The 288,358-nt window shown below is 40.9% G+C and overlaps 1 protein-coding gene across 11 annotated transcripts; it reads right to left on the minus strand.

Moving 5' to 3' along the window:
* Positions 1-14,875: 14,875 nt before the first annotated feature.
* On the minus strand, positions 14,876-207,288 carry Hivep2 (HIVEP zinc finger 2). Of its 11 annotated transcripts, XM_060380238.1 has the most exons (11): positions 206,494-207,288; positions 168,519-168,593; positions 99,257-99,358; positions 74,765-74,820; positions 38,632-38,682; positions 32,359-37,871; positions 31,284-31,438; positions 27,229-27,404; positions 23,190-23,291; positions 21,577-22,472; positions 14,876-17,349 (listed from the first exon to the last, which is right to left on the minus strand). In XM_060380238.1, exons 6-11 carry the CDS (start codon positions 37,510-37,512, stop codon positions 16,519-16,521), a joined length of 7,314 nt encoding a protein of 2,437 aa, XP_060236221.1. In that variant the 5' UTR covers positions 37,513-37,871; positions 38,632-38,682; positions 74,765-74,820; positions 99,257-99,358; positions 168,519-168,593; positions 206,494-207,288; the 3' UTR covers positions 14,876-16,518. The 11 variants fall into 11 exon arrangements, with proteins under 11 accessions (XP_060236221.1, XP_060236229.1, XP_060236225.1 ...); XM_060380246.1 differs by lacking the exon at positions 168,519-168,593 and having other exon boundaries at positions 206,958-207,288; XM_060380242.1 differs by lacking the exon at positions 74,765-74,820 and having other exon boundaries at positions 206,958-207,288.
* Between the last annotated feature and the right edge of the window lie 81,070 nt (positions 207,289-288,358).

Raw genomic sequence — 288,358 nt, forward strand, 5'->3', positions numbered from 1 at the left:
CACATACACAGTGCTTTCAGGTCAGTAACTCTTGACCATGAGTTGTTGCACATTACTTTCCCTTTATTCACCAGCCCACTGAAAAGTCCTCTACAAATGAACGCAGACATGTGAAGAGCTCTCAAAAAATTCCCACAGTCCTTAGATACTGACACTACAGGGATTTGAGTGTGTGAGCTCAATTCTAGCCAACATTTCAAGTCCATGAGTACAAAAAATCATCTTCAAGAACTACACAGGAAGGACTTGTACCAAACTGGATTAACTGGGGTTCTTAAGTGAGGACAAGCCCAGAATACCAGCCAACAGCAAAAGATGGTGACCTACAGTCATTGTAACAAATTGCTTAAGGATGATTTGGCAGAATTCCAGGTAATACTTTCCTTACAACTGCTACCAGGAAATAACTGATAAAATACCAAGAAAAGAAATGGATGCTAGCTGGAAATCACAGCCTCCTGTGCCCAGTGCAAGTTCGTTATTATTTAATTCCCACATACGTATTATTTGTGAGGCTTTTAAGGTTCAGATTTTAATCAGTTGGATAGCATTCCCTTAAAGCACATGTTAAATCTCTTGCCTTATATTATGCCCCAGAGAGTGTGAGAACGAGGAGGGCAGGCAGGGAACAAAGCAGTAATGGGAAAAATGAGAATGAAATCACATTCCCACAGACTTGGCCACTGTACAACAATCGACTGTGAATTCTGTGTTGTTTCCTTTGCCTCAGCTTCCTCTTCTTATCAGCCAGCCAATCAGTTTCTCAACTGAATGAGCGTCCAGGCATTAGCATCTATGCTGCATCCCAAGAATCTCCCATCTTCTCAGTGAGCTCATTGAAGACCTTAAAGGTTCAAAAAGAGTGATCCCAGCTGTACAGACTGTCTGGAGATTTAGTGCTGTATAAGCTATAGCACTAAAGATAAGATGTCTTCATAAGTCATAAGATGTCTTCAGTAAGTCATATTAGCTGTACTCCCGATTCATGGACCAAAGGAAGTGCCATTTCTACTTCTTTCCCCAGGCCTCTGTGCCGTCAGAGCTAAGGAAGGTTAGCAATGTTGAAAGTTTTTAGATAGACATTGGAATTTCCCATTAGATATAGAATATGGCAGCCCTCACTGAACAGACAGAAAGTTGTCCTCACAGTGTCACTGCTCACTGAAACTGTCCATCAGGGCTTGAGGAACTTGGATAGATCAGATTCCGCATTGGGCATTTCATGGGTAATGAAATGGGTAAGCTTATGTCTGGTACAAACTTAGCTACCTCTCTTCAAGACTTAACTCACAGTGGCAGTGCACATAATAGGGTCACTGGATCAAACTGCTTAGTAGTCTGCATAAAAATATAGCAGTAGATTTGACAGCACAGTGTCTGTTTGGGAATCATATGAACCATTATGGATCACTTAAGAAATTGTTGGTCACTTTTCTTTATGTGACTTGAAATGCATTCTCACCCTGGAGCAAGGCAGGAGATAAGCAATAAGGTAAAGAACAGTAATAAGAGCACTGATGTCTGCATCCTGAGAGCTTGTTTGCTTGAGATTTACCCGTGGGGGGCGGGTATGGTGGGAAGGCGTACATGTGTGGGTTGAGGAGTGGAGTTGGGGGATGTAGAAGTAAACAGGCCCCAAATAAGAAGGAAACACAAATAATTTCAAACAGGATAGTCAGAACTGTGAAGTTATTCGGAAACCAGAGTAGAAATGAAAAGATAAATAAACAGCATGTACAATGAGGACTTCATTGCAGAAAGTGTACACATTCATGTGGTGGGAAGGAAACATAAAGACATGAAGTAATTATATTCTTGCTGGACCGTACAATCATTGGGACCATGGGCAAAGGAACTGTGCTTTCTCATGTCTTTGGAATGTGCATTGAATGTGTGTTGCTATCAGGAATGCTTTAAAATGGAGGAAAGGCTTTCTTACTGTGTTCCCAGAACTCACTCATGGGAACATTTTCATTGGCCACTTAGTCTCTCACACAGTTCTACATTCCGAACACTTTCCTGGGAGGCCTAAAAGAAGGAATTAATGTGAGGAAAGAACATAAAGACACATAAATTCGAGATTCTGTATTTGACTCTAGGTGAGTTTCTGTGCTGGCAGAGAAATCCGTGTTACCAAGGGCATTGGTGTTACAGGAAAATTGCAGTTGAGAGGGAAGTTTGGGTAAAGAACTGATTGATGACCAGTTTTCCTTAAGTTCTGTGGTTAGATAAGGTTTATTCATCAGAGTTCTTCAGAGTATCAGAAGCAATGGGATACATCTCTTGAAGGAGATGGATGATAAGGAATTGGCTTATGGGTTATGAAGATTGGTGAGTCCGAGGATCTGGTGGGTTTAGGGTATGCCAACACACTGGAATCCCAGGAGAAGAAGCTAATGGAGCATTTCCAGTCACAGTGATGTTGTAGTCGGTTATTAATATTTGCTATTGTTTTATCTTCTTGTAAAGCTTGCTGCTAATCTTAAACAGCTGTATAACCAAATCACCACACAGAGACTGGGTTTTTAGTTAACCTAGAACACAATGCTGGGCAATATTTACTCCCTCCTAAACCTCCAAGCCCTCAGTTTCCTAACATTTAGATTTCCCACATTATACTTGCTTTTTGTGAAATCTTAGGTCTGGTTCATGCTCCAAGTCCTCCAAGCTCTCTCCTCCCGCTCTGCTCTCCTCGTGCTCTCCTCTCCTTGCGCTCCTACCTGTTCTCTAGCTCCTCCCATTGCACAACATTGTATCTAGTTGCTTTATTTGTGTCCTGTTTACCCAAGAGTTGAGACAGGATGCTTATAGTAAGTATCACAATGCAATATCTAGATTGAAACCAGAGAGTTGGGGGTGGGGAAATCAGCATATGAATTAACAAGGGTAAGGCATATACATTTTAAAAGAATATTATACCAACACAGTGATGATATTCTCATGGTGGAAGAACAGCCCATGTCTCTACCTGAGTCCAAAGTCAGGCAGAAATCTCACCTCCCAGTTCTAAGCTGTCAGACAGCAGGAATTCTCTCAGGGAGAAAGCCAAGCTTTTCTTGGTGACTGCACTGGGCCTATCTCCTCTAGGCAATGTAGCCTGCTTTTCTTAATCCACAGATTTAAACACTTATCTCATCTAAAACACCATCACAGAAACACTTTGCACGAGGTTTGTGGAAAAACTGATACTCTATTGCTCAATGGTGGTGTTGGCAGGTGGTAATGAACATTTAGGAGGCAGGCTGAAGGGGAGGTAGTTCACTGAGACCATTAGATTGAGGTACTTCATAAGGGATGGTGGCCCCGAAAAGCAACCAGACTAGTTCCTCCCCTCTCTTCCTTCCTGGCTCAAAGTAAGACTATTTGTTCCCATGTGTATTGTGTGGACATAGCAAATTCCATCTCCAGACTGTACTGTTCAATTTTTGAGCTACCAAAACTTCACCAGAGACAGATTCACGCTAAAGGAACACAGCTGTATCCAAGTTCTTACTAGACCCTGCTGTCTGGACTCACACCCTTGTTTGCCTGTGACCTCACATTTAAGTGGTCAGCCTTCCTATTTACTGCTCTCTCCGTTATCTAAAACATTGCCCACACGTATAGCAGGTCCTAAAGAGATGTTTTGAACACATAGATAAAGGTTTATCTGGTTTTACAGGCTCCGCTCTTTTGAAACAAAACTACTCAATCTGCCCATTCTTTGTATTTCATTTATATGCCTAGACTTTTCCAGTCTGGGGCAAAAATTTAATGAGAAGTGGCATGGTATTGCCTATCAGCATGAACTATAGAGTATTATTATGGTATGGTTAAGTATTACTGATTGATTTAAAGAAATGTTTTCTTTCCCTCCAAGTAATTCTGAAGGCCTGAAAATTAAGTGATATTGGCCTACTTGATATAAAAATATTGATAGAATGGTAGTAAGAAAATCCCTTGAGACTGGGTTTTTGCCTTCCACATATCTAATGCAGCATTACTGAATAAAGAAGGACTCCTTAATGTTTATCAAAAATGAGAAATAACCTATCAGTAATTCAAAGAAGGCCATTCCAGAGAAAGGGAAAAGGGCCACAGATGCAAGGCTTGCAAGCTAAACACTATACAGACTGCTGCCCCACTGGGCAAAGAAAGGTCCCCAACAGCTCACAAGTTGAGCAGCAGCAGCAACAGCTTCTGCCCCAGGATAGCTGCCATAGTCTTATCATTTGTTTGCAGATGTTTGGGGGATTAATGTTTGGGGAGGGGTTGTACCTATGTTTCAGCTGATCATTCAGACTTCCTAGCAAGCCATATCTATGTCTATGCAGAAGGCATAAACCCTCTGCATTTACTAGTAGTGAGAGCCAAGAACATACCAGAAATTGCTTTTTCTTAGCAAAGCCAAGAATAAAATTTCCTTTGCTGCAAACATAGTTAACAAGCTCCAGTCACTTTGACACTGAGAGCTTGAAAGTCCACAGCATAGCACAACATTGCGACAGCCATACAATAGGAGGTGTTCTCTTAATACTTACAGCATTGCTACAGTCATACAACGGGAGGTGTTCTGACAGAACTCACAAGCATTGCTACAGTGACACAATGGGAGGAGCTCTCATAATACTCACAGAAAGTCTGTTGTTTTCCTTGGTTGGTGCATTCAGGGGAAGCAGCTGTTCCCGGCAGGTCTTTCTCAGATGTCTTTCCTTGCACATTTGCCACACATGATTCCTACTCAATCTGCATAGCCAGTACAGCGTGTGGTTTAGTATAGCTGAGTTATTACATAATTAATTTTAAAATTTAAAGTTATCATTGGATGACAATCTTGTAAATGTGCAAATATATGACTCTTGATTACCTCAGGAATACAAAATCAGTTTCATTGGTAACATTTCCTAAGCTTGAGACAAAACAGAATTATAAATCCAATCTTTCTCTTTCTTAAAAAAAAAATCACAGTATAATCTGTATAAAGTAAAAGTAGCCTTTTTCTTTTGTTTCTTTCACTTTACAATACAGAGTTCCACACTGTTCTAGAACTCATTGTGTAGCCCTGACTAACCTCGAGCTCATGACAATCCTTTTGTTTCAGCCTCCCAAGTCCTGGAATTACAGGAATGAGTCTCCATAGTCTAAAATTCATTTTAATAATATAAAACTCTGAGCTCTGACAAATATACATACAACTATGAACTGTCACCACAGTCAAGATATAAGATAGTTACATCATCCCCTAAAAAAAAAAAAAACAACTTCCTTCATGAGTAGTTAAATCCTTCCTTCATCACCACTTCTGATAACATTTAATCAATCCAATATTTGTGTGTGAGCATGTTGAATTTGCTCCACAATTTTTCTCGGATGAAGTAAGTCTTTATGAGAAAAACTCCAATGATTAAAATGAAATTTTCTCTGTAGAAGAAACAAAAGGCAAAGTGATATTATCCTTTTGAATCCACTTCTATCATACATTATGTTGCATTGTTTTCTCTGTATTGTGTTACTAATATGTGATTCTAAAGGGACAATGGTATATGCAGTGGTACATATGGTAAGCCAATACTTATATTAGTAGTCAGCTTAAATGAACTGTCTGAAGCAAATGATAATTTTACTATTCGGAGATGTGAAATTTTCCTCAATTAGATTCTAGACTAAATTCAACTTAAGTTCTGGGTTATAAAGAATTCTTAAACTACAAATTTCATGATTTCTTTGTTTTTAATTGCTAAGTAGTATTCCATAATGTAAATGTACCATAATTTCTGTATCCATTCCTCTGTTGAGGGGCATCTGGGTTGTTTCCAGATTCTGGCTATTACTAATAAAGCTGCTACGAACATGGTTGAGCAAATGTCCTTGTGTACTTGAGCAGATATGGATATATGCCTGGGAGTGGTATAACTGGATCTTGAGGAAGCACTATTTCTAATTGTCTGAGAAAGCACCAGATTGATTTCCAAAGTGGTTGTACAAGTTTACATTCCCACCAGCAATGGAGGAGGGTTCCCCTTTCTCCATATCCTCTCCAGCATGCATTGTCACTTGAGTTTTTGATCTTACACATTCTAATGGGTGTAAGGTGAAATCCAGGGTTGTTTTGATTTGCATTTCCCTGATGACTAAGGACGTTGATCATTTCTTTAAGTCTTTCTTTCTCTGCCATTCTACATTCCTCTACAGAGAATTCTCTGTTTAGCTCTGTTCCCCATTTTTTAATTGTATTACAGGCAAACGGTGGGATCTAGAAAAGATCATCCTGAGTGAGGTATCCCAGAAGCAGAAAGAATCACACGGTATATACTCATTTATTAGTGGATATTATAATATGTATTATATTATATACTATATAATATATTATATAGGATAAACATATGAAAATCTGCACACCTAAAGAAGCTAAGCAAGAAGGAGGACCCTGGGTAAGATAATCAATCCTCATTTAGAAAGACAAACTGGATGGACATTGGAAGGAGAAAATAGGAAACAGGGCAGGAGCCTACTACAGAGGGCCTCTGAAAGACTCTACCCAACAGTGTATCAAAGCAGATGCTGAGACTCATAACCAAACTTTTCTCAGAGTGCAAAGAAGGGGGCGATAATAAGACCTGGAGAGGACAGGAGCTCCACAAGAAGAACAACAGAACCAAAAAATCTGGACAAAGGGGTCTTTTCTGAAACTGACTCTCCAACCAAGGACCATTCATGGAGATAACCTAGAACTCCTGCTCATATGTAGCCCATGGTAGCTCAGTATCCAAGTGGGTTCTCTAGTAAGGGTAACAGGGTCTGTCTCTGACATGAACTCAGTGTTTGGCTCTTTGATCACCTTCCCCTGAGGAGAGAGCAGCCTTGTCAGTCCACAGAAGAAGACAATGCAGCCAGTCCTGATGAGACCTAATAAGCTAGGGTCTTGATTGAAGGGAAGGAGGTCCTCCCTTATCAGTGGACTTGGAGAGAAGCAGGGAGGAGATAAGGGAGAGAGGGTAAGGTTGAGAGGGAATGAGGGAGGGGGCTACAGCTGGGTCACAAAATAAATAAACTATAATTAATACAAAAAATAAAAATTTAATTAAAAAATTCTTAAAATGGGGCATGGTGGGGCACACCTTTAATCCCAGGCAGAGGCAGTCAGAACTCTGTGAGTTCAAGGACAGCCTGGTGTGCAAAGTGAGTCCAGGATAGCCAAGGCTACACAGTGAAACTCTGTCTTGAAACAAACAAATAAACAAAAAATTCTTAAGTTGGGCTGGCAAGGTAGCACAATTAAAGACTTTTCTGACAAGCCTGAAGATTTGGGTTCCATCACGAGGACTCATATGATATTAAAGAATTGATTCTATCAAGGTAAGAACGGATGTTTACATGTGCATACTTGCACACACATATACAAACACAAAAATAAGTAAGAATGTGACAAAATAACTTTAAATTTTTTACATACATATAAACACAAAGATGTAAAAATGTGACAAAATAATTTTAAAGTATCTCACTCAGAAAACATGGGTTCTCTGTGTTATCTATAGAACTCTACCTTCCTCCCACAAAGATGCACCAGGACCCCTCCCACCTTCTGTGAAGATGGATGGAATATGAGTCTCTAAGAAATTGAAGCATTTGTTATAACATTTCAAATTGTAAGTAGTTTAGTTTTCTAGAAGCCAAATGGCAGAATTAAAATATTATTAAGAAGGTCTCTACCCGCCTTTTATCTAAAATCTGTCACTTTAAGATGTAAAAGCTGGTGGGCTGGGCATGATGGCACACACATTTAATCCCAGTGCTTGGGAGACAAAGGTAGGTGGATCTCTGTGAGGTCAAGGTCAGCCTGGTCTACAAAGCAAGTTCTAGGTCAGCCAGTGATACATAGGGACACCTTGTCAACAAAAATGTAAAACAATTCTTGGTTTATTGGCCATACAAATAAAACATTCAGTGGCCAAATAATCACTTATGGGTAAAAAATTAACTACATTAATTTTTTACATTACTGTTTTCCTTGCTGTGACAAAAATACTTGACAAAGCAATTTAAGAAAACGAGGGTTTATTTTAGCTTATAGTAGAAGGGGGTACATTTCAGATATCCTGCATATCAGATATTTACATTATGATTCATAACAGTAGCAAAATTAGTTAGTAAGTAGCAATAAAATAATTCTACGGTTAGGGTCAACACAATAGGAGGAACAATATTAAAAGTTGGCAGAATTAGGAAGGTTGAGAACCACTGTTCTAGAGAAAGGCATCAAGTGTGATTGTTGATAGCTGACGAAGAGGTGGAAAGTGGTTGAGAGTGTTCTTAAGCTTCCAGCTATCACCCCAGTTAAAAGAATAACAAAATGCAATGTAAAAGTTGGAATAAGAATTATTACTTAAAGCAGATTAGGGGAACATAGGAATTAACTCCAAGGCAAAGCTCTTCCTCAACAAAGAAAGAATGAGGATTTCCATGAAGGGTCTTACACATCTTCCTCATGGAAAGCATTGCAGGGATGAGCACATTCTGAGCCTGCCCAGTGTAATGTCATAATTTGGTGAATAAATATTAGTGTTTTCTCAACTCAAGATGATGAGGCACATTTTAAAAGGTTAAAATGATAGGCAGGGATTCTGTGGGCATGCACAGATTTTATCAGGAAGTTTTAGCTGAAAAAAAAAAACTATTAAGGTATATTGAAAAAAATCTACAAAGGTGTCTTCTTCAGTTGTCAACAAATGAAAAATGCCCAAAAAGACAAGAACTAGAAGTTCCACTTTGAGCAGATGCCCCTTGAAAATCCACTAAGGTATATGGCATAAGTGAAAAAAATCACATCCAAGAGAGTAAAGGACAATGACCTTCTGTGTTGTTCCAAGGAGTACAAGCCACTGGTGACCAAAGTTTCATACCTTATAAAGACTCTCAAGTGCCTCCCTAACTCTGACCCTATTTGCCAACATACCAGATGCATCTCTAGAGCTGTAGGCCCAAATATCTGGAAGTAGGCATCATTCAAGGGGAAGGAGATCAAGTGGAAAGATTTGGAAGGCACAGCTGTGACCTTATCCTAAGATCTCTCTCCTGTAGAGATTTTTCACAGTTGATATACAACAACCAAGGAAATCACTGAAATGCTGTTGAAAATGAACGGATGTCAGTAGGCTTAGCTTCAATGACCAGGCCCAAAATGTTGACTTAGAGAAACCAGAGGGAGGAAGGTAGGGAGGGGAGATTCTTAGTGTAAACTTGGAAATAAATAAATTAGCATTCCAAAATACCATTCCTGTTCATTCTTGCCATCTTTCCCCTCACATTGGCATTGTTTATGTTGGTGTTTATAGTAACTGGTTGCCTTCAGAATAGTTATTTTAATTTTGAGGTCTCACTCATGCTCAAGGAATGTGAAAAGGAGGTTTCTGTGGCAATGATTTCATTTCAAAATTAAGGTGCAGCTGATTAATCTCTCCTCCCCATCTCCAACTCAGGGAGATGATTAACACAGAAACATAGGCTGTTTTAGAGTAAAACTGTGAATAGGTATTCATTTCGGAATTTTCTTTAGAATTCTTGCTTTTGTTTTGTTACTGTTGTTGTTCAGGGAGGTAAGACAGTGAAGCTATTTCTATTTATGAAATCTATTTAGACTGAACCCAAATCTTTAGAGAGAAACAAACAATTACAAATGACTGCTTACTTTGTCTTTGCTTTTGTGGTTATGTTAGTTGTTGTTGGCTTCTGCTGGCCTGTACCCTAGAAACTCTTGAGGGAATGGAAAAGTCACCTCAACAGTGGAATCCAAGCTAATGGCTAGTAAGTCTGAAAAGTAACAAACATAAAACAGATGTAGAACACTTAAAATACTTTAACTTCAACCTACACTTACCATCTCTCTCTGCAGCATACCTATACTATCTTTCTTTTCTGTGACTAGAGACCCAGGCAGGCAGGAAGCTAAAGTCCAACCTTGTATTCATATATTCTATATATACACACATAATTGATAATTCTCTAACAAGCACGTCTTATTTCTTTCCAATAAATTGAATTACGTTATAAGTATAAACATTATTTTTTGAATTCATGTTCCATATGTTGACATAGGATTTATAACTAAAATTATACACACAACTTGCATAAATTTGCATGAGAATCAAGTCTAACTCTGCTTATCAGCCATAACTAACTTCAAGTGACAGGGAGAGTTCACAGTTAGGCAAGCTCTCATCTCAGTCTTAACTTCTGGGTAAATTTCGTTATATTTTGCCTAGTATGTCCTGATCTTTCTTGCTATGTGATCAGACTAGGGCTTTCCCTGGGCTTGCTGTCGTGTTTACGTTCTACCACACCTGGTAACCATCTTCACGCCCCTAAAAACCTTGCTCCTCTGCAATACATTCAGCTAGATGGGAAGTCCCTTTTCCTACTTCAGACAGACTTGTCTCATGCCTATGTTCACTTTGCAACAATGATTCCCTAACTAAAGTCCTGCAACACCACCATTGCTGTCTCTTGTTCTACATAACAGTGGAGCACAGAAGAGAGTCAGTAAGCACTTTTGAATGGAGGAGTGAAATAATGAATGAGGAACTTCTTTTCTTCCTTGCTTTCAGGTACAAATTGGTATCAAAGAAATATGTTACAGAATGGATGATTCTGGATTTGGGCCAACCTGTGTTTGAAACTCAACCTGTCATGTTGTACAACCTTTGTTGTTGTTTTTTTTTTGTTGTTGTTTTGTTTTTGTTTTTTTTTCTCCCAGTATTTTACTGGTCAGGGAAATGCTAACTATGATACCTGCTGGATAAGGACTATCAGAAGAAAATAACAGATGTCACACCTAAAACAATACATATCCACATAGAATACAGAAAAACTGGTATACCCACTTTCCTTTTTTTTTTTAAGACAAAGAAGATTTATTAACACATTAGCAACTTTCAGGATCACTTAGGCAGTGTACCTTGATGGGCTATTTTAATAGCATAAATTTAATTTATAGGTTCTACTCTCCTAGAGGTGTTCTTATTGTATGTACATCACTTATAACTTATGCTACTCCTTTGGACTGAAGATTGCTACCTTGCTATTTTTTTTATTAATTACACTTTATTCACTTTTCATAGGAACATTATCCTATCCCCCAAGACTCATTTTTACATAGAAACAAAACAAGTTTAGTTTATAATGGCAATCAAAGTATTCTCTAATCTCTTGTTAATATTTCAACGTTACTGCATGCGATTGGGGACTGTGAAATGATCGTGAATCTATCCTGAGGGTATTTCAGGGTACTAAGTGTTAGGAATACCAACGCTCTACCAAAAATCCCTACCATATTTTACTTTGTCACTGCTCTAAGTACTTGGGTAAGACCATTTCCAAAGTAACACATTCAGGGGGGCAGGCTTGTAAACTGTACCCAGTCTTTAACATAAGAGCCAAAGGGTATTAGCTTTTTGGAATTTAAGTTAATCTTGGGAAATGTTGACAAAGATGTATTTAGTCATGTGACTTACATGTCTTCAGAAAAAAGAACAAGGCAGGACTTCTAGGTCAGTGGCAGATAATTCTCTTCACAGACCTACATTCCATATGCAAAAGAAGCAGACTGAATAAGAGTACTTCCTGGAGCCCAGTCCCAGCCCTTTCTCCTTTGGCCTGAAGAGGGCATGCACATTTATACTGAGGCAGACTGAAAGAGCCCACATTCGTCTAGAAATATGATAGATATATTTTTTCACTGTGACATCAGCAAGTCTCTCTTTTCATAAGCACATACTTTGTCTATTAGCATGACATGCAAGGTCAAAAACTCAGCTGAACGAGCCATCAGTAGGACTGAATGATGCAAATCCCTAACTGGTCACTTAGTGCTGGGTATTAGGCACAGTTTCTATGATAGATGTTTGATTTTGTTTTTGAAGTCTGCCATTATTTCTTCAAGACCAAGAGTAGAGCTGGCATGTGGCATGGACTCAATTTTCATCAAGTGAATGAATACACCTAGAGATGTGTGTTACAATATTCAAAAAGGGTGACATGTAGCTTCCACAGATGGCTGTCCAATTCAGCAGCCACCAGCCACTCACTGGCCATGTGGCTGCTGAAACTTAAGGTAAATATAATTGAGAAACAAATTAAAATTTTAATTTCTCAGTTGTACACACCATGCTTCAAGTGCTTAATAGCCATGTGTAGCTACAGGCTAATTTTGTTTGGAAAGCGCAAATGTGGAATAACCTCATCACTGCTGAAAGTTTTATTGGTCTTTAATTCTTTAAACATTAATGACTTGGGGCCAGAATGTGGCTCAACATGTAAAGGTGCCTGCTGTTCAAGTTAGGGACTTTAGTTTGGCCCTCAGGACCCGTGTGAAAGTGCAAAGAGAGAACCCACTCCATCCAACTGATCTCTGGTCTCCATATGCATGCCTTGGCCTGCATACCACATACACACATCATATATACATGGCCACAGTTAAAAAACTTAACTGCCTTTCCTTTTACTAACTAGGTGTGTCAGCTTAATAAAGTTACTACCTTTAGTTTGTGACCAGTAAGTGAATGGGTGAAATCCCCTTAAAGTGGGGCTAATGCCCGCTACTTTAAATTATTATTGAAAATGCTTTTGTAGAGGGTTGTTCTTGATCAAAGTGGTATGGTCCTTGAGCCATGTACACTCTACTTGTAACTGTTTCTACAGATACAAGAAATCGCTTTGAGGGAAACAATTTGAGTATCTGTGCCTAGCACTACCATCAAACTTAAGCCATGACAAAGCAGTTTCATATCTTTGAAGTCCTTGATGTCTTGTAATCAGAATAGAATTCTAGGCAAAAACACATATTTGGTAACATTTCTAAACTAGTAACTTTGGTTACTCATGACAGATATGGCCTTTGTGTTTCTCATAACTGTCTGTGTTTACTTGGCCTTAGCAGCTTTCACCGGGCAGTGGAAGGCAACGAAAACAAGCTCCTTGATCTTTAAGAGAAGAGTTGGTCAGAGTTGGAAGAATGCAAATTGAGCCTTCTACAGCAAAGCCTGTTTCTCCATCTTTATTGGTCTCTAGGTTTTAAAAAGGATGGTTAGTTTAAGAATGCTTCTAGGGAAATATTGTTATTAAATCATTATACAGTGTTGTTCCTTAAAAATAATGTGTGTATGCATGTATAAAAATATGCATATACATATATACACATATATGTATGCATGTATATACACATATTTATATATTGTATGTGTATACACACATATAATACATGTTGTGTGTATATGTGTGTGGGTATACATGTATTGGTATTTGTGGGGGTGCAAATGTTTGTGCACATGCATGTGAAAGCCAGAGGTAATCCTTGGCTGTCATCCCCAAAGTGCTGTCCATTCTCTTGCTTTTTGAGAGTACCTGATAGCCCACCAAACAGGCTAGGTTGGCTGGCTAATGAGTGCAAGGTTCCTCCCTTCTCCAGCTCTTCAGCAATAAGAATACCAACATGTACTACCCCTACCAGGTTTTTAAAATTGAATTTAAAGTTTTTGATCACCCAGTATTTACATTTAAATACTTCTAAATTCTACATATACATACACACATATATATATGTGCATACACACACACACACACACACACACAAAGCATGCAAAGCTTACTATCTTACTCCAGTCTTTCTTGGTTTTCCAATCTCAAACAGTGGACTAGGAAACAAAACTCTATTCTGGCTTCTGCTCTAGACATGTACTGTTCTGCCAGATACCTACAGAACCAGCTTTTCTTTGCTCCTTTTTATTTATGTACACCTTCACTCATCCTGGGTCATGACATCCGTGCTTTCCCACTTCATTTTCTCCTAATGTACCCCATTAAAATATAGATTATAGAACGGCAATAATCTGCTTTGCTCTGTACAGAACCCCCAGCACACAGAATGGTGCCCCACTGCACATGACGGAAGTGTGTTGAGTTTGTCAATCTATTATTTCCGGGCTATATTTGAAGGCTATGTTGCTCTCCTTCTTCCTACTTGCAAAAGTGCAGTCCTGATTACAAATCCTGGCTACAGTATAATTCCCAGTGTGGTTAATTCTAACATTTGCTCACGTATCAATCTCTGCTACTTATGTGAGCTTCTGGAAAACAAACATACTCCTCCACTGAAGATGCCCATCATCACCTCAGCTCATAATGGGTACTCAAGCAGTACTCAGGAACAAATGATGAACACAAGTGATGACGTAGGTAAAAGCAAAGGCCCAGAATGCTACCCCGTGTCTTTCTCCATCACTCACACACACAGCATATCAGAAGACTAAGGCAAAAACTATATAATCAACATGTCTCAGATATTCTCAGGTGGTCTGCTGTGTTCACCTTCAATTTCCCTTAGTGATGAAAGAGTCTGACTTAAAACAAAAGGGAATGTATAAACCTACCAACTGAGATTTTTATAATAAAAATAAGGAGATTTCAACCTTCTACGGCCATTTATTGCTTTTATTACTAAAAGCAATTTGTGGATATTTTATGGTCTATTTCTGATGATTTTTGACTTCAAAAACATCAGCTAAGAGATTTCTCTGGCAGAATTTAATCTGCATATGTGTCTGTGTACTGAGAGGGAGAGGGAGAGAGGAAAGTGACTCCACTCACAGTGCGTGCTTCCCAGGCTCAAGCTTTTCTATTTCTCAGGCTCTAGAAACTGCCTGCAATCTGGGCTAATCAGATGACTCATGGAAGCCAATAAATACTTGTCACTTGTTAAAGACTATCTGCTGTTGGGATGCCTCAGAATGGATAGAACCTAGCAATTAAAATCAGAGTGTAGGTAATAGCATCAGAATCCTCTAAGGAACAAAATCAGAAACAAAATGTAACACACACACACAAGAACTGGACACCTCAAGCATGTAGTTGTATATTTATTTCTCTTTTTAAAGAACACTCCTTAATGTAATTCAATATACAAACTTGGTTTCACAGAATTATAATCCACTATATAGCACAAAGATAATCCAGATTGTGTGTGCGCATGCACATACATGTGCATGCGTGTGCACATGTTGCTGTACCCCCCCCCCCCCCCCGCTCTGCTCTTCTGGACCTGCAAAGGCTCTTCCCACCTTCAACACTGATCAAAAGCTGTTCTGAAGGTTATATAAAAAAAAAAAAAAAAAAACTTCCTCCTACCCAGAGCTGCTTTCTCTTGAAGGCTTCTCTTCCTCATTCCCCCTGAGACAGCTAGGAGTGACACCCTTTCCCTGTACAAAGGGGTGAGGTGACATCCCCTAATGCTGATGCTAACCCTGTAACCATATGGACAGGCTGATGGGAAGAGCTGGGGGGCAGGTCTCTATTCCCCTTCCCAACTTCCACACCCAACCCTCAAGTCCAAGTGCGAACCATCCGTGCAGCCTTAGCTCCAGTCACCATCCTGCGCAGCAAGAACCAAGATTTTCAAGCCCAGGTCTTCTCCGTGGGCAGCGCACAGCACTGCCTACCAAGCCACCGGGCCGGCCGATAACCAAGTTCTACACAGGCCCATGTGCTCTGCCACTTTTAAGTTTTAAAGACTCTAGCTTAGGTCTGTGGCAACCTAGTGTCCAACTGAGTTACACAAAACTGTACCAGTGATGCACTTGTACATATTTACATGGGGCGGAATGTTTTCCCATATTTTTAGATGAGTATATAGATCAACATGTTCACATAAGACCAAATACTTTTAATATTATTTATAACTGATTGATAAAGCTTTGAAAAAACTCACAATAGCACGTTGTTTACTTTAATGCTTTACGGTACTATCCATTTAAAATCACAATCAGCACTTAAGTTATTGTCAATCCAGCAAACGAGACAAAAAGAATTTACAGGTTAAGAACCGACTGATACGTCCTTTATCTTTTTTTGTAACTAATGCATAAGTGCAGAATAAGATATTCTAGTTTAAATATCTTGCTTACAGTGAACATTTCTGTTCTAGTTACACAACAGCAAATCCATGCTTCACATAGAAAAGCAATCCACAACATTAAGAAAAATGTACAATTTATGAAACAAAATAAATATTAGTATTACAGAATCAGAGCTGTACATAAAAGCTGTTCAGTTTTTATCATATAAAAATATGTTTTAGTGCAACCTCACATATATATTGATGCTGTTTTGCTTTACACCATTTAGATCCAAGTGTCCAAAAGAGGAAATACATTTATTATTACAAAGCAGATACACAAATTCTAAAATATGTACAAATTACTGCTAAAAAATGCTTATAAGAATATAAGCAAAGTAAAGAAAAGGCACAAACATCTGTACAATTTTAAAAGTACCAGACCCAATAGGTTAATTTCAAATTTTGTTTGGTCAGGCTCAAGATGACTTGTTAATTTACCTAATTGTTTTTAAAGTAACAAAAGTATTTATAATAGCCAACTACTGTAACTTAGGACAGGCATGCTATCAACTCGGTTACTTCTATTCTTAGAAAAACAAAAAAAAAGGGTGTGTGGGGGAAATGTGGAAATGAATGTGTCCATGCACTTCAGATCAATGTAATTGATTCTTTTCTGATGAAGATTCATTGCCTTCCTCTGTGCTTAAAGATAATTCCTTGCTGCTATGAAAGTCTGCCTGCTTCTCATCCACACTGCTCTTGCTGTAAAACGTGGAGTGAGCTTTTGCAGTCTGTGATGTACCAAAACTGTCCTTTTTGCCATCTTGTAAGTCAGGGTGGGCAGCTGAGGTGCAGGGCTGACCTGGCTCAGGCCCACTGAAGTGTCTAATGTTGACCTGTGCACTTTCCAAGGGTTTCTGGTTGGGCTCCTGCACCCATGTAGGCTGATCAGCCCCTAGAAGAGCTGCCTCTTCTGTGGCAATCCGGAGTGAGGCGATGGCTTTTGTACAAGTCTGTATGTTTTCCTCTTGTTCCCTCTCTGTGGAATTTAGGCTGTCTTCTGAAGTACTCTGTTTCATCAATAGCCGTGGGGAAGAGGGAGAGCTAGGTAGACCAGATGACTGTGACTGCAAAACGTGGAGGGCTTGTTTCTCTTGCCGCCTGGAAAGGGTGTAGGGATCCTTAGTAAAGGCCTCCCCTGGAGCTCCTTTCTTCTCCACAGAGCCCTCCATGGGCAGAGGCAATGTGGGTGGAGGATGTAAACCAGAAAGGGCCGGTGGCATGGAGTGAACCATTTGGATCCCACCAACTGGCACCATGGGGATAGGAGCTCGTACTTGCTGCTGAGAGTGGAGTGGAAGATGACTGAAGACATAGTCAGTAGGACCCTCAGGGAAAAGGCTGGAGCCATGATGTTCATAAGCACCTTCTTGGTCTCCATAGAGACTGAAGTAAGGAACCTGAGGTAATCCTCTTCTTAGATTCTACATAGGAAAACAGCACAGAGTTCAGATCGGCTCACTTTCCATTCTGCACTAAAGTTCTTCCCTCTCTCCCTCTCTTTTCCCCTTCCTCCCTCAGGATGCCCAACACCTAAAAAGAATTTCTCAAAACAGAATAGTTTTCTCATCTATCTTTTCCCAGTTCTTTATTGAAGGTGCTGGCCTACGGACAATGGCTTTTGTTAGCAAACAGCAAAGTGCTAAAGCATCCAGTGTATTTTCCACTAGGCACAAAATCACATGCTGGTTAGTTTCTTCATAAGAGCCAATAAAAAGAATGGATCCACCAGGAAAACAACTAACAAATCAAAATAACAAAACAAAACATGGAAAAAACTACTAGTAAATATTAATGGGAAGAGCTGGGGACAAGTCTCTATTCTCCTTCCCAGCTCCCACATCCAACCCTCAAGTCCAAGTGTAAACCATCTGTGTAACCTTAGCTCCAGTCACCATCCTATGCAGCAAGAACCAAGATTTTTAAGCCCAGGTCTTAATAGGATTTATGTATTAGGCTGCACTGAAAGATATTCCTGAGATTTGATAGAAATGACAAATTGGTAACAGGCTTTTATGAAACACTCTTCCACACACAGGGATATATTTTTGTAGGCCTCAACCTACAAAAATGCATCCCTACTCAGGAGAGTTCTCTTTGTAAGCACTAATCTAATGGACGATATGTCTGCCGAGGAAAAGTCTTACTGTACAGGACACTGGACTATGAGAGTACATTCCTACCAAGAAGAGGCCCAATAAAGAATGCAGGCTTCTTTAATTCCCAGTTCAAGGCTAAATCTTACAGAAATGGTGGTGTTTGAAAAGAAGGAAGTAGTCGTTAACTATCACATGTACTTTAGTTAATCACATATATCCAACTTCATAGCTGGGAATCAAAGAGAATTATGCCTCAATTTCCCTGCTGGTATTACATATAACACGAATGAAATTAATGAAGTAAAAGTATTTAAAAATTTGACTCAGAACTTCAGATTTCATGGTTTTAGGCCTGAAATGAAGATTTTATTTGTTATACTGGTTTTCAATAGCAGACATAATTCAGATTGCCAGCTTATCAGGCTCCAGTGAATTTGTCAGATTTTTGCTATGATTCATTAATAATGGACTTCACTGTTTGTTTATTTGAGAACCCAAGGTAGATTAAAACTTGTCAAGTATGGTCATAATCTAGGAAAGCAATCTCAAAAATCATAATTCATCTCAAGGAAGCCTCAGCTCTCAGATTCAAGGGCTGAATCCTACTATTAAAGATTCACACCGTTTTATTTAGATTCGAGCCTGGCCTAGGAGCTATAAATTATGCATATGTCTGCTACTGTGTAATGCTCGGAATTTGTCCTGCTCTGAGCTACATCTTATCCAAGCTGCAGACAAATGATTTATTCTGCAACACAGATGAAACAGTACAATCACCAGCCCGGGAATCACCAGGACCTCACAAACTAGGATGCATGAACATTTCAGGACTCAAAAAGAATCCTGGAAATGCTGTGTACACATGAACTCTACACACTCACTCTGTTTTAGAGAAGAGCAGGTGAGGCAGAGGAACCCTAAGATGTGTAGCAATCTCTGAAGAAAATGAATTATTTGTAAACCACAGTTATCTCAGATTTAAAGCTTAAAGTAAAATGTGACTTGGGTGATTTGACTTTTGTCTGTTCTTTGTGCCATCAGGTCCTCAGAGTAGAAATCTAAGTTTTCTGAGGAACGGGTGGGTGGAAGGAATAGGGAAGATGTTGAATCACACAAAGCTACTTGAAATCCTGACTCCGGGCTGATAGGGAAGTAATGAGTTCACCTCTAAAGCTGGAGCACACTCCATGTGTCCTAAAGCTAATAAAATCTTCTGCTCTCACTAGACATTTCACATTCAGACTGTCACTGAACAGAAGTGAAGTGATGATAAATTTCTACAATTAGCCATGTCCACAGCTAGGACAGCTAGGGAGCTAGCTAGACATTGCCACACACTTTCAGGTTCCATTTACCAAAGTCTTTCAGATCACAAATAGACTCCTGTAAAGTTTTGAATTGCTTTGCTTTAGTCTCTCCTTCACTCCCTCCTATTGCTTAGTGACTTGAACCTTATCATAATGTTGTGTCCATATTTCAGTATTAGTTAAATAACAGAAAAAAATGAATGCCAAGTTCCACTGTGAGTTAAATGAGATTTATGTAGACATATATGTTTGCATACATATATGATACATATTTTGCACATGTATATAAGCCAGGCACTAAAACTATTGCCCTAATCATCTTGTCAACAGTGTGGTAGGGCTTCTGGGAGCTGGAAGAGCTAGAAGACAGAAGAGTCAGGCTTCATGGGAGCAGAGAAGTAGCAGATGAAGAAAAGGTGAAAGCTGACAGGGAAAGGCGCCTGATGTGGTAAGGCACAACCTCACTGCACTGCTTACAGCTGTGTGAAACCTTCTTTTAGGGACAGATTCCCACTGATGCAGTCTAAATGACAAGAGTGGCCATGAGGCAAGACAACCTAACCAAAACCACACAAACCAGGGGGAGAGTGAACACTGACTGCCTCACTCAAGGCAGTCTTCAACTACACTATAAACTGAGACAGACCCTCATTCAAAAAAAGAAAGAAAGAAAGAAAACAAACAAACAAAAAACAAGGCCTGAGTCTAACAGCATGGTAAATCATAAATCACTGGCTGTTTCATGATGCTGCTGTCTGAATGAATTCTACCACCACATATAGGCCAGTTATGATCTACTTGGCTGGTAGGAGAATCAGAAGCTTCAGGGATGATGGATCAGAACTAGTTTAAAACACCTGCCAGCATCTCCACGTCTCTACAGAGGAAGTATTTGACACTACCCCAGAGGGATTTCCAGCATCCCAGTCAGGATGTAGTGACTTATGCTACATAAAATACAGAAACTTGCAGAAATGTGGCACTTTTTCTTAGCTTGTTAATTCATTAGTTTGAAATCAATCATGTCCAGGCTGCTGGGCATGTCTCCACAAGACTGTAGCAGCAAGAGCAACTTTGTACCCTGCTTATGAAAAGAGGGTGATGAGGACACCACAGGGAGGAAAGCAGGGAGCATTCCTGAAGTTTTAGAATGACAGAATGAGCTTATGAATCAAGACAACAGTAGGTGAGGGACGAAACTGGCCACCAGGACAGAGACAGACAGAGCCAGGAAATGGCAGGGCCTTCTATGCCCAAGAAAGGTCATTCTATGTCAGTCAGAATTCGAAGCAAAAACATTACGGGCAGGAATGAAGATCAAGAACCTAAAGCCACTTTTAAGGGAAACAAACTCAGGAGGCAGCGCGCCTCTGTGCTCCTTGTCTGCTGTTCAACAATCCTACCCAATAGACAGAGCCACTGTGATCTGTTGGGCAGTGTTGTGGAATAAGGCAAAACAACGGCCTTTCTGGGGCTTATTACTGAACCTATGGTTTCAGTGTGGTCCAGGCCCACTACTGCTGCAACCTAAGTTTATAGTAAAGGTAAAAATAGAAGCCTCAGGATATTCTCTCCAAGTTCTCTAACTGTTTATTCTCCAGCCCCCATCCTCACTGAATATCTACACCAGATGCTAACAATAGCAACAACCAAAAACCAAAATGGCAGAGACCTTTATGCCTTTACCTTATGAGCTACTAGAGTGTCACATTGCCTTTTCCCAGGTTCTAACCATTTCTGCATGTTCACTCATGTTGAACAATGTAATGATTTTAAAAATAATTTTTAAATTATTTAAAATTTAAATTATTTTAAAATTTAAAATGATTTTAAAAATCATTTTGGAAGTCAAGGGTGATGTTGGGATCAGAGTCCTCACCTGCTGAAGGGTGCAAATCACTAACACATCTTCATGTTTGTCTATGCAAGCATGACATTCCCATGGATACACCTAAGAGTTTTGGCTCATGTCTATAATTAGTTAAGCTTAGGAAACATTCAGAATGTTTCACCTGTTTCTAACTGGAAGTTCACTCCTGCAATGATGCGATATTGTACTTGGAATAATGCCACAGCTATGTCACCAACATGGTGTTTAATAAAAATGTCTTCCTGATATTTGCGTTAATAGGCTCACTTTTCCTCTTGAGAAACACCCATATTATAATAAATGCCTTATTACTATGCTATAAGTGGTACCAATGTTCTGCAGCTTTGGTGGAAAGAAAACACAGCTTATACTTACAGGAGGCCCCAATACAATTGGCTCTGTTTGCAGATACTGTCCCATGGATAGTGGTGGGTTATGATACAAAGCCCTTCTGGGAGACGGTGCTCTGATGGTGGTCATATACCTTCTCTCTCTTCTGGGAGAGAGGTCTCTTCTTGCTGTAATGTCTTTTCCAGGAGACAGTGGTCTCCTGGGGGACAAATGCCTCCTTGGTGAAGCATCCCCTTGGGACAACTCCCTCCTCAATGCAGCTTCCTTTCTCGGTGACAGATGCCTCATGGGTGACAGATCTCTTCTAGGTGACAAATGTCTTCTGGGTGACAAATCTCCTTTGGGTATCAGATACCTCTTTGGCGAATTATCTCGACAGGGTGAAGAATCGTATCCTGGTGAGGAATGGTGGCTTGAGGGGGAGAAGTCTCTTGGGGAGGAACTTGGCTCTGAAGACAACATGGCCTCTTCATCCATGCTACTTGGGATGTCTAACCTGTCTTTGTCTGGCTCAGAGTCTGTGCTTTTGCTCTGGAACAGCCTCTGATATTCTGTCATTTGGGTGTCTTCACAAGCATCACTGGGTGTCATGAGCTGAGTCACCTGAATACTAGGTAGAGTAACCAAATAGCTGATCAATGAAGAATGTCCCAGAGAGCTATCTGGAGGAACTCCATGGGGTACAGCGCCAACATTAATGGGCAAGGAGGAGAATCTTGGAGGCTGAGGACTGGTACTTCTTGATCTTGTTTTGGGTGTCAAATCTCCTTGGTCATCAAAGTCGTCATCATCTTCATCATCATCATCATTGTCATCTCCGTCTTCCCCATCAGATTCCTCAGCATCAGAGAACTGGTGATCAGTTGAAATGCTGGACATGCTATGCTTCTCAGATGTTTTGTGCAAATCTTCCATATTTTCTGAAAGAAACCAACAATGATAACAGTGATTAAGATCCCAGTTTCCAGGCTAGGAACTTGTAACTGTCCCAAGACTCTTCTCTAAAGTTTCCTTATCTCCTTGTCCCCTGAAACAATCATGTCTCCAAACTACCCCTGGACACTTAATTGTCCTTGCCTATTTGGTTTCATCCCGGAGAATCAAATAGGATATCATATTTCAGACTTCAGAGAACCCTCATTATGCAACTCAAAATAAGTGGATGTGGCTAGTATTGCTACTGACCAATGCTGACAGGAAAAAGGGAAGTGACAGCCTGTCTCCCCTGCTTCAGGAGCATGGTAAATAGAAGAGAGGTACCTCAGGAGATTTGCCAACCTCCAGGTTCTCTACTGAGGTTAATGATGGATATTTTTTCTGCTATGTTTCCTCTCAGTAGGAATACTAACACATTAAAATGCTTTCAATTTCCTCCCAATCACAGAAAATAAATCACAGTTACATTGCCTTCTGCATGCACACATTCCCTCATGGTTTTAGATAAAAGTATTTTGCTAGTAAGGCCTCCTCACCTCTAAAACAAGTTACCCTGAAAATGTTTTTCTTTCTCCTTACTAGCTTTCAAGCAATTCAGTGTATCATTTCATTTCCTGCAAAGAGTACTTAACAGAGTGGCATGCAATCACTGGGCCATAAAGCCCACCGAAAAAGGCCACTCAGTTCAGTAAGCTACACACCTCCTTCTTCTGTTTCCGTGTCATCCACTGATGTCATTGAGACACCCAGCTCCAGGCATTTTTTCATGTGTGCTTTAGATTTCATGTGTTTTGTTAGGTTTCCTAGAAAATGTAAACAAGAAAACAAGAGTATTAACTATGATAACTGATGCAAAATGTGTGTGATGAGCTAACTTGTGCATATACATTTTTAATACCATAAAAATTACCAAAAGAGACTCAGGGATAAATGCAGGCATCTGGCACGTGTTTATTTGTCCTGATGAAATCACCATGTTATAGTCTGTTATACACTCTATGCAACATGCTAGTATGCACCTGATTTTCAAGTGCAGGTTCCCAGACGCCTTGGAGGACACTCAGCATGATTAAGGCCTTTTTTCTCTATAATAGAACTATGCTTAAATAAATAAATCACAATTAACTATTTTTTTTAAAATTACTATCTCACATTATTATTAACTTGTTGCTTATATTTCTAGGAATTCTATACATTTTTATAGCTCCAGTACAAACATTTCTACAGTTATTGCTCTTATCAAAACATATTATCTGTAATTTTTAATAATTCAAAAACTTTATATAGGTTGTTTCCATAAAACTGTGGCACATTTACACAACAGAATACTACTCAGATATTAAAAACAAATCATAAAATCTGTAGGCAAATGGATGGAACCAGAAAAGAACATCCTGAATCGGGTAACCCAGACCACTAAGATTCACATGTTATGCACTCACTTACAAGTGGATTTGAGCCACATCATACAAGATAAGCAAACTATGAGGCACAGAGCCAAAGAAGAAAAGTAATAAAGAGTACCCAAGTGAGGATGTATAAATCCTATTCAGAAGGTGATATAGAATACGTAGAGCTAATAGCTGAAGAGAGGGAACAAAGTAGGAGAGAGGGCACAGAGAATTAAGAAGGTGGAGCTCAGACCCGAGGAGAGCCAAGAAGAGAGGACAGAATGCCTGTAGAAAAAAGAGAAACTGAGGATAGGGACATCTCTGTGACAAGCTGGAGACCTAAGTCAGGGTAGACTCTTGGGAGGATATGAGGGGGACTCAAGCAGAGACTCCTGGTAGCAGAGACTGAAGAGGACACCCTCTAACTAGACTAGTCTTCTAGCAAAGGGCAGGGGATACTAACCCACTCACAAAAACTTCAACCCCAAACTTATGCTGCCTATGAAATATGCAGAGATAAAGATAGTGCAGACAGAGCAGAGATTGAAGAAATGCACAGCCAATGCCTGGCCCAGCGAAAGACCCACCCTATCAGATAGTGCCAACCCCTAACATTATGAACAGTACTGAGCTAAGCTTGCTAACGGAAACCTGACAGAATTGTCCTCCGAGAGGCTCTACCCAGCAGCACCTCAAAACAGATGCTGAGAATCACAGCCAAACATTGGTCTATGTGTAGGAAGTCTTGGGGACTAGTGGGAAGAAAGAGAAAAAGACCTGGAGGTGAAAGGAGCTCCACAAGAAAAACAACTGAGCCAACTAACCAGGGGCCAGAGGGACTTGCTGAGAGTGAAGCATCAACCAAGGACCATGCGTGAACTGGACCTAGGCTCCCCTAAAAATATATAGCAGATGGGGCTAGCTTAGGCTTCAACTGGGTCCTCTAGTAAGGTAAGTGGGGACTGCATCAGACATGGACTCACTTGGTGGAACTGCCTTGCCAGGCTGCAGGTGAAGAGGACACATTCAGTCCTGATGCAACTTTATTATCTGGGATGGATGGGGAAGGAAGCTCCCCTTTTCTGAGAAAAAGGGGAGACAGGGGGAGGAAAGAGAGAGAGAGGGGGGGACTGGGAGGGGAGGAGAAAAGGGGCTACAAGGATGTAAAGTGAATAAAATAAATAAATGAGAAAAAAATTAAAATGAATTTAAAAACTGGATATGTTAATTCTTAAAGATATAAGTGAATTAACCTTCATTAAGTTTCTAAGAAGTCATGAAACTCATCTCTTTCTGCTACAGTTTGTATGTGTGCGTGCATGTGTGCACATGCTGTGGAAATGGGTAAGATGTAAAGTGTGTCGCGATAATTTACAGCCAGCGCTCTGTGCACATGACTTCCACCTCTGTACACTCAACCACCCAAGGATAGTAACAACAAAATGAAAACCTACTGTCTGTACTGAACAAATCCAAACTTCTTTATGAGTATTCCATAAACAACATGATTAAAAAAACTTGCATAGCAATTACATTGTATACGGTATTCAAGTAACCCAGAAATTATTTAAAGTATACCAAAGAATGTGAGCTGTGTGCCAGTAATAGAGTACTTTATAGAGGGGAATGAGCATCTGTGTGCTTCTTCATACATAGTATATATGAAGCGTGTATATGTACACATACACACACACATATGTTCGTATTGCAAAGAGGAACTCATTTTGGTTCACTTCTTCTGAGTAGGTTTATATCTTCAGATTAGATTTGTAGCTACAAGTTGGAACTGGGGGAAAAAATCCCGCCTTGACTTTGGTTTGCAGAAGCCTTGAGCACCTGAAGCAGCAGACCAGAACAAGGAGAGCAGAAGGGTGGTGGGAGCTTGGTGCAGGCAAGGAGGAGGGACTGGTCCTTAGAACAGGCTTGTGCTAAGAGGACAAAAGTCTGAAAAGTTGATATTTCAGCGGGGATGAACCCTGTGGGGCTTCCCAGAATGCTTTGTTCACCCCCAAATTCCTAGACCTCTGGCTGCATTCTTCCAAAGGTTGACAAAGAAATTCCACTCATGACCAAAAGTCCACTCTTTCAAGGTGAGAGTTCCCACAATGGTTCAGAAGCAGATTTAAACATCTATCTAGAAATAAACTGTTCAACAATCCAGTTTGATGCCTCTCTCACAACAGCAAACCTGAATGCCCAGGGAAGACACAACCTTTAGAGTTACTGGAGAACTTGCAGTGTGTCCTAAAATCAAACTTTTAATTTTCCTTCCTCCTAGGGACGCCTCACTAAGTTGGATCACACTAAGGGACAAAGATATAGAGCATTCTTAAAGAGCAGCATGCTTATTTCTCTTGAAATATAAAATATATATGTTTTCTCTCCCTTTTTGGCTTCAAATGATGCATTCCAGACACATAAAATACTCCCCTAATAAACAGATATTCGAAGACACTAAACATTTATACTTTTGTCAAAGAGCACAGTTAAAGATTGTGGCTACAACTGAGATAGGTATACTAGATTATCATAATTCAAACCTGCTTTTAATTGGTGATATCAGAGCAGGTTACCTGATCTTAAAATTAGATGGCATGACACTGGAAATTAAGCAGGGTTAATGAGGGGCTGTCTACATGCTACCTTAGATAGATGTGACACACAACATGAATTTAAGTGAGGAAACCTCAAGTGAAACATTTCTATATCAATAAGCCTACTAAAAGAGATATTTGACAATGACGGAATGTTATTTCAAGGCAGGTCCTAGTTGGATGAGATTAACTGTTGAGGTCTGAGAGAAAGACTTGTCTCCATGCTGATAAATAAACGGAGCAGAAGCTATCAAATCTCTATGTATAATTAATGCAGCTGTGGATGGAGGGGCCCACCAGGGAGTCTGTGGCTCTTTACATTATTTATACTCTTGAAACTGACCATGGGCACATATTTTCTTCGCAGTTGCTTTCCTTGCATCCACTGTGACTCATGCATTGTCTCCCTGCAGAATTTCATTATTGGTGCACATATTATCTAGCCCACATAAATTTCCAACATGAAGTGATAGTTATGTAGGCACTTCTAAGCCACTTCCTTCAGAGACAACCTGCCTGGCCATGAGTCTGTAGCTCTTAATTAGTCAGAAAAGAAGTCTCACAGTCTCACACACATCCTTTGATCCTGGACAGGAAGGTGGAAATATATCTCAGAGGGTCATATTTTCACAAACAAAACACTCTATGGTTAGTGAAAGTGAATTACAAAATAGTACGCAGAATCCTAAGTAGCCAGAAATTATCCTGAAACTTTTCCTCCAAAATAACAGCAGCAGCAAAATCTGGGCTCATACCTTTTGTTTTGAAGGCAAAATTACATAACTTGCATACATAGGGCCGGACATCAGTATGAGTGCGTATATGTTTTTTGAGCATGCTTGGCTTCTTACAGCGAATTCCACATTCTTCACAAATGTACTTTCCACGTCCACGTCCCCTGACATACACATAATCTTCATTTGACTTGTACCTATTTGAAGAAGAGGCAGTCCAGTGTGATTTTAAACCCTTAGCATGTGATCAATCAAGCCAAAAGCTAATCATTGCCTGACTTCAATTTTTATGAGTGTCTTTTCCAATTATTAATGACTTGACTTCTTTGAACCCTGGGAAGTTTATTCAGCAAATAATTGAGACAATTACATAACAGATTTATCACTGTAAGCAAAATGTCATTCTATGTGCAATTACAAATTTACAGATGTAATATACAAATGTTCCAGTTGGCTTACATAGACCCAAAGATATACAAACCTGGACTGACTACTTTTGGAAATAGTATAGCCTCCAATCAAAGAACATCACCAAAAACACATCAACATATTAGAATAATCAAGTCTCGTGAATAATATGTTAACATGACATCATCTACAATATACGTGTGCAAACACTCTTCTACGTTTGATAAAATTAGCATAACTGAAAATAGAAAGCTCCTTTGCAAGTTTCCACTTTATTTTTGCAATCCTGGCACATGTGTGCCTCAGAAATTTCGACTTTACACAGGCTAAGCTCGGCTCACCAACTGTTGTCTACAGATTCGATCTGTTTTTCCCAGGATCATGAATCTGTACAAACGTGGAATCTAAATTTTGACTGGCTTCCTGAAGGCATTGTTGCATAATGAGAACTAGAGACTGCAATAAAATTAGCATTTGTTTCCTGAAGGATTTCACAGAGATGTCTGAAAGGGTATCTGAGGCAACCTACTTTTATAAACTTGAGGAGATGAAGAAAGTCTCAGATAGAAGAGGAGAAACCTACCCAGTGCTCTGCCACCTCATTTTGTTGAGAAAGCAAGGCACATGATAAATCACATAGATTTAGATTAGAACACAGTAGATTTTTGCTGCAAAGTTCAGTGACTAGTATGAGCTCTTACATCACAGCAGGGCTAGAATGTTAGAACCCTTATCATTCTGGAAAGGAAGCATTTATGGGGATATTTTGTATAGCTTCCAACGGTATCCTAATATGCAAAAATCCTTGTTCATTGTGGATTTCCTTAATGGTATTTAGACCTACAGTTGGCTTTTCATTCTAAGAGGCTTGCAACTATTCCCACCTTGCTCTAGCTAACACCCCAACAGGTACAAAAACATTCAAATTACATTGAATTACATTCAAACAGTTAAAGGCTGTTCAAGAAAAATCACCATCCACATATTGGAATACAAACTCTGCTATGGATAATCTAATCTAGGGGGAAAATGAGGGCCATCAAATGTGTATGCCTTTCTGCTTTTATAAAACATTTCAACTATGGTTTGTTTTTTAAACTGGTTTTCTTCTCACACTTGAATTTTATAATAAAGCATAGCAAATCCTCAAGGTACAAAAATATCCTTTTTCATTCAGTTTCAGTCTCTTTTCCTAATGAGGTGAAATTGCTTAAGGGGATATGGTGATTTTATAGAAAGCCAATATTTCTGAAAACACACAAATATATCTGATACATAATGGATTTTGAAAAACAGTAATTTAAAGAAACACTTATTAACCCTATCAAGTAGATAATCAGGATAATCTGGTTAGGAGTCCTTTGTTGTTGCCATTTACCACTTTGCAATCAATAACTTAACAGGTGAAAACACAGTTTGGAATGAATGCCTGGTTACCAGAAATTGGTAGAGAATTATTAATTCAGAGATTTAAAAATGATTGGGTTAGAAACAGAAAATAAAATGTATGTGCAACTTTTCTGAATCATCAAAACACAGTGAATGAGATGTTAAGACATATTTTCACTTATATTCTTTGTTGGTAAAGAGAGGTACACAAAAGCATACAGTAATATTGATGGCTTCTGTAAGCCAGTGGGATATATACACTGCTCTGAAGAAGGCTGCTGCATAAAAGGATGGTGACTGAGTCTTGGAGACCATTCTGTCTCCAAGATGAAAGATAAAATAAATGGTCTCATTTACATAATGGAATGAAGGATGTCAAAAGAGCACTGAAGCCAAGTTCATGCATACATGCAACTGTGGTTAAATGACTTGATCTTTCTCTGAGACAAGTTGGAGACCTGTGACAGGGTAGGCTCCAGGGAGGATACAAGGGTGACTCTTGCTGAGCCTCCTAGCAGTGGGGAATATGGAGACTGAGGAGGCCACCTTATAGCCAGGAAAGACTTATAGTGGCGGGAGGGGAACACTAACCCACCTACAAAAACTTCAGCCCAAAATTTACCATGCCTACAAGATGTGCAGAAATACAGAGTAGAGACTGAGGGATGAACCAACCAGTACCTGGCCCAACCTGAGATCACCCCATGGAAGAGAGCCAACCCCTGACACCATTAACAACACTCTGCTATGTTTACAGCCGGGTTCATAACTGTCCTCTGAAAGGCTCCATCCAGCAGCTGACTGAATCAGATGCTGAGACTCACAGCCAAGCATTAAGTGGTGTTCAGGGGGTTTTGTAGAAGACTGTGGTGGTGAGCTGGGGGTGGGGGAAATAGAAGGACCTGGAGGAGACAAGAACACCACAAGAAGAACAACAGAGTCAACTAATCTAGAACCATGGGGACCTACAGAGCCAGAAGCATCAACCAAAGAACATGCATGGACTGGACCTAGAAACTCTATACATATGTAACCAATGGGAAGTTTGGTCTTCATGTGGGTTCCCTAGTAAGTTGAGTGGGCGCTGTCTATGACATAGATTCTGTTGCTTGCTTTTCAATCACTTCCCTCCAATGGGGCTGCCTGTCTAGCCTCAGTGGATGAGAATGAGCTCAGTACTGATGTGACTTGATATTTTGGGGTGCATTGGGAGGTTCCCCTTTTCTGAAGAGAAGGGGAGCAGGGATAGAGGGAAGAGAGTGGGAGGGTGGAACCAGGAGAAAAGAAGCAGAGAGGAGAAGAGAGTGGAATACGAACAGGATATAAAGTGAATATACAAATTACAAATACATTTTAAACAATTTAAAAAAGATTTTATGCCTAAATGGGGCAAAAATCCAAGGGCAACTCAAGTATAATAACTAACTCCAAATTGGTAGCGCTAAGACAAACAGTTTCAGCAGTCAAGATTTTTATAGTAAAAAGCAACTTTATTTTATCCTCCAAATAACACTGGACTAAAAGTATGTTCATGAAACTAAGTAATTTACTGATGGATTGGTGAGATAACACTAATAACATAATCATCAAAATTTAATTAATGTAGTTAAAAATTTTAGCTAAAATCATATATCTAGACTTCTTCCATGGATTACATCAAATAATATATTTCTCTTGATACATAAAACTAGCTATTACACACACATATATTTTCTAAATCATGTATACAACAAAACTATTGGATCTTACTACTTGAGTTTCACTGGCTCAGAAAATTTAAGAAGATGTTGCTATATACCAATGGAGACAGAGAACACAGGGAAATAAATGCAATATGCTACCTTGACATCAATCAATAACAAAATAGGGCATGGGTGGGGAAGCTATCAGTATCCCATGAGAGTCTGCAGTTGAAAGAAACTATTTCTTAAAAATATACAGAAGTATGAATTATTCCACTTATACCAACACAGAACACAATATGGCCATGCAGTAAGCCATATGCCCATAAAGTAGTGAAGAATGAAGGAACTTAAGTGACGCTAAAAGGTTGCCAATGTAGATTTCACGTATTAGAGATGTGAAAACTCCATGCGTGTGGGAACATGCTCACTGAACATGCCCCAGAAGAAGATGTATGAAGTTCATAAATTTGACTGGAAAAGGAATTTCCTTTAGAGTCTCTGCAAGAGCACACACTATTTATCACAGGCAAACATTCAGGACCATTCACACTGACTTACAACAGAATATTCTATATTGGCTTATGTTTTCCTTACCCTCCTTCAAAGATCTTAATTCGAATTGGCTCAGTTTGCTTCGATCCAAGATCTTTATCTCCATGAATATCTCCTTTCCCTCTTTCCTTCAAGGCATTTCCCACTAATTTCCTTTCTAGTTTGCTGCCAAACAAGAAGGGTGCATCAGGTTTCATCTGCAGGATCAAAAGAGAAAATCATGTCACATGCTTTCTCCAGGATATACTGGCCCATAAATAGCATATCTCTATCATATCTGACAGTTGGCTTAAATTCCATAATAAAAGGCTATGGATTGATTGCAGAAAACAAAGGACACCAGGGATAAAATCTGAGGGAAAAAGACAGCTTCCATGTGTTGAATTCAATGTTTGTTTAAGCACATAGATAATGGTTAGTTCACACTTCCCCTGCCCAATGCTAACAGAGACTTCAAAGACATATCCTACAATTTGAAATAACAAGCCAAATAACCCATATTAAGGAACTAGTGTCAAGATTGAAGAGAAAATAACCACTGACATATACAAAATATATATTTTAAATCTCCATTTTCTTCATGATTAATTTGGTTTATTCTAAAAGTTACTCTATTTAAAATTTCTATATATGAGGACTATTTAGGAAGAAACCAGCCAATAACAGTAAGGAAAAGTCATTTTTGAAAGCGCTACATAGAATATAAATTTTAGTCAAACACACTCTTGATATTATTGATGACACTTGCCAATCTTCCTTCCCAATCTTTTCTTCAGTATCCATTCCATGTTTTATTTCCCCGTTTCATAAGCTCCTGAATCCCTCAGGTCTGTTCTATCACTAGAGGACGTAAGCGAAAATGACCAATGGACATTAGTCCCAGTAGGAGACTTCCCCAAATCTGGGCTAAAGTGGGTACTCCCATCCTTCAAGGCTTTCCTGGGAGCCCTCAGAGCTAAGTGCCAGTTATGGCGACACCATCTCTGGTAAGATTGAGTTACTAAACATTCCCTAGTATTTTTTATCTTTAGCTAGACCTTCTATTTCTTTCACTGTACAGTCGGCTTAGTATAAGACCACAAAACACTGTGCTTTCTAACCCACGGTCTGTTGTTACCTGTGCAAACTGTTTCCAGGCACTGGATGAAGTGAGCTTGCCAGTTCCGGGCCTGTGCATAGCAGCCAGAGTATAGATTTCAGCAGTAATTTTTTGTTTGGATCTCAAAAGGGCCAGCGTAGTCTTGGTGTTCAATCCTGATGGGTTTGGGTTACAGGAACTAATGCACCATGAAGCATAAACTGAGGATTTGAAGGTGGCTTGTTGCACAAAATTGGGTTTTGTATAATTTAAGAAGCACCAACTCACAGTAGTTGTTGTCCGCAGACTGGGGAACTGAAGGATCTGCTGGAAATCTGCCACATCTGTGAAAAGAAGAGTGGAATTTGCCACATTTCCTCCAGGGCCAGAGGCCATGTGGACTAGCATGCCGACAGGCAGCTTGCGGTTCTTCCCTTCCTCCTCCTGCTGACTGCCTCCTGTAGGCAGTGAAGAGCTCTGGGGGCTCATGCTCATATCTGACGCAGTCTCGTCAATGTCCAACTCATCAGAGGACTCTCTGCTTTCTGAAGGCCCACTGAACTTCCGTCGGTGCGGAGCCCTGGAACCCGGAAGTATCTCCCTACTGGGAGGAAAAGGCCCGCTGGCAGACTGGTGGTCTTGAGATGAGGAGGGCGACAGGGAGGAGAAGGAAGATGACCTGGACTGGGAGCCATCCTTCGGCTCCGAAGCACACCCTTGCCTCACCAGCTGGGGCTTCTGGGGGCGGGAAAGGCCCTTCTTGATGTCTGAGTTGGTGAGCTCCACTGCACTGAGCTCTTCCACAATCTGCCCATACATCTTCTCCTCTTTCACCCGTTTCTGTTGCTTTGTTTCCATGAAGAGCTCCAAACTGCTGGCTGGAGACAGCATCCGCTTGCTTCCTCCAAGAGAGGCTGCGCTGTCTGAGGTGGAAGGTAAACACAAGGGGATGGAGGATTCTAAGCCCAGGGGTAAGGTCTGAGGTACTTTCCAAAGAGGGTATTTTTCCAAGCCTGTGTGCTGCCCAAGCACTTGGGCTATGTTAAATCCTATCCCTTGCATGGCTGCGTTGGTTACCAGTGTTCTTTGGGTCATATTCTCATCGACCTTGCATATGACGATCGCGGGGCTATTCTGTCCAAGTATCTGAGAAATGCTTGTGTACATGACACTTCCGTAGGACGGAACATGGGTTTGGATCCGAACAGGAACCACAGTTCCCGGTAGAGACTGCAAAGGCCCAGCATTTTCAGAGGCAAAATCTTCTCGAAGAAGCTGCTCAGTGGGCACTTCAGTGGATTTACTGCTCGGATCAGACGGAAACTTCGGAGGGAGGTTTTTGGAGTGTAGCCCTGATGTTCCGGAATAACATGGGTAAGTCTGCTCTTTTGCGTGTGCATAGTCAGCAGATTTCTTTCCAGTGTGTTCTGCTATGTGCTCTAAGGGGTAGCTAGAATGAATGTCAGCTTGGAAAGAAGGCTTGTTGTAGCTGTTCTGAGGGTGTGGAGCAAAAGGATGGGGGAAGTGTGCCTGCCACCAGGGAGGCTGCTGAGCTGGCAAATGAACCATACAGACAGTCGGGTACTGAAATTGAAACAAGGCATTCTGGATAGGAGAAAACGGGACTGTGTCTTGATGTGGAAACAGATGTGGCTGTTCGGGTAAGTGCTTGCCCGTCATGTAGGACGATGTTTGCATCAACGGATTTCTCAGAGATTCCTGACTGTCCATGTGCATGATCTGTTGCTGGGCAAGGTGGAGTGGTGGCCCTGAGCTCAGCTGGCCACAAGAACCGACCAACTGCTTTCCTGGGTCATCCCCAGGGAGAGGCGGAAGCACAGAGGACCACGCAGCCCTGAGGCCAGCATGCAGCTGCTCCATCTGCTCCTGCTTTACGCTGGGGTCCACACTGGCTTCACCTTGGGCAATTTCTGGGGAGCCACTGAAGGAAGCCTGACGCACCAGAAAGCATTTCTTCCTCTCCCGGGATGGTGATAATGTTGACGGGGATGCTCCAGTCACTGGAGCATGGGACAGATTCCCATAATCAAATGATTTACTCCGTATTTCGGGGACTTCCGCCGGGTGAGGACAGGGCATCTGCTCGGAGGAGCAACGCCGCATTTCTTTCTGGTGGTGATGACCTGGGACAGACAGCGAGTATGAACCTGCAGGGACAGTCAGAAACTCAGAGTGCTTCCCGCTCTCGTCCTGCTTAGGAAGTGCGTTGAGCTTAACCGCTTCTTCTCTCTCAAAGGACATGGAGAAGCTGGAACTGTGGGATAAGTTGCTTTCTTGGCTGGGGCTTCGAGAGAGGCCAGTGCCTGTGGACTCGAAACTGGACTCCCCTGAGGAATGCTCCATGTCTGCAAGCCGCAACCGTTTCTTTTTGGGAGGCAATTTCTCAGCAGGGAGTTGGGAGAGGGTCTCACTTCTCTGGGGCCACTGGAATTCCTCCACAGGTTTCTCAGGCTCCTTGGTGGGAGCTTCCTTCTCCTTCTCAGGCTTATCAGGTTCCTCAGTGACTCTAATTTCCGGAACCTGGATGTTGTGCTGGCGAACAAGCCTGGGCTGTGCATGGTAGGAGTGCTGTGGTGCTTGCTGCGAAGGGGTTGGCTTGCTTCCACTTGCAGCACCATCCCCTGGAGGAGCCCACTCTGGGCTTACAGGGCCTTCCAAAACCTCACTGTCACACATCTCAGAAGGAGAAGGGGTCTTGTCCTGTGTGCCAGCCACCATTTCTGCTGATTCAGATCTTTCAAAGGAATTGGGCCGGCTCAGCGAGTTTGTGTGCTGAATCACTGAAATCACATTTCCAGGAGGCTTCCTGCCCAGGTCCGACATCTTGTCAGGATCAGCAGCCGAAGACAAATCCTCTGACCCAAGAGATGGGCTTGCAGATGGCAGTTGGGGCCGAGTTGGGTCAAAACGCTCAGAGTGACCATGAGGAAGGTTCTCATGTCCAGTCATGGCAAAGCCACTCCTTCCTCCATCCTGCAGCTTGGGGTCATACTCTGAAGACACCATGCTCAAGGGAGCACTCCCAGTGCCACCACAGATCATTGGAACATCCTCCTCATCCCCCACACTTTTCTCTTTCCTGCGTTTTCTGTTCTCACAGGTAGTCCCGAACATGGTTGGCACTCCCTGCAGTGGCACCGAGGAGTCCATGAAATATTCTCCTCCATGTTTAAAGGAACTTAAGCAAGAAATGTCCCTGTAGCTTTGTTTTGGTGTTTCGGAGTCTTCCCACTTCTGATATGGTTTACGACAGCCATCATAGTCATACCCAACCCTGTCTCCAGGAACTAATTTCTTTTCCTTCAGGGATGAACTAGCAAGGCTCTTTGACATCCTGGCAGGGTGCTCAGACTCCATGTGCCCCTCCTGTACCGATGGCAGCTCAAATGCTGCTTGTCGTCTTAGCATGCGCTGGGGAGGTATGCCTACAGTGCCGGGATAGAACACATCATCTGACCCTGCCATCCTTTCATCAAAGGAGTGACTTCCTCTCAAAGAAGGAGGGACACTTAAATTAGTGGCTGAAGAAGTTGGCATTGAGTTGCTTCTAATAAGGGGTGAAGAGTCCACAGGAGCTTCTAAGAGCACTGGACTGCTGCCTGGTAAGGTTCCTGGGTAAAGTTTTCCTTCATTCCTGATGGACGAGGGGATGGCCTGTGGCTGCCTGCACTCACTATTGAATTTTGAGGTCTTCAACATGCTGGTCTGACTGGGATCCATTTCTCCTTTGCTGGGAATCAGCTGTGAGATGGGATCTTCAAACATCTTGACCTCCAACCTGGTGTTTACATGAGGTAATGGTTCCATAATGCCTCTCCGCCCCATGGCGGTGCGCTCTTGACCTGTGGGAGTGACACTAAGTGTATTTCTTGGACTAAGTCGACAGTATTTTCCAAAGATGATTTCCTCGTAAGACTTTGCATTTGTGTTGGGTGGGCTTATTTGCTGCTCTGCACTTTCTGAGCGAGAAAAATAGCCAGAATCTGTGCTTCCTTTGCTGTGTGGGCTCAGGAGGTTGAGGGATGGTTCAGAGTCTTGCCCCTTTTTCTCTGACAGGCGCAATGCAAGTTTCTGTTTCACTGTGTGAGAGTCATCAGCCTTAGCAGTTAAGGATGAATTTGGGAGCATGTCAGAGCCCATATACCGAGAGTTCTCATTAGGTAGCGGGATTCCACTTTTGGGGATTATCAAAATTGGCACCTTCATCGGACCTCCCAAGGATTCTTCCAAGGACCCATGGTAGCCACCTCTACTAGCTATATCCAAAGGGATGGGAGGACCAGGGCTCATTTTGTCAGAAGCCTCTGCGAATAAAGAACTCTCCTCATCTGTGTCTGTACTTTGCTCGCCATCTGAATGTATCTCTGCTTCTACATCAATAAAACCAGCCTCAAGATCTAATTTAGATACGGATGACTCTGTAAAAGGTACCAATCCTGCCTTAATTGCATGGGCATGAGACTTCCTGTGCTTGTACAAATTGCTCTTTGTCTTGAAAGAGAAACCACAAGGTATACATGGATATGGCCGCTCACCAGTATGGGACCTGATGTGTTTTTTTAGAACGCTTGGTTTGGCACATGCCCTGCTACAGTATGGGCAAATGTATTTGCCGGGCTTTTTGGGTTTGTGCTCTTTTTTGTGAGCATCTTCTGCTTGTTCGATACTTTTTTGAGAGTATTGGCTGTAAGCAGGGTTGAGACTTGAGATCTTTTTTCTAGGATAACCACTACCATGGCCATGGATAGGAAAAGGAAATAAGTCTTCAGAGGCAACGGAAGGCAGAGGGCTAGGGAAAAGCCAGGGAGGGCCTTCTAGGCTCTGCTGCGGCTTGTTGCTGTGCATCACACCCTGTGGCAATGAGTGCTGAGGGAAAGAGAGTGAGTGCTGGCATGGGTAGGGACTTGGATGGTGTGGTGGGTATTGCTTTTCTGTGACTTGATGTACACCCTCGCCAGGCGAGGTCAGCTTCCCAGAACCAAACAGCTGTGCTGATGCTGCGTTTCCAATTTGCTCGGGATCTATTTGTGGTTGTCGCTGTCCTTCCTGACTGCCGAAAGTGCTCATCTTAATAATAGCTGATTGTTCCTGCCTCCATCTACCTGACACACTGTCAGTTTCTCCAGACCTTGAGGTAGCTTTTTGTCCTAGAGCTGTGTCCCCAGTGTCCATTTTAACACAAGGTCTTAAGTGCTACTTTGCCTGGAAGCCAAGCAGGCTCATGGAGTGTCTCTAACGCTGTGCTTTTTTAAAGCTGGATTGCTTCTGTGTTCCCTCTCTCTGGAACCTTCCACACTCACACTGCAGTCAGTGGGCATTGGATGCCAATGTCCTGGAACCAAACTATAATACAGTTCTGTCCATCCTAGAAATGTCCATCTTCAAAAACAAAGTGCAAAGCTATAAAGATTTCTTATGGCATTTGAATATTTTTAAACTAGGATGAAATTGGGATGATGGATAGTCCAGGAGAAATTCTGCCCATCAACTACAGCAAAGCTCAACAGCCAGTTTCACTGAAGTACAATGACCTGGAGGGAAAGAAAACAGGTTGTCATAAGAGTTGCCAAGTATGACAGCAAAACCAATGATAAACCATCAGCCTGAAGTTGGAGAAATTAAAATTATTTTCATTCCGTAAATTATTTATAGCTATAGCATTAATTACCTAATTAAAAGTTATTAATTTTGGACTCAAAATTATGTCACAAGCATGAATTCTTTCACGGCCAATATGCAGACAAGATTTATAAATACTCCATCTTGTTTAGGAAGTATATGTGAGGCCTGTGCTCAGTGACAAAGAAGCATGCTTAGCATCTATGATGCACTGAGTTCCACCAATTATACACATAAAAAGTCAGTGCATCATTAAATAGTATTTACAACATATGATTTTTAAAGCCTTAATTAGAAACTTTAGAGCTATCCCAAGCCAAGTTTTATGGCTTTCATGCAGAAGTGTATTATATAACTCTACAGCTTAAAATAAAGTCTACTTACACATCTGTATTAATATAAAATATAAAAAGTAAATAATATATAATCAATTTTATATAATGTATGCTATAAAACATAACTACATAGATTTTTATATAATATTTTAACACAACACATAGATATGTTTATAGCTTGAAAACAGCAATCAACAGAGCTAGATCGAAGACAGAAGTCACAAAGATCAAATAACTGTGGAGAAATCAGTTCAACATATTTTGACAGAACTGTCCTAGAGCCTTCATATCCTGGACGGCAAAGTCTGAAAGGGTCATTTAAAAATGAAGAGGTTACCTGAACAGTTGAGACTCCTCATGGGCATGATTGTCCCTGTCCCAATGCTTCCTGTGTATAAAACAAATGCCATTAGGAAAAAGTCATTCCACCAAACCACAGCATTATTTTACAAACATATAAAGCTAATGTTCAGTTCACTAAGGATAAGAGTTACATGCTATGTGCCCTTAAAACAACAGCAAAGACTCTTTTACAGTGCCCTGTGTTGGAGTGCTAAGTCCTATGCTGAGCCACAACAGCCATACTATAAGATGAGCCATTGCTTCTTTCACTGCACAAGCTCACAAGGCTGGGAGACGGTACAAATTTCATCCGAAGACAAGTTATGTTTTAAAAAAAGTTATAGTAGGTGTATGCCAGCAGTGAATTATTTGGATTAGAAATCAAGAAAGAAATCCCATTTAAAATCGCTTCAATAACAACAACAAAATAATATAATTAACCAAAGCGTTGAAAGATCTCTACCATAAAAATTATAAAACACCAATGAAAGTGACTAGAGAGAATACATAAAACTTGGAAAGACAACTCAGCTTCACAGTAGTAGGAAGCAATATAGTTATGTAACCATACTACCCCAAACAATCTACACATTTAATGCAATGCACATTCTTCACAGATCTAGAAATAAATGCAATTCTAGAATTTACAAGGAAACACACACAGCAGAATATGATTTTGCCTTCAAAAAGGATGCCAATTTTTGGTGCTGTGGTGTTGGCTCAGTTGGAAGAGTGCTTTGTCATACAAGAATGAAATTTGACACCCCCCCCCACACACATACACAGTGTTGAGGAATAAGAGACAGTGATGGCCTTAAAGTGATATACTTTAAGAAATACTTTGAGAATTTACTCCTATCAGTTCTAGGAATGCTAATAACAAAAGTACATGGCATTGCACCTAAACTGGTGAAATTCTGTGTACAATTCAATAGCTGATATTCCTGTACATACAGCTTGTTTTGGGGTTTCTTAGAGGCAAGCATCACCCTCTAAAATAGAAATGGAATTTGTCTGTGATTCAAGAAGCAGCATGTTCTTCCTCAATTAGGATTTAGAGCTTGAAGTGATTTCCAACTTCCCAGGTTTAATATTTTATATACAGTGATCTATGACTGCAGCTCCAATGCTGACACTGTCTGAACATCCCTTGAAAGAAATCTAAAATTCAAAACACTTTAAAATATGAAACCCCTGAGCACAAACATGATGCCAAGGGATAAAGAAATTCATACCTGGTCTCCTATAGTGAGTCCCACCCAAAGGCAGACACACTAAAAATATTATAAAAATTATCTTCAGGCTATATGTATAATGCACATGTGAAATATAAATGAATTTACACTTGAATTCCCAGATATCTATCTTGGCATACTACACACACACACACACACACACACACACACTCACTCACTCACTCCAGAATTTAAAAAAAAAAAGCTAACACTGTTGTACTGGTCCTGAGTACTTCAAGTGAGGAAAACTGACCTGCAACAACACTATTGGCTGTCACTCGCTATTCAGTTGTTCTATACTGACACAATTAAAACGCAAAAGGTTTCACATATGTTATCCCACTTGGTGGCCATGACACTTCTCGGCTATAGAATTATTACATCTGCTCTACTGAGGAGGGAAGTGAGCGTGGGAACTAGAATCCAGCGCAAGGCTTAGTGGACTTTTGAGCACTAGACATCCCATCTTCACGCTCCATTATCTCACAGTGACTTCAAACACGGCATCTTCAGTGGTTTTCTCTAAGCGTTTCCACCTAACCCCAAAGCTTCACTTACTTGAAACCCTCAAGTTTCAAAGGCTCTAGAAGAAAATATCTTAGCTTTGCAGGCTGGAGATAAAGAAAATGGCAACAAATGTGACTTCTTAGGAAACAAGTCCACAATTTTAAAAAGTGTTTTAAATATGATTTAGACAGCTCCTTATGAGAACATGGGAAAGCTTCAAGACAAATTGCTCTCCTTTGTTCTTTGACAATCATTATTTTAAAGGAAAATATGAACCTCAGAAGTGAAAATTAGCATTTATCACTTCCCATTCTTTGGATGACACAGAATATATAATTTTGCTATAACAGAAACTTCAAGTGAAGTAAGGACAAAATTTTATGAAAAGAAAGACTACAATACACTCATGTTTTCCTTTGACAATTAGGAAGTTATCTTTGCAAATCAGACAATACTCATTACGTTTTACAGCAATCAATTAAAACCATTATACAAGTGACGAAACACATACTACTCATCCTTACTGATGAAACACACAATAGATAAACCAAATGCAATTCTCCTACCAAAAAATAATCCTATTCTGAAAACAGACTTCACAAAGAGGAGGGAAGCTCCATATACAATTCAAAATAAGATATTTTGGATAAGTTCTGTGTGATGCTCCACTTTTTAATCTAGAAATACAATTTCTCCGAACTTCCTTCCCAATCCCAGGTCCTTCAGGAAGTGCTGCTGTAGGCATCCTAGCACAAGATGCTCTGATGCACAGTCATCTAAAGGCAGCCTTCGTCTCCCCCTTTCAGTGAAATGCTTGAGAGTGTTACTAAGGAGAGGGCTGGGGAGATAAGTCAGTAGATGAGTAGACCTTGCTTGGTAGGTATAAGAACTTGAGTTCAACTCCCACCCCAGGATCCATGTAAAAAGCAAGGCACATGAGGGCATATACACTTTTACACTCAGCATGCATGTAACACACACACACACACACAAATGCACACACACACACATACACACACACACCTATGGATTTAGAAATAAGTTCTGTTCCATATGGACCTTTTACATATGATTTTAAACATACATGAGTTCACATTATTTTTCTGGTACTACTTTTGTATAGCCTTTAGCTCACTGCTATTCCTAAGTCACTGAAATGTCCTAAGACAGGGAGAGGTGGGAGAGGGCAAAAAATGCTGGGTTCTTCGGGGCACTTAAGGATCACACTGATGAATACTGCAGACATTGGAACGTTTGTGAACTGCTTGTCTTGAGTTGCTTTATCTTGGTCATGAAAATAAAATGCAATGGGAATTACTGGCCATTGACTACATGTGGGTATAGCTCTTTCTTTACAACCAAGGCAGGCTCTGGATATACTCAAACATTTCTGAGCTATTTTCACTCACTTAAGTAAAAAAGAGGAATTCACTCTAAAAAACACAAGGCTTTCAAAGTCCAATCCAGCATTTGTAAAGACAAGTCTTTTTTTTTTGTTATTCTTAAGTGATATTTTCACTAAGAGGTTTAATTTTCCAAAAGAAACATGAATTCTTTGGTTTGTATTTTATTATTAAAATATAAGATAATGGTCATAAATGGGAAAACATTTTAGTGTATTAGAGTATATTAGGGAAGAAAGTGTAATAGAAAATTTACATCAAATGGGTCATTGAGTACAGGAAAATATTATGGGACCTACTGTTATTTCAAATAATCCAATGTACCATTGCATATTTTAGGATTTTGGTTTAACTTTCTTGATATTTGTCTGTTTAAACACAAGAAGTTCTATAGTAACTTGGTTACATATAGCTAGATTATTTCTTTTTGATCATATACATATCCATTTTCCTATTTTCAATAAGTATATTGAATGTAAATAGCAGTTTTCTCCAATTGATTAATATAATAAAAAATTCAATAGCAGAGCAGTTCTTATATGAAAAGAAAACAGCTAGTTATCATTGTATTCACTGGGATTTCTTTTTATGGTAACTAAACCCACACAAAGTCATTTTTGGCACCCACTACCAACAAAGGACTCGATATTCCAAGCACAGTCTCACATTCACATTTAAAATTTCCCCACTGTATTCAGTGCACTGAGGATAAAATTCAGAGCATATGGGTTTAGGGGTTCCTGGTGATGATGTGACAGTGAAAGGTATCTTTGCTTCAGGGAGGACAGGCACCTTCAGAGGATGGTTGTATTGAAAAAGGTATTCCTTTCTGAATGGCTGTTCCAGTGTATGTGTGTGTGTGTGTATGTTTGTAGAGGAAGCATAGCATAACAAAGAGACACAGCAGAAAGGGAGGGTGGGCCAGGCAGTGAGACAGGTGGACTGGGTCTGAGCAGTGGTGGAGACTATCCGACCAGGTTGCCTTTGGCTGGGAAAAACATTACCTCAGAAAAAAAAAAAAAAAGCTTGCCTCAGAAATTAATCCTTTCTTGAGTGCTAGCAAATGTTAAGTGACCATTACTAAATAATCACATCCTAAGTAGTAAAATGACAGCAGGCAACAAGCTCAGCCTCTCTACCTCCAATATTTTATAATAAGACATTTCTCAAAATCCATATGGCTTCTTAGTTATTGTTTCCTGGTCTTATTGCTTTGGAGGATTATGTGGCACTGTACTTACAAATGAATCATACAGACTTTCTTATTGCCATGGATCATTAATAAAATATTTTTTTCTGATTTTTAAAAAAAAATTTATATTAATTACAGTTTATTCAGCTTGTATCCCAGCTGTAGCCCCTCTCTAATTCCCTCCCAATCCCGCCCTCCCTCCCTCATCTCCTCTCTGCCCCTCTCTAAGTCCCCTGATAGGGGAGGTCCTCCTCCCCTTCCATCTGACCCTAGCTTATCAGGTATCAACAGGACTGGCTGCATTGTCTTCCTCTGTGGCCTAGCAAGGCTCCGCCCCACCCCCCTCTCAGGGGGAGGTTAATAAAATATTTTAAGAAATAGATGAGCTCAGGCATAATGTCCTTGACTTATAATTCCAGTGAGGAAGGAGGCATGAGGGTTAGCAGTTCAAGGTCATCCTTAGCTACATAGGGCAGCCTGGGCTACCAAAAGGTCCTGTCTAGAGAGGTAACAACAACAACAACAACGCGCGCACACACACACACACACACACACACACACACACACCTGTTTTTTTTTAAATGTAAGTGTCTCTGCCACTGCTATGATATAGTTGATGAACTTCTGCTCAGAAAGCAGCAAGGTCAGAAGGTGCCAGGAGGTGACAGGAAGGGGACCTCTCTAAAACTGTGACCAGTGCCAAAGTCCAGATGAACAGAGATTTTCTTTTAAAATGTACTTTCCTCAAAGCTAAATTATGCAAAAATGCTTCTTTTAGTAAAAATCTCCATAATTCCTTCAGTCTGTCTTAAAATGGGTGAGTTAGCAATAGGAGGCAAGTTCTGTGTGTCTTGTGGAACCCTGCCAAACAACAAGGAGAACTTCCGGGGAGGCAAATCACTGTGATGGCAGCCCTGTACTTTGAGGTGCTTGCAGTGTAACTTGACATTTTAGAGTGTCAGGGAAAACAGAGTCCTTTTTTCCCCAAGTGGGCAGCAGTGCAGGCATCAAGACACATGACTTATTTTGATTCTAGCATGGCACTTTTAACATTCTATCATAAAACTTTTATAATTTTAAACATTTACGATTTCATGTCCCTAGTAACCTCTTTCCCCATCATACTTTAAAAGCTATTCTAATACAGATTACTGAGGAATTAGCAAGAGCTTTATATGGAAATAAACTATGCCAGAACAACAAAAAAAGCACTATCAAATTAGGCTCTTCCAGGTGAGAAAGTTATGATTATCGTGGAAACCAAAAGAAACAAAAGCTGCACAACATACTCCGACCTACACTGAATGCCCACCAGGTTGAGGACTTTTATATCTCCTTCACTGCAGGTCCAAGATGCTCCTCATGTTGTGTGTAAACTCGAAAGGAGAATAATTAATTTTAGTTATTAACCTGTTATCCTCATATCAACAAATCACAACACAAGCATCTTTGCTTCCCAATTCTCCACCAAAGCTCATACACAACTTCTGGAATCTGAAGGATGAACAAGAACATTTAAGATGTTGGTGCTGGTAGTTAACTTAATAGACATGCTTATTCTTCGCCCATAGAAACTGCCTGGTCTCAAGAAAGAAAATATGGGCTTGCATCTCTCAACAAACATCACTTCTTAATTTAAAATTTTCCTTTTTTGACATAATGCAAATCTTTGAATGAATATTTGTATTAAAAGAGAATTACTACCCACCAGCAAAACCATTGATTCAAAAATTACACTGGGAGTGCAGGGAAAAAGATGGAGGAAATGTCCAACCAATAATTAGTCCAACCTGAGACCCACTCTATGGTAGAGAGCCAGCCTCTGACACTATTAATGATGCTCTGCTATGCTTGCAGACAGGAGCCTAACTTGACTGTCTTCTGGGAGGCTCTAACCAGCAGCAGATTGAGACAAATGCTGGGCCTTGCAGCCAAGCATGAGGCAGAGCTCTGGGGGTCCTGCGGAACTATTGGAGGAAAGATGGAAGGAACTGGAGGGGGCTGGAACTCCACAAGAAGACCAACAGAGACAACCAACCCTGACCCCAGGGGGCTTACATGGTCTGTGCCTAGGCTCCCTACACACATGTGGCCAAGGGGCAGTGTGGTCTTCATGTGGGTCGTCTGCTGAGGGTGGGGGGGGCGGGGAGCTGTTTCTAACATGGACTGTATTGTCTGCTTTTGCATCAATTCCCCCTGGCAAAGCTTCCTTGCCTGGTCGCAGAGGATGAGGATATGCTCAGTCCTGATGTGACTTAATGTGCTGGGGAGAGTTGATATGATGGGAGAGAGTGCTCTCCTTTTCTGGGAGGAAAGGGAGAAGGGAAGGGGGACAGAGGAGAACAGGGCAGAGGAGAGTGGGAGGAGAAGAGAGAGGGGGGCACCCTTGGGATGTAAAGTAAATAAACTGAAATAAAATTTAAAAAAAACACTATGTAATATTAAAATGACAGAGAGAGAAAGAGAGAGACTTGTAACAGGCCAAAAGCAATTTAAAAAGAAAAACAATGTTATAGTGAAACTTAATGTATTGGGACTAGGGAGACAGCTCAGCTGATAATGAGCTTGCCTGGCAAGCATAAGGACTTGAGTTTGACACCAGACCCCAAACAGTTCACAATTGTTATCTCAGTGCTGGGGAGCCAGAGCTAGGCAGATCCAGGGATCTAGCTAGCCTAGAATACTTGGTGGGATCCAAGCCAGGGAGAGACTGTCTCAAAAACTAAAGTGAGTGGTGCATAAGGAAGGGCACCCAAAGCACATCTCCTCATGCATGCATTGTGCAAACATGCATTGTGCATCTGCACACATTTGTGCACTATAAACACACACAAAATCAAACCAAACTAAATGCAAAGCACTGGCTGTGGAAGTTGCAGCCCTCTAGTACGGACTCTCTCCTGCCTCCCAGCTTCAGAGATTTCCCACAAAACTTCTATGGCAAGTCATGAGCTAAACTTCATATTCTCATATGACCTCATGAAAATTCCCTTTTCAGCTGCTATGTTCTGTGCTAAAATTAATTTCTGAACTAAGAATCCAAAACCAAGAAAGAAAAAACTTAGAGACTTCATAGATTCTAGTAAATAGTGAGGAAAAGGACTTCGTTATACTTTGAAGTAATATTTATCCAAATCCAGTCTAAAGAAATTCAAGAAAAATCAAACTACTTAACCCGAAATATGAGTTAATCATCTGAGATGGTTTGGCTCTATGCATAAGAGGCCAACAGAATACTACTCTACACCTTGGTGTGATGTGACATGCCTGCAATCCTAGGAATCAGGAAGCTGAGACAGCATGGTGACCCAATTCTAAGTCAGTCCAGGCTACACAGCAAAACACCATCTTAAAAGAAAGTGACTATCATACCCATAGATGGACCTTGTATATTCGTTATTTAAGAAAGCAGTGGCAACAACAAAAGAGTCTGTACTTCTGGCAAGAGGTTTCCAAAACCTTTGCAAAAAGAATGAAAGAACCATGACACAACAGTCAAAAATGTACTTTGTTCCTGGACAACTTCTTACAAGTACTTAAAGGGCTTTCATCCCCTCCTCTTTGCCCCTTATCATCTAACTGTATCCCTGAAGTAGAACTATGGGATGCCCTGTGCACTGTAAGATATGAATCACTACAAGCAAGTAAGCCCACTTGGTTCCACTAAAGACACAAAAGGTGCAAAATATAGCTTCTGTGATTGAGGCAGAAGCCACATCAGCAAGCAGATGAATGTGGGTGGCCAGATAGAATTCTACTGCAGCAAACAGCAAATTATTAAGCAAATGCTGGATCTACATTCTGTTTTAAACTTGGGTCTTTTTGTCTCAAATCAACCATAGCTAACACTCAAAATGACATCTGTCAAACTCTACTCTTCTCTCAACTGGAAGTTTCATCAAAGACAAAGAACATGATGCTTACCATTAGAGAATAGGGGCAATGCCACAAGACAAAACCCAAACCAAAAAAGACACCATACTCTATGTGCTGGATATATGTGTGTGTGTCAGCATATCAAATGTAATCTCTTTAAAAATAAAATTAATTCAAAAGAAGCACAGTCACACAATGTCGGAAAACAAACTTGTTTTCTCTCATATGTGGAATCTAGCCAATTTTATGCATACATATGAAAACATATAGACATGTGGGGACAGTATCACATGAAGAAAAGAGAACAAGAAAGGCTTATAAGGGAGTGAGGAAGGAATTGAATCCAGATGATGAACATGAGTTATGAAAGAGGATATGAAGCTAATTGTTTTGTTAGCTCTAATTCTATTATGTTTTTTTTTTTCAGGAAACTGGATGGTGGGTAAATGCATAAAGTATATTCAATATTAAAAGTGTAAAATTTAATGTAAAGCTCCAAAGCTTCCATTATGAATGCCTATTCTAATTGTATAAAATTTCACTGAGTCATGTAGATTTTGGGCCTGATTAATTATGGTGTGTGATTTATTTTTTTGTTTACTTCTATTTATTTTTTAGTAATAAAGTTTTTTAAAAGAAGAAAATAGAGTCCCTTGGTAATAGTAGCTTAAACTGAACTTTAAAAAAATGGTATCTCTCAGAAAAAAAGTAGGACAAATCATTGAACTGTTTTTGCAACAAAGCAAAATTCACCCAAGACATAAATGGGCCAAGACCCCATAGATACAGGTATTTTAGGCAACAACTCTGTGCGGTTCTCACTGAATCCTTGTGACTGGCCATCCAATAGTCACTACAGTAAGATGTATGAAAGGGACAGAGAGCCTAGTTCTCAGTAGATCAGGACAAACGCCAACTCACTATGACTACCAGCTTCCCCACAGCCCAGGCAGATTCTGTGAACGCCTTACAGGCTGGGCCTGTGGAAATGCTTCAGTTCTGGCTGTGAAATGGATACTGGAAATTGGACATACTCTTCTCATGTCATGTTCTTATCTCTGAAGTTTCAGATTACTCATCCTTTTTCACCAAGAAAAAGGATCTCACACTGAGAAGAGGAAAATGGGTTCAACAAATTTACAACTGTGTGGCTTAACCTGACTTATTCCATGTTTGGTTTTCTATTGCAAATGAACAAACCTTCGTGATGCTGTCGTGCTTTGCCTTTGTATAACCTTCCCAGATACTGCTGCAATTTTAAAGCAAAGATTCATTGATATTAACATGAACAGCACAGAATTCATTGGAGTGAGTTTGCCTGGATAGGCAATCAGTTATAGTCCTGCAAGCTAGGCAATTATATGCACTATTAAAATGAAGACACAGTGAAACTATCTAGGAAAATTAATTTTCCCAATAATTTTAAGTGTGCTTTTAAAGCTTGGTTTCTCCATCAAAATAAAAGAAAACTATTTCCCCAACTGCTGGTGTATGTTACATTTCCTAGAAACCAACATTTTATGTGGTATATTGTTAAGTGTTACAATGAAAGAGGCAAGAATTCCATTTTTAAATGACTTTGTTTTTGGTTATTAGATTCATATGAAATCACCAGGTGACAAAATCATGTTTTATAAATACAGACTTTGTCAGAATTGGTGCTATAAATCTTGTTTAAAAACCTCTAGGTCACAGAAACTCAGTCAACCACCCAGGGCTAGTGTTATGGATCTTGGAGAGAACCTACAGCCACCACTGTACTAAGTCAGCATAACCTTTAACTACATTCTAAATATTTGTCATGATGCCCACAGACATGGGCAGTCCTCGTCCCTGACCAAGGAAACTTCTCTTTGAAACAGATGGAGACTGGTACAGAAAAGTTCAGCCAATCAAAATGCAGACGTGTGGACGGGCTACACCTAGAAATCAACTCCCACAGCTAAGGCTCAGGGAACATTATGGAAGAGCCAGAGAATTAGCAAATTTGCTGGGAGATTGTGTCTCCTAGTAATGTCAGAAGCTACACCCTTAAAGTCTCACCAACATGACTGCCTAAGCATTAGATGAACAAGGACAACAGCAACATATGTGCTGAAGTGATGCAGAAACCTCTGCCTTACATAAGAAACTACAGACAACTAAGAAAGCGGAGAGTGGGAGAAATGGCCTTCTCTTGGGAAGAGAGAAAACATACATAGTAGTAACATTATACAGATTGAGCAGCTTATATTTAGGAATTTATATTTATATTGATATATGTATATACATATATGTTGATATATCTACTTCTATACTTATATATACATATACATTTATGCATGCAAAAAAATTAAATGAAAAAAGGTCAGGAATTTGAAAGACAACAAGGAGGGGTAAATGGGAGATCTGAAGGGAGGAAAGGGGAGGGGGAAATGATGTAATTATACTATAATCTCAAAAATAAATGAAAGAAGAAAAAAATCTCAGGCTCATTTAAACTAGATTCCTTAGTATGAGGTAAGGATGTCTAATTTAATCACATATAGGTGCACTTCTCTGTTACTAGCAGGCTGTTTCTATTTTTTAAGTTACTCTTTAAGTATTTTCCACTGTTTCTATCTAAGTATTTTCTTGGCTTTCTAGTCTTAGAAGAAAACACTCCTTGGGATCAGATATTTACTAGCAGAATCTAATACATTGTTTTCACTAAACTAGCAAGAGAATGTACTCACAGACCAAAGATAGAGAAATGGTTATTTGAAAATTATCCATTGTTTGTAGGCTTGTTTCTTCCCACTCTCTAATCTTCTGAGTTACAAAATGATTTAATGTGACTTCAATGAATTTTCCAAGAGGCTAATATTTCACTGACAAACCTCAGGTATACATAAGAACCTTCAATGATCTTTGTTCTTCTCTCAGGTTAAAAAAAAGTACATAAGTACATGCTAAATCGTAGTTTTTTAAAAAAGATTAAGACAAACTTAGTAGTCTTCAGATAAGAACTCTCCAAGATAAAATCAGTCATCATTTGAATAAACCCTATGACAATGGGACCAATGGAACATGGCAGAGGCAGGACCCCCGAGTCTCTCAGTGAAAGGGAGAGTTTGAGCATGGTGTGTCTAACAGAAGGATTGTTGCTCCTTCTCAGCTACTGGGTGGAACTGTACGTGTGTCACCGGAGCAGGTTGAGAAGTGGTGGCAAAAGATGAGAGGAGGGCACCAAGAGTGATGCTCAAGATGAGTTCTGTCAATCTCACAAGCTTCTCTTAGACACATTTCTCTTGTCAAAAGAAGAAGAAGAAGAAGAAGAAGAAGAAGAAGAAGAAGAAGAAGAAGAAGAAGAAGAAGAAGAAGAAGAAGAAGAAGAAGAAGACACTCATGCCTCACTGTTTGACTTTGGAGTGTCAGGAGTGCTAGTGATAAGTGTCACGTGGCTGTGAGTTGCCAGAGAAGATCTTCATGTGCTGGAAATGCAGACATGAACACACACATACACCCCACACGAACAGACACATAGATACACACATCACACACACACACACAAATACATGTATACACAAACACACACATGGGCACACATACACATACGCCCACACCCACACCAAACACACATGCACACATATGAGCACACACACTCAAACTCATATACCAAACACACAATGCACACCACATACACATACACATATAAATTCATGCACACACACACAGGCACATGAAAATATAAGCACACACATGAAAACACACACTCAAACTCATACATTACTCATATGTAGCAAACACACACATACCACACACATGTGCCACACACACCTGAGTACACACAAATGGACAACACACATATATACACACATAAATTCATGCACACATACAATCGCATGCAAATACAAGCATGAAGACACACACACATGCGCACAAAATAGCACACAAAGTTGAATAGGATACATCAGAAGAGGGACTCTTTCTGAGTCATCACAAAAGGAGGCTTGGCAAGAGAACCCAAGTATCTACTCTGCCATTTTGCATATGGTCCTGGTTCTAGGAGTGCCAGCTTTCATGTATATGAAAGTGTCACACTGTATTCCATATACGTGTAAGTTATGACTTATCAATCAAATAAAGTTAGGGGCTGGTGATGCCATTCAATGGCAGAATGTTTGCCCAGAATGAGCAGGAACATAGTGTTAATCCAACACAGTAATCTGTGAGGAATTGATACACAGAAAAGCTGTACAAACATGCATAGAATATTTTTAAAGGCAAAAACATGTGCATTAGTTATTGCCATTTATGGTTCCTTACCTAATGTTTCTGATTATCTTACGACATTTTCAGGCATTTATTGAATGTGTAGTATATCCCTCTAGGCTGATGTGCCTTTAAAAATGAGGTACAGTCTACAGGAGGGAAGGGAATGGCTGACTCCCTGGATCCTGCCATGTACCACAGGCATCAGCCTGCAAACTGCTGTGCTCCTCTGCTATTGTCAACACCATCTTTCCCACGAGTCCATCAGCTCACGTAATGTCTGCCAAGACCACAGTTACAATGAAGGTCCAAAAACCATATTTGACATCAAGTCAATCATATAACAAGTTCATTTGTTTTAGGATAACATAATTATAAATTTCTATAATCACTTGGTTTTTATGCTTAGCCTATTTTATATATATAATGTGAATTTCCAACTCATTATATTCATCACACACCCAGGAGCCAGGATGTGGAAAAGGTGAGAAGTGGAAGTCAGTCTTGCTTTGAGACCTGAGACACTCATTTCTGGTCTGGGCTTAGCAATTCAGGCTCTAAGTCAAATCTTCTCTTCATTGTAACTATCCAAACTCTTTATTATTGTAACTTTAATAGCCAACTAACCAGGGTCCAGAGGGGCTTGCTGAGGCTGAAGCATCAACCAAGGACTATGCAAGAGCTGAACCTAGGCCCCCTACAAAGATGTAGCAGATGGGCTGTTTAGACTTCATGTGGGTGTTCAAGTAAGGGAAGTGGGACAGCATTGGAGAAGGACTCACTTCCCAGCTTTCTGATCACTTTTCCCTGGTGAGACTGTCTTACCAGGCCACTGAGGACACACTCAGTCCTGATGCAACTTGATGAGCTGGGGTAGATGGGAAGGGGGGCTCCCCTTTTCTGAGGAATACAGGAGGGGGAGAGAGAAAGGAGGGGAGAGCCTGGTTGGCTTGGAGGGATGAGGCTACAACCAGGATGTAAAGTGAATAAAAATAAATTAATTAATAAAAATCTCTTGTTGTATCACATAAACCAACAGAGTAAGTACAGGAATGGACTCTAGAGAGTAAATGATCTTCACCTTCAAGGAAGATATTGATAAGCTATAAATTTAGTACTAAATCTATCAGACATGGAAGATGGCAGAAGCAAGAAAAAATTAAAAATCAATGGCTTCTGAATTCCAGTTTTATTAAAAATATTTAATGGAAATTTTAATTTTCCCTAAAGAAGTAACTGCTAGCAAAATCAGATGTCAGTTCAATCAATTTCTACAAATAGTACATTATTTAGTATCCAAAGCAGAACATTACTTAATTCACAGCCAGCTTTCTGCACGAACTGTTTTCTGTCAAGTTGCTACTGCAGCTTCTTGTCCCTCCTTCCTGCTCTCTTTGCTTCTGCTTTCCTTCCTTCCTTTTCTTTTGTCTCCATTCCACTTCAGTTTGTTTTTCATTTTGGAACTGGTTCTCCTTATGCTGCCTGCATTTAACTCATTCTGCACCTAAGCAGCCCTGGAGGCGCTTTATCTTGAGATCCCACTCCCCAACCCCCAGCCTCCTGTTTCTCTAATAAGAGTTAAAAAAAAAAAACAAAAAACTTTCAAAGTAAATATTTTAATCAAGAAAATCCCTTTCAAACAGCCACGAGAGGTGAGCCTCGGCATCCGTTATATTCACCTTTTGCCAAGGAGCCCATGAATGTGAGATCACCCCATTGCTGGAGGGTTCTCTGCTCAATGCTGGGGGTTAGATTATCTTGGCAAAAGGACAGAGCCACACAGATGGTGTTTAGCTTAATTAAATGTCATCTTATCTGAGTATAGTTATACATGCCTCTAATCCAAGTGCTCAAGAGGCTGAGGCAGGAGGATTGGGAGTTGAAGGCTGGCCCAGGCTCTGCAGTAAACCTTGTCCCTCCAAACAAATAATTACTTTCTCATTTTGTGGTACATTCTCTAGAATTTCTTTTTCCTTTTGTTCTTCTTTCCCCCTTGTCATTTTCTTTACCCTAACTTGCAGTTTTGTGGTGGTAGGTAAACAACCGCTTCATCCCACATCATCTCAGCATTAACTATTTAAATATTTGGAGGAACAGGGATCAGATGAAGACCTTTAGTTGATGACTGTACAACAGTGAGAACTATGACTTAACAAAGACATAATGTCAATTGCTTTCCCAAGTTTATCTGGGATTTGCTATTTGCACCCATCCACCGTGTGCATATATGTGTGTGTGTGTGTGTGTGTGTGTGTGTGTATGTGTGTGAACTGATTTCACTGACACCAAATATGAATTAAGAACAAGGCAGAGCTATCAAATCTGTCCTGCCTTCCAGAAGCTTGCTGTGCAGTGTGGGAAGGGAGCATACAAAGAAGCAGGAAAGGCAGTGGTGCCCTGAGAGATGGTGAGGGAATGCCACGAGTCATGCTGTGGTAGGACACGAAGAGGGCCTGTGGCAGGTGAACACATCACAGTGCAACCAACAAGAACAAAGGATGCTGGCTAGCTGGCTCATGAGCTTCCAGAGGCTTTCCTGTCTCTGACTCCATCTCCCGAAGGCAAGCTGAGATTACAGAAGCTTGCAACTACCATGACGGGCTTGTAGGTGGATTCTGGCTCAGGTTATCAGGCTGACAAGAGCAAGTGCTCTTAATGTATGAGCCATCTCCCTCTACCACATTCAGCTTTTTCACGAGGGTTCTAGGGACTGAACTCTGGTCCTCATATATGCAAGGCAAGTACATTACTGAGGGAGCTATTTTCTCAAGTCTCAAAACTCTCCTAGAAGGCCATTTTCAAAGGTTGGTTTTGCTTCAGAATAAATGCCAGTTTTATCTGCTAATATATATCCCAAAGTTTACCATTCACATTTCAATAAAAGTCTCAAAATAATGAACCCACATCCACTATCTATAAACACATTTTAAACATTAAAAATTACATATATGTGTGTGTGCGTGTGTGTGTGTGTGTGTGTGTGTGTGTATAGTTTCTTTTAAGCAGACACAATTTCCTTTGTATTCTAAGGGTAAAAACTGAGCTAAATGGTTTTTTTTTCTGATCTCTGCATGCACATACACACACAAGAATATAAAGCTGTGCATACAGAATACAAATGCATACAAAAGACTCATAATATGATCTAAGGCAGTGGAGAAAAAGATACATGTGATGTTGAAACCCTGACAGGAAGCAGCTAGGTGACTCGGCTTTCTCCTCCAAAGAGAAATAGCAATAACCAGCTAATAATTATTTGTTACATATAACAAATTAACCACTGATTTAACCATGATAGAAACTGTTATTAAAGTATTATTATAAGTACTGTTATTCAGCTTCATAGATGAGGAGACTGAGGCCGAACAGTTTCTGTAACTTGTCTGAAGACACACAGCTGGTAAAGCCAAGGCTAAATCTTAAATGTGAGCACTTCGAACCAAGAGCTTTCTCCCTCCTGAGTCTATGCTCTTGGATAAGGTACTTCGCTAAATGGGTTTTTAAAACACAACCATTATTTATCATCTGGAATACAAATTCTTTGTTTCACTAAATTAATTATGAGCTGTATGTTCAACCACTTATTGAAGGACACTGGAAATCCCAAAGTTGTTTGTGGCGTTGGGGAAATTGCTCAGTGGGTAAGAGTGGTGGCTCTGTAAACATAAAGGTGTAAGCCTGAATACTGATCATCCAGGTAAAAAGCCCAGCGTGGCTGCAGCTGTCCACCACTCCAGCAGCAGGAGGCAAAGAAGGGCAGATCCAGAGAACTTTCTGGACAGCCAGCCTAGCCCAAATGTCAAACGGAGGGATGTTGTCTAAAGAAAATAAGGCAGAGAATAGCATGGGAAGACAATGTGACACACTCATACACATGCACTGTACACACAGAGGCACACACAGCCATCTGAATGCACCATGGGGCACACTGCACACTCAGTGGTAAGCACAGCAGAAAGATGGTACATATCCTCACATTAGTTAAAGGTTAAATAACAAAGGTGAAAGAATAGTCAAACTAAGGAATGGGTATGAAGTCACTGACAAGTGAGTGTCCAAGACCTGGAGAAAACCCTTTCTTGTTTGGCCCCCACAAAAGGAGCTTCTCAACCCTCAGAAATGAGCATGAAAGAGCAAGATCCAATTGCCCATACATATTTACCCACTGAGCTGTCTCTAGCCTAAGAATTTTATTTATAAAGTGTCTACTTTAAACTAGACACTATGTTTTCCAGCCTATTTAGTGGCCCTCTTTAAATTGATTTAGAGAACTAACATAAAAATTTGGACCTTTCTGAAAAAAAGTTTCTAGTTTTTTCCAGGCATATTTTTGTCAATAATATCGCTTCCACCATGAAATACTTGTTTTTTATTGTTTCAGCCACATAAAAATATGCACACACACACACACGCACGCACACACACACCCCTCAATAATGGGGACTATTACAAGACGCATCATAAGTACAGTTAGGAGCTGTTCTAAACTTGAATCTATTTATGGTTTATAATCATTTGGACAGCACAAGTATGAAAACTAATTAGTTACAGGTCTATAAAAACAATGGAAATCACCCAACCACTTTCCCGTTTCTAAAGCCTTAACTATAGTATGTTGATTCTAGAAGGTTTACAATTGAAACAGAAAATGTGCTTGCAAACAATACAACTCAATAGAAACATTTATTATTTTTCCTTCTCTAGAAAATTGTGTATGAATATCATGAAATAATATGGTCAAATTATATTATCTTTGAGACATGATCAAGTTTCCAGCTCCTGTCAAGTCTCAACAGGAGGCATGGAAAATGTATTTGACATATTCTTGGACACAGATAACTTACTCTGGCAGATCCCACACCCAACCTTCTGCAGTTTACTATAGGGTTGGCTGAAGAGCCGGCTGAGCATCCACAGGGTTAAAAATCAGATTTAGATGTATGAACTTTAACTAGATTTGAATCCATCTGATCAAGTCTCAAATCTGCTTAATTGGTTAACATACAAGCACTAATGATCCTAAGTGCTATTAAAATTTTAAACAATGAAGAGTCTGAAAACAAAGTGTCATTTTGATTAATCAGTTGCATGTGATTTAAGGCAATCTTGCCTCTCAAGTAAGTGTAAACACTAGAGGGTGTGTGCTTTGAATTCCCAGTTGGGGTTTAGTCAACATTAGTGATCAGTCAGCAACAGGGCTTCCTGGTGGAATGTCTGTGTTTTTTTGCACCTACATAAACCATCAGTTACCACCCTGAGAAGATCTTAACAGCATGGCAGGCAATGTTTGTGTCAGCCTGGAAAGCAGTTAGCCAGAGTGTGCACTCCCTCAAACGCCAGCAGCACACACAATTTCAATGGCTCCATGTTGACTGATATTATTTGGAATATCACTTTTGTTCTTTCTCATCTATCACTGAAGGAAAAGGAAGTTGTTAGAGACAATCTTATAAAAATCCTTGGGGCTAGAGTGTCACTCAGCAGTAAGGTGTTTGTCTAACAGGAGCAAAGCTTTGGGTTTGATCCCCAGCACTGTTAAAAAAAATTCAATAGGCATAACCAACAACATTAACATACTTTCTTCAAAGCAAACAGAAGTAGAGTAGATAAAAAAAATAAAGACAGAGAGGTGGGTAGGCCAGCTCAGGCCTAAAAATCGTAGGACTCTATACACCAAGAAAGAAAGAATGTCAGAAGTTCCAAAAGGACAAGACCAAACCCTACAAATAACAAAATCCATACAAATGTAACAGAAACTTACAGAATTATGCACTGCATTGTTGGGCACCTTGCTGTGCTTTCACTGAGAGACTTAGACAAGGTGCCCAGACTAACTTCATTGCAGCATCTGCTCCTTGGTTTTCAAGAAGGATATAAATTACTTGAACAAGCAGATTATAATATTTTTCTTAATATCAAGAAATACAATATAAAGGAAAACATATCAGAAATGCCTCCTTCATTCAAAGTTTATTACAGCCTCACCATCTTTCTAATATAAGAACACATGAAGAAACTGAGGTTCTGAAAAGTGAGAAGTGGTGAGCCCGGTTTCTATAAGATTACATGGCTAACAACCCCAGGCTTCCTACCTCTTAGAATAGGACGATTTCCATGGACCACAATGGACACAGGGGTCCTATCTCCTCTCATATGGACCAAACTTGAGTGGAGCCCTTATCCCTTTTGAGCTTGACTTTCTTAATATGTAACATGGACACCATAAAGTTTGTGTCCTCTCTTTCAAACTGTGTTGGTAGCAGTGTTGGTAAGTCAAAACTAAGATGACATGGTAAGGCAGCTTGTTGATTTAAGTGAAATTAAAAGAAAATTAAATCACTTTAAATGCCAAGTAAATGTTGCTATTGTTGTTGGTACAAACCAACATAGTAGCTCTGAAAACAAAACTAACTCCTAACTAATAGTTCTTGCTTCATTGAAGGCACTAAGAATGTTCTGTTGGCACAATAACCAGTTACAAAGCCTTTATACAATATGCTAAGGGGATTATTCTATAGCTAATAAGGATTATCAACCTTCCAAAGGTATCTCTTAGCAAACATATTCATTGCATAGTTGTCTAGTTAGTACCAAACCCAGTACTTATTTTTGCTTACTTTTTCTTAAGGAATTAATAAATGAAATTTCATCTCAACAAGTGGTAGTGCCAAACTGAATTAAAGTATAATTTAACTCTAAATTATTTCATAACCCCTACATAAAACAAAAAATAGTAACTCATTGAAAGCAATGACTCTAAATTGGTAGGTATACACCCAGCAAACACACAAGCTAAACAAAAAGGTGCTTTATGAACACCAGTTTCCCACATGTCTACATGTCTGCCTGGTATGTACCTATGTCTGGAAAATCCTCTGTTCTCTCAAGCAATGTGGTAATCTTACACCAAGGAAGAGGAGCAACAGCTGTCAAACGTGAAAGAAGATTTTTATCCCAAGAAGATACAGAAAATTCTCTCCCATGTGGTTCTGTGGGTGAGATGAGGAAGTCACGAATCTCTCTGTCATTGCATCTGACAGCACATCTGCTAACCAGGAAGACAGAGCAGAGAATAGGAGAATCCTCAAAAAAAATAAAATAAAATAAAGTAGACAGCAAAGGCTGAAGGAGCTTTAGCTGTTAGTGCCTTGCCCTGAGCTGGGGAGAATCAGTAACCAACAACACTCCTATTTACTGACTTGGGTCTTTTGGGTTAGGAGCTTCAAAGGTACCCAAGCAAACACTTTAGAACACCTCACACAGGTTGAATGGTGCTTCCCTCTTCCCAGATACCCTGTATAGCTATTTAAAAAAAAGTTGTGAGGAGCAAGTTACAGTCCTCTCTTCTTGGCTGAAATTTTCTGCATAGCTCATTTTCTCAAATGAAGAGCAATTCAACAGAGTTCCTGATTGCTCTAGGTCAAGGGTGACACCATGAAAGTGGTGGTCTTTGAGGGTAACAGTAAAGCTAGGGCTTACTGCTCACCCAGTAGGAAATCCTGGTTAAATGACTCCCCCAGCATGTTTCCTCATCTTAACATAGTACTGATGCCAGAAGGCTGTTGTGAGTATTAAATGAGATGACACAATGTAAGGCATTCAGAACAACACCTACCACTCACGCAATGTCATAAATTATTGTCATTCTTTTTGTTACAGTGGAAAGGCTAAATTCCCAGAACTAATACCTATAATGCAGGTACTAAACTTAGGCTATGGTTGATCTCTAAGAATAATATGTACCTCTACAGTTAAAGTGAATTTTGCATGGATACAAGCCCATGTGAATAAGACATACAGAGTTTATTTGGTATAAATATAATTTCAATTATGAAAATGTTTAAGAAGATATATATTTCATGTATTTCTAAAGTTATTATTTCTGTTGGAGAATTTTTTAATGACAGATCACTAGACATGAAATAATCTCATTTCTTGACTTGTTGGCAGGAAGACCTTGTCATTCTGCAGCTATCTCAAAAGTATAGCACTATTGTACTAATCTAGATATTCCTAAAGGACAAAGAGGAATAGGGATCTTGTTAGCCTTAAGGAGAGCCATTCTTCCAAATAGCACTATAATAGTAATAACAAGAAAGAGGCCATCAGATACCATCTTGCCTTGGGAAAACTGAAAACCACACAATATTCTGATCCCGCAGAATAAAAACTCAGAATTGGTCAGCAGCAAGCAGCTTCAAATTCAAGAAGTTATTTGAAAAAATAAGAACTATAGAAAACATCTCCCATTGTCCCTAACATTTTAGAGTCTTCAACAACAGTTATTCAACTAACTTTGATAAGACAACATAAAACTGTGATTAAAGTTCAAGGTGGAAGAAGATCAAGGTGGTGACGTCAGAAACCAGGGAAGCCTCTGGGCTGGGATCCAGAGATTTAGGAAGAACAGTTCCTTTGCAGGAGGGAAAAAAAATAAAGCTACTTAGATGACTACAAGAGACACCCAGCATTATGGCTTAGCATGAGTTTCACTTCACTCCTTATGCATGAATGCCCCACATACACAAATTACTTAATGCCAGAAATCCCAGATGTTTTTCAAATCCAGGTCAAATTGCTAAGGACTATTTATTCTCAGTATTTTTGCCCAAGAATTTCCCCAGATATTAAATTAAGCAGCAAATATTTTCCCTTACTTCAGACTTGGTGTCTGGGTTGCAGCACAGCTGGGTGGCGCTATAAAATACTGTAAATGTCTGCATTTGACTAGTGTGAAAAACCTGTCTTGATAATGCATGCACATTCACACACACACACACATACACACACCTGTAGCATTCCACACAGGAAGACCATCACCATGCTTGGCTGTTGAAGTGTGTCTCTATTATTGTAATTTTTAGATACTTATCAACATTAAATTAACATCTGTGATATGATATTAGTCATTATTAACACTTATTAAAGCACCTCTGCCTCTGCTCTGAGAAGTGCAGAATTCAGATTTAATAAGGTGGAACTCTTAACTAACAAAAAAAAAATCTTCACTTGATTTATGCTTGCCTGTGAAACACCTGATTGCTTTCTGAGTTCAGATTTCTAATGCTTTAGCTTCCATTTCATTTATTCCCAGTATGTATATTCCCAGAAAATAAAAAAGGATGGCCTCAACATAATGAATAAATCTATTTGTAAAAAATTTTCTAAAGTATTTTTCTACTTAATTAGTGCCTTGTGGATGGGGAAAATTTTAACCTATGGAGAGATTCCAATTTAAAGTCAAGAGATATCTTACACATGGCTTCTTTTAATATCAACAATGGATGGGAAAGAGAATTAAGAAGAGAATTGGGAAGCTCAGAAAGAGAAATTTCCCTGAATGCATGGAAAGAATTTATGTCTATGGAAATAATACCAAGGAGCCATTCGGTTTTCTTTGTTTGTTTGTTTGTTTGTTAGTTTTAAAATAACTTTATTGATGACTTGTTATCAGCACATTATTTGTTTTTTCTTTTTTTTCTTTATTTTATTTTATTATTATTATTTTTTTATCAGTTACATTTTATTAACTCTGTATCCCAGCCGTGTCCCTATCCCTCATTCCCATCCAGTCCCTCCCTCCCTCCCTCATCTCCACCGTGCCCCTTTCCAAGTCCACTGAGATGGGGGACCTCCTCCCCATTCATCTGATCCTGTTTTATCAGGTATCTTCAGGACTGGCTGCAAAGGCCTCCTTTGTGGCCTAACAGGACTGCTCCTCCCTTCGGGGGTGGGGAGACCAAAGAGCCAGTCATTGAGTTCCTGTTAGAAATAGTCCTTGTTCCCCTCACTTTGGGAAACCAATTGGTTACTGAGCTACCACAGGCTACATCTGAGTGGAGGTTCTAGGTTATAACCATACATGGTCCTTGGTTGAATGTCTGTCTCAGAAAAGACCCTGTGCCCAGATATATTTGGTCCTTGTGGAGCTCCTATCCTTTCCCCAACAGACTAACTCCCCTTCTTTCATATGATTCCCTGTACTCTGCCAAAGGTTTGGTCATGAGTCTTTGCTTTGAAAACTCTGCTAGTTAGAGTCTTTCAGATGCGCTCAGTAGACTCCTGTCATACGTTCAATGCACATCCCATCTGTCTTTCTAAACGAGGATTGATCATCTTACCCCATGTCCACTCAATTGATTATCTTTTTTAGGTGTATAGATTTCATTATGTTTATCGTGTCTTATAGGTCTATATAAGTGAGTATATCCCATGTTTGTCTTTCTCCTTCTGGGATATTTCACTCAGAATGATCTTTTCTAGGTCCCACCATTTGCCTGCAAATTTCATGATTTCCTCCTTTTTGACTGCTGAGTAGTATTCCATTGTGTAAAAATACCACAATTTCTGTACCCATTCCTCCGTTGATGGACATCTGGGTTGTTTCCAGGTTCTGGCTATTACAAATAAAGTTGCTATAAACATGGTTGAGCAAGTATCCCTTTTGTGTACTTGAACGAACTTTGGGTATATACCTAGCAGTGGTATAGCTGGGTCTTGAGGAAGCACTATTCCTAATTGTCTTAGAAAGCTCCAGATAGCTTTCCAGAGTGGTTGTACCTTCAGCAAAATGGCAGGATACAAAATCAACTCAAAAAAATCAGAAGCCCTCCTATATACCAAAGACAAAAAGGCTGAGAAAGAAATTAGGGAAACAACACTCTTCACAATATCCACTAATAACATAAAGTACCTTGGTGTAACTCTAACCAAGCAAGTGAAAGACCTGTTTGAGAAAAACTTCAAGTCTCTGAAGAAAGAAATCGAAGAAGATATCAGAAGATGGAAAGATCTCCCGTGCTCATGGATTGGTAGGATTAACATTGTGAAAATGGCCATACTGCCAAAAGCAATCTACAGATTCAATGCAATTCCCATCAAAATACCAACTCAGTTCTTCACAGACCTTGAAAAAAAGATTCTCAGCTTTATATGGAGAAACAAAAAACCTAGAATCTCCAAAACGATCCTGTACAACAACAGATCATCTGGAGGTATCTCCATCCCTGATCTCAAGCTGTACTACAGGGTAAGAGTAATAAAAACTGCATGGTATTGGCATAGAAACAGAAAGGAGGATCAATGGAACCGCATAGAAGACCCAGAAATAAATCCACACACCTATGAATACTCGATATTTGACAAAGAAGCCAAATCCATTCAATGGAAAAAAGACAGCATCTTCAACAAATGGTGCTGGACCAACTGGATGTCTACATGCAGAAAAATGAAAATAGATCCATATTTATCACCCTGCACAAAACTAAAGTCAAAGTGGATCAAGGACCTCAACATAAAACCAGATACCCTAAATCAATTGGAAAAAAAAGTGGGGAACAGCCTAGAACTCATTGGCACAGGAGACAACTTCCTGAACAGAACACCAACAGCACAGGCTCTAAGAGCAACAATCAATAAATGGGACCTCATGAAACTGAAAAGTTTCTGTAAAGCAAAGGATACCGTCATCAAAACAAAACAACTGCCTACAGATTGGGAAAGAATCTTCACTAACCCTTTATCTGACAGAGGACTAATATCCAGTATATACAAAGAACTAAAGAAGCTGAAAAGCAGCAAACCAAGTAATCCAATTAAAAAATGGGGAACAGAGCTAAATAGAGAATTCTGGACAGAAGAATATCGAATGGCAGAAAAACACTTAAAGAAATGTTCATCCTCATTAGCCATCAGGGAAATACAAATCAAAACGACCCTGAGATATCACCTTACACCCATCAGAATGGCCAAGATGAAAAACTCAAGGGATAACACATGCTGGAGAGGTTGTGGAGAAAGGGGAACCCTCCTCCACTGCTGGTGGGAATGTAAACTGGTACAGCCATTCGGTTTTCTAAAACTGGAAATGCCCTTCTTCATGAAGGCTTAGCAGCCACTCCTGGCTACAGATGTCACAGGGTGGGCCCAGCATCCCTACTCACTTTTGCAGGCTGTCCTGATGCTGGTTCAGATCAGGAAAAACAGACCCTCCCTCCGGGACCTCACCATGCATGATGCCTTGCAGGGGGGGATCCAAAACAAGTGGCAACAAGGAAGCCCACAAAAACGCCCAGTAGTAGTAGGTGCAGTGGTGGTGTGAAAAAGAACACCAATTAAGCAAGTCAGGGCAGAGGTCACATTGCTTTATATCTGACAATTCTCCCTTGAGAAGGTTAGGTAAGACCAGGGGCCACAGAGAGAGGAAGGCCAGGGATAGTGGTCAAAGCCAGTTCTTTTTCAGTCTACACCCCCTAGTGTTTCTGGTGATTGCTGACACCCCTGAAAGTTCACTGATTCTGTTCTCCATTTTATGTATCCTTAGTCACTTCCGCTGACAGGGCCTCCTCATTTAAAACCAGGTACAATCCTCCCTGCTGTGCTAACCTTGGCTACTATAAAGCCAATCTATGTGCCACATAAAGATGGCCCCATCAATGATGACTCAGTCTATAGAGGTGGCCACAGCAGCTCACCTTGCCCAGACACATCCGGGGGGAGGGGCTGTTTATGGAAGGATACACTATAATGTTTATACAACGAAGTCAGCTGAAAGCACACCTCTTCATTTCGTGCTCCACCATGAAGCGATACATGAGTGGGTATGAAAATGATCCTAAAATGACAGGAACAGCATTCACCGGAAGCTCTGAATGCTGACTTTGCACACTCCTGAGTCACAGTTTTAGAGACATCTCATTGCCGATCTTTGTGCTCAACTTAACTTCTTCACCTGAGTCCTGAAATCTCATGTCCACTTTGGGGACTTGCCAGGTTATTCCTATGTAAGCATCCTGAGCACATTCTCTCTTGCCAGAGCTTTTCTCCAACCTTATCCTCTGATTCCACAAGGGAAGACACCAATTTCCTAGTGGCACATAACACCATGACACACTGAGCTCAGATAGCAGAGTGTGAAGCCTGGGAGGCAGGGATCCTGTCTGTATTTGTTAATATGCTGCTAGTTGTTGGAGACAAAAGAAGTGCCCAATAGCCTATTCGTAATAGCAGCTTGGAAAGCATGTCCTGATACATGGATAGCTCTATCCTGGGGGTAATTTGAAAATCAAGTATCCTTCAAATTTAGGGTCTTACTTCCTGTAATAAAAGTCCCAATCCCCATCAATGATTCAAGCTGGCAGAAGGCAGAAACAGGGAGAGACATTTGGCGAGTTTTAGGAATCAGGCAGGAAGTTTATCACAGGACTTCTATCCACATTCCAGGGACCAGTGTGGTTCCTCCAACAGCAGTGAGCTCAGGAGCTGCAGTCTGCAAGCCCAGGGGACAGGGCACAGGCCTGGCAAACAGTCAGCCAGCATCTCTGTCACAACAAAAGGCTAAAAGATGCTCTCTCGTGTATGAGTGCATGGATTTATCTTAGCTGTGGTCATGAAGTAATAATAGGAAAAGAAAAAAAGAAACATGTTACAAAAATGTTTACAGCTCCAATTCTCTTAATTTTACAAAACATTGTATGCCTTTTCCTAGTATCTTTAAGCTCAGTTTTAAGGATGAAAGTCAACATTGCCAAAACACACAGAAAGAGAGCATTATAAGCAAAGTCTAAAGTTTCCAAAACAGAATCATCCCCTAATAAGGGAATGCCAGTCATGACAATGACACTTACTGGCAGTGTTTTAAGAAAAGGTAGAGAGCAGGGTGGAGGCCACCATCTGTGTAATTTACTTTGAAAATTTACATCTTTTAAAACACAGTAGAATCCTACCATGTTTCTGTAGCTGAGCATGATACTGCAATCTAAAACCTTGATTCTGATGTTTTAATAAATATGTGATTTTAAAACCAACTAAGCTAAAAACTTGATCAAGTATGTGGATGAAAATGACATCCAAAATGTTTGTTTGACACAAAATCACTTACAAATAGCAAGGGTGACTTGTGGTCTTCCAAGGGCATCACAGAAAATGTGCACATGGAAAATTTTGTGGTTAAAAAAAAATCCATCATTTGACCAGGTCAAAATTTCAGTACATTTAATTTGTAATAAAAGAAATCTATCAAGTGTATGTTTCAGGTCCAGTAGGAAACTGGGGTGCATTGCCAATAAGTCACCATTACTTGAACTTACAAGAGATGAAATGGTATCATTCAGGTTCCAATCCAGAAGATCTCTTTCCTTTGGTGAAATTTGCTTCACCACACAAGCTCTCAAAATAGGTTCATTTCTGCCATTTTTCTGACTATATTTTAAAGAGAGGTTTTGAAAAAACTGGTGAAATAATCACAGTTGCACAGGCAAGGCATATAATTAGTTGAAGAAGAGGGCTGCAGGGAGAAAAGACTTCTCTTTTACTATGTGGGCACAAAGACTTAGGCTTAAACTGTGAAGCAATTGCTGTTTGTCATTTTCATGGTTACAACCAACAACTGGGAGGAAAATATCCCCCATTATGTATAGACACACACACAAACCCTCAGGGAACGAGTAGAAGTCAACCTTTCCGGGCTCACGTGGACACAGATGCTTAGACTGAACAGAAGCTCTGCGGTTTCCCTGACCCCACAGCTGTGCAGCTTCACCAAGACAGAACAAAGAAAAAAGCCAGATGCTTTTCTTCCTGCATGAAAGACCAGGATAGCTTTCCCAAGTTGCCTAAAGGGCCCCCTCTTCTTACGCCTTCATAGACATCCTGCTTATGGGAATACTTCTCCCAATTCCTGAAAGACAGAAAGAACACAAACTTTCTCCCCTTTAACAAACCCAATAAAGTCATAATGGTTTCAACTTCATCACTGGAAGATCCCTAAGGCAGGAATATCAAGAGCTAGTTTAGCTGCTTCTCCAATTTCTTTTAATTCTTATATCCAGTTTTGCATGACATGGTGCATCAGAACTCAAGCTCAGACTTTAATTGTACATGGAAGCATAACGCCAATTTATTTTTATCCAACATGCATGCATTTTAATTGGAAGAGTTTGCTCACAGCCTTAACAGCCATGCCTTAGTAGCAAAGAGCTCAGAGGACGTGTGAATGACTATAAATGAATATCACACATGGTGTGACCTGGTCAGTTTTACAAATTTTCAGACCAAAAAAATAAAAAATAAAAATATTGCACAGGTGCTAAAACAGACCAATGGGCTCACAAACACAGAGGCTGTAGGGTGAGCAGCGCAGGGACGTTCATGCTTCCCTGACCTAGCCCGATCCTGAGATAAGTGTCAGAAATGAAGCGTCACAGCTCCTTTCTTCAGGGCCAAGGCAGGTAATGAAGACATGGACAGGGGCTTTGTGAAGAAACAGGAAGAGCGGTGGCCAGGAATCAAATGGCGAATGAGTTTATGACCTCAGTGTGAATCCGGTGAAGAAGAAATGGTACTGGCTTAAAAGCCGTGGCTCATTTCTGAGTGAGGTGACTATGAAAAGGATCACACACTCTCTCTCTAGTGACCTTTGTTTAAGGGATCAAGCAAAAAGGTTAAAAAAAGTGTTTTACTCTAAGCTGGGTACTCTGTCTAAGCTGGGTACTCTGACATACAAGCTCAATATTCCAAAGATAGTCTGGGGGAAAGAAAACAAAGCAGCAAAAGAGCGACGTGTGCCTGAATATGTGGTGGTCCCACCTTCGTGTGGAGAGATTCCCATACACAATTCCACACGCTTATTTTGAACCAACTTTAACAAGATGAATCCTTCCAGATGGACTCCATCACATCCACCTACTAAAAATGTTTCCCTTGTCCAAAAATTAGTAGAACAAAAATATAGTACACAAAATCCTTTAGCAGCACACTAGTAGAATGCTAGACAGTGAGGTTATTTGCTTTTTAAAATGAATTAAACTCCAAGTATATTCCTGATGAGATGAAACGGCCATAAGCAGAGTGGACTGGTCAGGTCAGTGAATGGCCTTAAAAAGCCTAGGGGCCCAGAAGCACAAGGTGCATAACCCTGGGCCACTCTTTTTAGCTGGTCCCTGCACAAAGGGGACAGCCTGTGCTTCTCACGGAAAGCAAGGGAAGCAAGAAGGAAGAACATGTCCTTCTCAAGATACTCCCTGCCTGACATTCCAGCCACCCTCTGAGAACACTGTGGTTAGGTGCCAGAACTTCCTCCACCTAACACAGGAATCTTTCCGCAGGCCTTGCTCTTCATCTCCAGTGAAGAGGGGAGTGGACAGGCCATGAGAGCCTGTTTCCTTTGCTCTCCACCAGGGCTTGCCAAATAGAGCTGAGTTCTCGACAAAGAGACTTGCCAAATAGAGACTGAGTTCTCCACAAAGAGACTCTCTGGAGGTGCATCTTATTCAGAACACACCCTCCTGGGGCTATCCTTTATAACTACCCTTTATAACTAAAGCCTGAAGTTGCATTTGGTATAAAGCCATTTCATTCACACTTCATTCTCCAGTTCAGAAACCACATTTAGGTATATACACATATATGGAATATTTGTTGTGTTCCACGAACTAAGATAGCCTCTTTCACAGAAAGTGGTAGGCTAGAGCCTACAAAGATAAACAAGAGAATACGGCCTCAGAATGTATTTTCAGAGAAGAAAAAATTTAATATTTCCTGGACACATACAATTTGGTAATATCATGCTTAAATTTTGATTACATCATCTCATTTAATTATGAAAATAATTCTGGAAGTAAATGGGATTGTCCCCAGATTTTAACTAAGGTTTATGGTGTTAAATAATGTTCTGCAGTCACAATAGTTCTAAGGAGCTAGCACTGGAAGCAGGTACATAGCACCACAAAGCCCCAGATCTTACTCTAGACAAGAACTACAAGAATCATTCACATATATATTTCTGCTTGCAGTAATCAAGGATGGCTCAACAAAGGACACTGATGTTAAATACAGGCCTTGACAAGCTGACTCAGGAAGACTCAAAAAGGCAGAGATTGGAGGAAAAAGCTACCCAGGTGGTGGAACAATACAGCAATGGCCAAGAGCTGGCAAGGGCTAGGAGGTAGGCAAAATTAACTTGGCTAAGGTACAGAACCATGGGCCAGAAAGGTCAGCTAGGGCCAACTTCCCTTCATGTTTAATTTAATCAAATTTACCTTCAGTTTACATGCTTTGACTGCATCCTACACTTTATTTGCATTGGGGCCCATCAGTGCACACAAAGCAAGATGTCTCATAGACACATGTCAAACTGTGTCTTGACGTTGTCCTACAAACATCCTTGCACATTGAAATGACATGAACTAACCTTGCTTTTTTTTCCACAAAGATACACTGAGAAGAGTCTTTTGACCTCTCAAAGGGGTCATGACCCACAGGTTGAAAAACTTCTGGGCTAGTTGAGAGTGAGTACTGCTCTTGCAGAAGACCTGGTTTCAGTTCCTAGAACCTATACTAGGAGCTCACAACTGCCTGTAACTCCAGACTCAGGTGGATCTGATGCCTCTGACCCCTATAGGCAAACACACACACACACACACACACACACACACACACACACACTTTACAATAATGAAAATAAATCCTTTTTTTAAAAAGTCACATAAATGCTGACTAGTCGCTCCATAGAGTCAAAAGTCTTAGTGAAACTATCAGAATAATTCAGGTTAACTTCATAGATTGACTCTTCATCCATGTTGTTCTTTCAATCATGTGGCTTTTCTAAAGCCAAACCACTAATGTGTTCACTTTTCTGCTCAAAATCTTTCAGTGAGTGCCCCCATTTCTCACAGAAGTTCTACAGCCCGGCCCTACCCCTGATGGTATGCTAGCACTGTTTCCTGCCCAGCCAACCGAGTCTTCTACATTCTACTCTAGATGCTGCAGTGACAGAAAATTGGCTTATGCATTGTTCTCAAGTGCAAAAAGGCTTTCCTCTCCTTGTGCCTTGATGCAGGCCATGGGCTGTGTTTATTTTCTTTTTCATGACCATCACGATCTATTAAGAACAACATGGACATAAGAGCCAGTTTATGTGCTAGATACTTCATGAAACCTGGTGCATAACGAATGCTGTGCCTGTGTATGTTGCCTGCGTGGCAGCTGGATGGACGAGTATGATAGACGGACTGAGGAGAAGTTGAGTGTGTAAATCCTTCTGATGTTAATAACCATTCCCTCGTCAATGTGCTATAGCACATTTCTGTTTTATCAGGAAACTCCACATTCCATCTTTTTTATGAATACAGGAATATAGCATTTTCTTTTCTTATTAAAAATAGATGGAAGGCAAATTATATTTGTCTTTGTGTACCCCTCCCCAAATCCAAGAGCTCACATAATACATGCTTAAAATATTTAAAAGCAGAATGGTGGACCGAGGAAAGACACATGCTGCTTAGCACAACGGTTCTCAACCTTCCTAAGGCCAAGATCCTTAATGCAGTCCTCGTGTGTGGTGACCCCCAGCCATAAAACTATTTCATTGTTACTTCAGAACTGTAATTTTGCTACTTTTATGAGTCATAATGTAAATATCTATGTTTTCTGATGATCCTTGTGAAGGGGTTGTTTGACCCCCAAGCAGGTTGCAACCCACGGATTGAGAACTGCTGACTTAGCTCAATGCAGTTAGTGGCCACAGCCGAGGCTGTACCCATTGCCAAAGTTAGCTTCCCAACCACGTTTTCAGGTTTGACCTTTATCATTTTGCCAGAGATAAGCAAGGCCATCAGGTATTACTCCTTATTCAGGACTCCACTCTTGAAGGCCCTGAGTCTACCCTTTCAAGGCTGAGCACACTCCCTACCATGAAACAGTAGTTTCCTTGGGCATCTCCAAGGTCACATTTACTGTTCTCAGCAACCTACCATCCCTACAACACTATTTGACAAACACCTGGCTCTCAACGGGGGATTCTTAGTATTTCATTATACAGGGACTCAAGTCCCTGTATACAAGTCTCTTTAGCAGATTCACTGTCAGTCATGTAGGGGAGAAGAGTCCCACTGTCAGATAAACTCACACTGGAACATCAGCTCTGCAGCTTACTCAAGCTATGAGCTTACAGAAACAGCATGCCCTCTCTAGGCTCATTTCCTCATGCCTCCCAGCCCCACACCCTGTGGGATAGCAATGCCTATCATTCAGGGTATTGTGTGGTTGAGAATTAGCTAAATCAATAACCTAACAGTTTCTGGAAATTATTTATCACTATATAATGATAGTAATCATAATTATCATTTATGAGGCCAGTTAAAAGTAAACTTTAAGATAAAATTTTTAATTACTACATATATAATAATTTGAGTGTCTTTTTTTAAAACCATGGTGAAAAGTTAATTCAGTAATAACATACAGGCATAGTCTACATATTTGGGACTCCAGTTATTTTCCCATGCTTCCAGTTAGGAATCCTGATGCAACTGTCATGATGCAGAAAGGAATGTTCAGGATGTGTTGATTTATAGACAAAGAGACAACATATGACACAAGAGATAAGGTTACAGAACCTGTTCATGGTGTTCCAAGGAGATTGAAAAAAAAAAAAAACAGCAAGGAAGAAAGAGGGTGGTCTCTCCTCTCAACATTAATATTTAACATTGGTCGATGAGAGCACTACCTCTCAGGAATTTTTCCGCAATCCTTTCTCAGTCTTCATGCCTTCCTGTCAGTGTAAGTGGCACACACACCCTCTGTCAAGAAAAGTTTATACTGACCCAGCCCCCAGTAAGACTCAAGTGCCTGGCTGCCTGTGTAAGCAAATGTTATTATCTTTGAAGAAAGCAAATCAAAACATTCTCTGGAAAACATGTGTTCTCATGTGTGTTCGTGTGAGAGAGAGAGACAGGGAAGAGGGAAGAGAGAGAGTAGGAGGGAGAAAGGGAGGGAGGGAAGTGGGGGAAGAAAGCATTCCATCATGGAATGACCTCAGAAGCAATTGTAAGACAAGTCATTAAAAATGCAACATGTGAGTCCCTCTGCTGCAGATGCAGAAAGGTTATTGAAGTCGAAATGATCACTAAAGATCCATGTAAGAAACCCAGCTTCACAGAAATAGGGATAAGTAGGTGATTTGTCCAAACTATGGCATTTGTATTTGCACAAAACCCAAGCATTTTGTGCAATGGCTAAAGTTTCTTACATGTTATAAGCTTCCTGGCCATAGGATGTAGCCAAGTTGAAGAATGTCAGATTGGAACTAGAAAAAAAGAGCTATTGTTTTCAGGTGTCACAATTTAGGAACTGAATTTAAGTAATCTGACTTTTAGGTTAAAATCTTACAAAGTGGAGGTAGGTATGGGGAAAGAACAGTTCTTACATCAACAGAATGAAAATGTTTTCTAACACATTCTCTCCACACTGATTTCATAGCTGCCAGGCTTGGGTGTGTACGTTAAGTTAAAATCTATATTTAGCCATTTTTAACAGAATCCTGAATTTTTCAAATTAACAGATAATATATAAACATATAAATAATGACAAAATAGGCTCTGCTTCAGTCTCCCAGCAGCATGGAGTCAGAGAAGCCTGACTTCTGTTTTTGCGTAGGAACAACAATAAAGGTAGAAAAAGGAAACAACCTCTTGGGGATGGTAAGTCACCTGGGGACAAGGAAGCATGGACATGGAAAGAACAGCCACAGTATAGAATGGGGCATTTAAGTTGAGACCTGTGACCTCCACTTATGGAGGGCTTCTAAGACTGAAGCTCAAAAAAACATAAAGCCAAGTACCAGGGAGAAGAGCATTCTACAGAATGAACTCGAAGGAGTTCACTGTCTAGGGAACTGTTGCTACAGGAAGAATGGCCTAAAAATATTAAGAGCAATGCCCAGTGTTCATAGAGGGCTAGACTATTTTCTGCTTCTATAAGCCAGGGCAGAAAAGCTCATAATACATGAGGCATGAGTTGGGTGAATACTGTGAGGTGTCTTGCCCTGATAGCGGAGGAAGCGACCCCATGGCAAAATGTTGCCTATGAAAGAAACAAGTTGTTTCCACATATCTGAACTCTACCCCACAAAAAGCTGCAAAGGACTTTAAGGAATGCAAAAGTTTTGAGTACTCAACAAGGTAAAATTTTGACCTCAAAATTTCAATTATGAAAAGAAATGTAAAAAGAAGATTCACATTCCTGGGGAACAGGGAAATCAAGCTATCACAATTGTCCCCAGGAATGACCGTGAAGACAGAATTAGCAGCAAAGGATATGATAATTACTTTAATTAGAGTTCAAACAGTCAAGAGAGTAAACAATAGACATGTTAAGTAATGATGATAGGGTATAACAAAAACCCAGACTATACCAACAGGAACTCCTCAAAAGTCAAGACAAGAAAAATGAACAACAGAAAATTAGATATCAATGGAAGATTACAAATCACAGAATTAATGAACTTGCAAATATAACAGAAACTAACTCAAGGGAACAGCTAAAAGACCTGGCCCACTCCAAACCTACAGTTAAAGCCTGTGCCTGCTGCAGCTCAACTGTGGTGTGAGTGTCCTCTAAAAGTTCATATGTTAGAGTGGATCCTACTGCAGCTGTGTGAGCTGGGGCAGTATTGCAGGGCAGCATTGAGAAAGATGACCAGAACTCCCCAACTAGCTCAAATAGAGTGAGCTGTTAACAAAGAGGGTGCCAGGGTGGGTTGATACCCACAGGGGCCTACTCTGCCCTTTGACCCCAAGTTATCCTCTTTCCACTGTCCTGTCACAGTGCTTCATTACTCTCTCCACTTGCTCTTCTTTAAAAGCTGCTTTTTTCCTCTCTTCTGGTTTGATAAAGATGTCAAATATACACACTGGAAAAAGGATAGCCTATTCAACAAATGGTGCTGGCCAAGTGGAGTATCCATTAGCATAGGAATGACATCAGACCTTTTCTCTCATAGTCAATTATAAATAAGAGTAAGACTTTATTTTGAAACCTTAAATGTTGAAACTGATAGAGGAAAACTAAAAACACTTCAAAATATTAGTACAGGCAAGAATTTTCTGAAAGGACTCGAATATAAACTAATCCTTAGGATAGACAAATGTGAATGAATGACACTACAAAGTTCTCTACAATAAAATAAACAGGTGTCCTACAGAAAGTTGAAAATCTTTGCCATCTATACTTCAGACACAGTGGTAGTAGCTAAAATATAAAAAGAATTGCAAAAGCTGAACGCTCAGACACACACACATACACACACCCTGCCCATCAATAAATAAGCTAAGGAAATGAACAGATAATTATTTTTTAAAACCACACAAATAACCGATAAATATTTTTAAGAGTGTTAAAGATCTTTAGGCTTTAAGAAAATACAAATTAAAATTAAAAACTAAGCCGAGATTCCATCTCACCACAACCAGAAAATCTATAATCAAGAAAAACATGATGGAAGTAGAGATATGACTCAGAGGTTAAGGGCACTTACTGTTCTTCTAGATGACCTCAGTTTAACTCCTAGAACCAACACAGTGGCTCACAACTGTTCGTACCTCCAGTTCCAGGGGATCTGATGCCCTCTTTTAGTCTGCATGGGTACCAGATATGCACATGCTACACAAACATACATGCAGGCAAAACATGCATATTCATACGTCTTTTTCTTTTAATTACAAAGAAAATAGATGATAGTGAAGCTATGGTAAAAAAAAAAAAGGAACATAAACAGGTGCAGCCATTATGGAAACCATTCTAAAAACAAAACAGCAAGAAAGCAAAATAACAACAAAAAACAAAACAACAAAAACACATATAAGAGTAGAAGAGTAGAACCACTATGTAACCCAGCTGTGACATTTCTGGACAGAGACCTAAAGGACTCAACTACAGGAAAATTCGAATAATCATGTTTATTGCTCTTCTATTCAAAAAAGGAAAAAACTTAGAATGACCCTAGATCAACTGATGAATTGATAATGAAAATGTGTTACAGATTTATACAGTAGAATTTCTTTCTACTATATAAGGAGAAATAAAATTATAAAATTTGTAAGAAAATATATAAACCTAAAAATTATATATATATATATTATATATATATATGCCTAGAAATTTTTATTTCTCATTTGTATGTATGTGTATCTGTGTGTGTGTGCTATATTTACAGGTTCTTGTGGGTGCATGTGCATTTATAAGCACGAGTGTAGAAACCAGAGGACATCTGCTGTCTTCCTTAATTATTTTCCATGTTAATTTGGGAGACAGGTTATCCCATTGAACCTGAAGCATACTGATTCATCTAGGCTGGCTGGTCAAAGAGCTCCAGGCATCCACCTGCCTCTGCCCCACCCAGTACTGAAGTTACAGACAAATACCATGTGTCCATCTTTTACATGGATGATTTTACAAGAGTGCATGCTCACACTGGTAACATTTTTCTTACTGAGCCATCTCCCCAGCCTTGGCTCTGTAAATTATATTAAATAAGGTAACCTAAATGCAGAAAGATAAATACTTTATGTTCTCTCTCAAAGGTGTTGGCTTTTAACTTTTAAAGTGTGCGTTTATATGAAAGTACGTATAGCTCATGAAACTTGAAAGGTGATCAAGAGAGGGAATAAAGAAGCTTTAAGGAAGGGTTGGAGGAGAGGTTAGTAAGAGAACACCTGTGGAAAGTGGGAAACGGTTGGGGCGGGAGCAGGGTGAGCATAGTAGAAAGATCAGCCAAAAGAAATCACATACAAAAATAAATCCATTACTATATGTGTTCATTTAAAATCCAAACAGATATTAAGAAAAGAAAAAAAAACTAATACTGGAGGATAATTCAAAGAAAAAAGTCAAAGGCAAGGGAACACTTACCAGTGAGAGGTGGAATGTTCATTGTGCTGCAGCAGTACAGTGGTTAATGCGCTTCGCTGGAAAAGAAGTATCCAAGGATGGATCATCTTCAGATTCAATGTGTCAACACAAGGGCCTTGGCTCCTGTTATATTCTCATGTACTGGAGCGGCCAGTGAGAAGGCTGCAGGGACAGCCTTCACAGGGAGGCCTGCTGATTTGAGTTTGATCCCCATATCCCACAAGGTGGCAGGAGAGAACTGACACCTGGAGTTGTCCTCTGACCTCCAAATGCACAATAATTGTAACCCTAGTAAGTGTTGAGGAACTAACAGTTACACATAACCTTATCTTAAAAAAAATTCAGAATTCCAAAACATTCCTTCTCCAACTCCAAACTTTTACCATACTGTTAATCTCCTGAACAAAATACTTAACTCAATAATCTTAATTGAAGATTAAAGACTGTGTTTTGTATTTCCTCCCCTTTGTTCTGTCTAGTAATCCCTTGAGGGCATAGGAAAGGCTAAATCTTTCTTTAACTCATTAGTACATACATTGAGGTCTTGCTATCTGGTGTGTGTGTGTGTGTGTGTGTGTGTGTGTATGTATATATACATACATATATGTGTGTGTACTTATATATATATGTATGTGTGCATATGTAAATTTTACCATTAGTATGGAATCTCTTGGAAGACAAGCAGGCATGCAGATGAAAATGTAAATTCAGCCTTGAAGATCAAGCTGAGTGTCACTGCATTTATAATAGTACTAGACAAGCATAATAAAGAAGAGTTTGCTACGAGCTGGTGTTTTGAAAGAAATATTTATGCTGCTGGTAGATGTAAAGTACGGACTGAAAATTCTGACAGGCAGAGACGAGGTTTGGAAATGCCTGAGCCCAACAATGGTTATGCATCTCAGGAGAGCCAAGGGCTCGTGACAAAGAGCCCTTGAACAAAATCTCTAATACTGCTGCTCTTTGCCCTCAATTCAGTCATTTCTAGTGTTTTGTTTTTTCTTCCTTGAGCTTCCTTAATTAATTTCTTTATTTATATTGCACAGGTACAAGCCTCCACAAACATATCCCATTTCAATTCTTACAGTCTTTGATTTACTCAACAGTCTGAGCACCTGTGCAGATTTTCAGCCCCCCTTCTGAAGACCCTCCCATCAGCATGCTCCTCTGACACACCACCTCTTGCAGCGCTGCATTCATGGCTTTCTAGTACTCTGCATATGAGAACAGACAGCTTCTCCCCAAATGGCCAAGACTCAGACCATCCAATACCATCCATTACCTCCAGCATTTTTCTGCCTTATACTAACTTGCCATTTATTCCACACAAACTACAGCCAAGTACACATTTCCCTCCTCCAAGACTTCCTTGGTTCAAAGTCACTTTTTGTGCTCAAGACTCTAAATCATAATTCACAACTTGGACACCATTAATCTACAACAGCAAAGAAAAGAAATTACTGCCATTAAGTCGGCTTCTAGATAAAACTTTATTTAAATTCCCTACATTTTTTCTCAATGGTACCAAGGAATAGGGAAAGAGAAATGAGGAGGGAGAGGAAGAGGGGAAAAGGAGGGAGAATGATGGGCAGAGAGGAGGACGAATGAGAGCAGCTGAATGACAGCTGAGGACACAGGAAGTCCTCATCGAATGTAGCTGAAGAGTACTGGTTTAACATCTGAAAGGCTCAACAATCCAAAAGAAAGTGGATCTGTATGACCTTCAAAATATCTTTGATCTTAGATAGTAAAAATAAAGCATGAAGTTAGCTCTGGGGCCTGAATTGTCTCCTGAGACTCAGATATTAGGTCTATATATTTCAGAAGCCCAAGAGTGAGACTGTTTTTAAAAATCACTTGGGTAATGAACCAGTCTGAAAATTCTCAATGAAGTACAGTGTCTTGGTTTTAGAGCACTCTGTGATGGTAGTGGCTAGAGCTAAACAGGGACAGCTCGGCCTGGGTGGACGGCTCAGTGTGCACGGGGCTCATTACACAAGCATGGGGATGCAAATTTATTCCCCCGAACTCAGGCAAACATCCCAAAGTGGTGGTGGAGACAGCAGGTTCTGTGACTGCTGCTCAGTAAGCCTAGCCTTATCACATCACCTAGGTCCTAGCAAGAAACATTAACTCAACAGAGCGAGGCAGGTGACACTGAGGAGCGGCCACCACAGAAACATGCACACACAGCCCTCAAAGGCACTAGACTGTGGCTCAGTGATGGAAAACACACTTTCAGCACTCCAGTCTCTCACTAATTTCACTTTCTCTGTATGCTGATGTTTTGCTCATTCAGAGATGACTGGCAGTTACCATGTAGAAGCAACCCTAAGTTCAGCCCTAAATTCTTTCACTTCCAGCAAGGGCCAGCCTCTTCCCAGCTGCACACAGGAAGGGCCCCAGTGTCTTCAGGACCAAGCTGGACTTACATTGAGTGTGCTGCACAAAGGTAAATAAAACTTTACTGATAATGATAAGATCTACTAATTTCACACTTTTCCCTGTGACACAATTTAAGAGTAAAGAACTATGCAAACCAGTAGAGAAACACCATGGGCAAAAAAAAAAAAATGTGTGTTTTAGGGGAAATCTGCTCTGAGGAATTGCAAAACAAAAACAAAAACAAAAGATGTATAAAGAAGTGACATTTAAACTAGATCTCAAAGCAAAGGAGAAGAGCTATAAGTCGACCGAAATGAAATCTATCTATCTATCTATCTATCTATCTATCTATCTATCCATCCATCCAGATACATAGATATACAGATAATACCATAAATAGTATAGATTTATTTAATAGACAGAGTTGAAAATATGCTGGGCCTGGGTTATTTGCCAGGCTATGGGATTTGATTTTCTTTACTGCCACCACTTCAGAGATGATGGTATTGAAGAGGACAGCTAAAGTCACATGCTAGAGTGTCCATAAGAGACCCTGCCTCAAAAAAGGTAGGCTAGATGTGCCTGGAGTATGGCACTTGAGGTTGCCTCCTGGCCTCTACACACACATTGTACCCATACACACACCCACCCCCCACACATTGAAACACACAAAAAAAAATGTGCATGGGAGATTTAGCTTCTTATATAAGAAAATGCATTTCCTATGTAATGGAGAAGATTAATATATTCAATTAATAATGTAATGACTTGAGAAAAAAGACATTCAAGTGACCCTTACCCATGTTTCAAATAAGGACAGGATGCTAATTGTGAAAGGATCATTTAGAAAGCTAATTTCCTTTTTATCATGCCTGTTAAGTGTTTACTTAATTCACATCCTGTGTGACCCTATGGGAAAATTTGTAACTACTGCTGGGGAAAATCCCATAGGGTTACACAGGATGTGAACAGGGCCCAGACTGAAATACCTTCAGCCTGAAAAATAAACTGAGCTAGGTGAGTTTCACTTTCTGTTTGTCATATATTCCACATTCTGCCTCCTGAAGTTCACATTCACAAAGCATCAGCCTCTCTGGGTGGCAGGTCAACAGAAGGCCAATGTTCTCATTGACTTTTTTTTAAGCACTTTCCTGTTCTACACAGCGCAAAGCTTCCTGCACAAGAGGCAAATACATGGTGTCACTAGAAGGCGGCCCACTGGAGCACTCCTGGAGTACTCCTGCACACCTGCACTGCACTCGATTCAGTTGCCCTTTTCCATTTCCTGTGGAGAACTCACACCATACCTTCCCCTATAAAAGAAGAAGAAGGAAGAGGAGAAGGAGGAGGAGAAAGTAGAGGAAGTAGAGGAGGGAGAGAGGGATGAAGGGAGGGAGGGAAAGAAAGAAAGAAGGAAAGAAAGTGCAATTTACTTGCTGATGGAAACACTGTCATACTTTCCACTGGCCAGGCTTGAGACCATTACTGATTTAACCTTCATTAATTTTTCCACAACAATTTGCAGAAATGTCAGGAAGCAGCTGTATGGAGCCTGATTAATTATCCTTATCACAGCTACTTTGCCAGGCATTTGTGCTCCCCTCCCCTGATATGTGTTTATGCAGAAATATATAAATATATATTCTAGCATAAAAAAAGTCAGCCCATTCCCCTGTTGATTGATAGGGTGTCTTACTCTGAAAAAATCTAGATTGATTTTTGATGTCTTTCACTGGCCCAAATCTTCCAGATCTGGAGGCAACCCCATGAAATTTGGGATGGTATCCATAAAGGAAAAGATTGCTTCCTGCCGATTCCTCAGATCTGTTCAAACAGACGCTAATGGATTCATGTCTTATAGCAACACTGCATGCATTAGTCAATCACAGAGGCTAGAATTCACTTCCGAAATGTGAATTAGAAAATCAAATGCCCTTTTTCTACTTTTTTTTTTAACTTTTCTTTCCTCCTTCATCATTTTAGTTTGCACTGTGCCATCTGTCTCCCCCTATCAGAGAATAAGCTGTGCATGCCTGTCACACCAAGGAGAACAGCACACCTCACAGCCCCACGTGTCAACTTTTGTACATCTCTAAGGCAGGTTCGCCACCCAGTCTGGCCATCTGGGTGACTAGCTCTAGCAAGCGTGGCTTCCCAGTCAGGACTCAGACATCCAGATTTTTTACTAGTTGACAAAATGTCAGGTAGAGTTCAAGAAGATAAATACTGACAAACTTATTTTCCCTCTAATACACAGGGATGTAGACAGAAATGCTCAAAGTGTACATGCCAATGCAGCCAGCTAGAAGGCTTCAATAGTGAAGGCTTGTCACATCCCTGAAATACAGAGAAAGTCCAAAAACTGGTACTTTCTGATATGTTTTCAGTAAAAACCTGTCTTTCTTGCCCTAATGACCGAAAGGGAATAAAGCACAAGAGGCTCTGAACCAAATGACAACAGTATCTTTCCCAGGCAGCTTTGAGAGACGGAGAGTTCCTCCTAGTACTAACTGCATTGACAGCAACATAAACATGCAAAGGCTCTCTTCTTACAGGCATACTCAGTCCACAAACCAAAGAACAACAGAGACTGGAAAACCCTGGTGTGCAGCACTGAAGTACGCATGAGAGGTGCACAGTGTCCTGGCCAGGGTTTGTGCTCCGAGACAGAATATCAGCTTCAAAATCAATTACATTGCTCACTCAATGAACAAAGTACAAATCAGGTGAGTTAGCTGGCCTCTTGGTGCCTCAGTTTTCTAATGGTGATAAAAAGTAATGGTGCCATAGAGTGAACACAAATGTTAGTCATTAAGTCTCTATTTTTCAGTTGATGCTTCTGACAAAGGTTCATCTCAGAGTCATAGATAAATCACATAGGAAGAGTTCCTGAATCCATTTGAGCAAGCTCATTGCATTGTTGAAAATATTTGCAAACCATAAGGGAAGACTTGCATAGTTTTGAATATGACCATTAAAACTGGACCAAATAATCTGGAGTTAATGGTTTATTTTCTCATTTCTGGCCAAGCATGCTGGGGACCATTTGGGCATGCAATGCTGGATACTGCCTCAGCTCACCACCACTGCCAGGCCTAGAAAGGGCAGGTGGGATGAAGACAACAAGACCAGGATGGGCATGTACTTCATTCCACTCAAATACTTACTGGTCAAGACAAAGATACCCATTTGGTTGGTAATGAAATCGGGGGTGAAGTGCCAGGAGGTCACACAGCAAAGAAGAGAATTTTGAATTCCTTTCAATTCTTTTTCTGTCATATGACTTTAAGAAACTACCAAGTTCTAAGGCCTTGAGATTTTGTTTGCCCAAAGACTTCCCTATCCTCTTGCTGCTATGACTGTCTCTCTGCTTCCTCCATAGACAAGAATCATGGAGAGAAGTGAAACCATTCTTTACCCTTTCCAGACAATGGGTTTCTAGAAGAATCATTTCAGTTCCTATGGAAGTGAGTAAGAGAGCATGTTCTGATGTACAAGTGAATTGCTGATGTCACCAAGGCACTGGTGCTTGTAGGCTCTGGGAGAGACCCAAAATGAACAGCCAGCAGAGGATTTTGTTCTGGATTCTCTGGCTCTCCCTATCTGCCTACTTCCCTGGGAATTCCACTGTCCTGGAGGGAGAAGACAGGTAGAGGAGGAAGGAAGGGCAAGCTGTTGCTCAGCACCCTTCCCAGGAAAATCCAGTTATGATGATTTATTTTGCTTTTACAAGAACCAAGAATAAAAAGCAACTGATCAATCCCTATCCCGAATGAACGGGTGGATGGATAAATGAACGAATGCTCTACACACACACATGGTCAGTTCTGTTTTCTTTCCTTGTCTGATGTCTCTGGGCCCTTCAAAGAATAATATTTTTAACTATGCAATAGTAAACACGTTAGAGTATTTTTTTACAATATATTTATTATGAGATAACCACATCAAAAATATAAGCAAAATTTAGGAGTCTTTATATATAACTACCATCATTTGTTCTTACTCTACTAAAAACAGGAATGCAAACATGCAGTTTAGAGATTCCTGAGACCTAACTAGTTTTCCTTAACTGAAGTCCATCCATTTGTAGGTAAGAACCCACCCTGGATAAATGATAAGCCCCTCTATAGTTCCATCTAGCTATAGTCACTGAGTTGTGTCCCTACTTTTTCAGTACAGAATACTCACCGAAAGAAATAAAACTATTCTCTCCTTTCCAACAACTGGAGAAAAACATTGCTAGAACTGTCCTTTATCCCTATGACAGAGATAGAAGGAGCATTTACCAACTTGGACATGGATTACTGACACAGCCAGGCTGTCCCAGCATACAGGCAAGTATATCACATGTAGCAACATTAACACAAATTAACTACAGTTCCTGTTCCAGCCCCCACCTTCTCACACAGGACCTCTGGTCCCCTTGAAAAGTCCCAACCAAGTATTTCTAGGACTCCAGCAAGGAAAACTTCGAAGAGCCCACAGGCAGTCTGACAGCCAGTCACAACACCATCTGCTCTTCCTCCTTCCTGTGCCAGCTCCCCCTAGTGTCCTCAGGAAGGTAGCCCTCCACTGCCTCTGCAGATGGTGCCCACAGTGAGGATGCTAATGCCCAGATGCCCCACAACCAGCAGAGCCCTGCACCCAGGCAAGACAGGTTTTGTGCTTTCCATCTCATGTTGTAGAGGCCCACATGCCATAAACACATGCACAAACAGCACACACACACAATGTGTATAACACACAAAATGTACTAAAAACCACATGGCACCTTTATCACTAGCATTCAAGTGCCTGTAAGCCTGAAGCATGAGTACAAGTGTTTAGGCTCCTTGGGGGATCTTTTTGCCTAATCTCTTTGCACCAAGAAAAGAAAAAACTGGAATAAATGCCCTGAAGGTTTGCAGGTGTGACACTAAAGAGTGTGTAAGTAGACACCATTCCAAATGCACAGGTTCAATCAGCCTAATGCTTCAGTTAAATAAAGATATAGTCCCTAACTGTGGCTTTCAGCACAACCACAAAAGACTCCTGCTTAACAAAAGACAGCCAGATCAAGCACCTCATTCCTTCTCTCACTCAGCACTGTCTGATCAGTGGCCCCATTGTTGGTGATGAAGTAATGCAGTATTTAGCACAGTTACACATGACACTTGAAGGGTATTTTTCAATTAAGCATTTCTTCCTAGCATGCATTAGTAAAGATGTCGACCACAGGAAGCATGATGTTAAGTATTTATAGTCACATATAAGTCATCATTTCACACTGAATCTGTATATTGTTTTAGTTCCACCAAAACAGCTTGAGACTTGGTTACATTTACATTTAAACACAGACACATATTCTCTCTCTTTCTCTCCCTCTCAGTTGTCAGAATAATTAATATATAAGCTTGTGTTTTTAGAATAATTTTGGATTAAAATATTTTATTTATTATAATGCAGACTTGTTTTTAATGCATAATTTTGGATATTTCCTAAAAGCTTTTTGAAATAGTTTATTTTTTTAGTTCTCATATTCTTATTTTTTTAATTTATTACAGTTTATTCACTTTGTATCCCAGCTGTAGTCCCCTCCCTCATCTCCTCCCATGGTCTTCCCCAGTCCCCTGATAGGGGAGGTCCTCCTCCCCTTCCATCTGACCCTAGCCTATCAGGTCTCATCAGGACTGTCTGCATTGCTGAGTTCATGTCAGAGGCAGCCCCTGTTCCCCTTACTAGGTAACCCATTTCAGCTGCCATGGGCTACATCTGTGCAGGGGTTCTAGGTTATCTTCATGAGTGGTCATTGGTTGGAATATCAGACTCACAGCCAAACTTTGGGCAGAGTACAGGGATTCTAATGCATTTGTTGATGAAATATATTGATGTTTTGTATACTGGGATATACTTACATTTTAATTTTAATTGGTTTTATGTGTTCACATATACATTGTGGGGGTGGGGGTGGGGGTGTGTGTGCATGCATTTGTGCACGTGTGGGGTACGTACAGGGGTGTGTGCGCCACACTTTCCTCACCTCTTACCTTGAATGAGACAAATGTTCTGGTTTGCTGTTGATACATAAAGCTAGGTGGCTCTAATGCTTCTAGGCACTCTCTTGCCTCTGCATGCTATCTCTTAATCGAAGTGCTGGGATTACAGACATAGGCTAGAAAGTCTCCCTTTCATTTCACTGAACCATCTTCCCACTCACCCTGTTTCAAGACACGGCTTCAAATTCACTATGTGGCAGAGGATGACCTTGAATTTTTGAGCACATGGACTACCATGATGGAACCCGGGCTTCCAGACAGCTAGGCAGGCACTCTACTAACTGAGCAGCATTCTTGAAATTGGTTTTAAATTTTGTAGGTCAGTGAGGAGAGTGTAAGTGAGGAACTCGGCAAATGTATCTTATGTTCAAAAGCATAAAAAGCACCCTCCACACACAAAACCTAAAAGAAAGTCACTTTGCCCAAAATTCAAAGCTTCAAACAATGAAAAGTAAACACACTTGTCAAGCTGACGAGCATAAAATACACCTGCAGGATATCTCAAAGTCTTTATTTGATGAAGACTTAATTACTGTTCAAAACAATAGAAAGGAGCCGGAAAATGATTCCCATGAAATCTCCAACTTGAGCAACTGAAAAGAAATCTCTAGCAATTTCACGGTCTTTATAGATAAAGATTTCATCTCTGATTAAATTAAGAATGTCAGTAGCCTTCACTTGAACTCTTACATTTCATACCCAATGAATCCTAGCTAGGACTTCCCTAGTTATAAATGCTTAAGACTCAAATGAAGCTTGGCTTACAATCCACTCTCCTCTTCCAACACTCAGAAAATGAGTTTCATCACCCCCCTGCCATAACATGATAACTCAGCTCCAGACTGAGTGCCTAAAGAGGCAACACATAGGATCCTCATGGTCCCTCTGGGCATCTACGGCTGCTTTCTAGCCAAGTATTAAACCACCACTGACCCAAGAGTGGGAACCTGACGCAAGAGTCAGGATGCAGGAAGTAGGCAGCTGGAATCTTATAAAATTCTTACTTATGGGCAAAAATGAGAACTTAGCTAAGCTGCCATGTACTCCATTTTTACACCTCACATGTGTGCCCATCTCAGACTTATTTAAGTGGGAATCTAGAGGGTTGAACACTAGTAACAAAGGCCAACGAAGACATAGCAGGCTCCCAAAAGCATCATTTCATATATCTGTTCATCATCCGTAACTTAAACTGAGGACAAATCTTGGACCATGCATTTTAACAACTTAGTGAACACAGTGAATATTTGAATAGAATTGTCTCTTTTATATTGCAAAGGCTGGGGGAAAGATGTTTCTTAACCATTTGCATTGAGGGACTGACTCAAAATAATCTGTATAAACTTTTAGTAAAAGGAGTATTGGCTTTTTTGTCTCAAAGAACTTTAGAGGTTTTGAATATATATATACAATAAAACCCAGTGTTTGTGTGTGTGTGAGTACACTTACGTGTGTGTGTTTATGAGTGTGTATGTGTGTGTTGCTATATCATGTGAAGGCTTGTTATGTATGCCAATGAAAAGCCCAGAGGATGACATCAGGTATGGTGCTCCACCATTCTTCACCTTATCCCTTCAAGACAGGGCCTCTCCCTGAACCTGGACTTAGGCTAGCAACCAGCAAGCCCAGCAATTCTCCTGCCTCTACCTCCCTCACAGTTCTGGGGTTACATATCCAACATTTCACTCAGTGCTGGGAATTCAAACTTAGATCTTCAGGCATACACAGCAAGTGTTCCTACCCACTGAGCCCTCTTCCTAGGCCTGAGGTGCAGGCTTACACAAATATACACACACACACAATCACACACACGCATACATGCATGCACATGCAAAAATACTTATACATAAATGCATATATATTCACAGGCACACACAGCATCAAAAGGCCGAGTGATGACCTGAAAAGAGGCGAGCTTCCTGCCAGGGTCTGTAAACTTCAGCACACTGTAAGGCAGTGACCAGTGTCCTTTCCAGCTTATGTCTGCTCCCTCGCTAACCCAGTGTGCTCAAACTGCTGCTAAGATATTGATACTTCACTCCAAAAGGTATATTATTAAGGCTTTGAAATTTTTAGAAAAATAAAACATAGAGATCCTGTTACTGAGAATGATCCTCATATTATTTTTTAATATCAAATATGTAATTCTAAGTGTATCTAATTCTAACAACCATTATAGAAATTATATAGAATACCTCCAAACTTAATTCCCTTAGACATCTCAAGAAAAGGCCTCAGTAATAATGTCATCACTAGTAAAAACAATTCTGCAGAAACTGAAAACTAGCTGCATCTGTTCTGAAGGATAATTCACAATGCCAAGATTAAAACAGATTAACTTCAATTTAAATTTTCCATCATATTTCCAAAAAGTATCAAACCTGTGCAAGTAAAATATAGCATGTGTAAAGCAGAAATAATAAGTAATTATAATAAATACTTAAAATAATAACGTGTGTGTGTGTGTGTGTGTGTAGTATTGCATTATTTTGTTTTTGAGACAAGGTCTCGTTCTTTTTCTTTAACTTGTCTGGAAATTGTTCCATAGTCCAGGCTGGCCTTGAACTCACAGCAATATGCCTGTCTCTGTCTCTCTGGGATTTAACGAATATGAGGATACTGGGATTTAAAGAATTCGCTATGATGATTAGCTCAGACACACAAATACATCCATATATACATATGTTTAAAATGTTTCATTTCTGTGTATGTGTGTGCATGGATGTGTGTGTGTGTGTTTATGTATATGCGTGTGCGTGTGTGTCTGTGCATGCCCATGTACTCACACACAGCCTAAGAAAGCCAGAAGCGAGCAGTGCTCTCTGAAGATGTGGTTCACAGGCACTGCGAGCTGCCTGACATCGGGGCTGGGAACTGCACTCCGGAGGAGCAGGAAATGCTTTTGACAGCTGAGCCATCTCTCCAGTCCCTTTCACTGTAAGTCTTTCTTTGTACACTAGCTCATTTCTGAATTCTAAGGGGAAGCTTGAAAGAATGGAGCTTACACCCTACCTGGTAGAACACTTCTTGAAAACAATGCTTCCTCAAAACATTCAAATTTGGTTTTGTATATTTGCATTTAGAAATATCTATTCAGCATCTGAATTCAACTTTTGAAAATGTCTTTTTTTTTTCCAGGTCTTAGCTTAGAAGACACTCCCATTACACATATGTTCAAGAATCATAGTAATAAAAAGCTAGTATACAGACTTTATGTAGCCACATTTATAGTGAACCTCAGAGGAAAGGTGTAAAGTAACCAAAGCACTGTACATCTGGAAACGGCTCAGCTCACCCTGCTTGCCCTGCAGCACCTGGGGAATGAGGCAGGACCATCAGAGTTCAAGGCAATGCCTGGCTACACAGTGAGCTCAAAGCTACCCTACATGAGACACTCCCTCTGCCCACAAATTCCCAAAACAAACAAATTAATTAAATGCACTTATGGTTCTAGATATCATATATAATACTGTATTACTTTGACATGGAAATTATCAAAGAGAATTTTTTAATTGATTGATTAATTTCTTACATATTTCTGGATCAGACAAATATTCTATTCACTTCCAGCCATCCATTTTTATATGTTCTGAAAACACAGCTACACCTGTGTGAGATGTAAAATGAAAAAAAAAAAAGCAACTGACCAAACTGTATCATAAAGGAAGGAGGGAAAGAGAGAGAAGGAGGGAGGGAGGGAAGGAGGAAATGAAGGAAGGAAGGGAGGGAGGGAGGGAGGGAGAGAAGGAGGGAGAGAGGGAGAAAGGAAGGAAGGACTGAGAGATCAAGATGAACATACCAGACTAGTTCCACTCGCTTCTCCAAAGTCACATATATAAGATGCAAGAAGATATAAAGTTACAAAAGATGATGGAGGCACAAATGTAGAGTATTTAGAGAAATAATATCAAGATGAAATTATTTTTTCTTTCTAGAACTTAAAATCCACATAAATATTTCACCAGAATTAAAAAAAAAACTTCCAAATCTGCATAGGGGCATTCTTAAAATATTCTTAATATGCTTCAAAAATAATGCTGAGACTCATAGACAAACTGGGCCGAGTGCAGAGAATCTTATGGAAGAAAGGGGAGATAGAGGGACCTGGAGAGCACAGGAGCTCCACAAGGAGACTAACAGAGCCAAAAAATCTGGGCTCAGAGGGTCTTTCAGAGACTGATGAGTCAACCAAGGACCATGCATAGAAAGGGCCTAGACCTCTGCTCAGATGTAGCCCATGGGCAGCTCAGTCTCCATGTAGGTTCCCTAGTAAGGAGAACAGGGACATTCACTGGCATGAATTTGGTTGCCAGCTCTTTGAAGACCTCCCCCTGGCAAGGTGGCCTTATGAGGCTACAGAGAAAGAGGATCCAGACAGTCCTGATGAGACCTGATAAGCTAGGGTCAGATAGTAGGGGAGGAGGCTCTCCCCTATCAGTGGCCTGGGGGGGAGGGGGCATAGGAGAGAGAAGAGGGAAAGAGAGTAGAACCAGGAGAACCAAAACAGACCTACAGCCAGGATACAAAGTGAACAAATTGTAATAAATAATAATAATAAAGATAAAAGTAAAAAATTAATAATTCAAATCTTTGTCACTGTAAAAAACATATATTAGTGTTCACTCACTATAAAACTCTAAGTTTATAGCAGGCATATTGAAAACTATTGCCATTTATGCTTATAAAACATAAAAACACATTTCTATTTTTATTTGCTTTGGAAACAAAATAATTACAGATTAAGAGTCATATAACAAAGGCTCCTAGTCTCTTGGTTAAACTCAAATTTCTGACTATTTAAAATAGAGGTGAAGCCACCAGCATGTTCCACTTCATCAAAACTGAAGGGTATGTGCTACAAAACAAGTAAGATGGGAGAAAGAGGGCCTTGTTTTCTCATGCAACACATAAACAGGCTAAAATAAAAATGATGAAGCCTGGAAGACACAAACTTGTCATTCACAGAAGAATAGAAAGCGACGAATGAGACAAGGCGAGAATAATAAAAGTGACAATAATTCCAGGAGTCTGGATTTGCGTCTCCACCTCACAAGGGTCCTCAGCCACTGGTTGTAACAGTGTACTGGTGCTTCCGAAGGCTGGGGACCCCCAAGACATGTCTGTGATACATTGGGGACCCCCAAGACATGTCTGTGATACATCGCAAGCACACTGGCCCCATGGGCCCCAGGGCTTCACCTAACTCCCTCAAGGGAAGCAGCCTGGAAGGCATTTTGTTCTCAAGGCCTCAGGAGTGAAGGCTGATGTGCAACAGTTTCTCCAGAAGCGCAGAGGTTCCCCGCTGCCATCCTTCTGAGAACTAGATTGAGCTCTCATGGGCTGAACATATTGTGGGGTTCAAAGAGCAGGAGACAACTTACAGGCAAAATAAGTGTCTGAGGTTGACCTTACAAATCTACTTCCATACAAACTCTATTCCTATAATTCTGGAAAGCTGCTTATATTGGCTGGTTTCCCATAATATCCTTTGTTTAAAATTTTCCAAGTCTTTTCCCGGACCCGGTCACATTGCCTCCTCGTCAGCCTGAATAAAGCAGACCCAGAAAACGCTTGGTGATTTACAGGGTGAATCAGTGAGTGGATACACCATTACAGAGGTGTTTATAGTCTCTGTACACTTGTGGAGTCACAGGGAACATGCTTTTTCTTCATTCTGCATTTTTTTCTATCTCTTCAAAATTGAAGGTTGTATCAATACAATTGAATATATTTTAATAATATGGGTATATTTAAATTTTAATAATATTGGTAGGTACATAAAAATTGCTTTGTTGTACCAGCTGCTTGTAATAATTGCTTTAAAAACATACAAAAAAGAAAAAAACAAAACAAGACATAAATTCCATCCCTTCCACTCGTTCCTTGAATTTTACACCACTACCCTCTCCTTTGGGCTGTAACACATGTGGCCTTGTATATGACTGTGCGGTTTGTCTAGCTGTCAGACCTTGAGTTTCCTTGCGAACAGGAAAAGAACTGGTAAGTGTGCGCATGCGCAAGTGTGTGCAAACATATCGTGTGTGTGTTCGCGCGCTCGCTCCCACACCCACTTCCCTAGATTGTTCTCTGTAGAAATCTCCTCCATGGGACAAGAGCCAAGGAGAGCCCGAGGACTTCCCTGACCTGAGCCAAGGGTGTACCTTGAACTGGGCACTATCAGCAGGGTGCCCAGAGGACCTTGTGGGAAGGAGGCAGGGAGGAGGATGCAGAGTGGGGGCGGGGAGCTGGTAGCAGGAAGTCCAACACTTTTGCAGTATTTTGAAATCTGCAAAGACTTCTCAAGACAAACATTCTCGAGAGATGCCTGTAAGACCAGCCAGAACACAAAGAGCTACCCAGTTTATATAAACTTTACCCAACAAGGAGAAATCACCGAGAAAGCATCAGCCTTTCTGCTCACTAATGTGTTTAGCTACATCGCCAAGATAAGAAATAACTTTGGAAGTATTTTTACTCTCACTTCTACAACTTTCAGGACAGTTTTACCCTCACTTTTACACTGAAACTCTGTTCTGGTTGCCCTCCTGGTTGCCTGGGATCCACTGTGGCAGCCAATGGCCTTTTCTTAGATCCTAGCATTGGTTAACATGCCAACCCTTAGCCACTGTGCATACCCCTGCCCCAGACCCATTAAACAGGGCACCCAGAGCAGGATCTACCTCTCAGTGGGAGCTCTTCTCACTAGCAAGCTTCTCCTCCTTCAGCTTTGTTCACACTTTCCTGTCTTTTCAACTACATTTCCGACAGCTTGGTATAGTCTACAAAACAGCAACCCCTGAAGTCTCATGCTCAGGGCTTGGTCCCCAGCTGATGGATACAGTCATCAAGAAGAGATTGGAGCGTAAGGGCAATGCTCTAACAAACAGAGACATCCATGAAGGGATTCATAATGTAATGGCACTTGGGAGGTAGGAACAAGGAAGGCCTCCTAAGAAGAAGTAGCCTACTGAGGGCTGGGCTTTGAAGGGTATCTTGTCCCTGCCCTCTGCTTCCTGCTCACCACAAAGTAAGAAGCTTTATTCTACCACAGTCCCACAATGCTGTGCAAGTGGCCACGGACCAATGTACTTATAAGTCAAATAGCATCTCCTTTTAAAATGGCTTCTTTTAAAAGCTATACACACACACACACACACACACACAAAGAAAAAAGAAGAAAAGAAAAAAATTAACACATAATACTTCAAAGTACTGGATCTGAATTTCAAGGCCAAGTTGAAGTATCTTTTTCTCTACATGCTTCCTTTTTTCCTGGTCCAGAATTAACTATTTCCATGACCCTTTGTTCAACTCCTCAACTCCTCCTATTGTGCTTCTCACAGTCTCCTCCTGGTTTCAGTTGGCTGAGTATGTATGGGAAATCTCCAAATAACGTTCAGCTACTTTGTCTGGAAGGATCCTTGTTCCCCAGGGCATATCCCAACACCTGGTACAATGTATAGATAATGCCGGAGATGAGCTTGCATCCCATAATGTGGGTTGATTCTCTGACATTTACTAAAGGCATTGGACTGAAAATATTATCTTCTTGTTGCTCCTCAGTCCTCACAGCGGATCACAGGTCCTGCCGAACACAGCACTAAGTGTGCCCGCTCGGATCTGTCTCCTCAAAGGTGCTCCTGTGACTACCTGAAGTCAGAACTTTGTAACCTCTCACAGAGACTGACCCAACCGCCTCCTAGCTTATCTACTTCCAGTTCTGATTTTTCTCTACAATACTGTCATTAATTAAGCTTTAATTAGCTGGCCTCTCAAAATAAATAAATAAATAGATAGAGCAGTAGTGTGTTTCCGTAGCTCAAGTGTTGTAATATTCTTTCAGTCCTCTTGAAAACAAAGGACAGGTTATGCTTACACACAAGGCTCTCGACTTTTTAGACTGTCTTCCATGGCTCTTTTTTCACATCCTCCCACTTATAAATGCTGTATCGAAAATATAACCTTTACTCTTCATTTTGTAAAACAATAATATTCATCCTTTGTCTTGTTCTAGGTGTAACTCTTCCCACTTGATAAGATCACCTATTCTGAGAGAATCCTATTTAATCCTAGAGCCCACCCCTAACCCCAGGACTCCCACAAGAGCATGGATGTGGTTTCTTTCTTCTTGTATCCACAAAGCATCCTATCTAGACATTTCCCAAGGGCACTGCTACAAACGTTCTTATATTCACGTCAGGTAAATACTGCTCCTAGTTGTTTTAGGGTTTATAAGCAATTGAAAGCCAATATGCAGGCTTACTGGTCACTGTACTCCTCCATACTTCCAGAGCACTAAACTGCACGTGGCAGAACTGTCTCAAATAAGCGCTCATTGAATCTAACAAAACTAAAGCTTTCACAAGTAGCCAGAAAAGCTCAAGTTCCATGAAAAAAGAATGAGGGCTCAAGCCAGCAGTGTTGGCGTCTGTGATGATTGGTGCTCTCAAAATTTCCACTTAAGCCTGATGACAGAATCAAGCTATGCTGCAGTCAATGAATAATTTATTCGTGCACAAATCACTTTGTTAATGGAAATCTTTCATGGCTTCAGATCTAAGATACATCCAGTGCCCTATACTTACGTGTTTGCTTTAATCATTACTACACAAGGTGATGACAAATGGTAATTACAGGATCACAGGGTGCTCATAAACTGATTTAATCCAGAATATTTCTTCTGAGATTAAAACACTTTTCAGTATATGGAAACAGCAACAAATTACACCAAACCAGCCAATTCACTGCTACCATCAAATTTAAGAAGCTAAGCATTTCTTTTGTTAGATATACCACCAACTGGAAGAATAATTTCATTCAATGTAGTTTGTATATTTCTCTGTCTCTTGGTGCTCAGTAACCCCATCCACTTCCCTGAACCACACTGTGAAATTAAATATATCAAAGGAGAGAGAAGTGTGTGCTTGCACGTCACCTATGGCTGCATGGGGCTAACCTGTTCCTTTGCTGTGCTATTTCAGCCGCTTGTGAGATGGCAGGGGTCATGCTCCTCAAAAGGAAAAGATAGCTATTTCCCCTGTCTGTTTTTATTCTGGGAAGCTGAAAGAGACACTCTGGCTGATGGCAGCCCTGACAGGTACACGTGTTGTTAAGGAGGTGAATTTATGGGGAGTTCTGGCAAGGTTAGGGGTTGAAAACCCCTAAGTTCCTAAGTTCTTGGGAAATATTTAGTGAGCTGAGAGAATAGCAAGGAAAGAAAAAGGACTTGAATTTTCCAGAGGAAAAGAATCAAATGCATGGCATTTGTCTGATATTATCTAAAATGTATAAAATCAAGTTGATCATACCACTACCCAAATGGGCATCTCTTTTCATTTTACTTTTTGTGTGAAAAGTCATATTTTAACTCCAGGCTCAAAGCCTCCTTTTTCCCAGCTCCAGAGCATAAACAGAAATGTGTGCTCTTTGCTGTATAATTGCACACGCACATCATCGAATCAGGAGTCCCTCAGTGCTTCCTATACACAGTCCCTCTAATGGTGCATGGCCTCTCAGTCCTTTCTGCTGCCATGCTATTCCAACTCGGATCCACTGCCTCACTACACAAAGTTGGGACATCACAGGACACTGGGCACAGCACCCCAGCGTACACAGGACACAGAACAGTTACCAGAGTGGTGACTTGTGCAAGAGTCAGGAGGACACTAAGAGAAGTAAGCAGAGCTGAACAAGCCACAGAAGCTGGAGATGCAGGGACCCGAGGAGGAGGAAACAAAGGAAGACAAGTGAGAAAGAATTCCGAGCCTACAATGACAACATACATGTAAGCAATTTAGGCAGTGCCTTTGCGACAGTAATGCAGAAAAAAATGATAAGGGCATGCCAGCAGGTGACAGCTCTGCAAGGACTGCATGTGGACACACCCCTAAGCCAGCAAAGACTACGACACCCACTTACCCAACCCCGCCTTTGCTCCTACCAAGCAACACAACCCACAAAAGGCAGCTCTGCACATCACTCTCCTGCTCAAAACAAACAAACAAACAAACAAACAAACAAACGAAAGAAAACTCAGGAACTCCCCAGGCAGGGCCACAGAAAACACCTACCCCTTCACTCTGCAGTCAGTGTCTCAGGGCCATTCCTGCTCAGCCTGAACATCCCAGAATCTATTGTACAGGTTCACAGACTGCCTATATTCCATTATTTTTGTTGACACAGTGCTTTTTATACTTTAAATCATCTGCATTTTACATTTAAAGAGGGTACTAGAAAAAGACAACACAGCTCAAGGAAGCATAAAATCCAGTGTGAAGCTTCACAGAGCAGCCAGCCACTCAGGATGGAAGATCCAAAGCTTCACATTAAATTTTATACTTCACATCTACTTTTATATACTTGCATAGAGTCTTTGGGTTTGGGTCATCTTGGTGTGTGCTTTTTCTTATTTGTTACTTTTTCATAATAAAGTTTCAAATGAAAACATTAAAAAGATGGCACTGAAGACATGAGAGTTGTTCTTATTGATTCTCTCTGGGGATCTAGTAAGATTCATATTTACTGACCAATCTCATTAGTCATTCAGACTAATGACATTAGTCACATATCAATTTTTCAGACCCCAACCTTAATTTTGAAAAGAAATTCGCAAATATTTTAATGAAATCCAACATGTAGTTATGGGATATCTATTAATTTGCTCAATCCTCTTGTTTTTTCCTCAGGCTGAGGAAGATACTGATGAAACAAGGATCTATTGTTGCTCTTAAGCAGCTTACAGTGGGACCTTGAGATACACAACACAAAAAAAACACAGAAATCAATTCAGTTACTTCACCATAAGGTATAAGTAAAAACAAAACAAACAAACAAACAAACAAACAAAAAGACAGTCGAGAAGTGGTGTGAGCAAAACAGGAAGGGCTGAGTGTGTTCTGAGACCAGGTGAGATAAAATAAAAGACCAGTAACCCTAAAATGAAAGGAGTAAGCAGACTATGGCATCAGGAAAGTCATCAAACAACAGCGTGAACAACAGGCAAAGGAGGCAGTGCATGGGACAACTCATTTACCACTTCCCACTTCCTGGATACAAAGTCACAGTGGTATTAAGTTCATAAATCGAGGATCTCTACGTAGGTGGTTTTCCCATCGTTCAGTTCAAAAATTTATAATAAATGCTGTAATTGCCCAAGGAGCTTGAATTCAAGAATTCATTCTTAATCTGTGGGAACATTGCTTAAAGAGGATAAGATTCTCAGACCAGGGAGAATGACTGAGTGAACAGAATCTTCAATTTCATCACACCCACCATGCTGTTGTGTGATCTTTTGGGCTCACTGGACAATCCCTAAAATCAAATTATTTCCCATAATTTCAACAAGGCTTCTATTTCCTTATGTGAATCATGTTAAAACAGGATATATTGACCATATCCACAAAGCTCCAACGTTTGGATAATGGCAGCCAACTAGACCCATGACCTCACAGTGACGGTGACATGTCACCTGACATTGAGTAAATCTGTGAATCACTAGGATTGTGACTCTGACTAAATCGCTGGCTGTAGTGCCACCACCACAGCAGTACCCTTCATTTCTGTGTACACAAAATGAAGTGTATATAATTTCTGTATCACAGCTATTTTCTCACATATGATAACACAAGTAAACACTATTTGTAAATGATAAACTATGACACTTAACTGCAAATAGAAACAAGGCATGCAGTAATTCAGTTTCACTATGTAGGGGTGATCCAGAGAGTTGCTGATGAGAAGTTCTTTGCACAGCCACCATATAGTACAACCAAGGAAAAGAGGCAGAAATAACTCTACAGAAGAGACTATTATGAAATAAGAAAGCAGCTTCCGTCAGAGTGTTGAATAGCTACAGACATGGGATGAAACCTATGCTGCTCATATGACTGGCTTAATGAATGCTGACCAACTAAATAAACAGATTAGTTTATCTCATGAATAAGCGAACTATGTGGCCAAGTGAAATGCTTGAAAAATCCAAGGAAAGAATTTTGAAAAATGGAGCCACACAGCTCATGAAATTTAGTCACTCATGGGCTCCATATGGATCTACTATAATGACAAAACAAAGTGTGATCACTGTAAGTCAAGTATAGATGCTCTAAAAAGCCTATAGATTCCACCAACTTGTCAATACTTAAGCATGTTTAATACCCTCTGAAGTTATAATAAAACAGAAGGGAATTAACATGAAACAACTTCCATGCATGTGAAAATCTACAAAACTGCCTCTCTATGAAAGGAAACAGTTTGATGGTTATACCCTGGCAACTTACAGGGTCTACTGTGAATTGTCTGCAAAGCAGGAGAAGATATAGTGAGCCCAGCAGGTTTGATGTGCACCATCTGAGTAGCTGAAGTGTTCTCGTTTACTTTCTGAACTTAAAGAAATAAGAAGGGAAATAACCATATGCAGGCATACCCAAAGAGAAAGGAACTATAGAAAGTTGAACAATGGGTCTGGGAAATTTTATTAAAAAATTAGCAATTTCTATAGAAATCAGACATTTTGTACTTCTTTTTTAAATTTTTCTTTTATTAATTAATTCATTTTACATCTCAGTCATAGGCCCCTTCTTTCCAGTCCCATCCTCCATCTAGCATCCTTTCTCCCCTATTTCTCAGAAAAAGGGAGCTCCTACCTAGACACTCCAGCTCATCTATTCACATGAGAACTGAGTTCTTCTTCCTCCCCTATGGCCTGATAGGGAAGTCCCATCAGGGGAAAGTGATCAAAAAGCAGGCAAAATAGTCTGTGTTGTCCCTACTCCCCTAACTAGTGGCCCAATATGAAGCCTAAGATGCCCATTGCACTTATCTTCTTGGGGTCAGTGCATTGTAGTATGTCTGTCCTGTACTATATGACTAAAATCCGCTTATAAGTGAGTACATAGCATGTATCTTTCTGGGTCTGTGTTACCTCAAGAAGATCTTTTCCAGTTTGCCTGAAAATTTGCCTACAAATTTCCTGATTTTCTTGTTTTTAATGGCTAAGTCATTTTGTACTTCTTAACATAAGACTCTAATAATTTCTGATTCTAAATATTAATAACTGTAGTAGTTACATAATTCTGAGCAAGGTAATTACCACTCTGAAATCCAATATTGCTGAATAGATAGGGATTCTCAGTTATTTTAAATGATTGTGATCCTACAGCCAGGATCCTGACACATACAGATTGCTCAGAAAAGGTTAGAACACTTCCCTTCGCTCCAGTGAAGGGTCACTTGTCAAACTCCTAATGAATCCACCCCCTTCAATGAAAGACATGTACACCTGAGAACAGAGAGCACAACCCATGGTTACAGGCACGGATTTCAGCTAGACATGTAATGTTAAGAGTAGCTCAAAGCATTACCAACCTGAAAAACAGCAGTGTATAGAAACTAGCATTATTATAAAGGTAAAATAATTCATATTTCTTATCCTTGTCAGAAATACCAAAAAATGAATATTCTAATGGTTGCAGACTTTCCAGTTTTGCAAGTTCCTTTCTATTTGCCACTAATTTGTGGTGCAGACGATTCTATTATTTCTATTCCTTACTTGAACTAGGGGGTCGCAACTAAGTTCACTGATAAAGTGAGAAGTCACTGACCATACTGTCTGTGCACATTATGAAAAAAAGGCAAAGAATTCCATAGGAAACCCTTCTTTAAATTGTAGGTGTTTGAACTTAGAAAACATGCCATTTCTGTGAATTAGACTCATGCTGGCAAGTTAAAGAACCAGCAGGCATGTAGTGGACAAAATACAGGTTCTGTAAGGTTGAAACACTGGCCATTCAGCTGCTAGCACTAACCACCATCATTGCGATGACTAATAGTCACTGGCTCCTACTCCCTGCTGACTGTGTGTTTTATCTTCAGGGAACATTATGGATTAAGTAGCACACTTATTTAATTCAAAACAATCAATATTTCCAAAGCTCTGACGTCAAAGAAGCCCAGAGCTCAAACAGCAAGGCCATGTCCACTTTCAGTCTCCTCTACATAATTGAACTCTATACCAGTTGAAGCTGAATGTTAGCACTGTGGAATACACATGGGAAGTAAGTGTAAAAGCCAAGCCAATGAGTAGTATTGAAGTTACTGCTTTGGAGTATTAATTTTCATTTTCTGACATACAGAGTATCTACAATAAAGCTTTGATTTTGAAAGTTTTTAAAAATTTCTCTTCCCGGTGGGACTGTCATCTGACTGCCTTATATCCCTTTAATTATCCAAATCTGTCTCCAAATGGCACTATGTGTACATAACAATGAGAATTCCCTTACAGGGCAGGATGAAGAAAAATTCCTAGTTTGTAGATTCAATATTTCTACTCTCCTACTGTCCAAAGGCTACACAAATGAAGCAAGACCCAAGGCTGAGGCATCAGGGCAGATCACTGCAGGCAAAGCAGCTGTTGGTGTCCACAGGCCATACAATGCTGAGACATGTGACCAATGAGTGGCACCCTCAGGTGCTCACAAATAGACAAACACCAGTGGTTGGTTTGCCTTGAAACTGTCTCCCAAAATGATTGGGCATTTTCTTCTCTTATTCATTAGAACTTGTTGAATTTTTAAATAGTGCCAGTTTATTTGAGAGAAATTTAATAACAAGAATCACAATTTTAGTATCATGAAAAATATGTAAAGCTCTAATAATTCAAATCTTGTGACCTAAATTAGAAAAACAATTTTTCCCCAAATTCTCTGTTACTATACAAAGGGTTAATTAAAGCATAAACTAGCTTGAGTTAAAAAAATTATCAAGCCTAAAATCAGTATCATTTAGACTTTCTGATGCCAAAAATCTGTTTGAGAGAGCAGGCTTTTACTACAGTGACATTTTAAGAGTAGCCAAAGTCCCGTTCCCACTAAATTCTGGCCATCCCCACCAATCTGGGACTAAACAGCCCTACTCTTCCTGGTTCCCAGTTCTCTGTTTCAGGAGCCTCCAGTGCTACTCAGCAAAATGTGAGCTCCACTGAGAAAGCCCTTCCTAAATGTCTGCTCTTATCCCAGGCACACACATGCACAAGCGTACACCGGAACACAGGCACACACGCACGCACACGCATAAGAACTCACACATGCACATATGCACATCTAAGATGCAGGATTGTTTAGAAGCTTATTATATCTTGGATTTTTATCCAATGAGATAGTTACACCACACAAAACACACACACACACACACACACACACACACACACACACACATCTCCCCCAAAGTAAAATGTGATATTCTCACATTACTTCAGTCTTACAAGGATATTATCAATAAAATGGCAAATAAAAGGGGGTTGTGAGTGTGGCCTAAGAGTGGTGCCTGAATTTAGCATGTGCAAGAGCCCTGGCTTTACTCCTCTGCATCTAATGTAACAGAATGAAATAAAACAGAATAGAAGATAGAAGAAGCAATTTCAAAAAGCAGGTGATGTTTTCCAGTGTTCACATACAGTCAGATTACACGGACCATGGAGATGATACAGTGGGTAAGAGCATGTGCTGAGCAAGCTGGGGGTGTGCGTTCAGAGGGCACCCGGGCAGGGCACAGCTTGCAATGCCTAGCACTGTGGAGGAAGGAGCTTTGCAGGCTTACTGACTGCCAGCCTAGCCTGCTAGTCAGTGAGAGACACTGTCATAAATAATTATGACAGAGACAGATAGAGTTGGAGATGTGTCATCCTCTCCTGGGCTCTCTGTATGTGGGCCTGTGTACTTGCACACACATACACACACCTCCTCCCCCACATATGTCATACATACATGTGCACACATACATGCACAAACACCGCCTCCCACATTCATCATGCATACATGTGCATGCACGCACGCACATATACCATCTCTCCAGAGACATCATATATAGATGCACAAGCACACACACAATTTTATACCTGAAGTAACTGTACAGACTACAGGACAGATATACAAGTACATTCACTGAGGCTATACCCCAAAGTCTATCACTTGTTCTGGGGGCTCCAAATTATTCCTGTCAAAATCTCATTGAACACTTACTTAATAATCACATGTTGGCAACTAAAGTCAAACCACAGAAAGCGAGAGCCCTCACTTACCTTTTGGCTGACAGTTGAGAGAATGTTTCAATCAAATCAATTCACTTAATCTTTCAAGTACACCTGATTATTGTTGTGTTTGACAAAACTCACAGACTTCACCTAATGAAAACACAAACAGAAGAGCATTTAAATCAGGGCTTGATGGTATCTGTACATTAATAATACAAATTTCAAATCAAGACTAGAACAGTGTCTTTTCTGTTACTGTGCTACAAAACAAAAAAAGTATATGGTAACTGGGTTAAAATTTCTAACTGGAGTAAAAGAATGTTAGGACAAAGAGACGTTAAAGACCCAGAAATAAAAGAGAAGAAGAGTTAGTTTTCATAACCGACTGGCATATGGGAATAACTGACCGCATGATTAGAGGACATTAAAATCACCCAAGGCAACATGGAAAGAAGAGGTGATCTGGAATAACCCCTTTAATGCTGGTAAGTGCCTGACACAGTGAAGTTGAAGGTTGCATTTCACAAAAGCCACCAAATGTCTGCAGGCTCTGCTAGGGGGCAGAAGTTGACACCTGGACTGATGATGTACACGTAACAGTGACCAAGCCTCCTTGAAAATAATTCAGCAACTGGGGTTTTCTTATTAGTGTGAACATGCTGCCTCGTTTCCCTTAGCAACAGTTCACAGTAGTGAAAGCCCATCAATAACTTATAAATACAATCAGCTCATTCCACTCACTTTGACATCACAACACCCATCCTGAGGTTCACAAATCAAATTACTGTCTCAGTTATGGGAGTTCCAAGCAAAAGTGAGCAAGAGCTCACCTGGAGAGAGACTGAAATAGTCACTAGAGGACCAAGCAGAGAGAAGATGACAGAAAATTACATAGCTTCAAGCTAATCCTGATCGGGTCTACCTGGATTAAACCCGGTATTTTCAAACAAACCAGTATTTTGAAGTCACAGGACATATCCACACCACATCCTAGTCAACATTCAAGCCCATATTACAAAAGCAGATATACATAATTTTTACTACAGAATTCTATTATGAGATAGCTACTTACTACATATATTAATGAAGTTTGAAATAGATTCTCTATCCACTTCTAGTTTTAGATGATATTCACTCAAAAATGCTAATAAGGGGTAATATAAATGATGATAGGCATATATGCCAAGGAGAGCCCTACAGTAGCCAAGGAACTATGTATGAATTTTCAAGAAAACCTAAAGCCTAGATTCTGGCCTGACTGCTGTTTACAGAGTGGTTATTCAGGAAGCTCACTTGGGCATGAACTCAAGAGACTTCTTCATTAGCAAAGATAAACAGTCCTTATTATCTTTCCAGAGTTCCTGCTATTAGTGTGACAAGACAAATGCCATATGCTTTGTCGATTAACTTATTCATCCATTTATTTCTATGGTGTTCAGAACACAACTCAGGTCTTTGCACTTGCAAGCTAAGAGCTCTGCCATGCTTGGCACACCCAGCCCATTCTGTGTGAGCATGTGTGCATGTGCACATGTCTGCACTTCTCTCTGTGTGTCTCTGTCTCTCTTTCTGTGTCTCTCTGTGTTCACCCCACCGTGTGTGTGTGTGTGTGTGTGTGTGTGTGTGTGTGTGTGTGGGTGGGTGTGTTAATTTTGCTGAATACAAATACAATCTTGAGGTATCACTATTCCTAAATTTTTGAGAAAGTGCCAGATTGATTTCCAAAGTGGTTGTATCATTTACATTCCACCAGCAATGGAGGAGGGTTCCCCTTTCTCCAGTATGTGTTGTCACTTGAGGTTTTGATCTTAGCCATTCTGATAGGTGTAAGGTGAAATATACTGTACTATACTATATTATAGTATATTATATACTATACTACAATATATAATATATTATAGTATCCTATACTACTCCTAGGCATAGTATGCTCAACTATACAACAAGGACATCTGCTCAACCATGTTCTCAGCAGCTCTATTTGTAATAGCCAGAAGCTGGAAACAACCCAGATGTCCTCAACAAAGGAATAGATACAGAAATTGTGGTATATTTACACAATGGAATATTACTCAGCTATTAAAAACAAGGAAATAAGGAAATTTTCAGGTGAATGATAGAAACTAGAAAAGATCATCTTGAGTGAGGTAATCCAGAAGCAGAAAGACACACATGGTATACACTAATTCATAAATGGATAATAGTCATATAATATAGGATAAACATACTAAAATCTATAGTTCTAAAGAAGCTAAACAACAAGAAAGACCCTAGGAAAGATGTTCAATCCTCATTCGGAAGGACAAATGTGATAGACTTTGGAGGAGGAGATAGGTAACAGGCCAGGAGCCTGCCACAGAGGGTCTCTGAAAGACTATATGGATCAAAGTATCGAGGCAAAGGCTGAGATTCACAGCCAAACTCTGGGCAGAGTGCAGGTAATCTTATGAAAGAAGGGAGAGATAGAAAGACCTGGAGGGGACAGGAGCTCCAAAAGGAGACCAACAGAGCCAAAACAAACAAACAAACAAACAAACAAACAAACACCTGAGCCTTGGGAGCCCTGCAGAGACTGAAACCCCAACCAAGGACAATGAATGAAGAAGACCTAAAACCCCAGTTCAGATGTAGTCCATAGACTCAGTATCCAAGTGGGGTCCCTAGGAAGGGGAGCAAAGATCTCTGGCATGAACTCAGTGACAGACTCTCTAATCACCTCCCCCTGGGGGGTGCAGCCTTGCCAGGCCACAGACAACAATGCAGCCAGTCCTGATGAGAACTGATAGGCTAGGGTCAGATAGAAGGGGAGGAGGACCTCCCCTATCAGTGGACTAGGGGAAGGGCATAGGGAGAGAAGAGGGAAGAAGGGTGGGATTGGGAGGAGATGAGGAAGGGGGGCACAGCTGGGATACAAATTGATTAAATTGTAATAAATGATAATAATAATAATAATAGTAATAATAAACTAATAAAATCATTGTTCAATGAACTCCAAGAAAGCAGAATACAAACATATCTGTGAACACCTAAAGCTGTGAAAATATCTGCCTTTCCTTTTTTGTTATGAAAGCACTTTAAAGACTGTCATGTAACAATGGTACCCAGGTTCACGACACAATTTGTGAATATTTGCTAGGATGGGTGTGTGCAGAAGCTCACGCAGTGCTTCTTTCATTTGGTCACTTTCTAAAGTAGACTAGGCCTCGTCCCTCATGGTGCAGAACATACTTGAAGATTCCTTCTTACTGTATAATTTCACTTCATTCTGTGTGGCTGTGTGCCATGAATGCATGTGTGTTCGTATGTGGCTGTGTGCACCTGTGTGGAAGTCAAATCATGTCAGTGCCTTCCTTTCTGGGTCTCAGGTGTATTTTTGAGGCAGGGTCTCTTGCTACACCTGGATCTCACAAGCTGGCCAACTGACCCCCTCACCCCACCTGTTTCTGCATCCAGTGCCAAGGCTGCAGGTGTACACAGCCATGCCTGGCTTTGTGTGTACATAGGTGTCTGGGGATCTGGAGCCAGGCCCTCCTGTTTGTTCACCAAGCACTTTACCACTGAGCCATCTTCCAGCCCACAAGCTTGAAATTCTTTAAAATCTTTTGTTATTGAGTTTTCAATGTACAGTTTGAAGCTAACCAGTACAGACGTGGAAATCTAACATCCCTTTCCAGTCTTGCTCATTTCTTAGAATGTGGTTTCCTTAAATTATGTAATTTTTGTCTCCTAAGAAGTCTTAAATTTCTGAGTACAACCAGTTATTAGGCCCATATGTTATTAGGCTCATATGTTAAAAGCCTTTCACCTACACAGCTGCAAGTATCTTTTCTGTGTCTGATGTGGAGAGAACAGTGATTTCAAATGATTTGGGGGCATTTTCAGTGCTTGCATACTGCCTAAAAGTGGTGGAGTTACCTTCTGTCAAAGCCAAGAGCAGTAAGGAAAATACATTATTCACCTATGAGTGACCTGGTTACATGACTGACAGTGATTAGCATAGAAGATTCAATTCTATTGCCTGTAAGCCTAGGTGGGCAAACCGTAGGACATTCCGCCCCCCCCCCCAGAAATGTTTGTTTCCTTAAAAAACAAACAGTGACACACAGCATCACAGTAGATCCCCCACAATCCTGTACTACAAAGCAAACAAACAGTTTCACAACTAGCTGAAGGGGCTGGGTCTAAACTGCCTCCCTCTGCCTTCTTTTCCTGCTGCCCACACCACACTTGGCATTAGTGTAGAGAGAGGTGCTGCGCAGTCAGTGTGCTCTGGCCCCAACAGAAAATCAAAGATCACCTGAACTTTGTGTTTCGATCAGTTTCATGTTAGAAAGTGTCTAATCAGTAGAACACTATCGTTAGCTACTCCTTGACCACGCCTGTCACCAATTAGCCTGTTTCAGCTCTTTTCCTGTAATAAATCAGCTAAACTGACAGTGCTGGGCTTGCCTGGCTGGGCTAGATGGATGGCTTTCCCTGGTCATACATAGGGACCATGCTCTGTAAGCTCATGGTACACTTCACGGGGCAAGGTAGTACTAGTCTGCCACGGTTCTCCTCGAAGCAGCTCACAGCAGCTGGCATGAGTTTGGGTCCCCGTGTCCTTACAGAGCTGAGCAATCCTCGAGCACTGTTCTCTCACTGGCAGTGAAAACCAAGGCTCAGAAGGTCAGTACTGCCCAGTCTGCAACTAAAAAGCCATTTCTTGGCTTCTTTTATTCTATGTCCCCTTTCAAATCCAGGAACAAAATTTTAACATTACAAAAAAAGAAAGGAAGGAAGGAAGGAAGGAAGGAAGGAAGGAAGGAAGGAAGGAAGGAAGGAAAGAAAGAAAGAAAGAAGCAAGAAAACACTAAGTCTGTTAAAATTGTTTCTCAGTTTAGGATACAATGGAAAGGGGGAAAGAATTGAGTGCAGAGGGAGAACAGACCCCAAACCCTGCCAATGCCACACTACAAGGCTCTCTAGCCTTCCTGCTTAGTTGCCCCTGCTGGTTTTCCTTACAAGTGCACACCAAAACTGCAAGTGTTCGAAGCAGAAAAGCAGTGCTGTTCCTGTAACCCAAACACAATGATCTATTATGTGCCCCAGCATGAGCATATCTCACACAGACGCCCTTGTACTGCGCATGCATTCTTTCACTCACTATTCTGCAAGCAGTTCTTTGTTTCTGTGAATTAAGAGTGCTCATTTTTACTAGACACATACTCTTTCACAGGACTAACATGAAATACTTCTTTCATTATTGCCGCATGTGGAAATACCTCAAATGCTTTTATCTGTATCACTAGAAATAAAATACCATTTTCCTTACAATATTATCAGAAGCAATATTAGTAAGTCAAAGTAAGAACACTTTATGAACTTATATCTAACCCAGATCAGATTACTTAAATAACTTATAAAGTAGCCAAAAATAAAGTACTCTACAACCAGCAAATGTCGTAACTTTGTACACTTTAAAAAAAATGGTTTATTAAATACAAGTTGTACCTCAGTTTCTTTTTTATTATTTTAATAGTGAGGGTAATTCTTTTCCCATTCAAAATACTTTTATTGTCTTCTATCTTTAATGAAAATTTTACCTAATCATATAATTTGACCATGTTTAGATTCTGGCTTTACTTTAATAGTTACACTGTCTTTTATGTGGTGTACATATCTGTGTGTGTTGACTTTTCTGCAAAACTTTACATTTATTTTTAAATACTTAGTGATTTAACATATCTGCCATTTTATTTGGATCTACAGCATGAGGTACATGCACAAATTTTTTACAAATTCCAAATTAGCCACAATCTTATTTACTAAATTAGCATTCCTCACACATTTTTCCAAGGGTTTGTTAAAAAAAAAAGCTTTTAAGATTTATTTTTAAATTTGTAGTCTGTAGTAGGACAACCTCTGTTCCTTGTTACCTTTATTCTGACACCCCTGATACGCATGTGCTTGCAACATTCTCAGCTGCTTTATCCCAGGTTCCATAGCCTTCATTCTCTGTATGAGATGCCCTTCACTTCAATAAACTCAAGAACTTCCATATTTGGATTATGGTTAAAATGGTGTTGTCCCATAAACACAGTATTTAGGTGTGATGAACGGAAGCTTCTCAGCACCTTAGTTTCCCATGTTAACCAAACACAGTATATTATAAGTTATCTCTATGTGTATGACTTTGACTTTCACTCAATAAATGTTCATATTTTGTTAGTCTCCTCGCTTTTCCTGTTCCCATTTCACTTGCTAAAAATACATCATTCCTATCCAGCAGCTAATTGTGTTAATTCCCTTTAAGTCCCCCAGAAATACTATTCTCTACATGTGGTCAAACAGTGATTAAATAGAAGGTAATTTTAATTCCCATTTTATATAAGCTTAGTTTTCTTGACAAAACTAAGCTCAAATTTTGTATAAACTCTCACACTTCCAAAAACCATCCCCATTTAATTGCCCCATCTGAAGAACCCTGTAGTTCACTTCAAACAAAAGTGAATAGCTCAGAAAGCCCCGTATAAAGTTCCTTCCTCCCTCTTTTTTCTCTAACACCTCCTGTTTCTCTGTCATCTAGATTTGGACTCAACGATAGAGGAAAACAAAGTATAAGCGACTTGGACCTATAACAAAACAGCCATGTCTGGAGACACAGGCCTGTCATCTCAGCATCTAGAAGGTAGAAGCAGGAAGATGGGGCATTTAAGGTCAGCCTTAGCTACATTGGAAGTTTGAGACTAGTCTGAATGACATGAGAGCCTCTTACAATGAAAACAATTTAATTTTTTTTGTACTGAAAACAGTCTACATTTTGTTGTGCATGTTAATTATATCCATAGGTCATCATCCTTGATTTACTGGGCACTCTACAGGTACTGGAAAGTAAGCTTACACTTCAGTTAATCTAAGTGGTCCATACACCTAGAATCTGCATTGGTAGATAAGAGGTCAACACACAAAAGTGAAAGGAAGAATGCAAGTCAAGTACCTCTGTAACCGTAGGTACCTAAGGACCAAGGCTGGCTCTCTGTTGACTTTAATAGCCACACTCTATGTGTTGAGTTGTGTGAAAGTACAAGTGACCTGTTTCTCTGTTTTACTGAAGAAATATGTAAAGAGAGTGGCAGATATTTCATCTAAAGCATGTTTCTTCAAAGATTACAAACTGTCTACAAATTTTCTTCCCTGGAGTTCAAAATAGCAGGCTGAGTGGAAGTGAGACAGAAAGAAAGAGGGAGCTAAGGAAAGTAAATCATACAGTCTGCTCCTCGGTGTGAGGTGTCTACAAGAGGCCACTTGAAGAGATGTATATGATTTATGTGAAACAATAGTTTGAGCCAGAATGCAAATACAGTTCAAGTGACTTCACATAGAATCTTCTGGCCACACCTAATGTGGTTGTGTGTGTGTGTGTGTGTGTGTGTGTTTGTGTGTGTGTGAGAGAGAGAGAGAGAGAAGTGTAAAGGTGGACCCTGAGTGTCTTCCTCCAAGACAGTGTCCCTTATTTTTTGGAACAGCACATCTTTGAACTTGGAGCTTGCTACTTTGCTAGACTGGCTGGCAACAGCCCCAGGGATCCTGTCTCTACCTCAGCCTGTTCTTTAAGTAGGTGCCGTGGTCAAAATTCAGGTCTTCACGGTTGTATGGCATGTGCTTCGCCAATGGAACCTTCTCCTAAGTAGGAGCAGCTATAAGACAAGAATAAGCTAACAGCATCATAGGTACAGAAAAGGCAAGTGCTTTGAAGACGGTTGCAGTCTTGGCGGAGCTTTTTAAAACTTTAACAGACACACAGTCAACAGGGGAGCTTGCTAAATTAAATTGATTCTAGACCCTGTAGGTCTAAGATGAGCCCCAAACCCGACTGATGTGCTCGTGTGAAGGCTACATTTGAGAAGCGAGATTCTCAGAAATTGCCAGCCAACTGCAAATGCTCACTAAGTACCTGACTTTCTGCTAATAAAGGAAGTAATAAAGTCTATGACTCATGCCCTGAACCACACACACACCATACACACCACACACACACATACATACAACAGATACACACACAGGCACACACAGACACACACACACAGAGACACACATAAACACAGTTTTTTAAAAGTAGGTGCTCAATGCTAAAATGTGTGGTGAGGATCCTAAGAATAATAACTGCTGAGAACAGGCAGAATTCAGCCTAGTGAATAGCAACTGTCAAAGGCTTCAGATGTGCGAGGGGTATAGGCCCTATGGTGGAATGGGAAGTAGACAGGAATGAAGACAGAAAAGGCTCCCAGAGCAAGCAAGAAGGTAGAGTTCAGCCAGCTATCACACCTGCTTTGAATAGTTCTCATCACTGGAAACTGCCAGCCAGAATTCACTTTTAACCAGGGGAGGGAAATTTCAGTTCTGTGTAATATTTTCAGGCCTGAGAGTTATAATCCTATAGTGAGAACTCGATAGCTTGTCTTAGCCCTATGCAAATTCTCTGCACTAGCAGCAATAACAGTGTTAGAAATGACATTTTAGGTGTAAGCCTAGGAGCACAAAATTATCATTTTATTTTGCATATTCATATATGCGTATGTATATCTGGTTAACATTTGTCTTTAATGATAACAACTTTAACAGCATTAGGGAACAACTTTTCACTGTAACATAATTAATAATTTTCTGTTAGTGTTTGAATATTACTTTTACTGCAAAAATAAATGTTTCTTCTCCTATAGAGTACTTGGGATGGCACAAACCCACACAACACCCTCAACTGCAGCATCGTTTTTCCTTTTCCTCCCACACTGGCTGACAATAGAAAGAAACATACCCAGAAACAGAATGAAATCATTAATGAGTTACACCTTTGGATTGCTGTTTTTTTTTTTTAACTTCCTCTGAGACATTTTTCTGCTAGCACACATCACATTGTATATATTGTACAATGGATTCAGTAGAAAAGCAAGAGTGAACCGAAAAAAAATACTTATATTAAAGTAAAAATTCCATCGTGGGACTGTTCTGAAGAAGGTAGCTTAGCATGGGGCTGTAGTTGCCTAACTTCCACCAACAAGAAAAGCATTTGGAAAAGAAGCATGTAAGCATCAGGATAGCAACCTTACCCTCTACTTCCACCGGTCACAGACCAGACTCCATCACCTTAATAAAGCTCAGAAATGAATTTGAAATAGGCCTCCACATACCACGCTTCACACTAATACTAGCTGGCTTACTGCATTAACTGTCCAAGGTACATGTCTGTTACACAAACTCCACTGTAGTGTGTGTCCCTACAAGAGAAATCAATATTTAGGAAACACAGATGAGAGCACTCTGACACTTCAAAAACCCAAGGTTTGAACATCACAAGGTACTATTATCATGACACTCATAGTAGGGAACTCAGCTTCCTCCAGGCCATCAGTCCCATCAAGGCCCAGACATGCCAGTACTCCTTAACGGTGAGAAAATGTTCTCTGCATAAGAATTCTAAATTAAGTCTAACGTATAAATAGTTGTAGGACATGAAAGACAGTACAAACAGGCATGCGCTGGTAAGACCATGAAGCCTACCTTCCACAAAGCTCTTCACCTTTCTACTCAGAACCCTCAGAGCTCTCTCCTAAGCGAGTTATGCTATGGCGCCAAACATCTACTTCATTTCTCTAAACCCGCAACAACAAAGAATGCCAAAGTTTCACTGGAGGTGACCAAAAAACAAAAACAAACCTCATAGTGAGTTGTTGTGAAAAGAATATAAGAGAAAAACACAGGGAAACACAGAATCTTGGGACTTTCTAAAAGTAGCGTAAAGAAGTGAATAGCTGTCAGTGTAGCTACACACTGGGAGGCAGGGCTTTGCTAGAACAGGACGGAGAAACTCCCCTCTGTGGGACGGTCACCACTAAATCCGGTGAGACACCCAGTAGGCAAGTCTTGTCATACAAATCAGGACAAGCTGGGTTTCATTTTAATTTTCTGTTTGAACTGAATTGGCCCTTTTGAACACAGACCATCAGAGATAAGTCTCCCTTCCCGGACCCCCACAATGTGTGCATGGCTTTGGGCTACTTATGAACCAGACAGGATCATTCATACTCCTTAATAGCTACCACTGTAATCTTCTGTGATCAAGTATCTACCTGCTTTTACAACTGCCAAGGGCATCATCAGAAGTCATGAAGTTATATCTGCAACAGCACAGCCTCTTACTACAAGCTTGGAGCTGTGGTTCAAACAGGGTTCACCTGAGACTTCCCTTGCCAGAACTGATGTCTTTGGGAATCTGCTGCCAGGCCTAGAGTAAAAGAAGGTCAGTGCACCACTCCCCAACCCCCTCCTGAGGAAGCTGTTCAACTAGCTTGGTTGGTTTCCCTGAGCCAGGCCTAGAAAACCCTTCAGACTAACAATAGACCTGGCAAAGAGTTGCTCTCTTCCTCCAAACAGAGGGGTGGGTCCTACTCCCAAGTGACAGGCAGGTTGCAAACTTGTCCCCAGCAGACACCCAGAAGAAAGCACAGCCAAGCAGAGCAGTTAAGGATGGCCACTTGTGGCTCAGACAAATGCAAGGTCTCTCAGGACTAGGACTGTGAAGACATATATTGCACATAAGACATCCTCCTGGCACTCGGTGTGAGCAAAGCCCAGGCCACAGTAACAACAACCTGGCCAGAAGACAGCCTGCACCACACATCAAAGCCAGAGGCCCTGGGAGCCTGGCCAGCAGCCAGAGGCCCTGGGAGCTGCGGGAGAGAGCACTGCCATGGACGATAGGGAAAGGGACCTGGGTAGAATCTGTGAGTTCCAAGCACTGGGAGGTCTTCTCAGAGACCCTGCCCTCTCCGTCAGAGCTGGGCTTTAATCTCTTTGAAGAAATAAAAAAGGAAAAGAATATACATTCTCCAACATTTCTGTCTGAAAGACAGATACCACAATGCAAGCTGAATACACTCTGGTCCCCAAAGCCTGCAGCCAAGACCCAAAACAATAGAGCTATGTGAGATATGTGAGATATGGCACCCTAGCTCTTTATTGAAAGCCAGGCTGAAAGTGAAGGGAGCAATCTCAAACATTTAAATGCAAACATCATGGTTGCACTGTTACACCCTCCCAGATATTTCTCACCAATTCTGTTTAATTAGAGTCACATGTTAATTATAACCTGACAGCTCTATGATCTGGCAGGGCACAGCTAGCAGTCCCCTTTTAGATAACAAAGATTTAAGGTGAGGCTTCAAACTCTGGCTCACAAGCATGGCACAGCTCTTGACTTAGAAGAACCTACTGGAGAGACTTAGCCACTTACTCAACAGAAATAAGAGTTAGCTGGGATTGCATCTTAGGCTCACATTTTCTTACAGAAGGAGACAGAGGCCCTGCCTGTGTAGGAGGGCAGTGAAAACAGCACAGTCTGGGGCAGTAAAGGGCTTCCTGAACAAACTTGAGGATCTGAGTTCAGATCCAAGGCCCTCCACACATACAAAGGCAGGCACTCCATGCTGGGCGGCCTTGTGGCCAGCTAGTTTTGCCTAACCGTTCATTAACCTCCAGGTTCAGGGAGAGACCCTGACTCAGAAAGTAAAGTGGAGAGTGACTGAGGAAAACACCTGATGTGGACCTCTAGCTTACACGCACACACACACAATCCTGTAAGAAGGGAAGAAAAGCCTCTTTCGTGGCCGTGGTATGTGACAGCTGAAGCTTGCCACCTTTGAAAGCAGAGCAAAGAGCAGAGACATGGGACCTTAGCAACCCTAAAGTGAGTGGGCTCGCTGTGAGAGGCCACGCTGCAGGAATGCTCACTGGAGCACAGCAGGCCTGTCAGGTGTCTTTTTCAAAGGAAATGTATGTGAGTTGAGGTCACTCAGTGCTAATCGGGCCTGTACATCTCAGCAATGCGGCCAGCACCACATGCTCCATTAAACCAGCAGTTTGTCATAGCTCCGCCTGTCATCCCTAATGGCATGCTGGGGGTGGAATAACTTCCAACTCCTTGCTAATCCGGTGTGGGGATGCCAAGGTACAGTGTTTTACTTGATTGCATAAAATGGAGAGCTATTTTCAGCTTCCGCATCACCACTGTGGCTCCTTCAACAATCCTAAAGCCATATTACAGTCATCTCAAAACATCGTTTTAGTTTTCACTTACGTTGACATAAACAAACACTTAAAAGGAATCTTGGTAAGCTCCAAAAGATGAAGGTGCCAGGGGGAAGAGGTAAAAAATAAAAGCAAAGAGTTCCCACATATTTACCACTCAAAATGGTCGCGGTTACACCGACAGTGGGCGACTCGCACTTTGCAAGACCCCAGTACCTGAGGGCGCCAACAGACTTTGTCTTAGTCACACTTCTGAAAAGGACTTTGAAGAAAAACATAATAATAATGGAAATTTTAAGGCTCCTAGCAGATATAGGAAGACTTTAGCTATTTCTGTGATTATTCCCTTAGGACTTGTGCTGGCTATTCTGAAAACAGGATGTTTTGTTTGTTGTTCCTCATAAAAGACACCCAAACCAGAATCAGACTCAAAAACATCCAAACTACAGATCCATGTGAAATTTGGTCATATTCAAGAATCCAAACGGAATTTTTATTTGGGTATTTAAAGTTTTTGCTCAACGTGAGATAACCTCAGGAAGTACGTTTCTTGTTTTTATGAATGCCAAAAGGGCTAAGACAGTTACATAACTCCACTCCACACCCGCTCTGCATCCCAGCTCCGAGAATTCCAGCCTAGCTGCAGCTCAGTCTTCACATCTAAGGCGTCACATTTTAAAATTAGCTACGATTAATGTGAAGTAACTAGATACTGGTTCCAGGTGGTTAGAACAGGCTACATCTAATTAATAAGGCTTGATAGTTTTATCTTTTATGAAACCAGAAAAGACATAATTGTAACATCTAACTTCTTAACAAACTTGACTGCCCGATGATACACACTTTGCTTCCCATTTCAATCTCTGTGACATAATAAGGACTCCAGGGACAATTCTCTCCTAAAGTTACTGCAGTGCACTGTACTATGAGGAAGCCATTGGCACAAAAACATGAGTTCAAATAGGACTGGACTTCGAGACAACCATAGCTGAGTGCAGGCCACACACACACACGGCCATATGTGTCCAGATCAAGAATGGCCTCTCGAAATGAAACTGATTTTTTGCCCCCGAATATTTCCTTTCTACAAGTGGAAGCATACGTGTTCCCCTTCCCATTCCTGACCCACAGGCGATGGAGGATAATGGGGAGGAAGTGTCCAGAGCTCATCTAGACATTCTCAAGCTGATGGCTGGAGTCTCTGTCCTCTAACCACTGCATTTACAAAATACCTGGAAAAAAATCAAATGAAAACTGGTCTGCCACCATCCCACCCTGGGTCCCACTTGAACCAGCCTAAATACCATCTGAACTCTGCTCCAGGAAGGCAAAAGAATGCTCTTCCAAAGCTCTACAGGCTACAGCCAACTAAAGAGACTTAATGACTATATGTGTGTGTGTGTGTATATATACACACACACACGTAAATATTATGTATTTATTTTTACACATATAACTAGAAAAGGTGCCATTTTGACAGCTAACTATTCCAGTCTCTGTAGCTGGCTATTTCTGTCATTTGTTAGTCTATTACACACTATGCTATGACATTAGAAGGTTACAAGATCATCTCTGACCTCAGAAATTACGTGACTGGAGGAGGTCTGAGCTATACGAAGTGCAGGCCACCAGGTTACAAGAGAGTCGAGGGAGGGTAGACGGCTAGTGTCAGCAGAGGCCTGAGAGAAGAGATTCCCAGCATTCATCAGCTCACAGTTGCCAAGGAGACAGGGAGAACACCGAATTTGAGAGGAGTTATGGGAATAAACTCAGAATGTGGCCTAAGGCACAACTTAGAGAAACATTCAAAAAGGAGAAGTGGTACTTGCAGGTATGGAACACCATGAACATGTGTATGCATACAACTCGGAAAATCCAAATGCACCAATTAGCATGGAGTGGTGCTCAGAACAATGGGCCCTGTAAGAACACTTTAGAAACTGCAGGCCGTAAGAGGCCCGGCGACTGAAATTTGGTTGAATTCATAAAGTCAGCACAGGTATATAAAGAGGCTGCAAAAACAGTGCACAGAGCCACTGAAACTAATGAGGAAGAGTTACTAACAGGCATCAAATACAAATCTGCAACAGCTAAAGTCAATCACGGCTGAAATGTGTCACTGAGTTTCAAAATTCGGGAGCTACTGCAATATCAACTTAGGTGGTCAAAATGATGAAGGCATCAAAGCAAGTCATGTAGTAGCTGGGGAAGACTAGGGGTTGTTGTATTATCATTTGCTTGTTTTTTAAAAGATGGAAAAAGATTTCAACATTTTTCAGTGTTCCACATTGAGAAGTCTTTAATAAAAAGACCTGAGGGAAGAAAATAACAACATCCTAACACGATTTTACAAGATTAAATTTTGGCCACAATGAAGAAATAATTATGAGCTGATTGTGTTAAAGTAAAACTTCAAATTCTCAACAATTAGCTAACCACTAATATTGATTTATGGACTCAGGGAGCCTTTAATCAAAGGAATATGCTGTTCAGCCATAAAAGGAATGAGTAAGAAATCACACAGAACTGTGGAATCTGTACACAGAAAAGTCTGGGCAGAGGTGGCTTTCCACCAGCTATTTCCAAGCTGAGATGAACCTTCAAGCTCACCCACAGAAGCCCCTGCTAAAAGGCAGCTCTTAAATGAACAAAATAACAACCACTTCCATTGGAAAAAATCTAACCAGTGTTTATAATGTCTAAGATATTATTTGAGACAAAGAGGAGGCCCAAACTGGCCACTTAAAGGACATTTTCAAACATTTTCTCTAGCAGAGAGTTGTCCTAAACCTGGTGTAGGGCCTCAGTGTGGAGGAAGACCTGGAGCACCCCGAGGAGACGCGCTGCTGGGCGCCTCAGAGTCAGCACCCAGGCAGAACAGCATGCCTGGTCCTACCAGGTTCTCTCCTCGAAAGTCACTTCACAACAAGGAAACTGGCACATTGAAAATGTTCAACAAGAAACAATTCTATCTGCAAAACACTAGCGGAACTGTATGATGGTTTGCTTGTATGGTGCTAACTGAAAACCTTGTTTTTATCCATGGGATGAAAAATTCAGTTAAGGGTGTGTGTTCCTTTAGACCTTAGAACATGACATATGAGGTTGTTGTCTGAAAATGAAAAAATAACAGAAGCGCTTTCTTATTTCTTTTACAAGTTAAGATTTTTCTAAGTACTCTGCTGTTAAGTCTTAAGAGATCTCAGGAAAAAAATTAAATAAATACGAAAGTAGACCAACAAGAAGGAACAACTTCAGTGGGCCTAAAACACATAAGACCTGAAAACAGGTTCTGACTCCTAGCCAAAAAAGGGTCCACTTCCGTTCATCCTGGCTGTTCACATGTAGACTCACACATATGCCCCAGGCATTATACAATTTCTTTGTAAGATAGAACAGCTCATTTTTATGGTTCAGATTCTGTTTAGGCCACTCTAGTTTCTATAAAATAAAGGCTTAAAATTTGATCTTACTCCTGGAAATGTTAAGTAAACAAAACATCTAGGAACAATAATGGGATTTGAAACATCATCAGAGAAAAACAAAGGCAAGCAGCCATTTACTGACCCAGTGGGTTCCGGCACTCTATTAAGTGATCACTATGTGTTTCCCACTAATCTTTTAAGAGGCAGGTAAAATTATTTCCCCTCCACCACCTCCCTGTTGCCCACTCACAGCCTCAGGAGTTTACAGTTCTTTTCCATGGCTACAGAGGAAATGCTGAAGACATGAATAAATTTATTAATGGATAAATTTATTAATTATTACATTTATGTGTTTGGAGGATTATTTACCTGCAGGAGTCAGTTTTCTCCTTCTACCACATAAGTTTCTGGGATTGAACTCAGGTTCCCAGGCTTGGCTGCAAGCACCTTTACCCTTGAGTCATCTCAAAGGGCCCTAAAGTCTTTTTATCCTCTGAGATGAACTCTCGACTTATCTTGAACAGACAGATACATAAACTATGAAGATTCCTGTTTTCAAGAAAGACAAAACAACTGGCAAAGTACCCAGCACCCAGGAGGCAGAAGCAGGTGGGTCTCTGTAAGTAGCCAACCTTGTCTAAAAAGTGATTTCCAGGTCAGCCAAGGCTACACAGAGAGACACTGTCTCAAAAACAAACAAACAAACAAGACAAAAAGGAAGAAAGGAAAGAAGGAAGGAAGGAAAGCGGCAGGAAGACAAATCACGATGCAATCGTGCACCCCATTTTCAAATTCAAGGCTTGTGGCAGTGGGAGCAAACCATGAAGAGGTAAAGACACTGGCTCATTCCTGGCCACTCAGTGAACCGCTTAGCTGCTGCCCTTCGGAAAAAAATCAAAAGGTGGGGTGGGCTGCAGGTCACCAGGTCATCCTGCATGGTGATGTGGTGCTTTCAGGCTCGGAGCAAAGCTCAGTACTCCAAAATCAGATCGCTTTTTCTTATACAGCACAAAACAGTGCTTGACTTCATTCACTGTCTTAATTTATTTTGGCTCTAGAAAGTGTTTGGTGCTCTCTGATGTCAGTTAAAAATCAGTATGCTTGGGAGATTCTCTGCACCTGTGTCCCTCTAGATGACTTTGGGAAAGGATGCCATGCTCCCTGTCTCTAGAAATGACAATCTGTTCCTGCTGTCCTTGAATAAGAGCCAAGACTTTTTTTTTTTAAATTCAATACACACAACTCTTTAAAATTTTGCTGTAACTTCATTATTGGAAAATGTCTTTAATTTTTCCAATGAAAAACAGTGTTTTCTTTTAAAAATGGTCCCTGGTAGGCTGCCATGCTCCAGTGGGTCGCAAAGCACATATGAGCAACACTAATTGGACTCTGTGGGCTTCAAAAAATAAAAACTAAAGTGGACATGAAGTTGGGAGGAGGATGTGGCATGGGAGAGGTCCACAAAGAGTTAGAGGAAAGGAATGAGAGGAAGGGAGGGGTTGACCAACACATTGTCTATCTGTTTGAAATTCCCAAAGAAGAAATAAAAACGCACTCTAAAAATCTTCACGATGAACTTTTCTCTTCTTAGCATTCAATTATATATTCCACAAACAAATGTACACTGCTGTATGGCATGGTTCTGATCCCTATGGATGTCAGAACTAGTGCAGGGCAGACATTGAAAACCAACTGTTACTGGTTGAGTCCAATTAAGAGAAGACACACAGTATCTGAACACTTAATGGAATGCTCTCTGAAGTTCAAGACCTGAGGCCACACAACTGGAAGCACCCACCAGGGTTACATTTCATCTCTAAAGCTGTTCAGTGTCCCAGGGCACCCTGGATCCAGCTTCAAAATCATCAGTAAGAAGTTCTAGAAACTTCCTAAAGGAAGTGATTGACTCACCACTCTCACATGCTGAGCTTGGTAAATTTAGCCACCTAAGGTGTTCATCTACACAGTTTGACAACTTTAGAGAAAAAGGCCGGAGAGGGGGAAAGAGGGTGAATGCTCAGAATAACAAGACCCTCAGACTTTCCCAGGCCCAAGAGTAACAGTCTCCTGGTATAAAATGGCAAGTTGTCATTTGTCACTTGATGCACAGAGACTCAGGTGTTTTGTCCTTTCTTTTGTAATTAAGCTTTTCTTAGTTTCATCTCAAGCTTACACAACATATACCTTCTGTTTTCTCTTTAGAACTGCAGGAGTCCAGTTATTTCTTTTATTGTTGTTGTTTTAATTTTTATATTAATTACATTTTATTTGCTCAGTAGCCTGGCTGTAGCCCTCTCCTTCATTCCCTCCTAATCCTACCCTCCCTCTCTCATCTCCTCCCATGCCCTTCCCCCAGTCCACTGATAGGGGAGGTCCTCCTCCCCCTCCATCTCACCCTAGCCTATCAGGTCACATCAGGACTGGCTACATTGTCTTCCTCTGTGGCCTGGTAAGGCTGCTCCCTCCTCGGGGAGGTGATCAAACGGCCAGCCACTGAGTTCATGTCAGAGACAGCTCCTGCTCCCCTTATTGAGGTGCCCATTTGGAGAATGAGCTGCCAGGTACTACTTCTGTGCAGGGGTCCAAGTTATCTCCACGAATGGTCCTTGGTTGAAGCATCAGTCTCAGAAAAGATCCCTGTGCCTAGAATTTTTAGTTCTGTTGCTCTCCTTGTGTAGCTCCTGTCCCCTCCAGGTCTTTCTAACTCCCCCTTCTTTCATAAGATTTCCTGTACTCTTTTCTTACAGTCTTTAGTGAGCTGGGATCGTAATCCATAGTTACTATTCTTTTCTTCTCTCGGCAGACTATGTACATTTGGCAAAGACTGTACATCACAGCAGGGCCACACGGAATCCAAGGAAATACTACAGGCTCCTCTACAACTTATGAGAGGAGCAAGCCACAGCTGGTTCAGTTTGTCAGTTCTCTGGGCCTGGGACTAAGAAGGAAGGCTCTGACAGGAGCAGGAACTCTGACCTCTCTACCCAGCGCATCTCTCTAGAGTAATACAGATGGCCTCCCTTGTGATAGGTGCTGGCCGGACTATGCCACCTGCTCATCTCACTTCTCATCTTATTTGAAAGAAATCACATTCTCCAAGTTCACTTTTACACCTAGCATACACCTAACATTTGAAGTCTGGTCTGTGTTTCCCCTCTAGACTAATGTCACAAATAGTATCTGGCACTCTAGGCCATCGCTCCTAAAGCTTATATAACTGGATTTAGAATTAGCCCAAGGCAATGTAATAAGAGTACCACAGAACCTGCCAACCTTAGATGGCAGTTTCTTGCCAGATAGCCAAACTGAGGACTTGAATATCTAAAGCTGTTTTTCCAAACATAGGCCACAAAAGACCAGGAAGAACTCCACAAAATAAGTGAAGAAGTAAGACTAACAAGACACACTGACTCTAAGGCAGAATGACCTAGCAAAGCAGTGGCAGGAACAATCTAAGTGGCTCCTGTCTTTGTCAGAGGCAGCAAGATTGGTCCAGTTCCTGGCAGCAACAGGGTTCAGAAAATGGAAAGGAAGAGACAGAAAAATGAAGTGAGTCAGAAGCAAGGGCTGTCCTTGAGGAAGGAGCCCTGGAGTTCAGGGCCAGAGGGACAGGGAATTCCTGCCACAAGCCAGCAGGGGAAGTCCCTGGTTGGGACTGCCGCTCACTCAGTCACTATGAATACGCACTATTTAAAGAGTTAACTCTCCCTATCCTTACTTTCCCACTCTGACCTACTCAAGTTTTGCGCTGTTGGTAAAAGTCCGGTTCGGGCTGGAAGATACACAGACCTCAGGTTTCTTGATAGCCTATGGTGGTTTACAAGTACAGACATTTTACCTCCCTGGGGACATTGAGCAATGGCAGTGGTTACTTCTGACGTTTAAGATTGGCAGGAGAGCAGGGCTGGGCTACTGTCATCCACTGGTAGAGGACAAGGATGTTAAGAAATATTTCCCAATGCGCAAGACAGTCTCCCCACCACAAGGAGTAGCAAGAGCCCTATAAATATCACACTTAACCAAAAGAAAGTCAAGCAAAACCAACCAGGTACTGCCTAGAATTATCAAAGTGCAATATCTGGTCTTCAATTAAGGATATAAAAATCAAGGCAGCCCAGCTTCGTGGAGGCTGTCAGATGGAGCAAGCAGCCAATCTGGTGTTGCCTGGATAAAACTAAAGTTTCCTCTAGCAGAGAAACTGTGCCACAGTGACTTTTTTAAGCATGTCCATAAACGGCAACTGTATTCCTCATCCAGCTTCAAATGACAGCCAGGAGCAGGGAGTAATCTCCTGTAGGGCTGGTTCTCACCATATCAGTATTAAAGCAATTAATTCTCCCTAGCAAAGGCCTTCTAAGGATGCAAGGGTGAGGAAGGATGGAAACAGTCATGTCTGCCAGGGCATAGGTTCCAGGAGGACATAGGCTCTAGGTCCACCCTGCCACAAACAGCTGCCTGACCCAGGCAGGAGATGTCAGCAATCCTTGACCCTGCTATCTCCAGCTGAGAGTCAGTCACCTCCGACTTCCTTTACCAAGTCTCACCCACTGCCAGGACTACTTCCTTCTCACAGATAAAGAGGCAAGGATGTTGCTCCCAAGAAAGGAGAAAACTGAGCTGGGGAATTAGGCTCTGACCATGTGGGTATCTGCAGGATAAGGCTGCCACCAATCCCTCCACCGATGACAGACAGTGAGTTATTCTCCAAAGGGAATATTTTTTGAACAAGCTAGATAGGCCAAATCTCCACATAGCTCTGAAGTATATCAGAAATGCTGACCTTCAGAAATCAGAGAAAAATCTCTGTGTGTGCAGCAGAGAAGGAGTGTTCTTTTCACTACATCCCCTTAATACCACACACATGTGTGAAAGGGCAATGATAGATGAGTTTATGGTCAAAATACCATTTTTTTTTAAAAGAACTACATTCTAAAAAAAGAACCGTTTTAACTTTTACTTTTAATTATCTGTGTGTGTGTGTCTGTGTGTCTGTGTGTCTGTGTGTCTGTGCGTGTGTGCATGCGCAGAGGCCGGAAGAGGGCACAAGATCCCTGGACCTGAGTAAAAGGTGGTTGTGAGCTGCCCTACATAGATACTAGGAATGCGACTCCAGTCCTCTAGCAGAGTAACCAGTGCTCTTAAGCCCAGTCATTTTTCCAGCTCCATTGCCCGAGGATTTTTATATTGTGCTCCATTCATAGGCTTAAAGGCAGTTACTGAAATGGGGTAGTGGTGAAGGTACACTCTTGGGAGTATGAAAAAAAAAAAACTTAATTATATTTTAAAATATGAAAATATAGCACAGTGGATGTTAAAGTGAAAGCAATAATGACCTCTTTCTCTGCCATCTCAACATTGTCCTTATGTCCCAGGGCTTTGCTTTCCCTGCAGAAACACCAGATTTTAGCATGCATTTGAAATCTGAGACTTGATAAAGCATGCTTATTTGCTAGTTGTGCTGTTAGCCCCTCCCCCCCGTGCTTTCAGAACTCTCTCTCATCTGTTTGAGTGTACTTAACAACTATTATCTCATTACCTTTACCACATCCTGGTAAGGGCTAAGAGGCAGATACCATCCATCCACCATCCTCCCTTCTCACTGAGAAGCAGCAAGGGGTTAAAACACAGAGACCTTCACATCCCAGATCCAATCACTGTTCCCTTTTCGACCCAGGACTCTCCCAAGCTGCTTCCAAGGAGAGAAAACATCTCCTTGAATCAGAATGGAGACAGACTTGCTATACAGTGACTTGTGTTAAACCTAAAGGACAGATACAAGAAGCTTACTCCCCTCCCGTCATAAATAACATGACTGATGCACCACAGAAATCAATAGCAGGGCAACTGCCTTTTTTGGAACTGCCTGGACAGTCAGCTGGAAAGGGGGCATTGCTAAGACCAGGCACATTGCCTGGATCAAGCACTGAAAACAAGATGCACAACAGAGAAGGGTGAGTAATTTACTTATTAAAGAGACAACTGTAAAGTCTGATACAAACAGACAAGCGTAAAGCCTTTACTACACAATCCAAAAGCTTGGCTAGGCAACCAAAAAAAAAACAAAACAAAACAAAAAACAAAAACAAAAAAACTGCAATAAGCAGTAAGATCTATTTCTTCATTTCCAAATGTCTAATGCCCACTTTATCCCTAAGATGACACAGAAATGGTCTGCAGGGAGGGCTCTGGTGGAGATGGACTCCCCAAAGCAGAAAACGAAGGGGGGTACCTCAGCCCCTCTGACACTAACATGGTGTTCTGTGAAAGACCACAGTGAAGATAATGGGGATTTTTCCTTTTGCTTTGATTCTGAGGCAATCCACATTTTCCTCAAGGCCAAGAGTCCAGCCAACAATGGCCTAAATCATTTTTCTCCATGGTCATATTTTTTCCCCTACATTATCCATGAGGGCGGTGGTGAGGGAGCTGTTGTGAGATTAAGGATGACAAATGACATCTCTGTGACCCCAATTTTAATTTTCAACTTATCTAACTGCAACTAGACATGGAGTGCCAACAACAACAATTTCAAGTCTAAAACATTGTAACATGAAGTCACCTAGTGCTGTCTATTGGCTTAAAATAAAATAAAGAAGGCAGAAACCCCATCGGCTCTTCTACAATAAACTATTCTATGGCACAGGCCTGGTTCGTTTACAACTCCTGGAAATAACCATGTGTTGGTCAAATGTTCTTATTTCATGTGTTCTCATGGCCTTTTAGGACTGGGGCAAATTGTTTTCGAAGCACCATCCGGCCATAATGACCAGGTTACCACTGATAATTATGCCTGCCTGTCTATAGGTTTGTCAGCTACAGAAATCCACAGACGCCCGTCATAATGAGCAGAATTTGACTTCTGGCACAGCTGGCTGACCACATCACATTAGGAAAACAAGCTCTTTGCAATAACCAGTTCTGGGCATCACTGGTTAAAAAAGACTAGTTTCCTGTTTTTCTCAAAGACTTCAGAATGTGGGTATCGCTATTTTTTACCCCACCCACACTTCTTCTCTTTAATTGTTGAAGATTAGATGCTGTGAACACCTAATCATGGGTAGTATGTATTGTATGTGTGTGTGTGTAATATATATATATATATATATATATTACACACACACACTCTGGTTTAATTTCAGATGGGGTTTGTCTGTTCTGAGCCAGGGCCTCACCTTTGCTGAGACAGGATTGGGGGACTAGGTGTGAGCTTCCCCCAGCCCCAGCTATCTCAGAAAGCTGCCCTTAGGCCTGTGCCTGGGCTAGAGAAGTGCTGCTAGGTCCTTGTAGCTGACTCTAAAAATGGCAGGTTGGAGAAGACTTGGGGATTGTTATTACAAATGGAATTGCACCTCAGGTTTGCTAAGCAAATCCCACAGTTAAGAGTCTGTGTGTAAAACAAAAAGTAAATATAACATCCCAATGTAGCATCTCCTTATAACCACGTGGCCATTCTTCTTCCTCACTGGGAAATGCTATTTTCTTTTTTCAGGGACTTTTAAGGACATGTTTGTCTTGTACAAAAAAAGCAGGGCAGTTCTGCTTGACTCTACCACTTCAATCAGACCCCTGCTCTAAAGCCACTTCCTTCCAGACCCCCTACAGACTTATCAGTGTGTGTGCAGGCAGGCTCATGGTCACTCACTCCTGTGAGCTCCCCTGCCATGTACACACACACAGGTGGATGGAAGGATGATCTATGTCTGCCTCCTGGGGGAGGGGTATAACATTATGTATGCATCACTAAAGCCACCTAGAGCCTTAAGCTGAGCCTAGGTCACTAGTTCATGTCAAGCGACAGATCAAGGAATTGTGAGTTGAAATCTGTTTCTAATAGCATCTTCCTAGTTCTTTAGTTTTTTGTTTTGTATTGTTTTTTTTTATGAATATTTGTGGTTCCTAACTCCAAAGGAGTACAGTCAAAGGTGACTTTCCTGTCACAGTTCATCCAGTGTCTATAGAGCTCCTGTCAGGGATTATGTATGCTAAGGAGCCTGTAGCCTCTCAGAGATCTTGGTCTATAAGGAAGCAGATGCAAACAAAGTGCAGGATGAGGGCTTCCAGAGAGGTCATGAGAATGGAGAGAGGAGGGAGACACAGCTTACAAATTAGCGTGGGCGGCCAGGCCAGGCCCAATGCAACCGGAAACCAACACACACACACACACACACACACACACACACACACACACACGCGCGCGCGTGCATACACTTTCTTATTGAGCACATGCTACAGGAACTGAAAACAGTTTTTCCCCTATAAACTTATAGTTATTTTACAGGAGAGAGAAGGAGCTCTGTTCTTTCAGATCTCATATATTTCTCTAAACAGTAAAATAAGTAAGAAAATCCAAGGTACAATCACACTTAAACACACACACTGATTCTGAGTGACACCCACTCAGGTTAATTATGACCAAGAACAGAAACACTGAAATGGCCCCTGATGTGGATAAATAAATATACAGTTCTTACTGCCTGCTTTGGGGATTTTATAATTTCTTGTGCATATACTCATAACATTCTATAACCTATCCATTTCTGTAAGTCTCACAGTTAAATATGATTTATCTTTTTTTTTCTAAAACTTGAATAAGAGAAACAGAAATTGTTAACCTCCATTTCATAGAAGACTTGACTATATTATCAAGGAAACTGAAACTCGTTGAGACTCCATTTGCATACATCAGCTAAATGGAAAATGCCTTAAAGGAACTATCTACCAATTAGTTACCAATGATGACAACCAAACTCAAGTATTCAAATGCTGAACCAAATTCTTAGAGGACAGTGATAGGCAGATCATAACCCCTGCTTCTGAGTTTGTTGGTGAGCATGATCACTGTCCTCCATGCCACTAGGCAAGTCCTCCCCATTCACTGGTATCAGTTAGAATGGCCTTCCCGGGACCACTAACATGATTGACTTGTGAGATGCCACTTACTCACAAGTAACTGAAACGTGAGTAGACCAGACCTGATACAAAAGCACTCCATGAGCTTGGAGCAAGCAAGATGACCAGTCACAGCAAATCAGTATTGCTTCTGGGCACCCTTGGGTTCAGGAAAGCAGTGGTTATACAGTGGTTGGGTTTTGCCTAGTTGGGGCTTCCTGTTGTTGTGAATTCGAGGGTGTGCGTGCCCCTGTGTACTTGGATGTTTCCAAGGCAGAAGTCAACATCATGTGTCATTCCTCAGGAACCATTCCTGTTTTTTTTGGCTTGGTCTTTCATGGCAATTGGAAACTCCCTGCGTTTGCTAGGTTGCTTCACTGACCAGTGCTCTAGGGCTCCTCCTGTCTCGGTGTCCTCAATAGTAGAATCATAGGCTCATGCCACCATACTGGATTGTATGTGGGTTCTAGAGATCTAACTCAGGTCTTTATACTTGCATGGCAGGAATTTTACTAAATAAGCTATGTCTCTGGGCTCTTGTTTTTGTTGTGTTCTGTTTTAGCATATATGCACATTCTTCCAATCAGCTGTTGCTAAAATGTAATGAATATGTAATCTGAATAATCCAAAGAACAAGTATGTTTTGGCTTTCTTTCCAAGTCCTCCATTAACTGCCCTTAAAATTAGCCATGCCGTGCTCAACAATTTCGTGTCATCTGAGTTCTAAGTTGCAAGTCCCACACTTGCAGATTATAAATAGATCCCACTTGGTGTGTGGAACTTCTGTTTAGGAAAGGATTCCATTTCAAAGAGGGCTCCTAAGAAAGAAGGGGTGACCAAGCAGACCAGACAGGACAGCAGTCTCAGTGGAGACTAGAATTCCATCCACCTGAGGGAACAGATGGCCACCCGGACAGCTGCAGGAAGATGGGTAACAGCCAGTGGGCGCTTGCTTTCTGACACAATTTTAAAGCACCAACAATAAGAAGGCAGTACTTCAATTTTCCCATTCTAACTTAAAATATTTTCGGAAAAGTTTTATGTTCATAGAGTTAGGGTGATAGTTAGGACCAGCACTTTCTGTTAAGACCTTGTTATGAATTTCAATTGCTGAATCTCTGCAGGTCTACATTCTCCTTTCATACTACAGCAGTTTCTAAACGTGAGGAGCGATCCTGCTGGACTAAAATATGAAAGAAAAGAAAGCAAATGCCATGTGCTACTTGTAGAGGTGATGGACAAATCTATCTTCCTCAGACAGTTCCTACAAGTGCAACGACCTATTTAGACTTATTTTTATTGCCTTTAACTGTGTATATGTGTGTCTGTGTATCTGTGCACAAGTGTGAGAGTGCTAGTGCTGGCCAAAGGTGTTGGGTCTCCCAGTGGTGGTTGCAAAGTGTCCAGCTTGGGTGCTGAGAACAGAACTAGGTCCTTACAGCACACTCTTCTAACATGACCACGGAGCCACGCCCCAAGCCCAACAACATTTTGTAAAGCAAGAACAATGCCTGTAGTCCCAGCACTCTGGGAGGCAGAGCCTGGTAGATCTCTAATGAGTTTGAGGCCAGCCTTGTCTACAAAGGGAGTCCAGGACAGCTAGGGCTACACAGAAAAATCCTGTCTTGAACTTCCTTCCAAAATAAATAAATAAATAAATAAATGAATTAGAAATAAAAAGAAAGAACAGTAGATTTGCTACTACATATTCAGTATGCATGTTTGTGAAAACAATAGATTTTGTTATATTTTTTATGCTTTTTTTCACAGACCTATTTTGTAGCATACAGTGTAATAAGAAACTTCTTACAGAAGAACTCTTTTACATTTAAAGAAACTCTTAATTATAGCACTATGGCTTGGGTTACTTTAAAAGAAATCATAAAAAACATCACACATTTTCTCTGTCTTGTCCTGACCATAACATATGAGACTGATTTTTTTTTATTTTAATACTTGCTATCTTTTTGACAATAATGAAACTTCTTCAAATTGCTAATGGCTTTTAATATTTATCATGCAACTAAATAACATTTCTAAATTTTCACTTCCTGAAAAATTAAAGACATAGAAGGTACAATATTATAAAATGTAAGGACAGAACATGGCAAATACCAAGTCATAAATGCTATTACAAATTTAATTGTGGAAATCAAGAAAACTTAGAAAGCCTTTCACAAAAGAGGCCAAATTCAATAGTAAATGTAACACCACTTTAAAGAGAAAAAGAGAAAAGCAACTCAAAGTTTCACAGTACAGTACCTCACACCCACATTCAGCTAGCCATGCTTTTGCACATTGAACATTCTGAAGTCTCTGCCCAGTCTGCATCTCTGAAACAGTCTTGAGTCTCATAAGGAGTAACACATGGGTCTCTCTGCAGGAGGCTTCACATTCCAGCAACAATGGCTCAAGAAATACCCATAGTCCCCAGTACCTAAAACCTATCTATAAACACCCCTTCCCTGAAATCCCATCCCAGTGATCTTGTACAGCTCTGTCCCACCTTAGAGAACTGTTTATACTGCTAGAAAGAAGGGCTCCACTGAAAAGCTATATGTGTGTTAGCAATTTTCAAATTAAACCTGCATGATTTACCTTTGCCCCTCTCCTTGAAAAGGCCACCCAGTAAGCCAGACCAGAGAAAGGCTGTGGTTGTTGGTTGTCTGGGCTGGAGTGGGGTGTTCCTTTACTTTCTGCTAGCCTGACTGAGTGTTTTCCTCTCCTGCCTCCTCCCCCACTCTCTAGCTCTGCAGCCTGGAACTAAAACTTGACTTTAATCACTCTGGCTATGCTTCCTCCACCTCCACCTCCACCAGCCTTCAGTGGGGCTTCAGTGCCTCGAGGTAAGTCCCTTCTTCCAATCTGAGGAATTGCTCAGGAGTTAGCTTCTTAAACTGTGGGTTTCAACCCCATGCTGTGGTTGTGAACAATTTAGCAACAGAAAAAGCTTTCTAAAGTTCCAGGACCAAAACCGAGTTCAAGATCAAATGTGCGATAGATCCAAGGCATTCAAGGCAACATTCACTGGGGTGGCATCTCCCAGCTTCACTGCAGTCCTGGTTCTGAGCAACAAATGCACACTCTGCACCATACCTAGAAAAGCTGCGGAAAACACACTGGATTCAGACTATCGTCTGCTCTGTATTCCAGTGTTTTTCCTATAGATACAAAGATCTGTGCTCTTAAACAAATATATGTTAATTATAGAAAAACAAAGAATTTTAACATTTTCCTACTATAATTCTTTAGCATGGAAGTCTGTCTAGTCAGCATTCCTTTGAATTAGGTTGTTTTAGAATATGTGACTTTTAAAACTGAGTTTGAGTTGCTAACTTGAGTCAGCAAAAGTAATTCCATTTTTTTTTGTTGGAATTGGGAAAAAAATGTCCAAACATATTTATTTAAATGGCCCTAAACTAGGCATTTATACAAGTCAGAGTCATCAGCATTGACAATTAATAAAATTAAAATACTGATCAACTCAGAAAATGTAAAATATGTTCTGTGTCTGCTAATATAAAGTATTCAGCTGGGATTTAATATTTATATAAAAAATAAGCCCATTCATCTCAACAAAATTTGTTTTTATATTTAATAATTCATTTTTAATGTATTCACTTATTGGTTCTGTTTGAAACAGGGTCTCAGATAGCCCAGCCTGGCCTCATAAATAGTATGTAATCCAGACTGGCTTTGAACCCTGATCTTCCTGCCTCTACCTCCCAAATGTTGGGATTACAGAATGCAGCACCACACCGGGTGATAATAAAATTACATGTATTAAATAAATGCTTAAAAATAAAATTTTTATGGTTTATCGCCAGAAAAGGTTTCTTTTGTGCACCTATTTTATGTGTCAATATAACTAGGGCTGCAAGAAGGAACTGTCTTGAAAGCCCTGGCCCAGAGCGCAGCGTAAAGAGATGAAGTTCCCAACGGCATAAGTAAGTCGACCCAGCATCACAGCTTGCCCTTCAGAATGCATCTGTGCCAAGGAACTGACACTCAGGCTATGGCTACACCACTATAACACTCCACGGAAGTCACAGGTCAGCTCGTCTGAGTTAACAAAGAGAATAAAGGCTAGTTAAGAAAATGCTTATTAAGCCAAGGACGTTTACAAGTCTACATGGGGGCAAGAAGGATTACAAGTGTAGGCATAAAGATGATTTTAAAGCAGGAGGTATATGTAGTTGCTTTGGCACATCTCAATTAAACACCCTTATTCCCCCTTCTACTACCCCATCCATCTCTATTTTGTTTCTTTCAGAAATAAAATTCAGTTCAAGACCCCCATACACACCAAACAAAATAACAAGAAAACACACTGGAGAGAAATGCCATTCATACAGGTGATGCTAAAGCAAGTTTTACAGCGTGTTGAATTCTTGAAGGGCCCAACCTTGTAAGAGGGAATACAGCCAACCCTAATACACACTGCAGTTACCTCCCAGGTAACCACTCCCCACACCGCACACATGTCTACGTCCACCTGCCTCTGCTGAGGCTAAAGGCAGGAAAAATGGAATCTTCAAAACTAGGTTACTTCAACAAATCTTCATCACAGCCCATTTGTGAATGGTGCTCTTATTGCTATTGCTTCTAAAACTCTAATAACAATGTAAATTTCTTGATAAGCAAAGAAACCCAATCTCCAGTGAATGATGTCAGCCCTCCAATCTAAGAGCTGTGGGATGCTCAGGCAGTCTTTGAACTCAAATTCAGTTGCCTATATTTATAAATATATATGTATTTAGGGTACAAGATGGGTGTATTAATATAATCAGGAATATTACAGGAGGAACCATTTACTAAAAATAAGAAAAAAAATCTTAATTTCATTTTTTAAAATAACCAAAAGAAGATATTATAGTCAGGTCATTACTAAAAGTCATGAATTATTAAACTGAAATTAACTGAAAAAGAAAAAATTTTATAGATTCACTACTTTTCTATTACTGAGTTCAAAACCCCTATGTAACTAATACAGTAATGCTTTGTAAATGCACATGAATCTACCACCACTGCCACTAACAGTTAAATCGGGAGACTGACATCAGGTATAAGTCAGAAGGGCAATCTAATTACTTTTTTAATGTGCATACTTCAAAGATTCATAAACAGGAATAGCACAGCCCTGTACAGGGAGCTAGTTAAGAAACAAACTAATTAATGAAATCAAGAAGAGGCCTCAGAAAAGACAGAGAATTGCTGTCAGACATGGACTAACCTGAAACAAGTTCACAGGCCTCTGTACAAAAGGTTCTGCTGCATTATTGGAAAATATGAAGCACAAGTGTGGGTCTCTAGTGAGGAGGGAGCCAGACATCCCTAAAGCTGCAGTCTGAGCTTTTGCAATACAAACTCTGTCCCAGTGGTAAAAGCAAACTGTTGAGTAAATCAGACCTTGGTTCAAATCCTTCCTCTAGCCCTGGCCTTGCCAAAGTTCAGAATTCAAATTAAGTGTAAAGTTGTTCAATGAAGAAAAAACCTACTTTGCCAAAGAACATGGTAGAATTTAAGTTATGAATAAGATACTTGTTGTAAGCCTGACATACTTGTTGTCTCTGCCCCTAATGAATTGGAACAAAACCTTGAGCAAGGAATACTTTCTCCTGTGGGCCCAGAAGTAAAATGGAGATAAAAAAAGTGACTGAAAAGCCAGTTGTAGACTAAACAGGTGCACTAGTCAGTTAAATACCATCAGCACTTCTGCTTAGAATGCAGTAAGTGCTCAATAGATGCTGTCTATTAGAAAACTATCCAGAGCCAGGCATGGTAGTGCAAGCCTGTAATCCCAGCACTGAAGGAGGCAGATCTCTGTGAGACCAGCTTGGTCTACAAAGCGAGTCTAGGATAGCCAAGGCTACACAGAGAAACCCTGTCTCAAAAAAACAAAGAACAATGAAAGAAAGAGAGGGAGAGAGAGAGAGAGAGAGAGAGAAAGAGAGAAAGAGAGAAAGAAAGAAAGAAAGAAAGAAAGAAAGAAAGAAAGAAAGAAAGAAAGAAAGAAAGAAAGAAAGAAAGAAAGAAAGAAAGAAAGAAAGAAAGAAAAAAACTATCCAGCAAAGTCAGCAGTGCACAGGAATACCCAGCCTAGGTAATTCCTCTTCCTTCTCCCAGCCCCAAGCCACACAGGTATTTCCTATTGGTGAACAGTGCCTGAACCTCTACTTGTGCTTTGAAGTCTTTATGTAAATAGAGAAAGCATTAATCCCTCCAATCCTTCCTTCAGTGACACAAACACATACTTTGGCCTGGGAGACCTATGGTAATCTTCAAAGCAGTAAGTACTTCATAGTGATAATGAGGAGAATTTCTGGGAGGCAGGGCCATGCTGACTAGTCTTATGTCAGCTTGACACAAGCTAGAAATATTTGAAAAGAGGGAACCTCAATTGAGAAAATGCCTCCTAAGATCCAGCAGTAAAGCATTTTCTTAATTAGTGACTAACGAGGAGGATTCAGCCCATTGTGGGTGGTGCTACCCTTGGGCAGGAGGTCCTGGGTTCTATAAGAAAGCAGGCTGAGCAAGGTGTGAGGAGTAAGCCAGCAAGCAGCACTCCTTCATGCCCTCTGTATCAGCTCCCACCTCCAGAGTCCCACCCTGTTTGAGTTCCTGTCCTGACTTCCTTCAAAGATGAAAAGTGATGTCAAAGTATAAGCCAAATAAACCCTCTCCTCCCCAGCCTTGTTTGTGGTCACGGTGTTTCAACACAGCAATAGAAACCTTGACTAAGGCAGGGACTAAGGTAGCAGCTATGTGAAGGGCTTTCTTCCCATCTTTAAGGTGACCCTGAGCATGATCTGATTGGAGCACATGAATATTTCTCTTAAACCAAACAGTGTTAAAGATCAGGAAGAGTAAGCATAGTGTGGCTGTGCCTTCTTCCTAACTAGATTTTAAAATCAACCCCCTTTCCCTCAGCTGTCTTTATAAAAAAAAAATATTATACATACATAAATATCTTTAATTATCCCCCAAAGTAACCTGCAGAAGGGAAAACTGATGAACAAGATGCAGAAAGAAGTTATGGGAATTCCAAGGTAGGATGGTCTGACCCTAGAATGCCTCCCTTATTCTTCTGCAGATGGTCAGGCTGTTTCTACTCTAGTATCCAAACATGTCTGTGAGTATAAGTATTTCATAAGCATGTGCATGTGTGCATACGTGAGTGTGTGTGTGTGAGCTACACTCTGTGCTGTTTCTATGGCTCTATTACATGAGTTTGTGCACACACAAATGCACATGTGGAGGCCAAAGGTCAACACAAGCCATCATTCTCCCTCACTTTTCACCTTAGTTTTTGAGACAGAATCTTTCAAACAAATTGGGGTTTGTCAATTTGGATAGATGGCTGACAAGCAAGTCCTTGGAATCCTCCTGCCTCTGCCTTCTCCGTTCTGGGATCACAGGCATGTGACACTTCCCGTGAGTGCCAGGAATCTGAATCTAGATCCTCATGACTGTGCAGCAAGCAGCCTACCAACTGAGCCATCTCCCAGCCCACAAATCCTTGTCAGTTTTCCTAAATACACTCATTGAGTAAACATCACTGCTTGTTCATATGGAGAGGCAAACATTTCCGTCTTTTATAATGACATACTTTCATCCATCTATCTTTTTGATATGTTATTAAAAATCAAATTTCACAGATCAATAAAAAGGCTGTGGCCCAAACTAATCAACACTACACATTCATGGTATTTCATTAACAAACAGCTTAACAATCATGGATATTCATCCAGTTTTTACTATGTGTCAGTAGGATTTATCACTGTGGCATCCACTCCAATGCATGTCTGGACAAATGTAAAACAAGTATCTCACTTGAGCTGCCTTCTACAAGCCAGTTGCTATCAGCACAGATTGACTGCAACAGATACGCTTTGAGACACAGAACCTGAGCACATTATCTCTGCCTCTTCCTCCCCCCTCCCACACACACTTCTCAGCAGCTTTGGTCAGCAACAGCTGCAGCTGATACTGCTCAAGAAAATGGCATAAATATACAGATTAGATGACACAAAGCTGTGAATATTAAACATAGCTCTTCTAATAATGTCTTCCTGAGTCAGTCAGAAAAATAAAAAAGGATATATGGAAGAAGAATTGCACAGGTTTCTAATCACTTCTTTAGGTCGTTAATGGCTTAATGAAGTTAGAACATCCAGCAACAACTGCGAGATGCTCTCAACCTTGCTAATGCTGTGACTCTTTGATACAGTTCCTCGTGTTTGGTGATCCCTAAACTTTTCATTTGGCTCCTTCCTAACTGTACTTCTGTTACTGTTATGAATTGTAATATAAATAACTGATATGCAGGATATCTCATATGCGAACCCCCAAGGGGGTCTCGACCCACAGGTTGAGAACCTAGGTTTGGCAGTTTTATAACAACGGAATTTTTTAGGTAAGATTCCATATGTAAGTGTGTATTAGAAAAGAGCATATATTATTACTCAACCAAACAAAATAAGTTTCCAGATGTATCTTGGTTGCCCATCTATACAACACAGCTTCAAGCCCTACATATCACCACTTTATACCTGTAATCTGGCACAGCTTTAGAACAGAAAGGAAACACATGCCCACAATCTAAAACTAGCAAGACATCCCTGAGTGATACTGCTGTGTCAGTAATTTCCGTTTCAGGGAGTTACACAACACTCAAACAATAGTCATCCTACTGGACTCTGGGTCACGCAGCCTCACAGGCCCGGTGATGACTGATGAAGGGTCAAGAGGGCAGCAGACTTTGGGTGCACAATATTCAATCCTTTATCAAAGATGGCAAGAGGCCATGTGCTTCAATAACGGAACAGATACTTCCTTTTACCATCTAGCCAGTTCCTTCCTCTGATTGGCTAGAGCCTCAACTCCTGGGTCACAAATATGAAAGTCTGTTTTATCATTAGCAAAATGTGTTTTTAAAAGCAACCACTTAATTCTTGGGCCAAGAGAATGTCTGCCCCCATCCCAAAGCCAACAGCCAACTGAGTATACTTGTCGCCGTGTGCTAAAGCACCTACCAGACAAAGAAAAAAAAAAAAAATCTGTAAGTGGATTTCTAAAACCCAACCCTCCGGCACAAATTCTTACTCATCAAGACATGTATCCACCCAATTGCATTTCTCAGGAGACACACGAAGAATACATAAAAGGTTTTAATCAGGAAAATCTTTTAACATATAGCAAACCACAATATCATTTCCAACTACTTGAAGTTTTAAAGAAAACAAAGTATTATTATAAATTCATCCAAACCAAGGGGACCTATGCATTTTGAAAGAAAAGATACAGAACAGTCAAAATGGTTGGAATTATGGCTATATGGAGTTCTTTATGGTAATTGGGAGTTTATTACAAAACACATATTCTCAACCCATGCTAGACTTTTTAATCTCATCTTTTAAATTATTGACAAATATTGCATCTACAAATATAACATCTTCTTGGGGTGAGCTTGCAAATATCTATTCAAATTTGTAGACTAACACAGACAGCTGCATTCAAGTATAATGTGGAAGGTCTATACCAGAAGCTTTCCGTTGGTGATTGTTTCTGTCTTGTTAAGAACACTCAGCAGTGTCTGGAGACACATCTGATGATCACTAACAGAGAAGGGCAAGTACTTCTGGCACTTACTAGCTGGCTGACAAGAGATATTAGTGAACACCCTGCATTGAACTACAAAGAGTCATTTGAAATCAAATGTCAACAATGCCAAGGTTGAGAAATCCTGGCTAAGATCTTACTTCAAAAAAGTAAATCATTGGCAGTGTCACACCTTTGGGTCACCTATTACTTCCCCACAAAATAAGGTACACGAGGCCAACTTTTTTTTTAATAGTATCACAGCCACTCAAAACTGTACTGAGTTAAACCAAAACCAGTCATATACATACCAACTACACACATAAAAATATGTAGAAGAAAATGATCCATTCATTTGGATTACCAACTCAGCTCAACACTACTCCTTGATATGTATGAAATAATTCTTCCACATTTAAATTTAGTGTTCAGCATTCTAAAAGTTCTAAGGTTCTATATTGAACTTTCTCTGATCAATTTTCCACATCTTAATCCATTTGATTTTTGAATATGACATATAAGACAATGCATTTTTTGGTTTGGGGGTTGTTGGTAGTGGTGGGGTTGTTATTGTTGTTGGTACTGTTTTTCAGTATCCAGGACAGTAACCAGAGGTTTGCACTGTAACTCAGCTCCAGGCCCAGCCTACAACCCAGCTGTCCCTACTGGTTATTATTTAGAACATAAAGAAAAACCATCTTAACATCCCCAGCAACTTAAGACACCCACTTAGCACACAAGTAAAAGACACACTTAACTTGAACTAAAGCCTCAATGGTATGTACATGAGTCATTTACTCCCAACTTTAAGTTTACTCGCACAGTTACCCCTCAAAACTGTGCCACTCTGCAATCATTCATAGCATATGTTAATCCACTGAGTATTGGCTTAATACCTTCCCAGCAAAACAAAAGACTGGCAGAGACTAGGGAGATGGTCCACTCAATACAGTCTTGTCTTAGAAGCTCAAGGACCCCAATTCAAGCCCCACAGATCCATGTATAAAGAAAGCCAAGCTTGTGCTTATAAGCCCAGTGCTGAGAATGCAGGAGAGGTGAGCTTTGGTGCTTGCTGACCAGACAGCATAGTCAATTTGCTAAGTTCCTGGCAAAACCAAGTGACCTTGATTAAAAATCCTAAGAGCAACAATAAATAAATGGGACCTCATGAAACTGAAAAGCTTCTGGAAAGCAAAGGACACTGTCATCAGAACAAAACAACTGCCTACAGATTGGGAACGAATCTTCACCAACCCTTTTTCTGACAGAGGGATAATATCCAGTATATATAAAGAATTAAAGAAGCTGAAAAGCAACAAACCAAGTAATCCAATTAAAAAAATGGGGAACAGAGCTAAACAGAGAATTCTATGTAGAGGAATATCGAATGGCAGAGAAACACTTAAAGAAATGCTCAACCTCATTAGCCATTAGGGAAATTCAAATCAAAATGACCCTGAGATTTCACCTTACATCCATCAGAATGGCCAAGATGAAAAACTTGAGTGGAGAGGTTGTGGAGAAAGAAGAACCCTCCTCCACTGCTGCTGGGAATGTACACTTGTACAACCACTCTGGAAATCAATCTGGCACTTTCTCAGACAACTAGGAATAGTGCTTCCTCAAGATCCAGGCATACCACTCCTCGGCATATATCCAGAAGAGGCTCAAGTACACAATAAGGACATTTGCTCAACCATGTTTGTAACAGCTTTATTTGTAATAGCCAGAAGCTGGAAACAGCCCAGATGCCCCTCAACTGAAGAATGGATGCAGAAATTGTAGTACATCTACACAATGGAATATTACTCAGCAATGAAAAATAAGGAAATCATGAAATTTGCAGGTAAATGGTGGGACCTGGAAAGGATCATCCTGAGTGAGCTGTCCCAGAAGCAGAAAGACACCATGGTATATACTCACTCATATATACATGTAAAATAGGATAAACCTACTAAAATCTGTACATCTAAAGAAACTAATCAAGAGAGAGGACCCTGACTAAAATGCACAATCCCCATCCTGAAAGGCAAAGAGGATGGACATCAAAAGAAGAAGAAAACAGGAAAAACTTAGGAACCTGCCACAGAGGGCCTCTGAAAGGCTCTGCCCTGCAGACTATCAAAGCAGATGCTGAGACTTATGGCCAACTGTTGGGCAACTGCATGGAATCTTATGTAAGAAGTGGGAAACAGTAAGATCTGGTAGAGGACAGGAACTCCACAAGGAGAACAACAGAACCAGAAAATTTGAACACAGGGGTCTTCCCAGAGACTCATACTCCAACCAAGGACTATTCATGGAGATAACCTAGAACCCCTGCACAGATGTAGCCCATGGCAGTTCAGTATCCAAGTGGGTTCCATAGTAATGGGAAGAGGGACTGCCTCTGACATAATCTGATTGGCCTGCTCTTTGATCACCTCCCCCTGAGGGGGAAGCAGCCTTACCAGGCCACAGAAGATGATAGTGCAGCCACTCCTGATGAGATCTGATAGACTAAGATCAGAAGGAAGGAGAGGAGGACCTCCCCTATCAGTGGACTTGGGGAGGGGCATGAGTGGAGAAGTGGGTGAGAGGGTATGATCAGGAGGGGAGGAGGCAGGGGCTTTTGGGGGATACAAAATGAATAAAGTGTAATTAATAAAAATAAAAATAAATCCAAAAGATAAACAAGCAAATGAACAAGATAGATGACACCTGGGAACAATCCTAGAGGCTGTCCTCCTGCTCACACACACACACACACACACACACACACAGACACACATGCATGGGCACACACACATGGATACTCACATGCAAACATGCCAGCACACACATTAGAAAACAACACTGACAATTTGTATCCCAGAACACTGATCTCAAAAGGCACTTCACGGAGATTAAACACAAGTTATCCTAAGAGGCCAGAAGAGGTAATCCTCAAACAGCTGCTCAGCCCAGGCCTTAGGGCTTCGGATTCTAACATCAAATCTTATAAGAGGAATGGCCCAGGTTCCCAACTCATGTGCACCTGATCTGCTGCAACACAAGATCCTATCCCTCCTTGAGGATTCTGCACCAAGACCGCCGCACGGCAGAGCAGGACCTAACAAATCGGAATGAAGGAAATGGCAGCTGGAACACAGGAGGTCTCTCTCCCTAGCCTCCCTATACTGCTCACAGGAAACCTATGTGAGCCAGTAACTAGTCAATTCTGGTTCACAATCCCATGTCCGCAAAGTGTGTCTTGTCATGAGGAGCCAGTAAAAATGATATAGCACAGAGCATCAACCAAGTGCTAGTGGGTGGAATGATTTTGTATTATTTTGGATTTTATTTGTTGTTGTTCCTCAGGTTTCCTGGTTTTCCTCTCAAAAAACAGATTCCAACCAGGACTGGTGCACACCTGCAATCAGAGCATTTGACAGGTAGAAGGACAGCAAAAGGACCAGGAGTTCAAGGGCATCCTCAAATATGTGATAAGCTCAAGGGTAGCCTGGGCTACATGACATCTTGTTTCAAAAGAAAAGAGCAAAGAAAAGGAAAGGAGTAGAACCTCAAATGGATCTATCAAATAAAATCTGAACTAGCCTGAGGTGCACAGCAGCAGATGCCACAGGAACAGAGAACACCGTGTCCTCTTACACCCATATTGAGTACCCAATGCCTCAAGTGTCACAACAAACCTCACATGTAACAAGCATCTGACGCTAGAGTTTGAGAGCGAAGAACAGAGGGATTACAGATTGGCCCAGTCCTCATTTGGCTCTAAGAAGGAGGACCAAGATGAGGAGTACATCACCTTCATCCCAGATCCTTCACTCTTCAGCACCACAAAGAGTAACACCCCATTTTAAAAATAAAAGTTACCTGTAAAACCAAACCCTAATCGGTGTGAAGTGAAACCTACAGGAAGCAGAGGCCATGCCCGCATAATGCGCATGCAATAGAAACATAACCAACCCCCCCTCCGCCTCCAGCACCTTCCTCATCTCCCCACCAGGACACTGGCGGCACCAGTGCAATCACTTGCTTGCTGCCTCAACCCTTGTTAGGATCAAGAGGACTACACCCTCTCCACAGGCATATTCCCAGTCATCAGGGATGTGGCTGAGGTAAATAACAATGTGTTTGTATTGATGATGACAAAGCAGCGCGGAAAACTGGGCTAACGGTGCCCATCAGACCACTTGCTTACTCATGATCCCTCCCAGCTCACACAAAGCTCTCACATACACTACCTCAGTACCATCTCCCGGTCAGAGTGTAGCATCCAGCCAAGAAAAAAAGCAGAAGGAAAAAAAGATGAAGTGGGCTGGTGTGGAGACTCAGCAGGTGAAGCACTTGCTGCCAAACCTGAGCTGGGTCCCAGACCACATGGTAGAAGGAGAGAAGCAGCACTGCCAAGGTACCTGCTGACTTCTGCAAATGCACAGGAACACACACACACAAAGATTTATTTATTTTAAAAAATACTATTTAAAAAAGAGGCAATTCAGCTGGGCACAGTGGCACACATCTCTAATCCCAGCACACTCTGGAGTGCAGAGGCAGGAGGATCTCTGTGAGTTCAAAGCCAGCCTGGTCTACAAAGCAAGTCCAGGACAGCCAAGACAACACAGAGAAACCCTGTCTCAGTGAGGGGATAGGATAGAGGCAATTAAAAGAAAAAAAAACAGAACAAAACAAAACCAAACAAACAAAAGACCCCATGGGACTTTAGTTGCTTTAGAACCAAAAATGCAATTTTATACATTTTGAAGGACTACAAAACAACATACATCTTACAATTCCAAAATATTTTTCAAATATTTTCTTTTAAGGAAGACAGTAGGATAAAACAAAAGCTTTAAAAACAAAATACTATCTGCATTTTTACATTACAAATCAAATCCTAAAAAAAACTCTAAGGAACATACTAAATAAACCAAAGTTAAAAAAATTAATCACTAAAATACATATTTATAAAAAGAAGAGACATATGTTCACATGACCACCCTATCTGGCCCCCATCCATCTTTAACACTCATTGCTTTCGGCCCTTGCTGCCAGCCATGGCGCCTTTTCTTGCCTGTGTCAACTAACTCAAAAGAACTTTACACACAGTTCAGACTTGGGCAAAGCACTGACTGGTTAGAAGGCAGAAATTAGGCTTTTACACCATTAGCATATAATGAATGTCTTTAAAAAAATGCAGGGTCTCACCATTCAGCCTAGAACTCGGAATGCAGTTCAGGTTGGCTAGAGCCCTGAGATCTGCCTGCCTCTGCAGCCTGAGTTCTGCAATGAAAGCTATGCTGGGCCATGCACCACCATGCCAGCTCTAAATAAAGTTCTTTTACAGCTAGAGTTGAAAGGACACAGACAAACAACTCTAAATTCAGCTGTGTAGTAACGAAGAAGGAGGAGGAGAGGCAGATTTAATGGCACTTCAACATGTCCCTTCTGAACTCTGCAGTTCTCTATCCTTCAGACCCCAGGTGGCTCGCAGGGAACAGTGCTAAGAAATGACTGAGCTATCTTCTGAATCACTGCCACTATAAGAGAAAACCCCAGGAAATGGTTTGATTGAGTGGCTGTACCAGTGTGTAGGAATCAGCTGATGTCTCCCACGCTACAAGTCATTAACAATGGGAACACAGTGAAACCAGGAATAACCTCCCTTATCTTCAGTAGTTTCTAACCCAGTGAGTATATAACTTGGGAACAAGTCAATGGTTAATTATTTACTGATAGCTTAGTAATTAATCAGCTTTTGACCAAGCTTTACTGAACCTGAGCAACAATGATGTCCAACGTCAGAGACAATGAGGCTTTGAAAGCACTTCCATAAAGCAACAATTTTTCCCTCAACAGTTATGACCAACTAAAAACAAAGATTAAGCCAGAAGTTGCTAGCAAAAAAAAAAGAAGAGCAAGTGAGAGAACAAGAGAGAAGTAGACACTAATCAAAATGGACAGTGGGAAGTGATGTTATTATAAAATAAGAATTTATGCATCTTTTTCTGTTCAAGCAAATAGTTGGTATTATTGTATCTTGTAGGTGAAAAGCCAGTGAGCTCACCAGGAAGAGACTATCAGAATCCATCTCATTTAAATGGCATTCAAATCATTACCTAAAGACAAAAAGTGCAAAGACTTCTACCTGAACAAAGCTAAGAGATATTTTTTTTTTTTTTACACAGAGCAGTACAAATTAAATGGTTACCCTTTCTGTCAGTAGAAATTAGTTAGTCCTTTTGTGACCAAGATTGAAGGTTAAAGTAAGATTTCATAAGCACTGGGTTTTTTAGTGATAGTTTTTTAGTGATGGGTGTTTTGGATAGTTTCCAATGTATCGTCCCAATGTTTTTCTCCCTTTTCAATTAAGCCCTCAACCCCAATATATGCAGGCACTATTTCTCCAGCGGGCTTTCACAAGATCACAAGAGCAACCATGGGACACACACACCAAGGAATGTCCCTTATTGCCATCACACACAGAAAGAAATTACAGTGGCAATTCTGAAGTTTTACACAGCACAAGGATTTTCATACAGCTGGAACGCAGCAAGAAGACCCTGAATGGGGACATGGAACAGAGTGCCCTGCCATGCAAACACGCAGTGTCCCTAACAAGCGCTCCACAAGCTGTGATGCTAAACCATGGAACCTTCTGGAAATCCTTTACATCTATTCTGTTTAATTTTTTTAATGCATTTATTTCAAATCCAAGCAAAATATTACAAAAGTCAGTATTTCTTTCTCCTTATTTTTCTAAAATAAATGGATGCCCTCAAAAAAGTGGTGAGCCTGAGGACACAGCTCTGTAGTACAGCTCTGTAGCACAGCAAAAGAAAACAGAGTTTCATGAAACAGAATACTCTGGGGTAGGCTACTGTTTACAGTGACAATGACCTGGTTGCCATTTATGCTATCAAAATTTTTCTCTCTTAGATTTTCTTGAAATATTTGCACAGAGTTATCCTGGAGGAAAGAAGTGTATGGTTTCCCCTACGGAGAGAAATACACTCATGTTCACTGAATTATGCCAGACCTCCTAGCACTGGGTTCTTAGAACCGACCTAATAAATCTGGGATTCCTCAACTCTTGTTCTTCCTATCCAGGTTCAGGGGATTTTCAGAAAACATTCAAAAGGACAATCATAAATCAACATCTACATAAAATGAATAAAGGAGATATTCTCTACTTCCTGAGTGTTTCAAAAGTGCTCACCAGGAACTCTCCCTCCAAGGGGGCCTAAGGAATGAACAGCATTCTTGGGAACCACAGAGTTCTGGGGGCGGGCCTGACCAATATCAAACAGAGGACCCAGCCAGGGCTCTGCCAGGCCTGATCAGAGCCATGGCTTCGCCTTGGAAGGGGAGGACACACTGTACTTACGTTTACCCACCAAGCGCGGTTCCCTGCACTCAACCATTTGCTATTAAAAGCAGCAAGCTGTTCTGAGGATAAGCAGGAAGAGGATATTCAAAGCGTGTAGGCGGAATATTTTCATAGAGCTTCTCCAAATTCCAAATACCTGAACAGAATGAACCAAACTAAAAGCCCAACTCGAGCTTTGACCCCAGTTAATTGGTGAAATGATCCCTGTCTCCCTTTCCACCAACATGTTTAATTCAAGGAATCAAATTTTATAGCAAAAGCTTTTACTTTTTAAAATCTGTTTGAATATTTTGCCTGTATGTAAAAATAAATACCACGTGCATGCCTAGTGCTAATGTTTACAGAGGCCAGAAGAGATCATTGGATCCCCTAGAACTGGAGTTATAGACAGCTGTGAGACACCATGTGGGTGCTAGGAATCGAACCTGGTTCTACTATAGGAGCTGCAAGCTCTCTTAACCGTTGAGCCATCTCTCCAGCCTCTCATTTGCATAACATCTACAAAACACTGTATCGTCATCAACCTAAATTTCCAGATTTTTCTCCAGTTAAGGCTTCTTAAAGATATACCAATTCTGATTACTGTTTTTACAAGTTTCATTCCATTTCAAGTAATAAATAGGCAAACATTTTTAGTATTCTAAAATCCATGTTTAAGGTGAAATCATGGGCTTATCATCAAATTAGCAAGCATACACTGTGCTCTCAGAGATAACATGGCCCATGCTATATGACTGTGGGCAACAGCTCACGCTTCAAGGCATCTAGAGGAATGACTAAAAACAGCTCTCCAAAGAAAAGGAGAAGGTGAGCAAGCTGGTACTGGCTTGTAATCCTAGCTCTCTGAAGACTGAGGCAGGGGGATGAGGAGCTTGAGGTTAGCTTGACTGACAAAACAATTTGGAGAGGGAGAAAGAAATAGATAGGGAATATGGCCAACAGAGAAGAAAAGGAAGAAAACTCAGGAAGGATGAGCCACAGGCCTGCAAACCTGAGTAAACATGGTCCATTTATAGGAACTAAGGTCAACCAGACAGGTCAGGGACTTGGAGATGAGGTAAGTATTAAAAATGACAGGGCAGGGCAGTGTCTAAGGTTACTGAGGTAACCTGCCAAACACCTTTGTCTTAAATAAGGAAAGTAGGCTCATGTAAGTGAATGAACCAACAAGAATCTGTAAGTGCCAAATCCCCACAGGGCTCTCAGGAGAACACTGAGGGACAGGTGATAATCCCAGCATGTCAGGACCCTGCAAGTTCATAGTGGGAAGACATACATATAAGAAGAGAGAGAGAGAGAGAGAGAGAGAGAGAGAGAGAGAGAGAAGAGCCAAGTGGTGGGAATGTAACCTAGTCCAGCCACCATGGAAATCAGTATGAGGATTCCTCAGGGGAAAAAAAAATCTGAAACTAGATCTACCAATAACCCAGTATACCCCTCCTAGGTATTACCCAAAGGAGTCCAGTATTTGCACACCAATATTTCTTACTGTGCTGTTCAGAACAGCTAGGTTATGCAACCTGCCCTGGCACACAACAGGAGAATGGATACTGAAAATGGGTATGCACAACATAGTATTTTCCAGTCATAAAGAACAAAGTTGTTTGCAAGAAAATGGATAATTATATTAAGTGAATTTATCTAGTCTCAGAAGGAAAAAAAAATGCCATGTTTCTCTCCCATGTGATTCCTAGATTTTTAAATAGATAAATGAGATCATAATAAGTACACACATGCATACATACATATATAAATACATGTGACATGAAAGCAAAGTACACTGTGTAGGGGAACACAAGGCACATTGGGGTGAAGGGACAAGGGGGAGGTAAAAGGTGAAGAAGAATACGAGGAATGGAGTTACTCAGTGTACAGTATACCTGCATGAAACTGCCCTTATATAACACTATGTACAACGGCTATATACAATGAAAAAATTAAGGGTGAACTGAGGATAAGAGGAATCTGTTCAAACTTGAATCACAAATGGCCTGTGTAAAATGACATTTGTATTGAGATTTTTAAAAAGCAGAAGCCATGCCTGAGCAGATGAAAGTGAAGAAGCTTACATAGAAGAAAACAACTCAGCACAAAGACCAAACAGGAACAAACTTAGCAAACTTAAAGAACAGAAAGAAGCCACATAGGGAGAACCAAATAAGGTATGGAGCAGGAGAGGAGTGGGCCCCGAGAAGCTAGACCGATCACCATGCAGAAGAGCCTAGATTTTATTTGAAGCATAAAAACAGTCTATTGGGGGAATTTTTAGCAATATATATTATGATACATACATATATATGTATATATATATGTATCATATATTCAGTTTTACTTCCCAGGTAATTTTGGAGAACATGGAGTCCAGAAAGACAATGAACATATTTTGCAGCAGATTTTGCCACTAAATTGCAGCTTTTACTGAAGCTATCACAGTAGAAAGGAGAGGTTCCACCATGCAGCCTTTATTTTGTAGAAAGACCCAGAAAGACTTAATTTGGTTGCATTCTGCAAATGAATTCTCAGGCTTGGAGATAGCTCAGTCAGTACAGAGACTGCCTTTCCAGCATGAAGAAGCAAGCCTTATCCCCAGAACCTACACTGAAAGACCAGAACTTGGTAATGCACATTTGTAATCCTAGTACTGGGGAGACAGAAGCAGGAAAATCCCAGGGACTGGGGGGCCTGCCAGTCTAGCCTGATTGGTGAGGTCCAGGCCAATTGAAGACCCTTTTTCAAAGGACATGGGTGGAGTTCCTGATTGTACCAATTGAGATTGTCTAGCCTCTACATGAATATGAACATATACACTCAAAACACACACACACACACACAAATGAAGTTGTAGTTACACTCAAATTGTGACTTGAGCATGGGGATGTGTAATTCTGTTTACTGGAAAGGATTTCTCACAGTGTTTTCTGGGGAGCAAAGCTGCACAGAGGGGCAATCAGCCATTCCTTTTTTATGTGCAACTGCTGCTATTCAGCGGGTATATAAGTTGAGGACTCACAGAAAGTCTATTCATAGAAATATAACTTTGACAGTTAGCAACTCGATGGTACTTGAAATCACACGCTTACTTGGCATCTGCTAGGAGAGTTGGGTAAGGAAGGCAACTTAGCATGGAACCCTAGGCAATTGCAAAGCTTAGGGAAAGGGCAGGAAGGAGAACAAGAAGGCAGGTGGGAGAAAAGTCTCCTGAATGTCACAGAAGCTAAGAGAAAGGACTGTTTCATGCCAGCAGCCAGCTACTCTAAATGTGAAGAGTTAAGGAGAAAATAATAGCCACTGACTTTGTTCAAAATGGATGGTGAGTAAGGAACTAGTGACAGTAAAGCCATGTGAATGCGAGGCATTTTGAAGAACAAGACAAATAAGGGGCTAAAGAAATGGAAACCTGGGCCCCTGAGCTGATTTTGTGAATCTAAGTTGTCCCCTACATGGTTAACAGTGAAGATCCCCCAAAAAATTCTGAGTGAGAAGGATGACTACAAATGGAGAGTTGTAAAATTGATCAAATAATAGTGACTGAGATCAACTTGAGCAAGAAAAGGTACAGGTGTTCAAGGACACTAAAATGAGGCTGTATTGGTCGGGGACAAGAATGATGGACTGGCCACCAAACAGCGCTGAAAAGGCACAAGGCCAGTGAAAGTCAAAATGCTTTCAAATACCTGAGGCTATCCTCAAAGTAAGGGGAAGAGAATGGTGAAGTACAAAGGGCACTTCTGAAAAATTCTATCTTAAGCATGCCACAGGAGGCCTCTGTTAAAGAAGGCCCAATGCTGTCCACCAAAGTGTCTGCTTGGTCTGTTTCTTGTTCTCTACTTTCATGTATTATGAGCAGGCTTCTATTAATAATGCCCTACTCATATTTAAACTTACTGCACAATATATATAATACCAAGCTCAAAAGGCATATCTATTCTTCCATCCAAAATGTTTGTGTATGCCATTAATATCATTCGTTACAAGTCATTAATACTGAGGAAATTGTCACTACCTAGATCAATATTTCTAGTTATTACTCCAGTATTTTTTAAATTTACCTACAAGTTAAATGATGCACCACTAAAAAGTTCAGATCTTAAATCCCACTTCAGGAGTATTTACACTCAAGGGTACATGGGGTTTATACACTGCTACCTCCCTAAAATGTCTTCCTACCAATGTCCAAATTGTACCTCATTTCAAAACATTGTGAATCATGATACCTTTGGTTACATTAGAGAAAATAATGAGGAAAAACCCAGTTTGGTAGTTGAGACTTTTGGATACAATCTCCAAATGCTTAGGGATTCTTTAATCCTAACACTTGAACACATAAGAAGAATTAAGAAATCTGTTCCTCAGCCTCTGGAAGAACTATGCTCCCTGCTCCCGTATGGAAAACATCATTCCAAGAGGTCACAAAGTTATAAGGGTTACAGCAAGGGCTTGTCAGGGCAGACTTTCTGCCTCGACTTTTGGAAAGCCACTCATCCCTAAGAGATGAGAAAATTAGTGCAAATTAAGGCAGTGAGGCCCTCTTGAAGCATGTCATGTAATTCACATGCACATATTCCCCTTACCAATTCTTGCAAAGGACTAGAAGAATGTCTTGATACTTCTTTGACTAATTGCCAGGCAAATTTTTATTATTAAACTCTTGAGGCAGTAAATTGCCTCCAAATAAACTTTGTCAAAATCAAAATGACTTTAACTTTGGGGCAATGAGAAACTGATAGAAATGGAGTATGTTGTAAGATCATTCTAACACAGATGCACTGATCATTGTGCCACTAACAAATGTTCCCAACTGTAAGGTGTGTTTCCAAGTGCCCTTCAAAACAGGACACTTCACAAAACTACTTGTGTCTAAGTGAGTACCATGTGTATAATGTCCATTAATAGCACAACTGAGCATACATTCTGAAACCAAGATTGACACTTAAGAGCTCCTCCAAGTGAAATGCAATGCCTGACTCCCTGGTACACCTCCCTGAAAAGTTTAGGGAGTAAATACTGGTCCTGCCCATGGCCAAAACCCATCCAAAAGCCAACCTGCAGGCAGGGACAGCACTCCCCATGTTCTAAATAAGGCAAGCAGACAAGCAGATGCTGAGGACATCAGGGAAGGACAGTGTTTTCTATGCCTCCCCAGATGTCATGGAAACAGGAAACAGGCTTTTCCCAATCTGAGAGAAAATCAGTTGTGGAACACGTCTCAGCTGGCAGCCCTGAATCGCAGCTTCTGCGCAGTGAGAGCAGGGACAGTGGGGACAAGGAGAACTCTCCCTGCAGTGTTGCCGGAACAGAAGGCATACTGCCTTTCAGCATTCCAACTTCAAGAAGTCCAAGCTCAGACAAAGACAGGACTTCCAGGCAAGCTGAGACCATGGTGCAACAAAACCTTCAACTTGACCTTTGATCTTAGGAGACCTGATATCTATTATTGGCTCTGCTGCTCCCGCTTTGTGAAGCCGTAGGTGTGGAATCTAACTTGTTTAACTTGTCTGATAAAGTGGAAGAGAAGAGACAGCAGTATCTAGCCCATATACCAGGTGGTCTCTGTAAGATTTTATTTAACAAGACTATTTGTTGAGAGTCCTTGGTAAATTCTAAAGTCCTATGAAATTGAGACTTTCTAATTTTTTTTTTTTTTTGGAGAAGTGTGTCATTAATTTGTAGGCAACAGGTAGCTAGTAAAGGCTAAGAACCTTCAAATCAATCCATTTAAAATAACAATTTAAGCTGATCCTCTCAGAGAAGTTGGGAACAGACTGATTTGAATCAATTGAAAAATCTAGTAGAGTTTTTTTTTTTCTTTCTTTCAAAAAAGAACACAGATACTGCACAAAGTAAAAGATTAGAGATAAATATTTCATAAGCTGCAGTTCCAATAAACCTCATCACTTGACCACTCAACAGTCTATAGTTAACCCTATCATCCTCTTCGACCCTCTTCTCCTGTCTCAAACTCAAGCGTTTGTTTGCCTGCTGACACCAGATTCCTTGTCCCCCATGTTTTCCACTCTTTCACAGCTGCTGAAGTACTTCCTTTTAGTACAGAGACTAATTTAGTACAGTAAATTAGTAAATTTAGTAAATTCTGGTCTCTGACCCATGGACTCAGACCAACCAATTTCAGCTGTTTCTGCATGGCTGTCATGGTAGGACATCTCACAGCACACTCCTCAGATTTTCACAATCTTATTTCTCTAAGTGACCCTCCCATGCTCCTCTCCTTTCTGGTTGGGTTATGTTGTAATCACATCAAGGGCCTTGATCCTTGACTTCCAATGCACTCTGAGAGTACTGACTGTCTGGGTCACTATTCTATCTAGGGATTAGCACAGAACAACCTCCCTGTACTGTGAATAAGTAAACCTGATAAGATTTGAGAATTCTATAAACCACCCATCCTATTAACTGCTCTCTCTTGGCTTCCACTGCACTCCCACCTCTCAGTACCTAAAAATTCTATTTTCTTTCCCATCCTAAAGATGGGTCACTTCGCTGGATCCCAAGCTCAGCTTTCATATTTTTTTAGCTCTTTCCACAAGTGATGAGTTCCCACCAACAAACAGGAGAATGTCAAAAAGTTTCTGAGAAGCATTCACAGGCACCCAAATCTAACTCCCCTACAAGAATCCCACAGCTTGCACCCCACTCTGAGAGGTGAGGCTTTACCCTGACCCCAAAACAGAGACTGCAGAGAAGAAACAAAGGCCAGTGAGGAATCCAAGCGTCCCAGCGGGGACAGCTGAGCCTCAAGTGGGACCAACAGGCAAGCCTTTGCCACTAGACAGAGTCACCAAAGTGTCCTACATTGGTGACAAAGAAGCCTGTTTTCTCGGGGAGCATGGCTAGCCTTGAAAGGTGCAGGTTCTCTGGGGCTTAGGAGCTTTACAGTGGTAAAGGCATCCCGTGCCTTTCCTTTGAGGCAGGCTTTCCACACAAAAGAGAAAGCTCTGCTTCAGCTATTCATTACAAGCAGGATAAAAGTGACCTGTACCTGGGAGGCTTTGCCCCTACTTATCACATGGCTCTGAGGAGCTAATGAAATCTTTACACCTATAACTTAACTGGGCTCCACCTCAAACCTTCCCATAGTCAACTGAATGCCATGGCAAAACCCAAATTATGATCCCAGCCCCATCTGGACAGAGATGCCACAAAATGAAATTTCCCACTCTACAGCCATTTTCAGAACCCCCTTCTCTTTCATTTCTTTAAAGTGGCTTTGAGTCCTAGGCACCTGTTTTGGTCAAGTGTGAGGTAGTCACCATTTTCTCCCTCTGTAAGATTGAGGTTTTTTAAGGATAGACAGTATGTCTTGTGTCTTATACTTGAAGTGCTTGGATCCTTTTTAATAGCTAGTACTACATATTCCTAGCCTTCCTTAAATTTATTCCCTTGGGATAAGGATAAATTCTTTGCTGAACTAAGCAATGGTAGCCTTATCAATACCTCTCCATGCACATAAACTAATCTAAAAAAAAAGAAAAGGAAACCAATTGGAGATATTATAGCCTTACCTACTTCACACAGAGTCAGACTATGAGTTTTTGAAAAATATGACATTTGTGGGCAACTCCTTATTTAAATATCTGTAAATCTACATATCAGGAAATTGTAATCAGTTAAGAAGAAAATGGCTTAAAAAGGGCGAGTTTTACACAGCTTTCTGTAAGTGAGGTGAGTGGAGCAAAGAGAAGCATGGCCATGTGACCTGAGACGTGGCAAGAATCCCCTCCACACAGGATGCGAGGGCACTTGCTGTACTCTTAGATTTTTTGAGGCTCCTGGCTAGTGTCATTAGACTTCAGCAAACTTAGAAATCTTTGGTGAAATTCTTTGGCCATCCAGCACCCACTCTAGAACCCCACTTTCAAATTGCAGAACAGTTAGACCCAAGTGTTTATTTTTAAGTTACACACAATTCTTCTTTCTCCAAGTGAAAATGAGTACAAAAATACCATTTCCATTACTAGTGCACTTGCCCCTGTCTACTCTTCCTGCCCAGTGATACTCTCCTCTCACTCAACTTCTCATCTTCTGCCCTGTGAAAAGTATTTCCCAAAGGTCATCACTGGACAAGAGCTCTAGACCCTACTGGCTCATAGGATGACAGCCTGTTGTAGAAATCTGAGTACCTCTTCATCTATCCAAACATCGGTCACTGGGGGCCTCAGCCAATCCTAGTCATCAGGCAATTAAGGAATGCACTTGGGTCATAGACAGTCTTAAGCAATTATCAGCTGTTCCTATTATCAGGGTGTCAGGAGGATGCTGCACAATCAGCAGTGACATCAGATATATGAGGTGACAGGCTTTTGGCTCCTAAACCCTCCCAGGTAAGATCTAATGAGTGAGCCTGTCCCGTTGCCATTGTCAATAGGATGGGTAATTTCAGAAACAGAGTCCATCTATCTATAATGCCTCCTGATCCTCAGCTATGCGATGACTGACAGCAAGTGAAAAGTATGTTAAATCACCAAGGAGAATTCACAAAACCAAAGAATCTTTCTACTGAACTTGCTAATGGCCCAGGAAAGTAGAAGAATCACTTAACAAATAAAGTATCTTTTGTCCCACCAGAATGAGCTCCATCTTAAGGAGGTCATTCGATTTTTTTCTGACATGTGACTTTCCTGACCCTTGAAGCAACCTAACTGTAGGTACTTTGAGGGGTTTCTGCTTATTCCTTGAACAATACAGGAGTCGTGAGCCCTTATTAAAGAAAGTAAAGTTGTTACACTCCCTAAGTAGTGTAGGCTGTTTATGAGTCTTCTCATGGTTCTGCACAAACAATGGGAAGCTTAGTCTTGAGGACAAGGGGCGAGCACGGGCTGAAAACAGAACCTAGCAAAGGGCACACATGTACCAGGAACCTCCATCAGCTGCTCTCACCCAAGCTGACAAAACAGTCACTTACCCTAGTCTCAAAGGCAATGAAAGTGTCTCCACAGAAACTAAGTATACAGTGGAATCCCTCACAGTGGTGCAGAGTCCAGTTTAGCAGAAAGGCCATTTGCAGCTAAGAGCAGCTTTGATTTAGGTTCGCATATCAAATGTATAGCATTAACTCTTACACCTTTAGAGTTTCCCAATACTGAAGATTACAGAAATCCTCCTACATGAAGAGAGAAAGGGGGCTTGGGCGAAAGGATAGATTTGCATATGTAGTTATAAAAATGCCAAAGCAGATTCCATGCTAAGCTCTGCCAAAAAGAGAACAATTACTCTTACCCATGAGCATGCAGCCTCAAAATTATATTCTCTTTTCCAAACAGAGGCAGTCATCATATTACCAAACGAGGCTATCCTGCCCAAACTCAAATAGTTCTTCTATGGAATAAGCACAATGCAATCAAGGGACAAGCAGCTATTTCCCTCCCACACAAATCATAATCTTCTGTGAACTATATTTTTAATGAAGAATACATTATACTCCTCCATGTTTGCTTCTGCCCTCGCACTCCTCCACATAAAAGCATACATTCATTTTAAAGAAAGGGAGAAGAACCATATACTTTCTTATAACACCCCCCCATACCACAGAGCAAAGGAGAAGAGAGGCAGCTCAGCTAAGCCCCAAATGCATCTTTCCACACAGTCAAGCCTCTAGTTCCTCCAGGGCCTCCTGTGGGATACTACAATGAAATCAGAAAACAGTGGGTTTCACCCATATTTCTTTCTAAGAAGATGCATTATGAAAGCTTAATTCATTATATTACCAATGACTCAAACTCATAACTCTAAATTTCAATGTCTCACAAATTTCATGTGATAAATTGCTTGCTGTGAGTCATGCTGCTCATCCAAGGAGCAAGTTATCAAAAGGAAAGAAAATTGTTTTTGTAGGTGAGGTTTACAGTGACACTCATTTCTTTTTCTTTCTCCTACAGTCATCTGAATTTTAAATGTTGAAAACTGAAACAATATGACTTGACAGGTGATAGATTTTTACCATTATGAGAGCACATTCGAAAGGAAGTGACAAGAATAGTTACAAAATGTCCCATGCCCTCTTCATGGAACAGAATAAAGCGAAAGAGCTATGAACAAAACACTTCCAGGACAGTCTCTTCACCCCACACAGCTTTCTCGGGGTGCTAGTCTGGGATTATCTCCTAATTTGGTTCCTAGAAGGCAAACCATCAAGAAAGTTGTTGCAGTGATGTTCCATTAAGAGAAAATGCCCTTATTTGGGAAGGGGGAAATAACAAATTTGGGAAGCAAAAATCAGTAATTTCTTTTCATAGTGAAAATCATCTTAAAAGACCAGAAAACTAATTCTACCTAAATGAGTAAAAGTTATAATTGCATTACAGTAAAAAAGAGTGGTTTAATTTTGTCTGTCACTTAAAGAAACCAAAATCCTCCCTAGAATGACTGCTATACACAGAGACAGCCCAGAGAGATCCACCTCATGTGTGACCCCCCCACCCTCTGCTAGAGCCCTGCCTTCCTCCGTGCCCCAGGAAGCTGAGAAGTAGCAGGAGGAAATGATAAAGACAGGAAAGAAGTGGTGGGCAAAGAGACAGACAAACCACTTGGGAGCAAGTACATACAGCTGCTTGGATACTGGGGCCGATTGCTCTACAGTTTGGTAATCTTACATACATGTGAAAGAAAAAAAAAGTGGAGAAGGAAGCAAAAAAAAAAAATTCTGTGTGTTAGCTATAATTCATTTCCACACATATCCAAAATGCACAGCTCTCCTTTCCATAGCTGTCAAAATAAGGTGCAAGTTAAAAAAAAAAAAAGAATCAGTGCCAGATGGACAGCCATGTATCACCAGACTAAACCCAACACCAAATTCTTATCACTGTGCCTGCTAACCATGGTAAAACTTAACGCCTCTGCTCCTAGTCACGATGAAAATAATCCAGTTGCTCATGGATCAATCCAGAGGATGGAAAAGCAGCCCCTTAACTAATTAAAAAGAGTCCTATGCTGTTCTACTTATCCCAGAGTTACCACCCGGGCCGCAGCCGCAGCAGGGTTCTAACTACCCACTTTCTCAAGTCCCGGAAATGCACCTTTCACCACAGGCAGCCTCGGAGGAGAGCTGAGGAAGTAGCTGAGCCAGGGGTGCTGCTGTTCACAAAAGGAATTCCCCTCCCTTCCCTCTTTCTCCCTCCCCTTTCCTCTTCTGTCCCTCCCCCGTCATCACTGGTGAATAATATCCCTCACTACCTGCCTTGATCAACAGCGTGAGGCCCTGTCTTCAGGCATGCAGGGAATTTAACAGCCTGGAAATTCCTCTTGTCCATTCGCTGAGGTCACAGATAGAGCTAAACAACAGCCGTGGTTCCCATCAATCATAAGTCACTGGCTGGAGAATGTATGGAAGGGGACCTGATGTAAGCGAGTCACCAGAGAAAATACCCACTGATGACGCATATCCAGGCATAAAAATAGTCAAAGGGCCCTCAAAGGGATTATTCAACAGCCTACATTTAGACTTTCTCACAACAGACCTGAAGTCAATGTGCCACCGTAAGTGGCTGAAGTGCTGAGGTTTCAGTTGAACAGACACAAGGAGTAGCTGCTTTAAATATGCTCCCACCATAACAAGCTGTTTAGTAAATTTTAGCATAACTTTATAAGCATAAGACAGTGTCAACCAGCCCATTTCATGAAATGCCACATAAGCTTTAATTCTACTCATAGCCTTCAAAGGACACTTCCCATTTATTATACGCAGGGCCCCAAACATTATACTCAGCCAGTCCAGAGATATACAGTCACGGCTGCTTTCTAAAGCAATGTCAGAAAAACAACACAAACTGCAGTTTTGCATCTTCTGTCTTTCGAAAACACGCTTTAAAGTGGAATAAGAACTTAATTACAAGGTGCACCAAAGAAACTGACATTCTGCCCACTGTCTTTGCGGTTATAATTTTTCAGAAGTGGTTGTATCATTTATAGAAATAATTATGGTGTGTGTTACATACACCTGCTACATGTAGAATATTATGTACTAATTAAGACTAGGCATCATCACTGTTCAACAAATGGGTGCATGAATGAAGATATGCAAAGATCTTAACCAAGCAAGTGGCAAGACAACAATGGAGACAGAAAGCCTAGACTGTTAGGTTATTTTCTTATTATTATTTTATGAGGAGGAAAATAATGTTTGCATGTGTCACAGTTTTAATAATTTAAGTCATCTGTTCTATTTCCCTCCTACTCAAGCATGCACAGCTTGCTATCCGGCAGAACGGGAACCTCGGAGAACTTTCAGATCAGCAAAGCCTGAATTTTGACATATTTTACATTTGAATATCTAAAAATGTTCCCATCCATGTTTTCTTTAAGCAAATGTGTCGCCATAGTGAACAATGAAGGAAACTGGCTATAACAAAACCTAAAATTCATTCTCAGGATTTGAACTCCTCCCCTGCTTGCTATGTCCTTCTTGTTAGCCTTAATTGCCAATTCTCTCAGAAAAATGGACAGATTTCTGTTGCTACCATGCAAATTATCAGCCATTGAGTACGGGTCTGTAATGGAGTTTATCTCTGTTCCTAATCTTACTGACTGTCCTTCCCACACAAACAGCAAAAAGCTCTTAGCAACAAGGCTGTCACTTTGACAGCATATTCTGGGCTTTCATTTAGAAGGATCTGACTTCTCTGGAGCAGCAAAGGTGACATCTTCCTCACTGGTAAGCTTGCCACACTTTCCTCAAGTATGATAGCAAGGCTATAAATACAGGTGAAAATTATTTTTAGTTCAAAGATTTCACAGAGTGCTTGAATTTCTCTCCTCTGCATATGTGTCAACAGTATGTGGCCTAGTTTTCAGAATCTAAACAGAAATGTTCGCTGGTGCCCCTAGTTGGGTATCCCTAAGCAATGTTGAAGAAGCAGGTGCACTCCATCATCATTTCATTCATCCATAGCTCAGTGCTCTAGCAAACAGCTCAAGCACTACCAACTAATTACATGATGTGAGACCAAGGAGCAAACTAACTACAGGGTGGATCTCCTTTCACAAAATGCCATTGTTTGTTTCTTATAATAAACAAAAAAATTAAGAAATGTCAAAAAATAATCAAAGGAGGCATATCCCCCTTTTCAAAATGAGAATGTTCTATAAATTAATGACTCAGAAACCAAAATTATGTCACTAGTTTTACACAAGCTCTTGCCTTTTAAATAATGAGCTAAAGTACTCAGAAATAGCCAGGCTTGACTGCACTTAATAAACATGATAGCCTTTAGTCATGCTAGCCTATGGTTGGACAAGTCTACCAATGGCAAGTTCCTCATAAGCCTTGTTTCCAATCACATAGACACTGCAGCTGTCAATCCAGGGAGCAAGACTGAGTCCCATGAGTAATTTCCATCATCATTCCTGGTTTTAGTAATTCCATATCGATTATGGAAATAAACTTAGTACCAGCAAAACATTTTGTTCCTGTTAGAAAAGAGAACTTGCTTACCCTAGATTAGAGACTACACTAGCAGGATGGGTTTTATGTGCCATCATTTCATGCACTATGTATTGACATTAAGAGCTTAAAAAAAACACAGCTGGAGCTGCGGAGGTGATTTGGTGGTTTAGAGCACTCTCCCAGATGGCTCAAGTTCGATTCCCAGGACCCACCTGGCAGTTCACAACTGTCCATAACTCCAGTTTCAAAAGATCAGGCACCCTTTTCTAACTTCTAAGGGCACCAGGAACACAAGTAATGCACAGACATACATACAGGTATACATACATACAATCCTACACATAAAATAATAAATAAATAAGTCTTCAGCTGTGCATGGAGGTATGTACCCAGTACTCAGGAGGCAGAGGCAGGAGGTTCTCTGTGAGTCTGAGGCCAGCCCAGTCTACATAGTGAGCTCCAGGCCAGGCAGGGCTACACAGAAAGACTCTGTCTCAAAATAAAAATTAGTAAATATATATATATATAATAAAAATAAATAAAACAAAGTATAGCTTAAATGTTTTAAATGTCAATTTAGCATTTAAAAAGCAATTGAATTTATCTTTTGAAACAAATTAAAAATTACTGAAATTGTTAGCTCTCTAAGCTAACATCAGATTATCTAACTATCTGTATAGAACTCAAGGCAAGGAAGGAGGTTTAAACTTGCATAGCACAGAAGCAACAGAAGGGAATAAATCCTTCTCTCTCTTTCTTTTTCTTGTTTGTGTTTGTTTGTTTGTTTGTTTTTGTTTTTTGAGACTCAATTTCTCCATGTGATTTCCTGGCTGTCCTAGACTTGCTTTGCAGACCAGGCTGGTCTCAAACTCAGAGATCCACCTGCCTCTGCTTCCCGAGTGTTGGGGTTAAAGGCGTGTGCCACTATGCCCCACTGAATAAGTCCTTCTTGAGAAGCCATATTTAAGTTCATCTTGGAGTGGTTAGCCGAGATAGGACATGAGTAGAACACAGTTCTGAGTGCCTCTGAGGAGGAGTTTCGAGAGACAATTGGCTGTTGGGAGGGGATCTGTCTTGATAGTGGATGACATCATTTGATAAGCTGAGGGTCTAGATGGAACAAATGAGAAAACCTGCTGGTAGTTATTCCTCCCCCCACTTCCTAGTCCCCATGATGTCAGTTCCTTTATTCTGCCACACCTTCCATGCAATGAAGGACCAAAACCCTCTGATTTGGAACAAAATTAATTTCTCCTCCTTCAGAAGTATTCCTCTTGATATTGGTCACCACAACAAAAGGCTAGTTATAGTCCTATATATCACTGATGGAAAATTATTACAAAATCTTTTTAGATGTTTTAACTATATCAGAAAATGGAAAAAATATGTTCCAGTTTAACCTATCACACTTAACCGAAGACAGGCATCAATTTATACCACAGGTTAGTTGTCCCTGCTGGCCTCAGGACCTGAGTGGAATTTTGTTTTTAGTGTTTTTTTAAATTTTATCCTTGAAATATTTTATTATTTAACAGCAGCCTTTTTAATATGGCAAATATGATTGCTTACTGAACATTTAATGGGCTGAATTCAATTACATTACTGTCTTTTTTCCAACCTGAAATATACCTATTAAAGCACACACACACACACACACACACACACTCATGAATGAATGCAAGTGGGCACACATACCCTCCCACCCACACACGCATTTATATACACACACATACACCCTTCCCCACATACCTCACTTCCTGTGATAAGGCCCAACATTCCAGTGGCAAAAGTGATCAGTGAGAGTTACCTCATCGCAGCCTGAACTCTCACACTTAATCACCACACAAGTCAATCTAATCAAGTTTCCTCTCCCTTTTGTCTGTCTTCTCTCTAACTCCATAGCAGTGACCTCAGTTTTAGCTTTCACTGTTTCTCTCTGGGTAAACACAGCAATTATCCTTAAGTCCTCCCAAACCACGCTGTACAGAAGCAAGAGTGAGTGAGCTTAATGTATCACAAATCTGACTATGGCACTTCCACCAAACTCCTCAGTGCAATGAGAAGACAGCGCAGCAGATAAAAATGTTGCCAACAACCCTGAGACCTGAGTTCAATCTCTAGTCCCCACACGGTGAAAAGAGAGAACAGACTCCTGAAGACTGTCCTCTGACCTCCTCCACACTAAGGCTGCAGCACCCAAACAGGCGTCACAAAATAGAAACTACTTTGTAAAGGCCTGTCAGTGGTTCTGGGTTGTCGCATATTGAGTTTTGGGTCAGTAATCACGCCCGCTGTTGTAATTATTAACTATTAGATCTGAACTGCCTGTTTGCTTTCGAACTTCCTGATGTCAGAAGCTATTGTAACTCACTGGTTTTCCTCCAGCCTCCAGCACAGTATAGCACATTTGTGGAACTGATGTTGATGGAATGACAGGGCTCTGAACTGACATTATAACTCTTCATATGGCCCCACCACAAATTGTTATATAGGATTCCTGGTTGGCTAGTCAACCTGACACCTCAGAGAAAATGCCTCCATAAGACTGGCCTATATGTATGTAAGCCTGTGGGACATGCTCTTAATCAGTAGCTAATGTGGGAGGGACCAAGCCCCCCTGTAGGCAGGTGGCCCTACGGTGTAAAGGAAGCAGCTAAGCAAACCATTAAGCAGCTGTCTCAGTTCCTGGTCCTGCTCAGTTCCTGCCATGACTTCTCTGACGACCTGTGTAATGGATCTGTAAAAGAAACTGACCCTCTCCTCCCCAGCTTGCCTTGAATCACGCTGTTCTGATCACAGCAATAGAAAGCTAACTATGACGTTATGCAATGCTATAACCCCTGGAAATCTTGATCTACAAAGCACAGTGATGGTAAAATGTGATCAGAAGTTATGCAACTACCATAACAGCTGACACATATGGAGAATGCTTAATACAGGGATGCAATGACTGTGTCTACAATATAAGCATGCAACAGAAGAATTCCTTTTCTTCTGCCTTTCTTTTCTCTTCCTCTTCCTTCTTTTTCTTCTTCTTCTTTCTCTTCCTCTTTTTCTTTTTGAGACAGGGTCTGTCTATTTAGTCCCAGCTATCCTAGAATTCACTACGTAGACCCGGCTGGCTTTGAACTCAGAGATTTGCCTGCCTCTGCCTCTTGAGTGCTACAATATTAAAGGTGTGCACCACGATTACCAGCAACAGAATTCTTACCTCCCATATACAAACATACATGTTTATCAGACATCAGCACAACAGTACATGTCTATAGACCTGTGATGTCTGTCTATAGAAACCACCTGGTATGACTATGGAACTGAATTTTACATTTGGCATTACAGCCCCAGGGCACTGTGAAGCTACCACTCTGACACAAGTGGAGCCCCATTATGTCCCTGGAACTCCCCCTACTCACCAAATCAGACATGTTCACAAGCATTCAAGTGCCAGTGTCCCTCAGGATGTGTTTCTTCACTGACTTTTCAATGTTGCCCCTTGTGTTAGCAAAATCAGACAGTGTGGCTCTAAAAGGGCCAGCAAGAACTCTGCACAGCATCAGAGGGTCATGTGACAGAGCCCCAGCTCAACTCCTCCCAATGAGTTCTTTAAAAACTGTATTTTTACGAAGTTAATACAGTCTCTTGCTTTAGGTGACTACATATTAAGGCCCACTGTCTAAGGCTGGAAATTCACTGAGGCTCTTGGTCCCTGGCATGATGGGGTGCCCATGTTGGACTGGATGAGACTGTGAACAGAGGAGATGGACCAACATGAGATGAACACACAGACTACAGCAGCAAGAAAACAGAAAGCAGGAGGATACCTCAGCTCGGAGGTTCCTAGCTCAGCTCTGCTTTCTGTAGGAAAGAAACATTTGACCTCCCATCTGTCAGAAGCTACTACTTTAATTACAACTCCTGACTCTTCTATAATAATGATTAAGTGATATAAATGAGACACATAAAGATTAATGCAAATGGTATAACTGAGAGCCATAAAAATAGCATTTAACTCCCAGCCCCGTGTTATTATCGAGAACAATGTCCTACAAATAGGCAGAGCATCATGCATATCTCTTTCCAATCTGAGCACATGTCTGCAGGGAAAGTTCAGGCTTAAAATTATTTTAAGGGTGGTTATACTTCCATTTGTAAACTCTGGTAAAAGGACACATGGGTTCATTATACTCATTACCTGCAGTGTAACATCTTTGTCTGTCACCAATGCAAGACAATGTTTAAATCGGCTCTTTTGTATATGATCTACCTCCTTAGTTACACCACAGGTACTATAAGGACAAGGACTGCCAGCCCTTGACAGTATTTGAACAGTAGTAACAGTTCACTTTTGTTCTATGATTTTTAACTCATGAATTACTTTCCCCTTTATCAATAACATCACCTACAGGACAACTCCAAGACTGGCTGAGATTTTTATCATCTCCATCCTTTAGGGAAGACTGATAGTTTCCGTCTACTAAGCCATCAGGTTAACTGTCCTGAGCTTATAGCCCTTGTCTGTACACTACAGAAATGGCCTCGTGAGTCATGATTCTAAAAAAGAACCCAGATTTTATTTTTTTGCCCTCCTAATTAGAGATTGTGCGATACACCGATCTCATCATATACATGTGCATTTATGCATAATTAATAACACATTAAATTGGTGGTTTTGAGAAGTGCTCTCAGCCACACTCTGTAATACCTCAGGAAGCAGGTGTGCCATGCAGTGCAACTCCCATCAGTAGGTAAGAGTCGGTGCTCAGAGACATCTTGACTCTTGACTGTATTTTCCTGACAGAGAAATGAGCTCTGCACTGGGGCTGCATGTTCAGATCTACTTCCAGCCAGCTGGATAACCTCGAGGTAGGCAACCACCCTCTCCGGTCCTCACCTTCCTTCTACATAGAAGAACTCAGTGACTCAGAGACACACCTACCCGTTCAAATTCCATCCTTTGCAACTTGTCGATAGGCTGCATCCTTGAGACAAGGCCCTAGAGGGTAAATCCCTTGCTGGGTCTTTGTTTCATGCCATGCATGTAATGGCTCTTACGACACCTCCCTGCTGCTCCACAACTGAAACACTGGACCTACTTAAGGAATTCATTCTGTTTGTTTGGTTGGTTGGTCTTCATGGAATGTTAGAGCATACTTATTTCTTTGATCTCTTGGCTATATCCAGTCAGTAAAACCATTTCTCTGGAAGAAAGGCCATGAGAAGCAGGTTCTGGGGTCCAGGGACAAGGCTGCATCCTCATGTGACCTCTTCTCCCTACCTACCACACTCTCCCCTTGAGCATAAGTGACATTTGTTTTCATGGGCTTTGATCGTTCTCATTTGCTTTCACTGAAATAATACAAAACCCCAGATTATAGAAAAGAATGGTTCTTATGCTCAAGTCCTAGAACAAGGCTGCAATTAAAGCAAGTTAAGTAACCCACTCAGGACATCTTCCACACTGAAGGAGGAGGCAAGTCCAGAGAAAGACAAGTCCAGTGGAGGAGCCTGGCAAATGGTGGGGACATAGGAGTGCAAGTCGACACACAGTGCCTCAGCTGGCACAAAGAATGCTCTCTGTCACTCCTACAGTGGAGACTGGACATGAGCAACCTGACCCCCTGAAGAGTCTTTGGAGCCTGGCAGTAACTTGAGCTGCTCTGGGTTATTTTTGCTGATGGCTTGTGGTTCTTAAAGGGACTGTGTTCTGAGTACACATATGTGGACATCGGATGCAAAATAATGACAAGACAGATGGCATAAGCCTATCCTCATTAAAGGCAGTGCATAAAAGCAAAGAGCAGATGAATGTGAGGTAAAGAGTGAATATCCTAACACCCTCTCAAAGGGATCAATTATCCATCTTGCGGGGAGTCATCACTGTTTTAAAATGTGAAAATAATAAATAACAAGGAATTCTATTGACTTAAAATGTAAACAGATGGCAGGCTATGCCCAAGGCTTTGTCCTCTGTGCAAGTCTACCACTCAAACAGGGAGTCAGGGGCAGAGATTAGAACTGAAAACGCTGCCAGGACTGGCTCTATGGTTTTCATAAAAAGGTATAATTATTGCATTGTAACAAAAGAGCAGAGTTCAGTGAAAGTTCATAACACACTCAAAAGTTGCACGGCATGGCTGTTACACACATGAATTTACAGCCGCCATAGTTACCTACACAAGACCGGTAAAAGATCAAGTCAGGTAAAAATTCCAGCATAGGGTAAGGAGGGGCTTCCCAGGCTCCACCCCTACCTGAGCAGCTGTGCTGGGGGTTTGTCAAGGGAGAGATTCGTTTCACTTTGTTTTGTCAGCCTCACACAGACTGGAGTCATGTAGGAAGAGGATCCTAAGTTACAGACTTGCCTCCATTATCTGGCAACACATGGTAGAGGATGGGGGGGGTTCTTGGTTGATGTTTGATGGGAGAAGGCCCAGCCCACTGTTGGAGGTAACACCTCTGGGCAAGTAGGCCTGAGTTATATAAGAAAGTAAGCTGAGCAAGGCAAAAAGCAATGTTCCTCCACAGTCTGTGCTTCACCTCCCCCAAGTGCCAACCTTGAGCACCTGCCCTGACTTCCCTCAGTGATGAACTGTGACCTGGAAGTTGAAAATAAACAATCCTTTCTTCCTCAAGTTGGCCCTTGTCCTGTCTGATCCCAGCAACAGAAAGCTGAGGCCCACAGGATCTCCTGGCAGGTGAAGACTCAGGGAGCTAGACTGAGTATTCTTTGGGAGATGGCCACTGTCCATCCCCCAGTGAGTCTCTACACACGTTTGCACATCAGGACACCGATCGGGCTCAGCGGCTCGTTGCTGTCTGTTAAGAGTATACTGAGCTGGGATGAAGATGTGTTAGAAGGCCTGGGATGGGTTGGAGGGAGGGAGTGGGTATGGGGATGATTAAGGTACATTGTATACATGCATGACATTTTCAAATAATAAATTTTAAATACTATTTAAAAAGAAAAAGGGTAGGGCATCCGACGAGTGCAGCTCTCATCCACTACTCAACAAAAAGAATGCTGATTCTACAGCAAATACACTGTCGAACAACCAACTCCTGTTAACAAGCAGTCCTCCGTCACCCTCCCCACAAGCCTGCACCGACGGGGAGGAGCAGAAGTAATCCAGGAGTACAGGAAATGAGATCACATCACAAATACCAAGGATTGCAAACCTGTTGGTGGGCTTGCCCAAGTGGTGCTACAGACTGAAATTCAGTGGGAATCACTGGCACCAGAGGGCATCTATGACTTTGGGAGATCCAATGAGATCAATATACATGTAATGTTTGGAACTGGAGCCTGGCACAGAATCCCCTCAGTAAAAGTGTTGCTGATACCTGGGCTCTCCTTCTTCCTGCTCAGCAGGTGTGGGATTCAGTCTGCCTTGAAATCTGACAATGTGGAATCATGAGAAAGAAGCTACTTGTTGAGACTTTACAGTATCATCTCTGACACTCAGAACTTTATCAGGCAAGTGACTGAGTCTCCTTTGGCAGTGAGAAAACTGAAGCTCAGAGGTGTTGGTAAATTGTGACCAGTAAAGAGAAAACCAGGGGGAATCTCAGCTCAGGTCTGACTTCAAAGCCTGAGTTGTCAACTACTTCCTCTCAAGTGAAGAACAAAGAGGAAGGGCTTGGGGAGCTGCAGAATGACCTCAGGCCCAATTCTGTTCTGCACCAGTTAACTGTGTCCTTAGCTCAGCCCACCAACCTTTCCAATCTCTAGTCTACCTTCCAGACTTTTTTTTTTTGTCTAATTTCTGCAGGTAGTTAACCATCCAGTATCAGACCAGAGATTACTCTACAAAGAATATGGTTCCTAGTAATCCTACTACAATTAGATTAGTATAAGTGTTCATTGTCTAGCCATCAGTCTTCACCAACACAAAGAGAAGATCATAGAAATCATGCCAAGCTACACAAATGCACAGCATCTTATAGTTCATAAAGCATCTTTACAAATGCTTGTTGATTTAACCTTCCTGACAACTCAGCAAGGTGGCACCTGGCCTGTTTCTCAGGCGAGGAAATCAGCTCTATATTAAATCAGTTACATACAATTCAGATAACCGGTACTAGCATCATCCCTTAAATGGCCGATTATCTGATATCATACCTGCCTATTCTGTCCATTTTATTGCCCATAACTCTGGGCAGTGCAGCAGTATCTTTCTGAAGTAATACATTATATTCAGTGATGTGTCGAGATGAAGTGTGTTACCAGCCTCCTCTGACCTTAATATCTTTCACCTGTGATAAAAATCTATTTTGAATTAGCTTCCTGGCTATTTCTCAGCATAGCGGAAGTATTACCCAAAGAAGACAGACCACCCCAAATAGGATACCATCCCAAAGCTTGAGCATTCCAGACAGCAGAAGCCATGTCTTAAGCATAACTTTACAGCACAGAGCACATTATATGCACAAAAGAATTAAGTGGCCAGTGATTTTAACTAAAGAAAGCTCAGAAGAATTGTAACTTAACAAAATTCTTGAATAGTCTGTTTAAAATTGCATGTGCTCTTAACAGAGGATATGACAATATAAGCTATGTTTCAGGATAACATTCATTGAGTAACCACAGTGTAGTTTGTACTATTCCAAGTATTTCATTCTTACATATCTCAGGAACAATTCCGGTAGGCATTGTTCCTTCTCTAATTTTAGAGAGGAGAAAAGTATCTCAAGTTAAGTTCTCCCGGAGTATAGCTGGTGAGTACTAGGGTAGTCGTTTGAGCTCTAGAGATGACAGCATTCAGAATAAATGCTGTAAGCATCCTACTGCCCTATCCCCATTGACTGAATGTTACACATTGCCCTCACACCTCACTGAATCTTCACAGCTACCCAGGAGCAGACCTGAACTCCTATTGATGGTGGCTTGGATCATTCACAATTCAACAGTTGCATATAAAACAATCCAATTTACAACTATCTTATTCTATGACCAAAAGCAGAACATGGAGCACATTCATACTGTAACAATTTAGAAAGTTGTTGAAAAAATAAAATGTAAAGTCAAATTTTAATTTAATAATTAAAAGTTTGACTTTATAGCCAGTTTGCCTTGTCGTTGGCAGTACTTTGTTTTCCCCCTGTACAATCTTACAGCCTTTGGGTTATTTTTTTATTTGTTGCCTTAAAATCATTTTAAGTCCATCTAGCATCCATTGAAATTTCCATTTTACAAAGAACTGTAAAGAGAAATTTCTAAGGTCTTAAATTCTTAATTATTTTATTACCCTCCTCAATCTTATTACTCCTTTGTCTTCTCTCATTTTCCTTTCTTGTTATTTAATGTGTTCCTTGGCCAAAATGCCATTGGCTACTGGTACCCAACCTTACAGCTTTCTTCCAAAACACCATGGTCCACAGTTGGCTTCTCAAACTTGTGTAACAAGACAAACCTACATCATTGACAGGGCCAAGATCCCAGATCTATGTTTTTCAGAGAGCTCTCTGAAAGCCGAGTAATAAGTGTAATAGCACAAGTTCTGTCCCTAAGATCAAAGCACAGTGGCCATTCCAGGATTCTGAATCTTTTCTTTAAAATTCTTAACTGTCCCTCTCTAAGCACTCCCCCTTGACAGCATTTATAAATAGGTTCACATCTATGTAAAGTGTTTCCTGACTCCCACTGTCTAGTATCTCACTCCTTCTATGCATAGCCAGTCATTCAAAATCCTAAACTTCAAGAGGATGTAAGGCATAGCTGCTGCTCTGCTATAATTCCAGTTCTTGGCAGGCCCTCAGTATTTCTCTTGTTTAATAGTGGTGCTTCGAGAGGAAGAAAGACCAATAGGAAAAGTGACAAATACTTCAGCGGGCTCATTATAAAAATAGAGCAAGCAATAGCAAAAACATATGTGAAAAGGTATCAAATTCATAAACCATACAAAAAAAAAAAAAAAGAAAATCTCAAAGACTAGACCTCTATAATCATCAGATGGCCAGAAGCACAACATAGGACTGGAACAACTGAATCCCATATGCATTGCTGAAGGGAGAATAAACCGACACAGCCCTTTTAAACAGGCAAGTGGAAGAAGCTACTAGAATTGATACACACATGTCCTTGATGCAGTAACTCCACCTCTAGGCTACATCCTACAGATGTGTATTATGGTGTCCAGAGAAGTACTGTTCATTACACAAAGACCCCAAATTCATGGATGGTAAAATGGCTAAATGACATTCATGCAATGGAATTAAATACTGCCATTGGAATGAATGGCTGGTACATACAATACGAATTAATCTCTTTAACATGCATTGAGTTGCACAAAAAAAGCAAAGCATATGATTTCATAGCTATCAATTACCAAATCAGGCAGAACTAAGAGAGGCAGTATGGAAAGTCAGAATATAGCTGCAGAGACTAAGGGGCAAGAGAGTACCCTTAGAATGCTGAGAACATTCTAAATCTTGGTAGAACTGATGATCAATTTGTAAAACATCTTATATTCCTTCCTGTCTTTGTTTTATTATACGTTCACACATACACACACACAAATCTAGATTTGATTTGTCCACATCCTCTCTTTAGAACGCCTTGGTTCCAGTGCCATCCTGCACAACAGACACTAAGATCCTATGGCCGAAGACTAATTCTGTATCCTCTTCCACACAACCACTCTCAACAAATACTTCTGAGGGAGTGAGACTACAGTATCCGTGCCCCTGGCCAGTTCTGCTCTCTTTCGTTGTCTTGATTGTGAAGTCTGTGTTTCCAGCCTTTATCCTGGGCTCCAGTTGTACCTGAAGACACTGTGTTAATAATAGTCTACTCTTAGAGGAAGAACTAGCTTTGTGTCCAGAAATTCATATAAATTGTCACTTTCACCTCTCACGGGCAGCCTGCAACTCAGGATCACCCCACTTTAGAGAGCAGAAAACTGAGGTACCTTAACAGACCGTTTCAGCACACAGTGAACAGCTGCAGAAGTAAAGTGGAAAATCAGGTCATTTGTAATGCGAAGCTACTCTTTCCACAGACCGTGAGACCACAGGTTCACCAAATGTAATGTGGGCCATTGTTTCCTCAACAACCTGCCTGTCTTCCTTGTCCTCAGCAGTCTCAGCACTGCCCTTCTCTGTCCCCTAAGCTGCAGTCATGGGGCAACCTCCTCTCCCCTGCTCTTCACACTGACTCAGCTCAGTCAAGAAGTGCTTCTCTTAAGCCTGATGATCCATCCTGTATGTGTTACTCTTGACACCATACCATCAGCCCAGGCCTTACGCTCTACCTTTCTTTAGATGAAGACTGTAATGGCCTGCATGCCATATCTCCCAAATCCAAATTTAGACACTACTGGAGTCCTCTGATTTGTGTTCTTGTGATGTTTATACAGGGTCTCTACAAAATGCAAATCTGAGCACATCTCTCTTTCTTAACCCCTGGGACAGAGGTCACATCCACCATTATGGCATACCCAGATGGACAGAGTCACAGCCACGCTCTCCCTCAAGGCCCTTTCCTTGTGACTCCACCCTGCAATCCAACCATGTGCACATAGGCTGCTCACCCCGGAAAGTGCCTTGCTGTCTCCCTGCCTCAGCAGCACTCCCTATGCCAGCGCTCTGTGCCCCAAGAATGCCCTCCTCCTGCTATCTACCAGATTCCCACCCATTCCACAAAATGTAACTCAAGCACTTACACCCCTGTCAAAGCCCTCAAGTAAAGCTAAGACATAGCTTTCATAACACAGCTTGGTTTAGTGGATGTTTCAAACCTCTTGTTGCCCGTTTCATAATGTATTATGGGTTGTTGTGTTTTGGTTTGGTTTGTTTGTTTACTAGTCTCTGTAGCATGCAGCTCTCACTTACAGTACATCAGGTCTTGGGGCAGGTATATATTTGTTTTTGTTTTTTTTTTTTGGATGCCTCAGCCAGCACACAACAGCTAACCAAAAGGTCTTGAACAAATGAATAATTGAAATCAATTATATATAAAAAAATAGGCTGTTGTAGCAAATTTCTTTTTATCCTTATTTATTTGTATATGTATTGTACACATGTTCATATATCTATGCACATGTGTTTACACACATGGAGAGGCCATAGCTTGATGCTTCCTCTATTGCTCTCCACCTTATTTTTTGAGGCAGGGTCTGTCATTGAACCCAGAGCTCACAATCAGCAAGACTAGTTGGCCATTGAGATTCAGGCATCCCTTCCCCAGTGTTAGGATTATAAATATGCCACTATGCCTGGCTTTTCCTTCTTTTCATATGTATGTACATGTACTAGGCATGTTTGTATGTATGCATGAATGTTCACATGTGTGTGGGTGCGGGTCCTTGTGTGGTTGAAGCTGTGTGGGATCTCTCAGTCAAACCCCAGGCCCTCCCATAAGGCAGCTGGCTTGGGAAACACATTGTTTCTGCATTCCAAGGCACACTCTACATTTCACCTACATTTCTACATTTCTGGAGAACTCTACAAACTAAGGCCTGTCTGCATTCCTTGTCTCTTTTTAAAGTAAGTCCAACAAGAATGTTCACAAGAGAAGCAACGCTGATTCACAATTCTCTTTGTGAATCTGATACCAAGCACCTTCAAGTATGATGTGAAAACAACATTTGGCTCCTGCACAAGTATCCTCAGCATACACTCTCACCCCTGTCAGCCTCTCTTCAGCTCCTTCTACTCCTGGCCATGCAAGATTCTGGCCAGAGATTAAAATTGAGGAGTGTAAAGATTAAAGATCCAGTTACGGCTGGAAGCAGTGGTACACACTCCTAGCACTTGGGATGCTGAGGCAGGAGGATTTCAAAAGATTTCAAATTCCAGTCCAACTGGAGCTATAAAGCATGACTGTCAAGGGGTAGGGGGACTTATATAAAGTAGGATATCTTTTTATCCCTAACCTCGGAACCTAGTGAAGATGATAACCAATATCTAAGTACAAGTTTTCCATGGCACAAAAGTAGCCTGACTTGTTAAAGCTTATTGTCAATGCAGCTAGGAAAGAGCAAACTACCTGATGGAGAAAGGAAGCAAAGGCAGCTGGGACTTCCAGGGGATGGGGTGGCTGGGGAAAGCAATGAGAGAAGTGGCATCTGAGTTCCATGAGGGGCCAGGAGAACACCAGCAGTTACGCTCAATTCACCACTCTGCATACTTGGCATTTTAGTGAAAGGCAGCAGATCATAGTACATGCATCTTCCCACAAGGAGGAGGTCACACACAGTGGTCAGGAGTGCCTGCGTTTACAAAGCTACCACTCAACAGTGCTCTTTAGAGTGAGACTGGAAATCAGCACCCCAACACTCCCCCAAGACACCCAGAAAAGCAGCGTGTGTGGCAGCACAGCAGCGAAGCGAAGCGCCCGTCCTGCAGCAGCACCAGCTGCAGAGGACAGTGGCCAGGCCCACAGATGTGGGAGACCTGAATGGGCACTGATGGCCTCCTATCAGCCCTGAGCCCTGTACAAACACACACACCACACACACACACACCACACACACCATACACATAACACACACCACACCACACATACAGTTGCACACACACAACAAACACTACACAAAACATCACACACATGATGCACACACCACACACATACTACAAACATTACACACACATACCATACGCACTATACACACAGCACACACATATACACACTACATACACGACACACACACACACCACACACACACACCAGACATCCACAATACACAAGTATAACATACACACACATATACACCACAACCACATATACAAACCACCCACACATACACCAGACACACTACACAACACACAGACAACACACACACACACACACACACACCTCAGCAGAGCAGAGTCCTCAGCTTTCACTCCCACACACCTAGTCCCAGCATCATGCTTTGGGTGCATCTGTGCATACATCCTGTCTGACAAACTGACAGTTACCATGCAGCTGAAACCTTGTAGTTTAGCTGGAAGGGTCTTTCATACCTTGACAGCAGAGGTGTGAGGCACCATGGGAATGAGTGTACTCAAATGTCAGATTTCCTTTGGATTTCGTGTTTCTTAACTTCAAAGCATCACTGCCATAAATGCAGCTGGTGAACTGTCTGGTTTTTCTAATGTCTGTGTGTCAATACTTGAGCACATATGTGGTGCATGAGCTTCCCTCAGCCCTGCTCCTTCTAGAAGATGTTTATTACAATACAGCATCCAGGGAAGTTTGTGAGAGATGAAAGCATAAATAAATCCACAGTCAATAAGTGTACTGAGATACATATCACACATCTCATAGCCAGCAGTTGTGATCTCAGGCATGATAAACCTAAATATTATTTATATTACAATGACTTTTCAAGTAGGTTTCAAGTATCAAAATCATGTCTAGAATACATTTTTCAAATATACATACAAATCTGCAAGTTCTTTGTGGACCTTGTTTCAAAGCTCAGCTACTATCCAGCAGTTTGGGAGCAAAGTAACAAAATCTGAGAGAGGGATTTCCTTGCACAAACAGAATCTCTACCACCCCTCCATTTTAGGCTTAGCATCTTGACTTCTGCAAAAACAAGCTCAAAGAATTAAGGAAAGCAAGTTTGGGTTTCCTACCTGGACATCTGCTTCTGGTCCTAGTCACAACTTCTCATAATCTTGAGTCTCAATTTCTCAGGTAAATTCACCAATCTGCTGACAAGAAGTATCATATTATAACTCCTCCATCTACAGTGCATACATTCAAATGTGACTGTGAAAACAATCTACAGATTTGGATTATGAGAGCACAAGCACGCAGAGGAAGGAGGAGCAGCAGGTAGGTTACACCTGCTGTGCCAAGCTATGCGGAATACCATGGTGCTCAACAAAATGAAAAACAAAAACAAAAACAAAAAACTTTAAGTCAGAAAATAACTCATGATGCTAGGTATGGTGGTGCAAGCTTTTAATCCCAGTGCTTGGGAGGCAGAGGCAGGAGGATCTCTGTGAGTTCAAGGCCAGTCTGAACTACATACAGAGTTCTAGAGCAGCCAGAGACACGGGCGAACCCTTGTTTGAAAGAAACAGAGAAGAAAAAGCTGAGGGGAAGGAAAGGACAGACAGGGAAGGAGGGAGGGAGAGAGAAAAATAGAAGAGGAAAAGGAAATGCTTAAGAGTAGTAAGATAAATGGCGATGGTGTTGGATGATAACCCAAAGAATAAAATAGGCATCCATGAGTCCAGATTGAGATCAATCAACCAATACAATATGCTGATAAATTCCCCACCTCTGTACAAACACCTCAGGAGAGAAAACATAATTTTTATCCAGTGAAGCACAGAGCTCAGGAGAAAAGATGTAGTAACATTATAGTAAAAAAACCTGGCAGCCTCAATCTCAACCAAGTAACCAAGGCTGGTGCTACCAGGGCACAGGCATGAGAAAGTGATATCCCCTAAGAAAACATAGTATCCTGCACCCAAACTCATGACTTTAGTCCACCATACTCCTAGCCAATGTTCTTCAAAACGGTCAGTCCTCTGCAAACTGAATGGAGCGCATCATGGCATACAGTTATGCTATCATGTATCATACTATGAATGAGTACCTAGTTCCTACTGGATAAACTCTTGAAGAGTGTTCATCGGTCACCCAAATCAGCAGTACTCACTATTTTTCTTCTTCTGTTCTTTCTATTTGTACGTAGTGTGTAATTGTGCATGTGTACATATGTGTGCTCACCCATGCATGTACTTACGAAACTCAGAAATCTATTGGGTGTCTTAACCCCCTTCCTCCCTTTTCTCTCCACTTAAAACTTTTTCAAGAAAGGGTCTTTCAATGAACCTTGCATTCAGTGTTTCAACTAGAATGGCAGGCCAGGGAGCCCCAGGGATGCAGCTATCTCCACCCTACCAGATCAGGGATTATAGGTTCATGTCTTCATGCCCAGCGTTTATATTAATGCTAGTGATTTGAACTCATGATCTCACACTTGGCAGCTGTCACTCCACTCAGTGAGCCAACTCCCAGCCTTAGGCTGCCCTTTCTCAATGGTGATGTGGTGGATATTGTGCCATGGCGAGCTTTTTCTTATAAATTTTAATGCCTCCAAATCACCCCAGAATAACATTCAACCTTTACACACCAGGTTTTGTCTGTGTGGTTGGTTGGTTTTCTCACCACACTAGTGACAATGCACCTGAGGCTGCAGGACTTGGCATCTATTCTAACAGATACCACCCTGCCAACAGTACAATGAGTCAAGACTTTCTGAGCACCCTAGCTGAAACTCCACACTGTTTGAAAACAGGCGCTCCCATCTGGTGGCTAAGCATCAGCAATAGAACACACAAGACAGTCAGGAAACCGATTAATAAAATAATAAATATGTGCTATAAAACAAGATGTCAGCAATGAGAACACAAAAGCTTGAACATCCAACTGCCAAGCAGCCAAAGTTACGCAGAACTTTTAATGATCCCTTCATGAGAGCAGTAAAGAATCAGGTCTTTCCCCAATGGCTTTCTTTTATAATACATAATTTAAAAGACTGTGCAGGATGTCGCCCAGACACAGGACTTAAAACTTTGGAATATTAGCCACTATACGCCAGCATATTAAGGATGCGCCAAACAATAATTTGAAAAAATATTTCCTTCAGGCCAGAGAGCATACTTTCTACAAATCTGTGCTTGTGCGTCCGCTCTCGTCCATCAACGATAACGATGCTCACAGGCTCAGGAGCTTTCTTGCCAAGAGTGAATTCAAGAAACCTGAAGTAAAGCACATAGCCTCTGGGAAACAGTGTCCACAAAAAGACTTGACTTTATGAAGTCCCCAGCCAGGACTGCTGAGTCAAGGGGTTCCCAGCATCCATTCACTGATTCTGATACTGACTTCAAAACTTGCTAGAAAGTGCAGACGCACTGTGGCAGGAACTATTTTGGACTGCATTTTCTTTTTAAGAGTTTTATCACTTTCAATGCCTTCTTAGAGGCATGACACTCATCTTCTATAGATTTCTCTCTCCAGCTGTTTTACTGAAACAAAACTAAATAAAAAACACTAATGCTAATGAATATCACAGCAGCAATTTGAAATCTGGAAGACCTGTTCCATGGGAAGGGGCCTAAAAGTCATCAACCATTTTGCTGTGTAAGGAAGCAGACAGAACGCCTGCCTGCAGCTACACATGACAATAAGGCAAGCTCAATCACTGGGGGCTGCAAACAAATACGGGTCATTCTCTCAGGATGACACTTGAATTCCTAACAGTTTTTAGACTTACAAACTCTGAATTTCAACTAGTATTTGACAAGTAGCCACACATGATGGAGAAAATTAAATAAACAAAATGGAGACATACTTTCCCCTTTCTGTTTCCAGGTGCTGAAGTAATCACCTTCAATATACTCTCACCCATCCCTTTAAGAGTCATTTCCAGAAAACTCCATAATTAACATTTTGAAAATAGCTGGCCAGGAAAAGGGTTGCAATGTCATATATGCTTTCCTTTATAATATGTAGTCCCCTAGAAACATGAATAATAGAACAAACCTTAAAAAGACAAAGAAAGCACATGAGAAATACAGTAGATGAATGTGACTGTTTAATTTCACATATTATATTCACACAAAAAGTTAATTTTCTATTAGTGTAGAAATCTATGGATTTTAGTTCGCATATTTCTTCCAAATGAAAATAAGGCAATCCAGTGACAATGGGTCCATGGTCAGAGTCTAAAACGAACAGCCCTTTCTCACCCAAGAAAAAGAGAATGTAAGAAATCGGAACTTTACTCTTAAGTTTCCATTCCAGGAAAGCCTCAACCATCTCTGTAACACTCTGTAGGGTGTTTTACTATCTCCATCCTCAAGCTGTGCTCAGCCTGAGTGTTTCAGAGATGGTATCCAACCCCTTGGTGCTGTGCTTCATCAGTTAAGCCACCACAGGTAACCCATGCTGTCCTCTCTTTGGATCTTGGTGAACAGCAGGGTGTGTGTCATATGCACTGTAAGCATGACTCCTTGTCCTTCATGGCTGTATCAACTAAGCTGTACGTATAGCTGGTTTTGCTTGCTGGTTTATAATATTCTTAATACAGATCATCTTTCAAAATTACTTAGAGAAAAGCAAGCTTCCATTACCTTTCAGAACGTTGCCTCTCCCATATGAAAGACTGGAGCGTATATTGAACTCTCATCCCCAAGTCACAGCTGTGGTATATACTGTTCAGCTGTCAACAAGCTAAATCGTTATCAGGTATCTTGGGTTATTTTAATGCAATTGTTTAAAAGTCAGTTGAACCAATTAAAAACAAAATGTTGGAGAGCATTATAAATTCTAGAAGCACTTCACATTGATACAATAGAATCTGAACCTCAGAAGTAGCATCATAAGTGGAAAAAGTATACAAAATGAATACTCCCTCATTTACCAGTCATATTCACTGTACATACAAAGGGAGGGTTCTACTGTTTGTCTTTCCGAGGCAGGCTCTCCCTATAGCTCAGACTGCTCAGAAACATGCCCTCTATAGTGCTGACAGCAACATTCATCCCCTTACCTGGTGTAGAAAGTCTTGACCACAGTTTTCGTCTACCACCCAAACTCTCACTCAATAACTTTGCATTTAATTTGTAAATATACTGTTGACTAGCATCCCTGGATAGTAAAATCATGATTAGTGCCAATGAATAGCATGGGCATCCTTGATTCTGACAGTAAATGCCTTTATGACTGTTTCCAGGACATTGAAAACACTTATGAAAAGCTAGCCCCAGATTTTCCAAATAACAAGTTAACACTGTAAAAACCTGTGAATAACAAAAAAAAAAAAAAGACAACCCACCATACTACTAGTAAAACTAAGTTCAAATAATAAGAATTAATATTTAAGGGCCCGTAAGATGGCTCAGGAGGTAAAGTATTATTACCTCCATTTGATCCCTAGAGCCCTTATGGTGAAAGGAGAGAGCCAACTCCCACAAGTTCTCTGCCCTTCACACATGTACTATAGTGTGTGTGTGTGTGTGAGAGAGAGAGAGAGAGAGAACATGAATGTGCATGCTCACATACATACACAATCAGTAAATTATGTAAAGAATTGTAAGGAACATTTTAATGAACAGAATTTACAGAAACTTCTTCAAAATTAAGTGAGGACTAAATTAGAAAATGCACATAACTAAGAAAGAGCAATTACTTGCTTTTTAAATGTAAAACAAAACAATAACTCTGATACAATTTTGATAAAAATGGGGAAATACTTGAAAACAAAACAGATTGTGTATATTTAAAAAAAATGCCAAGTGTCTCACAAATAAACCCTTGGGAAAGTCATTCAGAAATGAGACATTTTTAAAAGTTCTGAATGATGTATTCAATCACAGTGTGTCCATTAAAATTAATGAAAATTAAGAAAAAGGAAATGTTTTCAACAGCAGGACAGAAACTAAGGATAATAATTGACTATTTCAAAGGTACTTATATGAGCAAAAGCTAGCATGTAGAAGGAAATCCTTAAACCAAATTAACACATAGCAGATCACTTCTGTATCCCACAATACTGCTACTGAGATAAATTATGAACTTTCAGTTCATTTAATTTCAGAACAACTTTCAGTAATCTGTTAGGCTTCAAAATAAAATCTCCCAAGTGTATCAATCTGCTAATTCCATAAAACCATGAGTATTCCATTTGAGAATTCATCAATGACAAGATCCCTAAGCAAAACTCAAATCTGCATGAAATGAGACTGAATGGTCCCCCAGCACAGCCATCCTTTTCAAGCCACTCAGCCACGCCCATTTTTTTAGAGATTACAGGAGAATGTAAGACTGCTCATTTTATTTTTTTTTTTGCCACATCCATTACTTCCATGGGAGGTCATATAAACCACCAAATCACACTGTTTGAATACAGGCAGTTCTCAACTTACAAACACCTGATGAAAACCAAAAATAAAACCAGCTGCTGCTAACACTATCAGAGGCCTTGCTATTACTCCTGGGGACAATCAGCTGTCATGCAGAAATTGTAAACCTTTGCAGAGAGGGTAACAGAAGAAAGATAGAAATAATAAAGGCAAGACCAAAAAGGAAAACCACCCTGAACAGGTGCCTCATCTCAGCACTACACAATAAACTGGATGGATGGGTGGATGGGTGGGTGGATGGATGGATGGGTGAGTGGGAGGATGGATGGATGGATGGATGGATGGATGGATGGGGGAACAGATGGGGGATGAATGGGTGGGTGAATAGGAGGATGGATGGGTGCATGGGTGGGTGGCTGAATGGATGGGTGGGTGGGTAGATGGATGAATGGATCGGTAGGTGTGTGTGTAGGTGAGTGGATGGACGAATGGGTGGATGGATTTCCATGCTCATCTTCAGAATTTAATCTCTGTTATTTTGCTGCCCTTATCATGTTCCAACTACACGTCAACAAACCTTCTTAGGCTTCTGATTCATGAACAGGAACTACAGGAAACTACAAACCAAAAGTAAATAGCTGTGATCAACACATGAGAGAACCTGAGATCAGGACCAATCCACAAAAGTATGTTTGCTAAAGTCCAGGTGGAAAGCAGTTGACGGAGACAGAAACATGCAACAAAAGTTGGAGGCTGGGATCTTCATTTAATAAAGCTGTGTTGTTATGTAAGAAATCAGAGGAATGAGGCCTTTGTGTAGGACAGAAAGAAAAAATATGGGACTAAGGTGAAAGTAAATGCTATGTCTGGCTTGACATGAGACTTGCATTCTCCCCAAGAGCACCAGTTTGATATATTCCTCAGGCTTCATTTTGATGGCTTTAGTGAATCCTTCTAAACACATCTGGAGCCTAGTAAGATCTCAGTTCGTTTATACTGTTAACTTATCCTTAATCTTCCGAAATTCTTAGTCACTCTGCTAAGTCACTTAGTCTCTTCAGCTTCCTTCAGCTTCCTCTACCCAAGGAAGTTCAATCCCAGAAGCACTAAGTTCAGAGGCATTAAGGGTCTTTTAGTCCCATGAACTTCACTGAAGGTCCACTAGTATATACAGTACTCCAGCCTATTCCCTGGTCAGAGCCCTGTATGTTTCTCTTCATTCAGGACACTGGGGAGATCATAGGGCAGTCAGTATGAAGGGTGCTCTGAGAAAGTCAATGATACCTAGCTCTTATTCAGCCCTATAAAGTGATCCTAATTTTGTCTCTAATATTCGCTCTCTAGAGATGCCATCTTCCAGCCCTATTTTTCCTTCCAAAGATGTTAACCATACTTCAAGGTCTATATCTTCCGTAGAATCTTGCCCACTTCCTTCCTGTAACTGGCCCTGATCTTTATCTATGAACTTGCAGTTCTCTTATGCCTCCCATTTTGTCTTTCAATATATTGAGTTCCTAGCTTACATAATCTCTGAGAATGCAAACAACGCCAATCACCATTCTTTCTGTATCATTCCTAGACCATTGCCAGAATCAGGCCAGGCACTTAGATTGTTCTTAGATGTCACTGTGGTTTTTGATCAGAAAGGAAAAGAAATGATTCATTCAGGAATGAGGCAAGTTTGAACATGCAGTTTTGAATAAAATAAAATACAACAACACGAGACCTACAGCTAAGTAATGGGGTCCTTCCTGGCCAGTGAATCAATTCAAGTCTAACTGGTAAGATGTTACTATAAGGAAAATGCTCTACCTATTTCAAGATTTTCACTAAGACCTAATTGTGTACCTACAGTAGAAGATCTCTTAACTCTTCCTTCCTCTCTCTGACAAAAAATAAACTCCAAGTTCTATAACGACCTGACAACATAACTTTGCAATGAAGAGCAAAGTAACCCAAAACAACCTAGCCTATTTACACAATATTTGAAGCAATTTTTCAGCAGGTGTGTTAGCACACACCTGTAGCCCCAGCTAGTCAAGAAGCTGAGAAAGGAGTACTTGAGCCTAAATGTTCAAGACCAGCCCTGGTTTTCTTCACTATGTGGAGCCTATGTATGTGCTAGCATTGGTGTGAGTTTTAATTAGTATGTATGCTAAAAGATCTCCTTTTGATAGATGTACCATGCTCCAGGGAAATCATTGTGATCTATTAAAAGATAATTAGCCACATAAAATATGATCCTACATTAGCTATGTAAAAAAAAAACGCATCTTTAGCTCTATATGCAAAAATATTATCTAAACTTCTTTGAGGACTTTAAAATAAGCTGTGTTTTGTAAGATAAGTATGTTGTATATTGAATATGGATTCAAAATGCCTTAGTATTTCAGCTACATACATGGGGAACTGTAATCTAAAAAGTATAACCTATGCATTTTAAGACAATTTAAATATAAACAGCTCAGGTGGGAGAAGAGCAATACCAATGAGCATCTAAGAAGGAACAAGGTACTAAACATGCACGCACTGAAATACTTGCAATCTTATGGACTAAAGTGCAAAAAGTACTTGCCCATCTTTTTAGTCAGAAATTTCTCCAGGTCTTTAATGTGCATGTAGATGACCATCTCCAACCCATGTATTTGTTTATTTTTCTAGTTGTTTATTTCAATTTGCTACAAGATTCCTATAATGCCTCTCCCATGAGCCACATCTCCATTATGGTCTGGGAATTCGGCACCTGGTGGAGCAACAGAGTACCTCTATCTACTGGAGCCAGCTCAAGGGACCCTTCACACGTTTGCTGGTCCCGTCATTCCTCAGTTACTCCATACAGCTTACATTTTGTTCTTTCTTCTAAATGCCTTGTTTTTTATTTCTTAATGTCGTTTCTGATTTTTATTTCTTGCTTTCTGTCACCGGTTACTTTGCAACCAATGCACCATCTGCTGCCGCTGGTACTCTTTCCGACTACTTTGCATACACTTCTCTAACCACCTCCACGGGATCAGATCATGAAGCCTGTGGAAACTGATCCTGGAGTAAAGACAAAGAAACTGAGCAAAGGTTCAGGAGGTGCCTTAGATCACTGTGGTTTGACAAACCATCTTATGCTCACATAGTCCTTTCTGATGTGACAGCCCAGTGTTCTGCTGAAACTGGCTGACACTTAGTGATAATTTAAACAGATTGTTTGGTTTGGATTTTTCTGAGACAGGATGTCATGTAGCCCAGGCTGGTCTAAAACTCTCTATGTAGCTAAAATTGGCCTTGAAATGTACCTTTTCCTACCTCTACCGCCCTAGTGCTGAGATCATAGGCATGCAGTGCAATGCCCAGGTAAACATGTTTCTCCTACAAATCCTCCTCTGATTCTTCTCCTATCTTCTTTGAGGAAGAAGAGGAGGAGAAAGAAGGAGAGAGGGGAGGAGGAAAAAGAGGAAGAGAAAGAATAGGAGAAGGAGGAAGAAGAAGAAGAGGAGGAAAAAAGATGAGGACAAGAACGAGGAGTCATAGTCTTAACAGCAAGGTTCTTTACCACCAAAAGTCTCTCAGGCATGTAGCACAGGTGTTATCACCACTTCTCAAAGTGCAGCCCTCGGAGCTTCTGCATCCACACTACCTGGTTTACTTCTTAAAATGCAGGGTTCTTGCATCCCATCTCAGACCCCCTAGGTCACCTGTGTTATTGAACCTGAGTCCTAGAAGCATCTCTTGAGACCGCTGGCCATAACCCGGCTCCAGACCTCTGATCTAAATAGCCATCCAGCATTTCCTAAAGTTGTCAATCTAAGCCCTGAAGCCCCTTGTCCACTCCTTAACAATCACGGTGCAGCCTTCACAGAAGGCCAGGCTCTGCAAGCCACTGGATAAAATTAATTCTAAAAATCTCAAGAAAATAAAGATCAAAGCCAGCCTCTGCCCAGGGAGCTTCCATTTCTAATGAGTGCAATACAAAGCACAGACATAAGAAGAAGAAGGAAAAAAAAAAACTTAAAAGCATCTAGAAGCAACATTTCAGGATATTTCAGGGCATGGTGGGTACATACACACTGAAGGGGGCACAGTAAAACTTGGCAGAGTGCTATTAGGACTCAGAAAAGAAGTTTCCCAGGCGAGACTGGAGCAGAATTTTAAGAGGGAGATTTTCAAGTAGGTCTTGAAGAGATATGGAGATTGCCAGAGGACATTGAAGATCAAGGAGAAAATATGTATAGCCATGTCTCCCAGTACCACAGTCAACACAAAGAGAAAAAGAAGTGTCCCACAGGATCACAAAAAGCTAAGATACTGGCTTAGACAGAACACCCTAAAAAGAAGCTTTATAAATATACATTATCCTTTGAGACAGACAGGCAGTACTGTTACCTCTGCTCTACAGCAAAGAAACAAAGGCTCACTTGAAACCCTTAAGCGAGTCACTGTAGGTCAGGGATGGAAATTACCTTCTATGTGAATTCTTTGCCCAGCTTGACTTATCCTCCAGTAGAAGAAGCATTAAGTCACTCTCACTCCTTCCAAACAGTAAAACACCCAAAACCATCCTACTTATCCACTCTCTCCATATTAATAATCCACCAAAGAAAGAGAGAGATTTGACAGGTGTACACCCACACTCATACTTTCATGAGTGAGCTTGCCCATCTGCATGTGCACATGGAGGTTGTGTGTATGCATTGCCTATGTATACAAAGGTGGAAGGTGTTCCTCCCTGACTACTCATCATTTCTTCACCACTTGCTGCATCTTCATAATTTTTTGTAGCAAACCATATTGAAATAAAACAGCCAAAATGCCTATAATTTATGATCACTAGAACTATCCAAATTCATAATAATCTTTTGTATGTTTTTCATCTGGCTTTGCAGTCCAATATAGAACCACCAATAGCATTTTACTTTATATTTTAAACTAAAACAGTATTGAAAAAATTTTAAATATAGTTCTTCAGTTGCAGTAATAATGAGGTTTTAAATAACCTAAAAAGGGTGAGTGGTTCTCATCTCAACCAGAACAAATGTAGGATATGTCCATTATCACAGAAAGGCGTTTGAGGAGCAATGCTGTATAGTATCTTTCTTTCTAGAAATGCAAATATACACACATTTTTGTTTTTATTTAAAGATATGCTTTGCTCCCTTCCACTAAGCCTTCCCAAGCTGCTGTAAAAAATGCATGTCTTTCTCCTCAAAAATTCCTTAGTCCCTTTAAGTCATAAGAGTTCTCTTTTTGTGGTCATTTCATCCTCATTCATAGGCATGAACACTGCTCTACCCTGCTAAAGTTAGTTCTGGATAGCCAAAGCAGCCATATTTGAACACACTACCCCAAAACAGTGAGTTCTATCATCACGGGTGGGTTATAGAATCAATAATTAAGAGTCAGAGCCCATGCTGGAACAACCTACATAATATAGATATAAAAGAAAGATGTCCTAAACTTTAGACACTATTACATGATGTAATCATCCATAAGAGTGTGCTCAAGAACAGTGCAATTGGGTTATACACACACACACACACACACACACACACACACACATGTCCTACTTCATTTTCTGTTGCTGTTATAAACATTTTGACCAAACGCAACTTGGAGAATAAAAGGTTTATTTCAACTTAGACTTTTACATCCCAGTCTATCATGGGGGGAAGCCAGGACAAGAACTCAAGCAGGAACATGGAGTCAAGAACTGAAGCAGAAACCTAGGAGCGATACTGCTTACTGGTTCACTTCCTCTGGCTTGCTCAGTTACTTACCTTATATAGCTTAGCCCACAGGCCTAGGGAGGACACCACCCACAGGGTCTGTGCCTCCAACATTAGCAATTCAGAAACTATCCCACCAACAAGTCCTTGGCCAATGTGGTGATGAAGATAATTCCTCAATTGAAGTTCCCTCTTCCCAAGTGACTCTAGTTTGTCACGTTGACAAAATAAAACCAGGACAAGTCAAGCTACAGTTTTGTGCTGGGATGTGTTCACAGCTCCCCTGGTCCACAAGAAGCCTGGAGGTTGCAGACTAGAGATGCCTAGGAGGCATGGTAAAGTTTGATGACCATTATACAAGGCAACTGCTTAACTGGAGACATTCATTAGTCTACATGTCTAAAGAAGTCAAGTTATAGAAGCAAGAATGAAAATGTACTTGACACATGTCAATCACTAAAGAACTGTCTTGTTACCCATGATTAAGCACTTGTCCCTGGCCCTGCAGGGTGACAGAATGTATCCTCTAGGTGCCTTAAAGCACCCAACTCCATAGCCTAGGAAAGTTTACATTCTGATTCTCAATCAGACAATTACATCATCACCAAACCTCAAGCTTGAAGATCCAGATGAGACTTTCACTCTGAGAGCTGCTTCTAGACCACGGGAAAAAAAAAAGTCCCTTAATAGTATCAATGAGATAGATCCAAAGTACCTGAAATAAGAGCAATTATCTGATTTTTAAGCACAGTGAGGGGAAAACCCCACACCAGGAGCCGCCAGATGGAAAGTATTAAAATGGAAGCATAAGCTTAGCACACCAAACCTCCCTTCTTTCTTTACCTGAGCCAGCACAGTGCACTTTCCAGTGCTCAGCTGTACACACAGGCAGTTTCCCACAAGCCTTTAAGCTAGAGTTACCTACGGGGTCACCTTAGACCTTAGAAGGGAACTTCACAGGAAATGAAACCAAAGCAACACAGTTCTGATGACAACTAACAGATCTGAGATAAAGAATTGGGTGGGGGGACCAAGCGCAGCCTCCAGAGGAAGTGAAACCTAGAGTGGGACTGACAGTACCTCATTTTCCACCAGAAGTCACCCACTCTTGACCCACCCCCACACCGCCTCTCTTGGCTTACTCACGCCCTTCTTCACTGTGAGCACTGCTGGTTGCTCAGCGGGTCCAGCAGAGTCCCTCAGTAGCCTCACTCACCTGTGAAGGTCCCCCCTGCACATAGCACAGCGCCATCCTCCCAAAGTCAGTCACATTGAAGCCCCGAAACACTGTCGCCTTCAATACCTAGGTTTTTAACTTTCTGAAATTAAAAGATAATCACATCACTTCCTCCCTTCTCTAACCCCCTCCGATGCCTCCCATGCCCCTGTCCCTCTCCAGTGTGTGGCCTCTTTGTAATTGTTTCACAGTGGCAGCTACAACCTCTTCACTCCATTTAGTCTTATGTGTATGTATATAACTTCAGGGCTGACTAGCTGGTATCAGATAACAAACTAGAAGGCTCATCCCTAAGGAAAGCTATTTCTCCTGTTCTCAGCACTCCTTGGTTGCCTGGAGTTTTTTGTCTACCCTCCTGTGTTAATATGTCTGTGTTAATATCGATGCTGTATTTGTTCAAGTCTTGTTTAAGCGGCCATACTATTGAGATGTCATGGGTGAAGCTTCCCTGCTATGAAATGTCATAGCAGATTTCCTGGTCCTTTGACCCTTATACCTGAAGTGGCCACAAAAAAAAAACAGTGAAGTATCGAGGGTTCATGGTGTGTGTGCGTGCGTGTGTGCATGCATGCATGCGTGTGTGTGTGTGTGTGTGTGTGTGTGTGTGTGTATGTAGGGGGTGGAGAGGTGTTAACTGAGGATTGGGAACAAAGTCAATACAGAAAGAGCTGGAAAAAGGAGGGGGAAATAACATTACACATATCTGAAAAACCATACGAAATCCTATTATTATGTTTTACATAATTTATGTTTTTACACAATTTATGTTGTACAAAAAATGACATATAACACATAAGTGTGCATCTGTGTGACTATATGTGTCTGAGTGTGTTTCTGTGTTTCTGGGTGTCTGTGTGTGGTTTAAATGAAGTTAGACTTCTTGGGATAGCAATGCTCCCTCCAAGAGAACTATCAAACAAAAACCCCAGTGTCAGGTGTGAAACTTCTCTGTGCGTTGGTATCTACTTTTAAAAGGCCGCTGGGAGCTGCTCAGTGCCTGCAATCACGCTACACAGGTGTGTGGAGTGGATGTTAAGAACTGAGGCCTGCTGCAGCCCCTCCAACAGTAGTCTGGACTTCACTGCACACTCCTGTACGGCACTGCATTGCCTGCATATACTCCTGTGCCTCCTGGGTTTCAGCTTTTCACTATGGCTTTATGCCACTGAACAGAGGCTACTCACCTCTTCTAAGACATAAGCATCTATATGTTAAATTTCTGAAATCAACATTTATCTATCAGTGGCTTCTTTCAAATAACCAAAAGCCTATGCTTCCTTATTAGCACTTCATCAAATACCACAAATACTAACAGTCTAGATGGATATGTAAAAGTCAAATAATAATAGTTTTCTGTGTGATGTGCTACTATTAGTAGTATCATTCTTTATCCTCTAGAACTATCAATCTACTTGACATGAAAAACTGAATATTCTTATAATAAACAAAAAAGGGACTATTATGTAACCAAAATGAAGCAATTACTTTCTCCAACCCAACTGAAAGTTTTTCCGAGTGCAGACCTTGGTGCAGTGACTGGGAAAGTAATCACACAGAGTACCCACACTCTGCAGAAGCAAAGTATGTCAACAACTTCCAGATAAAACTTGTGCACACCATGGATGTAAGGGACTTTGCATGCATGAATATACTGGGATATTAAGAAGCACAGAAACAAATGCAAATAACATTTGTAACCAGTAATACAAGTATCAGAATATGTGTGCCTCAAATCTTCATACAAGGAAGTGCAAAGTAAAGACAGCAAAGCCCACAACCCCAAATATTAACATGTGTTACCACTAAATAAATTCTTCTCATGTAGCGTCATAAACTCACCAAGTCATGATGTTTCCTACAATTTTAACAAGAACAATGTCAGTGGTGAAGTGAAACTTCTACCAATCTCAATACTTCCCTTCTCAGTACCTGCTTCCTTCACCCTCCTCCTCACCTTCCTAATTAGCTGTGCATAGAGTGAGCTCAGAGTTAGCCAGGAAGCAGCACTGACAGCCTTCATGTCAGTGCATGATGCTGTCTCCTAGCTGTCTCCTCCTGGGACTTACATCCTGTGGGCAAGGAGGGGAGGAAGGACCCTCTCATCGTTGGATTCAGTACTTAACACAGAGTCTGCTAAGAGAAATCTACGTAGCATGAAGAGCAGAGATGGCTCAGCACTCCGGCACTCTGGATTCACTCTGCAATGTTGCAGGCCTGTGGTTCTTTCAGAATTGTCTCATGCCCATGAGGTCATGCCCAGCTGACCTCTTCAGAACGTGATACCCTGAAGCGCAGCTGTAAAAATAGAGCACGCTCTAACAACTTCTTATTCACCAGCAAACAACAGAATTTTCTCTCAATTTTAGGGAACTAACACGTTCATAATAATTTGCACAAAACACAAGAGGAAATGAATGAAAGAATCTCCAGTTATATGAATGTATCTTACTATGCCCAAACTACTTATAAAAAACAAACAAACAAACAAATGGACAAATGGGCTTTGATCATTTATGGTGCTGTCATAAAGGCAACCAACTAGGAGAGCCTAAGTCTCCGAGTAAACCATTGCCGCTCTATAAATATCAATAGTTAACACATTTATGCATTGTTTCATAGTACATAATGCATAGTACATAGTACATAACTTTTAAGTTGTTGTTTTGTTTTGTTTCAGACAGACTCTCACTGTGGAGCTCTGACTGTCCTGGAACTCACCTCATAGAAACCCACCTGCCCCGGCTCAAAGGTGCGTGCCACCACACCAGGCGACATACTGTTCTTTGACATAAGTATCTTGATCAATTTTAGGGGTCTCTCTCTATCCTGTCACTCTAGGTTAATGGCACTTTCAGTGGCTCATACTGCCTCTTTAATTCTACCGTGTGTTCAATGTATTTTTTTTCTACACTGAAGCAGAATGAAAACAAAACAAACCTCTTATAAATAATACCTATGAGGCAAGTCACCTTGAGCTCCTTTTTAAATGAGACAAAAGTCAAAATAAAGAGGAGGGAAGCAAAATTAGTAAAGATGATTATTGAATTATTTATGTAAAAACACAAAATCATCTGTTTTCTTCCCAAGCATCGTCCTTCACCAGGTTCAGAGATTTATTCATCCTAGGCCTTGATTCACTAATGTTTTAAAACTTAGAGGCTGAATCTTCCTTAGATCTCACCTCCCAAGCTCAGACTTAAACCAGGAAGTACCCGCAAAAACCTTCCCTGCAAAGCTAGGCCCACAGTCATCTCCTGCACAGGCCCACTCCTGCAGGTCAAATTACTCTTTATGAAAGCCGAATCAGTGCAGTGGATGCTTGGAACAGCATCCCATCATTCAAAGGCCACTGTGATAAATCTTATTTTGTCTATTACAAAATAGACTCCATGTTCAAATCCACTGAGCTCTGGAAACTAAGATGTAATACACATTAACCATGTAAGAGCAGTAAAGTAACATTTAAAATATTAGCAACTGTAACTTTAGTTGATTCAAAATAGACACACCTGACAGGATTCTCCTTTGTTCCTTACACACTTAGCCTTTACTACTCTCAAGTTATGTCAATAAGCTGTAAATGAATCTTCCATTCCACAGGAGTGACTGATGTTAAAGTGCAAAGAATCCATGTCCTCCAGGGAGGCAGACAGGTCCCGAAGAATCACCTATTCAAATAATGCAACAATAGGATTAAAAACGCCCTTTTCTGGGTGTGTATAAAAAGCTTTCTAAGGACACTGTTAAGTCATGGAACATAATAACTTTTTAAAAAGTACTCCTTTATCAGAAAATTAGTTCTACAATGTCCAATGTGAAGACACAACTCTTCCATAAGCCCCATGTTATATAATTGATACAGAAGGCCAGAATTAGAGCCAATAATAATAATAATAATAATAACAAACATTAAGAATTGTGTCCTTTTTGTCTATTCAGATACTTATTTGTCACTTAGAAATTCTGGTATTTCCCAAGACCTGGCTTGCATAGGTCAAGGCATTGAGGGCTGATTGGCCCAGTCCCGCATCACAAGCTAAGCGGCTTTCTGACAGTATCAATGGTGGCCCACTCTTGTATCATCCAGATAAGCAGCTGTGGTACCAACACCAGCCGCAGCAACCAAGACCTCATGAGCAACACCAAAAGGAATAACTCCCTTGACAATCCCCTGACCACCAGGAAACCAGTTCCCAGTGCATCTCATGTGCCAAGGAGTATGCTTGAGAAGTTAGGTTATTTGTGGTAACAAAAGAGAAACTTCTCTTAGAAAAACGAAAGGCACTTTCATTAACACAGAGACAATTTTTTTTGTTTTGTTTTTGTTTTGAGACCATTTTTTATACTCATATTTTCAACTCCGCTTAAAGACAATATTAATCCATCCTTGTCTCCATAATTCAGGTATTGCTTCACCCACTGACACAGCAGATCCATAAAAAAGGCAAGTGATGTAGTCATGGAAGAGGAAACCTCGTCTCAAATTCAGACTACCTGGGCCTCAACTCAACTCTTAAAACCCACAGGCTATGTGACCTGCATTAAGAAACTTAATTTCTCTGCCTATAAACTAAGGCAATACAAGGAATTTAGGGCATAAGACAATGAAATGTAAGGATGAATTAATAAACACACACAGTACCTAACTTATTTTTCAATCATCATGAATTAAAAATCCCAAGGAATTCTGCAGTGACAATGATAAATAACGTAACATGTTCCCATTCAAATGGGAGAGTATGAGTAAGTAGGACCATGGACTGATGAGAAACCAGTGGTTGTAGCCTACAACGAAAGGACTAGAAAGAAAAGATTGTGAAGCTTCTTTGGGAAATTCATTAGAATTTTATCCTCTGAAACACTCTGGTGTCTGGTTTAAATGTCTCCCTATAATCTACCAAGAGATGGGGCATAAACAATCTTTCACACTAAACAGGAAATGACAGATTTAAAAAAAAAATCAACACAAGCCATCTCCCAAATACTGCATCCTTTCCAATGCTTATATGGACTTGAACACTCCATAGTATCCTTCACGGTCTTCCCTCTCAGCTGTGATGGTTTCTAGAATAGGTTTCTTGGTTAACTCTCTATCTCTCTAAGTTCACATCTTCATGATCTGGCCTCAGCTGACAGCCCCGTGCATGTAATCTCCCACTTTTTCACTCAGTTAACTCCCCCTCCTCGAATGCTTGTTCCCCAGCGTGCTGTCTGTACGTCCAGGATGCTGCAGCTGTTTCATCACACCCCCAGAGGGGAGGTCAGGGATCTATCTAAGCTTCTTCAACTCATTTCCACTTCCCTCCACTTTTGCTTTCATTCCATAATATTCTTATACTTGCATGCAAGTAAGTTCACTCGCTCAGAAACATTCATGATGTTTCTGAAAATGATGATGAAGATCTCATTTGGGATTTGATAAATACAGATAATTTTCCAGAGTCCATTATGCCAAAATTCCAGAGGCAGAAGCTATAGGACCAGGAATTTAATGTCAGCTTCCATTACACAGGGAGTTTGTGGCTAGCCTGACCTACATGAGACCATGTATTTAAAAAAAATACACACAGACAAATATATCCTTTTAAATCTTTTTAAACAATAAAATACACACAGAAATAAATCTTTTTAAATCTTTCTAAATAAGAAAATTCAGAAAGGTCTACTTTTCTCACCTTTACTGAGCGCTATTTAAAGACCAAGAACTTCAATTCATTAAATGCTCACAGGTCTTGTTTAGGAGCTTGCCTACATTACAGATCAGGAAACTGAAGCTAAGAAAAATGACATAATCACCTGCCCAAAATCATACAAAGAGAAGTAACCAGGCAGCATTCAGTTCAATCCGAGGCAGGCCAGCTCCGCAACTCACACTCTTGGCCAAGCACTCTCTCTCTCTTCCCACTTTGAATCTGATTGGGCAACAGTGCTAGCTCTCACTAAGACTTATAGAATTTAAATTACTTAAGTATATATTTTAAAGTAAAGTTTCTTCCATGCATGAGCACATATATGCACAGCATTCCTCAGAAAGCAAGGGTGTTTCGATTAAAATGCTGCCCACTCTGTAACAAGCTGTTAGAAATGCTACCCAATAGATAACATGCTGCTAGGAAGGAATCAATTGCAACTAGCTGTTAATGAGCTGAAGAGTGTCCGTGATCAGCCCCACCAGTAGGGACAACTATTCTATGCTTTAATAACCGTAAAACATGAAGTTAGAGCTGAGGAGAGCAAAGGTAGCAAGTTAATTTTAGGGAGGGGAAGAGTGAGTTCCTGCAAACCATGACAGCTCCTACTGCCACAGTCCCCTGAGGCTGTTAGCTGCATCCAACCAAGAGGCTGTGAGCGCATTAGAGGACTTCATCTTTAAGTCTACGCATATTCAACTTCAAATACACTGGCACTGAGGAGCTTTGCAACTCAGATCTCCAACAGCCTAGTTTTCCTCTCTCTGTGCCTCAGCAAACCAGAAAAGGTAAACCTCACAACCAATGCTTTCTGGATTAACATCTACATTTCTGACTCACAGGACAGACACTCATTTTGTCACAGACTTCGATAGAACATGAAGATCAGGACATAACTTGCAGGGCCAAGACAAACAGAATGTACAGAGCTCCTTGCTTAAAACCAAAATATCTAAGGGTAGCACAACAGAGCACTGAATCAAACTCAGGGCCCTTTTGATCCTAGAGTCCACTGTGATTGTACAGGTAACACACAGAGAAGTTTGTCCTGAGCACTGACATTTAATCCATTATCCTGATTTCCAGAAGTGCAGCACAGCAATCATGTCACAGATAAAAAGTCAAATACACATTATGTTTAAACTCTTTCTTTTTCCTGTTTTGTTTGCTTATTTTTCGAGACAGCGTTTCTCTGTGTAGTCCTGGCTGTCCTAGAACTCCATCCATAGACCAGGCTGGCCTTGAACTCAGAGATCTGCCTCTGCCTCCTGAGCCCTGGGATTAAAGGCATGGACCACCACCACCCAGCATGTTTAAACTCTTAAAGGCACTTAGGATCTCAGACCGTGAAGTAGAGCCTAAGGGTTAAGTGCTAGTGAAAATTAGAGTAATTGGACAGCCTGCCACCCCCACCCACCCTTTTGTAAATCAATAGGGCTATGTGATTTTATTTTTTAAAATGGCTCTCATCAGAGAAAAAACAGTTTGTAAGTGACTGAAACAGTAAACAGAGCAGCGGGCCTGCAGGACTGCCGGGCATCCAGTCTTCCAATATTTCAATTTAATAAACATTTATTGTGCATCTATTTTGCTTGCATTTCATTTTCAGAAGCCTCAAGTATTGTCTCATTGCTGCTGAATCTAAAGCACCTGAAAGACAATTCTGACAGTTGGCCAGGAATGTAAAACACATTTGACATCTGAGAGATGACTAGGGCGTTTTCCTCCTACTGTTCCATTCAGAACCTGTCCGTGAAGCCAGAACTCAGGGAGAGGCGTGGCTCTACACACCGGAGATATGGCAAAGGAAGGGCAAACTCAGCCCTTGATCCCACTTGATTGCAAGGTTCACTGGAAAAGATATACAGTAGACAGCAAATTCTTTATATAAGTAAAGGTGTTTGAATATATCATTTAAAGTATCTTTAGATAGATTTTAAAAATACTTCAAATTCAAATTCTAATTCTTCTGCAGTGTTTCATTATTTATTTTTATTTTAGGATTTCCCTCCAAACATCCACTTTCACAGCTGAGAGCTGAAAAGACAGTTTCTACTGCTCTTATCATGATAGCTCTAGGGTAGCTCTACGAAGGAACGTGGTCTTTCTGCAGCACAGAAAGTATTTCCTCTAAACAAGGTATATCTGAATCTTTATGAAGTAAAGCACATGTGTTTGAGCCACAGAAACAGATCAAGTTTTGAGTTTGGACCAATGTTCTAAAAATTCAAACTCAGTGCCACCCAGAAATGGCCCTCACAGGCTGGTTCTTACCCAACTGCACGTGACTCTCCTGGTGATCATGAGATTCCACTAATACGACCAAGAAGCCTACTTAGCACCTCCATCAAGAAGCTATACAAAAACGGGGGATTACTGTTAATACAAATCTCGAGTAATTGATCCATATAAACCTACCACTAAAGAAATTCTTTCATACTGCTAATGTTATAAATGGACAAGCTGGAATTAGAAGCAGTTCAATCATAGAGACCAGAGTGCAGTGGACTCAAACATAACGTGACCTCAAAAATAAAACTGACATATACTTTTAAATAGTTTTCATGATATCCAATGTACCTGCTGCCTAGGCAGGTACAAGGACAAGAAAATCACCTCCCAAAATTAATCTTTCACTAACATAATACTCTTCAACTCCACAACTATAACTTTAATTCTTATCATGGTGTTTACTCTTGAATCTGTTTAACAATTAAGCGTGTATCATGGGTGTATCAGTGGTACTGAGCTGGCCAAACGTTCTATAGGCTCTGTGCTTGATAACATGTGCCAGCATGTAGTAACGGTGTCTGCAAAATGAAGGCTCCCCTCAGCTCCAACTTCCCCTGATTCTTATGTTCCAAGTTTATGTCCCCAAGTAGCCTTCTAAATTCTGTCGAAGTTCAAAAGAAAAAAGACATGGATTCAAAATGTATAGGTCTTATTCAAAATTCTACTCAAATAGCTTTAAAGTTCCTTACTGCAAAGATCAGTCGACAGTTCCCCAAAACTAACAACGTCATATGCTACACACAAGAATAATTATGTGAAAAAAAAAAAAGAATAATTATGTAGGGATACTTAAACCACTCTTCCAAAGCTTCAAAAGATGCAGAACGGAAGGAGTAAACAGTGTGTGTGTTCCGCAGTATTTTCAGGTTTTCTAGAAACTGCTACACAGTAATTTCATCTGATTAAAACTCTTGTCAAGTGTTTGATAGAAGAAACCTCAGCAGGCCTCCCAGTGAACTTTGGCATTTTGGCTGTGTGACCAGAAGAACGATCTACCATTATTACAAGGCTCATTCATGAGTCAACCACGGAAATAATCACAATGCCTTGCTTAGCTGATGTCTCTTCCCTTTGTCATGCCTGCAAGCATGTGTGACACAAGCATCTGTGGTGGTAAATTAGAGATTGTAATACTGATTATCATTCTAAAATGCAGCTTCCAATATTATGTAAATATTTCTTATTAATAAGCCTAGGTTGACTTGCTTTGTTTTCAGTTGTTTTAAGAATACCAGGGAGGTGAAAATCAGCAAAATATCTGCAACTTCAAGACAATAAATTCACAGCTGCTACTATATTGTCCGTGTAAGTTTGCAAAATAGTTCGTATTTTTTAAGCAAACCTCACTTTACCTAAATAACGACTTAAATGACTGCTGAGGCCAACTGCTGGTAAGGATTCTGTCCTGTAGGGTCTTCAGGTGTGTTTCTGCTTTGGCCTAGATGCCCACATCAGTATTTCCACAATAAAGTAAAAAGGTGGCCTTTGGAAGGAGAGTTTAAGAGGAGGCTTCCTGTCAGGGCTTTGCAACAGGAGAATCAGCAGAGGCCCTATGAGGTCAGCATTATTCAGCACTCAGGACCTCCTTTCTGGGTCCCCTCCGGACGCTCGCTCGGAGTCCCCAGGCTGGGCGGACCGCGGCCAGTGCTCACCCTGTCTTTCCGCCCAGGCAGCCCCTGCTAGGCCCTTGCGCAACCAGCGTGCTCGGCGTGGGCCCCGAAACTAGGTCTCTGCCGGCCGCCGGGAGCAGCGAGCCCCACTTTCTCCAGGCAGGAAGGGGGGAGGCGGAGAGCATTTCCTGTTGTGCACTGACAGCAGCTGAGACGTCATCGCAGTCAGCTCCTTCGGGTGGCCGCCCGGGGGCCAAAGTTCAGCTGGGGGCAGGGCCACACGCGGGCGGGGTAGCGCGCTGAGGCTTCTAACACAGCCCGCTGCGCCGGGGTCTACAACCCCCGGCCAGGCCACCTGATCACCTCCCTCCACAGCGGCTCCCTCCTTCAGGGCTCACCTACCCTGAGCAAGCAGAGGCAAACCTCTGAGGCCCAAAAACCACTTGCCCAGCTCAGTCTGAATGCAGCCTCCCTAATAGGACTTACCGCCAGGAATCTTTTTAAAGCATCAAAGTGCAAACCATCTAAGTTGCCTGCCTTCTCCCACCTTCCCTCAAGCCCCACTTTCTACCTCCAATATGGATTCCTGAAGAAACTGTCACATGGCAGGGGAGAAGGCTATTTCCTCACTGCCTACTTCCAATCTTGAAGTCAAAGCCATCAAGAAATACTATGTTTTCATTAAATACCCACTGCACCACATAAAAGCATTCACCTTTTAAGGCCTTAATGTACTTTATACCGTTTTAAAAGTCTCTGTTCAGTCTTCTTGTACTTATCCTTGGTAACTGCAACAAAATACTTGACCAAAATATTTTAAGGAAAAAAATAAATGCTTTATAATTTTTAAGCCACGGATTTTATTTTCTTTAGCCTCAATTTCCAGCCTTCTATTTAGTTTCAAGCCATAACCATGATAAGCCTGTGTAATTCTACAAGTCAGTGGGTTCAGGTTAATAGTGGTTAAAAATAAGACCATAAGGTATTGTATAACCATTATGAAACAAAGAATAAAATACTTTCATTTCCGTTTGTTAATGAGATAGATTGTTAATTACAAGAAAAATGGTGTTCTTGTGATAAATCAGTTTTAGGCACTGAACCATCTCTAACATTTTAACTATGCAATGTTTCACAGGACAGGGCAAGAGACATTTATAGCTTACATGAACTATGCCTTCAGTAATGATAATTTCTCAATGTAAGTCCTTGGACAGTATCAAGTCTTCCTCATTGATACAAGATTGAAGGGGGAGGCAGGATACACACAGGTAAGGTACATAAGTATTCTCTACTCTTCCCAATTTGCTGAGAACCTAAAGCTGATCTAAGACATATATTTGAATATATTTAGGGTTCTATATATAATAGCATTACTTAAATGCAAACTTCATCGTAATATGAGTAAATGAATTTAAGAATCAAGACAGAATTGCCATTTTACTTCTCTGACTTTTATCATCCCATTGTTTGTTTTGTTTGCGACAAGTTCTCTGGGGAGATGACCTTAAACTCTTATTCCTGCTGCCCTGTAGCATTACAGATTACAGTGCTGGGATCAAACCAGGAAAGCTCTCTACTGAGGTGCATGTCCAACCCAAGAACTTTCATTTTTAAAAGATTACTAGTTTTTTTATGCTAAAACAGCATCAACGTGTAATCTGATGAGTGTCAACTGTCCCATTCAATCCCTACTGTCTAAGACAACACTAAAGGTAACCTAGGATGCCGTGATAGTGACCCAAAGTCAATGTGTTTTCAATCCTTTGTCTTTTTACTCTAACACCTGAAGAATAAAATTAGTTATTGCATAGTTTAAATTTACATATTATTAAAATATCCCTTTTACTTCACACATATTTATAATGTCATCCAGAAATAAGGTCTCAGTACTTAAATGTCCACTCATTCAAGGGCCAGCAAACTTGTGAAAAACTGAGCTCTGATCCTATCAATGCTTGTGAAAGGAGAACCACATTCTTGTTCCTCTAGGTGCTACCACTGCTGTACTTCAAGGAAGCAAGGCCTTCCTGTGAGTTCGGGAAGGGTCTAAGACATAATCATTCCAAATGCTTCATTTCCTTAGCATGGACACAACAACTTTTAAGAACTTTAAGATTCACTTTATTTTGTGAATGAGTGTTTTGACTGCACCACATGTATACAGTGACCACAGGTCAGAAAAGGGCATTGGATCACTGGCACTGGATTTATGGATGGTTGTGAACCACCACAACGGTTCAGCAACTGAACTGAAATCCTCTGCAAGAACAACTGCTCTTAACCACTGAGCATCTCTCTGAACACAGACACAGATAACCACACCCAGCTACTTTTAAATAACTCCTGTGACTTTCCCCATAGTGCCAAGGCATCGACTGTAAAGGTGATTCTACTGTGTCCAATCCCAGGAAGCCATTCAGTGGTTTGCCAGTCTTCTGAGTAATCTGCCATGAACTAGTTTCTAGGTGCACCTCCATCTCAATCAGCTTTATTAAGTAAGTCTACACTAAATATTTCTTGTGGTTTTTATGAGTGTATATTTTTACTTTATCTTTCAAATTACGTCACTGGTATATAATTAACACACCGTAAACTACAAATGACTGCCCAAATACTGTCTAGGCTCAGTGAAAATTTTAAAACTCATGCTCTCAGTTCATATTTCATTGCTGATGATGACATTTGAAAAGAACAAAGGTATGGTTAAAAATTCTATTTTATAATCCTAATTAAAGGCTAAATGAAATTAATACGACTATAAATTTAGCACAGACTCAAGATATAAAAACCAGAATAGCATCAATAAAAAATATCATCTTGTGAGTAAATATATCATTGGAAGTACAGACCATAATATTCAACCTTGAGTCTTCAGGATCATGGTGCTTTCTTGCTTTTGGAAAAAGAACAAATGAATGGAATATGAAAAGAAACTTTATAAGGTAACTTACTTCACACTTTCTCTTTAAAAAGTCGGTAACAAGTCAAAGTGAAGCACCTGTGACCTAGACAGTCCCAAGAACTCCAAGCAGTCCAAGGTCCGTTGTGCCCTTAGTGGTGGCAGGCTGAGGTGCTGTCACCATCCCTTCCCTGAGACCTTACAGCTCTGGAAAGCTGCTAACGCCTTTTCAAGCGGTAACACAGTTAGGCAGCATGCCAATATGTGACAGCACACCTCCTTTGTCAGCTACCAGCAACATTTAACATTTCAGAACAGTAAATTTTAATTATACTTTATTTTATAAATTTTAATATTTCAGTTATAATAAAATCTAAATTAAAACAATGCTTGAACATCAGCACTGTCACATGTACTGAATGAAACCTGAAAATTAATTGTGTTTAATTTTAGTTAGTTGTGTTTACACTAGCTCCAAGCAAAGTATATTTCTCCAAAAACTAAAAGTGTAAAGAAAATTAAAATGTGATATATCTCCAAAATCATTAAGAGATCCAAAATCAAGTACCTATTCAGGAAACTAGAACTCTTATTTCAGTAAAATATAATCATTAACTCTATTATGAGGCTAATATGTCACTTTTCTACATAGATTCATTTGTTCTATGACATGCATGCCTGCTTAAATATTGACTTTCCTGGTTCTTCATTTTATAGATTAATACACAATCTAGGCAGGTAAATAAAAGCTAATTTTTCAATAGGCACTATAGGTAGTGGAGGCTTTAAGTAAGAATGTTTGTCAAGGCTGTTACCAAGATGCAAAATATCTGCAGATCACACTGTACTGTATAGAGGCTGCATAATTAAAGCACATGCCTGGAAGAACTTCCAATATTCTGTATCCTCATTTCTAAGTAAAGAAACGGGCATTGCAGAAAACATTAGTTTACCTTCTCTTAAAGTGATAATAATTTAAGCTAAGCATGTCATTACTATGGCCAAAAGGTAGAAAGCTTAAATGGGTAGGCCTAATGGCACCAGAGTGGATAGCAATGGACCCACAGAGTCACTTGAGCTTTACAACTGAACACTCTTTATAAATGCAACTGGATTTCCTAAATAGGAATTTCTAGATAAATTTCTTTCACCTATTTGCCTCATCTTTTTCAACTGTGTTTGTAAAGCTGTGAAGATCACACTCTTACTGTGGCACGCACATCTGTCCCTTCGTATGGTTTTGGGGTACTGAAATACAAGTTCCTGAGAGAATCCTCCTCCAGCTGACAGAGGCACTTGCTGCTGTCCACAAAGGCTAGGCCTTTTCTGAGCACAGTGCTGACACTTCCCTGAGCTGTGGTGCCTGTCAAAGTCAAGGTCCCACTTCTTCCAAGAAACCTCTCCTGCACTCTTCTCCTCAGGTTATTCTGCATCTTGTTAATGTATCGCCTCAGCCTCTCTGCGGGTCTTCACCGTCTCTTTTAAAAGAAAAGCTTCCCTTCCACAGCTCTTTTCTGAAGCACACTAGATTGTGCAGGTTTTGATGACAGCAGTGAAACACGCTATTTATATTGCATTTATTTTCCTATGCATCTTACGTATACCAGAATCTTATCATCATACTTTCTAAAATCACCTTGCACTGTACGATTGTACAAGGTACCACTGCTTTAGATAAGCTATCAACAAAAATCTCAACAAGCATGGCTAGGTCCTTTCTTTAAAACATTTCTAAACCAGTTGGGGCCATCTCCTAAAGAGCAAATGGAATTAAGCAAGCTATTCTTAAGGTCTGATTTTAAAAAAATAAAATAAAATAAAAGCCTGGAGTGAGTTTCCAACATGAACAACTCAATCCCTGACAAAATAATAAAAATGAAAAATGTTCTACAAGTTGCAGGAATATTTAGTCTGGGAAAAAAAAAGAGAGTAAATAAGGTGACCATTAGCATCTACGTAATTGCAGGAGTGTCTGCAGACAGTAGGTAAATGTATTCTGTGTTGCTGCTAACAGAAAAGTCCAGAGTGGCCTCCCCTCCAAAAGACGGTGTTTAAGCCCAGGCAGTCCAGGGTGAATTGTCCTGAATTGCTTCATCCATACCTGGGGATTAAATGATGCCTCCAATGGTCTTATCCATTCCTACAATCATATAAGAGATGTCACATTGCAAGGCACCTGGTCACCAGTTGACAGCCTAAATTCAATACATCAGATCTTATAGTTACAAAATTAGTCACCATCATTTTAAACACTTAAATGTGCTAAATAAGTCACCTCAACCACACTTTCTACACAGTGTAACACAGTGAATGAAGACAGACATCTTATGAGATGCTCTGCCGCTCCTAAAGTGCAGCTGGCTCATACACAAGCTAACCCACTAGAAAAAAGCACCGGGACTAAACACCAAACTATGCGCATATTCCGAAAGAGCCTAGTCTTTATCCCTCTCCCAGCTCCTGTCTCATTTTCTAGGGACACATAGAAAATGAGACATACATATCAAAGACGAATAAGGACAGCCATTTCCTCTATGCAGTGGTATGGCATGAAATCTCATAAGGAACTTAAACCAAAACCAGTTGACTCAAAGGCCAACAAGTGTTTAGATACACAGGGAAACACTTTTTATGGCTATAGGATGGTCTTATATAGTCTTAGCTAATTTCAAAACCACAGTAATTATTAGTATTTTTGAAATGTCATCTTCTTGTCTTTAATTCTCCCCTCTTGTGTCACCAACAGGAATAGTAAAAAACAAACAAACTAACAAAAAAAAAAAAAAAAAAAAAAACGGTGATCAGGGCAATTTCTTCCTAAGATAAATTTGTGGGATTATCCACTAAGGTATAAAACTTTTCCAGCTGTTAATGGCCGTTGTCAGGTTTCATTAGGTTTAACAACAGCAAATTCTCCTCAAAGCACAGACAAAACTCAACTGATGACTTAACAGATTTGGAGTTTGTCCATTGGAAAACTCTGACATCCACATTATGTGTCCAGTTATTTGTTACATTCAATCCTGTTGAGTGTTGTTTTTTAAAAGGTCATTAAGAATATTCTGAGCCACTTGACCCATTTTAAAAGCTATACGTGATTAAATTTGGGAGCAAGTTCACCAGACACATTACTAACATCATGTGAACAAGTAAACAGATTACACATGCAAAAACAATTGCTTTCGGATGAGTTCTTTTTCCCTCAGTTTCTTTATTTTATTTAGTTTACTGCTTGAAAACAGCTATAACTAGTTCGATATTTTATTAGCCATGGTAATGATCTATACCAAGTTAAACCCAAGAAGAGACATTATCAGAAGGTATGGGGATTCTGATCATTATCTCTCTGAAAACACATATTCTGTAATAAACTACAGCGATAGTCACCTCAAGAAGGCTCTGCTAACCCATGTCACAAACATATTGCTGTGTTTTTGGTGAGTTTTTTTTCTCCTGTAACTGAATTATTCTCAAAAGTTAAGTGTTGCCTTGCCCTCTAAAAATAGCCCCTCTGATTCTCATGTATTGCCCAGCTCCATTCCCAGGGGGCAGAGCAGTGGTACCAGCAGAGTTTGGCTTTCACAGATGAAAAAACAACAAAACATGATAGAGGTACAGTCACTCTTCCCGAGTCGTTTTGAAAATCAATACTGAGGCAAGCAATAAAGTGCTGGGGGCAGGGTTCCCAGTCATCCATTCTGATGGCTCCTCCAGTCCTAGTGTAAAGTTTAATGAGCACATCCTTAGAAGAGCAGAGCTTGCATCTGAAATCCCCATTTTACTACAAAAGTTCTATACTTCTAGAATAAACTTTAACATGACTAATGACAAGAAAATAAACCAAATGTTCATAACCCTGTTGTTATGCTTAAAGGAATGAAGACTAACCCAAATGTAAGAATCACAGGAAGAAAGAAACAAAATTTGATCATTGCTCCATAGGCAATTAAAAGCTGAACTCCCCATGACCTAGCTACAAAGTGTTGGGTTGGCCATCAGGACTGTCCCATGGGACACTGCCCAGTGCCCAAGACAGAGGATTTCATCACTATCTTTGTAAGACAGGGCAAAGTTTCACTCCAGCTCTGCCCTCCTCCATTTGACTTGGCCTCCATGGGGCAAGAGTAAGTGGGGAAAAAAAGAAAAGGGGGACTCTATTCTTTCTTTTATACCCTATTTACCCAAGCTGGCCCAAGAAACTTCCTTACACCTCCAGCCTGTAAGCAAGAGCCCCTTCACACAGCTCTCTTCCTCAGACTCTCCTGAACAGAAAATCGTCAAGGAAAACTAACTCCTTATATAGATCAACCATAAAGTCCCTCGTTCAGCCATGGAAGGTTGAAACCAGGCGGTTCAGACCATGGCTTCAAGAGGGCTCAGTAAGAAAAGAGCATAGAATAAAATGAAAAACAGAAGACACAATTAGTGGGAAGCATACTGATGCACTGACCATTGAGACTGAGTGTAGTCAAGATATTGATTTAGCCTGGTGGTGGTGGTAGCACATGCCTTCAATCCCAGCACTCAGAGGCAGAGGCAGGCAGATCTCTGTGAGTTCAAGGCCAGCCTGGTCTACAGAGCAAGCTCCAGGGCAACCAGGGTTGTTTACACAGAGAAACTCTCTCTTGAAAAACAAACAAACAAAAAAGACAGTGATCCACTTATTTTAACTCTTAAATGGGTGCTTCTGAAAATCCAGCAAATCTACACCACGTGCCTGCCCACATACTGTGGTCAGCACAGCCTAACCGTACTAGTAGAAGCCATCCTAATGTACTAGAAACTTTACTCATTTAAATAAGATTAAAATTTAAGTTCCAAATATGTCAGCACACTCACAATGTACTTTATAATACAATGTGAATGTCATTTGAAAATAACATTCCCATGCCAGGGCCTGATAGCATTGAAGTTTGTTTTGTTTTCTTTGTTTTGAGACAGGGTTTTCCCGGGTAGCCTTGGCTATCCTGGACTTGTTGACTAGGCTGGCCTGGACTCACAGAGATCCACCCACTTCTGCCTCCCTGAGTGATTACAGGAGAGCACCATTTTGCCTGGCATGCATTGAAGTTTTAAATACTATTTGAATTTCTTTGTTTGTTTGTTTTCTTTTCTTCTTGGGATGAAACTCTGTGTTTGATGCATACTGTGCTATACCTTCAACCCAAAAAAACTTTAAAAGTAAATACTGTTATTACATATGAGTATAAACGCACATGTTCAAATCAGTTGAAAATCTCAGCAGTGACTTATGTAATCTTTCTGTGAGTCTCTAAATCCCATTAGGGCCAAGAGACTCATGATAAGTAGGAATTACTGAAAAACTTGAAAAATATAACATAGTAACTGAATTTGCCAGAAAACATTTTTAAATCCATGTACCAGAATGCAAACTCCAAAGACCAGGACACTCTTTTTACCATTTTGTTCAGTGATGATGCCTCTGTGTCTGGACCACCAACTTTCCCAGATCACCAATATTTGCTGAACCAATAAGGGAAGCATTTTAAAATCAGCATTCCCCAAAATACCCCATGCTGTCTCTTAAGCAGACCCAAGGCCTCGGGGTGAACACTGCTTCCCTGACGATTAAAACTTAGGCAAAAGTTCAAATTGGGTAATTCAGGCACCAAGAGCTATTTTTAGACGGAAACCTTCCCACACCAGAGATTTCAGTTCACTTCACTGGTACAGCACACTGGCTGAGCTGAATGAGAAATATCCAAGATCTTAATTGGAGTTTCCATTTGTTAACTGTTGAAGCCTTGTACATTGTGACATTGTTTTCTAAACCATTTCAATCAAGAGTTTAACAGACCATTTGAAAATATTTCAGGAATATTTTACTGTCACAACAACTTGAGTTCTTTTGTGTTTTTATTTCAGGGCAATCCCTTGAAAATCATCACGGCTGCCGGATACTATACCTGCTAAGAGCTCGCAGAAAGCAGAGCACATGTTCCGACAAGTGTCCTGATGACCCTACAGCAGACAGGCTATCCTTTTCTAACCTCAGCGCAGCTGAGTGTCAACACCTCCCACCCCAAGCTGGACTTCACCCAGGTGCATTTCACTCTGTTCTGATGTCAAATTCAGCATCCTGACCCATAGTATTGTCCTTTCATCCCCTGGTGCATGCCCATAGACCTGTACTCAGTGGCAAAAATAGTTAGCCTTTATTTTTTTAATTTTTGAAAAACTCTCAAAGTGAGCAATTACATACAATGGATTGGCATAGAGCCTTGAGTTCAAATCTTGCTCCACTAATGACTCAGTTCCTTTACCTGCAAACACAGAGATAATACAGCAGATCTTGAGGCGGTGGTGAGCCTGCTGTAGTGTAGTGTAGTGCCTGCTGCAGTGTGTCAGAGAACAGGGTTCTTTAAACCTCCCATCCCTTCTTCTTTTGCTAAATTGGCCTTGTGCAGATTTGTTTTTTAAGTGTTTTGTTCGCCATAATTATAGAATAAAATGACACTGTATTCCCTGTAACAACAAAGTAGAATTTCAAACTGGTAGAATATGCTTTGGAAGAGCTTCTAGAAGCCATCTGTTCCAATTTCTTTCATTTCCAAATGAAGTCCAGAGAGCTGGGATGACTGGCTTCCAGGCTGTCACAAAAAGTTCACTGCAAAGCCAGGGCCAAGCCTTCAGTCCTTCCACACTGCACTCCGCTCCGCTACACCTTCCCTGGCTCCTGCCTCCCATTACACAGGCATGGCAATACATGTAATTTTCAGACAATTAAGAAGTATAAAATAACCTCAATTTAATTGCATCCAATTAACAAGGCAAATTAGCGTTCATATGTACACTATTAAACTAGTTGTCTGGCTTCCAAAAGAAATAAAGCATAGTTTCAAATGAATCTCCCATTTTGGAGTACAAAGCTGCTTACAATTTAAGTTACCTTTCCAATAATCTTCCTTATATGGAATTAGATGGTGTCTTTATTTTAAAATAAATGTTTTCTGTGCCTACCTAAGTAAGAATCCTCAGTGTTATTTCTTATCTATCAGTATTTTCTCTTTCACTGAACATATATGGTTTTCCATGATGTTTATTTGTTTGCCTGAAGGCAGGCATGTATACTTACAGAACCTTAAGTTATTACAAATGAGGGCATGTCCAAATTTACCCAAAGCCTAGTTATCAAAGTGGCAAGTTTTTGCTGGGCTTTTAACATCAAATGAATCTGCCCCAATACAAATAACATCTGCCATTATCTGCTTTCTTTTGACAAATGAAGCTTTGTATTTCAAACTCGCCCCTCGCTGTCCAACACTGTCACCACTTCGATACAGATACAAACTGGTTACCAATGAAAAACCATGTTCTAATACCTTCCCAATGAATCACCCATCCATTCCTTAGACAGTTCAGCCCCGAATTATAAATGCTCTATAATTTTAACTATGAGCACTTTTACACACTGGTATTTGGTTGTCAGCTTTCACTACATCATTGTGAATATTTTCTAGGATGAAACTTTATAGAATTGCTTAAAATAATAGTGACATACTTCACTTAAATTGCTGCTCAGCCTCCATTAGCAATAGTGTTTAATGAAATATTTTAATCTGCTTATTTACTGCATGTTAAAGTAACATTAAGACAAAGACACAAAAAAGTCTTACTGTCATACAAGAAGGTCAGCCTCCATACTAAATGGGATTCAGTATGGCATTCTCAACACACAGCCTCCATATTTGTGTGTGTGTGTGTGTCTGTGTGTGTGTGTGTGTGTGTGTGTGAATGTTATGGCATTCTGATCAATTCCTTAGCACCAAGACCTTTATAACCTTTCTAAAGCACACACTTCATAGCATCATTGCTCTGCCCCAATCCTAAAGTACATACCAGCTTCTACCAAAGATTCTAAAGGATCTACAGCCAGCTCTCTTTCCCAGCTCCCCTGGCCCTGCCCCTCCCCGGGACCACCATTCTACCCCACCAGTTCAGTTCTTTATTCAGCCTCAATGCTCCCAGTCCCAAATCCCCCTTTTCCTGCACAGACCTTCAGTTCTTTCCAGGAAGTTCCCACTTATATTCTACCTGGACTTGGAAGCTTTAATTCTATATAATGATAAGGTTTGCTGGCAAATGATACATCTTCTCCAGATTGTAAAAAAAAAACCTTGAAGTCGGAGATAACTGTCTTGTTGACCTGCTGTTAGTCTGTCTACAGAGTCCAAGCTTGGACAGCCGCATACTTTTCCAACATTATAAATAAGATGGAAAGGGCATTAACAAAATGATTCACCGAAAAAGGAAAGGAAAGCTGTCCTCACAAGCCTTTGTTTCCAGTTCTTTTCCTTCAACATCACGTTACTCCAACTCCTAATCATATGAAATTAAGTCCTGATAGTTGCAGTCATGTAGATGAATTATCTATTCATTAGTTGTTGAGAAATACATAGATCCAGTTTGAGCAGGGTTCCAAAGATTAAATGACACAAGATTAAAGACACAAGGTTCCAAAGATTAAATTAACACAAAGACCCTGTTTTAAAAAAATAAAAAGAAACTCTGAATTGGTAGTTATTCACCAATTGTATTGATGATACTGGGCAATTCAGCTTACTAGAGCCCCAAAAAGCATTTTCCTTATGACTACAAATATTAGTACAAACTGAAGTCAGTTCATTCAGTGCCATTAAAAACTCTTAGAGTCAGAACCAATTGATAAATAAGCACTATAAAGGAGATGTCTGTTATAAATTTCCATCCAGTCCCAGGGAATTCACTTTGCAAGAACCATCTTCTAGCACGGCCGATAGTAAGGGCACCATCCGGCCTGATTTGCTAAGGGCGGGCCTCATTTATGCCTGGTTAGATAATCACTCATGCGGTCAACCTGCCTCCGAAGCATGACCCTCAAGGTCTGGCCTTATCTTGTTATCACTTCTCTCTCCTGAATAGCCCTCCAGCTCCGCTGGCCTGCTTTCAGCTCCTGGACACATGGACATCTCCTAACCTCATGAAGATTACATTGTTCTTTCAACACTTTCCCATCCACTTTTCTTTAGTTTGCTCCCAGACCAGGGTGATGTAAGCTTCTTTATGCTTTTTCCATTGCCCTGAAAACAAATGCAGTATTACACACACAAATTCACCACGTGACCAACTGTCCACCAACTCCCTTTCTGATTTGACCCATCATTATATTTTAGTAGCTAACATAAAGACCAACTCATAGAAAATACTTATACAATACAAAGACTAGAAAATTAATCTGATGTCAGAACATCTGTCATAGTATTCAGAAAACACAACTAAGATTACGAGTCCAAAGTCAAAAAAGATTTTTAAATTTTAAAATGTGGTCCTGATTTTTCCTGCCCCTGCAGTCAACCATCCTACGAACCAAAAGTGATGAGTCTCTACTTCCTTCCTGCTCAGACTTGCCCTCAGGAGACAGAAGCATCATTTTCATTTTTTCTTCTCCATGTGTAAGTGGTTGCAGCCTGCTTTAAGCTAATACAAAAACTAAACTTACAGATTAACTCAGACAATAGATCACTTGTCATAGCTGATACCTCAAATGATAGAGCACACAACTATATGATAAGATTAGCACATCTTTGGTCCAGACCAATGGTGGATGAAATGGCAAGCAGTTCTGGTTCTGTTCTTAACACAAACATGTAGCCAGTAAAGAATATGTCACTTTAATGCTGGATCATCTCAAGAAAAGCCAAAGTTGCACTGGGCAGGAAACACACCCTCTTTTCAAAGTTTTGGAATTATGTCACAATAATTAAGTGCTAAAATAATTTTCCAAATGATCATAGGTGTCTAAGACCTTTTGTCAATACTGATTTTCAAACTCTTTCTCTCTAAGTTTTACCATAACTTGCAAAAAGGGAGCACTGCTCCATTGTGACATTAGGAACTAAAGTGTGAAAACTGTATTTTAGCCAACAGGAGAGTAGCAATCCATTCGGCCCACAGCCATACATCTTGCTGATCTGTTGATTCTCTTAGTACAGTGGTCGCCACACCGGAAGTTTCAATTATTTTCACATCTAGTACCAGATTTCACTTTTACCATGCCCAATATTTTCTGCCAATCTTTTCCTGTGTTGAAGCTTTCAAATGAACCTCTGCTAACTACTAGCGCTAAGTCAGGAGCTAAACACACACACACAGCACACTTACTATTTGTTGTAGCTGAAATGAAGCCTTCCCAAAAAAAAAAAAAAACTGCCAAAGTATAAAACCAAATTCATCACTTTACCGGAATACATATAAGGCAGTCAACCTGGTTTCTGAATGCCAAAAGTTCAAGCCCACACAAGCACCATTTTCCTCCAAGGCACGCCTGCATATATGTTGTCTTCTGTTTTGTTTCATAGTAACAAAAACATCTGTAAATGCATCCCAAGGAAAAAGGAGCTGATCAATCAGAAGATCCTCCTAGGTAATCTAATAATGTAGTCAAACAGGATCATTCCCTTATGTGCTATGTTACTTCGGAATACATTATTTTTAGGGGATGTAATGCAAAAATGTTTTATCTATTTTAATACTACTTTGCCAAACACCTCCCAAGGATCTAACCAGTTTAAATATAAGCTATAATATATTTATAGTATACACATAGTACATATTCTAAGTATGTAATATCATTAATATGCTACTATTCCCCCAACTGTCTCCAAATCAATTTTCAGCGATTTAACCTTAAACCATTTTAAATAAGTTGCTTCTAATACCCGATCAAATAAAATACAATCACTGAAACACACCAGAGATGCCAATAAGCAAACCTGTGTTATACCCTTCCAATTCTCAAGGCAACAAACTATCTCCATTTCCAAAAGACTAAGCACCATTATACAGTGCTTTTCTGCACTTGTGAAATATACTGCCCATTTCAAGCCTGGTGGTTGAGGAGACTATGACGCATGAAGCTCAGTGTCATTATGTAGATATTGACAAGTCTCCCCCAGTTCAAAATAAGTGCAGCTGTAACCCGGCTCCATCCATGACTCCTTGGGGATCCACCAGAATTTTCTCTTAGCAACAAAAACTGATTTCCACCTCACTCACACGCAAAGCATTCCTGTTTTGGAAACTGCTGGACCTATATCCTAAAACTCACAATCCTCCGGTAATTTGTAAAATTGTATCTTGGCATTCCTATAAGACACCTAACCAATCAAGCATTCACAAATCCTAACACATGTATGTATGTCATGACATATGCATATATTTAAAACAACCTGGTTTGCTCAAGGACAAATAATATCACTATCACTAGAAGAAACGTGTTAATAAAGTTCCACGGCCTTTTTCTAAGGAGGACAGGTCACTGCAAATTTAATCACTATGAATCTTATTAATAGTTCAAGTAATATCTGAGTTTGATTATTCATGAAAAAAAAAACAACAACTGTGCTGAAGAGAAAAAAAAAACATCCCTGACAAGGGCTCATAGTTTTTAAATAAATTGAGTTATTTTTTAAATGGCAGAAAGGAAAGAGAAAAAAAATCAGTTCAATTTTTCTATTATAATGAAAGTACCGGAAGCAAGACTCTGTGTGTTCATTTTAGGCCTAAATAATTGTGCAGAAGAGCATTAGGGTTTTGCAACGTCAGTTGCACACACTGCTTCCTGTGTGAATTCTAAGCCATTACAGGTGTCCCGGGGTTTGCAGTGTAACCTATCATTGAAAGATTCCTCTGGTCGCCTCCATGCTGGTCTCCTCTGCCCCCAGCCCAAAACGTTACTGCGGGGCTCTCCAGGCGTCTTTATTAAGACCCATTCTCTTCTCTCCATCTCCGGGGTGAGAGCGCCCACTTTCTCTTGGAAACGCAAGTCAAAAGCTTTCGCATTCAGAGGACTAGTTCCTGCAGTCCTTTGCACTTAGATGCTTTCAAGTAGACGAATGAGGAACCACTACCAGAAACCCTCCTTTCCCTCGGTCCCTTCCCCAGAAAGATCCCAGCTGCATCCCTGAAGCACAACATCCGGAGACCCTCTCCGACCTTCTAGCCCGCACGCAGGGTGAGCTTGGAGGGTTGGGGTCGCATTTCTCCCGTCCTCTGCTGCACTGGATATGTTATGTAAGAGGGACAGGACGCGGGAGGCACATGCGTATAAAGCGCACCGATCTGTGATAACAGCTGGGATGGCAGGGCAGATCTGCAGTCGTCCCCCCACCAAATACGACAGACACCACACACGCACATCACCCACCCACCCACCCCCCACGCACATAAACGCACACGCACATACACAGGCACACACAGAGCTGTTTCCTTGTCTTAGCCCTACCAGTAGCAGCCGCACAGAATGGAAAGGAGGGGGACTGGGGGTAAAGGGAGGTGAGAGGTGGGGCAGCAGCAGCACATCTGCTTTGATAGCAGGCAGCAGAACCGCCGCGGCAGAGAGCCCCTCGTTAACCCCCTTCCTGTGGCTGCACCACGTCATGGAACATTCCCGGAACGGGCCAACGTTCCACCCACTTCAGGGAACAGACATAAAGGCGCAGACCCAGCTCCTCACCGTGCACAGCTCAGACACACATGTTTCTTCCCGATCCCCCAACCAGAAGCACAAACAAGCATGCAATCCGCCCCCACTCGTCTCCACGCGCCGGGGGCCAGCCGGCGGCGGCTGGAGCCGCTCTGCGGCCGGTGCGCCCGAAGGGCGAGGGCGCCTCCGCCTGAACCTTCCATGGAGACAGTCCCCTCCTTCTTCGCTTCCTTCCTTCTCTCCTTCCTTCCTTCCTCGCTCGGGAGGAGAAAGGAGTCGCCGAAACGTTCACAGCCAGAGCCACCGCTGCGATGGCTCGGCCGCAGGCCGGCGGCCCGGCCCTTGCCGTCTGCCGGTCCGCCCGCCCGCGCCACCCCCAGCCCCGCGCCGCGCCCCCTCCCCCGCTACCTGACAACGGGCAGCCGGCCGCGGCAGCCGCAGCAGTGGCCGGGCGGTGCGCGCCGGTGCACGTCCCTCATTAGTAACCAGGCACATTCCTGCCTCCAGCGCTCCCGCGCGGCCCCCTCCCCCCCTCAGGACATTACGCAAAGCAGCCTCCCCTCATCTGCATAGATCCTCGGCCAGGGTATTCCCCGCATTTCCCAACGCGTCCGACCCTCCTCGCCGAGGTCTCCCCCATCCCCGCCCCCTCCGACCCTCACCCCTGGGCCGCCGCGAAGCCGGTCCCGGGCGGCGCGCCGCGGTGAGGGCGCTGGAGTTGGGCGACGCCGATTTCAGGGTAAAGTGAAACAAGCTCGCTCTCCGGAGCAGGCAGGAAAAACACAGCGCCGAGGCCACTTACCGAGCCGAGAAGGGACCTAGATTCCCGCCGCTCTGCTCTGCCGGCGGCCGGTGCGCCCTCCACGCACCCCCGGGCTGCACCCAGCACCCGAGAGTCGAGGCGTGGAGGGAGGCTGCTACCCAGGCAGGAGACCTTTCAAGTTGCTCGGGCTCCGGGCAAGCTTCGATGTCCAAGACTCAACTTGGCAGATACTTGTGCCACACCGAAGACGTCTTTTTCTTTTTTCTTTTTCTTTTTCTTTTTGCGGAGACCCTCCTCCACGGGGGAGAGACCGAGCCCGGCGGCGCCCCGCTCTCCAGCTCTCCACCCCCTCACCTCCAGCCCGCCTCCCGCCGGCCGCCAGCCTCGCGGCCGCGAGCCCCTCGGGCGGCTGTCAGCTCCGGGCGGTCCGGGTGACAGCGGCCGGAGGAGGGCGCGACACGGCGGGCGGTGGGGGGATCCTCGCAGCCGCGGCGGCCGCTCACCTGTAAAGTCACCGCTGCGCAGGAGGAGGAAGAGGAGGGAGAGGAGGAGGGGAGGAAAGCCCCCCGGTGCCCTTGTTCTTGCTGCCGCGGCCGCTCCTCGCCCAGGCTGAGCGTGTCTGGTGGGGGGTGTCTGGTAGCATTTCCTTAAGGACAGAGGGAGGGCGGGCGCGGAGGGAGGGAGGAGGGAGGGAGGCGATCCCCACCGCCAGCCCAGGCTCCTCTTGCCTTTATTTATATATTTATTTATTTTCGGACACTGTAAGGAAATGGAGCCGGGACCGGGGCTGGGGCCGCCAGGCTGGGGCTTGCGCCGCGGGGCCCGGGCCGCAGTTTGCCGGCTTGCGGGAGCCGCAGCGGCCGCCTCCCCTCCGGGCTGTGGACGCACCGGGTTATTCCTGGCAGCGCCTCCCCGAACAGAAGTTACTAGGAGGAGTGCGCGGCGAGGGCGGGCGGGGGAGAGGCGAGCGGAGGGAGGGAGGAAGAGGGAGAGACTCAGCCAGCGACGTCATCGGATCCCCCAGCGCGTCCCTGGGAGGGAGGCTGAACCAGAAAAACCTGTCTGCAGCCGGCCAGCGGGGCGAAGGATGTGCGGTGCGCCGGCGACCTGGACTAGCCCCGCTGCGGGCTTTCGGGGACGGAAGGTCGCTGCGCGCTCCCCTCGCTGGGAGCAGGGCCCGCTCCCCCGAGAGCCGGTTTCAGCCTGCCGCGAAGAGACACTGGGGCGTCTGGAGCAGTCTGAGAAATTCCTACTAGGGTGTGGAAACCTCCTTCGTGCCCATCCCCTTCCCACTCCAACCCCCTTCCCACGTACTGGTTCCTAGCCTTCCTAGGGAACGGAGTTAGGTGATCTGTGTGGTCCTCACTGTGTGCCCGGGTACCATGGCTCTCTAGCCTCTTCACTCCTGGTTGTACTGTGTTTTGTTATCAGCTGAGAAAAAAAAGAAAATTATACTGCAGCCCCTGGAACTCTCAAAAGTGCTTTTACCAGCATTTTCCGTGCCCCGGCAGAAGCACGAAGTTTTCACGCTCTCCAAAGGCCCCAATTGCTTTCCCCGGGGTCACTCCCCAGGGCGCCCCGGGTGCACCCCGGTCAGGAAACTGCCCGCCCTCGTCCGGGTATTCAAATAGGCTAGGGCAGCGGCGCGGGGAGCAGCTGCCGGCTTCCTGGGGGGCCGCGCGGAGAAAGGGGGCGAGCCGCCACCTCCAGCTGCGCGCTTCTGTTTCCTTGGTAGGGACTGAAATCACACCCAGCCCTGGGAGAGCTGGGCGGGGCGCGGGAAGGCGGAGGGAATCCCAAGCGAGTAGGGGCCGGGACTCTGGCTTCCTCCCAGCCCGGCAACACCCGGGGGACACCGGGGCTCCCTCGGGCCGATACCCAGCGTGTGTGGACTCATGTGCACCCTCGCGGGTGGTTCCCAGGAGGTCGCCGCGCCGGAGCGCAGACACAGGCTTCTGGGCCGTGCCGGAGCTCGGAGCGCCTCCTCTGGATGGGCTCATCGTTGAGAGGGTCCGCGCGCCACCCACCCCAGGCACCCAAGCTGCTTTGCCCCAGCAATCGGAACCAAAACCTCCTGGAGCGCCCGGGTCCTTAGCACCCTCTCCCCACCCCTTGTCCGCGCCGCCGCCCAGCCCGGGGCGGAGTAAACAAGAGACACACAAGATTTGACCTGGCGCGACCCGGCTTTCTGGCCGGGGTTCCCCCGGAGCAGGTGACTCCGTGGGAGGGGTGGAAATTAGCCTCTGGAATTCCGGGCCAGAGACTTGAACTGTGATTATGCTTTTAAGGCAGGTATATCACCAATAACTATAGGATGTTTTGCCTCTTCTGTCTCAGATTTCGCAGTTACCAAACATCAAGGCATAGAAAAAAAATCGCTAGCCTTCCCATTAAAAATGAATATATTAAAAGTGTAATGAGTTGGAGAAAAACACCTTTGGTTTCGGTTTTCATTTTGACCTATAAACAGTGTTATGAGAGTCCCCATGTGTGGCAGCGTTGCTGTGAAGAGCGACTCTGGAAAATAAAAATGATAATACATTTTTAAGAAGAAATCTGGAAGAAGAAAATCTGGAGATATGAAATAAATTTCACTTTTTTTTTAAGATGGATCTCAGTTAAATTCAGGGCCTGCTTTCATTTAAGCAGCTTCTCTTTTCATTGTATAAGTTCCTTGATACTCAGCCCCTTTGGTCTTAACTGGAAAGCCTTAATAGAGAAAAAAACCTTTCAAGCATCATTTTCTTTTAAATGTATTAGATACATTTTAAAATATCCATTTAAAATCCAAATGTGATTTTAAAAAAATTTTTTTTCACTTTCAAGCCCACCTGCTAAATGTGCCCCAAGCCCATTTTATCTAATTGCTTAATAGAGAACATTACTCGGTCTCTTTAAGAATCCAATTTCCCTTCAGCAAACAAAACACACCAGCTGCCCAAGCACTCAGAAACTGAGCAAGCAAAGTAGCAGGCAGCATTTCCTCAGTGGAGTGAATGTTAGTTAAAAACTTACCCGGTCTTTAAAGGGCTAAATACGGTGGTATATTCTGCCTATTCCTATATTCAAGTAAATTAGTTGAAATAAGTACTTTAAAAGGATGGCAGTATATAAACAATTATGAAGGTCCAATCTTCCCTATGGTTTTCACCCCTAAAAACATTGTCTTTAATCAATCTTTGACACTTTAAATGATTACTTTGTAAATTATCAAGCTTCAAGGAAGACAGTCTCCAGTGAGTAGAAGAGATGTGAAAATATGTATCAGTGTTAGTGTGAGCTACCAGGTAGCCCTGTGGGAGGGATGGAAGTTAGCCTCCGGAATTCCTATCCCAAGAAGAGAACCATAACTATGGAATGTCTACTGAGACAACAATCACTCTCTTTCAATACATCCGTCATTGTTCTCTGTCTGATATGCCCCAGAACTGCTTGGTGTAAGCCACTGTGCACAGAATGCAAATCAATGCTAGCCATTTCAGAGCCAGATGCCCATGGCACTCTGGTAAAAAGGCATTTTGGGGCTCCTGCCTCTTCCCCACATCTCTGGTCTGCTGTTTCAGCATCTCTTGGAATGGTTGTACCACCAATGCCTTCTAAGCAAATCTCTCTTATAACACTTATTGTGTATCTATATCCCATGTATGCTGCTTACACTCTGTGGATATCTGGTTGCTTACAAGGATGGATAGTATAGTAACAGAAAATCTCTTCCTCCAATGCTAAAGCTCACATTGGTTAGAAAACTGCATGCTACCCCATCCCAAAAGAAAAGCCCCCTGGGAAGTGAGGCTAAACAAGGCACAGTGGACCCAGCTGGGCAACTCTATGGAGCACCAGAATCCACACAGAACACCCATTCCATCACTCACCCCCTCTTAGCACTTCTCAGTTTCAAAAGAAAGAAGATTTTAGCAACCTGGATTATGAGGTATTAGAAACTAAAATAATAATGGGTCTAGGCACACTTAAATTTTTCATCCTGTTACAAGAAAATTGCTTTCATTCAAAACACATTTATTGAGTGGATGCTATGTACTGAAGACACTTCAGACACATCAGTGAGCAAATGAAAGAACCGTGAATTCAAAGGGTTTGCTTTCTAGTCAGAAGAAGGAGAGGAGAAGTAGGGCATGTGATGAATATAGAATTAAACTGTATAGGACTTTGAAAGGTAAAACGTTCAGGAAGAAGGCAAAACAACAACAACAAAAACCCTAGATAAAGCAGATAGGTGGTGTGGGATAGTGAAATAGTCCTGTTACTGTGTCAAGTATTATAGAATAACACTGGGTCAGAATAACACTGAGAAAGAAGCTTGCTACCAAGGCTTAGAGGGATAATCTAGGAGGACAAAGGTTTTCAGGTAAAAGGAAAGACTAACATAAAGCTTCCCCATCTGAAATGTGTGTAGACCTCATGTGTTAGGCATGGAGAGAAATCAGACTAGACTGGTCCTCCAGGCTGCAGTGAGGACAAGTTGGAACAAAGACAAGTTTTAGCCCACCCAATCCCCCTCTAATTGAACCTGTGTGAACCTGAGACAGTTTCTACCAGATAACACCGTTGATGTTTAATGCATTCTAGTGCTTAAGACTCATTTCAACAGTGCACAAAGCCTGATCACCAAGAGGACATTGTATATAAAGCATCTAGAACCAGCCATATTGCTCACTGAGGCTCTTGTAATCAAATTCTCAACTCCAGTATCAAAAGCATATGAAGGAGGAGGCTGTTTATCACATGGTTGGCAGGAAACAGCAAAGGGAATGTGGTGGTTTGAATGAGAATGGTCTCCACAGGCTCACATGCCTGAAAGGTCCTGGCACAGTTTGGAAAGCATTAGAAGGTATGGCTCCAGCTACCTGTTTCCAGACCTTTGCTCTTCCTAATTAAGTTCTTTGTTTTATAAGATGCCTCATTCATAGTGTATTGTTACAGCTGTAGAAAAGTTTCTAAGATTAGGTGAGAGCAATAGGGTCATAATGGAACTTCCCAAAACAAGCTTCCTCCCTCTAGATGCCTGCCTCCCACAGGTTCCACAACATCTGTCAAAAAGTACAACAATTTGGGTAACAAGTGTTCAATTAGTAAGCCTGTGAGGGAACTTAAGACTTGGAAAAGAACATGCCACTCCTGGGTCCCATGGTTTATGGGCATTTCATAGTGCAAAATGTTTTTAGTCTATCAAAAAATGCTCCCCAAAGTCTCCAGAGGTACAGTACTTGCTCAAAAGTCCAAATTCAATGTCCCCCATGAAACTCATGGCAAATTCTTAGCTGCAAGGGCCTCTATGGTAAAAAAGAAAGTTACATTCTTGAAGACAGAGTAAACATGCCCACCCTAAAAAGGAAGAATGGGAAAACAGCAAGGAAGGACCAGATCAAAGCAAGACTGAAACTCAGCAGGTCAAACACCATGTCCAGAACCTGGGGCATGCTGTGGAATGAAAAAGATCCAAATGGCTTAGGTAAGCTCCGTTCCCTGGTTTGTTACCAAGTGACTCTGATCTCAGCCTGACTCAACTTACTGCCTATTCTTTTCCTTGGTAGATATTCCTTCACAACTTTTTGGGGTTTCCATATTTACCTTGACCATTACAGTTTCACGTACTACCCTAGAAGAGCAGCCTACCACATGTTTTCTGGCCTCTCGGGCATTCCTTTGAAATCAGAGTGGAAGCCTCCATGACCCTGAAACTCTTGCATTCTTCCTGCAATATTGGCATCACGTGGTTATACCAAGGTCCACTGGCAGTTCCATGAGTTAGATCGCCTTTGGCCATAGCTGCATTGGCTTCAAAGCACCTGAGGGACTGAACATGATGAAATGAGTCCAGTAGAGAGAGCTTCCTAACTGGCCCCAATCTGACCCTGTTTAAGCAGGGCACCTCAGAGGCTCTCCCTTTCGAGGGAAAATTAGAAAAAAATGAGTTTAAATTTTTCATATTTTTGAGTCAGCCCTGGGTGGCATCCGGCCAATTCTTAAGATACCTTAAGAGCATCTTTTCCCTATTGTTCCCTTGAGGTGTGTACGTGGGTGAGTATGTGTGTGTGTGTGTGTGTGTGTGTGTGTGTGCGCGCACACGCACGCGCGCACACATGCACTCTAATCTCTACAGGAACCACATGACTTTTGGCTCTAATTTTATTCTCACTTTCATTACAAAACTATGTTTTTAGATCTTTCTGCTCTCATTTTCACCACCAGCTCTCACTATAAACCGGCTAAATGCATCTAATCACAACCTTGTCACAACCTGAGTGCTGGGTTGGCTTGTAATTTTCTTTATCTAATTAACTAGTCCAATACATTTAGATTTTGCCTCACTCAAAGTCTCTGTGCATGAATATAAATTACTTGCCAAAGTGTAACATAATGGCCTCTTGCCCAAATCCCCAAGTAACCCCACATTTCTACCTAAGATCACATAAAAACAAATTTCACCGTCTGTAATTTTACCTGCATTCTATTCCTCTGCTCCTTCCCCCACCACCTCAAATCACCCTGTCAGTTCTGCTTACAATACTTTGGGCTTCTTCAGTCTTCCAAATCGCCAATACAAGACAGTTCCAATGCCTTATGGGCCACAAGGTCAGGCTTAACCACAGAGAAATTTCCAGCTGTCTGCTACAAATTTTCTGTATTAGGTATTTTTTTTCATCACTATGACAAAGTAATGAACAGAACAAACTTAATGACAGATTTTTCGGCTCACGGTTTTAGAGGGTTCAGTCCATGGTCACTTGGCTCCATGTCTCTGGACCCATATTGAGGCATAACATGGGAATAGTATATGTGATAGACACAAGCAGAGCTGAGCCATCTAAGGAAGGAGGCAGCACAAGATGCGCTCCTCAAGAACATGCCCCAGTGACCTACTTTATTCAACCAGTCCCTACTTAACAATTGCATCCCATCTCAGTAGTGTCACCTCAACACACAAACCTCCCGGGGGCATCTCATTTTCAAAAGACAAGATGGGGATTTCATTGTCCCCTATAGCTAGAAATTGGGAACTCAGCAAGATCCTGGGAGCAAATGCTCATCAAATGCTCATCTCCCAGAGAGATCTTTGTCCATCTCTCAGCATTTTTTCCTCTCTCTGTTTTTCTCTGTCCTTCAAACAAACACTTGGCCTCGTGGCAGCATCACTTCCAGTTTCCCATTTGACTGTCTTAGCAGTCTCCATGAAAGAAGATCTTCCCATGTAGTGTAGGCGACTCAGTCATGCTCTTATGCCTGAACTATTCATTAGTCTTGGGTGTGGGTAATCTAGTTGGCCATGCATGCACTTAGAAAAGTGAGAAATCACTCATTGAGAAAGCCATCATACAAAGGAGGAGTCACACAGATTTGTCTATTAAACCTCTAATTCTGCCTTGTTGTTTGTTTAAATTAAGGAGTTGATCATAATGGTGTGTCTGATATCTATGACTACACATGCTGAATGAATTGTAGTAATAAATCTCCCTGTAAAATTATGAAAAATGTGGCTGGGAGTAACCTCAGTCAGTAAAGCACTCTCCTTGCAAGCGCAAAAATCCGAGTTAAGTCCCCATAACTGACACAAAAAAGCTTGGCACAATGGCATGCACTTGCAGCCCCACTGCTAGGGAGGCAGAGACAGGAGGAGTCCCACCTATGGCTTGCCAGCTCGCTAACACAGAGAGTTGTGAGTTCCAGACTAGCAAGAAACTGTCTCAAAAATCGGTGGACTCAGACTGAAGAATTATATCCTAGTGTTCAGACAATTCATGGTTCTTAAAAAGCAATAACTGTAAAAGAATTGCTTGCTACAATATTCTGATAAAAATAGAATACAATATTAAGTCTTAGTAAAACCTTAGAACTGCCTGTCAAATGGGTATGCCATTTTCAATTCTTATGCTTCAATTGATATATGAAGAAAAAGAAATAAAACCATAATTGGTGGCATAAAGAATACCTACACGTCCTGAAGCGCAGGATTTTGAGGGAAATATTCTTGTCTTTTGAACCATTAATAGAAGACAAGTATAAGCATGCTACTATAGACCAGTGTCTTTTATTCAACTAGAAATATCCTGCTCTTGCAAAGTGGAGGGAGGTGATAGTAATGAAGGACTAGAATCATCGAGTGATTTAAGGTGATAACCGTTAAGATTAAAGATAGTGTCCTTACCCATGTGGATTCAGAATATAAGCTGAGCATATTGGCACTCAACTAACTGCGTGTCATTTCATACCTTAGATTTTCCCTAAATGTTTTTCAAAGACCTGCAACAACTCTTGATAAGTTTAATCAAAAGTCTGTATGAGCCCCTGGATTAGAGTTTGGAAAACCCTGTGGTGAATGAGAACTTCAGATCAGTCCAATTCTTATCAAAGTTGGAGAGCCAACCCTTTCTACATTGAATAGGATGAAACTGGGTTGGCTGGCTGCCTGAAATACCCTTCTCTTCCTTTAGTCTTCTGTTCTATTTAGTACTTTATGACTAACTGGCCCTGTTTTTTCTGCCTAAAAGAAATTTTGATATCTCTTTTTCAAAGTTGAACTTCATCTGTATAAATACATGGTATGGGGAAAAAGCCTGTTGAAAGAACCACCCCTGGGGGATGGGAAGGGTGGAAAGAGCATGTTCTAATTTCCTTTCAGTTGTTGTAATGAAACGCAAGAGCCAAATCAACTTAGGGAAGGAAACTTATTTGGCTCACACCTGCAGGATACAGTCCGTCATGGAGGAAAATCAGGGAAGGAACTAAAGCAGGAAGTTGCAAGAGAAACTATGGAAAAACATTTGCTCACTTGCAGACTCATGCATAGATGTCTTTCTTCCATATCTCGGCCCTGTGTCAGGAAGACCATCTCCCACGACATGGCCACAGGCCAATTTGTCTAGGCTGTCCCTCACCGAGAGTCTGTTCCCAGGTGACTTAGGTTGTGTTAGGCTGACAGTGAAAGGTAAGAAGGACAAGGACACAAAAACAGGTTGGATGGATATAGCTACATAGAGAAGGGAAGGGTGAGCCATGAACTGAGACTTCTGGTGATTTCCTGCTTTCACTTGACACTGACCCTGCCAGGAAATGTGAAAGGACACTGAGGATTTCACAGTACAAGCTGCGGGTGAAACTAGTGATTTACTTTCTCATGAGAAACCAATATCAAGTTTTAGCCGAAGGAAGGCAAACCCCACTAGATACCATTAATAACTTTCATAAGGACTAAAGAGTGAAAAAAAAAATCCAGGAGGAATAAGATTCCATCCAAAGGAACTATGAAAGCTCCCCATGGAGGAAAATATTCGATCCAGCAAGCTTTTTCTAGGTGTAACACCTGCAAATCATAACCATGACCTGGGGTGGTATAATGTTCTTTTGGAATGTATACACTTTACCCTGTCCATTCAAATGCTGATTTTTCTCCCCCACTCTCTGTTTTCAGTCTGGATGTTGCATTGTGATGTGAAGTATCACTGTCTCAAGGTTGTGTAAACATGCCACCATTTGTTCTCTACATTGTCAATTAAACAACCAGCCATTGCTGTGCAATGGAGAAGATAGGGTGGGGCATCATGGTCCGGAGGAGGAAGAGGAAGAAGCAGGAGGAAGGAGAGAGAATCCATAGGAGTGGTCTTAGAACCACTTGGAGAAATGGGCCAGACCTAAGATATGACTAAAAGCAAGTATAATGGGTGAAATCTGAATGATAGGAAACTATGTGGGCTTGGAGGTTTAGGATGGAGTAACTATTGCCCAGCATTTTGCTCTAGGTTAATTAAATAATCCCAGTCTCTGTATGCTGATTTGGGTATACAGCTGGTTTAGGAATAACCACTGGTTAACTAAAAGATATATTAATAATAAATATTATTATACCACAACAGCCATTGAATTGGAACCTAAAATCTGCTAAATAAGAGGGAATTCATGCCTTGCACTGTAAATCTGTTCAATTCCCCATGGCTAGTGAGGCTTTGGGTCCCATATAAGAAGCTGCCACTATCACAAACTGTGATCCAAATACTCAAACTTACACCCACAGATAAGTGCAGCTCTCACCAGTGATTAAAGAAGTGTCTTTCTTTAGTAGACAGAGATCATTACAGAAAGCCACAACTTGTCAAAATACAGAGAATTAACTGAGGAAAGGGTGTGCCTGTCCCAGTTAATACATTTACAACTCTCACCTAAGGCTCACAGACAATTACAGAAGTGGGGAGCAGAAAGATTGCAAGAACTAGAAAACAAAGATATCTGCTGTGAGATAGTGTCTTCTGCACATGTCATGGAAGCTGCTCCCATGATATTACAGCAATATGGTAGAAACTGCTGCCATGACATTATAGTAATATGGTTAGCAAAAATATAAAACAAATAAATAAAAGAAGACACAGAGTGGAGGAGAGTAAGAAGGAAAAGTTGGATCTTGGAAGAGTTTTGAAGAACAGTGATAGGAAGAAATATCAATGAATATGATCATATACACTATATGAATTTCTTAAAGAATAAAAATTATTTTTAAAAACATCCATCAAAAATTACTAATGCACTAATCTTGGGCATATATGCAAAGAATACTTCATCCACCACAGAGACACTTTCTCAACCATGTTCATTGCTGCTTCTTTCAAAAATATCCAGGAATTAGAAACAATCTGGATGTCTCTCAACAAAATAATGGATAAAGAAAATGTGGATTATTACTCAGCAGTTAAAAATGAAATCATGAAAAATTGATGGAACTAGAAAAAGTCAACTAGCAAGACAAACATATTATGTATTTGCTTATATGTGGATATTAGCAGTTGAGTCAAAGACAACGAAGCTACAGTCTATAGAACTACAGAGTTTAAGTATAGAGTAAGGACTAAGGGATGGACAGATCTCGCTAGGAAAGGGCAATAGGATAGATCATTAGGGAAGGATAGGAAAGGGGCTGGGACAGAAAAATCAAGACAGAGAGAGACAAAAGGAAAATAAGGTGTGGAATATGGGGAGAGACACAAAATTAAGGGCGGTTTGAGGGGTAGTATAAAATCTAATACAGTAGAAGCTTCCTAAACTATGTACATAGATGAAGGCAATGTGAATGAAATCAGTAAATAATGGAGGATACAAATCCCCAAGTGTGTATCTTTTATCACTAAGTGAAGCCTTACAAGTACTGGGTTACATCTTGATCAAAAATGTATTATGGAGCCTCCAAACAACCCAGGCTATTCCAGACAGCCTAGACTATAAACTTCTCTCCACAAACTGATGCCCAGGCCCAAGCTGAAGACACCTACAGAGCACACTGAACACAAAGAAGTCAAACTGGTGCCTATGAAGGCACATAGTGGTGCCTTCATTTCTATGTGCTAGAGTCTTTGGTACAGAACAGCACTCTGCACACTGCCAAAAGAGAAGCATAAACACCAATCTATCCACAAACTTTTTGATATACAATGGTGTCCTGCCTGCAAGATCTGCTAGTGCAATGGTGACACAAGGCTTGCAGGAGCAACCAGTCAATACGTGATTTGACTGAAGGCCCACTCCATAGGAGGAAGCCCATACCCAACACTGCTTGGATGACCAAGAACCTGAAACTAGACAACCCAGGCACCTAGAGTAAAAGTAAATACTACTGCTCTAGAACATGAAAATAAAATAAAACCTAGAAATAAAATGACTTCTAATGACATTATGTTAAACTCATAGATAAATGCCTTGCTCAGTCATCATCAGAGAAATTCCCCCTTCAGCAGATGGGAATAAACACAGAGACTCAAGCCAGATATTATGCATAGAAAGAGGGACCATGGGTCACTTAGATCCAAGAAGGATGTCTCCATCAATTCCCTCCCTCCAGGGCCCAGGGAACCCTGTTGATGAGTAGGCAGAAAGGAGTGTAAAAGCCAGAGGGAAGGTAGGTCATCAAAGAAACAGGGCCTTCTAAATCAACATGATCAGAGTTCAAATGAACACACAGAGACTGAAGCAGCATGCACAGGGCATGCATTGATCTGCATCAGGTCCTGTGTGTATATGTATGGTTTCAAGTTTACTAGTTTTATGGGATCTGTGAGTATGGGAACAAGAGGGTTTCTGATTCTTGTACCTTCTCTTGGGCTCTTTTCCTTCTGTTTATTTGTCTTGTCCAACTCGGATGTGTTAGTTTTTGTTTTGTCATATTATTATGTAATAATATGTTTATTATATTACTATCTCTTAGAAGTATGTTTGTTTTCTAATGAGAGACAGAAAGGGGTAGATCCAGATGGGGGTGTACTGAGAGGAATAGAAGGACAGGAAACCATAATCCAAACATATTATGTGAAAAAACTTACCTTCAATAAAACAAAGAAAAAAAAAACATTTGCTATTTGTGTTAGACCCTAAAATATTTTGACATCAAGGGATTTTCTGTCAGTCCTCTCACCTCTCACAAGAGGCTACAATATGCTCCAGTCAGCCTGATTACAAAAGAGAAAACAATTTAAAATCCCGTTCTTTATTCTTTTTCTCTCATCTTTCTTCTCCCACCCATATAAGAACCATACAGGCAATGTTGCCATTTTAGGTGAATCTAATATGTAAAAGTTATGCTTAAGATACACGCACACATCTAAAGAAACTAAGCAAGAGAGAGGACCCTAACTAAAACGTCCAAACCCCATCCAGAAAGGCAAAGAGGATGGACATCAGAAGAAGAAGAAAACAGGAAACAACCTAGGAACCTACCACAGAGGGCCTCTGAAAGCCTCTGCCCTGCAGACTATCAAAGCAGATGCTGAGATTTATGGCCAACTGTTGGGCAGAGTGCATGGAATCTTAAGAAAGAAGTGGGAAATAGTAAGAGCTGGAGAGGACAGGGTCTCCACAAGGAGAGCAACAGAACAAGAAAATTTGAACACAGGGAACTTCCCAGAGACTCACACTCCAACCAAGGACTATTCATGGAGATAACCTAGAACCCCTGCACAGATGTAGCCCATGGCAGTTCAATGTCCAAGTGGGTTCCATAGTAATGGGAAGAGGGACTGCCTCTGACATAATCTGATTGGCCTGCTCTTTGATCACTCCCCCTGAGGGGAGAGCAGCCTTACCAGGCCACAGTAGAGGACAATGCAGCCACTTTTGATGAGAACTGATAGACTAAGATCAGAAAGGAGAGGAGAACCTCCCCTATTAGTGGACTTGGGGAGTGGCATGCATGCAGAAAGGGGAGAGAGGGTGGGTTCGGGAGGGGAAGAGGGAGGGGCTTATGGGGGGGATACAAAATGAATAAAGTGTAATTAATAAAAAAGTATACACATCTAAAAAAAACGGTACACGCACACATGTGTGCACACACATAGACACAGACACAGAGACATATCCTTTACTATCTGAGTCTGGGGGAAAGAAATAAAATTGATTTCCACTCAACTAAAAGTATTACTTGTAGTGGAAGTTTTATGGATATGTTTTTGGTATAGTCTCGAGTGTGGGATGCGGGAATGCTTTGTCCACAGCTGACAGCAGCCTTGTGAGGGGCCTGTGATCTTTGTTAGCTATAAACAGCCTCATGAGAGGGTGCGTGATCTTTGCCAACAGGAAACTGCCTCATGCAGGGAGAGAGGTTTATGCCAGCTGAAAAACATCATGGTGCAGACTGTGAGAAGGTATAAATAGGAGCCGAGAGAGAAAGAAAGAGAAAACACTTTACTTCTAGTCATTCCTAGAGAAAACACTTTGAAGAATGTTTCAAGAAGGTTGCTGCTGGTGGTGGTGGTCCTTGTTGCTGCTTTTGCTATTGCTGGATTGCTGGTTTATTGGCTATCCTGTTGATGTAGAGTGGAATCGCCCCAAGGAACTATGTCTAAAGAGGTCTACATCCCCTGTCCCTACTAACTTTCTTTCTCTCCTACCTATGGTTAGGAGGTTGAAAGGGAGGTAGAGGCTTACAGAACCCCAGATAAAGTAGGTTTAAAAAAAATCTAAGCCTACAATTACTAATGTCTATAAAATGTCAAGTTAGAGAAAGAACGACATAGACCTATGATATGATAAACTTAGTGGTTCATGAGCATCATACCAAGCAACACACACAGATTATTTATTTAACTTTTTTTTACCACAATCCTCTAGCTCCAGAATAAATTGTTGCTAAAATTCCTGCCTTCAGCAGTCACTGTTTTTGTTGATGTTTTGACCTATAGAAATCTTCCCTTACAAAATAGTTACCAGTCATGATCCCATAATTACCTATCCCTATTTCTATCTTTTTAAAGACAGCATTTTGGTCTCTGTGTAGCATAGACTGGCCTCACACTCAGGAATCTCCATCTCCCATGAACTAGGGTCACAGTTATATGCTGTGTCAAAACTTAACACAGAGACTGGGCTGTGTTAGGGCCTGTACTCCCAGTTACTTGGGAGACCTAAACACAAGGATTTTGAGTTCAAACCCATCTTCAACTACAGATTAAGTTCAAGCAGGCCTCTGCAACTTTGTTAGTCTGTGTTTCAAAAACAAACAAACAAACAAACAAAAAAAAAAAACGAGTTCTGGGTGTTTAGGCAAAGAAATCTCTTCAACATTAATGATTAATGTCTATGCGATTTTCTTAGATTTTCTTTCCAGAACAATAGCTAGCTTATGACATAAACCAATTCATCTGAATGGAAAGGCTCTGAATCTGGTAGTTATTCAGTCTACAAGACTGTATGTCTCAACAGTCCCTATCTGGTCCTAGAGGATTCCTAGAAAGCTCCTGTATCCTGAAGATGTAGGTTCTAATGCCAGCAAAGGAATGCTTCAGCAACAGGAAAGATGAATTTGCCAGCAGGAGTGAGGTCAAGCAGGCAAAAAGCAAAGTCCTTCTTCCCTGTCCTCTTGTATGGGCTGCCACCAGAAGGAGTGGCCCAGATTTAGGGTGAGTCTTCTAATGGCAAATGAGCCTATCAAGAAAATCCCTCCCAAGCTCTCCCTACTCCTTAGGTTGTAGTTGATTCAAGATGTAGTCAAGCCTATGGCCATACAACCCTGATGTGCCCAATCTCAACGTACCCAAATGTTGTTAAGTTGACAAATAAGATTAGATATCACTTTTGTAAATACATTGCTATAGGATGCTTTTGCCCAGGGCCTGTGGATAGACAGAGCCGTGATTAGGACCCAGGCTTCACTGGCAGGAGCAGAGGTAGGCTGCACTACCAGGATATTGGCCCCAACGCTGACTCTGAGTTAGACACAGATTCACTCTCTGGACATTGACTCCCTCATCCAGATAACATGGGGGTGAGGAATTCCCAATAAATGTTAGGAATTATAAAATCTGAACTGCTAAGAACAGAAGCAGAAAAAGAAATCAGAGAGAAATGAGAATGTAGATGAGATAGCTGATCCTCAAGATCCTCCAAGATCTTCTTAAGTAAAAACAGGGATGTTGTCTTAGTTAGGGTTTCTATTGCTATGACCACAGCAACTCTTATAAAGAAAAACATTTAATTGGGCTGGCTTATGGGTTCAGAGGGTTAGTTCATTGTTACCATGATGGGACATGGCGGCGTGCAGGCAGACATGATGCTGGAGAAGGAGCTGAGTTCTACAGATCTGTAGACAGCAGAAGGGGATTGTCACACTTGAGTTTATAAGACCTCAAAGCCTGCCTCCAGTGATACCTCTTCCAACAAGGCCACACCTCCTAACAGTAAGCCAAGCATTCAAACACATAAGTGAGTTTATGGGAGCCATTCCAATTCAAAACACCAGAAGTTTCAAAGAAATTGCTACTTATGGACTGGCTGGGAGTCAGTAAGGATCAGAAGTCAGAGATCTGGGCTCAAGACAGTGTTGTAAGAATTCGATATTTTACCTTGTCAGAGGTGAGGTTGGTTCTTGTTACTAGATATGGCAAGGTAATGTGTTTTTCTTTTACCAGTTAAATAAGTCATTTATTTTTACCTGTTATTTTGGAATTTCTCATCATAATGACTTCATCCACTTCTAGGCACCTATTGGTCTGATTTCTGATGAGCTAGAAACTTTTTTGTATAGCTTTGAACCTTGAGTTAAAAGGAGGAGGGATGGGGTTAAATGATAATCCAGCTGCCATGGAGTTTTGTGGTAATACATGCTCTTAGGTAGAAATTTAATGTAGACTAGGATAGAAAAACCAAAAGCACTACATCAAGGGAGAAAGTTCTAGTGTCAGTATTATTTTGACTCAGAGGAACATGCTAGCAAAGAGAGGGCTGTTCAAGTTGTGCAGATGTGAAGAGGGATAGACACAGTTAGTAAGCTCTAACTGGAAGAATGACAATACTGTAACCACTTAGCTAGTTCCCTATATCCGTCCATGTGGATCATCAACCTAACCAGTGTGCTGGAGCACTACATTTGGTATAATAAGTAGAGAAAATTCACGTTAGGTTTACAAAGATTTCATGAGATTAAAAAATTTAAATGTTTTAAAAACATTTTGTACTTGAGTTAAGATTTCATTGCACTTGAGAAAAATCAGCTTAAACAGATGAGATTGCTCTTGGTTATTTTTGCAAGCTAGGTCAGTATTAGGATCATTTACTGTATGTCTTTTAAAAGCATATTTACAATTAAGCAACTTACTTTTCCTTTCTGTTTGGCTTTCTTGCAGATAGATAGATAGATAGATAGATACATAGATAGATAGATAGATAGTGATAGATATATACACACACATATGAATATGTCAATACTTTTCATTTCAGGAAATTAATATGGCTCACAGCCTGCAAATATCCTCTAATTTTATTTTCTCTCTAATCATTTCTCAATGAGACTGTAGAATCTTCAGCTAGCAGATGGATTGATGATACCCTTTGTATTTTTGTTTTGTTTGAGATAGGAAACCTCTAAGAAACCTCTGTCCTAGAGCAGGCTGGCCTAGAACTCTGAATTCACAGAGACCTGCCTGCTTCTGACTCCTGAGTGCTGTGATTAAAGGTATATGCCACCACATCCAGCTAATACTTTGTATTTCAACCCTCGTTTGTTATGTTTTCTGGGGTTCTGTGTATTCACCGTGGTACTGCCACTTAACTGTATGAGGCTCTCGGTCAAATAAACCTAAGACAGTGAGAGCCACACTCAGAGCAGGCCCTCATCCAATAAGCAGCATGCATCCTTGGGGAGCAAGCTTTGTTTTGTTTTGTCTTTCAAGACAATGGTTATTTTCTAACCAATAAGGATTTTTTAAAAGGCATTTAGATACCTGAGGTGGACATCAGATATGAAAAGCTCCCCCCAATGTCGTGTGGAGAGATCATCCCTTGGCTAACTGGCAAAAGAGTTTGCAGTGTGTCAAACTTTGACAAACCGTAAGTGTACAATTTAATGACTTTTGCATATATGCATTTTCATGTGACCAATACCCTGACGACCATGGTGGATACTTACAACACTCCAGGCTGCCTCCTGTTCCCTTTCCTGGTCAATACACCCCAAAGTCATCTGTATTCTAACTTCTACCTCTATAGATTGACTTGAGTAAATATTCGTATATTTTTTTACGGGTGTCCACACACTAGGTGCTGTTTAAGGGCTAGAGATAAAGGGGAGAACAAGGCAGATCAAGGCACTACGGTCCGTGAGGAAATAAGAGTAAATAAATCAGGCAGTTTCAGATGATGTGAGCAAGGAGGTATGCAGAGTTGGCATTTGGGCTGAGAACTGACTGGGGAAGAAGAGCAGGAAGAGAGGCCCTCAATGAAAGGGAACCAAATGTGCAAAAGCTCAAGACAGAAACAGCTCCTCACCATGAGGAACTGAGAGGCCACTGTGGCTGGGCTTGGGTAGAGGGAGGAGGGAAGGTCTTGAGAGGTGACCAAGAGAGTAAACCAGGAGATGGAGGTAAAGGTAACTACTGGGCAGGCCACATTCTCTCTCTCTCTCTCTCTCTCTCTCTCTCTCTTTCTCTCAGGCCACATTCTCTCTCTCTCTCTCTCTCTCTCTCTCTCTCTCTCCTTTCTTCCTTCTGTCCTTCCTTTCTTTTCTTTTTGTTTTTTGTTTTTGATACAGGGTTTCTTTGTATAGCCTTGGCTGTCCTGGACTCACTTTGTAGACCAGGCTGGCCTCGAACTCACAGCAATCTGCCTGTCTCTGCTTCCCTGAGTGCTGGGATTTAAGGTGGGTGGCACCACTCCCAACTAGGCCACTTTCAGAGAAGGGTGGAAAAACATTGGGGGATGATCACAGGCATGTACACACACACACACACACACACACACAATTACTTTAAAACAAGCTTTTCTCAGAAACAACCTTTAGTACTTCGATAAACAGAGGCTGCTGAGTATGGCTTACAACTGGGTGGCAGGTCAGTGCGTGCAAGATTCTAAAGCAGAGGACTTTTTGAATACATAATTATACACATTGAATATAACAAAAGGAAAATAGTTCTTCAGGTAACAAGCCCTCCAGAAAGTGGGTGCTATTCTTCACATTTTTTAGGACTAATTAGAGAGAGCTGGGAAACACACAATGCTGCCCATAGCCCTGCCAACCCTTTGTGGGCACTTTTAATTTCAGATAAATGAAGCCCTTGGTTACCACCCCCGGACTGTCTTGGAACATCTATTGTATTATCAGAATAGATGAGCAAAAATAATAGCCTTCTGGATATCTCTAAAGGGTACTTTTCTCTACATTAAGATGCAAATTCAAATCACATCACTGTGTTAATAAAACAACTCCCAAATTTACTTTGCTTTTAGATACTTACCTCTTTACAAACCTGTTTTTCTTTTCTTCTTTTTTTTTGCATTAGCACACAAAAAATGTGATACATTACTGTAGTATTTGACTTAATTTGAACACTAAGGGTGTTCTTGGGTTTGTAACTATAGCTCTCAGATACCTAAAACAGTTTACATCTTTTTAGCAAATATTATTTTTGGTCACATGGATGCATGTAAATAAATTTAACAGTTAATCTGCTAGAAGGTCAAGTGACACCTTCAAAACTCATGTTTTTATCAAATAAACCAAGATGTTTTTTGGGAACAATAAATCCTCAGTAAGATAGTGCATGTCTAGAACAGTAACTTGCAGGGCTGAAGAGAGAGGGCTCAGGTTCGAGAGTACTTGCTGCCCTCTCAGAACACCCAGTCCTTTAAGTCTTGTCAACTGTGTGAATTGTTTCCTCATCCTGTAATGCCAGGCAAAGACCTCAATCAGAGAACAAAATGAATTAAGACATGGGCATGCAGAAGGGCTGGCTCACATACTTGCTGTGAAAGCATAAGGGACTTGAGTTCAAATCCGATGCAACCACTTACAAATCCAGACATGGTATATTCCTGTGATCCCAGTGCTTGGAAAAGAAAACAGGCAAAATCCCAGGGCACAATGCCTTGGCAGTCCAGCTGAAAATTAAGCTTGAGGTTCACTCTGACACCCTGTCTCAAAAAATAAAGGAGTGAAGCAATTGAGGAAGAAATGTTGATGTCAGCCTCTGGCCCCTGCAAGTGTCTGCACGCTTACATACATGTAGATATAGAAATATAGCCCCCCTCCCAACACACATACCCAAAAGACAAGCAAATTTTTGTTAGGGTGGTGTCTAGCACATAGGAAGAAGTTAATATGTACTAGCATGATGATGATGTTAGCAACTCCTTTTCCAGTATGGTGGTTTGAATAGGTTTGGCCCCCTTAAACCCATGAGTTTGAATGCTTGGTCCATAGAAAGTAACACTACTAGGAGGCATGGCCATGTTGGGGTAGGTGTGGCTTTGTTGGAGGAAGTGTGTCATTGTAGAAGCAGGCTACATCCCAGTGTGATAGCAGTCTCCTTCTGTTGCCTGCAGATCACAATGTAGATCTCTCAGTTGTTTCTCTAGCCCCATGTCTGCCTGCATGCAGCCATGCTTCCTACCAGGATGATAATGGATGAAGCCTGTGAAACTGTAAGCCAGCCCCAATTAAACGTTTTCCTTTATAAGAGTTGCTATGGTCATGGTGTCTCCACAGCAATAGAAATCCTGAGACACACTGTGATGAGTTCACTGGATAGTGTGCTTCTTCAAACTGAACCTCATTTCTCCCTTTTATTCTGTACCAAGACTATTCTTTAAAGGTCCTTTAAGGCTGAACTCTGTCACTTTTCTTAGCAAAAGATATATATAGTAAGATTTTCCAGTGTAGACATGTTTGTCTGCACTGACTGCACTGACTTATTTGTCTGGAACCCCCCCCGTGTGTGTGTGTGTGTGTGTGTGTGTGTGTGTGTGTGTGTGCGTGTGCCCACACATGTGCTTACTTCTTTTTTTTATATAATTTTATTTTTTTTCTTATCAGTTACATTTAATTAACTCTGTATCCCAGCCGTATCCTGCTCCCTCATTCCCTCCCAATCCCACCCTCCCTCCCTCATCTCCACCCTGCCACTGATGGGGGGGGGACCTCCTCCCCATTCATCTGATCCTGTTTTATCAGGTATCTTCAGGACTGGCTGCAAAGTCCTCCTCTGTGGCCTAACAGGACTGCTCTTCCCTTGGGGGGTGGGGAGGCCAGAGAGCCAGTCATTGAGTTCCTGTTAGAAACAGTCCTTGTTCCCCTTACTATGGGAAACCAATTGGTTACTGAGCTACCACAGGCTACATCTGAGCAGAGGTTCTAGGTTATATCCATACATGGTCCTTGGTTGAATGTCAGTCTCAGAAAAGACCCTGTGCCCAGATATATTTGGTCCTTGTGGAGCTCCTATCCTTTCCTCATCATACTAACTCCCCTTCTTTCATATGATTCCCTGTACTCTGCTGAAGGTTTGGTCATGAGTCTTTGTATCTGCTTTGAAAACACTGCTAGTTAGAGTCTTTCAGATGCCTTCAGTAGACTCCTGTCATACGTTCAATGCACATCCCATCTGTCTTTCTAAACAAGAATTGATCATCTTACCCCATGTCCGCTCTCTTGTTTATCTTTTTTAGGTGTATAGATTTCATTATGTTTATAATATCTTATAGGTCTATATAAGTGAGTATATACCATGTTTGTCTTTCTCCTTCTGGGATATTTCACTCAGAGTGATCTTTTCTAGATCCCACCATTTGCCTGCAAATTTCATGATTTCCTCCTTTTTGATTGCTGAGTAGTATTCCATTGTGTAAAAATGCTACAATTCCTGTATCCATTCCTCTGTTGATGGACATCTGGGTTGTTTCCAGGTTCTGGCTATCACAAATAAAGCTGCTATAAACATGGTTGAGCAAGTATCCCTTTTGTGTACTTGAGCAAACTTTGGGTATATACCTAGCAGTGGTATAGCTGGGTCTTGAGGAAGCACTATTCCTAATTGTCTTAGAAAGTGCCAGATAGATTTCCAAAGTGGTTGTACCAGTTTACATTCCCACCAGCAGTGGAGGAGGGTTCCCCTTTCTCCACAACCTCTCCAGCATGTGTTGTCACTTGAGTTTTTCATCTTGACCACTCTGATGGGTGTGAGGTGAAATCTCAGGGTCGTTTTGATTTGCATTTCCCTGATGGCTAATGAGGTTGAGCATTTCTTTAAGTGTTTTTCTGCCATTCGATATTCCTCTTTCGAGAATTCTCTGTTTAGCTCTGTTCCCCATTTTTTAATTGGATTACTTGGTTTGCTGCTTTTTCAGCTTCTTTAGTTCTTTGTATATACTGGATATTAGTCCTCTGTCAGATAAAGGGTTGGTGAAGATTCTTTCCCAATCTGTAGGCAGTCGTTTTGTTTTGATGATGGTGTCTTTTGCTTTACGGAAGCTTTTCAGTTTCATGAGGTCCCATTGTTGCTCTTAGAGCCTGTGCTGTTGGTGTTCTGTTCAGGAAGTTGTCTCCTGTGCCAATGAGTTCTAGGCTGTTCCCCACTTTTTCTTCTAACAGATTTAGAGTATCTGGTTTTATGTTGAGGTCTTTGATCGACTTGGACTTTAGTTTTGTTCAGGGTGATAAATATGGATCTATTTTCATTTTTCTGCATGTAGACATCCAGTTGGACGAGCACCATTTGTTGAAGATGCTGTCTTTTTTCCATTGAATGGATTTGGCTTCTTTGTCAAAAATCGAGTATTCATAGGTGTGTGGGTTTATTTCTGGGTCTTCTATTCGGTTCCATTGATCCTCCTTTCTGTTTTCATGCCAATACCATGCAGTTTTTATTACTATTGCTCTGTAATACAGCTTGAGATCAGGGATGGAGATACCTCCAGATGATCTGTTGTTGTACAGGATTGTTTTGGAGATTCGGGGTTTTTTGTTTCTCCATATGAAGCTGAGAATCTTTTTTTTCAAGGTCTGCAAAGAATTGAGTTGGTATTTTGATGGGAATTGCATTGAATCTGTAGATTGCTTTTGGCAGGATGGCCATTTTCACAATGTTAATCCTACCAATCCATGAGCACGGGAGATCTTTCCATCTTCTGATATCTTCTTCAATACCTTTCTTCAGAGACTTGAAGTTTTTCTCCAGCAGGTCTTTCACTTGCTTGGTTAGTGTCACCCCAAGGTACTTTATGTTATTAGTGGCTATTGTGAAGGGTGTTGTTTCCCTAATTTCTTTCTCGGCCCTTTTGTCTTTGGTATACAGGAAGGCTTCTGATTTTTTTGAGTTGGTTTTGTATCCTGCCACATGTGCTCACTTCTAGTCTAACAAGCAAATGTAGACTCCCAAATTCTATAAGTGTTGTCAAAATTTACTAGGGTTACCTCAAGAGTTTCCTGTGGTCAACTTTCTGCATTATTTTGAATGCATGGCTTAATCAAGTAAACGTAACTTGCTGACATTGAATTGACACATGAAAAAAAGTTTTGCATTGCTCTGAACTGTGATCTGTGCAGGTCATTTCCTTGTTCTCCCTAAGCTCTTAACAAATGCAAAATGCCGCACACAATTAAACAAGCTGGGCAAGCCAAATGAACTATTGAGTGCATTATAAGTAGCAACAAAAGTTATCCTTCAGATGTTAACTGGTTGGTCCTGATTTAATAACAACTTACATCATTTGACAAATTAGATAAGACCTTCACCTTTAGCCCATTGATCCAGACATCTAACAGTGGAAACGTGTTATTACCATCTGGTGTCCTGCCTCTGATGGGCCTGGGTGATCTCTGCCTCATATCAAGCAGTCAGGACTCCTGTGCCAAAAAAGCACTCTCCTTACTGTCTTGATTGGCAGGAAGAGTGCTAAGAACCAAATGAGCCATGAAGACACATTTCCAGCTTTGCAGACCTTTTGGGTCAAGTTGGACTCATTTTCTTCATTTGTGCTGCAAAGAAATGGCCACTGTCAAAGTGAATTTTCCTTTTTTCACTGCCATCCTTAAGGACACAGTCCCTATACTTTTTAAAAAAGTGTGAATCTCTGTGGTTCTTTGCCACTCTTTCCAAGATGGCAACAATTTTAGCACCTTTTATTTTCAGGTACAACAATTTGAGAATGAAGCTGAGAGTACTGTGTAGGCCCCAGATTTTAACATATGGAAATAGCTTGAGTACCACAGTTCTGTACTTTTTCTTGTATTGTACTAGGCAAAATAACTGTCCCCTACACGCACACCACACACCACACACACACACACACACACACACACACACATACACACACACACCTGTACTATATCAGAGAAGAGAATCAGTAAGAAAATGGACAAAGAAAAAAACAAGGGCCAGCGATAGCAGTGCAGATTATAACTGTAATCAATTCTCTTGATAGAAATGGAATGAACTGAGTCTGTCTCCTAAGATTTCATATGTTGGACCAAAGCCCTGAACTGATGATGATAGTACTAGGTGGTGGAGCCTTCGGTAGGTAATTAGTCAGGAGGGTGGACTCCTCAAAAATGTGAATGTATCCTGAACAGCAGAAGCTAGAGACCAGCTTGCTGTCTTTCTGCCATTTGAGGACACAAGAACCCAGCCCTCTGCAACCAAGAGCGCTCTTGCTAGAACCCACCAAAATGGGCATCTTTATACTTGATGTCCAGCTGCCAGATCTATGAGAAATGAAATGGTTACAGCTATTATGCAATTCAGCTTATGATTATGCCTTACAGTGGCCATAACTAGGACAAGCAGTATGATTTTAAAGATTATACTTGGGAAAATGGTTAAAAATAAAATTCAAAAGACAGGAAAGGGAGTAAGGTGTGGAGAGGACTGGAAGGAGAGGAGGGAGAGAAGGTTGTGAACAGGATGTAAAGTAAATAAATTAATTTTTAAAAATATTTAAAAGATTAAAAAAAGAAAAACAGTAAATATTTGTCAAAAAGAAGGCAAACGGGAGAAGTTAAAAAAGCTGTTCATGATCATTTAGCTCATAAGAGATCTAAGAGTTTCAAAGATATTCCTTGGATTCCTTAAAGATTCACTCGTTAATAATTTGTCCCTTTGGTTGGCACTGGTAAGGTGACTCATGAGTGAATGAGGAAGTACAAATAAACATATTTCAGCCATTGACATGAACCAAGACTGCCCAGGGCTGGTCTGTGATGTATTCTCATCTCTTTATACATGTCAATGTCTCACCATCTATCATCCATCCAGCATCTAATGTAGAAAGGTTTGGACCAGTCTCTTAGACTGCATAATAACAGATCCTGCAAGGGAATAGGTTCAATGCATGAATCACTAACAGTGGAATTGTACATAGTAGTGTTTGACAATAAGACTTATTCCCAACAGTCTAGGGAGATGACTCAGTTGGTGAAGTTCTTGTCACAGAAGCACACAGCAAATGCCTATGATGACAGCATTAGGGCAGGGCAAAATAGGAGGCTCCCCAGGGTTCGTTGGCCAGCAAGTCTAAGCTAACTGGTGAGTTTCAGCAAGAGAACTTGTCACAAGAATGTAAGGTAGAGGGGGCTGGAAAAATGTTCAGTGCTGAAGAGCATTGAGGACCCAGGCTCACATCCCTTCCTCTCTCTCCCCCTCCTCTCTATCTCTCTATGTTTTCGCTTGTTTGATTATTTTTGTTTTTTAAGACAGAGCCTCTCTGTAGACCAGGCTGGCCTTGAACTCAAAGATCTGCCTGCGTCTGCCTCTCAAGTACTAGGATTAAAGCTGTGTGCCACCACAGCCTGACTCACAATTATCTCTTAATTCCAGGTCCAGGGAATGTGATGCCCTCTTCTGGCCTCCACAGACACCAGCCACACAAGTGGTACATCCACACACATAAAAGGAAAATGAAAACAACAACAATAATAAAAGAAGTATTATCTATTGAGAATGTCACCTGACATTCTAGCTCTCTCTCTCTCTCTCTCTCTCTCTCTCTCTCACACACACACACACACACACACACACACTTACACATGCACCCTCACACACATGAATACCTGCATATATGAAAGAAATATTAAAAATAACTTTATCTCCTTGGAATTAACAAATCTGTGCAATGTGACCAGCTCTATGTTTAAGCATTATTATGTGGGTGTGTAGATGGATTCAGAAGCAAACACTGTAAAGCAACAAGGTGGAAATGATGGATATATTTTGTACTCCTTAGACCTTTAGAGCATCTTCAAGTCTAATTCCAAAATTATCAACTGAAAGACAAATATGGATGGTGGATGGAGAGACGGCTCAGCAGAGCATTTGCTGCTCTTCGAGTGGATCCAAGTTCATTTGCCACCACCCACATGCATGGTGGCTTACAACCATCTGCAACTGAGTTTCAGAGTCTTCAACAGCCTCGTTGGACCTCTATGATAAAACACTCATACACATGAAGCAAATACAAATTAATCAAAACAGAAAAATATGAATGTTTTGCAGAGCATTCAAAAGAAACTTAAAAACCAGAGGAAGCTTGCAAATACATTTAAAAGTCCACACATTCACAACTACAGGGACAGAATATCAAATGTCTGTGGACTATTTGTGTCAAATTTAGTTAAAATTTATTTCCCTCTCAGATAATGTGTATCATTTAAAATTATACTCCTTGTGTTTTGCTTTCAAAATCTAATAATTCCAGATATTTATTTGCAAGAAAAGAAAATGTCTATGAACAAAACTAACTGAAAAAGGCAAAGAAGCAAGAGGATACAACTAATGCTAAAAGGAAGAAAGATAAATAGAAAACCACTAATATGCAGAAACATATAAAAACACTCAAGCCAGCCTCAAGAACCCTCATCCCTAAAAGCAAATGTTATTAAACATCGGAACATGTTGCTAAGGGAGATAGGGAATCTCCCTTTCCCAGAGGTCTTAAAAATAGGCTCACATGTGTTTGGCTGGGATCCTAGTGGGGAGAGCTCCTTAGGCCACTCCGTGAGGAACTCTGTCCACTGCTAAGTCTCCTTTTCATTTTAGACTTGAACAACACAACTTCAGATCACCTTAAGACAACGCTTTCATGGTATCACAACATCATTTTATTGTTCTTTCCAGTGCTAAGGCAGGTAATTGAATGATTCAATATGTGGACAGGAATATACAGCAAAAGCTAAATCTTACTTACCCATTTGTAATATTTCTTCCCATATTCAGAAACCAGAAAGGAACCAAGTTCATGTTTTTGCCCAAAAGCTGAAAATAAGGAAGTGTGGAGAATCTTGTGTTTCTTTTCTTTTGAAACACTGTCTCATATATCTCACCCTTGAGTGAACTTGAACTTCTGATCCTCCTGCCTCCACATCAAGATAACTAGAATTAAAGTTGTGTAGCACCACATCTGGTCTTATGTGGTGCTCAGGAATCAACCCAGAAGCTTCACCCACCTTAGCAGAGCGCTCTACCAACCCAGTAACACCCCTGACCCCACTGTGTTCAATTTTTATTTTAACTGAATAGGTTTGGATCCAGTGGTGTGGAGACTACCAAAGTTTGTATTAGGTAAACCTAATTAAAACCTGACTCTGCATTACAGTAACCTTAAAGGTAAACACATATTCCCCCCCCCCCCCCTTGGGGAGATCTTACCCTGGAATCCAGGTAGATCTGAGTGTCTCCCAACATCCACAGAACTTCTCTATAAATGTCAGACTTGTTTTCCTCATTTCACACCTCTGCAAAAGCTTCCTACTTTTCTATCAATGGAGAGAGAAAGCTCATAGCCTTTGTCCTTCAGGAAGACAGTCTGAAAAATAAAACCATGAGCCCAGGCCTCCTGGGATTTTACACTAGCGTAATTTTGAAGATGCTGTTTAAAATGAAAACAACAAAAACAAACTGTGACAAGTGACTATCACAACAAACTATGTTTCAAAGTTCTAAAATCAGAAAATCACAAAATTGAGGAGGAAAATGTTTTATTAATTGCTTGATCTGTATATATAATTTTGTTCCTCATTTCAATTATATATTGTTGACCATATGTCAAGAATATCTTTTTCTGTACAAAGAAAACAGTAATTTAGTCACAGTCATTCCTCTGATAGAATTTCTTTTTTTAAGATGTTATTTTTGGTTTTCAACTTATTCACAAAAATAGCATTACATTTTCAGGACTTTTGATAAATGAGGGATAACTTCTATTATATTTCTTTCATATAAGATTGGTCAAGCTGCTAAGATTTCAGGACACTACAAAATCCTTATTTTCTTGTCTTTTTTCCTTCCTCACTCTTTTCTTTCTTTCTTTCTTTCTTTCTTTCTTTCTTTCTTTCTTTCTTTCTTCTTTCTTTTTTATTGCATTTTTCTATTTTTATTAGTTCTTTGAGAATTTAATTATGTACAACAATGTATTTTGATAATATTTACCCCTTCCCTCACTCCTAATATGTCGCCCCTTTTGTACCCACTCAACTTTGTGTTCACTTATTTTTATTTTTATTTCAGAACCCACAAGGCACAAATAAGTTGCCAACATACTCTTGGCTGTGTGGTTCTCACTGAAGCATGCTCAGTCCAGTAGAGGCTACACACTTAAGGAAAACTGAGTCCCCTGCTCTTGGTAGTAATTGATTACCAAGGATGGGACTTTCTGTGCGACTCCTTTCTCCATGCTGAAATTTTTGTCTGGCTTGCTCTTGTGTGTGCTGTCTCAGTTGCTGTGAATTAATCTGTGCAACCGCCTTGTAGTGTCTGAAAACATTGTTTCATCATGGCAATCTACTGCTTCTGGCTCTTATAATCTTCCCACTTCCTTTTCCACAATGATCCTAAGCTTTTAGAGAGAGGTGTGATTTAGGTGTCCTATTTAGGGATGAGCATTCCAAAGTCTCTTATTCTCTGCTCTTTGACCAGTTATGGACCACTGTGTTAACTATGATCTGGAAAAAAAAAGCTTCCCTAATGAGGGTTTTTAGATGCACTAACCAATGGGTATGATGATAAGTCATTATGAATTGGTGTAATACTGTGTCTATTTAGCAGAATGATAAGATAGCGTTAGGTTCTCCCATAGGGCCTATGACCTGTTTATCCAAAGGTTCTTGGTCCCAACATTGGTACAATTATGGGTTGCAATTTAGTGAGTGCACCTTAGATCAAAGCAGAAGTGGTTGGTTACTTCCACAACATTCTTTCTACTTTTGCATTGAAGACAGACATGTCTTACCAGGCCAGTCATTGTTGTTCTTCACATGGTTCACATCTGGTCAAAAAAATAATGGTGATTGCTTTTCTCTTTGGTGCACAGCATCTTACAGCACTATGAAGGCTAACCAGTAGAGACAAAGCTTCCAGGTGACCACCATCTTGACTTCTCTGTTTTCTATAACTCAAGTATGTAGCTTGTATTCAGAAATAGGGTCTTACCATCAACCACGGGCATTGGTAATATGCTATAATGTTTGGGGGCAGGGTAGTCTGTGGGACTTACCTGTCTAGCAACTCCAAATGGTAAGCTGTTTCCAGCACTGGATTTTTATTTACCAGCCTGTGGTGTCCAGTCAGAGCACTGCTGCCTTGTCATAGGGTAATTCCATGCATATTTTTATATGTGTGTATGTATGTATGCATTTTAAGAAGCTTCTATGGTAGTAGGTTCCATAGGAAGTTTTTGAATTGTCTTTAGTGTTAGTTATCTCTCCCAGTATTCCATCCTCTAGCTTTCCCTCCTATCTTTCTTCCCAATTAACACTTCCTATTCCATTGTTCCTCTTTAAACCTTTATACCATTGCACTCTCTCTCTCCTTTCCTGAAAGACTGCTCATAGCCCTTATTAATTTCCTGAGTATGGATATTCCAAATGAAAATGCATTCCTGAAGATACAAAGTTAGGATTCACAAGGAGAGTATACATACAATGACCATCTTTGTGGATATAAGTTACCTTACTCAGAATGATGTACCCAGCTCCATCCACTTAATTTCAAATTTCATAATTTTATTTGTCTTAAAAGCTAAATGATATTCTAATGTGTAACTATACCACATTTTCATCATTGATTCACCAGTTTGTAGACATCTAAGCTCTTTTAATTTCTTAACTACTGTGAACAAAACAGCAATAAGTGTGGATGAGCAGGGATCTCTATACTAGGAGATAGTTCTTTGAATACCCTGATCCTGCAAGACATGAATACCAACAATCAGTAAATGAGACCTCATTTACTGCAACCATTCAGTACAGCAAAGGACACCAGTATTTAGTGAATACAAAATGGCAAAATACAGTATACAAAATGGTAAAAATTATTTATGAGCTAAACACATGGCATAGGGTTAGTTTCTAGAGTGTACAAAGAACTCAGAAAACTAAACACCAAGAAAACAAGCAATCCAATTAAAAAATGAAGCATGAAACTAAACAGACAGTTCTCAAACAAAATACAAACCATTGAAAAACAGTTTTTAAACTTTCAATACCAGTAGCTATCATGGAAATAAAAATTAAAACTACTTTGAGATTTCATCTTACCCCAATCAGAGTGGCTAAGACCACAAATAAAAATGACAGCAAATGCCAAAATGAATGTGGGGAAAGAGGAACCCTTGTTTGGTGCTGGTGGGAGCATGACCTGGTTCATCAACTATGGAAATCAGTGTGTGGAGGTTCCTCAAAAAGCTCAGAATAGATCTATCACATGATTCAGCTATACCATTCTTGGGCATAGAACTATCACATGATACAGCTATACCACACTTGGGTGTATACTCACAGTAAATTTTCTTATGTGTGAGTAATTTAAAGCATTCCTTCAGTTGATTATATTAATTAACTAGCATGTTGTTGACACCCTTGTTAGAAAACTGTGTTGTCAGCTTTGTTTTTACCTATCAATGTCAGTATTGTTTAACGAATTTGCAAGAAAAAATAAAACAAAACAAAAAACCAAAATTCCATTGAGTTCTTTTGATATACTTACATGAACAATCCCAGTAAACAACTTTCAGTACATAGAATTGTGAATTTTCTTTTTCTTTTCTTTCTTTTTTTTACTTTTCAAGACAGTGTTTCTCTGTGCCCTGGACTCAATTTGTAGACCAGGCTGGCCTCAAACTCACAGAGATTCACTGGCCTCTGCCTCCCTGAGTGCTGAGATTACAGGCATGTGCCACTGTGCCCAGCTACAAAATTGTGAATTTTCAGTGTATGGTATAAAGTCTTCAATCACATCAGTTAAGGCAAATCTGAACAAAATGCTTTTTTTTTTTAGCATTTTAAAGACTTAACAGTCCATAAAAATGCACATATCATAGTCTTCAACTTGATGAGATTTGAATAAGGCACTGTAACCACCATAAAAAACAAGAGGGAGTACATTTTCCCTGGCCAAGAAACTTCCTTTTGTCCAGTTACTTCTTCATCTGTCCCACACTTCAAGCAGACACTTTACAATTTCTGTCACAAAAAAACATTTTTCCTGTTTTTGCACTCTATGTGAATATGATTCATTCACACAGTCATTTGTGTTCCCTATGTTATTTAGATAGTTGAAGGAGCAACTGTGTTGTTGTATGTATTGCTGTCTGCTCTGGTTTATTACTAAGTCTAATTGCATGTTATCAACATCCTGCAATTTCTTTATTCATTTTCCTATTGATGGGCATTTGTGTTCTTTCCATTTGGAGGTATTATAAATAATACTACTTTGAAAATTATTGTCTGAAGCTCTATATGGCTATGTGTCCATTTCTCTTGGGTAAGTATCTAAAAATAAGTGTTTATCCAAGGATAGATACATATTGAGCTTTGTTAGAAGAATGAACTTTTTATTTTAATATTCCATCTATAAGAAAAACACAAAACCAATGTATCAATTGTTGCATCATGCTAAGCATGGCCAATGAATTAGAGTTTCATAAAAATCATTTTAGGCCTGGCACTGTATCCAGTGGTAGAGCACTTGCTTGGTATACGTGGACAGCGCCATGGTTTTAACCCCAGCATCACATTATTTCTCTCTCTCTCTTTCTCTCTCTGTCTCTCTTTCCCACTCTCCCTTCCCCTCTCTCTATGTCCATATCTCTCTTTTGTTTCTCCATCACTCTCTCTGTCCCTCTTGCACCCTTCTTCCTGACCTATCATGAAGAATGCCCTACTATTCCCTGAATGTATTACTCTGCCTCTTTTCTGTCCCCTTCTTACAATGCCTTTCTTCTAGTGTTCTCACTTCTTTCACCTGCCCTATCCAGTCTAACAAGCTCAACTTAGTCATTTTTCCCCTTTGGGAGACCTTGTATAACACCTTCCTCTGATCGCCATCAGTTTAAATTAAGTGTTTTCCTTCTGTGTTGTTACGGAAACCTGTAACTTTCATATTCTTTGGTTATTTTTCTATCTAGTCCACGTGGCTCTCCATAAAATATTTTTATTATTTTATATATATGAATGCTTTGCTTGTTTGCAAATGTATGTATGTATGTATGTATGTATGTATGTATATATGTATGTATAGGTCAGAAGAGGGCATTGGATCCCCGGAGAGTGGAGTTACAAGTGGTTCCAAGGTGCTGGGGATCAAACCTGAGTCCTCTACAAGAGCAACCAGTGCTCTTAACGTCTTAAACAACGCTCTTGACTTCGAGTAGGTACTTAACAAAAAAACAGTTAAAGAATGAATACTTGAGCAGGTTTGATGTTGGTGTGAAAAAGTAGGACAAGTTATTTTTATACTGCATGTTTTTCAGGTGAAAATAGTCCATCGCAAGACAGGTCTGGAGTTCAGGTCCTGGGTTTATGGGCAGGAAATAGGGTGGGTCCCCAAGTCTATTGGTAACTGTTGAAAGTTTGGGATTCAGTAAGAATATTTGAGGAAAGGGGGCCATTTAAAAAAGTAATAGAAGAGACTGAAAGAGGGGCCAACCTGCAGTAGATGACAGTGTGACTGCAGAGAGCTAGGAGAAGTAAGAGCTGCACTGGCAGCTAACTCAAGCATTTGGTGTTGGGAAATCCAAATGCAACAGGGAAGATTTTGATGAGTTAGATGATGCCCTACTTCTTTAACTTTTGTCTTTAGTAGTCCAGGAAAGAAAAGCAAATAATCCTATGTTCAAATTGAAGAACAAGGGTTATCAGAGAGAAGATGGCATAAGGCAGATATGAAAGGATACAAGTGACACAAGTTTAGTTTAAAAGTTTTGTTGAGTTCTCAGTCCAAGAAGTCACAGTTTGGGGTTGGTTTTGTCTTTCAATCTCAGTGACTTTATAGTTTCATTTCAAGGCACTATTAGGTGTAGGACTCAGAGGAAATCGACATCTAGAAGAAGTCTTTCTACGGAGAGTGTTGGAGAGATGAAAAACTGTGTTAGAGTTTGGGCATCCTTAAAATTGCAAATAATTGCCCCCATCTGATATTGGCGACCTAAACACAATGAGGGAGAGAATTTCATGGGCTCTGGAAAATAATATGGAGTTACAGACCATAACACATTCAAGACTTTTCTTGTTGATGAGGACACAGTTTAGACATTAAGTCACCTCTGCTGAGAATCCTCAGGAGGTGGGAAAAAGTTCACTTTAATGAAAAAATCACAGACAGCTCTTGTCTGCCTCCTCCTCGGAGTTTCCACAAGGCTTATTGCTAGGCAGTCATTCTGAAGCTTCTCTAGTTCTATAGTAAGGAACTATATAATGGAAAGTTCTATAGTAATGAACTAACTTCATTTTATTTACAACACCACTTTTGATATTCTGAGAATGGATATGTGCATCTGACTGGATGTGCTTTGACAAATTCTGTTTGCTCAGCCCCCAGCACAAAATCAGGTTTCTAATCAGGAGGTTTTTAAGATTGAGGTTTAGAATGTGTACAAGCTCAATTCTGTGTCATTCTATTGGTTACAGGATCAGCTTAGGTTCAGTAGTAATAAAAATAAACTCCAGCCTTCCACGAAGCAGGAGAAAGTGAAGTGATCAAGAATTTAGTTACTGTTAGTTTGTCCTACTTTCCATAAGGTCTTAGTATCCTGTGAGATAAGGAACTTGCTTCTAAACACTGAAAAGTCCCCAGGAATTGCTAAATACCCAAGCATATGCCACCACAGAAATGGCTGTGACTGCTGATACCGAAGATCAACAGTTGATACCCAAGATCAATAGCTGACAGGAAACAGATATAATACAGTAAATGGGTAAATTTGAAAATAAGATTGATTCTTCAAAGTAACTCACTACCTGTTTTCATTAGTAAAGCTTTGTTAAGCTGTTATTCTCATTCATCCTTTGTCTACTTTTACTTTAGCTACTTTTGTGTTTTAAGTTCACAGGCTAGTCTGTGGCTCCGACCTTCTGGCTCACAAAGTCCAAAATATTAACTCTCTGACCTTTTGTATTAAAAATTTGCCAGCTCCTGGTGAGCTTGTGCAAGCATTATGAACATGGAAACCACTTTATCACAGATTACTGTATGCATGCTTTAAGAAAGCTACAAAACATTTCCATGCAAACAAGTGACTTCCTGTTGTTCTTAGTGTTCTCTCTCATGGCTGACTATACAGTTTTTTCGTTTGTTTGTTTTGTTTATTTTTTAAATCTACTTGCTTGTTGATGGACATGGTTAAGCTAGTTGAAGTTTCTGATTATTAAAAATGAAACTGCTGTGAATATTTGCATTTGAGTGAATATGTGTGTGTGTGTTATTTTTATTGGGTAATTATATTGTTAATAATAGCTGGACCATGTGGTTTATAAATGTCTAACTCCTAACAAAACTTTTTAGACATCCTAAGCTTGTTAGACATCCTAAGCTTTTTAGACATCCTTCCCAGCCTGAATGAGAATTCACATTTCACACTGTTTTTGATTTTGAAAAATGCATCCACAACTCTTTCATGTGCAAGAAAGTCTAAAATGACAACAGAGCTTCTCATTTAGATTGAGAGCAGAGAACAGACAATAACAGAAACTTAGTCCAAATTCACCTCACAGGACCAACAAAATCCATCTGTATTTGTTACCTCTGCTACACAAGTAAGTCCCTTATGTCCATCAAAATAGCTATGCATCAGTCATGTGGTGGTTTTAACATGCATTTTTCTAAGGATTAGTGAGGTTAGGCATCTTCTCATGTGGTATTTGTTGTCCATCTACTTCTCTATAAGGTTTGTTGAGATCTGTGTTCAAGTTAAAAAATGAAAGTCTTCTTTATTGTTGAGTTTTGAACATTCTTTATGTATTAATTATAGAAATGTTTTTGTTGTTTGCTTAGGGGGAGGTATTTTTGTTTATGTTTTGGGATAATGTCTCATGTAGTCCAAGCTGACCTCAACTCCTTATGTAGGTAGAAGTGGCCTTCTCCTGCCTCCTGCATGCTGGGATTACAGGATTACTCAGCATGCCACCACACATGGCTGAGTACTTTAGCAGATATGTGACTTACAGAAGCTTTTTCTCCAGGATATGGTTGTCTTTGTTTCTTTTCAGAAACTTCACTTTTATTATTTCTAACGTACTGGTCTTTTTCTTTTTTCTTCTATGGATTATGCTTTTAGTGTCATCTAATCCCTAATCCATAGTAATCTTTTTATAAGTTTGAAACAGACATTTCATTTTCTGCATTTAGCTCTATGATCTATTCAGTTACCTTTAAAGTTTGCACATAGAGAATAGATTCAAGTTCACTTTCTTTTTGAACTCTGTTACAGTAACAATGATTGAAAACTGAGACACATCCTCTGTCTGCTATGCAGAATGTGCCTTAGTGGCTTTGTTCATTCTATTCTATTCTGGACTCTGTGATTTGTCTCTTTGGATGACCACTCTGCACCATTTTGGGCACTGCCTATCTTGAAATTTAGAAGTGCTGCTCTGTTAACTTCATTCTTTTCAAAGCTCTTGTGGTGGTTTCTGGATGTAGTTTAGAACCCATTGGTCACTTCTACCTCTTCAGCTGGGCCGTCCAGTTGAGGTTTTCTCTACCTCAAGAACTCTTGCAGACACAAGTTTATTCTACATGCATCAGAGTGTTCTGGGTTCATTGTCACAGCCATTGCTAACATCAGAGATAGAAAACAAACAAACAAACAAACAAAAAACCCACCTTGCCAGCATTGTGGTTCTTCTGTGGCATTATGCTAAGATGTGACCTAGACAGATGTGCAGAAGATTCCAACGAAGCTGAACCTGTTTGTCATTCATTAGCAGATTCATTGTCTTTCATTTGCACTTTTACCTTGTTTTTCTCCATATTCCTTCATTGATCATGAGACCAATGCACACTAATTCATATCTCAGGGCCTTTACGAAGGATCTAATCGAAGGAAGTACCAGAGATAGATCTAGATTTTGAAAAATGCATCCACAACTCTTCCATGTGCAAGAAAGTCTAAAATGACAACAGAGCTTCTCATTTAGATTGGGAGCAGAGAACAGACAATAACAGAAACTTAGTCCAAATTCACCTCACAGGACCAACAAAATCCATCTGTATTTGTTACCTCTGCTGTTGAATGCACAGGCAAGATGGACTTACTTAGCTGTTGGCAGAACCTTCTTATTGGATTCTTGACCCATAGGATTTATGATGTCATAGAAGAAGCGGCCAAGTAGAAATCACTGATATTAGCACCTTCTGTGCCACTGAATGGAGCAGTAACCTGGAAGCAACACAACATCCTGTTAACAAAGTCTTCCAAGGTTGAAAGAACACACAGAGTAATGATTACTCACCTATTCCTATGTTGTTCACTATTATGGAGTCTACAAAACAACAAATGGAAGTAGAATGCAGAAGATTACAGTGAGCCACTAGAAATATAATCAAGCGATATTCTCAGTCATAACTGCTGTGCTGTGCTATGCTTAATAGCATTCTTAAACCAGATTATTGTGGCCACTGACACCTGATATGCAGCTATTGATCCGCTGCCTGCCTTTAAAAGCTCCATTAGAAAGGCTGACTCAGGCTGACTCACCTGGAGCACTACCCACACATTTTCTTTCTTCTTGTTTATCTTTGGCTTTCCCCTTTATCCACTTTCATTTTCCCAGTCCTTCTATTCCTTTCATCGCCTTCCAGGTACCTCCATCTTAGAAAGCTGGCCTATGGCCTAGACCTGGCCAATAAAATCTCACATCTGCTAGGATTCGAAGATAAACATAAAATCCAGGTTGCTCACTGAGGTTATTTCTAATGAATTATACTATGGTTATGATCATGGCTGTGAACTAAATCTTTTTTTATGGTTTTTGACTAAGTTATATGCAAACCAGGAGTTACTAGAGGCCTTCTTGGCCCTTGGAAAGCCTTGCAAAGATTGGGGAACCAACCAAAGATAGCAGAGCCATGCACACAGAATGCCATCTTAGTGATACTCTTTGGAGGAGCTAGCAGGCACCTCTCATCCTAGGCTCCTGAACTTCTAAGCACAGCACTTCCTGTGTCTTCATTTTTTATCACCCTAGGTACAGCATCTTTCATTTGCAGTTCCATATGTGTGTTTGTGTGTGCTTAATTGGGCTTTCACTATTTTCCTTATTTTTAAAGGAAAACACACAAAATAGGTTAACCTGGGCTTAGTGAGTATAAGCAGCTTACTCTACAGATGTAGCCCAGTCTACTTTGCTTCTCTGTTGCTGCATTAAAACATGGACCAAAAACCAACCTGGGAAGGAAATGGTTTATTTGGCTTCTGCTTTCACATCACAGGCTATTACTTGAAGGAAACCAAGGCAGGAAAGCTGCTGATTGGCTTGATCAGTCTGCTTTTGTATACCACCAGGGACCACCTGCCCAGGGGTAACACTGCTCAAAGTGGGCTCATCCCTCCCACATCAATCAGTAATAATAATAATAATAATAATAATAATAATAATAATAATAGCTTTGTCCTACAGGATACTCTAATAGAAGTGATTCCTCAATTAAGGGTCTCTCTCTTCCCAGCTGACTATAGTTTATATTGAGTTGACAAAAACTACCCAGCACAGCTTTCTTTACACATTATTGAGAGAAAAGGAAGGAAAAAATGACAATATACAGTGCTTTAGTTATATTTTATTTAATTAGGATTTTTAAACTAAAGCATTTTTCTTTTTAAATAAGACTTAAAAGATTTTTTTCAGGGTAGAAAATTAACACACTGTATGTAGAACATTTAGCCCTCCCAAGATTTACTGGCAGTTGTTTTGCAGATTTTAATATTATAAATATGAGTGGCTAAGGCATTCTCAAGAAACAAATAGTAGATTTAAGTGCTTTATGAACCAAAGGATGAAGGCCCCAGCTTTTGCTCTGTATTTGAAACACAGCTTTTCTACACTTGAGCCCAGGACTATTCTAAATCAATAGAGCAGGCTCATGATACTCAAATGTGTGCTACTTATGAAATCTAGTGGTTTTGGAAAAAATACATGTATGTACTGTATACTTCAAAATAACTAAATAACAGTATTCTTAATGGGAAAAAAATCCCATTTTTTTCCTGGAACTGTGAATGGAAAACTCAGCTGCATACCATTCTGTTTCAAGGACCTGTAATCTTAGACCATTGAAGAGTTCCCCTTTCCAAGGAATGTTTCTCTGTGTGGTTTCTAAACCTCCTGACTTTTTGCAAAAATTCAGCATACCCTGGGAAGCATGGCAGAAACAGCGGCATAGAAAGAGTAGAGATCTTTGCCAGTTTTCATGCTTGACACTGAGTCCTTTTGTTTTCAGCAATCCTGTTTGCTTCATTTGATTTTACTATGATCTTCAGAACAAAACAGGGAGTTCAACTTGTAGTCCCACTTACATGGGAGGTGGAGGCAAGAGGAGTTCAAGTTCAAGGCCTGCCTTGGCTACAGTGTGAGTTCAAGTCTAACCTGAACAACAATATAGAGACATCTGGGGACTTCTTCAGTGGCAGAGCACTTGCTTAGAATTCAGAGGGCCTGGGTTAATTCCCTGCAAAAAGAAAAACCAACAAATGGAAACAACATGTACAAAGTCTCAAAAGAGTGATGACGATTTTCTCTTTAAAATTTTTGTTTATTCTTTGAGATTATGACATTTGTTATATATATAATTGTTATATATGTGTTATTGTATATATAAAATTGTGAGATTATTTACATCATTTCTCCCTTCCCTTTCCTTCCTATAAATTCTCCAATATGTCCGTCCTTGTGATTTCTCAAATTCATGACCTCTTTTTTATTTTTATTTTTACCAATTGTTGTCTCCCCCAACCCCGGTTCCTTTGGTAAGAAAATTTTATTTTCAGCATTCCTTATTTGCCTGTAGTTTGTGCTGTAGGGCTCCTTTTGGTCACCTTTCACATCCATATTAGTATGTTTATTGCTGTTGTACTTGTTCAGCTCATGTTCAGGCAATCATGTTGGTGAGAATTTATGAATGTAGCTGTAAGGCACAATCTTACAGCACACTCCTGTTTTCCTCAGGCTCTTAGAATCTTTCCAGCTTCAATTCTGCAGTGTTCCTTGAATCTTTTTTCCTTTGTTTTATTTATTACAATTTATTCACTTTGTATCCCAGATGTAGTCTCTTCTCTCATTCCTTCCCTATCCCACCCTTCCTCCCTGTTCTCCTCCCATACCCCTCTCCAAGTCCACTGATAGGGGAGGTCCTTCTCCCCTTCAATCTGACCCTAGCCTATCAAGTCTCATCAGGTCTGGCTGAATTGTCTTCCTCTGTGGCCTGGTAAATCTGCTCCCCCCTCAGGGGGAGGTGATCATAGAGTCAGCCACTGTATATTATAGATGTAGTAGCTGGGACTGAGTGCCTCAGCTCTACATTTTGATTGCTTGTGGTTTTCTGCAATGGTGTCTATTTGCAAAGAGAGTTTTCCTTAATGCTGTCTGAAGACTTCACTTATCTGAAGATATAAGGATAAATTCTTTTTCAAAGTAACATGAAGACGAGCTTTGCTTTAGATTCAGCCAGATGTACTACAAAAACGTGTATAGTCAAGCTGTCAGGACCCCAATGCTATTTTGTATTTGTTTAGAGACAATATGGGGCTAAGAATATAGCTCAGCTGGGAGAGCGCTTGCCTGTCATGTACAAGGATCTGAATTCAAAAATAAAACTGAGCATGGTGGCACATACCTGTAATCCCAGGACTTGGGAAGTAGAGGCAAGAGAATCAGAAGTTCAAGGTTATTCTTGGCTACATAGTAAGCTCTATATTAGCCTGTGCTACATAAGACCCTGTTCAAAGAAACCAAGAAATAGGGAATAGTCACTAATGTTAATGAAACACCTAACAGTGTGTTCATTATAATCAGAAGGTCTACCAATTGCCAGACTCCTCATGCCCCTCTAAACAACAGCTTTAGTGAATTTGTGGACCAAGCAGAGTCATTTAGTGAGAATTTTTGGCTTCTTTAAAAATACAGAAATGTTATAGGAATATGTTTTCGTTTTAATCCTAGGTGTGGGATATGGGGCTGCTTCACATTGTCCTCAGCAGCTGACTATGATTTGCTTCATGCTCTAGAAGGGACATGATTTTACCAGCTGCAGATAGTTTCTGCAAGTTTATGACACTTGGAATTTGGGGGACTCTTAAGAGGTTATGTAAATGCTAGAGCTCTAAGTGGGGTTGTGACAGCTGCTGCTCCCCCTCCTGCTGCTACTGCTGGTTGCTGCTGTTGTTGTTTATCATGTAGCAGTGCACAAAAAGGCGAGAAGAAGAAACTGAATATCCTGACAGAGAAGATCAAACTTTCACCAAGGAACTTTATGTCCCTAATCAGCAAGAAGTAGTCTAAAATGAGATGGGCAGTGGATAAAGGAGAAAACAAGTAACAGGACAGGAGCCTATCACAGAGCGCCTCTGAAAGACTCTACCTAGCAGTGTATCAAAGCAGATACTCATAACCAAACCTTTGGCAGAGTGCAGGGAATTATAAGAAAGAAGAGGGAGTTAGTATGACGTGGAGAGGATAGGAGCTCCACAAGGACCAAATATATCTGGGCACAGGGGTCTTTTATGAGACTGATACTCCAACCAAGGACCATGTATGGATATAACCTAGAACCTCTGCTCTGCTTGGATGTAGCCTGTGGTAGCTCAGTAACCAAGTGGGTTTCCCTAGTAAGGGGAACAGGGACTATTTCTGACATGAACTCAATGGCAAGCTCTTCGACCCCCACCCCCAGAGGGAGGAGCAACTCTGCTAGACCACAGAGGAGGACTTTGCAGCCAGTCCTGAAGAGACCTGATAAAACAGGGTCAGATGGAAGGGGAGGTCCTCCCCTACCAGTGGACTTGGAAAGGGGCAGGGAGGAGATGAGGGAGGGAGGGTGGAATTGGGAAGGAATGAGGGAGTGGAATACAGCTGGGATACAGAGTTAATAAAATGTAACTAATAATAAAAAATAAAATAAGTAGTCTAATGATAAAGATGCCTCCTTTCCCCTCTATACTTCTTTCTTTCCTAGTGTTGGAGGTTTGGAAGGGTAGAATAAAGGTGAAGAAGGGTGGAAGAGAGTAAGGACCCCACAAAGTAGCAGACCCTGGCTACAGGGTTTGCATACTGTCTTACCTCGATTCAGCCTATATAACTCACTTCTGCCTTTAACAACTACCAGCATAACTCAAGGGCTGATTATCAGTTAATTCTCTGCATGGCTGTGCTTTTCATCACCTTGACAATGCATCTAAAATATGGAAATTTAGTCTGGCTCTTGCCATCAAAGATTTGCATCTTTGTTGGCTTGGTCTTGTTGCTTTGGGCCTATGCTAGTGCGGGGTGGGGGGGGGGGCATGTGATGTAGGAGGCCTGGACAGCAAGATAGAGAAATAGTGAGACAGAGGGGGGAGGGATAAAGAGATGGAGAGAGAGGAGAGAGTTAGTACTCCGGTGATCCAACTTTCACCTCGTTCTTCCCAGGGCTTGCCTCTTTAAGGTTCCACCACATCTCACTAGAGTCACGGGCTGGTAATCAAGACATGAGCACATGGACCTGTGAGGAACACTCACTGTACTCTTGCCTCATAGGTTTTAGACTCTTAGTCTACTGTTTATGTTGTGAAGCTGTGAGACAGAGTGACTCTGGGCATGGTTGACCAGAATGTCAAACAGAGCTTGTGGTCCAGGGAGACTTGTACAACCACGTCACCACCACAGTACCAGACCTGTGTCTACACACAAATCAGTCAAGGTCTGACAGGCTCTAGAGATGGGTGCATTGTGGATTCAGAGCAGTATTTCTATGACTTCCCCATTGTTTACACACAGACTCTTCTGTACTCCAGGCTTAGAGTTAGACTTCGTTCTATCTCTTATTTGGGAAGCCCCTTCCTTGGTACATTTCCCCTCTACTTTCTCAAAATCTGACTGGTCAGAGCACCTCCATGACCCACAGTTGGTGACGAGGATGATACCAGTTAGAAATGGGTGAGTTGGGTAGAAACAGTACCCGTGGCATCAACAGTAGTTTCACCTCTGTTTGGTACACAGTGAAAAAATGCCAGACATCAGGAAAGCAATGGGCCAACGATCAACAGAAGAACTGGTTTTGACTCTTCCAAGGCTGTGATTCGTGCGCATGCAGATCTAGAAACCCTTCCCAAATGGGTGTGGGGAACAGATGCTCGTGTGCTCTTGTGTGAGTATAACCACAAAAAATTCAGGGAGAGCGACAGAACAATTCTCATATTTAAAAGGGATACTCACTGTAATATAATTAAAGTTTATATGAAGGCTAAAACTATTATTTTTATAATGCTATTATTCATTCATACATATATATCTGAAAGAATTTGATATTATCCTGTAAATAGATTTTAGAAAAAATTATATAGAATTAACGGAAATATATAGAATTAAGAATCTAGAAAATATGATAAAGTAAAAGCAGCAACTTAAATCAGCATATAACTGATTACATAGCCAAGACAATGTGGTTTTGAGGAAAACATGCTTTTGCTTTACACAACACACACACACACACACACACACATACACACACACACACACACACACACACACACACACACACACACGACCACATGAGAGAAAAACTAATCTAGATAGCTTTAATACTCAAAGGCTATAAAGAATAAAGTGTATTAGAAATAAAGCAAGTTTGGAAGAATATTCCTTGGTGTTAGAAAGGGAAATTGTGACCCTTATATAAGAACCTGAAACACTAAAAAGTTGTTGAGTGACTACCGAAAGTATTGTTGGTTACAGAAATATAGAGACTTAAAGACCATAGAAAACTTTGTCAGTAAATAACAAACTAAGGGAAATTTTCTGTGATAAGTTTGAAGACTAAATGTCTTTGTTATAATATAGTGAGTGCCTGCACACAAGAAAGAAAATTCAAAAGTCAATAAAAATAAAAAAAATTAATTTACAAAGTAGAATTAATAGTATTAAAGATGAAAAGTCAATTGATACCATTTAGTAGGATAGGCACAAATTCATGATTTACAAAGATTATAACATCTACATTTAAGACACAAAGCAGTAAACAGATCAATGGAAAATGAGCAAAGAAAAAAGTACGTGAAATTAACAACCATGAAAGACTATCACAGACTTCACAGAGATGTAGGGGATGGAGAGAAGAGACAGTGATGGGAAAGGGAGAGAGCTCTGATTCATAGGGTGGAGAAGGCATAGGGCCTCCGGAGGGTAGTAGGAATTCCCTACAGAGCAAGAACCAGGCTGTAGGTGCTTAAGTTTTTAAGAATTATTTAATATGAATGAGAAAGATCACAATCATAAAAATCCACAGGACAGGGAAAATAAGCAGCCTTGTATTTGCTCTGTGAAACAAGCAGGGAGGTAGCTCTCAGCTACATGACATTGTTTTAAGAACCCTGAGGAGTTTGCAGGACTTTGTGGCTTAGAGTGTAGCATAACTTCTGTTAAAATTCTCATCTAGATTATTTTAAGGGTTTGTAACAAAACAAACAAAAGCAGCCAATTTGTAGAGTGCAAGCTATTTGGTAAAGAGTTCTGAAGACTGAGAGGCCCAAGAGCATGGCAAAGGCATCTCTGAGGACCTTCTAGTTACATCATCATATGATAAAGACCATCACTGCATCCCATTATGAAGGGAAAGAGTAAGCAAGTGTCCTAAAGTGAATCTCCCCCCACCCCCAAACCACTGAAGTACCACCTTCACAACCTCATCTTTAAACAACAGCATATGAATTTTGGAATTAAGATTCCAATGCATGAACTTCTGGCACATCTTTAAACCATGGCGTAGAGTTGTAATTTAATCTTCTTTATAACAGGAACAATAAGCACCGACACATTTCATTGAAATAAAACTTAAGAGTGCGAGCTAGTTGGCTTGTAGAGTCTAGAAGATCTTGAATTTTAAGGCCAGCAAAGTCTGCCTTACAAAAATTCATCTCAAAACAAATAATTAGGTTGTTAGTATATACCAAAATATGGCATTTCTTTCAACCGAGAATAGTTGCTTTCTTGGTGCATTGTTCATCACTATGGAGAGAAATAAACAGCACCAGAAAATAAACCCACTTATTCAGGAAGACTATAGGAGAGTGAGTGTGATCTCTTGCCCGTGATCTCAATCCTGAGTTTACACTATGAAGCCTTCTTTGTTGATAAAGAAAAGAGATGCCCCCAAAATTACCTATGATGGCAAAAAGAGTTTGGAAATTATATATCCATTCACAGGGAACTACTTAAATAAATACTGGAAAAACCATGGCACAATGAAATACTCTGAAGGACTGAAAGTGATTTTTGTTGTCAAAATTGTTACTTATTAAGGAAGTGTAAATCAAAATGACAATGTGATACAATTCAGTACCCTCCAGGGTACCTCCAACAATAGGACAAATGGAAAGGAGAAAAACTGCAAATTGCTGGAAATATAAAATGATGCAAGTTATCATGGAAATGTTTTGACCTTTTCTCCAAAAGCTAAGCAGGATTTTCATGTGAACTTGCAATTTCATTCTTAGGTTTATAAAAGCATATGATTACATGAAACTGTACATGTATTCATAACAACCCTTTCCATGTAGTCAAAAGTGAAAGTGGTAAATACCCACCAACTAATAAATCGATAATAATTGAGTTATGCTAGCAGACTTTTATCTATTTTATTTGGGTTCCTATACTTCTACCTCCCTTCCAATTCCTAAAACTATGTAGGAGAGAAAATAGGTTAATGGGGAGAAAGAACATAGGTCTCTTAGCTACTTCCTGCTGATTAAGGTCATTGGGTTCCTTGGGGCAAGTCCAGTCTCATTTCAGGATATCTTCAACTTCTTGTTAAACTGCATCAACAGCAACCAGGAGCAGCAGGGACTTCTTTCTCAGAGCACCGCCCCCAACCCAGCTCTCTCTGGGCTCTGGTATTTATTCCCTCTTAGAGTCCTCAGAATTAAACTATGTGCAGCTGGCAAATATCACTCCCCTGCCAGAGCACAAGGCAATCATAGTTAACAGCCTGTGCATAAACAAAAGCAGCCCCAGACACCTGGGATTAAAACAAAAACATGTTTACATAACATAACCGAGTTTAAGAAACCAAAACTTCCACTACAAGCTTATACTGGTATACTAAAATATTGTTCAAGCACAAAAGGAAATCAAATATTTTTTAATTCAAATGGAAATAGAGTTCAAATGGAAATTGAGAATACTGAGCTAAAATTTAAAAAGCCAGGTACCAGGGGGCACATAGTTAATGAAGTCATGAATGCTGATGTTAAATAGGTGAATCTATAAAGTTAAAATAGGAAGTGACTACTAAGTAGAGAGATATAAAAATATATGTGATAATAGTCTGACAAAAAAAATCTGGAATTTGAGCTGTGAAGATGGCTCAGGGTAGGGAATTCTTTCTGCAAAAGGATGAGGACCTGAGTTCAAATTCCCTAGACCCATGTAAAACACCATGAGTAGCCACATGCACACCCATGGGAAACTGACAGGACAGGAAGACCCTTAGGACTTGTTGCCTTCCAGCCTAGCTCTAGGTTCAGTGAGATATCCTGCTCAAGAGAACAAAGCAGCATGAGACAGAGTAGGACACTCAGCATCCTCCGCTGGCTTTTAAACACGGGCCCAGGAACACATAAACATATAAGGCCACATGCACACCTAACCCACACATACTCACATGAACCTCCAAATATTCTGGTGGCAGCAAGTTGACAGTTGTATAATGTTGTGAAAATATAAAACTCACTGATTGTATACTTTAAAATGATTAATTTTATGGCGCATGCATTCTATCTCACCGAAACACTTTTCATGTAAATGCTTAAAAATAGATTATGTAGCTCTCTTTTAACTAACGTGCACATATTACTATAATATTATATTAAAAAAGCAATATGCAAAATAGCAGGCACACAATGATCCTACTTACCACCTGTATGTGCATGTGAAGAGACAAAGGCATAGAGAGACGCCAATTTCCCAGCATGCTGAAATAAACTGCCACAAATGTCGTGGTGTAAAAGAGAAACATAAATTTATCCACTCACAGATCTTGAGGCAAGAAGTTTAACATAAAGGTGTCACAGAGCAGGTTCTTGCTGGAAGCACTAAGGAAGAACTCACTGGGTGCCTCTTTTCCTAGCTTTGGGATAAATCTTTGCTGGGAGAGAAACTACAATAATTTTAAAAATGGAAAAAAAGAGTGACAAATCCACATACTTTGCTGATGAGAAAAATAAAGTGGTGACGCTACTGTGGAAACAGTTTGCCATTTCCTCTAAATGGTAGGTGGAATCATCATATGATCTTGCCGTTTGGCTCGTAGGTGTACACCTCAAAGTACTGAAAACATGCACACATACAAAAACTGCACACTCATGTTTGTGGGGTGGGCATTGCATGACTACTGGCAATCCTTGGCATTTGCTGGAAATCTTTGACATTCCTTGGTAATCTATGGCATTCGCTGGCTTGTGGCTGAGTCCCCTCAATCCTGCTTCTGTTTATGTCACCCCATCTTCTGTCTTGTCTCTTCTCTCACATACCTTTCATATAGGCTCAGTGTGAGCAAGGATTCTCTCCCTGGACCTTGCTTATCTAACATGAAGACCGTTTTTCTGAATGGTTTTCTCAGGTATCCACACTCAAATATTTCAATAGATGTGCCTGAGAGCCATGAGTTTGAAAAATGATTATTTCACATAGTTTACTATATTTTTAAAGGATCAAGGCATGTTGTTTTCCCCAGAGCAAATAGGAAATTAATTATTACTAAATAGTTCAATCAGGGGTTGAAAAAATTGACATTTTCAAGTACTATTGGTAAAACATCTTTAATGGAGTGTTTCATGGCTATTTGTCAATTTAATAATAAAAGTAATTGTGCCCTTTACAAAGATACACACCGAATGGTGCCTATTGTAATATTGTTTGTGATGCCCAAGATGTGAAAAATATTTATTTCTGAGATCTATTTGCTCCTCGACAGTTTCCTCATGGACCTAATATGAAAGCAGACATAACTGCATATGCTGTAGCCACTGAAAAGAAAGGAGGATTCAGTTTGTTGAAGATGGTAATGATAAAAAGTCATAATACATTCATTGAAAGACAAATCCAACAGTACTTGCAATATGATGTCCTTTAAAATTAATGTTTTACTCACACAAGAAAAAAGAAAAGCATGTAAGCAGTAATTAATTTTGAGCAATGGAATTATAGAATTTTCTTTTCTTGTTTTTTTTTTTTTTTTTTGCATTTTTACACTGTAGGGACATTTTACAATGAGCATCTATTATTTCTATTATAAAGGGGAAACAATAAAGGAAAAAAGAGAGAGAGAATGAAAAATCCCATAGAGAGTGGCATTGTTCCAGGCTGGGTCTCGGGCCAAGATTCCAACTCCGCTGCACAGCGGTGGACAGGACCTCCCTCGGCTGGAGCCTGTGAATAGCTTGATTGACATTCTCTGCCCAAACTGGGCTTTCTTGCATCTGGCATGGCTCAGCTGGGAACCCCCTTGAAGTTTCCATGAAGGGGCCTCATGGTTGTTCGGGGGTACTGACCATCTCTTCATTTTCTGTTCAGTCCCGGAGCCAAGAATGCTCCAGCTATGGAACCAAGCTCCACTCATCTCGTTACTTCCTCACTGTATGACCTGCAGTAGGGTGTTTAGCGTCTGCAGGGCGGGCTAACTCAGAGCCAGTTTCTGAGATGTAGTTTGAAAGCAACACGGCAACATCATTGATCCCAATAAATGTTAAACCTGTATCACATCTGCCACCCTGTTCACATTCCCTGCTGGACAACACACAGTGGCCTCGATGCGTGCTTTGTGACATTCTTAGTGATCAGCAGAGGAAGGTTTTTGGTTGTTATCATGATAAAGAAACTACTGACATTGATCATATACCTCTCCTGGCACCAGGAATGCAGTGGACACGAAATTCACAAAAAAGGTCAAGACAGTAACACAAACAAATAAACAAACAACAACAGCAACAGCAACTCATCTAACTTTTCAATGTTCCAGAGGTTATTTGTGAAATAAAATCACAGTGAAATCTTCTTGTATTATTCGAGCCTAAAAGAAGCTTCCACTTTATACAGCAATACAATACTTCCCAACCTCCCCATTCAAGACTGCACTTTATTTTATTTGGACTTGCTCACATTTTTAATAAAAATACCATTCTGATCACGGTACCTCTGATGCTATTTTTAATCCTGAAATTTTCCAAATTAAACATGTTTTCCATCTGCCTTTGTCATTGTTTGACGTTGACTTAGCTAATAGATGGGACCCCCTCATTCTACTTCGATTTCCTCTAGATCACTAGTTCCTGTGCAGTTACATCATAAAACTTGTGCTAACCTGCTAGAAATAGTTTTCTTTTATTTCTTTAAAATTTTTTATGCATTATGATGATTTTTAAACGATGTGTAGGTAGATTGTGAGGCCCATCTTTTTAATTTCAGGATTATAGAAGTATTATTGTGTGGTGGTGGCTCATATCTTTAATCCCAACACAAGAGGCAGAGACAAGGGAATCTCTGAGTTTGAGGCCAGCCTGGTCCACAGAGTGAGTTCCAGGAGAGCCAGGACCACACAGAGAAACCTTGTTTTGAAACAACAAATTAGTGTTCAAATGAGTTACATAGTAATGGGAAGAGGCACTGCCTCTGACATAATCTGATTGGCCTGCTCTTTGATCACCCCCCCCTCCCCCAGGGGAGAGCAGCCTTGCCAGGCCACAGAAGATGACAGTGCAGCCACTCCTGATGAGACCTGATAGACTAAGATCAGAAGGAGGGAGAGGAGGACCTCCCCTATCAGTGGACTTGGGGAGGGGCATGTGTGAAGAAGGGGAAGGGAGGGTGGGATCGGGAGGGGAGGAGAGAAGGGCTTATGGGGGGATACAAAGTGAATAAAGTGTAATTAATAAAATAAAATAAAATTTAAAAAATAATGTACTACAAATTACTTATGATTAAGTAGAGGGCATGATAGGAAATCATAAATATTTTCACTTGTAGCAAAGTGAAGGGATATGTCTCACATGATGTCAAGTAGCTTCAACAATTGCATGTTCTTGCCTGCACGATAGTGACACTGATCAAAGCACAAGTGTCTCACTCTTCTTTTTACTTTGGGGATGACAGGCATTCAGGATAGTAGCCTATATTGGTCCCTCTAGAGCCAGAACCAGAGAGGCAACAGAGTCCAGGATAACTCCTAGGAGAAAAAAAGGGCTTTTATCCAGTAAGAGAAATCAAATAATCTTGCTCTCCTTTCCAGTTTACCAAACCAGAAGCGAAAGAACGCATCCTAAGCCTGGGGCGGGGGGGACAATCTAGAGGCGTTAGCACACCAAGGGGGACAGTGCTGGTAGATGGCTGACAGTGTAGCGAGCAGGATCACAGGTAGGAGAAAAGCGTAGGAGTCCAACCCACTGTCCTGTTGGCTGGGCTAGTAAATCTATATGCTTGTACTGAACAAACAATTCTTGTTACATGGTTTTTTATTACCATTTATTTATGGTTTTTTGAGACAGGATTTCTCTGTGTAGCCTTCTCTGTCCTGGACTCTCTTTGTGGACCAGGCTGGTCTCCATCACACATTGACCTGGTTACATGTTTGTTTTTTTTAATTTTTTTATTTATTATTTGTTACAATTTATATACTTTGTATTCTAGCTGTGGTCCCCTCCCTCATCTCCTCCAAATCCCTCCCTTTCTCCCTCTTCTTTTCCTATGCCCCTCCCCTAGTCCACTGATAGAAGAGGAACTTTTATCTTCAATCTGACCCTAGCCTATCAGGTCTCAAGAAGGCTGGCTGTATCATCTTCCTCTGTGGCCTAGCAAGTCTGCACACCCAGACGAAGGTGATCAGAGAGCCAGCCACTGAGTTTAATGCCAAATTACAGCCCCTGCTCCCCTTACTAGGAAATCCACTTGGAGAATGAGTCTGTGGGCTACATCTGAACAGGAGTTTTAGGTCCTCTCCATGCATGGTCCTTGGTTGGGGGCCCAGGTTTTTGGTTTTGTTGCTCTCCTTTTGGAGCTCCTGTCCCCTCCATGTCTTTCTATCTTCCCCTTCCATGCACTCTGACAAAGTTTGGCTATGTGTCTCAGCCTCAATACCTCAATATCTCTATCAGTAGAGCCTTTCAGAAGCCATGTGGTAGGTGTCTGTCCTGTTCCCTGTCTTCTCCTGCTTCCAGTGTCTATCGCATTTGCCCTTCTGAATGAGGATTGAGCATCTTGCCTGGGGTCTTCCTTGTTGTTTAGCTTCTTTAGGAGTATAGATTTTAGTATGTTTATCCTATATTGTAAGTCTAATAACTACTTATGAATAAGTATATACCATGTATGTCTTTCTGCTTCTGGGTTACCTCATTCAAGACGATCTTTTCTAGATCCCACCATCTGCCTGCAAATTTCATGACTCTCTTGTTTTTAATAGCAGAGTAGTATTCCATTGTGTTTTAAACTTATCATTTGTCCTCTCAGAGATAAGGAACTTCACAGGGCGAGAAGACAGAGGAGGAAAGCACAGAGGCATCGTCCCTAAGTAAATAATTTATATTTAATTGTATTTTCATCACTTCTATTTTTGTGCATATCAATTTGTGTTGGAAAATCTTCCTTAAATCTTCTTTCACTGATTCACAAAAATGCACACGTGAGATAAGTGAGGGCACCATCCTCCAGAACATACCCTTTCCTGATTATGAAGAAGTGGTTTCCTGACAGGCTTAAAGCTACAGAGAGCTTGCAAAAGTAAAATGCCCAAACTGCACAAACAACAAAGCGTAGAGTGGATCACATGAAAACATTCTTTCCAGTTCAGTTTATTTCAAACCAAAGTGGTTTTGAAAGTATTACTTGTCTGAGATGATATGTAAAATGGATGACCTGTGCCCCAAGAATAATACATGGTTCTATTAATAGGAGGGATAGCACCTGAGGAGAATAATAAAAGTAATTCTAAAGAAGGAAGTTAGAAAGAAATAAGAAGATATTCTGTACAGGTAAGTGAAAATATATTGAGAAAATCATATAACTGGATTGCATCATGTATCTCCCGCATGCTGAAGGTTATAGTCACTACCATTTCATCACACCTATTATATACGTGTATGCACACACACACATATATACCATATACATTTAAATGGGACATATCCAGATATAATTGATAAGTATAGGTAAATATAGGTATTCATTCATTTGTATGAAATTAAGTCTTTCTGAATATATTAGTGTCTTTTTGTTGCTGTGATAAAATACCAAGGCAAACTTAGAGAAGAGAGAAGTTACTTGGGCTTATGGTTTTACAGTGACAAGAGTCCATCATCATGAAGCAGACATGAGGCAGCAAGCACCAGGCATGACAGCAGGAACAGGAAGCTGAGGGTGTACATCTTAAATCACAAGCTTGAAACACAGAAAGCAAGCCAACAGAAGCAGGGAGGTCTTCTGCTCCAAAGCCAACCCCCCAAGTGGCATACTTCCTCCAACAAAACCTCCTGAAACAGCACCACCAAGTGGTGGGACCAAGTGTTCCAATACGGGAGCCTTAGGGTGACATTTTTATTTAAACCACTGCACTGGCCTTGTTCTTTGTTAGGATTTACAATAAGCACACAGGACAGGTACTGGCCTGCCCTCCTCAACTGAGGGAATTGTGCTGATAAATGGACAATTGCCAGACAGAATCATGCTAGAGAAACATGAGGAGGGTAAAGAATTTTGCAAAGGCTCCATCTGAGTCCCATCTTGCATAGTCATGGGCTTTCCCATAAGAAATGATATCTAAGCTAAAAGCCACAGAATAGGATGGCATTTGGAGAATAAGATGAGTGAAAGAGTTGCATATCACATCCTGCAGAGGCAAGAACAACTATTAAAAATGTTTAAAGAGAGCAAGGGTTCTTCAAGCATTTAAAATAAATCAGTGTGAGATGATGAATAGAGGCACAGAGGCAAACAGGAGCCAGATCCCACCAAGCGCCTTTAAGGCAGTGTTTTCAACCCCCTAATGCTGCCACCCTTTAATACAGTTCCTGTGTCATGGTGACATCAAACCATAAAATGTTTTTTATTGCTACTTTGTAACTGCAATTTTACAACTGTTATGAGTTGTAACTTAAATATCTGATATGGGGCCCCCAAAGGGGTCACGACCCTTAGGCTAAGATCCTCTGCCTTAAAGATTTTCACATCCTAAAATCTAAGACCAGACTTTCAAGTGCTGAAATAAGGGAGTAACATGAGCCCAGGAATGACTGTGTGTGTCACAGTGTGCACACTGTTCCACCCTGCAGGACGGACAACCTTTTGACGTTGTGACGTGACACCATCATCTGTAAAGTTCATATCTAGGAACCACACAACTGAGGTACCAAAAAAATTGCACAGCAAATCTCATAATGCTTTAAGTAAGTGTGTGATTTTGTGTTAGGCTGATTTGTAGCTATTTTTGGTTGCCTGTATTCTGTCCACAGCGAATAAGAAATGCCTGGAAGACTAAATTGAATATGTTATTTTAATATGCTCACCTAGTCAATTGTCATGAGTGGCTTACTGCCATTTCCTCCTTCCTGATGCCCAGATTTTAAACTGGTCAAGATGAACCCAACACATCATTCCAGTTCAAGCAATTCTGATAGCATATTAGGGAAGAATTAAAAAAAAAATGTTGTAGATGAGAATGTGGGAAGATTGTAATTGGTAGATATTCTTGAAACAATTTAAGTGCAAGGTAGGAGACATGCTTCTCAGACTTAGAGCATTAAAAGATATAGGAGAAACCTACTAAAATCTGTACACCTAAAAAAAAAATCTTCTATCAGTGACATTATTAGCAAATGATTAGAAGTCAAAGCAGTAAGAAAGAATTTTTGAAGATGAAAGCTTAAATACACCATATGTTTTCAGCCTCTGCCTTGCCATGTGACCCTGGCTCACCTGAATTCACTGATTGCAGCAGCCCTCCTCCGCCTGCCTTCCAAGGGTTGATACTATAGCATGCACCATCATGCGAACCATAGCCTCCTATGAATTCTATAGCTCCACACTCTCTCTAGCATCCTTCCCTTTCAGTAATCACAGACAACTGTGTGTATGTCTCTCCTCCATCATGTTTGGCTGTGGAAGCTAGGCTGGCCTCCCTGTCACCAAGCCAGCAAGACCTCGCTTTGCCTTCCTAGGAAGATAAGCTCTTGCACACCTGAGCTGGCTGACCTGCTCCTGAACTTGAATCCCTTCTGTTTCATATACCATTAGTGGCACAGCCGGGTCCTGCATTGGTCTAGCATTGTGCCCACAGTTCCCCAAACACTTAAATGCTTTATATTTAAGAAGTCTTTGGCCTCTCTGTTTTTAATTTATATCTTCAACTTTCTTCAAATCATACCTCCTAGGCTCAGTTATTGAACTCCAGCCAAACACGATGGGGAAAGGCACACATATGATGCTCTGTGACTACTGAAATGAAAGGACAATAGAGACCATGGGACAATATAACACACAAGAGGACATGCTAGGCATGATAGTACATGACAATAATCTCAACCCGTGGGAGGCAGAGGAGTGAGTTCAGGTAAGCCAGAGTTACATATCAAGACCTAGTCTCAAGATATACTGAAAGAAAAAGAAAAAGGAAAGAATTTAATACTTAATACTAAATGCTAGCTGGACATGAAGCAGTACACTGTCCTTAGGCAGAAATTTGGGGATCATGGCACACCGCAACAAACACCAGCATATTTACTTCTAAATGTCTGTCCTAAGTTACCATCGCTGGTCATAAACACACACAACACACAGCATGCAATATGTTAGATGGGCTTGGGAAAGTAATTGGGAGAAGCGTTGGTGCTGTTATAAAACAGAGTTAGAAAGCTGGGTTACTGTCACTTGGCCAGGACCTGGTTTATCTTGCTTGTATGAAGTAATGGCTTACAATCTTAATGTTTTTAAATAGCCCTGAGCAAATCTCTGATTAAAAAAAAAAAAGTGAGTGAGCTCATTTACAGACAGGCTTATTGGTGTCTTGATGTAAATCACGATTCCAAGCCACAAACAAATCTGCATTCTCTACTTTCTCTTTTATGGCTTCTAGCAATGCTACCCCTGCCCCCAACCTCTTTCTCTTGGCCAGAAAGAGTCTAAAGTAATAGCCCCATTACCACACGGATTCTTTTCTATTTAGGTAGAAGCATGCATCATTACAGAAGACTACACAAAGAATAAACACAAAGTACTCTACTGGCTGGGAAGACTTGAAACCTGACTTCATTGCCAGCTTAAAGAGACAGAAACAAACTGCAAAGCAAGTTTCTGAATAATGTACTAATATTTAAAAGGCATTTAAATTTTTATTATAGTTGTTGCTGAGTTACTGAGGGAAGGGAAAAATTAGAAGGACCAATAGGAACTTTCAAGAGGAAGACACTATTAAAATTTACATGGGTAAAAATAAAGTTTAGGGATTTTTCAAGCACTTGAAACAAACAAGAAGTGGCTATTAAAGTGTTTTATTAGAACGAGACACCATGATTTGAAACTAGGCCACTCATGAAAGTGAGAAGTATGAAGGGAAATTTTACTCCACTAAGAAACAGGTAACTGTAATGGGTAATTAGCGTCAGTACATGTAGAACAAATTTGGACAAACAGGATATGTTAGTCAGCTTCCTGTTACTATAACAAAATACCTGATATAATGAAATTCCAAGGGGAAAGGGCATGTTGTGGAACATGACTGCAAGCCCCAGTCCATGATCCAGTGATCCCTATCGTTCCTTCGAGACAGCACATCATGGCAGGAACATGCATCAGAGTGAAAACTGCTTGTGTCTCTTAATCCTAGAGAAAAGCGAGCAGAAAGAGAACCTGGTCCACAGTTTCCTTCTAGGGCATGTCTCCTCTCACAAAAGGCCCCACTCCTTAAGGTTCCACTGTTTCTCACTAGCACCATCTGGGGACCAGCCTTTAACACATAAGCCTTCAGGGACACTCAACAGCCAAGGTACAGCACAACACCACTGGATTCTTACCAGAAGAAACCATTCTTAATCTCAAATGGGTACACAGTTGGCATTGCTGCTCAGATAGAAAGGTATCCTGGGACTCAGGAGTCCAGGAACCACACATCTCTGACAGGAAGCCTCCTCAGCAGAGGCATTGCAGCCCCAGGGAGGATGTCCCTGGCTGAGCTGGAGTGCTACAGTGCAACAGCTCAGCTTCATGATCCACTTCAACACTGCAGCTCCCAGGAGAGGGTCCCCCAGATGAGCTGAGGTGCTCAGGAGCCTCAACCCTGCTTTACTTCTTTGCTTATACCCTTCTATGCTTCTTGGCTTTTTCTGATGAAAGAGTCACTCCAGGCAGCACATCTCATAAAAGAGATTTACTGGGATGGACAAATTCAAGGTTTGGAGAGATGAATGCAGGGGTGGTTACTTCTGCTCCTGGTAGAGGACAGCAGAAAACTGAACAGTAGGCAGGGCTTATATAGGATTTCTTAGGGGGCGAGCTTTCCAGGACAGAGCTTTTCAGAGTGAGGATTAGTGGGATTTTAAATCCTGAGAACGGGAGAGCACAGGGAATGGTAGGTTTTCCTGTTTAGGAATGGGTGGGATTTTTCTTGCAGACTGGAGTCTGGGCACTCTCCTGCCTCAGAGTTGGGAATGACACTGACAGCCATTAGAAAATGAACACTACAACCATTAGGGGAGTGTGTGTGGGGAGGGCCTAGTTGCTGAAGCTCTTCAGGTTGGGGCCTGGTCATTTTCCTGCCTTGAGGGTTAACAGAGTTTACAAATGGACTTCTTTCCTGATGTTTGAGTCAGGTGAATAGCCAACAACCATCAAAACTGGGGAAAAAATGCAATAGATACCAAAAAGATGAAGAAAATAAAAAAGAGATGTTGAGAGAGATTGTATGAAGGAAATAAGCTGGAACTCAGTAGATTCTGAAGTACATTAATGAAAGATAAACTTGATTTCAGAAACCAGAGGTAAAAGCCATACTATTTTTAACTCTTACTACTTATGAATACATATATATCCATATATATATATATATATATATATATATATATATATATATATTTGACAACTTCATGCAGGTGTATAATGAATCTTAATCCTCGTCTCCTATTACCTTGTCTTTACTCTCTTTTTCCCCTAAACCTCTTCTCAACAAGTTCCCCTCTCATTTTCATGTCTCTTTTTGTCTGTGTGGCCCACTGAGTTTAAGTAGAATTTGATACAATAGCAATGATATTATTTTCTGATGCAGGAGAAACTTATCGCTGGTTACACAATGAAGGGGACCCCATTACCCCAGCCATTATTAGTTATTAAGAGTTTGTTGGGGAGGTATGGATCGCACAAACAGTTCCCTTTCTGTATCATACACAATCACAGCTGAAGTGAGTACATGACTGCATTAACCATGTTATGTACAGAAAGACATCAGTTATCAGGTCTTCCTCAAACTGATTATTTCAGTCTTTCCACTTTCTCTACATTGCTGTTCCCTGAGCCTTGGTGGAAGAGCAGCTCTATTTATGTGCTATTTACAACTGCACACTCCATAACCACTTATTCTCATCATATTGACATTTGTGAGATTCGGTATGAATGTCCATTCGTTGCAAAATGAATCTTCTCTGATGAGGACTGAGAAATGCACTAATCCATGATACTAAAACAAGTATTTCAAAGGCAGTTTGATACTACTACCTTCATTTAATAAAGTGACAATAATATGTTCTCCTCTACTGATGATGAATCTCCAGCTGCAAGCTCTTGACCAAGCTTACAGTACCAGCCATGAGTTCTTGCCTATGGAGCCTTAAATTAAATCAGGAAATGGTTGGTTACCACCATAACAGTTGTACCACTGTTGTGCTAGTGGGCATAGGTTGAAAACAAAGACTAATGGAGAAACAAAACTTAAGAGTGGAGATAGATGGGAAAGTAAAGGTAGAGAGTGGTATATGGATACCACTCTAATACTAAGGGTATTTGATAAAACATGTGACTTTTTAATGATTCATAAAACATGACTTATAGAGACTTGAAATTCTTTTTTCCATAAAGAGGTGGACCTTCTTAGCCTAAAATGACCCTATTGTACCAGCCCTTGGATCTGTCTGTGCAAAGAACAATAAAGAGGAGGAAGAAAATGAATTCCAGGGAAGGGAGCATGAGAGAAAAGAAGTACAAAGTAATGGAAACAAAGAGGAGCAAAGTGCAAGAGCAAATAAAGCTTTATCTTTCAATACAAGCCAGACACTACAAATATATTATCTCATTAAACCTTTACCATTGCCCTAAGGGGCAAAAAAATGCAGTTGAAGAAACAGAGGATGAAGTGACTTCCTCATGAACATAGAGCAGCATTGAAGCTGAGGCTGTGTCCATGATTTACTGTCACATGTTCTCAGTAGGAGAAAAAGACTACATATCAAGGGTTGCAGACACACAGGAGAAAAACTGAAGTGACTCATGACAAACAGAAAAAAAAAACATTCTCAAATGTGGTATTAAAGTATTACATAAGACACCAACAGTCATATTCAAAGGTGTCATTGTAATGTTACAAGAAATTCCTTCAGAAAATTAAAGGAAGGAAAAATATGGAATGGTGGAAAGAGAGTTGTATAGTCAACTAAGACATAGTCAGAAAACTGTAAATAATGAAGACAGTGTCATTTTTTTCTTCTGGCATAAAAGTGTTGCCAGATTGTGGAAATACTTCAAAAATTGTATGGAGACCCCCCCCCCCCCTCAGAGAGGAGTCATCATTCCTCTCCCATCCCCCAGCTCCTTCTCCCAGCCAGCACTCTCGCAGCCACTCTGATTTCGGGAAATCAAAACTCCAGGAAATTCAGTGTTTGCTCTTGGCAGCAATTCCTTTCTCTTCAAGCCCCCCCCAACCCCATTTCCTATTCCATCTCCAGCTTATGTCCTTCACAAGCACCTCCAAATAAAAGTGCTGCTCACTATCTGGGTCAAAGTGTCTTCTTCATAGTGATTTCCTTCAAGGCTGTTAGCTCTAGTCCATATAGGACAAATAGATGGGTAAATGCAAAATGCCTCTTCCCTGGCCAAAACATTTCTGAAATTGTTTATTTCATGAGAAATGCATGACAGATGGTGTGAGGAGTGGTGAGGCATTCAGAACAGAGCGAAGTTTCCTACTGTTCTGTCAGATGTTTCCACTCTCTGTTCCATCCATTAAATGCTGACTTATTTTTCTTCCCCTAACTTCAGTTTGGCTTTTTGAAAAATAATGCTTTTGGTATTCCTTTAAGATTTTATGTTCCTACTGAAAAACTCAATGTGAAGTGTAACCTTTGCACAACATAAAATTAGTGGCTGGGAGCATCCAGTGGTAACTATCGCAGCATATAGAATATGCTGTAGCGTGCTCAGGTTACCAGCCATCATTCAAGTCATTAAATTCAATGTGTAGATTGGCACATAAGTCATTTTGTTTAGTGTTAAAACTCAAGATGCCTGACTTATCACTCAAGGTTGGTATGATGGGTTTGTGACATGTTACTTGCTTTATCATCAGGATGACTCTGTTATTCTACATTAGGGTAAACCATGAATAACTTTCTCAGAGCAGCATTCTCCACTTTGTGACCAAGAATGAATGAAAACATAAGATCAAAGCATTGTTGTGAATACACAACACGTGTGTATACACATGTGTATACACATGCAACTTTCAAGACGATATTGAATAAATGAGCTCTCAAATGTGCTCTGCCCCCTTGACTCCTACATGGCCCATGTATGTCATGCCTCCTGCATACTTTCAGGTCCCTTTTGTCTACTTCGCCTTTATGAGTCCCCTGAGTAACACCTTTGGAAAGAAGCAATAGTGTCTAGAAGAAAACTTGTGGAGGTATAGAGGGTGATGTTTCAAATGGGCATTCCAGACAAGTATCACATTTTTATTCCTCCTGCTGAGTCAGACCCTTTGGAGAAAGGAGTGACCTGTGGAGGCCAATCTGTGATAACAATTTGTATTCCTTTTGGGAAATGACCATTAAGAATGCTACCCAAGTGGAAGACCCTCATTACAGGAGACTTGTTTTTTTCACAACAAAACTTTCTTTGCTTAAAATTAAAAGAATATTTTCAAGGTTACTCTGGAAATAAATGGACTCTACTTGGCAATCTTCTCAAAATGGAAAGTACTGATGCTTCCTCTGCCAGCTTTCTGTGCATAACTGACCAAAGCATTGAGAAAAATAAAATAAAATAAAAGAACCCTAAACTCATCTGCTTTAATTGTCTGATGGAACACCAAATCAATTTAGAGAATTATTACTTTATTTTTATAGAAAATATTTGCCAAATAGGTTGACATCTGTAATTGTTTTTTTTTTTATTTTATTTTTTATTTTTTTAAACACAGCATTCGGTAGCATAATTGGCAAAAACTCTGTTGTCGATAGAGTCCTAATGATAATTACAAACTGAGAAGAAAACTGGAATATTGAAATCTGGGTAATTTGAAGCAGCTCTGTGTGTGTGTGTGTGTGTGTGTGTGTGTGTGTGTGTGTTACTAAAAGGAGTGAGATGTAAAGAGTTGCCTTTTGGATTTTTTTGCAGTTAGAATTGAAATCTGTGACATGCCTGAATGAGTACTTCAGCTTTTTAGAATATGTGGGCCTGGGAGGTGGTGCTGGGTATGCACAGGTATGCTCTCCTATGTGGGCATGCATGGAGGCCAAAGGCTGACATCTTTGTCTATGGCCCTCTACCTTATCTTTTGAAAACAGGTTCTCTCATTGAAGCTGGGCCCCTCTATTTTGGCTATACTGGAAGACCAGCAGGGACTCCAGGGTCTGTTTATGTTGCCCCACAAAGCTATGGTTCTTAAAACACACTGTCACACCTTTTCTGTGAGTGCTGTATATTCTCGCTCAGGCCCTCCTTCATCTGTAGTAGGTTTGCTACCACTAAGCCAGCCGCCAGCCCTCTAGAGGACCTTTCACATAGGATTAATAAACCAATTTGAGGGTGCTCTCTGGGTCTGCTACCAGTTCAGTTCAAATGCTGCCAGAGTGCCTCTCCTTTGCTGTCTCAATTACTTTTGCCCCATCTTCTTAGTTTTATTCATTGTACTTATGCTTTTCTGAAAAAAATCTATCTGTTCCCTACTAGCTTTCTTCCTTCTGGAGCTAAGATACAAAAGTTGGGAAGGGCATGCAAATGCTTGGCTTTCCCTTGGCTATCTGTTCCATACCTGGCATCCAGTGGGAGAGTGCAGGGTATCTATCAGATTAAACAACTTAAAACTGTGCCCCCACACACATTTCACCATCTAGTTTCAGCTATTCTCTATCAACAGCTCAACTATCAACTCTCCATACAAAAATATTAAAGGACACTTTCCAGAAACTAACAGAATACAGGTTAGACAATCTGAGAGAGAAAAGGCAGATTGGGAAAAGCAAATGTAGTTCACTTTAATTGCATGCTCGTCATTCTAAAGAGGGAAGATATTCTAAGAAGCGTATTTTCAAAAGCCAATAGAAACAGTTTTCTCTCAGCAGAACATGTCAGTCAGCTTCTTGTTCTTCTAGCGAGTGAGATTCAGAGCCATTCCATTGTTAAGACTCAGAGCGCGGGAGCAACCTGAACATCTACGGCCTCAAAGATTCCGTATCTTGTTATACACTCAGCCCGGTTGCCCTGAGAACTAACTTTCTTCATCTACCAGTCCTGGTTTTTGCCTCCGTTTGTGAGGGTGGACACTGCCTTGACTCAGCTGCTTGTCACCACGGTCCAAGCCAAAACATGGTTGCTTCTGCATTCGGAGTTCTGCATTTGGGGTTAAAACTGAACCGGATTCTGAGAATGTCTCCTAAGGTCTGATCCATAGCTGAGGATCTGAGGCAACCTGATGGCTGCTGGGAAAGGAAAGGTCACTTTTCTTCAGGGACAAGTTCCCCATGTCCCAGTTCTTAAGCATATGGGCAGAGCTAATTGGATTCAATGGATTAAAACAAACAAACAAACAAACAAACAAACATCAAAGGAGGATAGGAAGCCAGAATGGAGATATTTAGGGAATTACGGGGGGGGGGGGGGGGGGGAAGGGTGGCAGTGGAGAACAATGGGTGGATAGTGAAAGGAAAAGTAGGAGCTGACCAAGTTCTCAACACAAAAGAGATTTATTTGTCCCAGAGGGACAGAGGGCAGGGAATGAGACAAACACAGGAGATGAGGGAGAAGGGAACAAGGGAGAGGGAGGAAGGGAATTTGCCCTGGGGAACAAAGGACTGACTCTAAAGAGCAGGCAAATGTGGTCCATTGGAAACTGACAATTTATAAAGGTGCAACAAGAAATTTGTGTTAGAATGAGGTGTTTAATTTTAATTGGGCATGTCAATCAGGTGAGCCAAAAGAGGGCTTTGGATGGCTGGACTTCAATACTTTGATAGCTGGACCTTGGTAGTCAGCCTTAGGAAGAGCAGTGGCCAAATAAGGGAATAAACCTTGGCGGCTAGCTTTAGAAATGTAATCTAATGGTTTTTAGCTAGGCAGAGGGAGTGGGGGAGAACAAAGCTAACCATGCTTGTGCTGGCCAAAGTCCCTTTAGGTAAGATCAAGATACACTAAAAACAAGCATAAAACCTTCAAAAGAACAATAAACTCTTAAGGTCTGTATTCATCAACTTAGCTGTTAATGTCCAGTAATTGAGAAATTCCTTTTTATAGACGCATTTATATTTTATTATTATTGTTATTATTGAGAGTGAGTATACACACATGTACCCATCATGGCACACATGTGAAGGTCAGAAGACAGCACTGTGGAGTCAGTTCTCTCTGTCTACTTTTGCTTGGGTTCTGGGGAAGAAACTTAGTTCAGCAGTGTGTGTAGCAAGAACCTTTGTCCACTGAGCCATCTCATTAGCCCACCAATTTTTATATTTTAAGAAACATGGTGATGATTTGATTTAAAAGACAGAAACTTCATCACTTATTCCTGGATTAGCAGATCCCTGGGCATGCTCACATTCTTCCATCCAACTATAGTAAAACCTGTTTGTTCAACACTTGGAGATCCTCCTGAAGAATCCATTTCCCAGTGTTTTATTACACATGCTTGCTCCATGCTGTCACCTCACTATTTGTCTGGCATGTGCTTTGTCTGGCTAACTTGTTTCTTGTGTAGACACTGGTGTGTGGGTGAATAGTGATTTTTCAATTTAATTTTAAGCTTTCTCAGGTTCCTAAGAATGACTTCTAAGTAATAATTTTATCCTTTGAGCTTTTGGAAGACTAGGGATATGAATGGGATAAGAAAATACTGTTTTAAAAGTAAGTACTTTTAAAGCAAAACTAGGTCTGATTTTTAAAGTCACTTCTCAATATAAAATTAATTTAAAACCAATAAACATTGTATATATTTATGGTCATATGATACTTTAAAAGATTATATTTATGTTGTAAAAATTCTGAATAGAATGAATGAACTTCTGCATTATGTCACATACCATTTTCACAAGAGGAACACTTAATATCCATTCTCTTACAGATTTTCAAGAACATAATATTCTGTTCTTAACTCTAGTAAATATTTTGTATAATATAATTTTTGAATGTATTCTTTCTAACTGAAATTTGGTATTTTGCAGCCAGCATTTTCTCCAATTTCCTATATCCCCAACACATTGAACCTGGTAAACAGCATTATGCTTTCTGCTCCTGAGTTCCAGTGTTTCGGCTCCACAGGTTGAGACCCTGTGTAACCCGGTTTGCTAGTTAACGCTGATGTCTGTAGAATCATCTAGGATAAGCCTCTGAGCTCCGTGGCGAAGGATGATCTAGATCAATATTAGGCATGTGAGCTAGAAAGTGCAGCCCGGGGAAGGGTAGGACCATCACACTGATCCTGGTCACAGGATCTCATACACAGGAGAAAGCCAGATAAGCAGGAGTGTTCACTGCTGTTTCTTGACTCTGGAGGAATATGACCTCTGCCTCCAGCTGCAGTCATCCTGCCTTTCTACACTTTGAATGATGAGCCTCAGCTGTTTTTGTCAGGGTATTTTTAGCACAACAAGAGAACAAACAATTAATACACCCAGTAGGTCTTTTTTTTAATTCTTTATTACACTTTATTCACTTTGTATCCCCCCTGTGGTTCCCTCCCTCCTCCCATCCCAATCCTTCCCTTCCTCCCCACTCTGCACTCATGCCCTCCCCAAGTCCACTGATAGGGGAGGTCTTTCTCTCCTTCCTTCTGATCCTAGTCTATCAGATCTCATCAGGAGTGACTGCATCGTCTTCCTCTGTGGCCTGGTAAGGCTGCTCCCCCCTTAAGGGGAGGTGATTAAACAGCAGGCCAATCAGTTCATGTCAGAGACAGTCCTATTACTATGGAACCCACTTGGACACTGAACTGCCATGGGCTACATCTGTGCAAGGGTCTTAGGTTATCTCCATGCATGGTCCTTGGTTGGAGTACCAGTCTCAGGGAAGACCCCTGTGCTCAATTTTTTTGGTTCTGTTGCTCTCCTTGTGGAGTTCCTGACCTGAGTCTGAGGTGGATCCAAGATGGCAGTGCCAGCATGAGTCTCTTTCTGACCAGCAGCACAGCAGGATAGGCACAATGACCAGCAGTCAGAACTCTCGGCCCTAATACACCCAGTGTTTTTAAATATAAGAATGTCTCCTGTTGAATCACATAATCAGTGTCCCAAATAAAACAAAACATATTTACATGAGCAAATATGTACTAACCAAAATTGTATATTTATTACTCTCCATTTCTTTACTGTAGAGTTTTCTAAAATTTCAAAGAAATGTATTATAAAATTATATTGACTTTATAATTTACTTTTATTTATTGTATAACTATGTATTAGTAACTACTATAATATATTTTAAAATTATTATAAATCTAATCATTATTCTTTCTATGTAAGATTTCTCCATATCCTAGCTGTGAACTTTTTCTATGAACTTATACACTCTGAATCATAAGACATGTGAAGTATTCTATTTAGTGGCTATGTTATATAAATAATACACTGCTGGGACATGAAGCAGTTTATTAATAGGCATGAGATCAATAGTCTTATAGTTTAATCGGTATACACATGCACAATAGGTGAAATACGCATATAACAATATTGAAAAGTTTTTGTGACATATGGCTATACAGCCTCCAGAAAGTTTGTATACACACACAACACACACACACACACACACACACACACACACACACACACACACTTAAAGCATAGACAATTTTAAAAGTAAGAGTTCTATCTCAGTTATGAGAAGGCTAGGGGTCACTAGCCAGCTTCTTGGCTGGTTGCCAAACTGTATCTTCAGAAACAGTTTTCTCACATTTGGCTTTTATGGTCTGTGTTAAAAATTGCTGCTTCACTCAGGTTATTGTGTTATGATCACTGATTCAAAGCAGAAGTTCCAAAGTTAGAAAACCTGAGCAAAAAAAAAAAAAAAAAACCAAAGAAGTTAGCTAGGGGAATCCATCATTTGCATCCATTCCCTCTTTTTTACCAGTCCTCTCTTATCACAGGGGGCTGGTGGTGGCTGTGTCAGCCTTCCATATTCTACCTTAGGGAGATGCAGAGGGAAGGAAGTTTGAATATTTGTGTCCTTGTATGGAGCTCCTGGCAGGCACTATGTCTAGAACGAGGCTTTTGATGTGGGAGTTGTTCTTGACTTCGATAAAGGACAGGTGCTCTATGAATGATTTGTAGCTCCTCTGCAAAGGTTATTTATTTATTGAATAATCTTTATTTCATTTTCTTGTGCATCTCCTTATTTTGTAAGATAAGGCCTGTAAGATGTTCCAGGCCTGTAGCTTTTATTTTATTTTATTTTATTTTATTTTATTTTATTTTATTTTATTTTTATTGTCTGCCTTTGTCCTCAAATAAGACATTTCACTGGAAAGCACTAGTGGTGGTTGCTATTTTAAAGTCAGAATAGTGTCACAAATAAACATTTCCATGAGGTTGTTTAGTACAGTATCTTCTGATCAGAAGACATTTTCTTCCATTTTAATCCAAGTCTTACTGCTACTATAACGTGTAATAACTTCATAAGAACTTCATGTATGCATATAAAATATCTAAACTCAAGGCTGCTCTTTGTGTCTTGCGTTCATTAAGACAAATACAGTCTTTCTTAAGCATACAATTGGCTTTCTTTAATAGAAATAGGACCAAGGTGGTCTATAGAGTGTTTTTAAAAATAATAATCACTTTGCTGTAATGAATGCACAAATAAAAACACCACACTGCTAGACTAAACCAGCCACTCCAACACTTGTCCAGCCCTAAACTCCATATGTCTCAATGAAATCCTAGACCTTTATTTAGCACAGCCACTCTGAAAGGTACTTCCTTGATATGCAGAACCTGAAATCTCAGCTCCGTGAATCATAAGGAGAAGGTCCAACTGGGCCTAAACCACTTTTAGTCCAGTTTCTCTTCTCCAGTAAACAACTCCAAGAATCAGAAAAGAAATATAAATTTTGTAGGGCAAAGTGGAGGTTCGTCAGAATGTATGGAGCTCCATGCCAGTTGCTGTTCAGGGAACAATGCAGGAGAAAGGATAGAAAGACTGGAAGAGACAGAGGATCAGGAAGTTTGCTGTGAGAGAGTGTCTCCTAGTAGTGTCAGAAGTTACACCCACAAAGTTTCAACAACTTGACTGCATGACAGCTTCATGGTGATCTGAAAAGGACAGCAACAATACACATGCTACAGTGGAAAGTCACATGCTCAGCCCTTGTGAATTACAGGTAACCCAGGAATGCTGGGAGTGACAGAAATAGTCTTCCACAAGGAAGGGTACACCAACTGGTCAGCTCTGAAAACATACACACAAATAACAGTGTACAGACTGAACTTGTTATATTTAGGAATGTATATGTATGTATGCAAACATGCATGTAATGATAATTACATTAATTAAAAAAGAGAACCCATAAATTTGAAAGAGAGCAAGAGGTATATAGAAAAGATTTAGAGGGTGTGTGGGGGGGAATAGAAGGGAGAAAAGTTATAATTACATTATAACCTTAAAAATAAAGTAACCAAAACAAAAGAGAATGCATTCATCTGTGATAAATTCAATAAGAATTGTACTCAATTCTTATCTGTAAGCGAGTGTACAGTGATAGAGACCATTAGAAGCCGAGCTAAACAGAGAACAGTAGTGGAATGAATTGGTTTGAACAGAGTGGCTTGGTCATTAGGAGTGGCACTACCAGGAGGTGTGTACTTGTTGAGGTAGGTGTGGCCTGTTGGAGGAAGTGTCCTGGGGGGTGAGCTTTGCAGTTATGAATGCTCATGCTAGGCTCAGTGTCTCTCTTCCTGCTTCCTGTCTGTCTGAAAATTGAACTATCAGCTCCTTCTCCAGTACCTTGTCTGTCTGCATACCACCATCTGCCATGACGATATGGACAAAACTTCTGAACTGTAAGCCAGCCCCAATGAAGTGTTTTCCTTTATGAGAGTTGCTGTGGCCATGGTGTTCCTTCACAGCAATGGGAACCCTAACTAAGACATGGGGAATACATCAGTTGCTCTGATAGTACATCCAGAGATCTGGAGAGATGGCTCAATGAGTAAAACCACCTGTGGCCATATCTGATGACCTATAGTTCCTGGTGCACATAGTGAAAGCAAGAACCAACTCCTTCTCCAAGTTGTCATTTGACTTCTACAAACATGCTGTGGCACGTGCATGTCCCTCACACTAAATAAATAAACAAACAAATAAATAAATAAGCATCAGTTTTGTTAGTAAATTATTGTCTAAGTGAAAAAAATGAAGTTTATATAAACAATGATTTTTCCAGATGTTTTTGTCTGATTTTAACATTTATATTTTAAATGTTTTATGTCCAGTAAAAAAGGCTGAAACAAATGGTTTACACTGACCAAATTTAATAGCTGTGACTTCTATAGGATCAAATACTCATATACATTTTAAAAATAGAATGGAATTTAACACGTGACTGAAAATCACAAAATTGTCTCTAAATGTTCTTAAACATTCTTTCATTCAGAGGCTGAGTGTACCTATTTCTCGAGCTGTTCATTGCCAAGCATTTAATGTGGAGAGCTTCCAGGGAGAGCAGATCCAGGCCCCAGAAGCAGGATGCAGCCAGCTCCCTAAGAAAGCTGGCTTAAATTCAAATGCTCACCCCCTGAGCTTAAGCTCACGAGTATTGATTCAGACAGACTTTACTATCCTGTATCCCATGTGCAAGAACCATGGTGGCCCTGAACAAGCAGTGACTTCACCTAGGGGGTCCTTAGCAAGAGTGGCTATTCATGGGTGACATGCATCCTAAGGTGTTTGTGCCCCAGCTGGAGATCCAGTAGTCCAGAGAGGAACAAGATCTCAGCTACAGGCATGGATTTTAAGGACAGAGTCTGATGTTTGTGTGCCTGGAAGAAAAATGAACTCCTAATTTTCTGAAGGGAGCTGAAGGCCATGTTCTAGAATCACCGAGGCCTAGTAAGCCTGGGGATGGGGAAAGATCACCTTGGAAGACCCTGCTCTGAGGGAAGCTGTGACTAGGATGTGAGCATAAGGTCAGCGGGAGACTTCTATCCTGAAACAAATGAAAAGCAAAGGGCCCTGGTCTCAGAGAAAACTGGCACAAGGCACCAAGGAAGGCTTGTTCTTGGAGACAGCTTGCTTAGCTCAGCATGAGCCTCTAGTATGGGGTCAGCTTGACAAAGAATAGTGCCAGACACCAAGGCTTCCGCCTGCAGGAGTCCACTGCTTAAATGTAGCCTGATGCTGGGGTGCAAGAGTTCTTGAACATGGGATCCCTAGGGCCAGCTGTGAAACTAGGAATTGTAGAGGCTCAAATAAGCAGAGTGTGGGCTGAACTAAACATCAGACCCTGAAGTGGATCTGGAGACAGAAAGAGGCCTTTGTATAATGACTAAAGATACTCAAATAAAACTTGGATTATCAGCTCATTAGTCGTTAGAAATGAACCAGAAGAGGGCAAGCTGTTAACAGCAGGTGGCACTCGCTAGACTGTAGAACTGTGTGTGTGTCTGAGTGTGTGTGTGTGTGTGTGTGTGTGTGTGTGTGTGTGTGTGTGTGTAGACAAGGTCAGGTATATACCTCAAGTGCCATCACCACTCTCTGGACAGACACAGGCTGGCCAGAGAGCCCCAGGCTCTGCCTGATTCTGACTCTCCTACGCTGGGATTGGAAACATGCAGAAGCATGCTTGGCTTTTAAAATGTGGCTTCTGGGGTTCAAACTCAGGTCTTCGTGGTTAAGCAGTGTACTGGTTAGTTTCTGTCAACTTACACAAACTGGGGTTACTTTGGAAGAAGGAACCTTTATTGAGGGAGGCCTTCATCAAACAGACCTGTAGGATATCTTTAAGGCATTTCTTTTTAATTTTTTAAAATTTATTACAATTTATTCACTTTGTATCCCAGCTGTAGCCCTCTCCCTCTTCCCGACCCAATCCTGCCTTCCCTCCCTCTTCTCCTTCCATGCCCCTTCCTCAGTCCACTGATAGGGGAGGTCCTTCTCCCTTTCTATCTGACCCTAGCCTATCAGGTCTCATCAGGACTGGCTGCATTGTCTTCCTCTGTGGCCTGGTAAGGCTGCTCCCCCCCTTAGGTGGAGGTGATCAAAGACCCAGCCACTGAGTTCATGTCAGAGACAGCCCCTCTTCCCCTTACTAGGAAACCCACTTGGATACCGGACTGCCATGGTTACATCTGTTCAGGGGTTCTAGGTTATCACCATGAATGGTTCTTGGTTGGAGTATCAGTTTCAGAAAAGAACTCTGTGCCCAGATTTTCCATTCTGTTGCTCTCCTTGTGGTGCTCAGTCCCCTCCAGGTCTTTCTATCTCTCCCTTCTTTCATAAGATTCCCTGAACTCCACCCAAAGTTTGGCTATAAGTCTCAGCATCCGCTCTGATACCCTGCTGTGTAGAGTCTTTCAGAAGCCTTCTGTGGTAGACTCCTGTCCTGTTCCCTGTTCTCTCCCTCTTTTGATGTCTATCCCATTTGCCTTTCTGAATGATGATTGAGCATCTTACCAGGGTCCTCCTTCTTGTTTAGCTTCTTTAGGTGTACAGATTTTAGTATATCACTTCTAGGCATATATCCAAAATGTGTTCAAATATACAAGAACATTTGCTCAACCATGTTCGTAGCAGCTTTATTCATAATAGCCAGAATCTGGAAACAGCCCAGATGTCCCTCAGCTGAGGAATGGATACATAAATTGTGGTACATTTACACAATGGAATACTACTCAACAATTAAAAACAAGGAAATCATGAAATTTGTATGATAGTGGGAACTATCAAAGACTATCCTGAGTTAGGTATCCCAGAAGCAGAAAGACACACATGGTATATGCTCATTTCTAAGAGGCGTTTCTTAATCAATGACTGGTATGGGAGGGCCCAGCTCATTGAAGGTGGTGCCACCCTAAGAAAGTGGTCCTAAGAAAGTGGGCTGTACGAGGAAACAAATAGGTCAGGGGTAGCAAACCAGTAAACAGTGCTTCTCCATGGTCCCTTCCTTTTGTTCAGTTTCTGACTCTATATTCCTGAGTTTGTTTCTCTTACTGCTGTGCTATAACCCATAAGGGAAATAAACATTTTCCTTTCCAAGTTTGTTTTGGTCAGTATTTTACCTCAACAACAGGATAACAAACTAGGACCGTACAAAGCCATCTACTCTCTTGACTGACTTTCCCAATCCCATCGAGCACATTTTATTTTTACATATTAAGGTGATTTCTTTCTTTCTTTTTTTTTACTCCTTTCCAACATTTCCAATTTGTTTCACTTAAAGGTGAGTTTTATAACACTCAAAACATTTTTCCTAGTGCTATAGCATATATGTATATATTTTGAATGTATCATGTGTAAAAACTGCCCATTGTTGCTATAAAGCATGAGGAATTGAACCCAGGGCTTTGTGAATGTGAGAAAAGCCTTCTTATCTCAAAGCCATTGATATTGGTATAACAAAACGGTCATAAACCGAGTAACTTATAAACAACAGGAAGTTACTGCTTACACTTAGAGAGCTGAGAAGGACTGAGGGAGGGGCATGGGAGGAGAACAGGGAGGGAGGGCAGGATTAGAAGGGGACAAGGGAGGGGGTTACAGCTAGGATATAAAGTGAATAAACTGTAATAAATTTAAAAAATTTAAACTTTAAAAAAGAAGGAACAAAAAGAAAAAAAAATAAAACCATGGTGGGAGGGGCAAGATGGCCACGCCAGGAGGACTCTCATTCTGAGCAGCAGCAGCAGGATCAGCACAGTGACCAGTAATCAGAACTCACGGCCATAAAACACAGACATTGTGTTTCCCAGGTGAGAGGATACCCCACGGTGGGGGGATTCAATCAGCTTTTAACTCACCCGGCTAAACTGCGGAAGAGATCCCGGTTCCACCAGACGCTTGGCTGCCGGCCACCAGCCCCAGCCCCAGCCCAGAGCCACAAGCCAGTGTCTCTGGTCACGGTCCCAGACTGAACTGTGCGCACCACACTATCAGAGACTGGAATTTTCAGCCGAGAGATAACCCCAGGGTACAGGAAACGACTGGGACCAACCTTAGGTCACCCAGACATCCCCTGGAAAAGACTTGGGTTCCGCGGGCACCCCAGGAGCCAGCCGGGAGCCAGAGCCAGGGACCCAGGCTCCAGCTCAGAGCCCTGCCTGCCTATGCACCTGATTCGCCGCCTGAGATAGAACTGTGGGCACCAGGGCACCAGCAAATGAGTTTCACTGTCCGGTGCAAACACACAGGGAGGGAAACGGCTGGTCTGATCTCAGAACACTCAGCCAACATCCCCAGCCTGAAAAGGTCCCCGGAAAATTACCCAGCTTAGGGAGGCACCCAGGCTCCCAAAGGCCGCAAAGGCAGACACAGGCAGTTTCTGCGCACCAGACAGCTGGCAGAGACTGAGCTGCCATCACTCAGCTGTGCTCCAGGCACAGGCAGTTTCTGCCGCCAGCCAGCTGGCGGACACTGAGCAGTGTGCACCAGGGCAAAAAAAGACACTGGGAGTCTCTGTCTCCAGAGAATCCACAGGGAAGGAAGGAAACTGTTCTGACTTAAATCACCCAATCCTTCCCTAGAAAAAGTCTAGCAGACCAGTGGGGCCGAGGCACCATCACTCAGCTGTGCTCCAGACACAGGCACAAACAGTTGCTGCGCGCCTGATGTCCAACTGGGTCACAGCAGCTGATCATTAAATTTACAACAAGAAACCCAGAAACAGGGCAGCTGCCCTCAGGACTTCCCTGGGTGAGAGGAGAACCCTCTCGACTAACAAAGACCACAGTTACCACTCAGGTCTATATCCCTGAGGTGAGCAACTCCTGAAAAAACACCAGCCATCCAGGGACTATACCCAAAAAGCTGAGAAGACATCCTTCAGGAAAAACCAGCTTTCTGCAAAGGGGATTCTCTCCACCACAGGATTCCCAGGAACCACCAGAAAATAATCCCAAACACCTAAGATAGCACAATGGGTAGAGGCCAACGTAAAAGCTCAAGCAACAAAAGACAGAGCAATATGGAATCTCCAGAACCCAGTTACCCAGGGGCAAGTAGCCCTGGACACCCCAGCATAACTGAAATCCAAGAAGACCTATGCTCATGAAGATGATAACAGAGGAAACAAATAAGATATGTAAAGACATAGAGGAAGATAAACTCAAACAGAATATTGCCGTCCGTAAAGAAATAGAGGAAGCTGCAGCCAAACAGTTTATGGCCTTTAGAAAGGAAATGCTTAAAGCACTGAATGAAATAAAAGAAACAGAGTTGAAGGAACTAAAAGAAAAACAGGAAAGTACAATCAGACAGGTGAAGGAAGTAAACAAAACAAATCAAGACCTGAAGATAGAATTGGAAAAATTAAAGAAAACACAAATGGAAGAAATAATGGAAAGGAAGAATCTAGGGAAGAAAACAGGAACTACAGAGGTAAGCATAACCAACAGACTACAAGAGATGGAAGAAAGAATCTCAGGTGTAGAAGATGCAATGGAAGAAATCCATGTATCTGTCAAAGAAAATGTTAAATCCAAAAAATTCCTGACACAGACCGTCCAAGAAATCCAAGACAATATGAAAAGACAAAACCTAAGAATAATAGGTATAGAGGAAAAAGAAGACTCCCGTCTCCAAGGCCCAGAAAATATTTTCAACCAAATCATTGAATAAAATTTCCCCAAGCTAAAGGAGAGGCCAATTAGAATACATGAGGCCTACAGAACACCCAACAAATTTGACCAGAAAAGAAAATCCTCCCGTCACATAATAATCAAAACAGTAAGTATACAGAACAAAGAAAAAATACTAAAAGCTGCAAGGGAAAAAGGCCAAGTAACATATAATGGCAAACCCATTAGAATCACACCTGACTTTTCAACAGAGACTATGAAAGCCAGAAGGGCCTGGACGGATATCATGCAGACCCTAAGAGAACACAGATATCAGCCCAGGCTACTATACCCAGCAAAACTCTCAGTCCTCATAGATGGAGAAAACAAGATATTCAATGACAAAAACAAATTTCAACAATACCTACAAACAAATCCAGCATTACAGAAGACACTGGAAGGGAAAATACAACCCAGGAAAACTAGCTACATTCAAGAAAACACAGGAAATAAATAACCTCACTTCAGTAAAACAAAAAGCAACCAAGCACACAACCTGATGACCACAGCCAACATCCAAATCAAGGGATCTAACAGCCACTGGTCATTAATCTCTCTCAACATCAATGGACTCAACTCTCCAATAAAAAGACACAGATTAACAGAATGGATACATAAACTAAACCCAGCAATCTGTTGCATACAAGAAACACACCTAAGACACAAAGATAGACATTACCTGAGGGTAAAGGGTTGGAAGACAACTTTCCAAGCAAACGGACCCAAGAAGCAAGCAGGAGTAGCCATTCTAATATCTGATAAAATAGACTTTCAACCAAAATTAATCAAAAGAGATGGGGAAGGACACTTCATACTCATCAAGGGAAAATTCCACCAGGAAGACATCACAATCCTGAACATCTATGCCCCAAATACAAGGGCACCCACATTTGTGAAAGAAACATTGATAAAATTTAAAGCACATATAGATCCCCACACATTAATAGTGGGAGACTTCAACACCCCACTCTCAACAAAGGACAGGTCAACAAAACAGAAATTAAACAAAGAAACAATGTCTCTGACAGAGGTCATGAATCAAATGGACCTAACAGACATTACAGAACTTTACACCCAAACACAAAAGAATTTACCTTCTTCTCAGCACCTCATGGAACCTTCTCCAAAATAGACCATATAGTGGATCACAAAGCAAGCCTCAACAGATACAAGAAGATTGAAATAATCCCTTGTATCTTGTCTGATCACCATGGAATAAAGCTGGACCTCAACAATAACAGAAATAGCAAAAAGCCTACATACACATGGAAACTGAACAACTTGTGACTAAATGACAGCTGGGTCAGGGAAGAAATAAAGAAAGAAATTAAAGTCTTTCTAGAAATCAATGAAAATGAAGACACAACATACCCAAACTTGTGGGACACAAGGAAAGCAGTGCTAAGAGGAAAGTTCATAGCACTAAGTGCCTTCAAGAAGAAATTTGAGATAGCTCATTCAAGCAACTTAATGGCCCACTTAAAAACCCTAGAAAAAGAAGAAGCAAACACACCAAAAAGAGTAGACGGCTGGAAATAATCAAACTCAAGGCTGAAATCAATCAATTGGAATCAAATAAAACAATTCAAAGAATCACTGAAACCAAGTGATGGTTCTTTGAGAAAATCAACAAGATTGACAAACCCTTAGCCAAGCTAACTAAAAGGCATAGAGACACCACCCAAATCAACAAAATCAGAAATGAAAAGGGGGATATAACTACAGACACTGAGGAAATCCAAACAATCATTACGACTTACTTCAAAAGTCTATATGCCACAAAATTTGAAAATCTAAATGAAATGGACAATTTTCTTGATCGATTTGACTTATCAAAGCTGAATCAGGACCAGTAAATCAACTAAATAGTCCTATATCCCCCAAAGAAATAGAAGTGGTCATCAAAAGTCTCCCATCCAAAAAAAGCCCAGGACCAGATGGCTTCAGCAGAATTCTACCAGACCTTCAAAGAAGAGCTAACACCAATTCTCTTCAAACTATTCCACAAAATAGAAACAGAAGGAACATTACCAAACTCATTCTATGAAGCCACAGTCACCTTGGTACCTAAACCTCACAAAGACTCAACAAAGAAAGAGACCTTCAGGCCAATCTCCCTTATGAACATTGATGCAAAAATACTTAATAAAATACTTGCAAACCGAATCCAAGAACACATCAAAGATATTATCCACTATGACCAAGTAGGCTTCATCCCAGGTATGCAGGGGTGGTTCAATATATTGAAATCCATCAATGTGATCCACCATATTAACAATCTGAAGGAAAAAAAACCACATGATAATCTCCCTAGATGCTGAAAAAGCATTTGACAAAATCCAACATTCATTCATGTTTAAAGTATTGGAGAGATCAGGGATACAAGGCACATATCTAAACACAGTAAAGGCGATATACAGCAAGCCTATAGCCAACATCAAACGGAATGGAGAGAAACTTAAAGCAATCCCACTAAAATCAGGGACAAGACAAGGCTGCCCACTCTCTCTCCATATCTCTTCAACATAGTGCTGGAAGTACTTGCTAGAGCAATAAGACAGTTGAAGGAGATCAAGGGGATACAAATTGGAAAGGAAGAAGTCAAATTATCACTATTTGCAGATGATATGATAGTATACGTGAGTGACCCCAAAAACTCTACCAGGGAACTCCTACAGCTGATAAACACCTTCAACAAAGTGGCCAGATACAAAATTAACTCAAAAAATAATCAGTAGCCCTCCTGTATACAAAAGACAAAAGGGCTGAGAAAGAAATTAGGGAAACAACACACTTCACAATAGCCACAAATGACATAAGGTACCTCGGAGTAACCCTAACCAAGGAAGTCAAAGACTTGTATGAAAAAAATTTCAAATCTCTGAAGAAAGAATTAGAAGAAGATGTGAGAAGATGGAAAGATCTCCCATGCTCATGGCTTGGCAAGATTAACGTAGTAAAAATGGCCATCTTACCAAAAGCAATCTACAGATTCAATGCAATGCCCATCAAATTACCAACACAATTCTTTACAGACCTGGAAAGAAAAATTCTCAAATTCATATGGAATAACAAGAAACCCAGAATTGCTAAAACAATCCTCTACAATAAAAGATCTTCTGGAGGTATCTCCATCCCTGATCTTAAGTTGTACTATAGAGCAACAGTTTTAAAAACTGCATGGTACTGGCATAGAAACAGAATGGTGGATCAATGGAACCGAACAGAGGACCCAGAAATAAACCCACACACTTATGGACACCTGATCTTTGACAAAGACGCCAAAACCATTCAATGGAAAAAACATAGCATCTTCAACAAATGGTGCTGGTCTAACTGGATATCTACATGCAGAAAAATGAAAATAGATCCATACTTATCACCCTGCACAAAACTGAAGTCCAAGTGGATCAAAGACCTCAACATAAAACCAGACACATTAAATTGGCTTGAAAAAAAAAAGTGGGAAATACCCTAGAACTCATTGGTACAGGAGAAAACTTCCTGAACAGAACACCAACAGCACAGGCTCTAAGAGCAACAATCAATAAATGGGACCTCATGAACCTGTAAAGCTTCTGCAAAGCAAAGGACACTGTCATCAAAACAAAGCGACCGCCTACAGATTGGGAAAGAATCTTCACCAAACCTTTATCTGACAGAGGATTCATATCCAGTATATATAAAGAACTAAAGAAGCTGAAAAGCAGCAAACCATGTAATCCACTTAAAAAATGGGGAACAGAGATAAACAGAATTCTCTGTAGAGGAATACCAAATGGCAGAGAAGCACTTAAAGAAATGCTCAACCTCACTAGCCATTAGGGAAATGCAAATCAAAACAACCCTGAGATTTCACCTTACACCCATGAGAATGGCCAAGATCAAAAACTCAAGTGACAACACATGCTGGAGAGGTTGTGGAGAAAGGGGAGCCCTTCTCCACTGCTGGTGGGAATGTAAACTTGTACAACCACTCTGGAAATCAATCTGGCGCTTTCTCAGACAACTAGGAATAGCGCTTCCTCAAGATCCAGCCGTACCACTCCTGGGCATATATCCAAAAGAGGCTCAAGTACACAAAAAGGACATTTGCTCAACCATGTTTGTAGCAGCTTTATTTGTAATAGCCAGAAGCTAGAAACAACCCAGATGTCCCTCAACTGAAGAAAGGATGCAGAAATTGTGGTACATCTACACAATGGAATATTACTCAGCAATGAAAAATAAGGAAATCATGAAATTTGCAGGTAAATGGTGGGATCTGGAAAGGATCATCCTGAGTGAGTTGTCCCAGAAGCAAAAAGACACACATGGTATATACTCATTCATATAGACATACAGCATAGGACAACCCCACTAAAACCTGTGCATCTAAAGAAACTAAGCAAGAGAGAGGACCCTACCTAAAATGTCCAATCCCCATCCGGAAAGGCAAAGAGGATGGACATCAGAAGAAGAAGAAAACAGGAAACAACCTAGGAACCTGCCACAGAGGGCCTCTGAAAGCCTCTGCCCTACAGACTATCAATGCAGATGCTGAGCCTGATGGGCAACTGTTGGGCAGAGTGAATGGAATTTTATGTAAGAACTGCGAAATAGTAAGAGCTGGAGAGGACAGGGTCTCCACAAGGAGAGCAACAGAACAAGAAAATTTTAACACAGGGGACTTCCCAGAGACTCATACTCCAACCAAGTACTATTCATAGAGATAACCCAGAACCCCTGCACAGATGTAGCCCAGGGCAGTTCAGAGTCCAATTGGGTTACATAGTAATGTGAAGAGGGACTGCCTCTGACATAATCTGATTGGCCTGCTCTTTGATCACCTCCCCCTGGGGGGGAGCAGCCTTACCAGGCCATAGTAGAGGACAATGCAGTCACTTTTGATGTGAACTGATAGACTAAGATCAGAAAGGAGAGGAGAACCTCCCCTATCAGTGGACTTGGGGAGTGGCATGCATGCAGAGGGAGGAGGGAGGGGCTTATGGGGGGATGCAGAATGAATAAAGTGTAATTGATGAAAAATTAAAAAAAAAAATAGCTGAGAAGGTTGAGGTACAGATGCCAGTGCAGCCTCTAATTCAAAAGAATCTCTTCTCTGGCTTCTGTGACATCGCCAATATTGGACTCCTCCTCTTCAGGTTATCCTGTTGTTGCTGCCCTGACCAGGGATGTCCCCTGTTTTCTAGTGATAATATGAGCCATGGATATTGACTCAGACTCCTGCTCTTGCCAGGGAAAGGGTAGGGCAGGCTCTGCACGGCCCCTGGATATCCATGTGACCCCTGGCAGCTGTGCTGCCCAGAAACATCCTCATGTTCTCTAGTGGTAATATGAGCCTAGGACATCGGCATCTACCTCTGCCACTGTGTAGCCATGGCCCTCAGCTGCAGCTCAGGCTGGGACCTCACTATGGCCCCAGGTGGCAGGGCTGGCCACTCCTCCCCACCCTCCAGTCCCATCTCTGTTCATAACTCTCAAGCTGCTCCACTTCTTTTCCTCTCCCATCTGACCACCACATACTTGCACATTGCGGCGGCTCCCTCTGCACACTGGTCACTGGACTGGTGGGTCCCTGGGTGATGTTTTCCTCCATCCAGCACTGCTAGGTGTGGTGGCAAACAGGTGTCTATGGTCCACCTGCATTTATGCCAGAGAGCAGGTCTGTGGAAGCCTTCTTTTTCTTCTTCTTTTTCTTCTTCTTTTTCTCCTTATTATCTTTCTAATAGTTAAGTTCTATGCTTACATCTTTGAATTCTTTATATTTGGGTACTCTCTCCTTGTGACATGGTTGTGTGTGGTGTTTGTCTTATACTGTGTTGAAATTTGAAAATTCTATTAAGCAGCCATGAACACATTACAGCTCCTCTTCTTTAGATATCACCTAGTTCAAGTCTACCTTCTGATAAAAACTTTGAAGGTCCAGATCAAGAGGGTGCCAAGGCTAGCTATGCAAGTGCATGTCTTACTAAATAGCAAACTGGGCCGAGATCCAGTGGCTTGTTCCCAGCCAGATGCACACTTTACTGCACAGTGTTGGCCTCACTCTATAAAAAGAACTGTGTTTGCAGAGTTACTCTGAAATTTCCCTTCCTATAAGGAGAAAGACTAGTTTGTGCCAATAGCCATTTGCCTGGACTTTATCAGCCATTGTCCCAGCAAGATATTGTGACTCCTTTTATAGCTTCACTTTATAACATCTTTAAAAGGAAATGCTGAGCAAAATTCATGCCTCTTCTACTTAGATAAAAGACTATAGTTAATAATTTATTAAAAAATTTTACTACCATATGGATTTTGCCTGATCAAATTCCATTTCCAGCTACATATATGCTCTAAAATTTTAAAAGTGTAAACAGCTGTGTTTTTTAAATTGTCTCTCCAAAGGCTTATAAAACAGTAAAGGAAATGAAATCTGTTAGTCTTGAAGGTGACGCTATGAAGGTCTATGGTCATGTGCATAGAAAGACACACTTTCTTACTTAGCCCGTGCAGCTGGTTTCTTCCAGCTTCTATGAGCACATTTTTGTTTCTGTTGCAAGTGCTCAGTGTTGCAAGAGAACCACCAAGTTTATTCTAATATTCTGGCCTTTCTGCCACAATAAACTTGTGTTCCAGTGTTTTTACTTGCTTCCATCATCATTTCCTTCTTTCTACACACATCAGCCCAGTCTACAGCTGGTTTTAAAAATCAGCTTCTGGTGTCATCTCACATGGCCTTTTGTGTTAGCTTCTGGAACCATGATGGTTTGTTGAACAATGAAAATTTAAACAAGTTGGAAAATAATTTGATAGGGAAGAAGATTTCTAGGCATGGTTTTCAGGGTTTGTTAGTTGGGGTCCTTTGCTATGGCTCTTGGGTTTGATTTGGGGCTTGGTGACTCCCTGGCGCCACACACTGGCAAAGCCCTCTCTATTTCCCATGAGTGCTGGAGATAATCTCAGAAACATCAGTGGAGATGCAAGATTAAGAGTCTCTATGAGATGTCTGTTTTATTTCTTCTTGTGAATGAGATTCAGTAGTAGATGGAGGGAGGGAGCTGGATGGGAGAGGGGTTGGGAAGGGTAACAGGGGTGGGGATTAGGTACAGGGTCGGGGGAGGACTGAGAGAGAGAATAGAAATCAGTAGGGGTGGGGCATCTCTGGGAAAAGGGAGGTTCACTGGAGTATAAGGGGGTGACCCTAGCTGAGCCTCCGAGCATCAGGGGTTAAGGCACCTGAAGTCACCACCTCCTGTTGCCAGGTGGGACTTCTAGTGGAGGGAGGAGGGCACCAACTCACCCAAAAAAACTTTAACTGAAAATTTGTCTTGTCTACAAGAAGTGTAGGGATTAAGACTGAGCACAGATTACAAGATGACAAACCAATGGCTCTTGCAATTTGAGATCCGCCCCATGGGAGAGAGCCAAGCCCTGTCACTATTAATGATACTCTGCTATGCTTACACACAGGAGCCTCGCATAACTGTCTTCTAGCAGCTGATGGAAACAGATGCTGAGACCCACAGCCAAACAATAGGCAGAGTTCCACGAACTTTGTTGAAGAGTGGAAGGAAGAATAGAGGGATCCTGAGCAGTCAAGAACACCACAAGGAGACCTACAGAATCAACTACCCTGGGCCCGCTGGGGCTCACAGAGACTGAAGCAACATCCAAAGAGCATGCATGGGCTGGGCCCAGACTCCCTATATATATGCAGCAGAAGTTCAGCGGGTCACATGTGGGTCCCCTAACAATGGGAGTAGGGACTCTGTTGCCAGCCTTTGGATCCCTTTCTCCTAGCTGGGCTGCCTTGTCAGGCCTCAGTGGGAGAGGATGTGCTTAGTCCTGCTGTTAATTGAGATGCCAGAGTGGGTTGGTACCTCTTGGAGGAGCCTCCCCTTCTCTGAGAAAAAGAAGAGGTGTTTGGGGGATGAATGAGGTTGGGACTGGGAGGAGAAAAAGGAGGGCCTGGGATCTGGTTGTAAAGTGATAAAAAGAAATTTAAAAAATAAATAAGTCTCTATGAAGTTGATCCTGTTCTGAAACATAAAGTTAATCTGGATCATTTTTTTCTTCTCTTAGATGAGATTTTATTTATGATCTGGTGACTAGTAATTGTTATAAACATCTTGTGCAGAGCTCTTTATGGAACTCTGATATAGATAAAATATGCTTCATTCTTTCCTGAAGTTCAGTGGACTGTCAAGCAGGACAGTCGTAGGGAAAGCTATAACCAGGCAACTCCAAGGGTGGAGATGGAAATAATGATAAGATTATAAGCAAAGTTACTCACTCACTTATTGATTATAATGTTGCCTTTTCAATCCTTTCAGTGACTGCCCTGTAAATTAAAAGCTGTGCATCCCCTTTCATTCTTCCTTCCCTTCTTTTTTCTCCCTCTTCCTCTCTTTCATTGTGGTACCTGCAGTCCAGGTTGCCCTGGAATTCTTTCTCCTCCAGCCTACCTCCCAAGTGATGAGATGATTTCCTGAGATGATTTCTTAATTGAGATATTAAAGTCTTTCATAGCTTTATTTTGCTTATCTGTCACATTAGGGAGGGATGATTTGGTGGGCCAAATGTTCACCCCTCAGAGGTCTGTCTCCTGATCCTTGGAAACTGAATATGTGGTAAATTACATGGCAAAGGAGAATTAAGATTAGTAACCAGCTGGCTTTAAAGTAGGGAGTTTACCTCAGTTTATCCATCAGGACCTAATATCTTTACTCTCATTATCTCAAGGATGAGAACGCACTTTTGTTCTCAGAACTCACTTATTGAATATAATGTTGCCTTTTCAATCCTTTCAGTGACTGCCCTGTAAATTAAAAGCTGTGCATCCCTTTCATTCTTCCTCCCCTTCTTTTTTCTCCCTCTTCCTCTCTTTCATTGTGGTACCTGCAGTCCAGGTTGCCCTGGAATTCTTTCTCCTCCAGCCTACCTCCCAAGTGATGAGACTGTGTGCGCCACCACATGAGTTTGAGTATTTATTCCTTCCCAGTTACTGTAAGAATCCTTTCTCTTCCTAATGCTGCAACCCTTTAATACCATAACATTATTTGTGTTGCTACTACATAATTGTCATTTTGCTACTATTGTGAATTGTCATGTGAATATCTGTGTTTTCCAATAGTCTTACACGATCCCTGTGAAATGGTCATCTGACCCCCAAAAGGGGTCGTGACTCATATATATATATATATATATATATATATATATATGCTAAATCCCATAAGTTCCATGCTTTGTCTCCTTGCTAACATATACCTCAGCATTTCCTCACTCACTGTTCTTTGTTCTCTTCTTAATTTCTCTACTCCCAGTTTCCCCTTTCCCCTGCTTTCTTTTGACAGTTGAACTTCTTTCCACATTCCAGCTTGTGGCCCTCCTTGTATAGAAACTGCCATGACTTTGCTTCTCTCTTTCTGTTTTCCTTCTTTTTGCTATTGTTGGGGTGTTTGTAAATGTTTTTATTTTGCCTTCATCCTTGGATGTTGTTTTTTATAAGCTGGCTGTTGGTTCTTTCCAGTCTCTCAAGACAGAGCTACTATGGCTTCTGCCTCCTGTTCATTGGAGAAACCAGGTGTCAGCCTTACCGGTGCTTCTCTGTTGGGTACTATGTCTCTTCTGGTTGATCTCATGATAATTTCCATCTCCCCCTCTGGCATTGCCTGGTTGTAGCTTTCCCTATTGTCATGCTTGAGAATCCACTGAACTTTTAGAAGGAATGGAGTTCATTTTATCTGTATCAGAACATTCCAAGTCAGTATCCCTTTGGACGATTCTTCTATCATGTTTCTTCCTCCTTATTTTCTGAAATTCTAATATAACAATCCAATCTTTTGTTTACCTTCAACAGGTTTCTTTCATTTACCCTTCCCAATCTTTTTTCTATTTCACTTTGCTTATTTTTATTGATATATTTCTAGTTCATAAGGCTTGT

Source organism: Meriones unguiculatus, chromosome 3 (assembly GCF_030254825.1).
Source record: "Meriones unguiculatus strain TT.TT164.6M chromosome 3, Bangor_MerUng_6.1, whole genome shotgun sequence".
NCBI lineage: Eukaryota > Metazoa > Chordata > Mammalia > Rodentia > Muridae > Meriones > Meriones unguiculatus.

Bases quoted from the DNA above. Each gene is read 5' to 3' on its own strand.
- Hivep2 (XM_060380245.1), bottom strand. From the start codon at position 37,512: ATGGACACTGGGGACACAGCTCTAGGACAAAAAGCTACCTCAAGGTCT. The intron at 31,439-32,358 runs GTAACAACAGAC...TTGATCCTGCAG, and splicing joins CCTGGAAACAGTTTGCACAG to ATGAAACCTGATGCACCCTT. The intron at 22,473-23,189 runs GTGTGTAGCTTA...GGTTTCTTTCAG, and splicing joins CACGGAAACAGAAGAAGGAG to AAAATATGGAAGATTTGCAC.